Source organism: Fringilla coelebs (assembly GCF_963513975.1).
Source record: "Fringilla coelebs genome assembly, chromosome: 1".
NCBI classification, from domain to species: Eukaryota; Metazoa; Chordata; class Aves; order Passeriformes; family Fringillidae; genus Fringilla; species Fringilla coelebs.
This window is the reverse complement of record NC_140028.1, coordinates 138,060,461-138,321,770: the sequence shown is the minus strand read 5'-3', so window position 1 is coordinate 138,321,770 and position 261,310 is coordinate 138,060,461. Positions and strand designations below refer to the sequence as shown.

General features: G+C 41.9%; 1 protein-coding gene and 1 long non-coding RNA gene across 10 annotated transcripts; both read right to left on the bottom strand.

The window, feature by feature from the left end:
• Positions 1-59,044: 59,044 nt before the first annotated feature.
• On the bottom strand, positions 59,045-192,491 carry SVIL (supervillin; the record flags this gene model as incomplete). Of its 9 annotated transcripts, XM_084207189.1 has the most annotated exons (42): positions 59,045-60,000; positions 60,127-60,282; positions 61,085-61,206; positions 61,902-62,045; positions 62,450-62,605; positions 63,322-63,455; positions 64,266-64,473; positions 65,279-65,384; positions 66,571-66,722; positions 68,396-68,672; positions 69,114-69,258; positions 69,358-69,533; positions 70,352-70,497; positions 70,623-70,770; positions 71,290-71,426; positions 72,191-72,346; positions 73,575-73,747; positions 73,969-74,146; positions 75,222-75,308; positions 75,391-75,474; positions 78,139-78,289; positions 83,735-83,803; positions 84,381-84,458; positions 88,519-88,648; positions 93,642-93,861; positions 95,320-95,875; positions 96,905-96,928; positions 98,390-98,642; positions 99,870-99,965; positions 100,724-100,863; positions 101,212-101,273; positions 102,362-102,396; positions 102,989-103,153; positions 103,486-104,370; positions 106,364-106,447; positions 111,482-112,148; positions 112,556-112,707; positions 112,831-112,888; positions 117,757-117,848; positions 122,936-123,002; positions 164,130-164,214; positions 192,399-192,491. In XM_084207189.1, 38 exons carry the CDS (start codon positions 112,836-112,838, stop codon positions 59,914-59,916), a joined length of 6,747 nt encoding a protein of 2,248 aa, XP_084063315.1. In that variant the 3' UTR covers positions 59,045-59,913. The 9 variants fall into 9 exon arrangements, with proteins under 9 accessions (XP_084063315.1, XP_084063309.1, XP_084063307.1 ...); XM_084207183.1 differs by lacking the exons at positions 164,130-164,214; positions 192,399-192,491 and adding an exon at positions 159,096-159,168 and having other exon boundaries at positions 95,404-95,875; XM_084207181.1 differs by lacking the exons at positions 164,130-164,214; positions 192,399-192,491 and adding an exon at positions 159,096-159,167.
• A 61,528-nt stretch (positions 192,492-254,019) lies between these two features.
• LOC311157729 lies at positions 254,020-260,563 on the bottom strand. Its single transcript, XR_014616422.1, has 3 exons — positions 260,491-260,563; positions 257,893-258,061; positions 254,020-255,699 (listed from the first exon to the last, which is right to left on the bottom strand). It is a non-coding gene; the product is annotated as an uncharacterized lncRNA (long non-coding RNA).
• Between the last annotated feature and the right edge of the window lie 747 nt (positions 260,564-261,310).

Genomic DNA, 261,310 nt, shown 5'->3' with positions numbered 1-261,310 from the left:
TTGGGAAAAACCATTTAAAAGTTTTGATCATGATCTTTTTTTAGAATTAAGATTAAATCACCCATCCCAAGGTATAGTTTAAAATGAGCTGACATAAATTCAGTACTGAGACAGAGTCTCTTCTGTTCAGGAACAGCAGCAGTCATAGCAGAGTGGCCCTTTAAAATTATTTTCAAAAGGTTTTTGTTAAAAACAGTGGTGCATCAGACCCAGTGATGTAGATGATTTGTTTGGGGTGGTCATCAGGCAAGAGGTGCACTTTCCCTGATGGGAGAGATGCAGTGGTGATGGGAGGAAGGGGCTGGAATGAGGGAGTCAGTTGCATTTTCTGTAGTAGAAATTTTCATGTGCAGTCTTCTCATCATATTTTTGTACTTCTCTCTCTTTCTCCAGGCCAAATGGGTAAAGGGGTCTCAGCTTTCAGCAGTTTAAAACCTGAAAACATGTTTTAAAGCATGGTTCTAAGCCACTTCTCAGTGTCCTCATAAATGTTTAAAATTAGAAGCCTTTTTTTTATGAGCCTGAAAGCATTCTTATGTTTCAGGCTATTGCAATTACGGTAGATTATGAAAGGCTGGGGTTTTTTGAAAATAGCTTTGCATTAAATACAGATGTGTCCTTTGTTTAAAATGTTTGTTTGGCATTTGTGTTCATTTTGATAAGATTTGGCAGCCCAAAGTGAGCCTTATGTACTGCAACATTTAGTAGTGTGTTTGCTGACCAGCAGAAGGGTTCTTATACAGTTTGCTGTTTACCTTGAAGCTGGACAAGTTAACATCTGGTTTTGCACACAAATTATGTTTTTAAATTGTTAAACCGAATGTCATTGTTTTTGTAGCTGTAGTTTTGTTCCCCTCTGATTTTTCATTAAGTCTCTCTTTCAGCTCCACCGTTCAACTTTAAAGCCATTCCTCACATGGAAAGTTGTTCCTTCATCATCACACCATAAATAACCAAAGCTGGAGGAGTTCCATCACTTTTCTGGCTTGCAGAGTGTTGCCCTTCTCCAGCTGCAGAGCTACAGTTTCCTATGCCTAACTTGACATAGTTGCTGGCAGTAAATGTTTTGCTTCATTTATTTATTAGAATTCAGCTTTTTAGCTCAATCGGAGTTTCTGTCATACCTCATTAGATACTTATTTCATCTGCTATTCACTGAGCTCTTTAAAGAAAGTGTCATAAGAAGGATGAACAGGTATTTAAAGGAGCAGAATTCTGCCCATTTCATGCAGATGATGCTGATGTTTGAGGATCACCAGCTTATCTAGGCTCAGCCCTGTAGTACATTGTATTTCTACAACACATCCACCTACACACGCACCTATTTTGGTATGAAATGTATACTTCAAACTCAGCTGTCAGTTACTATTATCAAACCTGTGCAATGTAGGTTTGGGATTGTTATGCATAAAGATTAAAATGTTATTAACTCTAGTAGGTTTACTTGTCAAATTCCTATAGCTCTGAAAAATGAAAATCTCTGTGTGCTGAGTATGACACTGAAAAAATCTGGTCTTGTGAAGAAAAGTCTAATGGCTTAAAGGTTGTCCTCATTTCAGTGTGCACTTTTATAGCTGATCTGTCACATTGCAGGATTTTCTCCACTTTTTATTAAATTGCCATAATTTTTCTTGGTGAGGAGTAGTGAAGAAGACCTGAGTCTGCAAGCAAGTTGTAGTGAAAAATGTGTCTCCTTTTTTCTAAACAAGCAGACATGTCCCATGGACTCAGCAGTCTTGGTGGGATTACATAGATACATATATATATATATATATATACACACACACACACAATATATATGTACAATGTGGGGAAACATGCAAAGTTTGGGGTTCAGTGTCTGACTCCACGAGGCTGACCAGTCTGCAGTTCTTAAGTTCTCAGAAACTAGAAATTTCAGTGTAAAAATAGCTTGGTTTTCAGACTTGGGTGAATTTCTAATACCTTATTGACAAACCTTCAAGAAATCCTGACAAATGGCAATAACATACTTCTCTATTTGTGCTTTGTTAGGCAATTTTTTGGACGTGGTGGTACCAGAGGTGGTGTAAAATATGATACTGCTGATGCTGTCGAGTACAAAGGAAGCTTTCTCCCTTTCATTTTTTTTTAATTTTATTGACTTTTCTGTGTAAGCATTAGAAATGATGGGATGAATTATGATTTTTGCTGCTGACAAACCCAGAAACATCATTCTGAAGTTACTTTGCAGAAACCTCCCATTTTCATCTAGAATAACAGAGGAAACCAGAAAAGCAAGTTCTGTGGGGAAGAGATACGTGAGCAAAGTGTTCCCTATGAGGCTTGCTCTGCACACTTACACTCCTGTAGGTGGTGTTTATAGATGTCTTCTGCTGATGGGTAGAAACAGTTTGTTTTTTCTAGAGTTACTTAGCTTGGCCGAGGGAAATAAGAATTAAAAAATGTCCATGCCTTCTCTTTTACCTGATTTTTTCTGCTAAATATTTCTGCTGTTGTGCCAATCCAGATTGTGGTCCAAGCCATGAAAATATCCAATCACTTTCTAGGGGCCTTGGAGCAGATTTCAGTGGAAGAAAGGGAAGGAAATGTGCGAGGGAAGGAGTGATGATGGAGGTTGGCACAATGTTTTGAATGCAAGTTCAAGCTTCTGTATGACTGGCTTTGGTGGAAGTGTCCTGGAGCCTTAAATTTCTCCATTCCACCCCCTTTGTTCCATCATTCCAGACTCTGCTTGCATGTGAGGTACCTCAGTCTGGAGCACCATCAGCTTCCTTAGGCATGAGCTTTTCCAAATGGCACAGGTTCCTTTGCCAATGTCCTCTTTTTTTGGTGTCTCAGTTAGGTGAGCTATCTGCTGGCTGCTGAGACCAGCTGCTGCCAGATGTGCAATGTGGCTGTTCAGCTTTCTAGGCTGTTTCAGTTTCTAGGAAAACACCTTTTAGCTTTAGTCCATAAAAATGAAATCAAAGCTGCATGCGTGCTTAAAAAAGTAGGAAAATGGTTCACTGAGTTTCCTGCAGATGCAACACTGATAAGTAGTAGGGTAAAAAAAGTGAAGTGTTGCTATAAGAAAAGGCAGCTGCTGAATGTGATTTGGGGTATTTATGTGCCATTGTAAAAGACTAGAATGTCCTGTCACCTGGTTAGAATTGAAGAATGGAATCAGAGAAGTTCCATAAAAGTGTCTCACGCAGATATGATGGCGTAAAGCAGCAGTTAGAGGCACTGTGACTGAGATCTTGCCTTGCCTTGCCTCACCCTGCCCCTCTTTTTCATCATCCAAAGCCTGGGACTGAGTAGCTCTGACCACTCCTTTGCAGAATGCTTCAGGAAAGCAGGTTGCAGGGGATGCCGGGCCAGCCTCCTACCCAAAGCAGGGCTTAGCACCAGCCCAAGAGCAGAGCAGTGGTTTTTGCTTTTTGGACGCCACTTCTGTTGCAGTTCCCACTGGTTCACTGCCAGTGTGAGGGTCATGAGTGTAAACAAGCTCCAGTGTGTGAGCTGACACTTCAAGCACTGTCACAAGCAATTTTTTAACTTTTCTTGAAGAAAACATGATATTTGAGACAAAAACATCCCCACAACCCCAAATAAAGTTCTAGTTTCAACTGGCAGTCCTTCAGTAAGTGTGAGTTTCTCTCAGCACAACCCCCTGGCTTTGTTGCTTCAGACCATGGCCAAGCCTCTTGTCTGTCCATGTGAAGCAGCTCACGCTCCTTTGACTCTGCTTTTTCTGGGACTACAGCCTCGCTGCTCTTCACATGCAGTGAATAGATTACTTTTAAATTTTTTTTCCCTACAGTTGATTTAAGATAAAAATAAAGCATTTTATTTCCTGAATGCTCAGTAATTTTGTGCAGGTTCAGGTTTAATCTGGCTTTTGAATGTACACCTGATCAAGGAGGTCCATATACTTTCCTATTGCTAGGAGCAGTAAGTGGCACAGTGAGGCAGGAAAGAAATAAAGGTCCCTGTGACAATACCTTTGAAGTAATGCAGTTGCTTGCCTTTCACGGGAAGTTTTCATTTCTTCATGTTTTTAGTTAAAAGCTTCTAATAATTTTAACTGCAGCAAATACACTCCTATACTTTGCTATTCAAATAAATCCTTTTTCAGCTCCAAGTCCTTGGAGTTTGAATCCTGTCCAGCCATATTCTGCTATCTGCCAATTCCTTGCTAAGTGCAAACCTGACACGCTTGCCAATAAATCCACCTTTGTGCCATTTAAAGTCATCTGCTCTCTTTTCTCTGGACCTAATCAAAGTTTGCAAGAAGACTTTTTTTCGGGGGAACCGGCTCTAGGATTCAACCAATTTAAATTGCAAGGTAATTAAAAGAAATTGCAGTTAACTGTAAAATGGAGAAATGGTACAGACTGTTTGAAAGCTCACTTATTTTTAATCTCTTTTATGAATATTTGGAGACAAAGTTTTCTAGGGTAGAATTCAGGGGTTTATGCTGTTTTACGTGCTACTCTCCTAATCTGCTTTTTAGACTCGCGAGCCCAGTACAGCAGAGCCCAGCCCTGCTCCTTAAGTTGATTGCAGCCTGTTAAACTGAAAGCACCATTTTATTTTTACCTTGTGAGACAGCTGGGCTGATAAATGGATGGGATACCAGCACTCCAGGAGACAACTGCAATGTCTGCGCAGGTTAATAGTCTCATGTCTTTCAAGAGCAGTGTTTCCAGTGTTCATACAGGCATGCACACACAATCACACACAAAATTATAAAAGGATTAAGTTTCTGGAACACTTCTAATCTGTGTGTTAATGTCCCACTGGACAGAATATTCTAATTATTAAAATGCAGTAACAGTGTTATTATTGTATTGCTAATACATGTATATGTATTGCTAATATATGGCTGATCTGAACCCTGAACTAGACAGGGTCACACAAGTTCTTCCGGGAAATTGGATTAATTGTTGTATTGTTGGAATTTCTTTTTAAAAAATGTGCCACTCCTGCTGGTTAACACCACTTGTAAGGTTGAAATGATATTTCTGAGAGTGATTTACTGGTCCAGCAGAAAAGTCTGGTGCTAAACCTTTCCACTGGGATTTGCTTACATTAGGAAGCAATGCAGGTGGCAGTCAATTTCAACGTGGAATGGATTTTTCCTCCTTTCTTTTTGATAAATGAAGTGCTTATGTAAGGTGAAAGATTGAAAAAAAATGAGAAAGCTGCAGGCCTTGGAGGATCCATCTGAAAGCTCCACATGGCAGAGGACACAGGGAAAGTCTGCTGCAATTCCTGTTCCTGCTCCCCTCAGGTGTGATGGGAGCCCTGGGTGAGGCTTGGCCAGTCTGGGAATGCTACTCTACGAAAGCTCTCCTTGCAGCCAAGGGTTTGGGTTTGGAAACACTGAGCATGGTGTGCAGCAGGAGAGGGTTTGCTGACACCAAATTAATTTCATCCATCACTTGGTAATAAACTGTTCCCACACCTTCACAGTAGGAACTCTTTACCTTTTGAGCTTTTGTCTTGTGTAGATTTTGTGCATAATAAATAGGATCTGGGTTTGAGTTAGTGCTCAGCAAACTCTCTATTCTGAAGCCTCATTGTATGCCAGACTGCTCCCTGCTGGTACCATCTTCCAAATGATTCATTTGGTGTCAATGACAAACATTTGATGGTTTTTACTGTCAAGTATCATATGCAGATCTCCTAACAGTGCCATATTCTTAAGTTATTGTAGCATTTGATCAAATTAGCCCTTCTAAAAGGGATCTGAGTACACTAATAGTGGTTGCTCTAGTACACATCTCTGGAGAAAACTTGAGATCTGACTTTAATAGTCAGAACCAATTAGGCTCATCCTTTTTTCTGCCTTCTCTCTGCATTGTTCAGATGAATTGCATTTTTCAGGCATTTTTCAGGCAGTTCAAGAAGACTGTCAGGTCTCTGGGGCTCTCTGACTCCTGGGCTCTGCATTCCCTCTGTCAGCTGTGAAAAATAATTCCACTTTTGCAGTTGTGTCCAAGGAAAGTAAGATGATAAATCAACAGGTTAGATTTAAGAGGGGAAGTACATTATTGTTTACTCAGCACTGAATAAGGTTTCGTTCTAGGAGATATGGTTGACATGAGGCATAGGGAAGCATTTTCTGTTTTAAAGCTTTCCAGCTCATGAAGTTTTTTAGGATTCATTCTCACTCAAAAGAAAATTTAGGGGTTTGTTACTCAATATCTTTTCAGAGTCCCTGAAATGTGGCAGTGATTTTGAAAAACACCAGGCTGAAAAAATGAAGACAGGAAAAAGAAAGTAAACCGTAAGCAGAGACAAACAAAGCTTTGAGAAAAACTCAACAAAAATCCACAACACATGCAGGATCTCTGAGTATGCGTAACTACTTTCAGATAAAATTCATAGTAGAGTGGCCCTGCTGTTCATCTAACTCTCATGAAATTGCAATATAATTGAGAACAACTTTTGAACCAAAAGAAAACATTAGATCTTTTTGTGTTAAGGGGAACTGAGAAGTTCTCCCTGGGGCAAGGGAGAGGTGCAGGTATGAAGTCAACTTGGAACCACTGTTGAGTTCTCTCTGCAGTATCTGATTGCAACATCCTTTCTTTGCCATAATGCCATAGTAATACTTTTCCATGGACAATAGATGGTAGAACTTTAATCACTGCTAAGTCTGCAAATTGATTGAACCTTCAGTGTTTGGCACAGGAGTCTTCAGTAAAAGAAAAGACATTATAATGAAGCTCCAAGTTTCTCATCATTCACCTTTTAACCTTTCAAGTTTACTGCCTGTTGTATCACTCATATTATGATCAGCTCAGCACAGTTACCCAGCATCCTGCTCTGAACAGGCAAACCCTATTCTAATAAACCTCTAAATGTATCCACTGGAGACTCAAACAGCAGAGCAGATAGTGCCTTGTTTGCTGTCAAGTGGAAGTGATTCATTTATTTCTAAACACCAAGCTTCTGAGAAATAAAGCAGTGTGGCAAATCCAGCCCCTTTCCTTCTTTAACTTGGCTTTAATAACCTGCTGCATTAATGGCCAGAGCTGTAATTGGGTGGGAGAACTTTGAGCTGCTCCATAACTCAACTGGTGAAATATTAATAAAATACATTGGAAACATTTTCACAGCCTCAAAGGCAGATGTGTCTCAAGAGCAAGATTCACTCAGGAGGGGCCAGGGTCACCTTGCCTGTGGGCTTGCCAGGTAAGCCAGGCAGAGCCCGTCCTGTGCCCCCCTGTGCAGCCCTTGCCTTTGCCTGGTTCAGGCTGCTGTGGCTGCCCAGGGCTGGGCTGGCTCTGCTGTTGGGCTGGCACAGGGTGGGCAGGGGCTGGTGCTGCCCCAGCCAGGGCTGCCTGAGGAGGGGAGCCCTGCAGCGGGGGCCTGGGAGGCAGCAGATCCTGCAAACGCTAAAAATTAGATATTTTGGGAATTTCTGACAGGTAATAGTATTCTAACTGCAAGCCTCTGCAGGACAGACACTCGTGATGTGACGTGTGACAACCAGCTCCTTCTGGCACGTGTTGTTGCCTGCTGGCCAACAGCCACAGCACTGGGCAAGGTTATGGGAGGATATGGTGAGATGGGAGAATTAAGTGAATTATGGAACAACATATCTTATCTCTTCTAATTAATTAATGAGAAAATTGAGTGTGAACCAATAAAAGTCCTGTTCCTCGTGCTGATTACAGCAATCAAAACAAAAGACAAATATCAGTACAAGAACCTTGCTTGGATTTCAGTCTACGTCCTCTCTTGTAGGTTATAAATAATTATGGGACAAAGAGTGAGTCTGACAGGAAGGCTAAAATGAGGAAATACAAAGAATAGTTTTATTTACTTAGTTATGGAGGAAGATGTTAATTGCTGTATACAATTACAATATAAGCTGGAATAGACTGGTCTGAACTTACCCACCAAATTGCATTTTGCAGAAGGTACCAAACCAGGGCAATAAAAGCATGAGAGGACCTGAAGAAATTTTAAAATATTTCTAGAGCTAGATATTTATTAAGAGTGAAGGCAAGATAACTAAAAAGGTATTTTACATACAATTTTTTAAATGTATTTTTAAAATCACTGCAAGGGATTAAAAGGAAAAGAGTATTTTAGAAGGAAATTAAAAGGAAAGTGTATTTAAAATGACTTTAACCCCATTTCAGGTTAAAGTCAGGGAGAAGCTTTTCCACCCTTCCTGTGCTGTCTTTCAGACATGGCACCATCCCTTCACCAAGACCCTCACCAAGTGCAGGTTCACTGTTGACTGCAGTGGGGGTTGGTTGCTCAGGCAGAAAGCAGAAAAATTTCCTTGTTATCATTTGTGTCAAAAATCTCAATCTCTGCAAAGAGCAGCAGCATCTAATGCCAAATAGAAATTAATAAGTGAAAACTGACTAGCCACAGGTGGCCACAGTGATTTCTTTCTTTGAAACTCAAAGACCACATGGTTTGCTTTAGTTTTTTCCTCCCTCACACAGTTTCTCATCTGTAGCACTGGTTGTTGATTGATGTTTTATAGACAGTGTAAGAAAATTAATGAAGACAAGTGGGTCTGGAGGTGTTTTCAGGGATTTCAAAAAGAGTAAGATTGTAATGTACTTTCAGAAATAGCCATGAAAATGTAACAGCAGTTTGGTACTCTCAGGTGTGCTGTGTTAAGCAGTGTTTTTTGTTCTTCTATCTGTACTCTCCTCTTCTCTGCATATAGAAGTCCCTTCCAGCAAAATCCCTTCTAGTCATTCATTGTATAAGAAACTTTCAGAAGGTTTTAGAAATTAACAAAAACCTGTATATTTTTTTACCAAGTGGTGAGCACCACAGTTGAGTGAAGTGCACCCATGGACACAGAGTGGAATCCCTTTCCCTTTGGGGAGATGTGTGTCCAGGGAAGGGGACAGGTACAAGCACACCGAGCCTCTCGGTCTCGCTTCAGCGCTTCCATCACAGGCTCCATCAGTGCCCAAACAAGAAAAACACGACTCACTGCTGGAAACAGAAGAGTTTTGTCTCACATGAAATGCTTTGCAGTGAAATCTGGTACAGGCTTCATGTTAAAATAATCGATGTGAAGCTCAGCTTGGTGCATGATGACACTTAACCCTGGAGCACTGGGGCTGAGGAGCAGGAGCAAGGAGCACACGGATCTGCCCCTCTCCACTGAGCCTTGGGCCAGCTGCAGCAGGGGGGGAAGGATTCTGCAGAATGGTGGCAAGCTCGGAAGAGCAGATCTCTTTCACTGCCCAGCTGCAAGTTTTGGAGACAGTACAAGGGTTCACATTATTTCATTTCTCTGTCTCTCGTTCACCACGTTAGGTGTGAGTGCCCTGAGCTGGCACTCAAGGAGAGCGTGGCTGACCCTGCAAACATTCCTGGGAGCTCTGCCGTGCTAGGAGGGCTGTGGCAGCTCCCACAGGAGCTGCAGGCAGCAGGAAACTATGAGGCTTTTCCAGCCCCTTGCAGAAGAAAGCATGAGTGGCTGTGCATGAAGTTCAGAGCAATAGGAATAAAGCTCTCAGGTCCTAGGGTTAGATCTCCTTCCATACTGCCTCACTGCGCTGGTAGCTCGTAATCCTCTTGTGAGCTAAAGCTCTCCCCTTTTGATGTCAAACCAAGTAAGTCCCCATGTGAAAGCTACAGTTCCACTTAGGAGTCTCCAGGTGTGTGATGAACACTTGGTGCAGTCAAGTTTTATCTGTTTCTAATATTCGAACCCACAAAGCCATCTAGGTCTCATGCATGGTATTCCAATCTCCCTTATTAAACCAATTAACTTCTGTCAAAGCCACAGATTTCATTAGGATTCTCCTACCTTGTTAATAGAAGGTATTAAATAGAATATCTTGAAATGCTGATCCTTCAGAAATGCTGGTACTTTGTCTTTCCTGGTGGCTCCTCTCTCAGGCTGTTTTCCTCTGGGCCTGTTCCTGCCCACGACAGAAGTGCCTGGTTCAGTGCCCCGTTCCTGTATGGCAGCTCCTCATGAGTGCAGGTTGTTTACACCCAGTGCACCCCATTTACAAAAGATCCCTCATCTTACTGAGGAATGGTGGGAGATGAGGTTGAAGGTTGACAGCTTTGGGGTGTATATACCAACCTTCATGTCTTTCTTTTTCTTTTGACTTCATAAATGCTTCCAAATCACAGTTTGATATTGAGAATGGACCAAACCAGCTATAATCATGGAGATTATGATGCATTTCTGGCTCACATATCGATGTTCTTCATTTCATAGATGTTTGGCAGCAAAAACAAGGGGATCATTCCCAGTTTCTGTGCAACAAAATCTTTTTCAGGTGGTTTTTCAGGCACTTTCGGTTTTGCATTGCCATTCCCATTTCTCAGTTTTCTTTTCATGGCCCAGCTGGGTTTGTTCACATTCCTGCACTTTCTTTCCTTTGTATTTTCGATCAGTTTTGTTTTCAGTAACTCATTCAGTGTTTACTCCTGCTGAGGTGACAGGATGAGGCATTTTCCTTACAAGTTGCTTTTCCTTGTTTAGGGTGCTGTTTTTTAAACAGCATTTTTATGTTTATGGAGAGAAATATTATACTTGTCCCACACTCAAGTTCTTCAGTTCAGAGCTGATGCCATTAAACTGTTCCACCAGTATCTTAAAGCCTGGCATTAGAAACTGAAAATCTGATTCAAGTACTTACTTCAATTGCTTTTTTTCCCAGTCTAATTTAAAATAAATCATATTATAAGGAAGTGGGTTCAATGTCTTATCTAGACAGGCATCAGCTAAGACAATTTAGCTCCATTCCACAGCAGTTTTTGGCATATGGAGCAAAACTCTTCCAGGCTCAGTATCAGGTGGGTGCAGAGATCCCACTGTGGGCAGTGAAACCACAGAGCAGAAGGAAAACATTAAATGTTTTGAAACAGTTGTGAGAGACCCTGCAGGATTTATGGCCTTCGGGGGCCTGTGAGAGGTTTATGAGGCTGGAAGGTTTCTGGGGAGCATTTTTGTGTGGGCTTGTGCAGGTGGCTCCCCGAGATCACACGGCTCTGCTGGCTGGAACTAACGTGCTGCTGGAGCAGGTGCTGCTCTGGGTCTCTGAACGGCAGCTCCCATCCTTCTGGGGAGCTGGGCAGTTCTGCTGCAGGGCAGCAACCACGTTCTGTGATCCACCAGAGGACAGGCAGGGCCCTGGCACACAGGATCAGTATTGCTGAAGATGGATACACTGTTGTGGAAAACAACTGTTTGCAAAATGTCTGTGCAAGGCCAGAAGGAAAAAAAACCAAAACCTTTTATTCTGGTCAGCCTCAACTGAACAAATTTATTCCTCCAGGTGGTATTATTTTTCAGCAGAGCTACTTGCAGCAGTACAGAAGGCAGTGAGTGGTGTGCTGCAAAAGTCTTGTTTCATGTGTGATCTCTCTGATTCTTCATCAAAGGCTGATTGGATGTTTTCTGATGATCAGTTGTTACAAATGTTTAAATACCAACAACATAATTTAAGTGGTTTATTTAGCATAAGGCACAAAGACTGCAATGAGCCAGAAACATCTGCAGGAATGGTGGCCATGTCAGAGCCCCCTTTCCTGAGATGATCTTTGCAGTCCTTTGGACTTGCTGAAGCTATTGAGCACAGCTGCAAACAAGTGTCCTTGCCAATACTTTGTGTGCTTTTCATCCATTGCCCACAAAGGCTACAGCTGCCCATCTGCCCTGCCTCTCCCTGTGATTCCAGTGGGAAAGCAGCACCTGAGCCTGCAGCTCCACATTTGCTGCCCACAGGTGCCTGCAGAGTCACCCCCTGTGTGTGACCTGTGCCACGCAGGAGAAGATGCAGCCACGCAGGCACCTGGCTGCTGTACCCAGTTAATGACAGGTCAGTTCTCACACACTGCTGGCTGTCTCCCCCTCGCAGGCTCGGAGGTAACACTTCCAGGGAGAGTGAAGCTCCTGGCCTCTCCCCAGCCTGCCTTGGCAGCACCAGGTCCCAGTGCTTTGTCCCTGCCCAGGCTGGAGAAGTTGGGAAATTCCCACCCTGGTCCTGGAGGATGGAGGTAACTCTGATATCTCCAGGCTTGCTTCATTGGCCACCCCTGCCTCTCAGACACTTTGGTCTTCTGTCTTCCTTGTTTATATTTAATATGTGCTAGCTTGAAACCCATTTTTAATAGCTTTGGCTGCAAAGGAAAATAAAGGAGTGGGAAGCTTCTGCTGATATGCTACATTCCATGGAGGGTTCCCCAATGCTTCTCAGACAAGAGCATCTCCTTGCATGTCCCACCTGCAAGATGCCTGCTGGTAAGGTGAGCCCAAACATTTTCTCTGCTTCCAAAAAATCCCTGCTGAGGCTGAGAGTCATGAGGATCTATAGCATTTCATGTACTCCTTTATTTACACAATTGGAGCAAGTATAAGAGGAAGATTACTTCAGAGGGGTGGATGAGGATTTTCTGAAGTGGATTTCAGAAAGAATATAGAAATTGATAATTCAGCTTTCTGAACCACAAGAACCTGGCAGCTAAAACGTAAACAAAGAGCTATTTGGTCACTTGTAGCATAACCTGCCCTCCTATAAAGGTATCCATCCTTGGGGAGGTTGTGCTACCTGTGTTTTAAGGGATATACCTGAACATGGTTATTTCTTGGGTTTTGTTCCCCATATAGCGTTAGCAGCTGGAGAGCATGATTTATGATCATATTTTGGTCTTATTTTTAATTCATTTCCCCCACCTTAAAGTATATATCAGCTGCTGTAACCTGTTGTTCGACAGCAGCTAGATCCTAGCTGATGGAGTTTATTGATTTCTGACTCTGATCCGGCAAATCTCATTTCAGATCCAGCGCCCGGCGGAGCCGTGCTGGAGCCTGGGCGGAGCGGCCGTTCTGGATCAGGGCTTCCCCAGCGCCGGCTGCTGGAGCCCCGCTCCCGAGCAGCGCTGCCCGAAGCTCGGAGAGGTCCCGGAGCTCCCCGAGGGCGAACCCCGGCGCTTCCCCGCCTGCGGCCCGGCCGTGCTGCGCTTGCAGCCCGGGGTACCGGCCCGGCCGTGCTGTGCCCCGCTGCCCGGGCAGGGAGCCCCGAGGGGCCGGCACCGCTCCGGGCGGCGGCGCGCTGGTGGCCCAGCCTGGTAGGGGGCAAACCCCGCTCCCCGTCCCGGCCACCTCCAGCCCGGCTCTCCCCACACACAAATTATGATCCCGTCCTCCCCACCGCAACGGAAAGGCTGAAAACCTGAACCAGATGCAGGGCTTCACCTGAGTCTGCAGACAGGCTGGAAGCAATAACTCTGGGAGGTATAAACTGCGCCTTTCATCCTAATAAGATGTTAATGGGGGGAAAGCCCTGCTGCTCCAGGCAGTCGTGTGTTAACGCTGCCGCAGCAGCTGGGAAAATTGGATCTCCTGGATCGGTTTCAGCAATGCCCACACCTGTGCATCCGCCATGCCCATTGCTCAGGGCATTTCAAATGTCCCCACGATGCTGTCCCCATCCCAGAGGCAGAATGTGTCTGCTCGTGTCCTCCCACCCAGCTCAGGCGGGTCCCAGGTGTTTGGTGAGGGCCGTGGGCAGCGGCACGCAGGGCTCCTCCTCAGGGGCCTCAGCTGAACATCTGCTTGCCATTGCTTTGGGTTGTTTATAGCATTTTGATGCTCTCTTCTGCAACATTTTATTTTAAAGGGCCTTGTGATGCTCCCATGCAGAGTGCATTGGAAGTGCAGCTTGCTCCTGGGTTATGCATTTCATCTTAGGTCATCTACAATTCGGGATCTTCCCTGGGCATGTGCCCCTCTGATGCAAGACCACGTACATGAGCATCACTCACAGCTCGTCACAAACTGGGATGCTCTCCCCTTGTTTTCCATGGGAAGGAATGTTTGGGCCAAACCAAACTTCCCCTTCTTTGATTTATAGTAACAAATGACTTTGGAAGTCAGGCTGCAATTTCTCACCATGCAGCATGGGATTAAAGAAGCAAATCCAGCCAGTGCCACCCTCTGCAGTGCACTGTACCTGTTTTTTGATTGTGGGAAGTCCACAAACACAGGACAGGACTCAGGGGGTGTTGAGGTGAGGAGGAACAGAAGAGAGGTGATGTGTTTTCTGCTGGGCATCCTCATCTGCTCCGATTGGGCTGGATTTTCAGCTGAGGGGAACTGTGAAGGATAATTACCATCATGGGTTACCTGAGATTACAGGGTTGCTTTCCAACTAATGACACTAGGAGAACCAAGCTGTTGTTAATATTTAATCAGACTCCTGGCTTAACAATTGGATAAATGAGCTGTGTAATTACACAATTATAGAAGGCATTTCAGGTAGGAACTGTGCTGTTATTAATGTTGAAGGTGAAAGCTGGTGAACACGCACCGTTCAGTCCCATCAAGCATGTCATTAAAAAAGATCTTCAGCACGAGACTGTAACAACATGTCCTGTGAGATGGTAAACAAAGGTTTCAGCTGTTTTTGAGATAAAAATTCCAACTGGCCAAGAGGTTTCAATGTAAGAAAAATACCAGACCAGGTGTTTTGTTGATGTGGCAAGCTGTAATCAGGGGTAACGAGGGAACATTTAAATACATACACAGAGTATATAATGCTTTTATGACTTTGCTTTATGTATAATTTCTCTGCAGTCAGGCAATTATTTTCCCTAGGTTATTAATTTTAAATCTTATAGGAAATGAGATGCACCTTTTAATTCAATGTAGTGCTTACTGCTCAGTGGAACTTTAAAATTAAGTGTTGTCATATACCACACACAAGGTTTTGTGTTTGACTGCAAACTGCTGGTCAGAATGAAAATGCAGATCCTGTCTATAATAATTTTATTATCCTGTTCCTTTAATCTTGTGCTTTATCTCAGCTCCTTAAAGCCTTTTTTTTTAAAGTTGAAACAGTTGTGATTATTCATTGTTCCACTACACTGACCAGTAACTGTAATTCTCTCTATTGACTTAATTGGTGGGACACTGGCAGTTAACATCAGAATCAAAGAACTCATTGACCAGCATGATTGCAGTAGCGATATGAATCAGAATAATGAAATTGAGTCTTAGAAATGCTTTCCACAACGAGATACTGTGAGGTGTTAATGTGTTTTCCAAACGTGAGAGGGTAAAAATAAGAAGCAGCTTTGTTGGCAAATGCTATGGGCAACAGTCTTTTGATTCTCTCCTCTTCCCATCTAACATTCCTGAAAAGATTGCAGCGATTCAGATCTGGATGGACAGATGTTGCTGAATTTCTGTGTCCAGTTCTGTGACTAGATACCACCACCTCTGGAGAGCATTTTGAGACCAGGGGAAGAAATGTCCTGTCGAAGGCGCTTTTTGTTCCCCAGAGATATTGACATTAAGAAGTCATGTAATTAGAAGTGGCATGCATGCTCCCTGCTCCCTGAGAGCTGGTTCTGTGCCAGGGGCTGAGCTGCCCCGTGCACTGTCAGGTCCTCCCAGCATGTGCTCACACATCAGCTCCTCTGTAAGAGCAATTTGTTCTCAGAGAGCTCATGCTGAGAAAAGAGCAGAACCCTTCAATTATGGTGATGCAGAGCCAACAGGAATAATTGGGAAAATAAGATTTACCTATGTGATACGTTGGCATAGAATTATAAAGGGGACATAAAGAAATGAACAAGCAGAAAAATTTCTTATAGAATGTTACCTTGTGATCCAGTTTAGTACAACCTGTTTCTCCATCTTCTTTCTTCTCTGCCTCACCTTGAGTCTGCCAATCCTCTCACCAAAACTGGTCTCACTGAAAATAATTTTCCTCTGCTCTGACTTTGTCATGCACCTTTCTATGGATGCACCTCTGTGGCTCCCAGTCTCACTCCTGAGTTTTGAACAGCCACAGACTCTGCCCTCCCTCATTGTTGGCAGACCTCTCTTGCTTGTATGGAACACCCATGTCCTTGTGCTCCCCATGTCATGCAGTGGGTGAGCAACTGTCCCGTGGGTTGGGCACAAGGGATTACAGGGAACGGGGTGACATCAGAGCAGTGACCTGTCACTGCTGGGGTTCCACAGGGCTCCATCCTTGTTGTGCTCTTCAACATCTTCATCAATGACTTGGACACGGCACTGGAAGTTTGCAGTTCACACAAAACTGGGAGGAGCTGTTGACTCCCTTTAAGGCAGGAAGGCCCTGCAGAGAGAGCTGCACAGATGAGAGGTTTGGGCACTCACAAACCACATGAAGCTCAACAGGCAAAGCTTTGGATTCTGCACCAGAGATGGAGCAACCCTGGATGTAGAGACTGGGCAATGAGAGGCTGGAGAGCTGTGACACGAAAAGGACCTGGGGGTCCTGGTCCATGGCCAGTTGAACCTGAGCCAGCAGTGTCCTGGCACCAGGAGGGCCAACCCTGTCCTGGGGGGCACCAGGCACAGCATGGCCAGCAGGGCAAGGGAGGGCATTGTCCTGCTCTGCTCTGCCCTGGGGCAGCCTCACCTCGAGGGCTGGGGGCAGGTCTGGGTGCCACAGTGCAGGGAGGATGTAAAGCTGTTAGAAAGCATAAAAAGGAGAGCCCCAAAGATGGTGCAGGGCCTTGAGGGGAAGCTGTGTGAGGAGCAGCTGAGATCACTTGGTCTGTTCAGCCTGGGGAAGAGGAGACTGAGGGGAGCCCTCACTGCAGTTACAACTTCCTTGTGAGGGGAAGAGAAGGAACAGACACTGTTCTCTTCTCTTTCCTCTCTGGTGACCAGTGACAGGATCAAAGGGAATGGCCTGACGTTGTGTCAAGGGAGGTTTAGGTTGGATATTATAAAAAAGTCCTTTACTCAGGTGGTGGCTGGGCATTGGAACAGCTCCCCAGGGAAGCTGTCACAGCACTGAGCCTGGCAGAGCTCAAGAATCTTTTGGACAATGCTCTCAGGCACATTGAGAGGGTGTCATTCCTGGGCTGTTCTGTGCAAGGCCAGGAGTTGGACTTTGATGATCCTTCTGGGTCTCTTCCAGCTCAGCTTATTCTGTGATTTTGATTCCCTCTAGTCTTCCATTACATTGTCACCAAGAATATCTTTGGTAAATAAAGGTATTTGAAGCTCTCATTTCTATTCAAGACATGATTCCTGTATTTGCTGTCCCCACAGGATACCTCAGAATTACTGAAGAAGCATAGTTTAGAAACTGAGGAACTGGGAGCTGTTACATTAGAACATCACACAGACAAGCTAAAATACATTGAACCTGTTTGTTTGAGAACCCTCCTTCACAGCAGCTCCATCCCATGAATTCTCCAGGCTGTATATTCCCCAAGGAAAGACCACCTGCGAAGCTCTCCCAGCCTTTATACCCCTGGGTGAGCAGATTCAGGGTATGGAAATCAGCAGTGTGCAAGGCTTTCCACTCCCACCCTGCAGGCCCATGCCAGAAACCCTCTGAGGGGCAGAGCCCACGTGGTGAAATCCCTTTGGGATTTTTCTGTGAGCAGCATGGAAGCTGCCAGGGTTTTGCTGGGGTGGGCAGAAAGCTGCCAGTGAGGTCCTGCAGGGCTGTGTAATGTTTAACTTCCTGTAACAGTGTCCAGTCTCCTCTCAATGTACTGCTTTAGGGAGATGTTTCATTATCTATAAAGCTTTTTATTGCATCACATCCCCTTAGTCAAGACATGATCTGTGCCCAGTGCTGCTGCAGCAGTTATGATAAAGGCCTTTGCTGTTGGCTTTGGGGGAAAGTCCAAGACTGACAGGGGACATTTAAGCAAAATTCATTTGTTAATTAACATTTGTGACACCTTGAAAACAGAAAATGCTGCAGATGTACCTAAGTATTTTTCTAATGCCAAAGTGGCTTACATTTAAACTTTTTGAATCCATAATGACTTGGTCTGTCAATTCCTGATCAATTCTATCTATAAAACTAAAAATAAACCAGAAAAATATTGAGTCCTGCCATCTGAAGAAGACTCTTCTTCTTCTTCTGTATGTGGGGTGTTCCCTGTTCTACCTGTTTGAGGTCTGAAGTCCAGAAGACTGCAGAGTCAGTGACCACAAAGTACTTACAGCATGAATACATAAAACATCTACTTGATTAAAATGTTGAAATATCAGCAACGTTTCAAGCATGCTGCTTCGAAGGTTCATCAGTAATTGTAATTTATGCACTGTCTGGCTTTGCATGTTGCACTGGGTTACCTCCCCTTGTCCTCAGCTGAAGCATGGACCATGGCAGCCTGTGCCCACCCTGGAAAGACAGGACACTCTGCAAAGGAAACACCCACTGACAAGGGCTGCACAGAGATACACACGGCCAAGCAATTCCCAAAGAAAGATTGGTTGCTGTTATTGTGGAGCTTGGGAATAAATTTAGCTTTCTGCCAAACTGGTACCTCTGTTTTTCCAGTCATCATCTGCAAAGGCAGCTTTCATGGAATTTGTAGAATCATTTTGTTTCTGTCTTTTCCTTTGAAGAAAGTCAGTGTCACCCAGACCTCACAGAGCTCACAGCTGGATGCACATGCTGGCTGTCCTGTTGGATCCCCACTGAGCTGAATGTGTTTGTTTGCATTTAACCTACTTTAAAGGGAGAGAGTCTCACAGTGTCCAATCTCACTGCAGAGCCAGGGGAACCCTTCCAGGGGTTCAACCCACAGCCCCCAGAAGTGGCCCTTAATAAAAAGTTAGACACCAGCTATTTCTCTGTGTAACAACTCCCAAAAGAAAGAAATAAACAGAGACTACACAGAATATGGATAAAATTCAGGGCACATCCTAGCTTTTAACAAAACTCTAAATATCAAAAGTAAATCTGCTAATGTGGGTGACACAGTCAGTGGAGAGTAACCAAAAGGCTTACTGAACTTGCTTTGAAGGTTTGAATAAAGAAGGATTTCTTTGGATGCTTCTGGTCATTGGGCATGTTAAGTCAAACGCAGTCACTGGAGTGCAGAGAAGCAGGATGGCTGGAGAAGCCCAGGCACAGGGAGATGAGCAACGAGCTTGTATTTTGGCAGGGAGGTGACTGCAAGCCTGGACTCATTTCAGCATAAAGAGACAAGTGATATAAGGCAGTGTTGGGTTCTGCATGATCCACTTACCTTTTATCTGTAGATTTTAATTTCTATTTGTAAAAGAATAGATGGATGTTTGTGGTTATGCAACATTTTTCTAATACTCCAACTGTGGAAAACAAACCACATCTGGCACATAAAATAACAATGAAGTTATCTGAAAGCTGTACTGCTCTTAAAAACAGCTACAAGTATGTGTTCAAATAACTTGGTGGAAAAGAACAGATCCAATTTGTCAGATGATAATTCATAAGCTTAGAAGGAGGGAAAAATTAAGCCAAGAGAAATATTGCACTTCAGAGAGTTGAAATAAAGAAGTTCCTTTCCACCAAACTTCTGTGGGCTTGCAAGGCATAAATTACACAAACAGCATTTAAAAACAGGAATGCAAAAATCAAAGAGCAAAATTAAAAGCTCTGTTCATGTTCCAGCCATGTAACAAGTGTGCAGCAGATGTCAGAGGCCTATGGTTAAGAAATCCTCTGGTCTGGATGCACAATTTCCAGTATGTCCTGCTGGCACACATCTGAAGGTAGGCTGTAACAAATGCACTGTCAGCTGTGTAAAATACACAGTCTGTGAGAGGGGGAAATAGTGCAAATCTGGCAATGATACTTTCCCTTGTATTTCACCAACAAAGCTGTTATTTCATAGAGCAAGGAGGCACCAGTGGCCTGAGGGCTGTCACAATCCTTCTCTGTGAAGAACCACCTCCTTTCCCAGTTCCTCTCTCCCACTAGTGCTGAGGTTTCCAGTGAAGCACAAGGTAACTCACTGCACTTAGAATGAAGCAGTTCACCTTAACTGCTGCTGACATTTGGGTTCTGAGGATGTATCCTGCTTTCATGGTCCATTATACCCTATCTGGATGAAAAGACCTGCGCTGCCAAAGGCCGAAAGAAATAATAAAAGTAAAAATAGCATATTGGAATAGTTTAGCTGAGGGAAATTGTCAAAAGAATATAGATTTATTTCTTTGTTTTTGTTGTGTGTAAAGTGATTTCTAAAGCTGCAGTTTGATCATGTTCTTAAAATATGTCAGATTTTACACGTTAAGTGGTAGAAAACTACCCTGCCTCCTACACTCACAGCAGCAGCAGAAGCATGTTGTGATGACTCTATAAAGCCCTTCCCACAACTGAGTTGTTCTTAAGTTAAATATTTTTATCTACCAAACTGTAATAAAACATCAATCAATACCATACACAGATCCCAGATGAATGCAAAACTGAATGCACATTAAAGGCTTTACTGACAGCCCAGACCAGGGTTTTTCCATGCAGGTCTGCAGACTTAACACTGCTTAAACAAACTCTCCTTTACATTACCTGCACAACTGCAATGGACCTCACTGTGGGAGTAAATTATACGCCTGTTTAATCTGAGAGGGTTTAGATTAAATGTGAACTGTCATCTGGGGGGTGGAGGGGATGGGCTGGCTGGGGAGAGGGAGGTGGCATGGGGAGATGCTGCATTTGAGCCCAACAGGGAATCAAATTAACACGTTCTGCTCTGTGTACATTTTATTCCCCAGAATAGCTGTGGGTCTGAGCTGAATCCTGTGATGGGAAATGCTGTTTGTCAGCACCCTCCTCTTCCTGCTACTGAACAGAGTAGGAAAAAGTATGTTCACATTCAAGTTTCCAATATGTTTGTTGTAAGAAAAGCACACAGGTTTTGGAGTTGTGCACTGCAAGAGCAAAGCACAGGAAGGCAGGTGTAAAATGTACTGTTTCATGTTGGCAGCTGCAGTTTAATTTTTGTGGCAGAGTGATAAATGACAGAAATTCCCAACGTTCTCCCGACTCCCTTGAAGATGTATTCTATAGAATGAAAATAGAAGCACTGAATTATTAAGAATCATCCCATTTACATATGAAAATGGTATGGTGTCATGTTAAATACACCATATTAAGAGGTCAATTAGAGACCTATTTTGAGTTAATGGAATTAGTTCTTTTTTTTATTTTACATTTTAAATGCAATATTTCAAGGCGCAGTGGAGATCAAAGGCGTAGTGGGATAGAAAGTAGAGTAATCCAGTAAAAGGCTGTTAATGCTTGTGGAGTGGCTGAGAGCAATGCCAGCAGGTGAAATGGTGCAATGGGGCAAGGGCTGAGCAGGCAGTGACCTTTTCTTCCCACCTACGCTGTCTCCCCTGTGCATGGGAGTGAGAAATTCTATTTTTTAAACTGCGCTCCCTATATCTGAATAGACCATAAAAGAAGGACAAACACTTGAGCCCTGGCTCCAGACACAACCCTCATTTCACTAAATCTTACAGCACTTCTTTAAATCCTATTTGGTTCAGTGAAAACAGAAGATAAAAAATTCCTGAGTGCAACTGGTCAAGGGACAATTCCTGCATTAGTCACTGAACAGTTGTTCAGATGCAGATTTGCGTTGGAATCAGCTCCAAAGGGAAATAGCGAGAAAGAGCTTTTCTACCCTTCAAAGGATTTGCTGCTCCTGTGATGCCCCTGGAATGTTAATGCATATGGAAATTGGCCCTCTCTATGTTAGAGGAGAGAAGATGGCTGCAAAAGGGGAAGCCTCTGGACTGAACGAGTCAATAAATGAGGTACTAGGAGCCTTTGGACACCCAAGGACAGTCCTTGCCCACAACACCCAGGACCCTTGCTAACACACTCCTTCCACAGTGCCCAAGCAAACATCTATTGGCAATTGCACTGGTGACCTGGATTCAGCTGGAGTGGAAAATGGAAAAAACCAATAGGATGGCTTTCCTACAACTGGCATATTCTTGCCCATGTGGCATAAATTGCTGCAAAAATATACTATACTCTTCTTTTGCCTGTTCTCTAGATAAGGTGCAGACTTAAATATTCAGCATGCTCTTTACAGTACATGCATGCAGGAAGGCAGTTCTGTCCCCAGAGTTGCTACTTAGCTAAAGAAATGAGACATGCAGTGCACAAAAGAGGACACATCATGCTGTCCAGAAGAGCCTGGTGGAAGTTCAGCTCACACACATCCCTATGCACAGACACTGCTGCTGCAGTGTCCCCACAGAAGGGACCAGACCCCTCTCCCAGCAGCGCTGCTGTACCAGTGCGGGGTCACGGCTTAATTTCTGTAGCAGACCAGGCACAAATTCCTCTTGATTCATCTCGTCTGATCACAGTACCAAAAAGTTTCCAAAAGTCTCCAAAATAGTTTGGGTCAAGAGTTTTTTCTATTTGGGTGATTTGCTCCCTGCAGAGCTGATTGTTGGTACCAAACAGAGAAAACCACCATATCCTAGGGAATCCAATGCCTGTATAATGATAATTTGGAAATTGCATTGGGTGTAAGATTAAGAAGGTTGGATTTCCAGTTGGTTGAACCATGTAACTGGGTAGAACTCTCCTCTCTGCACCTATGGGACTAAAGGGTGGATGTCAATATTAACATTAGGAGAAAACTTTTCATCCAGTGCTTTGCCACAGAGCCCACATTGCGACCTCCTTCTACTGCAGCAGCCAGATCCTGGCACTAGAAAGATGTCAGCAACCAAGGCAACTATCCCAGCTTGGGAATATGAGCCACTCACTTTCCTGTAAGCTGAGCCACAAGACTACTCATTTCCTGGCACTTTATGACTCTTGATCTTGTTCCACAGATTTTTCCTTTACAAACAACAGGGGGAAAGCTGCGGAAAACAGAAAGGAGAAATAGGTCACACTAGAAATTCTGAAACCTCAGCAAATCTCTTGTTTAAAGTGATTAATTCAGTGACCTCTGACCACAAGGCAGACCTTCAATTTGCCAGCAGAGGATAAAAGAATCAAGATTTGAATGAGTAAAGAGGGAATGAAGAGTGAGTTAATCAGGTAACTGTGAAGGAACACTGGAAATAAAAATACTTAACATATATGCTGCTTCACTTTCGTCCTTGTATTGCATGCAGTTTATTTCTGGATATGATGGAACATCAAGTACATTTATATTCTTTTTGATCTCTACTGTTTGATCCAGATCCAGCCAGTGGAGCAGACTCATGCTCTTAATGCTATTAAGTAGCGCAGTCTGCATTTATTTATTTTTTGGAATAGAAACTGCAAAGGTGCTTGCAAAACAGTACAGGGTTAAAAGAAAATTAGGTACTCCACTGGATGTTAAAATTTCCAGCTTTCTTTGCTGTGGTTTTCTGTACTAAAATATAATTTTTTTTTTTTTGTAATGGAAAGAAACAAACTGGTTAGTGACATTGAACACTTTTGCCTGAGTTCCCTGCAAAACTCCCACACAGAATATAATCTTTCATCTATAGTTATAAGCCTGTAAGCTGCTTATACTATTTTTAGTCTAAATTCACCTTCCATTTGGTTAGTCTCCAGAAATCCAGACCAAATTTGCACTTGGAAATTTCCTAGTCATTTCCAGTTAACACCATTAAAAAGTGAGAAAGAAGTCTTGCAGTAAATTGTCTCAGCAATGCAGATATTTTTGCAGCTGGAGAGTGAGCAGACACTTCACCTTTGTATGACAGCTTTAATTGTACTGTTTTCTCCCAAGCGGAAAGGAAGACTTGTGGGAAGCTCATTTTGAAAATGCTACTGTCCAGCAATGCCAATGGCATGAAGACTTCCCCATAATTGTTTATGCCAGTAGCTAGCACTTTAAAATGAGAGAAAGAGTCCTTGGAGTAAGATAAAATGCCCAAGCAGCACCTCCTGCAGTCCATTACTTAGTTAAGGCTCAATCACTAAAGGTTCACGTATTGCTTGAATGATTTTCCATTTTTGTGTGTGGTTTAGGTTCCATTTGACACCAAAATATCAGCTTATTACTGATGATTTGATTTTATTGTAAGAATAAATGAAGAGGTGAAGATGAAATGTATTATAAAACCCTGTCTTCCCACTATCATAAATGTTTTAAGATTCAGCCAATAATGTATTAGACTTCAGTCTTTTCCTCAACTAGAAAAACACTTCTTTAAGTGTGTATTAACTCTCATTTCTTAAGTGTTGGGATTTTATGGTTCTCAAAAAGGAGTCCTGAGAGAACCATTAACTCTGTTTATGTCCGCACAGCAAAACTGCCATTTGAGTTGTCTTTGATTAAATCATTATCTTCCTTTTTTTATGCTTTGTTCTTTCTGGAGACATAAGAAGCCATTAGTAGCAGAGATAAAGCTGTTGAAAGAGCAAGAGACAAATATGGGAGATTATTTATATTCAGCTGTCCGGTAAAAGATTAGAAATATGAATCATTATTTTATAATATTATAATAAAGGATGAGGTAAAGTTTTGGCTTTTGACAGGTACAGTGTGATAAAACCAGAACTGCCTATAATTAATATTTATTATTATTTACTGACCATGCTAAATTGCATACTGATTTACAGGAAAATACACAGATAGAGCTCTCCAGACAGGAAATTTATGTAACAAAATTAATTGTGACAAAGCTGATGATGACAACTTCCCAAGCATGAGCCTTGCAACTTCATGGAGGGCAAAATTTTCTCACCTTGTGGTAATTAAGCCTATTGGTGATTTAGTGTTTGCTCTGATAGATCATCAGCTACATTTTAATGCTACTGCATTACAGCTGCAAAAAATAATCTGCTTAGACTGATAAAAAGATGCCAATATTAGGTGTAACATACAACATTCTCCAGATGCAGTAGCAGGAATTACACTGACAATAGCTGCAAATTTCAGTAACAGAAAAACATTGACTCCGTCAATCACAACAGAGCCATGGTGGCAGTTAAAATGTATGATGTCAACCTTCTAATATAGACCTGTTACTGAAAATCAAAAATTGAAACAATACTGATTTATTGGGGAAGGCTCATGAAGGCTTTAATGAGAGCATCTTCCTTGTTGAATGGCTACTTGGAGCAATAATGTTCCATTATTGCAGGACCTTCAGTAGTTACAGCCCTTGCACATTGCCACTGCTAGAATTTTAAATGGAATTTTGAAAAGTTTAGGTTTTCCTCCAAAAAGGATATGAGACTGGTGGTCTTATAATATTAGTTTTGTGGTCTTAAAATTAATAGTAAAAATTACAGATAAGAGGCATAGAAGGTCCATTAATGTCTAAAATATGTCATGTTTACGGCCAAATTTAGCATGAAAAAACTGGGGGAAAAATTAATCTAACAATAGAGAAGCCTTTACTTGTTTTTGCCAGTGGTAGAATCACTAATGTCTGTCATTGCATGGGGCTCTATTCCCCTTCATACCCTTAATGAAGGAACAAAAGTCAAAATTCCAAAGCCAAAATACACAAATGTCCTTTTCCTTCCTTAAAAACTGTCTACCTCCTGGAAGCTCGTGAGCAATGAAGACCACTGCCTGCCATGCAGGTCCCTTTTCCCTGGCCATCTCCCAGACTGGCTGTTTGAATCCACGGGTGGCTTCTGGCCTGCTCACACCTTGGCACATCAGGTACCCTCAGCCACTCACTGCCAAGGACCACAGCTACAGGAAGGGTGGGCAACTGTAGGAGGACAGGAGGACACAAACCCCCAAGCCTTGTTCTTGAAAGATTGTTTTTAAAGGAAATTCTTCCTGGATCAAGGACTGAAATCTTTCAGCATCCCTCCCATTTGTTATGGGCACAGGGATCATGTGCCAGCAGACTGGACCCTGTTATGCTTGGCACATAAAAAGAGATGTGTTTCCCCAGTTCCTGGTCCTCATCTCAGATTTGAAGTATCTCTTCATGATTCCTCTCCTGCCTTTAAAAGGGTTGTGGCCAATCCCATTTTCTGGATGTTGGCTGTAGCTCTACATGAAATGTGGTGTTACCTTTGTAAGTAGATGCACCACAGTTAATGACTCCTCACAAAACTGGTGCAACATGCAGGTGTCAGTGGTACGATCTGCATTTAACAGATACGGAGTCAAACCTGCAAGGGAAGCTGGAAGGGCACCTGTGAAGGGCATGGAGAAACATGTAGATGGGATTAAACTTCAGGAATTCCTTCTTTCCCAGCCTTAAAATTAGTCGTTGGATCAGGCACTACTCTCCAACATGCCTTTCAATTTCTTCATAAATACACAAATTTTCCAACTGATAAGCCAATAATTCATCCTCTAAGATGGGAGCCCAAGTTTAGGCAGTGTGACTTGGGGATTGAGGTGGATTGATTCCTCCTTGTCAGCAGTATTTACAAAACTGACTTTGGTTTCAAGGAACACACCTAGTAACAGCAAAGTCAAAGGGTGGTCAGAGCTAGGAAAAAAGTGTTTCACATTTCAGGGCTGTAAGTGCTTCTATTTTAGTTATATTATACCTTAGTTTGTTTTTTCAAATTCCCTTTATGTTAATATAAGAAGGAATTCAAGCTGAAATAGTTACCATCTGTCTGAAAGAGGGCAGGAAAACATGGTTACTAAAGAATGTTTAAAGTGTGGAGCAAAATACAGTCCTGCTAATGGTAAAATTTCTGTCATTAACATTAAAGATTAAAGGCTATATAATTTACAGGAAAATATATTGCATGGCTTATCACATTTTTAATGAAGAGTTCAGAAATATAGCAGGCAAGTGCTGAGAAGAAAAATGTACCTCTTGGATTTTATTTGCTCTCTTGGGACACTATCCTATCCTGATTGTAGCCCGTAAGATCAGCCAAATGAACACTAGGCAGTAAGTCAGCAGCCCCCAAAAGGTTACCAGAGCTTCTTCCTAATGTTACAGCAATGATTTGAAAAATTAGCTCACATTAACGTTTCGCCTTTTGGTGGATGGTTCAAATCTAGTATGGGTTGGTAGTGACTGAGAATGGTTCCTATGAGTTTAATGGTGTTTTGGTGGTTCATGCAATGCGAGTGGGTGGTCCCACGCTGTGCCCCAGGGGAGGTGTGTCTGCACAAAGAAAACCCCCCAATAACTTGCCTCAATTGGTGCTAATTGGAAACCTCCCTGCCAATTTCAGCAGGGACTTCCCTCCCTGTGGGCATAGGCACTGAACGAGCTGCTACAGACCATGGCTGCAGCAGAGGCTGCTCTTAGACACTCTGGCTTCATCAGCAAGACTCTGAATATCTGAATTTTTAATTAAAGCAGTTTTGACCATCTTTTGTGCTGAGCCTTCCCAGGACCTGCTCTAGCTTTAGCCCCTTCACCCCTTTCCTTCCCCACATTCCTCAGGTCCCCCCAAGGGTGCTTCCTAACTCCTCATTCCCTCACCATAGGACAGACTAAACTTACACGTGTGTGTCCTGCTGGACTAAGGCTGGGAAAAAGGCCCCGTTAAATTAGGATCTGCTCTCTTCAACTAATGTTAATTCAGGGTGTAGGTTACTTTTGCCCTAGAGTCATTGGCAATTAATCCATTCACCCCCTGCCTTTGTGTACTTGATCCACCTCCAGACTGTGCCCCTCGCCCACTGCCCCAAACCAACATCCACAGTGGGTGTACTTGAGGTGAGAGATTGCAACCAAGTGCTTGCCATGAGGTAAAAGGCATGATGTCATGGTTTAGGAATGGTATTCCCCAATTCAGTCCTCTCACTAAAAAGACCATGAGCCACTCCCCTTGCCCCTCCATGGGAAGCCTAAAAGGCAGAGATTACAGGCTGAGATAAGAACAATTTACTGGAAACAGCAATGAGATAAGAAAGCCAACAATGGTGGACAATGCTGCCATGTTTTTATGACCAGAAGCCACCCCCTTCTTTTTGGAAGCCAGAGTTCTTTTCCCTGGCCCTGGCAAGGATGTGAGGTGGTATCAAATAACATTAAGATTATGATCCAAACTAGGACACACAGAATGATCCAAGAGCATGGAGGTCTGGCTAAGTGATGTGGGCTCAGAAACACAAGGTCCGCTCCTTGAGGTTCACCACAATGACTATGCCAACATCAGCACAACCCCAGGATGTCCTGGTTCCCTGTGTGCCTTCAAACCTTGTACCAATGGTAAACATTTGTCACATGCACAAACACAGCTTTCTGCAAATCCTGCATGTTTTCTGTGAAAAATCCTTTACCTGGTCTAACAAACTACTCCCCTTCCCACTCTGCAGTATTTTGCAGCTAGAAAAAATTGTCAGGCTCTGGCTGTGTGTATTTCTTGGGTGAGAGAGAAAGCAATCAGCACTCATGATTTTTTTTTTTTCTTTCTTGGGTAAATAGTTCTGGTTAAATCAACCTAAGTAAGGTGATTTGCAGTATGGATTTTTCCCATCTAAGTTATTCTAATAAGTTCAGTCAGCACATGCAACCCTATTCTCTAGTGGTCCATAAATTTAGTGCAACACTCAACTCTCCTTCAGTGTTTTTGGTGTATACTTGAGTTTTTCTTGGCATGGAAAGAAGTGGCAGGTGGAGTGATCAGAGACTTTTTTCCCGTCAAAGTGAGATTAGGGTTTTTTTCAGGTTCCTTTGTTCTGTAAAAGCCCTGGTCTAATTCACTATAAGCTATCTACAACTGAGAATGCTATTTCTTTACTAATTTATATGTTTGGTTTAAAGCTGTTCACCAATCTCAGTGGATTTTCTCTATTTATAGTATGCTTCTAAGAATTTTTTACCAAAGGACAAGAAGGGAAGGTTTACTGGGATTTCTTTATTTTTGCATTACACTATCAAAGGCATACAGTTTCTTCTTTCTTTGCCCTAATAACTTATCTCAGCAAGAGAAAGTGGGACACCCAGGCTAGCTTGAGGCAATGGAAACCCACTGGCATCTGCTCAGGACAACACTGATTGACTTGAGCCAGGGCTAAGCTGGGTATGTAAAAGTTAAAATCCCCAGAGTGAGTGAGCAAGTATGCTTGGGAAGGAGAAACAGGAGAAAGAGGATTTGCAATGAGCTGTCTTCTCCAGGAATATACTAAATAGAATTCACCTGGCAAAGAAAATCAGGGAAGGCATGCAGCTTTCTTGGCAGGTGCAGAGGCAGCCTGTGACATGATTTAATGGTATTTTAAAAGGCAAGCTCTAGAAACAAATGGGAGCGCACAGGGATGAATTAGACGGATTAAGATTCAATGCGATAACCTAATGACCTCAGGAATAACTAATGACCTATCCTAACAGAAATGTCTGCTGGGTAGGGAACAAGGCAAACCTGTTCACTTTAATGATTTTGCTGGCACTGAAACCCCTCATTTGGGACATTCAGCAGGAACAGCTTATAAAAAGTATTGGCTGAAGTCCTCAATTTGTGCAAATTGTCTTGGTGCCTTTGGCATTGGACACGTGACCCTCTGCCCTGCTCAAGCATCTGCCTCATTCTGGTAACAAGACAGAAATCAATGCAAGCCTAAATGTGAATGATATATGGATATATGGCTGCTGAGACACTCTGGTTTATAGAAATGCTTTCATAGTAGCAGAAGCAGGACAGCTTTAATTTACACCCAGAGGTGCTAGGGACTACCCCAAATGTTTTATGTGTGAAGAAGTGACAGCAAATGGTTAAAATATCTAAAAGGGTGACTGTGGTGTACAGGCATTGGTCTGGCACCCAGCAAGACTCCCTTCCCCAGAAAAAGTGAAGCTTTGCTTCTGTGATGTTTGAAATAAGAAATGAATGATAGCGTACCCAAAACTCTCCTTAAAATTAGTACTTTGCATCAACTTCTTTTCAGTCTGATAATTATTTTCACTCTATCAGTTCAATAGGGAAATTATCATTATCTTAGCTGAACAAACTAAAAAATCTCCTGGTGAATCAATTAAGAGATTGTGTAGAACATTGCAATTAATTTGTTTAATTGAAGTCCCTATTTCTTAGCAGTGGCAGGCTGATTTAGTGCCTTGAAGGACACAGACACTCTTCAGAAATGAAGAGAATGAGCTGGTCACTGGAATGGAAATCCCCTTTCTGCAGTCATTTATGAGATGAGAACACTGAGACAAGCATCCATAAATCTCAGCTTAGCCACTTGACTTGTCAGCAAGCGAGAGCTACAGAGAGCCACCTGAAGGCTTCAGTCTGTTAACTCTGCAGTGCATTCAGTGCAGCTCTGAGGGGCTGTGGGTGCCCTGTCTGGGGAAAACATGCACATCTGCACATTCACACTGCCTGGTGTATGGCACAGTGGATGCCACGGCCTAACTCTCAGCTTTCCATGGAATTAGAGCAGCTCTGAGAAGGCTTTGAGAAGCAGTAGACAGCACCACTCCCAAAGGACCATGCACATAATTCCAAATTCAGGTGGGATGGGGTGAGATCAGTTCCTCTTTTCTTATGTTCTTGCCATGTGTATGTTCTGTATCAGCACTGGCTCATATTCCCTTGCACAACTCGTTCTTTCTCACTGGAAAAGGTGTTACTGAGCAATGAAGATCTGCACAGCCATGAAGCCCTTGAGGGTGAAACAGCACAAACATGTGGGTGTGGGTGTGTGGCCAGCTGACTGCAAAGTGTTACCGTGTGCAGCACACCCTATTTAACCCAGCTGGAAGTTCAGAGCCTGACCTTCACAATGGCTACATAAAAATGCTTCCCTTGATCAAACTCAGCTCATGATTTCATCTGTGGCACCTCTGGGGCACTGCCCTGGGTGTGGAAGATGTCTCTGTCCCACCGCAAGGCCCTGGGGGACGTTTCACTCCAACAGCTGTTATCAGCTCCTATAATTACTAACAGGTATGTTAGAAAGCATCCAAATTGTAATCAGACTGAAATAGAGTTACAACAATATCTGATCTGGGAATTTAGTCCAAAGCTTTCCTTTTCCATGATGGTTTTCATTTCCTGTAATTTAGAGCTGGAAGCATTTATGGAATATCACATGGTTTTAGTTTACACAGGAAATCAGCTGCAGTTGTGGGAAGATACTGACTTAGGGATTTTAGGGTTTGTTTTGTTGGTTTTTTTAAGAAATGAAGATTGCTTCAGAAGAAAACATTGCAGACTTCTACCTCTGCTGTTTGAAGCCTGTGTTCTGCAAAGCTATCTATGATCATATAGGAACAAGCAGTTTATTTCTTTTACATGATGATCACTTAATGTGAATGGAGAAATAAATGCCTTTCCTTTTTAGAGTGAAGAGATAAACCAAATGCAGGACAAGATATGGAGGAGGGTGAGGGAAAAGGATGCTAGGCATCTGCAGCAAGAAAAACCTTTGAAGCAGGAGATATCAAATAGAATGTGCTTGAAAAGCCCAAGATGACCAAAACATATTAAAATGGGAAAAGGTGGTTATGTTTTCTGAGTCACAGCCTGCCCATTTAATTACTATGTGACTCCTGAGGAGGGGATGTGGAATAAGACTGCATGATGCTGCACCACCCAGACCATGCCACAAAAGCCTTCTCCACTCCTAGTTGTGAAAAACTGGTTCTCCCAATAGTGCTGGACATGCTTCTCTTTTGGACTGAGGCACAAGTGCTGAATTTTCAGTGTAGAAAGGGAAAAATCCCTTTTGAACTGCATTTCCACTGGTGACACTACTTCTCAACAAACTACTCCTCTGAAAGTGCCAGCAGAGCGGCTTGGTGTGCTCTGGCTAGAAGGCCTGGACAGGGTGGGCTGACATCCCTCAGGAGGCAGGCTGTGAAATGCCAGCTGGGAAATATCAAAGTGTAAGAAAGATGTCAGGAAGGGGGGTGGAAGCCAGCAAACTGCAATAAAAATTCATCTCTTCCCAAAGGCAGCCCCGTCTGCTCCATGGGTCCCTTTAGTGCCAGAGCAGAGGGAGAGGGCAGACTGTGAGAAGAAAGAGATGGACCGTGTAAGTCAACAGTGACTAATGAACCATGTTGGAAACGCTGTCACAAGCAAAGGGCCGGATTTGCAGGACAGCAAGAGCAGAGCAGTGCTGGCTGCTTGCTTTTAGCACACAGAGGTACATTATGATTTTAAATGAATCCAGAACAGCTGAGGCATTTGTGGACTAAAAGCCAACATAACCATGACCATCTTAATCATCCCCTTGTAAAACGAGCAGCCATATGCATGAAATCAGCCCGTACATTTTATGGAATATCTGTTGTCTGCTGGACAAGTACTTGGACTGAGGTTTATTTTCTCAGGACTTCAACTCCTGAAATATACACTATGTAACCTTGCTCTTCATAAAACCAGAATTCAGAGAGGGGAGGGGAATTCCCCTAAGCTGTGCACCGCATGGCACTGCCTCTCACGTCGCTGCATTGGAGTGTGCTACTGTGGATCCTATAAACAAGGACTCCTTTACCATCTTGCATGAACAGCCCTTGCCATGACAAAAAAAAAAAAGCCATGTAAACAAAGGTGACATGGCTTACAATATTTGTTAGTCAGATATCAAAACATTAATGGTGACGGTATTTCTTTGCTACACTTCTCAAAAGGCTGAGGTTAATCAAAAGGAACCTGTTCCTGTCTTAAGCAAAATCTTATCCCAAGATGTCTGCTCCTCAATCTCCAGAAAGGAATATTGTATTTCCTTACTGATTGCTTCTCAGCCAATTCAACAGCAGAGGCATTGTTATGCTGTGTTAGGACTGCTCAGGGCAGGGAAGCTCCTCCTTGACCATACCTGTCCTGGGCTCTGGCTTTGCAAGGTTTTGTGCATGTGTTCAGCCATCTGCACCAGAGTAATTCCTCAGCCCTCGGCACGACCGTCCATGTACATAGTCTTGCACGTGCATTGGTCTTTGCAGGACTGTGGTCTCATTGTGTTTTATGTTGCATCCTATCCTGTAATGTATTACATTGTCACTGGCTTACATTTTACACCTTTCTTCAGCTCCTGGAGCAAACAGGATGGTTCATGATGGCCCGAGAGCTTTACTTGTGCTCATGGTCTCATTTTGGACTTTTCCACTCATTCCTCTTTAATCTTGTTCTGTTCTGATTCTTCAGTATTTCTGAAGGCTTCAGGCTCATTTTGCTCTCTTCTCCTCTCTGAGGTCTGTATGAAAGCACTGGGGAGAATTCCACATTGTCTCAGTTGCTGTGTTTATAGCTTCCAGCTATAAGCAAGACAGCCCTAGAGGTCTGCACAAGCTGGAGGCCAGGGTGGCGTGTGGGAGGTTACAGTAAGGTGGGGTCAGTTTCTTCTTCCAGGTAAGAAGTGACAGAATAAGAAATGTCCTCAGGTTGTCCCAGAGAAGGTTTACATTAGATATTAGGATTTTTTTTTTTTCACAGAAAGTATTGTAACACATTGGAACAGACTGCTTAGAGAAGTGGAGGAACACATCCAAAGCAGTGTTCCAATAACATGCAGATATGGCACTTAAGGATGTGGTTCAGTAGTGAGCCTGGTGGTGGTGTCAGGTTGATGGTTGGATGTGATGGTCTTATAGTTCTTTTCCAACCTTACTGATTCCATGATTCAGTGCTTCAGATGTGGGAGAAAGAAAAGAAAAAGAAAGAAGGAAAGAAGAGAAGAGAAGAGAAGAGAGAAGAGAAGAGAAGAGAAGAGAAGAGAAGAGAAGAGAAAAGAAAAGAAAAGAAAAGAAAAGAAAAGAAAAGAAAAGAAAAGAAAAGAAAAGAAAAGAAAAGAAAAGAAAAGAAAAGAAAAGAAAAGAAAAGAAAAGAAAAGAAAAGAAAAGAAAAGAAAAGAAAAGAAAAGAAAAGAAAAGAAAAGAAAAAGAAAAAGAAAAGAAAAAAAGAGAAATAATATTTAGGCAGGAAAGTCAGTCTGTCTTTTTTATGGTTTTTGGCTGAAAACCCAGAGGACTCCCCAGTGCTCCAGTTTTGCTAGTTGTCTTCTGGAGTACATAAAAATCTCTGCTTCCAGCTGTATGGAACCATAGGCAATTTTCCCATGACTGCAAAGGATGAAGTGAAGGAGGCTGGAGTTTTCTGACCACTTTCCTGACCTGTCTCTGAAGTGGTCTAGAAGCATGTACAGCCCAGAGCTGGGATAAGCAGGATTCTCTCACTGTGTGAAGGAAGGTCTGCCCAGCAAGCATGGTCCTGAGGGAGGAATGAGGCAAAACGCAGTCTACACCATCCCATGAATTGTACTGGAAGGGAAACGTAGCCGGAGGGGAACTCACACTGCCTGTGTGGGAGAAGATGGGATCCAGCACCAGTTGTTTGGAGAAAGGTTTTTTTTGCCACAGAAGCTATGAGCAGCTGTCTACATGGGAACAGGACTTGGGGAGCAGGCTGATTTAGGAGAACAGGTGCTGACTTTGGTTTTCAGGAGAGGAATGATTTCAAACTTGTGCATAGTGCAGGCTGGCAGCCAGGAGGGCAAGGAAGCCACTGACAGATCCACCTGCCCCTTCCAGAGAAGAGATCTTTCCTCTTAGGGAGGTCAGCAAGTAAAATCCTGCTGAAATAAAGATTTGCTTTTGAGCAACAAGCAGAAAATTATTTGATCAAGAGAGAGAAGAGCTGACCCAGATATTATGTAACTTAACTATTGGGGGATTTTTGAGATGTTGGGGCCTCTAGAGCATCCCTCACTGAACTTTTGTGCTGGATATGTGCTTGCAGCAGCAGCTGCCTGTAGTACTGGGTATTCCTTGCCTGCAACAGCCCAGTGAAGAGCCTGGGGACAGAGGCTCCTGCACAAACAGTGTATGCTGGGGAACAGGACATGGACCTAGGAAGGAGATCAATATTATTTTGTGGCTGATATCAATTTCAGTTTTTCTTCATCTAAGGGAGATTTTCTGGATGCTTCAAATAAAGATAAACTCTTGGGAAGTTTAATCACTTCTAAAACATGAATTAGCTCCCAGTTTGGTCCTCTCTTCCTCTCCTCTTGGGATCAACTTGAAAGCTGGAGCCAGGAGTACAAGCAGAACCTCTGTGCTCGTGCCTCTTCAGGTCCTTTCAGAGCACCTTATCTTAAAATAGTCTCCGTGCAAACAGTGTCTGTTGGAACATGATGAATTTGTGCAGATGTATTTACCATCCTGAACTAGATTTTAAACAAATTGACATTTTAATATGCATTTATTCTTGTCGCATTAGAAGAACCTGCTGGTATTATGCCAGAATGTGATATATAATGATGCTGTTTAGCAGCAACTCTGTCATTTGCTGTTGTTGACAGTAAAATAAATTAACATAATAAACATAATTTGTTCAAAAACAGCTAAGTAAAAACAGATGGTTAAAATATTTTGGCAGGACCCGTTAGCCCAGGTTTGCATGTGTGTTTAGACATTAGTTCTGTTTGCAACATATGTTACATATTTTCTTGATCCCATTTAATATGCAAATACACACCCTCTTCCGCAGTTGTGTAAACAGGTCCTTTACAGTGTGAGTGATGGGGACGCTGGGGGGAATGAGAGGGTTTTCTCTTTTGAATGTGTCGGGACCAATTCTCAGCTACGTCAGTGGGAAAGGAAAGTAGCCATAGTACTGTAAGAAACAAACAGGACAGAAGGTGGAGCATAACAACATATTTGTGTACTGACACAATGGCTCTATTAGTGGCTCCTGAGACCTCCTTGTGTAAGATGCTGCTTTGTTGCTTGTGCTCCTGACCCCGCCAGAACGCGCTGTCCCCACTGGGCTCCACAGCCTCCTGCTTACCTAATTCTCACTGCACTGGCCTGAACCCCAGCAGGATTAATGGTCACATCTAGTCCCATCCTTCCCTCCCTCCTGTTTGTGAGGGCAAATGTGGAAAAAAGAAAAAAAAAGAGGGAGAAAGCAAGCTGCTCTTTTAAAGAGAAACTGGCATTGGAATGGAACAAGCTGGGATGAAGTTCATATTTTTAACTATTTTTTTCCTAAGTTGTGGCTGGACTGATATAGGAATGTGAATACTAAGAAATTCTTGTTAAGAATTGTTGTTGTTAGTGTTCATGTTTAACATTTATATTAATGTTAATGTTTACCCCTAAGGGTTACATGTCTGTGAGTCATTTTCAAGGTATAGGGACATGGTTTAGTGGGCGACTTGGCAGTGTTGAATTAACAGTTGGACTCAGTGAGGTTTTTTCAACCTAAATGATTCTATGATTCTATAGAAATTAAAGTAATCTTTGTGTTACAAGAGAAGCTAAGGACATCATACCTGCAACCAGCTGTATATTTTATATAAATTGTATTTACATGTACATATGTACTTAATATGCCTGTAAGATGCACCTTTTAAACCACAGCTCCAGAACAGAAGCAGAGCAGACACACATGAAAACCAGGGACCATGAGTGCCTCTCAGTGCACAGCTGCTTCTGGAGAGCCTCGAGCCAGAAGGCAAAGGTGACTTTCAGTGCCCTCCTGAGAGAGCCCAGCACGTGCTCATAGCAGATTGCACCAGCCACACGAGGTGAGCTTTGTCGATACATGGACTAGAGAAAGAGATGGCAGGGCAGGAAGTGCCAGTAGTGTGAGCTCTCTCCTTGAAGCCAGTAGAAAGCTATGCACACTTTGGGGTTAAGTGCATATGCACACCTCAGTGCTAAGTGGCCTCAAGTTGTCCATCTCCCCAGTTTAGTAACCCTCTTTCTCACCTACCTCACAGTTCCAGAGGGAGAATGGCTGTTTGTATCCCCTTCTCTGCTCATCGTCCCCAACACCTTCTGTACCCCTCTGGAGATCTTCCTCTACCCATCCACTCCAAACTCCAGAGAATGTCAGTGTCTGTTTCTCTCTCCCCATGCTGGCAGCTATCCCCTCCTGCCCCACACCCCTGCCTGCTGCAGCACTACCCAGCACCCTGGAGGGGAGTGCTGGGGAGGGCCTGGGACAGCTTTGTGCCCCTAGAGCAGAAGGGCACGAGGGAGAGTGGGAATAATGCCATTACCTCACATACTGCTCATGCTGCGCCTTAAAGCAGTGAATTACAGCATCCACATCATAAGTGCCCAGGGCCTCATCATGCAGGGATGTCCAGGAAGCATGGGATGCTCTCCAGGGAGGTATGCAGTCCATTATTGCAGAAATACGTGGCACAAGGGAGCATTTCCAGAAGTTCCTCAAAATGTCACTGTCCCTTCCTTGCCTGGCTCTACAACATATCTAATATAAAATATTATTTGTGAAACTTCCTTTTAATTGCTGTTTAATGGCTCCTAATATATTTTGAATAGGCATCTGCAAGTTCATTTTGACATTTATTAGAAGCCATTAGATATCCATTTAATGGTGATTTTATGACAAATGTCTGACATAGTTAAAAAATGTGATGGTTGATAAATTATAATGTGATGTGCTTTTGAACATCAGGAAATTAGACTGTTTCCAAATGTGACTGTTTTTGATGTTGTAAATTAAATTTTATTTCTAACCGAATTATGTTTGTTGGCTCTGAAAGTGAAGATAATCAGAAGTTGAAGAGGTAGTGAGGAAGCAGATTCTGATGACAGAAAGTGTGGTCAGTCAAATCAGTGCAAGTCCTGATCACTTGATTTGGGTGAAGGAAGATAATATTTGGAATAACTTGCTTTTTAGACGAATTACTTGATCTTTCTTACCAGGGTTCTACCAAGGACTTCCCCCTGCATTAGTCTGTTTATTTGTTTATCACTTTTATTATTGTCTCATAGAACATCACTCATTCTCGACCACCATCCCCCCTTGCGCCAAAGACAGAACAAGTGTTTGTCTTGTCCAGGCAGTTTACAGCACAGGCAGGCCTGGGTCTGAGGGAACTGATAGAGAATTAGCATTATAAACAGCAAAGAGTACTTTTTAGAAGGCTTCTCCTTGGCACCACGGCAGAAGGGATTTTTAGACACAACTGACAAATGTTTATGGGAGGATGAGATGGTGAGTGGTAGAGGAAAGATCTGTGCAAATGAAAAATAAGTGATACATGCTGCCAGGAGAACACTAAGCTACAGGCTTAAGGCAGATCATGGCTGTGGTTACCGAAGGAAATCTCTGTCTCAAGTTGCATGGAATTCTCACATTCACATTAATATGTGCACAAAGCAGAGGAGCAGAGCCATAGGTATAATCAGATTTCAAAGTGAGTACAGAACATGCAGATGTGGGAAGAGATGCTTTCTCACAGACAGCCTCTGGCTTTAAGGAGGAAAAATTGCTAAGACCACTCTGCATGGTCTGATGGAAAGCAGGACTTTTTGGAGATGAAGATTCAAGTCAAAGGACTTGCCTGACTGGTGTCAGGCAAGGCCACCTCAGTCTCCAGAGGCAATAAAAAATCTGGTTATGGTGGAGTGGAGGGTGTCTTTGGAATTTGTGGCGTTTGGGATCAAAAAAGATGAAGCAGACCTGGGCTCTGATGCAACTCTGGGGTCTCCTGGCCTCTCCCACCTCCTGAAGTAGAGTTAAATGCTGACAATCCTGAACTATTCTGCTACTGGAGGGCTGAACCATCTGATGGCCTGGTGCTTAAGGCACTCATCCAGTCTGTCTAGTGATTGTGCCCATTGCCAAGTTCATGACACTCACAGGTACCATGAAGAGCTGCCTAAAAGAAGTACCTGGGAGCTGACAGATTACATTTCATAGTCTGTGTTTGGGAGGAATGAAGAATGCCCTGAAAGTTTGGGGGCCAAACTCCTTGGAGAGCTTAATTTTTGTCTGGCATGATCCAACAGCCTGAGAGCCTGGTAGGACTGCCAAGCATATCTGAGTGAGTAAAAATGCTGATGGTGTGACAGCATCTGGTTTGTCACCTGTGTCTGCAGCCACCTGGGGATGCTGGGTATGGTCCTGGGGAGCTTTGCCTTGTTGAAGGCCATGGCACATCTTCAGTGGTCCCTGTCTGTGTCTGCCAGATGAAGGCAGCATTTCACAATGCCACCATCACACCATGGTCTGTCTGACAGCTCTGCACAGAGCATGCCATGGCTTCCATTGGGACATCAGGCATGGATCCATTTAATTCCTCATGTGTGGCTGGAGGCGGTCATCACAACACTTTGCAAGGCAGGCAGGAAGACAAGCAGAGTGTGACCCACTGTTCCTAACTCAGGTGTGCTGCCTGCTCCTGCACAGGCTCACTGCTCCTAGAGGATGCAGCCCTGCAGCCATTTGGGGTGAGGGGGCTCCTCAGGTCTTTCCCTGCACTGTGGAGGCAGTCATTTTCCAAGCCTGGGATGTGAGCTCTGCTCAGCTACCTCACAGCACAGTGCACACTGTACTTGCATTTTAGTGCTTCTTACACAGGCCTGGAGTCAAAAAACAGTGTCCTCAGTAAAAGTGTGTGTCTTCCCAGCTCTAATATTTGGCCACTGGCTGCAAGCATGAACTAGAAGAGCTCTGTGAAGTAATTATACAGGGTTAAAAGCTCTCCTATTTTTTTTCAAATCTTTCCAGGTGGTTTTTCTCTAACGCTGAATGGGATCTATTTTTCAAAGTTTTTAAAGTCTTTCTATGAGTAAATCAGTCGTTTCACCATTGCTATAAGGGCCAGGGTACTTAATACAGGTCATTCTGGACTTATAAAGGCTTGAAAAAAGAATACTTTGCATTTCTACCACCACAGTGCATATGAGGGTCTTCAGGTTTAATAAAGCTGAGCTTTGCTTTTCTTGCCTAAGGGCTTATGTCTGTAAGGAGCATTGCATGCAGTACTAAGGTGGGACTTCATAGCATATTCATCATGGCACATATGGATAGAAAGCTGGACATGAGACAACAGCGTGCACCTGCAGGCCAGAAAGCCAAACCTGAGCTGCATTAAAAGAAGTGTGGCCAGCAGGTCAAGGGAGGTGTTCTTCCCCTCTACTCTGCCCTTGTGTACCTGGATATGCTGGAGCACATGGAGTACTGCACCCAGGTTTGGGGATGGATCCAGCTCCTCAACAGAAGAAAGATGTGGACATATTAGAGCAGGTCCAGAGGAAGGCCATAAAGATGGTCAGAGGGCTGGAGCACTGTCCTGGTTACAGGTAGGGTACAATTAGTTTCTTCTCAGTAGCTGTTACAGTGCTGTTTGCAGTGTGTTTTGGACTCAGAATGAGAATGGTGTTGATCAGACACTGATGTTTTGGTTTTTGTTAAGTCCTGTTTATCCTAAGTCAAACACTTTTTTTCCGTCCATGTCTCATGCTCTGCCAGTGAGGAGGTGTGCAAAAGAAACTGGGAAGGAGCATAGCTGGGACAGGCGATCTGAACTGACATAAGGGGTATTCCACACCTCAGAATATCATGCCCAGTATTTAAACTGCTGGGAGTTACCTGGAAGTGGGGTTAATCTGGAATGAGGAAGGGGGTCTGGCATGGGTAAGCGAGCCGTGAGCAGTTGCACTGAGCATCACTTGTTACTTCTTTTTTATTACCATTATTTACCATTATTATTGTATTTTATTTAATTTTCAATTCTTGAACTATTCTTATCTCAACATATCAGTTTTACTTCAGTTCTCTTTGTTCCACTGGGGCAGGATACAGAGAGAAGGGAGAGGTGAATGAATGCCTGAGTGGTGCCTAATTTTCATCTGGGTTTAAACCATGACAAAGCATCTCTCCTACAAAGAGGAGGTTGAGAAAGTTGGAACTTTTCAGCCTGAAAAAGGGAAGGCTTAAGGAAGACCTTATACAACTTCTAGTACCTAAAGAGGGTTTCTAAAAGGGAGGGAGAGGGACTTTTTATGTGGGCAGATAGTGCCAATACAAGGGACAAACACAATTCAGTTTTAAATGAAAGGGGCATGTTTAGATTAAATGTAAGGAAAAAATTCCTTACTCAGAGGGTGGTGAAGCACTCGAACAGGATCCCAAAGAGGTCATGGATGCCCCATCCCTCCATCCCTGAAAGTGTTCCAGTCCAGGCTGGATGATGCTCTGAGCAACCTGATCTAGTTAGTGGCATCCCTGCCCATGGCAGGGGGTTTGGAATTCAATGATTTTTAAAGTCCCTTACAGCCCAAACAATTCTATGATTCTATATATCCATGATACTGTCACAAACTACCTGTAAGCAAGAGGTCTAAGAGCACCTTTGGATTAGCCACTCACGAGTGCTCTGCCTTGCATTTAGACTGACCTGGGGAGTTAGCTCAAGGCAGCTGGCCCATGTTAAACTTGCAGTGTAAAACACCCTGCTGAAGTTCCCCCCAGTCTGGTAGACAAGCCCTTAAGTGTTAAATGGCTTACTGCAGAACAGGGAGAAAGTAGAAACATACCCAAGCTGACCCCAAATTCCATCACCAAGCCCTCTTCTCGTGTGGCTGGGTGAAGCCCAGCCCCGTGCTGCCAGCCTGCTGGTCTGCCTGCTGTTCCACCAGGCACAGAGCACCTCACAGCCCTCTACAGGCTCCTGTGCCTCTTCCTTGCCTTGTATGGAGATCCTCTGCACAAGAGAACCTGCCTTGGCTGTGCTTCTCTGGTCTTTTTCTCCTTCTCTCTATCTGACTTCTCAGAGAGAGAGCTGCTGGCCAAAGTCGAACACACCATTCCAGGAGAGGAAATACCATTATACTGGCATCATGAGGGAGTGGGATCCTAGTGCTGTATTAAAATGAAGCATGAGCCTGGGTACATCTGGGTTCTGTTCTCAGTCATGCTCCAGGTTTTCTCTGAAGTCTGGCCTACTTAATCAGAGGCTCTATGCCACAGCCTCTCTCCTGTGAAAATGGCTGTAATATTTTCCCTGCATCTTAAAACTATTGGGGTTGTGAAAGACTTGGATATTTAAGTGCAGACATAATTAAAAATGCAAGATAAGGTGGATTAAATATACCCCAAGCTTCTGGTAAGAGAAGCCAGATATCTTGTTCTATGTTTTTATAAAGAAGAAATACGTGTTTGAATCATGCTGTGTATTAGACTCTGCTCCCCAGTGCTGATTCAAGGGGGCTGAAGCAGGGCTAAAGGTGGGAAAGCCATGCTGGGGAGAGGAGGAATGGGAGCTCCCCCCAACCTGTGCTGGGGTTGATGGTGCTGCTGCTGTGATTTAGTGAAACATGAGGGTCTGATTTGTCAAGTTGCTGAATGCTGGAGCTGCTGAGAGAGCAGGGTGGTGATTCTAGTCTGGCTTTAGAACCAGTTCAGCACACCAAACACCCTGCTCTGGTGTATGGGGCAGGTTTGGTTTTTTTGTTATATAGCCATACACAGCAATCATGTTCTCTCCATGCATGGATGAGTCTGCATGACTGCAACATGCATGCCCTTCTTGGCCTTGGGGGGGAAGGATGAACCCAGTTGCATATTTGATATTTTGGGGTTAACCTCTGACTCACTGGCAGCTGATGCAGCTCCAGCCCTATTTCTTGTTTTGAGTAAAGAGAACAGAAAAAATAAATCAGCCCTGTTTGATTTGTTTCTGTAGTAGCAGCTGATCTGGATTGGATTTTATCCAAGTCTTCATGTTATTATACAGCCCAATCCCCACAAGGCTATTAAAAAAAGATGAGACCCTTTAAAATATTGTAAAAACACTGTATAAAGGCCTGCTTTAAATGTAATAAATATTGAACTTCTGCCAGGGATTTTGGTATTTGAGCAAAAATTCAGATCCTGTTACAAGATTTGTTACATAATTGAGCAATTAAAGTATCCTTAGTTAAATAACCAAAAATCCCCCAGTTTTACTGTTTTGATAGTGAGTTGTCAAGCAAAAATAAAACAAAATATGCCAGTGTATGAGCAGCTGAGCAGAGTTCCTGCAGGAGGGAAAAGCCCACAAGCAGACTGATGATGGTGGTGTATCCCTCTCTCATAGTAACGTGACAATGTAGAGAAAGGAGAGGATAGGGGAGCTCACTTGTGGTGTGTGTAAGAATTGGCTAAGCAGCAAAGCCCTTATTTTCTCTGGATAATTTTTTCCTAAGTGAGCAAATGCCTGCTATAGAAATGTCAAATATTTTCCAAGCAAGGTTCCAGGTAGAGAGTGTCCGCTTGCATATCTGAGAAATCACTTAAACTTCAAACTTCACAAACAGATGTCAGTGTTTTGAAGCTGCTTGACATTATTAAAGATGCAGGTGGCCCATTGGCACTACTGACCTAACTTTGGGCAGTGATGGGCATTGCCTGGAGGTGCAGTATCTCATCACTCTTCCCAAAACTCTAGTCATGCTCAATGAGAAAAACCAAGCTAAGATGAACTATAAATCTCAAAGTACATATTTTTAGTAAAAATTATGTGTGAAGTCTGATTTAAAAAAATATAATAATATTGATGTTACTGGAGTGTATGTCATTTTTCATGTTTAACAGGAAACACAGCAGATCTTTCATGTCAACTTAGGCCAAATCCAGCAGACTGTGAAACTCGAGAGAAGAAAGGGATTTAAAAACTGCAGTTTTGTCTCCAGCCTCCTGTTTTCCTGCTGCTCTCAGATTTCCCCAGGTGTCTTCTCATTTTCATCAGCTTCCAGCCGCCAGGACCTTGACATCTAATATGTTTTTAGAGTGCATTGCATCCAAATGACTAGCACTCAATGACCAAAACATGCCTGATCAAGACTGCCTTGCAGGGTCTTGTCTCTATGCCTGGTCCAATCCTGCAATGTGTCCAGCAGCCTCAGTTCCCCTCTCACTGGCACTCTGCTGCAGTGGCTGTAAGAATCACAGCACAGTTTGGGTTGGAAGGACCTTTGGAGATCAGCTAGTCCAACCCTCCTGCCATGGGCAGGGACATCTTTCTCTAGATCAGGTTGCTCAAAGCCTCATCCAACCTGACCTTATACACTCCCCAGGACAGGGCATCTACAACTTCTCTGGACAACCTGTTCCACCCTCATCATAAAAACTTTCATCCTGATGTCCAGCCTAAACCCTCCCTCTCACTGTTCAAAACCGTTGCCCCTTGTGCCGTCACTATAGGTCTCTCTTCTTTGTTTTTGGCTGCCACTCCACAATACTGGGAAAGGGAGTATGATGGAACATAATGTCCAAAGGAGCATTAATCCCCTTCCCCTGGGCCTCTGGAGCACCTACCCATGGGGATGCACTCCTGCTCCCCCAATCAGTGATGCTCTGACAGACTGCTGGGGAGAAGGTCATTACAATTCCTCCATGCATGGTTACACTTAACTCCTGGTGTCTCTAAAACCAGACTCGGTGGGGTGATGGGTTTGTTTGAACTTTTTTGGTTTCCTTGTGTTGTTTGTTTTTTTTTTTAAGTTTGAGTCCTTTATGTCCCAGGTACAAATGTCTGTAGGGCAGCAGAAGCTGCAGTGGCACCCTGCCTGCTTCTAGCTGATATCAGGTGAGGTAGATACCTGCTTGCCCTCTGCTGCCTGCACAGGACACTGCTGCTTGGCCTGCAAGTAAAGGTGGCCCAAAAGAAAGAAATGAGTGGGTGTGTGCTGGGCCAGCTTCACACCAGGTGACAGCTAAGGGGCTGGAACTTAATCTGACTAGGGAGGCACTTTCCTTAGAATTTATTTTGTCAGGCTTTTGGGCCAATGGAACTGGAAGGGATTGTTACAGGAATAATGCCAGAAGAAGCTCTGGAAAGCACAGTCAGGTCCCATAGATTTAATGTGAACTTTCTCAAACTGTGCGAATTTGGCAAGTTGAGTTTCCAAGTTCATCTGGCTGAGATGCTGACGAATCAAAGAGAGAAATCTCTGTTTCACTTGGGTCCAGGTGGAGCAAGGGAACTTGTTTTGGCAGAATTCAGTGTCCCAGAAATCTGCAATATGTATGCTGAAGTGTGTGCCCCTACCCTGTGGGCAGAGTGCAGTATCTGCAATAAACTTGTATAGCCTAAACCATGCCCAAAACAAGACAGTGCTTTTCAAAAGAAGCTGGCAAGTTCTCACCATAGCCTTCAGCAGTTGCAGTTCAGCCAGCTGATTTAATAAAGGACTTCAGTGTATGTTCTGCTTCCAAAAAACCAGATTTCCCTTTACTGTCCAAAAAACAACAGTCAATTTAGGGGAAAAAAAAAGTTTGCAAATATGAGTGTTTCCTTCAAACTGTGTGTTAGGCTGCTTTCCTGCTCAGCTGGCACTGCTTTGAAATGCATGTGATTATTTAACGTGCTAATTAAATGTCTTGTGTCACACATGCACTACCCCTTTTACCACTTATTTGACAGCTCTCTAAGGACCCTGTGTCCATGCCTGCACTGGAGCAGCACTGCTGCCATGCCAGCCCCAACCTCAGATATGTCTGGTGCAGCAGAAAATGAGAAATGAAGCAGAAACATTACCACTTTGCTTTTCTTCTGGGAAAACACAGATCCTCGGCATTACCCTGGAAAAGTAGTTCATGTTTGGGATACACAGAAATGCTGAGCAGCTCTTTTACACACAATAAAATATTATAATGATTTATTACATAAGAAACCTTTTGACTGTATTTCATGAGCTTCTATTATATTGGTTTATTAGAAGAGAGACAGTCCTCATTAAAAGAATTTCCAGAATTAAACTAGAAACATTATTAGATATGTTTGGGGCCATAAAAGTTTCATCTACGGGCAAGGCATGTATTGTTCCAAATGTGAAACTACAAAAATCCTTTTAAATGTGAGGAAGGTGACAGACCACAATAGTACAATTTTCCAAACTGTAATTTAGCTCTTATCAAATCTTATTTTCAGGCTGTGCATTATTTCTGCGAGCAGTCTTACATATAAGAAGTACCTTAGAAAAGGTTTGGAAGCAACTAGGTAAAAGACAACTGAGTTTGTAGTAGCTGCTTACTCAATTCTGCAGTCTGAAAATAAGGGAAGGAAGGGGTTTTATCCTGGAGAAGCTGAGTGACAGCTTTGTTGTGCTTGGCTTTCAGATCACCTCAGGCTTCTCTCAGAACTATTTATTTTCCACTTTACTGTGTATTTATTAAATGGTTTGTGTGATGCATTATAAAACCTGGAAACACAGCAGCAAAATCCATTTTCCTCATGTTTTACCCATCACCAACAACATAAAAACTTTGCACAGCTCGTCAGCAGAGCACAGGTGAGTGTCAAACACGTTTTCTTCCCAAGTCACACAAGAAAACTTCCTGAGATTTTGTGTGCTTTTTTTAGACTGGACAGCTTGACAATTCTGCTTAATGACACTAGAGGAGTTTAACATAATTTAAAGCTACTTTCATCACTAATCTCACCATAAAGAAAGTTGTGGGCTTTTTCTACTTCCCCAACTCCCGCCGATTTCATTGTCCATTGATGTCAACAGGAATGAGCATCCTGGGTGTGCAGAGGCAAGTCTGACATTTTAATGAGCCAAAATACAGGATCTGAACAGCACTGAATGCACGGGCCTCTAGAGATTACATAGATTTAGAGGAATGGGAGAGGAAGAGAGAGACAGAGTGGGGAAAAAAGGCCCATTTCTGCCTGCTTTCTACTGACTGGAATGGAGAGAGCAATTGGAAGGTGATAGGATTGCATCCAAGTCCTGATTTTTTTTTCCTTTAAAATGCCTGTACAAGAGAGACCCTCCAAAGGCTCTGCATAAACATGAGGTAAAAAACTATGCCTCACTTCTACTGTGAAGAAAAATTAACTGTAGACTAGGAGTGACCCTTCCCTGGTTTGATTTTCACTGCAATCCCAGGAAGTAATTACAGCTTGGTCACCAGGTACCTGGTGAACAAACACTCCCAGTATGTTGTAGGTAATTTCCATGAAGAATGAGATGTGGGATGAAGTCACCTCAGCACTGCCAGCGTGCTGCCAGTGACATAGGTGATAGCTGACTGCAGTTAACTATCCCTTTTTATGTCCTCTGGGCCATCCTCCACAAAACCCACACAAAGCAGGATGTCACACCTCCTTCGTTGTGCAAGCAAGGAAAGTTCCAGACTATGATGAGCAATGTTCTTCACCACTTCAGAAAAAGAGTCCTGACACCTATTTTTGTACTCAGCTTGGTTCTGGTAGGGATTTTAAGCAACGTGATGAATATAAGATTTTCTTTTCTACAGAACAACAAGCCTCACAGCAAAAGAACCTGAAAGTAAAGGCTACCTTATCCACTTCTTTGCTGAACTACCCCAGCAGCACATGGCCTTGTTTCCTTTTTCTACCTGGAGCAGTTTTCCCAATCAGATTTCTCCTCTGGGAAACCACCTTCTATTAATTTATGCCTCTGTCTTTGCATAAAACACATTTTACCCTGCTCATACATTTATCCCATTACATCTAATCGTATCTCACATTAGCCTCACTTGGTGTTTATAGCCTTCAAATACTTGCAGAGGGTTATTAGATCCTCCTCCTTAAGTCACTATTTAGAAAAGTTGTTTATGCCAAATTCTTTCAGGCTTTCCTCATCCAGCTGTTCCCTCCCACCTTTCATCTGATGTGGTGCTCTCTGAAAGCCTTCAGCCTGTCTGCCTCACCCCGGTGCGGGGTGTACAGTAACGATGGCAGCAGCCCTGCTGCAGCCCCAGCACACCCCGCTCTGCGCTAAGATACCTCAGTGGGCAGCCCCAAATCATACGGACCTCTCCGGGGCCATAGTGCAGCAGTGTCTGCTTCTTGATGTTCCTGCTTTCCAGATTTCTCTGTCCTATTGAGCAGTAGTGTTTCAGACTATTTTCCCAAATATATCAACTTTGGTTTTCCCAGGCACAGTCTAATTCGATTACTTCCTGCACATATTTCCAACATCTTCAGCTTCCCCCATTTCCCCCATATTATTGCTGCATCCTCCCTCATTTGCTTTTCACTGCTTGGGCCAAATTACAGTGAAAGCAGATATGAGCCAGGATGTGTATCCAGGCTCTCTGCCAGCTATTTTGCAAAGAAATCACCCAGGCCACAAGATCTCGCCTCTCACAATCACAGTGACAAACCGTGAGTTAGCAAATAGCTTCGTTTTTTCCAGCTCACATACTTACATGGGCAGCACCAGCAGCAGTCGCCAGCTGACCCAGGCAGTCACAGAGGCTTGAAGGTTCCCATCTCCTACAGTGACTTGCAAGGTGCCCTTAGGTCCTCAGGGGAGATCATCAGGTATTATTTCCAAGCAATTATTTGAGGTTAGACACAAAAATGGACGTGTCCTGGTTTTCAGATGCCAAGTGTTTATAGTTTCAATTAGGGGTTTTGGCCACTGTGCTACCTAAGGAATGAAGTTCTGGGCATGATGTGACCAAGAGTGGAAAGGTTCACCACCTTTGAAATTGCTTTTGTGTTGGTGAATGAATCTTAGCAATTTGGGAATTGTTTGCATGCGTGTGTGTGTATTTTAGCTTTGGAATCAGAGATCAGGCAGAGGAACATTAGTATTCCCAGAGAGCACAGGGCCTGAAGGAGCGATGACAAGTCACTGAAAGTCTGTGGCCTTACTTGGGAGTGGGGTGGCCTGTGCTTTAGCCAGGAAGCTGCTGCATATTTTCCCTCTTCAAAAATAGCCTGAATCATCTCACACCTACATAAGCTGCTTTCCAGGAGGTGACCTGCTTTCCTGAATCCAACCATTTAATCAAACCGGGCTTTATTTCTGTTTTAGTTCTTTATGTAAAGTTACTCCTGGTTCATGGACACTTTCAGCAGCTGTTCATGGCCTTTTATCATTGCACTGCTCAAATTCCTTGGGACTTTTTCCCACTTAATGACTGAGGCATTGTGTCTGCTGGGGCAAAGTGAGTGTTCCTAACTTTACCACCCCAGCTTTTAGAAAAGGGGCTCTTAGCAGGAAACTGCTTACATTTCACTAGATCACACATGACTCTGAAAACTAATATTTATTAAGTCAGACTTCATCCATGCAGCATTCCTGGTACTCAACTGCCTGATATTGGGCAGGCAGGGTCAGCTCCATGGAGTGGCTGATGGGATGTGGCTCACAGACCCAGCGCTCAAGTGCCTGGTGACACAGGAGTCACCTGCCCAACTTCCCCTGCATGAGCCTGGTTCCCTCCAGTCTCCCCCTGCACCCGCAGACTGACATCAGATGGTCAGGAAGATGACTGGAAGGTAACAACTCTGTAGCCTGTCAGTTCAGACACCACCCCCAAATCTCTCCTTAGCTGCAATAATGGTGTTAAAGGGAAAAGGCAAGACAGTGCTGCCTCCACCAGCCTAATCACAGCCAGGTCTAATGCTACTTGTGCAGAAGACATTAGTGAGGACCCCTGTGCCTTGGGGTCCCTCAGGAAGGGCAGGAGGACATCCTGCACAGCTCTAGGCAGGAATCTGAGGAGTCCTGCTGCAATGGCAAGGGCTTAGGGTAGACATCCAGTGCAGAGCCCTGGGTTACTGAGAAAACTTAAACATCTGTGGATTCCAATGATGGCATTCCTCTCTCCTCACTCTCAAGTGGAGCCATGGGCTCCTTTATTTAGTGGTGTAAGGGAAAAACCTTTTTGATACAATTCCCCTGACAATACTTTGGATGAGGTGACTCAGTCCTGGAATCCAGCAGTTGAAACAAACAGAGTTAGTTCTGCTGACATTTCATGTGTGATCTGAGCAGAGGTGACTGATTTCCCAGACCTTCCCTTAGCTGCTGTATGGAGCCTTAGATGAATTCAGGTGCAAGATGCTCTGCAAGTATGATGGCTGAAAATGGATAAAAGGAAGAGTGGGCATGCAGGGCACTGCAGTGGGCACAGTGACAAAGCCATTTATAGCTGCTCCCATGCCCTCCCTTAGCTTGCTCATTTCTGTCCATCTCCTCTTGAGATGGAGGCAGGAGCAAAAGCTGAAGAACTGCTGGAGCTTCAGCCTTAGTAAGTATTGCAAAAAGTAAGGAAGGGGGACTTTGAATGGTGTAACTTTCTTGGCCCTTTAATTGTCTGCGCTTACCCAGCAGCTGAATCAGGAAAAACAGCCCAGAGGAATCCCAGCTGGCGGGCTGGGAACCAGCACAGGTCCCCTGATGTCAGTGCAGTGCTGTGCCCAAGCTAACAAACCCAAGGCTTATTAGCTCAGGTGCAATGCCAGGCAATGTGTCAGTACTGCCATCAGACCCACTGCTAAGCCTGTGTGACACCAGGCTGCACTTTGTGTTGTTACCAACTCTCTGCACATGGACTGCCCTTGGCTGCTGCCTGGCTTGGGGTGTGCAGAGCTCATAACCACTTGGGGTGGTAACCACACCTTGCTTCAGGCCAAATGTGCTGGACCACCTCCCTCCCCATGAAAAAGTCATAGAAGTGAGAGGGAAGAAAGTTCAAGCTTGTTTTGGTCACTCATTTGGATCTATGCTTTGGAAATGAGCAAGGAAAATGCCAACAACTATCTTTCACAAGTAGTTCACCCTCACTCCATTAGTTCCCATGTCTTGGAAAAATGTCCTTTCCTTCCCACTTGATGTAAGAGACTGCCTGACTCCTCCTAGGTATCCAAATGTGTCTTACAAGTTGAAATTTTGTGGTCCCAAAATGCTTTCAAGAGACATGATGTATGCAGGTAACTAACATGTGCTGTCACTGTGCAGTGGGGCAAGAAGTCTGCTGTTGGTTATTCCATTTAGCCCATCCTAACAGTGTTCCCATTGTAAGGTAAAAAACACTTGAGCATTCAGCACATAAAGTGCTTAAAAATAATAGGGTTTTTTTGGAACAGTGGTGGTGTGAGGATGGGAGAGGTGGTCTCTGCAAACTGCTGCACTGTGATCTGGCTGAATATTTCAGCAGCTAAAGAAAAGCCCCTCTCCTAACTCTTCTCCATCCAGGCACCCAAATAAGGGTGTATGTGTTCAGCACAAGCACAGCTCTAAACCCAAGCCCCAAACACGAGCAGGTGCTTCTGCCTCTCTTTTCATCATCTGAGCATAGCTGAGGTCTCTTGCCAATTTCAAAGGCAAGTGAATACAATGGTGATGGGGGCAAAGCAGCTGGGGGGTGGCAGGAAGGGGGCATGGGGGGGCCCTGCTTGGCAAGGTGAGTGGTGCCTGCTGGGGTGGTGGGTAGTCCTGCCAGCTCTCTTTGTGCAGCTCTGTGAGAAAAGGGGGGAAGGAAGAGGCGACAACAAGTGAGCAAGTTCAGTCACTGAGGCCAGCGAGTCACGGCTGATCTGTGCCAGCCGCAAGCTGCTGCTTCTCTAGTCAGTGTGCCAGCTATTTTGCTGTAGTAGGGAAGAACCACCAAAAGTGTGTGGGTTTGTGGTTGGTGGAGCTGGAGGAGGAGTGATGTGGATCTTCCTTACTGACACATAGCAATCACAAATTCCCTCGCACCTGGCATTTGGGATGTGCCTTGGTGCACAGCCACAGCCTGGTTGGCCCAAACAACTGGGTCTTCAGGGAGAAGGAAAGAGAAGCTATGCTTTTCACAATTACTCCAGAGCAAGGAATGCCACAAAACCCTGGGTGCGCCAGGAAGTCATTCCTGGAGCTGCCACATGAAACAGGACCTCAGCACCGGCTTGCTTAGACCAGCTACCAGATAATCAGCTGTCAGGAAAAATGCTTGTCCCTAAAACTGCCCCTGCTGAAGTGCTGGTGACAGCCTGGATTCAGGACTCTTCCCTCTCCTTTGTGCCCTGTGCCACGGTCCCCAAAGGGCCACTACAGTTCTCATAGCCAAAATACAGGTTTGCCTTTTCATGTGCTTCTGGATGGAGCAATGTGGTTCGTGCCAACCACAGCTCCCCTTCCCAGGCTAGGATACACCTGCATAGGGAGAAGGTTTGGTCAGGGTAGGTCTGACCTACCTGACCTACACCCGAGGGGCAAATGTCGCTGCTGAAGGCTTTTGGTGAGGGACTCATTCAGCCATTTCGTAGTGCAGTGCTAGGGTAACACGGCGGCCAAAGTCGGGAGGTGGCACTGCCCTGCCGCCCCGCCGGCCTGGGGGCGAGCCAGGCACGGAGCCCCGGGCAGGCAGCCGTGACCTGCTACGGGAGAAGGGCCCTTGGGAAGCCAGGGGCAGCCGGCAGCTCCTGTTTGCGCCGCTGCCGCGAGCCCCTCCGCAGGGCAGAGCTGTGACCGGGGCTGGTCACACCAAGCTCCTCCGGGGCCGTGTGGCGATGGCCGGTGCTGTCACACCAAACCCTCCCGGGGCCCTGTGCCGATGGCCGGGGCTGTCACACCAAACCCTCCCGGGGCCCTGTGCCGATGGCCGGCGCTGTCACACCAAACCCTCCCGGGGCCCTGTGCCGATGGCCGGCGCTGTCACACCAAACCCTCCCGGGGCCCTGTGCCGATGGCCGGTGCTGTCGGGCTCGCCGGGCCCCGCGGCGCGCAGCGAGGGCAGCCCGGGCCGGCGGGCGGCGGCGCGGCGCCCCCTGCCGCCCGCGGGGCCACATGGCGGCAGCGCTCGGGAGGGACGGAGGAAGGCGGGAGAAGGGGAGAGCCGCGGCCGGGCAGAGGCGGCCCGCGGGGCTCAACGCCGGCGCAGAAGTTGCTTCCAGGGCCCACGGGGCGACATGAGGGAAAAGGGCGGCCGGCAGCGCACAGCCCGAGCGATCGGCTGCTCAGCCGTGCGACACGGACCCCTCGCTGCCGCGAGAGGCGCTCGGTCCGCCCGAGGGGCGGGCGACTGTGTGCTCCCGTCCCGGCCCTGCACCGGCGCTTGGAAACGCTTGGCCAGATGGGGGCACCCGGTGAAGTGCCCCGCGGCAACACAACAACCTGCGTCCAGCTCAGGATGGGCCAGAGGAGGGGGTGAGCCCCGCCAGGGACGATGCTCTCACAGCGATCTGGCAGCCCGGAGCGGGCAGAGGCGGGAGCGGGGCGGCAGCACAGCGCCCTGCCCGCCTCCCTGCGGTACCCGGGCGGCGCAGGAGGCACCGTGTGCGCGCAGTGCGCGGCGCAGCAGCCGCTCCTCCGCCCAGCCAGGCACCTGCTCTCGCAGGATCCGACGGCTGTGACTCGTGTGATGCAGCATGAACACGGGTCAAGGACAAGCTCCCATTAAGTTCAAACAAAGCTGGCAGCCTTCAGCCACTTCGTAATATAAAGTGACAGGACTTTTAATCGCTCTTTTCTGGCACTTTTCCAATGGTTTTTCCTCGTCTCTTCCCTCCTAAGAAGGCTCAATCATTATCCCATCTACCAGGACAGTTTCATCATTAGCATACATCTCTGACCAGCCTTTCCTGGGCTCTGGCTGCTTTCCCACACATGGTTCAGTCCCTTCTTTGGGAAATGGTGTTTTAAAGGTTTTCTAACTTTTCTGGAAGAGTTTGGCTAAAAACGGTGAGGGCTTCAGAAAGAACCATCCTGTAAGAGATCCCTCCACAACAGAGTGGGGAGGCCACATGTGCATGTGCTTCCAGAAGCTCCACTTCGACACTAGGTGTTTGATAAGGACCGTCTTGTTCTAGAGACAGAACATGGAAACAAATCTGCTGCTACCAGGCTTTCACAGACCACTGCCTCTTCTGTGTCATCAGAAATGAGGCAGATGTGGTAAGATCCTCAAAATACAAGACCACATATTCTTCTAGCACTTGGTCCTATGGTGTATGAACATCAGCAAGTGAGGTGTGTTGGGACAGGTGGTATCTTGTTTGTCCAACCAATATGGACTCTTCATAAACGTCACCTTATGAAGTCTTTGCATATATTTTAAAGACAAACTGTAGATATTCTACAGTAGCATCTGTCCAAACTGGTACCAAGACTGGCAGTGGTTCCAGAGGATCTCGTCTTCACAAGTCATTCCTGAAGGGCACCAGGTTGTCCCTCTATTGCTCAGACTCAGGATTTTCAAAGTTCATTCCTGTTGCTGCCCTGAGTAATTTTAGTTGGACCTTGTATGCTTCATGTCACTTCCAGCCTTCAGTCCTGCATCTGTTGCTGCAGAGACTGTCTTGGAAGGCTTTGGTCATCCAGCAACCATGTCTTGGCAGAATGCATAGCTCTATTGAAAACAAAAAGCATTGCAAAAATTAAGTCTCTTTTGCTGGAAATTTTAGTAGTAAACCAGAGGCTTCTGGATGAAGTCAAAGTCAAACTCTTTCTGGTAGTTTTCCTTTTGTGAAATGTTCAACCTTCCTCAGTATTTATTGCACTGGTGTGGTGCAATATGGTTCTGCTTCTGGTTTGCAGGCAAATTTTGAAAATCTTTTCTGAAATAGAGAATCATATTTTCAAGATCATTAATAAACCACTTGGAAAGAACTGGGATGGTGGTGGTGGGGTGGGGTGTAGGGGGAAATACACCCCCTACAACTATACAGAAAGGTATCAGTAATCATATTCCTCAAATATGAAAGTTAGAATTTAAAAAAAACACCCACATATTTAAATTGTAAAACTTCAGTGAAATGAGGGTAACAGTCAGAGTTGGAAAAAGAAAAAGCAAGAGAACCAGCAGAGATTTTACTTGGAAATGACTTACATAAATGACTTGAGTTCAAAAACAGCTTTCAGAGTGGAATGATAAAATGTTGCCTGGGCCCCCGTAGATAAACCAAGTCAAATCAATTACTTTTCTGTCTATAAGTCATGACCACTTTATAAAGTATGGAGTGAGCAAACAGAGGCACTACTAATAAAGTATTACCACTTCAACAACATTATTATATACAGCAGCTGATTTGGGGAGTAGGAAGCAGGTGCCTTTCCTCACTGGCAGTTGCCATGACCAAGAGTAGTGATTGTATTGAGGTTATATGTTACTGGCTCCTTAAAGACAATTAACAGTCACATGTGCAAACAGTTAACAGTTTATATAGCACATTTCTGAATTAAAGGGATTAAACATCAGTGTTCTGCTATGAAGCACAAGTGGCTCAGCAATTGTCACTGTAAAATAAATGTGGTGGTTGGCACAGCCTGGAACACACAGGCTGCAGAGGGAGATAGGGGAGTGTAAAATTGAGGCTGAGCAGGTATCAGTTAGTAAAATAGCAAATGGGGTCACTACAAATTGCATTCTCCTGACTTCCCTTGCTCTTTCAGCAGTGCATACATGCACTCTAAGACTTTTCTCTGGTTCAGTAACTTGGCAATTCTATGGGCAGGTACCTGCGGAGGAGAGAGCAGAACTTTGGGGTGGTTTAGGTAACATTGGCAGCCCCTCAGGGCCCTGTCCAGCTTGGCTGGCTTGGTAGAGCCAGAAGTGTAGAAATGCACACTGCAAGGGTTTGCCAGCACAGGGCCTGGACTGTGTGTGCAGCATATGTAGCAGAGCCAAGGACCTCAGGTGCACAATCACTGCCTTTTACCATGAATCTCTACAACTGACTCTGTCTTCAGTTTGAATAGATAAAGGAGAGTTTTATTCACATACCCCAGTTCCTTACTGCAATGAGAAAGCAGAAAATGAATGTTTCTTTTACATAAATATGGTATATTTTAGCAACAGAAAGTAAGAAATTTGCCCAGAGTCTGGTCCTTGCTGTGAAAATATATCCTGTGCTAGTCCAAGAGGCTACACTGAGCAGGAGTGATTTACAAAGCTTTATAAAAGTGGCACTCTGTTGTCAAGAGGGAATTGTCAGTGGGACAGGACTGCATGTGAACATGTCATAGGGCTGCCCTTGTGACAGTGGCTGTAGAAACAGGATGGGGACAACTTTGCCCCTTAGGTTGTACATCCTTGTGAAGGGCACAAGATTTGACACGAAAATGTGCAGATGCAGTCCCTGTTGCTGATTTCCTGTGCCTGCTGCCTGGGCACTTGGGCATACTGCACCAATTCTCCAAGGAATAAAGGACAGGGAGCACCCAAAGGCAGAGTACCAGCTGCAGAAAACATGGTGGTGTGTCGAGTGTATGGTACTCCCTCTTTTTCACCATTCCTCTGAAATATGCTGCACTTTAGGCAGAACACAAACAAAGATGATGATTTACTTAGCTTCAGCTCTAGAGCATGCAGCATGGGCTGTTTGGGTTTGCTTCTTCAGGGACTTTGCAGCTCTTGGAATAGTCCCCACATGACTGGCTCCCAGCCCACGCTGCTCTCAGTGACCCCAGAGCAGAGAGGCACATGGAAGAGGACTGTCCTACTCATGGGAAAGGGCTGCCAGGTGAATGGCTGGTGAAACCCTGCCATATAGCTGCATTTCCTACATCTACCCCTGAGTCTCACAAACTGGAAATTCCCACATGAAACATTCTTAAGACAGAGCAGAGCTTGGGGCTGCTAAACAGAGTTTAAGATGACCTGTGAGTCACAAAACAAGTGGCTGCATCCCTTTTCTGCTGGGATTGGTTGTACTTACCACTCAGTTATTTGGGCTGTGCCTTTGCCCACGGACAGGTTTTGCGCTTGTTCATCTCCAAGATCAGAAATCAGTGCCCAGAAAAATATTGCTAGCAAGAAGTCAGTACAACACACACAGAGCTTAATGTGAAAGAAGAAATATTATTAAAATATTTTATTATTATTATAGGACCAGGATTGTTGAATTAAGATAGAGGAAAACTAACACTGTGACAGCACTATCTCACAGTCTCAGGTTTCAACAAAACTTACCCACAGAGCCAGAATGAATGAGGAAACTGCACTGACTCTCTAGGCTGTTCTTTGGGCAGTTTTAGCTACTACCTCACCTCGATAGCAGCAGGAGTTACAATTAGCTGTTACTCTCAGATTAGCTGTTCTTCCAGGTTCTCTTACTCCACCAATCAAATTGCCTGAAAGCAACGAATCAGCATTAACCTTACAGGGTATATACATATGAGAGAGAGGAGAGAAAACAAACCTGGCATTTCAAGCACTGCACCCCAAATCCCTTCATCCCCATCAATTCACCAGTCCAATCTCAGGAGGAAAGCTAAAACTGTTCATCTACCTGGGCCAGCATCTCCTATGCTGCTGCCCTGTGGAAGTGTCCTAAGTGTCCTGCCTGGCTGAGCAGGACACTTACCCTGTGCCCAAAAGGGAATTCCCTGCAGCATCAGCTGTTGGTGACCACATCATACTGGGAGAGAACTGGAGCCTCAGTGGAAAGCAGGCATTTTGGAGAATTTTACTGAGCTATTTCTCCTCATCTACTACTTGATCCAAAAGGGAAACATTGACTGGGAGTTAGAAGCAGACTGGTGAAACTGCTCTTCCCCATAGTGCAGCCAAGCAGGGTTGATGCTGTGAGGAGCCTGTCCCAGCAGCCGAAACCTCTATTCCAGCAGGGCTGAGCAAACAGTGGGACTCACCACAGCAACCTGCCACTGCCACTTTCCATTAAAGCACCACAGGCTTTCAGAGAAGCTCAGAATCAGCTTTCACCAGTTCTGGCCATCTCCTCCTGAGCCAAGTACCTATTTGGGAGTCTGGTGGGACAGTGGCAGAAAGAAGAAAGTTCTCCCAAACGATTAAAGATTAATTTTGGTTTTTTTCTCCTTTTACCTATCTCCCATTTTCTCTCCTCTTCTGGCTGCTGCATACAGGTAGCAGATTTTTCAGACATAATGTTTTATTTGCTGTTTTGGCATACTAATGTATTCACATTTTAAGCCCATTTCACTGCTAACAAAACCTAATGTGGGCAGGAATAATTGTGTAATCAAAGAACAATACTTTTAAGAGTCAGGATGGTGCAGTTTAAAACCATAGGAAATAAAATAATGACTCAATGCCTGAAAGCTATGGGATTGACAGAAAACACAGTTCAGTGTATTACCTTTTTCATGTGCAGACTCCCTCCACCAGAAACTTTGCCTAAACATGGAGTTTATTTAAAACAAGCAAGAGAACACCAGGTAACTCAGGCAAGCAACCAAACTGACCCTGTCCCCCTAGCCATACAGGACATGTTTCAGCTCTATTTCCCATGCAGGGCTCTAAAATCAGTTCAAGAATATTTTAATGGCCCTTTGTAATTTTCAACCATAAATGGCATCCCCATAGTGGAGAGGGAAGGTAGCAGTAAGCTAAGGCACAATCTACAGGTCTGTCTAAGGCCTTACACTGATTTGCTTTCTGTTGTCAGCTTCACATTTCAGGAAAGCATTTTGATAAGTAACAGGTATATAATGAATAATAAAGTATTTTCTGCAAAACCTTTAAGTTTTCCTAGGCAATGTTATGATCAAAGCACCCAGGTAGAAAGTTGGGTTCTGTGTCCTGGTTCATGGAACTGGGCCATTAGATACGAAATAGTGTAAAATTTACAGGAATCCTGAGTGAATTGTTTCAGTGCCTGCGGCCCCCTTGCTGGCTCTTCTTGTCTTTCAGCTGAGATTCTAAAGGCTTTAGAGGTGGGAGAATGTTGCCCTTCAGCAGCACTTGAAGGACTGACAATGTTTTCAAGAAACAAAAGCAAATGATACTACCCTGCCAGAGGGAAAAACAAGGTCAATCATGCTATGCAAATCAGCTCTCTGTTGGAGAGAAAAATCAAAACAGAGGAACCTGCTACCCTCATGGTACAGACTGAACATGAATAATCAAAACCTAATTCCTGCTTGATTTTATCACCAGGGAGGGTGAAAGAGGAAAATATATGGGTGCAAAAATGCTTAGATTAATACAGCAGTGACTTTAGAAACCTCTCAGTGACTGAAAAATAAACTTGTCGCAATAAAGCCCTGCATTTTCAAACTAACAGTGTGTCATATGCAGCTGAGGACCTCTGAGGAGCTGGCATGTAAACAGCTTTTTGCTGGCATGTGCGTAAGAAGCATTCTGTCTCTGAATACTCCTCCTAACATTTTCTTGGGTTATTTCATTTCAGTTCTTGACAGAAACCCATACATGAAAGGAAATACTCCACTGCTGAAAATTCACCTGTAATATCTCATTCTCAGGTGAACAGTACTTGTATATTTCTACATTTTTAATTCATTTACTTAAAGGCTTGGTTACAACTTACCAGTCCATCTGTCAAAACAAGATTCACTTTAACTATGAAGCAATATTTATTGCAGATCTTGCAGAAATCCACACCTCACACATTCAAATTCCCACTTCAAGTCCCTTGGCCTAGGAGAATGACAAGAGCAGCAACAGGCACCACCCAAAGAAAAGCTAAAACCTGAGATACCACCATGAGCAGCTCTAAATGGTTGCAGGGCAGAAGGAAAGCTATGCAGACAGGAATGAAAATGTGAAACCCACTAGGGTACAGAGGAGAACCATGCAGCTTATTAGAGATGCCAAATGCCTGAAAAACATTTCAAACCATAAGCAAATATTTACTCAAAGATTCTATTCAATGTCCTAATTAACTGAGTAAAAACAATTTTATCTTCAGTGCTTATTGAAAGAATAGACACAACACTCATTTTCAATTCAAATTTTACTCCCAATTGCACAAAGGTTGAAAAGATTTCTTCAAATTTTGAAAACCAGCATAATAATTTTGGTTTCGTATATAAAACAGGGAAACCCAAAAAATACAGAGTTGTGTGACTGACAGGTTCCAGCATTCAGCATTAAAGTTTTGCCCAACTTTATCTCATACATTGATTATTTTCTACATTATCTGCTTCTCATATTATAACTCTGTACAGTACCCACAGACATCAAAGGTTAAAATATTTTGAGAAAACACTATGTTAGGGAAGGTTCCAATGCTAGTACAGATTACAGTACAAATTACTGTCAAGTCAGAGCATCGCTAAGAGTTTATTCAGAAGCTTTTACTTTTGGTTCTTATATCACAAAAGACATGTTTAATGTTTACAACAAGGATTAGAAACTGAGATGTTTTTATTTCTACTATTATAAAAGTAACATAGGAGACCGTTCTAAGCCATCTTCAAAATGCAGACCAATCTTTTTTTTTTTTGTATATAAACTGTACACAAAAAACAAGGCACTATACATTTTTGGATAATAAAGTATAAAGGTTGATTCGCATAGTTTCTCAAGAAATCCATGCTATAAATACAAACGCTTTGTTCAGTTTAGCACCTGAAGCAGCACTGAGAACAATTCATTAACTATTGCAAAGAGAAACTTTTCAGAATGCAAAGGAGATACATATTGGTGGTATAGCTAATTCAGTACAAGCAACTGCCATCCAGCTACTTTTCTGTAGTTTTGACATGGAAGTCTTGAAAGTGAATACATATTGCATTGTTAAATACATACTTGTTCTATGTGTTTATATAAATATAAATTCTTTGTAATCCACAAACTAACAAAATAACACTTTACAAAGAGAACTTCTTTAAAAACAAAAATGGCAAGTATTGGATATAGCCAAAGGACACCTGCAGCAGTAGCTCAAGAAACTACTGTTTAAGTGCATAGGAGAATGGAGCTTAAAAACATTACCTTTAAGAGTCAAAACTGAATTCCATTTTCAAGAGTTCTCTTGGCCTTTATTATAATATTACACACCTCCAGATAGGTAGTCACTTATAACTTCGGATTGTTTTTATTTGTTCTGTAAATGTAGGATACAATTCTTCTAAAGGACATAGAAAGTGAGAGTGGACATCCCTTTAGTGCTCACTTCCATAAACACAGCTTAGAAAAGTCCTTTTGCCTTCTTCAGGTTAACTTGCTTCCAAGATGGCAGTGCATTGTACTCCTCTCTTGTCATCTCTAATGCAACCTGCATTTAAAATGAAAGGATGTAGTATTAGCAAAAGCAACTGATGAGTAGCACAATCAGCAAATTACTTTCTTGCATGGTTAGGCATAGATGCACAGAGTAACAGCGCACCTATTCTCTCCTTACCTCAAAGTCCTCATCTGAAAGGTAAATTTCAAGCTTCAGTGGATCAACTCCCTCAGGCAGAGGCCTAGCTAAGAGATCTGCTAATGGATACACTGTTTTACACAGCTTGGCCAGCACGTCCTCTACAAGTATTATCTGATTAGAAACATCAGCGTCCTGAAAGGAGAAAACAGAACAGGATCACAATGCTGAAAGCATCAGCTGTGCCCATGGCCATCTGCAGATGGCATGGGATAAACTGCCCTGCCTGAGCACAAAGCTGTATGTCCACGTGTGCACACAGGCCAACAGACCTGCCCCACAACAATTTCACACCTAAAAACAGGTCTGCACTTAGCAGAAGGACATCCTGTAGTCCCAGAATCTCAGTTTAAGACTGAAATCTGTATTTAGTCATGAAGCCAGCATTTTCTACTAAGGATGTCTGCAGAAGACTTACAAAACAGAAAATGTCATTTGTGTTGAGATGCCCTTTGACTGAAAGATTTTAAAGCAGCTACATGTAATTTGGCTGTGACTCTGAATCCCAGGTGAGGAAATCAGTAACAAAGTCCTTGGAGCCAGCTGATCCTTTGAAAGGTGTTTTGCTCCCCTGCACTTCAAATCTGGGGAACAGACCAGAGCTGCACACTGCTGCATGACTGAAACAGCCATTCTGTTAAGCTCAAACTCCAGCACATCTCTTTCTAAGAGATGATTCAGGTAACACTTTCCTTCTGTGAAAAAGAACATGAGAAGTTGCATGAAAAATAAAAAAGCAATGCCTCTGATATACACATTCCCAGTCAGAATTTAGCTGTGATGTTGGTTTTTTTTCCCCTGTGCAGACTCCTCAACTGTGCTTTCTAAGTTCATCCTCTGGATCTTGGGGCTTGACAGCAGAAATAATCAATGTTACTGACAACACAAGGCACAATTACTAGCAATAGGAAACAGATTATGCAATGAAAAGATTTACCATTTCTGTGATCTCTGCGATGTCTTCCCTGTGCTCCCAACTTGGGAACATATTAGTGAATGTCAGAGGCTCTAGGCCAGCATGAATTAGATAGGATTTGGGGGGCTTCTTTACATTTTTTCCTAAAAACAGTCAAAATACAAAAAAAAAAAGGAGGGAGAAATTACAAAAGGTACAGTATTTTGCAATCTCACACACTATTCAAAGTTACCTCCTAAGGGTATTTAATTTTTCCTGAAAAGCTGAAGCAGCTAAAGGCAGAAAGAATAAATTTTCCAGAATTTCTTTTTAATTAATATGGGACTTTTAACATGCTTTTCAGTATTTTTACACCCATCTTTTACTGTGTCTGACGGCAAAGATTAAAACATATATGCTGAAAATCCCCAACAGCTACTTCTAACTCAATGCCTTTTTTATCTTACAAAAACAGACTTGGAATGGAGTAAGCGGAGTGTGATGGTCTGAAATAAGCCAAATTCAGGTAAACAAAACCTTCTGGTGTGCTCAGCAGAAGTGTCCTGCCAAGAACCAACTAAGCTTAAGCTTGGAGGCTTAAGTGAGAATGTTTAAACTGTTAACTTGTGATTTTGAGGTGTAACACAGTAAATAAAACCTCTCCACTGAGAGCGGAGTCAGTAGAGTATCTTGGCAATTTGGGAACAAGGCTGTTACTAGACAAATGGTTTGCTAAGAAAGAGTGGGGAATGTATCTTCAAATGAGCTGATGTTTATTGATAACACTGGGGGAGCACCTTTCAGCTCAGGATAGAAGGGCAGGGGTGGCACACTCAGAGCAGGCACAGCAGTCTGTTACCTTTGCAGTACCGGAGCACCGTCTCCATGGCGCATTTCCTGTCTGTAGCCCACCTGATTCGAGCTGATCCAGTGATTTTGTTCTCTACAGGCCACCAGCCTTGCCACAGGTACACTTCATGGTGATTGTCAACAAGGAAGAGGGCTACACAGTCAGAAAATAACAAATCCATCGTTAGCCACTTACTAGTTTTTGTAATCCCCTAAACGGCCCCAGTCTTATGTGCTTGCCAGCATCACAACAGGATCACTTCAAATCTTACCAATTCCTTTGTTAATTATCCAGCTAAACTTCAACTGAACTTTGATTGTCTGATATAAACAATGTATTTTTACAGGAAGCTTCTGGGATACATACATACACTTGATTATTTATCTGAATCTTCATCATGGAAAAATTACTATTATTGCTTAGTACTGTATAAGCATCATGTGCACACATTTTCCTGTGGTATATGAGGTTAAAAGTGCTTACAATTACTGAGAGACTGCCCAATGCAGGATACAGTCATCTGGTTTTTTGTTACTCAAGTATTTTAAAGAACATACCTGGCTGTGGGGCAGTGTAAAGATCCTCTTGCAAGAATGGCATGGAATTGATGACAGCAGGGTCTCTTGAAGGGTAAACATACTCAGTGGCTGAGAATTCTCCTGATGAACTACTGAGGCTGAACAGGCGGGGTGTGAAATTGAACTTTCCAGGATCTTTAAAGAAAAAAAATTAAGAAGAGTCAGGATCTTTAAAGAAAAAAAAATTTTCCAGGATCTTTAAAGAAAAAAAAATTAAGAAGAGTCACAAGAAAAAATGTTAGACTTAAGTGTAAAAACTAATAATATACTTTAAAAGTGACTGTAAATTTTCTGGATTTTGAAAAATCAGGAAAGACAACCAGATGTCTTGAGGGACTAGCAACAGCTGTAAAGAGGTCGAGCTGAGTGGCTGGCTGCCATCAGGCTGAATCTGATGCTGGTTAGTTACTATCAGCCATTTCATAACCCGCTGTTCTGCAGCTTAAGTGAAGCAAGCCCATCACAGAGTTAGCTGACAAATTTTCCACTTGGTAAATCAATTCCCCCGCTACCTTTGTTGGCAGTTTCAAAGCAAAGGCTGGACGGGAATGTGAGCAGAACTGCCTCTTAAATCCCTTCAGAAGAGAAGCAAAATATATTTGTAACAGTGTTAACTATTGCTCTGTGCTGTCTGAATACAGAGGGGCAGCAGAAGCGGGGGAGAACAAAATGAAACACTTGGTTTTCCAGTACTTTGCTTCTAGAACAGTATTACTTAACTCCGTAAGATTTTTGGAAGCATTTCTCTACTCAACTACCAAAAAATTCTTCAAAAACTTTACATTAAATCTGACAACACCATAGACTAGTAGAGTAAAATGTGAGTGCCAAATCCAGGAAGGCAGATCTACCTTGCAACATGCAGTCATAGGCCTTCCGATCTCTCCTCCCCAGTGCGTCCCAGAATCCCAAGGGCTCTGACCCTTCATCACATTCATGAATCGTCACCTTGCTGCTGCTGTGCAGCCCTGCCTCCAGTGGACACCTATAATACACAAAGAAAGAGTGGACTCTCGTATTGCTCCTGCCCCAAACACAGCTAACACAAACCTGCTGGCCACTCGCATTAGTGGACCCCAAAAGTACCCTATAGGCTTGTTGCACACTTCAGGCCAAGACAAGCACTTTGAAAAATTATCCTAAAACAAGAGAGGGAGTTTCAACAGCTATTCTTGCAGCATTTGGATCCCATTCCCAGAGTGAAGGAGATGCTCACAGGAGTTCTCAGTAGGGATTGTCACTGCCTGCTTTTGTAATGGCTGCTGTCCTCCTTGCATGCTTTCCCAAGTTAATTTCCTGTTCCTTACTCACAAGGCTGGATTCTAATCCTCCTATCGAATGTTCTTTAATTTGCTGTTCAGATGTTTAGCATCTCACTCAAAATGGAAAATGACTTTGTTTTAACTGTAATTAGTACAGTGGGAAGAATGTGGGTGCCCAATCCCTGGAAGGGTTCAAGGCCAGGTTGCATGGGGCTTTGTGCAATCTGGTCTAGTGGAAGGTATCTTCCCATGCCAGGGAGATTGGAGTTAGATGATTTTTAAGGTCCCTTCCAACCATTCTATGAGTTTATTAATAAAGGCATTTGAACTCCAGTGAAAGCAATTACAGGATACAAGTTTTCTCCACTCTACCAAACCAACCAACCTTCACTCCTCCTCCTGCTGAAGCATGCACATGCTGCATTTGTACTTAGAGGACAGCTTTATTTATTTCAAATTTTCTTTGAGTAAGACTACTTCAAGTAAATTGGCAGTCTATACAATCATCTCCAAAACAGCGATCAGACACTCACTGTTCTTTGATTTTATTGGCTGCTGTTCTTCCTACATCCTTGGTGTGAGCCTGTGCTTTGCAGCCGTGCCACAGGTAAATGAGAGCTTTGTTGATATTGAGGACAATCATGGATGTCCTGGAACGCAGGCTGCTGCAGTGACACGCCACTTCAAGTAAGTTTCCCTCATTGGGAACTTCTCCTCGCACGCAATAAAGCCTCCAATCACCTGGAGCAGACAGGAACAGAGCAGCACTATTATAAAATCACATGGGACTGAAAATTCAAAACCTCTGCTCTGGAACAGCTGTTCTCATACTGGATGAATTTCACCTACTGCATGCCTACGTTGTGACAGAATGAACTAGCTAAGCACCAGGTTTGGCTAACATCACTTCAGAAACCCAGTGCCTTCTAAAACCTTGCTACGAGAGCACAAGTATTGAGATCTGAAGAGCTTAACAGAGCAGAAGAGTCAAGTTCTGCTGTTTCATATGGTGAGGAAGTGAAACAAACACAGTATTCCTCCTATTCAGCTCCTCTTTCCCTCTGCACCTTAGGAACATAAGGTCACAGTCAAATGAAAACTGGAGCATCTCCAAACTACACTTCCATTGAAATTCTCCTACTGCATTCAAGGAATATGTCACAAAAAGCAATGATTGGGTAATAAAAGCTTAGAGCTTTCTTTGGAGCAGAAGAACTGCTCATAAAAACTCTCTTTCTCCCCAGACTGTGTAGAAAAGAACATATTTTAAAGCAAATGGGCACTTGGCTTAAGTAAAATCAAACTAAAAAAAATTATATGTGCATCAATACAATCAAGTCAGCATGCTCTAGGGTGACAAAATCCATTCTCTGCTCAAAGAACAAAAAGGCTACCTTGAAACAAAGTATTGCAAAGCTGTCTCAAGAGTTTCATGGCATTCATTTTTCCTTTCTACAGAGTAGGGTAGTTGAGACTGAATACAAAGCTCTCCACAACAGCTAAAAAAGGATTTTGGGGCAGAAACTCTTAACTAACAATAATTTACTTTGTGCATTTTCTTCTTCCTCTTCCCTTCTTCCAGCATGCACAATCATTCCTCCTTGGAAACACTGCAAGAAGCATGGTGGTTCTTTCCCTTGAAGCACTTGTACCTGGAAATTGAAAGCACCACTCTTCATTAAAAAAATAAAGGAAGTATACAGACTCAGGAAAACTGGTCTCTATGGATTATTAAAAATTATATAGTTATGGCCACCCACAAAGATGGCTTTCCTTCTACTTTACAACTGCTGACTATTGTTTAAATTACCATATATCAGCATGCAATGGGTTCCATATGTGGCCTGCATACTAAAAGAAACTCTAGCTGGAATCCAACAATTGAGTTTCAGAGGATAGTAGAATACCAATTGAACTTTAATTTAAATTGGTTTAAACTAACCATTTTTTAAATTTTATGAATATTTACAGAACCTGTCCACCTTGACCAATGTTGACTGAAACCATTATGGAGATAACATAGGAACTGAAGTAGGTTCAAAATTTGCTATAAAACTGATTTCTGTGATAACATGCATGTTCTGTCTTCACTAAACATTGCATTTGGAGTATGAAACTGAAATAGCCATCTCCTAAATCAGCTAATGTTGCAGAGACTCTTACACTCTTGATCAAGGGCCCTTATATTTCTCCTCTATGAACTCCTGTCTTGCTGGTCATTTCTATGCTGCTGTTAAAAAACTAATTAAAGCAGGATCAAGGTACAGAAACTAACTTTAAACCATCTATCTTGTATGCTGGTAACAGTGAAGCCACAGCAAAGCCCAAGTCTGCCTAAAGACAAAGCAAATTAACTTGTTCTCTCAGCTTCAAACAGCATTTGCTAGAATCTCTGCAAACAATGCAATTAATATGTAATTACAGAGTAAGCAAATTCAAAATTTCCAATGTATTTTTTTGCCTTGGCCTGCAAAAAGTGCTTCTCCTTAGCACTAGGAAGACAGTCCTGCTATCTGAACATGCACTTGAAAGGATGGCATGAATGTGTGCAAGTGTGCTTCACCTATTCCTGCAGGGAAGGGAGAAAAGACCTTTTCCTTCAGCCTTTTTCAGAAATCCTTAGAAGCAGCATTTGGAATGACAATCCATAAAGGAGCTTATGTGTGTCTGGCAATTGAAATAATGTCAAAAGTAATTTTGAGGTCTGACTATTTGTAATGGCAAGAGCCTGTTTACAAAAGGGAGGAGGCAAAGAAGTTAATTCCTGTTTACTGTTCACGGCTATCCAGATGGCAGATCTTACCAGGTCTAGGAAGATCTACCATCTAGGAAGCTCACCTGTGCTCCTCTCTCTTCATCAAGTTCCACTGTCATGAGTGCTGATGTTCCTTTCTCACTCACTGTGGAGTGCCTTCCTTGCCAAAAGAAATACACACATTTCTCTTTTCCAACAGCCCGTACTTGTTGCTCTCCTTTTTGTCTGCTTCCAACTGTGAAACAGAGAGCACATGCTGAAGAAAGTATTCTGGCTATAGGTTTAAACAGCACATGGTTTCATCTCATCTGCCAGCTCAGCACTATCCCATCCAGAACAGGAAAGAAAAAATGTGCAATTGGAGGAACATTAGGTCTCCAAGCCAGAGCGTCCCCATGCAGAGCTGGCATTGTCTCCTCAGGTGGATGTAAGCCCACAGGCAGAGATGCCTGTGTTGGCTGGAGAAAGAGATGTAGAAAGACCTGTTACTATCTGGAGAAAAATAACTGACAGCATTTGAGCCAATTTGCATGTGAAATGGCATGTCCAGTAATGTTACCAGAAGAGTGCATTATGGCTGATTTTCCACATTACACACTGTTCTTTGGCAGCAGGAGAGGAGCTGCTTTTTTTTTTTTCCTTAAGAATCGGCATTTACTTGTTATGATAAGCAAATAATGTTTACAGCAAGTGAAATTCACAACACAACCACTTACAGAATATTGCAGTCTTTACAGCAAATAGAGAATAAACAGTTAGAATGAAATCAAAGCTTTTAAAAAACCCAAGAGTTTTAAAACAGATTAGAAAAAAAAATGTTAAAACATCTGCCTTGATTCCAGCAGTGCTGAGCAGCATCCAAGTGAAACACTTAGGAGAAAGCATCCTGTTTTTTTCAAGTTGAGAATACTCAAAACACTACTTACTTTAAAATGTATGGGTTTCATTCTTATCTGTACATTCAGCCCATAAAAGTACTGCCTCCTACATAAAAATTTATTCTGTTTTGGAGTGATGGAATATGTTTTCATCCATTTGGATTAGAAGTCTGTTTACAGTTCAGTACTAGTGTTACCCACTTCTCCCAAGACTTACAAGTATTTGTACTTTTGTATTTTTCTTGGATTTACCAGTATCTGATCTCAACGATCCTAACTAAGACCTACCTACATTTTTTTGGCTAAAAGCCTGAAGCTGTATAACTGTTACGGTGCTTTCAATTGACTTTAATAAGCTCTATTTGGAACAATCAGTTTTAGACTATTTGTTTTTAACTTACCACAAAAACCACCTATTCTTAGTTTAGTGCCAGAGGGGAGAGCTCCAATGGGCTTATGGAGCTGACTGGTTCTCAGGCTTTACCTGCTGCTCTCAGGCTCTTTGTCAGAACACTGCTGAGCCTCAATTGGAGATCAAAGGGTTTCCAGCAATAGCAGAAGGGATAGCAAGGGCAATGAGCTGGCAAGGGCTTTTCCTGTCATTGTTACTGATCCCCATAACCAGCAAAGGTTTTTCTTGTTGCTGAGCCTACTTCTTTTGCGAGACATACAGACCACTGCCATTAGTTCACCTGCCTAACTCTTTTGGTGTTAAGCTGTGGGCATAATTCTGACTTAATGAACTGTCCTGTGAACATGTACACCACCAATGCTGGGTAAAAGCAGAGATGGACAGCATTACATCTGGTATATCAAAAATAACTACAACTTCTTTATTTTCTACTGCTTTCTTTTAAACAAAATATGAAACTTTACATTTTAATGACCTAGAAAGGCTGAATTATCATCCCTAACCTTTCAAACTGTATCACATCCATGGAAATCTGGGTCTGGATCTCATCACTAACAGTGGGAGTTTTAGCTGCACTTCTGCATGTTTCAGCAGGATGAAATGGAATTGTTCACTAACCTGTAGTGCTCACCATGTACTTCCACTTCACCACGTATGTGTCTCCCTCATGGAACTGCCCTATGCTTTGCTTAGGCAGTCTACTATAATCGAATTCCAGGATATGCCAGACATCCACAGAGGCAGTGATAATTTCAAACTGCCTCCCATCTTCTCCTTCTACCAGTCCATAACCCCGGCCAATATTCATTCCATCCAAGACCGTGCCCACAGTTGTTTGAGGCACAGCTACCATTAGCATGACATCATATGGTTTAGAGTCAGATCTGGATTCTTCCTGTCAGAAAACACAGAGAAGGGATTTCTTCGAGCACAGCATTTTTTTCTCCTTGCCCCACAGTTCCAGTCAAACATTTTGACTCCTGCACATTTCAGTACTTTAGTATCCTGTCATTGTTTGAAGCCTTGTCAAAGCCACCTCAGCAGTATTCATTGAACTTCCTGGCTCATATATTAATAATAAATAAATAAATAAATAAATAAATAAATAAATAAATAAAAACAACACATAATATATAATTATATTATAATCTATAAAGAATAATAATAATAATATAAAACAACTCTGTGACTTCACTGTAGGAGGTGATGTTCTGACCCCTAGGTCAAAGCCCACAAGATAAAAAATGCGCTCTTGATCCTTGAGCACAAGCTTCCCTGGCTGCCATCCCAACTAAGTCATCTAGTTTGAAATACCTAGCATGCTTATTATATGCACCTTCTGGTGAAGGGATTCACTAGAATTCTTCTCATTGAGTTTCTTCAGTTCTGTCCAATCAAGAAATTTTTCTTTGAACAGTATCGTCTCATTATGTTCTGTGAGTCTGCCAAATACAGCCCAGTCTGGGCGTCCTTGTCCCTTTCTGTGCAAGGGAAGAAAAGATATAGAATCAAATTAAACACTGTGAAAAGAGGGCAAGAAAACTATGTATCTGCAACGAGACCAATTTGAGTTACAATACCTGGGTATGAGGGGATTGCATTCGCCGGGATCCAGAGGATTTATATCACAATTGGAGTAGTCAAAGGTGCCATTCCACAAGTGTTTTGCCAGCTGGAATGCCACTTTTCTTTGTGCTAAAGTAACTTCTTTTCCATGCCATACATACACTTCACTGCCAAAATCAAACACCAGCACCTAAAAATCAAAACCAAACAACAAAAAAATCAACCTACAATTAGGTTGGGTGATACCCTGATCCTCCAGTTTCCTTGTGCTGAACAGAAAATCCTCCAAATATGAATTTTTGCAGTGACAGTAACAAGGACCACTGCAACGTAAGTAAGGACAGGCCAGTGGTCTGCCATTGTGATGTCCATTTTTTGAGGATGACTGGAAGCAAGTAGGGGGAATGCTGTGAGGTGCATTAGGTGGCTGAAGTCACTAGCAGATTAGAGAGTTCTTACTGCTAAAAGTCTGCTTCTGTTGCATGACTGATAGCTGTCCAGTTTCAGCAGCTTTCTCTGACATTTAGACCTATGCCTTGTCCTCCAGCCAGGGAAGGCTGACAGAACACACAATATAGGCAAAAAGGCAGTGACTTCAATACTTTCAAGAAAATGCATCATATCCTCATTTTAGAAACTTGCTCTTATTCTGACTTAGATGAGTGAAATGGTTGTTGGAAGAAGAAAAGTCAGCTAGGGATAGAAATGAAAGCAGGTTTTATTTTGTTCTGTTTTTCCAAAGTACTACTTGTTTTGCACTTCATGACTCAGGGGTAAGCCCCTGTTGACAAAAAAGATTTACACTTCCTAAAATGGTATTTTACTTTGAAGATAATGTGAACTAATTTCTCGAGACCTTGCAGCACACTCTGGACAGCAAAGTGCGCAGAAGCCTTTCAGAAACACCCAGCTTTCAGCAATCCTCTCCATGAGCATTTGCAGTTACTGCAGGTCATTACCAGTTGCATGTTCCTGCACTTACCACAGGAGCAGTTAGTGGCACAATACCTCTTTTGGTTGTAGCAGGGTACATTTTGGCACCTTTCCCCAGTAGTCATCCTCAGGAATGAGTTTATCCTCTACGAGGCGGTAAATGCAATTTGTTTCTATTATTGCGGCTTCGTACATTTCATCTTCTTCAGGACTTCCAGCAGCTTAAGGGGAAGATTGTCAAAAATAACAAAAAAATAATTAACTCCAACTATCTTTTCTAAAGAGAACCAACTCTACTATTTTATTGTGGTAGAGCATCAGATACTGTAACTATAACAATGCTTACACTGGTAATTTGTCTGTCCACCAAGGAGTTTCCAGAAGTCTTTGGCTGCGTGGGTATGGGTATTTATTCCTTCTTCTATAGTCTGTATATAAGAAGCTCTACAGCCAAGTTCCCTCTTTGTCTGAATTAAAGTTGCAAGTTCTGAAGCCTAAGAGATTAACAGTTATCTGAACAGGATTGCTTAAGTCTTTGGAATACTTGTGCAATATTCTTGCTCAGTGAGAAGGCAAATGAGATATAACACAGCAAATAGCAGAAGAAATTGTTATTATTTATTGCACTAAATAAACAGACACTAGAAAAAAATGTTACATAAATGCATTCATTCTTTCATTTGCCTTAAAGCAAGACTGATCTCAGTGGACATGGGAATGAAAAGGACATCCTGCAATTCAGATTTTTTTTTTTTTTAGTTTAGTCTGTATCCTGAGGATATCCTTTTTTCTCTTGCAGCTTCACAAACTACACTCTCCTTCACAAATGCCAGCTTTCATTCAGTGCATGACCTAAAATATATTTTCAGGAATCCTGCATATCTCCCTGTCACGGACTATCAGTTACATGCCACTTTTTGAGAGAATTGGCACTAAGGCTCAATTTTATCAGAGACATATACTGCAAAGGTTCTAAAAATAAATAATAAATAAAACCTTACAACAGTACTGACCTTTGCTTTTTCTATGACATTTGCAAACTCCCCTACCCACAAGAAACATAAATGTGGAGTTAACAACAGGAAACAGTCTCCGCTGTTCAGTGATGAGGCTCTTGGTTCAACTAATCTTGTTTGAACATGTCTTCTTCCTAAAGAGAAAACAAAGCTAATTATATTCCTTCAACTACTACTATCAAATGCCACGATCTAATTTGCTTTGAATGAAACACAAACAACCCCAGCACATTTAGCAAAATATGTGGAAACAGACTGTTTAAGAATAATTAAAAGACTACTACTGTGGAAAAAGAGTTTACTCACAGGAAACAAAATAAATGTTGTCTCCTATCAACTAATATTTCTATTATTTCCTGTTCTTGCTTTAACAACTCTGTGTCCTTCTGGAAAGAAATGAATTAAGTAAATGGCAGACAGCAGCAAAATTCCAGAACCTTTTACATTTGCTTAAGTGAAGTCATAGCGCAATTTCTGTAGGCAGGAAAAAGTTTTAAGAATTTAAGAATTTTAAGAATTTTAAGACTTTTGCTTTCTAAAACCTAGTTATTTACAGAATCAGCTATGTTACTATGCACTGTAAGGGGAAGTGGAGCAAGAACACTGTCACATCATTTCCAAATTCTATTGAGCACTGGAAGAATGGGACAGTTAAAAAATTTCCACAGGGGAGAGCCAGAATTTGTGAAATATTCTGTTTTCTCTTTGGGAAACACACACCAGTGGACTAATGCAAACCTATTTGTAAGGTTTTAATTTTTTTACACAATTACCACTGCTTTTTTTCAGGTTTTGGGATCCTGAAGATTTAGAACAAGCTAAGCACCTTAATGTGGTAGCAACTCCCACGTTACATTCAGCCTAATATTTATGGAGAGTAAAAGCAGTTCCAGCATACCTTTAATTTGCAGGAGCATTAGCTTCTTGTATGGCACAGCACTGTTGTTAGAGTTTTGCTCTGTTAGATTAACACTCCGCAGGCTAATGTTGCTGAAATTCTCTTTGCTTGCCAGGCCAGCAAGTGCTACTTCTGAGAAATTTGAATTTGTAGACACTTGTACATAAAAAGAAGTTGGAGGAAAGACAGATAGATGTAAAAATTTAAAAAATTATAATAAAAAATTGGTTGTAGCATTTAGAAAATAATTTCTGTCCATTATTTCCAGTTTTTCTTCTCCATAGCAACAGTAAAGGCAGATTAACCACTACCCCAAAAGATTTGTGGATTCTTAATTTCTAGATATCCAAGAGTACACTGTCAGTGTCAGAATTATGCTATTTGGCATGAATACCAGCTTTGCTAGATACCATCCTACCCAATGTTGTCTTAAGTACTGTGCAGATCTTCAATGCCTTTCAAGTAATTAATAATAAAAGACAGCACAGAGACAAGGCTAATTAACTGTAACTCTCTTAAAATTTGGCTGAGACAGTGTGATGCAACACCCATTTACATTTCAAAATCTTATCCATGTTTTACTGCAAACTTACAGCCCAGATTCTTGGTTACTTTTGTTTATTGCTCAACAAAAGACAAGACACTTTATGAATTTATAACTCAGGGAAATCCTTCTCATGAGATGGCAAAAAAGTATTACATATATAGTTAGTGTTTTCATCAATAAAATCAATAGTTAAAGATGATCTTTCTTTACTCAAGTGTAGTAAGGAAAACTTGTATCCCAAAATGTAAGAGTGGCTGGACAAATATTTGAATAAATTTTACAGTGATGTCTTTGCTGTCTGTCTGGTTGTCAGGAAAAAGCAAATTCACAAGAAAAACACCTTGTAAGCCCTGCCACAAAGCACTGATCCTTTATGGAAACTAATCAGAAGGAGTCAAGAAGGCTAATTCCACTTTCTGAGAGAAAATTAGGACCCAAAATTGAGGCCAGTGTATGTGAACAAAAATTCATCTACTCTTGCCAGCTCTCACACCAGCTTGACGAGGGTGGATCTGCTTTCCTTGATCTCCTGTCCTCACCCTGCACACCCTGCAGGCATCATGGCTCTCTCTCTGCACTAGGTGACTGTGCTAAAAATAAATAATTAAATCTGTGTACAGGAGGTGGCTATAGGTAGCTTTCCCTGAGGAAATCACACATGCCCTTCTCACCAGGTCTCCTATGCAGTCTACATTTCACCTTATACCTCAATCAATTTATTGCCACTCAGAGAATACGTTCCGTTCCTTCAGTTCCCTTTTTTGCATTGGGATTTTTTTTTCTTTTTTAATTACAAAGGCAATATGGTGTCTTGTACAAATCATCCTGCTAGCTTACTTTTTTCTACTTTCATTCTCTTTGACTCCATGAAGGCAACATTCAGTCTTTGTTCAGTATATTCATGAAGAATATCTTGTCTTGCTGCAAGCATTTTCAGGGGATTTCTTGAGGACTGGACTCTGCGTGTGGGCCTAACTGCACGTTTGTGCTCTGCTACAGAAGATGTCAGCCTGAAAAACAAGTAGGGTTTACAATCATCAGGTAATTTTTCCAGTCAGAATCATCTAATGACAAGAAAACAGGATCAATTCCTCAATTCAGGCAGGAGCATGATTTCAGACAAAATGGATGTGCCCAATACTAAGATACCTACAAGATGAATTAGAGCTGAACTTTTTGAGCACTGCCCTTGTGTCTGCATTCAAAACAATGGGGAAAAAGTAATCCTTACTTTGGTGCATAAGGATCAAAGATGGCATCGAAGTCCTCATCAAGGTCCAAAGGCACTGAGGAGGAAGGGAAATCCACATGGCGATAAAATTTGGAAAATGTTTCATCATCATCCAGCTTCATCACCTCTTTCACAGATCTTCCTGTAACTGTCAGCACTGTCTCTTGCATCCCAGCAACTGCAGGAAGAATACACCTCACCCAGTAAATAACCATACTAGAGTTTCTAGAAAAGGTAAACATGGCTTGTTTGGTAGTTGCCTGGGTAATTTTTTTTTTTTTTTGGCGCGATGGTAGACTTTTGGTTTTTGTTTGGGTTTTTTTGTGTTAGTTTTTTTAAGAATAATTTTTTTTGATGGTAGAGAAGTGTGTCGATAAAGAATATTAAAACAGTGTAACTGCAACTCATATGCAATAATCATTATACAAAATGGTAGGGAAATAAGGCTAAATGAAAACTTGGACACTATAAATAAGTTGCTATAGTATGATGATGTAAGCATTTTAGGGTTTTGTATATTCCATCTTGCCTCCAACTTTGTAATGCCTGCCTTTAAAAAGATCTAGAATCACAAGGGGAAAAGTCACTACGTCAGACTAGTGAGCGTGGCACAGTCATTATCCTATGCTAGTGCCTCCTATACTGAAATGTGAATACATTTGTTTATGGTATCCATTACACTACAAATTACATAAAGATGTAATAAAGATTTTTGTCTTACAAATGGAGGACAGATGTATGAGATGGAAACACCAGACAACTCTAGAAAGCTTCATAAATAGCCAACAGGCTGTACAGGGAAGCTGATGAGCTGCTACAGAGAGTCAATTTTCAAAAAAGCAGGAAAGTGAATGAATTGTGCTTGGGAGCAGCTTAGTATCCTATTTTGATTTTAACAGGACTCAGCTACATTTAAAGATGTCCCACTGTATATGGCAATATGGTTCACACTGGCTGTGTGCTCTTAGGAAATTCTGCCCTACAGAAGGACGTGTACATCCCTGTTTCCAGAGAATTAAGAAAGTTATTTAGGCATCTGTGATTTATGCTACTGTACACTTGTAATACAATTGCGAAAGGCTTTTCTTAAAAGATAGCAAAGACTGAATCACAAAAATAAAATTATCAGTAACTGCAGTCTGAGCAAAGACATATTCCATTTCTCCTACTAGATATTTTAACTAAGGGGCACTTTAATCAATTTACTAAAGTCAGAGGGTGGATATACTGCCACCCTTTGTAACTCTACCAACCTTTGTTATTCAGCCTTCCCAAGAATGACTCCAACTTGTCAAGCTTCATATCTGATTCCAACTGCATATCAGGCCTGGCTTCAATTTCTAAGCAAACCAGAAAGTGAAACCTGTTAATTGACAGGAAGTAAATAAGCCTGAACATATTTCAGCCATTTTTATTCCTTACCTTCCAAGGGCTTTGTAACTGGAGTGGTAGACTTCTGCCGGAAAGGGGATGCTGCTGGTGTTAGCGCACTCGGAGAAGCCAGGCCTGCACAGGGACACAGGACATAGGAAATGCAGCCATGACTCAGCCTGCATTGCCAACAGTGATGACAGAGAAGCTATTTGGGGAAAGCAGATGAGCCTAGCTACTTCCTACAGGCCAGCACACTTCCCCAGCCATTGTATTAGAGATGGCAGAGGGCCCTGCCTGCTCCATTAATCACCCCATTCACAAGAACAAAGCTTCATTTCCAAGTGCCTCTTAGCAAGCTAACACAAGATATAGGCTGTCTCTGGAATATATTAATTTTGCTCCTTTTCAAGGTAGCAGCAGTTCATTGGTCTACATTTTGGGCTCCAGCTGTACCACAAGCTACATTTTAAAAATATGGAAGTGTTCTGAAAAAAAAGACAAGTTTAGCAGGGAAGTCACCATGATCTTGCTAGGCACCTTCACCTCTACCATCCTCTTACTCCCTTTTTTAAATTAAAGCACATCTTTATTAATACATGATGCATCTGACTGGTGAATGCTGTCCCTGGATTTCACAGTAATTCTTAGGCCCTGTTGGGTTTTTAAGAGCACATAGAAATTGAAGTAGAAATGGAATTTATAATCTCCACCATATCAAGCACTACCCTCTCCTTTTGTTAGACTCTCCTCCGTCCTTTTCAGTAACTATCATAAAGCAATTCATTCTGGACCCAGTGGGTAAAATAAGGACAGATTCTTTAGTTTTAGTTTTCATGTGAATCTACATTGCTCTAGTAAGAGAACTGCACATAGGAGTTGTGGGTTTTATTAGGTAGAAAAGCATACTAAGGCAAAGAATTGCACCTATTAACTTTTGCTGCCTGGACTTTCAGTAAATGGAGAAACAGACATTTATACTGTTCTCTATTATCTATTTTCCACTTAGCCATAGTTTACTAATTACTGAGCCATGTAAGTTTAAGCCTCTAGTTATTTTAATCAGATTAAACCAATACTGTGCTGGGGGAACATATACTAAACATGTTTCCACTATCTTTACTGCAAGTTGTAGCAATATAATTGTCATAATCGTTAAACTCCAAGTTAAATTTGGAATATAACTAGGTAGCTTTCCCACAAGCAGTTTTTTCCCCTGCTACTAAAACACTCAAAATTCCAGCAGGTTTTAAGTCAATGGGTAAAGCCTTCTTCAAGAACACTCAAGAGGACACAGCTCTTAAGCAGCTCTACCAGCACATAATCCACAAGACTACACTGAGAACTGCTTAGGAAAGGATCACCTTCCAATTAGGACTGGATAATTTTCAGCCATAAGAAGTACATCTGTGCGCACATGCATATAACAAAGATGTTATTTTGCATTGCTTTCTCATAATCTCTTAAATTAAAAACTCATAATTATACTTTATTCTTTCAGGATATAAATCAGTACACATCTAACTAAAATCCCACTTGGTCTACTTTTATTGATTTCACTATCATTGCATTACCTTGCTTCTTCAAAAGAATCATCATAGCACCTAAAGAGATCCTTTAAAGATAATTTTTTTTCTTATCAAGAAGAGCAAATGCTCTTCTTTTCCTTCTTTTCCTTTCCAAAGACCAATCTATTTGCAAAAAAAAAAAAAAAAAAAGCAAAAACAACCCAAAACTCAAAGAGCAGGTCTGTGGACAACTAAACAGTTTTTTTAGTGACCCTCCAAAAAGGGTGACTTTTTAAAACGTGACCAACTGTCACTTCTAGCAGCAAAACTGTGTAAAATATAAGCAGCAGCTAAAATATGTTACTAACAGAAGTAATTCCTAATACTGTTTATCTGTTTGTCTGCCAACAGATTGTGGTTTAGATTGCAAGCATTTACTCCTCTTACAGGATTGCCCTTGCCCTACAATGATTTTTTTTTTCATGGTTGAAATTTAATTCAAGGTTCATTGTTGTTGTGTTTAATAACCAAGTCCTTTTAACAACCCAAAACCTAGTAGTCATTAAGCACAAAAGATCAGTTTAGGTGCCTTCTTCCCAAAGCTATCATCTTCCCAGGCATGCTGTGTGAACAGCTGCATTCCTACCATGTACAGCCTTCAGAGACTCCTGTCCACTTTGGAAGAATGATTAGATCTGGAAACAGTGACTGAATTCAAGAGTTCCCAAAAAAGTCAACATTGCTCCCTTGTCATTTCTACTCTGTGGTTTTATGCAGAACCAGGGAATCTTCAGCCAAACATAACACTTCAAGCTGTTGTCCAAGACAGCATCCATAAAACCAATACTTGTTTGCTAAATATTCCCAGTGATCCTAGGAGTGGGGGAAATGCCAGCAACAGAAACAACTCGATTTCACAACTATTCTCTAGACAGTGCAGCTGGGTTTTCAAAGGAAGAATAAGTAAAAAAGAATAATCTAACTATGTCCTGTCGGTTGTATTAGAAGGAAAACCAATACATATATCCCTGTTCAAGTGGTAGATTTCCACCAGCCAGCCAGAGTCCAGTGATAAGTGGATGGCAGTGCAACAGTGCAGAATAAAATGGATCAATACCACGCCCACAAGAAACTACAGTGAACAGCCTCATGACACAGTTATTCAGTTGAAGATAAACAGTCTTCCTCTTGCTAAATACAGATGCTGTTTCTGCATTGCTTTAGTTTGACTTTATTTTGACTAGACAGATAAGAAGTGTCTTATTTATATTGGGATCATTTCATCACTGACCTTTTTTTACCATTCGGCCAGCCACAGTGAACTGTGTGGAGTCATTGGCTGCTCCTTTACCCTTGGACTTCCAGGCTTCTTCTCGAGCTGTAATCAGGTGTTTCCTCTCCTCAATGGTCATCTGACTCTCCTGGTTATCTGCCATTCTTTGCTTTTTGGGGGAAAGAAAGAAAGAATGAGAGGTTAAAAGAAAACTGCTAGAGACACAGCTAAAGACTGGCAGAACATTTCAGCTGCCAGATGCAGAGGGAAGGGAGCAGGGAATGAGCTACTGCAGTGAAGTCACACACAGCTCAGTGACCCTGCAGTGCCTCATTGTCTTGCTGCCCCATTACACTGTGAGCACAAAGTTTTGGTCTGTGCTCTTTGACCTTTTCTTGAGACTACCAGCCAGGGCAGATGGCACTCCTCTATGCAAATCAAACTATTCGCTCTGTGCATGAAATCATTTTCCAGGCCTTGTTCTTTTGAACCACTTCCTACACAGGTGACATCAGTACTGACTATGAGAGATGTTTCCAAGTGTGCAAATCTGCAGGCGGCACAGGGAAAAACAGAGAAGTGGTGTAACTTCAGTGGGTGATTCCTAATCAGTCTCTTATAGTAACTCAGCTCCCCAGGCAGGATTAGCAGTGTCTCCAGAGGCTGCTCATTTTAGTTCTTAAGTCAGCTTGCTCTACTAAATATTTTTCCAAGGACTGATCATCTCTACCACTCCCTCTCCACCCCACCCCCCCCCCCCAGGTCACCCTTAGCTTTCCTTTCTTGCTTTAGAGGTTGGCAGCAACAGCTGGAGTGATTAGAAGCAGAAGGGGCACTATCTCAGTGCCCTTCTCACACAGACAGATTGATGATGGTACTTTAAGTAGGAAAGAAACTGAATTTACATACTCTGCTGTAGCTAGGTCAGGCCAAAGGACTGTTTCTTTAATATAGTTATCTTTAAAAACTATCAACATTTCAAGGATTACACTGCATAGAAGTCAAACATAGAAGTATTTTTAGTGCATGGGACTATCAGCTCTAGAATTACTTCCAAGTTGATGCTTTTCATCATTTTTCTTCACAACCTAGCTGCTAGAATTGAAAAAAACAAAATCTCAAACTTTAATACCACTCTAGGTCAGAGAACCACAGAAGGAAAAGGCAAAAGTATGCACCAGCTTGTGAACGTAAACATTCTTCTCTTTTCAAGATACAAAGAAGATATTGTTATTTTTTATTTTCTTAAAAATCAATCAGACTAAATAAATAAGTCATTTTATATAAAAACTATTGTGACTGTAGGGGACACTAATATAGAGACTTTGTAGCTTTCAGCATTTACCAGGATCATCAGACTTCAGCCAGAAGAATGAAGGCAAGCCAAGAAAAGATTTGTACAAGGACTAGGACCATGAGAGCCCTCCACTACTTCCCTCCAGTTCCATCTATTTCTGCAGCCTTCTGCAGTAACACCTCCTCTGCATTTATCAGGGAAGAGAGCTGGACAGCCAGACAGCAGGACTGCAAGCCATGATAATCAAGATTAAATACTCTGATTTTTCCCTAGAACTCCAAAATGTTCAAAAGAAATAACAACATACAAGTCTATTCAGTATCATTTCCTCATCTGTCAAAGCTTCTGAATGCTTTAAAGAAAAGCACTGAAGAAGTCTCCTTCATTTCTTCCAGTCTCTACCCATTCCAGTGTCAGCACAGCCACCTCTGGGATGAAAAGTTGGTAGAAAATACCACAACAATATATTAAAGGAGACCAGGGCAGGAAATTAATAAATACCTAGTGAAGCCACAAGTAAAATTTAATACACTAAACAAATATTTTAAACTAAATAAGGATGTTGACTTCCATTATGATATGAAGGAAGTGAGGGAGAGGCAGAAAGAAGTAAAAAATGTGGATATGGTTTTGGGTTTTTAACCTTACAGGAATCTTAATTTTGGATTTTATCTCCAGCAAATACCTGGAGCTTCAGAGTCTACAAAGCTACTGAAAATTCTGAAGATGCAGACCTAGAAAGTATGTGAGTTAATCACTGCACACACTAATTGCCAGAAAAATTATCAATCATTCTGGAGCTGTGTCAAAGGATAAAAGAAAACAGCTGTCAGACAGGAGAAGCAGACTTTTTTTTTTTTTTTTGGAATGGAAGAATTCAAGCTGTTCCATTGGACAAAACATCTTTGGAGTTCCCAACCAAAAAAAAAAAAAAAAAAATTCAGACTGGGTACATATGTTACACAATTTGGAGAAATTCCATACTAGATCTCTTCCTAATGCATGAAGACTCCTACTTTAATCTATTAATGAACAAATGAACAAAAAAAATATAAACTAAATAGACACCAATGTTCTGCTGAAAACCAGAAGTCTATGCCATGATTAAATAAATAATAATTTTATACAGCTAGAAAGCTAATATGAGCTAATGCAACTGTCAAAGGAAATTTCAGAAAAAATCCACCTGCTTGCTGGGAACAGTTTAGAAAGCTTTCAGAATGGCCACATGGAGCATTTGTGGAGGAATTAACTGGTCAAAGTACATTCTAATTGGGAGAACATATGTTAAAAAAGCTAAAACTCAAGAAGCTTCTAAGTCCAAATTTTATTTTTAAGTTTAAGAACCCAAATTATGATATGAAAGAAGAACCTCAAATTTGGAACTGTAAAAAAGTCAAATTAAAAATTACTATATCAAGAATAAATAAAAATAACATATAAAAATTAGGAATAAAATAGCTGCAATGCAATTTTTTTTTCATTAAAAAAATGGTTACTTTTATGAAATATTCTAATTTATTGTGTAAAATAGATGGATGTGTTCATTGATACCTTATACGAAAAAACAGGAAAAGGAGATGCCCCAAAACACAAGAACAAATTTCAAAGAAAAGCCTTTGAAAATTGGAAAATAAATAGGATAAAAGCTCAGATGTGGACAAGATTTAGGAGTAAAACTAAAGCATGTAGGAACAGGTCACACAAGCTGTTGGTTCTTCCAGACACCCACGGAAAGGCTGCTGCAAAGACAATCAATAAAGAATCAAATCACCAGCATGTAATTAATGCCATTCCACATGGCATTATGGAAAACAGGTTTAATCAAAAGGGTAAGTTTGATGAGCTCAAGTGTGATTAAATATATTAACACTGTTACCTCTGATTTCTTTAATATATTTGAGTTAATCACAGATGACATTCTGGGGCAGGTTTTTTTGAGCAATATAAAAATATCAGAGCAGCTTCCAGGCTGTAAACTGGTTAACTGACCAAACAGGGAAGAGCCATGCCGTGATCTAATTCATCCCAAATTTGACCAAAATGTTTTCATGAACATGGAAAACAAAGGATGCAGTCTCATCCCCTGAGAAGACCCTCATGATGACACCAACAAAAGAGGAGAATGATGAAGATAAAGAAGAGATAATCCAATAGATGGTTGAAAAAAAAAAGATATCAGAAAAGTCTGGTAAACCAAGCTTTTAAGAGAAATGTTATTAAAAAAACCCAAACCCAGCCAATTAGGAAGACAGAAAAAGAAGAGAGACAAAAACTCTCATGGAAGGTTGTTTGGAACAGATAATCTGTACTGGAATAACTCATTTCCATACTCCATGCTTCCACCCAGGGTGCTGACAATTTTGAAAGGTTTGAAATTTTAATTTTTTTAAATTAACATTAGATTATATCAGATAAGTATGTATTTTCAGAGAAGAAAGGGTTAAGAGTTACATTTAACACAGCAAGAATAATAACATATGAAGAATTACTTAATATTGCCAAGAATTTTCTGTAGGCTGACAGTTTAGAATGAAGACTGCGTGTTTTTCTAAAAGATCCTGTTTTTAGTCTGGGAAGGATTTACAGACTCAATGCAAGAACAGTTGGAAACAGGGATTACTTTCTCCCACAGCTTGGCTAGGTTGGATGATGATATTGGTCATTTCTAGCGCATTTCTTGAGGGTATGGCAGGCACTCCCCTGTTTATGCTAAGGAAGGGGCCACATCTAGGCAATGCTCCTACAATTTTGCAGTCCAAGAAGTGTCCCCTTTAGGTCACAAGAACTAACAGTGCATGCTGGTGTGCTGTTTGGTTTTGTTGTTTTTGTTGGTCATTTTTTAATACAAGAAATAAGATAATCCATGTTTTTCTATCAAAGACTGCCCCTACCTGGGGGAGGCCAAACCAAGAATGAACACAAGAACCCATCTGTTTTTCAAAAAGGGGTTCTATTAAAACAAATACTATAAATTACATAAAAGAAGGATTCAAAAAGTATCTATTTGTTTTTTAATACAAGTAACTTCTCTAGTGTAAGCTCTTAAAACAAAAAAGCATATGGAGAATCCAACAGTTGTTCAAATATGGTAAAAAGTGTCTGTGTTGTTTTGCTCTGCAACTTTTTATGGGCCTTCATGAAAGAGAACATGGAGGGAAAACTCTATGCAAATGTATGCCTTTCTTTGAAGAAAACAGAACACACTCGACTCATGTTTGGTGCAAATAACAAAGTGATTAACTGTGCCAGAAAAAAAACCCCAAACAAGTCTGCATGTACCTTGGCACTGTGCTAGAAGGAAGCAGCTTGTAAAGAGAGAAGGATGTAGCTTACAGAGTCAATGGAAAGATGAACACTATTTTTGCTGTTTTCCTTTTAAGACAGATAGAATGAACAGCTCATTAAAGAGCCTCCTGTCATTACTGGAGGGTTACTATTAAGTTAGAATATATTGTTCTCTTCTAGATAAATAAAGCTGGTGAACTCTATCACAACTGAAGTAAATAAGCTATATTAAATCCACAGCTTATAGGAAAGAGGTAACACTAAAACATTTCAAAATAATCCAAAATTTAATGTTTAATTAAAAAAACTCACAGTAAAAGATCATATTCAAAACCAGCTATGAAAGTGAATGTGGAAATGGTAAATATCAGTCGCCTAAATGTTTGTAATATATCCAGTAGCCTCTTCTGTATTCATCATCCCAACCCAGCAGTATCTGCTCCTTGAATTCACTGCCATAACCCATGCTGGTCAGAAAGCTCCCTGCATGCAGCACAGACTGTGGGAATGAAGAACCCAATGGATTCCTTGTAGCACAGGAACCACAAGTGTGAGCTGGGAGACAAGGGACTAGGAAATATAATATAGCAGAATTTGATTTACATAGATCTATCGAGACCTTCCAGTGAGCTCTCCTTGTTTTCTTGTGGCTTTCTGCAGCTTATTTCTTTGCCCACTTCTGCCTTTGCATTTTTTACCTCTAATCATGTGAACCAGGGACAGTTTGCTCAGATCAAGGTCTAGTACTCTACTGCTCAAAGATAACTTTGCTATGTTGCTCTGGGTGTAGGAAGTTTATATTTCTCTTTATCTATTAATTCTTCAAATTGTCTGTGATGGAATTGCAGAGGTACAGACATGATGTTGAGGAACATTTCACATGAAGCTTCTCTAACATTTACTGGAGCAGCAACAGAGCTCTGTTCCCAAGCAAACACAAATTAGGAATGTGCATCATCAATCTGAGCGTAATTTTCTGTCTCACTCCTCCCTCCAAAAATGAAATAGAAATTTTATATAGCATTTCACCTTCCATCTCCAAGGATGACGGTCATCAGAAATCAGAGAGCTTGATTCTTTCAAACTAGTACTACAGACCTTAAAGGAAGAAAGAGAGAGAAGCAGGAAGATGGGACAGTCAGAGAATAGAAGCAGGACGTGCAAGACAAAAATCCTTTACACAGGGACTAGGGAAAAGCACTATGGGAAAGTCACCTCTCAACAAAAGCAGTTTTTTTACAGTCAGTACGTTAGATGATGTTATGTCTTACATTGTACATGCACATTACTTACAAGGAGGTCAGGGTACACAGAATTTTATTCTAAAATAAATGCTGTGTAGTTCCATACTACTCCTTTTATACACCCTTTTTAGCAACTTACAAGTTTTCAGTATTATAATGAATGCAATAATGTTTTCTTCCTTTACTTTCTCACCTATACAGTCTAAAACAGATACAGAACTTTCAGAAAAGCAGCCATAAGAGAAATAGTAGCATAATATATACTGAGGAAGAGTACACAAGATAGTGGCATAACATTATGTTCCTTTAAAGCTACATTTACTGAGCTGGTTAATCAGTTAAGAGGATTATTAATTTTGTACGTTAAAAAACTGGTAAAATGTCCTTACTTGAAATTGTTGAGCATTTAAATTGTGCAGACTTTTGCTCACCTGATTAATAGGTAGAAAAGGATGAAATTTATGGAGAGCAGGTATAACAGGAGAGTAAGTAGTAGCATATACAGGTTCCTATGACAAGGACAGAAGCAGAGCAAAGGAATTAGAAAAGAACTGGACTACCAGAAATGGAAATGGGGGAGAAATAACTCCTCTTTCCCTTATTTCTTACTAAATCTTTTGATCTTCCATAAATGTTTCCACTGTCGGAAAGCAGAGATCAAAAATGCTGTCATAATACAACAGCACGTTTACCAAAGGCATTCCATGCAGGAATAATCCAAGTTGGTAACAATATCACTACAACCCAACACAGAACAAAACAGCACAGCTGGAAGATACACTTTTTGTATGCTGATAATTTTTATATGTCTCTGTTTTCATGCACCATTAAATTGATGAACCATGCCAACCACAATGTGAATAATTCTGCTGCAAGTTTAATCTGACCCTGCTAAACAGCAAATCATCTATTCTCTGGATGAAAGGAAAGAATGCTTGCTGAAACTGGGAGACTCAAAAGCCATCTGGAATGATTTGCTAAGCCCAGAGTACTCAGTGAAGGTGAGTTCATCATTCCAAACACAGCCTACAAATGAACCCTGCCCCTGAGCTGGGCTTACCCAAAGCTGATTAGACATGGCTTTATCAGCTTTAATTCTTCTCCTTTTCTGTAGGTTAAAGCAAATGGGGAACATGGCACAGTGGATGGATAAATGCAGTTTATTAGAGTGGCTCAAAATGAAGCCTAATAATGAGTTTCAGCTTCGATGAGAATGTGATACAAGCACATGGTGGATGCCATTTACGAAATGGATAAAACTCTTACCACAGCAAAAGACTAATATTTTAGTGTCTAAAAGTCACTTTTCAAGGGCCTACCCTCTCTAAGATTTTTACACACTTCATCTCTGAATAATTTTGAAATGACTGCTCAGCCCTAGCCTTTAACACCAGTGCTGAGCTGCAATTTAAACATAATGTAAGAATAAAGTGTTTCAAATGTCAGTCACTGCTTTAATGCAACTGCAATGCAGCTGGTAATCACATTAATCAGGGACTCTGTTAAAAAAGGTTCACTATAAACCAGAAAGTTTTATTCCAGTAAATCTTCCTGTCTTGATATTATGGAAAGATTTTGAAGTTAATTAATTTTGCTACTCATGAAGAAATCCAACAAACTGCAAGTGTTCCATCCAGCCTAAGATGATGAAAACAAAGATACTAAATCCAAAATATTTTTCCTAAACAAAAGAGATTTTTTTCCAGTAGACATTCATCCAGAAAGACAGTTGCTCCCCTGATGTTAGAGCTATTCTTTGAATTGTACAAATTTGTTTTACTATATATATAAATAATTTAAGAAGTCTCACAGCTTCCAAAAATTTTTCCTCCAATGTGCAGCAATCATCAAAACAGATGCTGGACCTCCAAGTAAATCTCAGCTTCCCCCCTCATCTGTATCTGTTCATGTTAATTCCTTAGTCTCTCTTTTTTTTTTCCTGCTTGAGGTTGCTCTGTCAGCTTTTCCATGAATTTTATGGTGTTTTTCTACAGTTTAGTCTACACACAAATGACTGTAACACATTTGGATAAATATTTCACCATGTAGACACCACAAAGAAGCATTTTGACTAGAACTGATCAAACAGCACTATTTAATGTAGCTATTTTGTTAAGAGTATGAATCTTTCCACTTTTGTTGTTTATATGAAATCTAAATGTACTCTAATAACTTCTAATTTCTGCAGCTATGCTTCAATAATCAAATCTCCAGAATAATTTAGCTAATCTTTTAAGAGAGAGACACACACAGACACACAAAGAAAGAACCCTAAAAAGGTGTCTGACTACATTAATAGGAACACATACTCCAACTAAAACCATCAGGCATTGTTTTGAAGCAGCTGGGCATGACAGAAGTTTACACACCCTTGCTGTTGATGCCATGGTGTTGATGACTGCCATGATGCTGATGACTGCCATGTGTGGAAGTTGTCTAACTAGCTCAAAATTCAGTAATCAATACAATTCCTGCATTTTTACTGTAATCCAGCAACAGAAAACACTTAAGATTCTCAAGTACAGCAGTCTCAAAGTTCTATAAACAAATCTCAATAGCACAGTGCTTCATGGTCCTCAAAGGATAACAGCCACCCCACTGATTGCTTATCAAAACCAGTACTTCTAGATTTAAGGGCAGCTGACATGGTGTCTTTTTTAAATAGAGTACCCTCAGTAAGGGTTTACATATTTCTCATGTATCACATGAGAATTAGCATCCCAAACATCACTATAGTTCATGGAATTGTGTATCTTACACACCCAAGTTTTCATCCATAGGCAGACATGAAAATCCTTTGATTCAGGATCTAAATAGCCAAGAGCTAACATGAACTATCAGAGTGGGTGACCCAGTGTCACAGGAACTTCCCCTGCTAGCACTGTCACTTCAAAGCTTGTATCCCTGCAGCACTTCATGCTCCCTTACTTGCTTTAAAAGCCTGACTTGTGCTTGCTGCACATGGTAACGCAGCAGGGAGGGTATGGGTGCTGAGGGGTGAGAAGAGAGAACAAAGGGTTTGTCTCTGCCTGAATCTTGGCAGCTGTTTAAAGCTTTTTCTCAACTCCACTGTCTTTAGCTAGAGTACATTTGTTATCTGATCTCAACAGTTGTCATTTTGGAGACTAGCCTGTTAAAAATGTGACCACAATTTTGCTTTCCTCCCTGGAACTATTTTTGCTTTCGGACGTCTTTCAAACTAGCAGCTGGATTTTTGAACAAGTCCACAGGGCAAAACCAAAACAAACCCCATAAACCAAACTGCAAAAATCAGCTTTTTTGTCTTCTGTTCAGTTAACAGAACTGATGACTCCCATGCTCAGGCACAGATTTATCCTCAATAATGATAAACTGTGTCCTCACTTGTAATGCACGGATGGAACAGGAGACTTTTTGCTACTGTTTGCCTATACCATTTAGGAGAAGTAAACAACTAAATAATTGGATCCAAAGATTACCATCCCCACTAGCAAATTTTGTAACACAAATTTTATTTTCACCTGTCCTCTGTGAAGTACTCCTACAGAAATTAAAGGCTTTTGAGACAGCTTATTTCATCTGATTGAGAAAGGAAACAAGTCTCCATTGGTGCAGTACTTTGAGCCAGGGGACAGTCCATTTTGAAGCAAATCTCCCAGTCACCCTCACTTTCTGCACTTTGGTTCACACTGCAGACTGCGTGGACTTTTGCATGAAACCAAGCCCTGAAGTGCACTCCAAGATCCTCAGGTAGCATTCTGCTGCTAAAGGCAGTCAGGACACAGGTCCAAGCTAAATTTAGTCTGAAACAAAATTTCACTGAACCAAAAAAGCAAGTATGGCACAGGCAGCACATCCTCAGCGGTAACTATTCCAACCATTCCGATTTACAGACCCGCCCCTGCTGGGCAACCTAATTTACTCCTGTAGAGTGTGCTAACAATGTGGATCTCCCTTTCCTCCACACCTTTCTACCCATCTCCCTCTCCATTACTACCTGTTGTAAGACAGATACAATCTTGGTCCTGCCAGTTCTGGCTATTCACAAACAGCAAAGATCATGCAAGATAACCAAATGCCAAATGGTTCATGAATGCTCTGGTTCCTGCATTACCTCAGTAGCTCTAGGATCCAAAATTACTGGTTAAAAACCCAGTGCATGCACAGAGATAACACAGTATTAGGAATGTGACAGTTTTACAAACTCACCCATACATAAGAAAACATCAGAACTAAGTATTAAGGCAATTTCAGTGTGGGGGTGTGGAAGGCGGAGAGGGAAGAGGGGCAGGAGAAAGGGCTTAAATCTTTATACCTGTACATGCTGCAGAAGCCTTACAGACCCACTTACTAATTCATTATCTTCTGATGTGAAGACACTGTAAGCACTATTACACATCCCAGGACAGTGAAGACCTCCTCATTAAATAATCTCTCCCGTCGGGAGAATTGGTTTTTAAACAAGCCTGACAACAAGAGGAGTAGCAGGAGCTAGCAGCTAATATTTGGCATGCCTGTCTAGTTGGATGGATCCTCAAAAAGCAAAAGCATTTCAAGCAAGATGTTTTTCCCAAATAGGGACAGAGTTACCTTCTTCAACAGCTGCTCAACTTCTTGCATCTGCGCACTGCGATCAGCGACAGGCACCTTTGCATACTCCTGCTTTTTGCTGAGCCTGCTCTTCCAATCTTCTTCACCACTCTTCTTCAGCAATGCCAACCTACAAGGAAAAGCATGCCAAGAGGCAGCTTTAAACACTGTACTTCCCATTATCTTCAAAAGAAAACCTTATTGTTTCACTAATGTTGCATTCAACATAATCTGAAATTAGGTTTTCTAGCATTAACTAAGTTATTCACATTTCATACACATATACAAAGCTCACAAACAAACACCAAGCCTTATACTGTACATGTTGAATGGCAATCATCTGTCAAAACACAGACATCCAGACCTGAGACAGACACTCCAAGTAATTTGTATCATCAGTAGAAATTGCCAATACAGTCACGGGAGACCAAGGTACAATACAGATCCTCCTAAAGTAGGTGTATAAAAAGGTCAGATTAATAACTGCTTTTTTCTCTCCACTCTGTCACTAAGGCACAGCAAGTGAGCGGCTTGGCTATGTATACTTATCCTGTAGATGTCCAAAGTTAAGAATATGCATCCTACCTTTGGTCTTCATTGCACTCATTAAAAAAATACTTTAAAAATTATTTTCTTTAAAGCCTAAGAAGAAAGAGGTCTGTTCAGCAGGCACGCACCAATTAGGTCTCATCAGGCACATCAAAAGACAACGCTGCAGTTCCTGCTTTCACTCCAACTCCAGGGGCTGAGGTAACTTATCAGACTGCCTGGGATCACGTTCTGTCTGCTTGCCTAGCCCAGGCATTGCTGCGACACAAATCAGCATCACCAATGCACTAATAACCTGGTGCTAACTACCCTGCAGCTGTGAAATCTATCAGCAAGATTCAGCTTGTTTAAAGGAGGTCTTATATTTAAAATGTGGATTACCATTAATCTCAGTGAGTGGGATCTTTTCACAGCACAGTTTTCTAATCTTGAGCAAAATTCTGAAAGTAGTACAAAGTGCTGACTGGCTGCAGTGGGGACAACATGTAGATTAGTTTTGCTAGAATTATACTTGTCCATACAAACCCTGAGTGCTTTTGGGGATAGGGGAAGTCAGTCAGGAATATGAGGTCCATACCGGCATGATGATCTTCAGTTTACCTTCCTCAGAAATCAACATTTATATGAGTTTTCTATCCTTCAGAAATCATTCTTAGTAATACATAAAATGTGTATCTGCAGCACTTTTGCAAACAGTTGCATTGATTTACTAAATATTTTTTTAGTTTATTTAAGTCTAATGACATACCTTTCTCAAATCTACAGCATTTCTGTAAGAATTATCCAAAACCCTTAACTCTATCAATGTTTGAACAGGTTTAGGAGTTAAACCTATTCTGACCACAAGATATGGAAATTCTTTTTCAGAGATGTGATCACTGTTATCCTCACAGCAAATCTTGTCTTGAAACTCTGAGGAGAAGGAAAGGGTAGAACCAAAAAGGTCAAGCCAGAAGCCAAGTTTCAGGCAGTTGCCTCCTGCAAAAATCCAGGGGGGTGCAGCCATGCCACTGACCTATTTGGGGATGATCAATTGGGCCTAAGGCAGTCACTTGAGAAAAACTAAGAATGCAGAAAACAGTAAATCTACAGAATACAATGGCAGTAAGAATGTTAGTATCCAAGAAAGCAGTTATTTCCTCTCTTCCTGCCCAGGCAGGCAGTGCTGGCAGGCTTCACATTGCCTGGTTGCTTCATACCTCACAGCACAGGATGAGTAGGGGTGAGAAGGACTCACAATAAGGAGTTGAGGTCATGGTGATTGTTTGCAGAAAGGACACAAGATTTCACTGCCCAGAACTAATCTTCTGGAGTGCATCCATGCATGTATAAAACTGTGGAGGAGACCAAGATGGACTGAATTGCCACCATGCAAAGTTACCTTCAGTAGCTATGTTCTCTCAAGTCAGTTTTGTTGAGAAATGATCTGTGATAATTGTAGCTGGAAGGCATATTGGTCAGCTTTGCTCTAAGATGGGTTTGTTTTTAAAAATGTTTACAGCTACTCAGCATAGCAGGCAGGGGAAAAAAAGTGGGTTTTTTTATTTCTTGGATTTTGGGTTTTTTTAAGCTAACATTACTGCAGGGTATTTGCTCTAGACCTTTGACCCAAGCAGCCTGCTTGATCAGGGGGAGAAAAATCTATAATTCTAAGAATACTTCTGTGTCTTTGGAGATTTTGTTTTCTTCTCTGCCATAAGGATGGTTTCATAGCAGCCCACCATCCTTCACTGGTATGTGTAATGGAACAACTGACTCCTACAGGTGAGAACACACATTTGCCTGTTTTGAGCAATGACATCACCACTTAAAAGAAACATGTATGCTCTGTATGCCAATCAAAACTTCACTGCTGTGTAAAGCCTAAAGCCATGCATTTCTTTTGAACAATGGAAGTGGCAGTAAAGTCAGACTGCCCTGACTCAGCAACAACTGAATGGAGGACACCCTTTTGGATGAATAAAGATGCAAGAACTACTGAATTGTTCTTAAAAGTAAGCCTACAAGCTCAGCAGTACAGAGCAGCTGATTCTTTGGAAAGTCTTAGAAAATTAGGCAAATATTAGATCTAACCCCTAGATTTGTTTAAGGCCTGCTGCTTACTAGTTTCATTGAATACCTCTAGCTTTCCACTTTTTATAAATAATGAATACCCATTCATTAGTCACTTTCACAGTGTAGACACACTACTTTTGCCTCCAAAAGTTCCTTTTCAAATATGAAGAAAATAAATTCTACTCTTTTCTTGAAAGAAAAAGCTTTTAGTGTGTCTGCCCATCTTTGACAGCTTGCTCTGCATCCTTCTTTCACCTGCTACTGAGATGGACTATGTGACATCAAGACAGAATGATCCTCATCCCAGAGGTGTCAGGGTGGCCTCAAAGCAAAAACTTTCAGAGCTGAAGGAAAATGCTGGATAGTGAATACTGAAGGAAAACAGAAATGAGATCTGAACAATGATTTTACCTAAACAAAGAGAGTTGCAGGAAATGCCTTGGCAAAAATCCTGGCAAAAAATGTCAAAAATGACACATCTTTCTTCTGTGGCTATATTTTAGTATCTTAGTTGCTAGTCGTCTCCTTGAGGTAGAATAAACTGTACATAGGCTTGGTTTTCACATGTTCTCCCTTGGCTGCACTTGACCAGCTCTTTTTGGATAAATCATAAATCCTGGAGGGCAATATGAGATATATAACTACAGAAAGGAAGTTAACTGTTAAAGGAGTGCATAAATTCAGTATAGTGGCAACCAGACTATCTAAGAAAGTATTGCTCAGGCATCCATACATGAAAAAAGGTTGAAAACTAAGTTTAGGCTGGATTTTTCCTGAGAAAGTGAGAATGATGGTAAGAGGTTCAGCTTTTTAAAATGGTGATCATAGCATGCAGCAGACTTCTACAGTAGAGCTGACAGGATGGCCTTTGGTCTCAATAATAGCACAGAGACAGGAGAAGAGAGTATAGGTGTCTTTCCTCCTTAAAAAATCATGATTTTTATTCTTCTATATAATATAGGCAATGCCAGCCATACATTCACTCTATGAGGATAGTATTAGTTCGGTGAAGCAAGTCGTTGTGGAAAATCACTTTCATCCAGACCAGCATTCATGAATCCTGCCCAAATACTATTTCATGTGTGGAAAAGTTGTTCTTCCATAAGGTGAAAGAATGTCTGACACAGCCAGAAAAATCCACTGGATGGGAAGATGAAGTTAGTGAATGTAAAAGGAAAAAGAAATCCAAGTGTAATGGCTAATCTTTAGCAGAAATGTTCTTTGATGTTTATGAATACTTGGCATGAACTGCAGCCAAGCAAAAGAAACTTAGTGGTTGTAGTCTTTTAATTCTGGGACAAGAAGTAGACTACTGTGGTATTTTGGAAGGCTAAAACATTTTGATACAAGCTCAGTCATTTACAGATGCTTGTGGAATCAGGATATACAAACTCCTGACAAGACAGCAGATATTTCCTTTTGTCAGCTCTGGGACTGAGCAGACAGTCTTGGAGCTCTAACAAAAGTGATTCCTGACTGTGTGACTGACAGGCTTCAGTTCCTCAAGAGATCAACTCAGCTGAGGCATTGAAGTTAGGACTGAAACAGCTACTAAAACTTGGATCTTCCCTCCAACCTCTTTCTCTCCACCAGGATCAGGGATGATTTACCACCTAAAAATCAGAAGTTATTGGTCTTAAACCTCATCTGCCAAGACAATTGACATTATTTACAGGAGGGGGATGGGGAAGGGGGATGAAAGTTGCTTTAAACAAAACAACAGTAAATTAAAAAGGTAAGGGCAGCCTTCAGAAAGGGCACTAAGAAAAACTGAAGCAAAGATAGGCCAAATAATCATAATTCACCCACTGGACTGCTACCAGTTTGGGACTGAGTTTATACTCGCAAAGGTTTAACTAAGTTAGGAAAACTTTTACAAGCTATTGGCACTTCAATCCTGGACTCCCACTCTCCGCACAAGTGCAGGACTTAACATTTTGCTTCAGATCAGAATGATCTTGGGTTGGAAAACGTATTTCTAATACTCCTATAAACCTGCCCAATTTACTATCCTTTTAAAATCCCTACTGTAAGTTCCAAGAAGTCAAAATGGCAACCAGGTACTTCTGAAGTAGTGGGGCAATATCAGAGTCTATCTGTGACTCCCTCTAGTCAGCTTATTTTAGGGACTCCAAGAAGAAATGGTTATTAAAGTAAACCAGAATCACACTTTATCTGTTGTGCAAATGAAAGCAGAACCTGGAGAAGTATATTGAGTACATAAGTGTAATTGGAACATGTATATTTTACAACTTTAATTTGCTGAAATCATTGATTATTTAGGTAACTCTTTCAAAATTAGGTTATTACATTCTCTGGAATGGAAATTCTCATTTGCCATCATCTGCTTTATAAGTATGTCAGGCACATTAGCTCCATGTTTCTGCTGTTAGTAATAATAAAGCCTAGTAATCACTACTTAGCTTTTTTAGAAACAGTTGTAAAGCATTTTATACCATCATCAATATAATAACTATATTTATAGGGATCATTAAAAAAAGAAAGAGAAATTTAAGTACCTTTCCTTAATTGACATAGTTTTGCTGGCATTATCGAGGACATCCTCAGCTGTTTGTGCTTTGCTTTCTCCCATGGAAAACATCTCACAGGAATTCTTATAAAATTTGCCTTCCAATTGTTCAGAGAGCTCCTGCAGTCTACAGGATGCTGCAGCTGCTGTTTGTGAAACTGTCCTCATGGCTGATGTGCTGGTGAGTTCAGAAGAAGGCTCAGCGTGGTCTGCCCATTCAAAAGAGAAGTGCTGAATTAGTTCTATTCTCAGACACTTTACTAACACTGAAGAAGCAAATCTGTATTTTAAACATTCACATCACATACTATTCTAACAGGGAGAAACTTCTGGCTGAGCTAGAGCACAGAGATTAATTGCTGCAGGGACTAGCCATTTGTGACTGATGTTCACATGAAGCCACAGAACATGTTCAATACACAATTCTGAACTTCACATGGGTGAGGCACAAACTGCTGCTTCCCTCATCACACCAACAGGAAAACGAACAGATGAAAGTGACAGGGAACAAAGAGCAGGGGAAGAGAAGCAGACAAAATTTAAACAAGAAAATTATCTATTTGGTAAAGCAATTTAATGCTTGAGTAGCATATTAGGATATTTAATAGCTTAATAGAGATATTATTTTCTAGGAGAGTGTTGGAGGCTCTTTTGGGTTTGTTTTTTCAAGCAGCAATTAAATCACAGGAAAAAGCTGCCTTGAAGAAAGATAAATGCACAATTACAGTTATCCTTAAAGAAATATAAGTCATCTTCATTTTTCTTTTTGAAATGCTATAAGCACAACACCCCTCTGATATATGACTGCTCCTATTATACCCCAGTCTCCATCTCCCCTGCAGTCATCAAAGGTTAATTGGACAGAATGGATGCTGCTTTAGAGGAATACAGGCAGAACTGTACCTTTCTCTCTAAGCCTGTGTGAAGACCATTAAATTCAAAATATATTAACTTCACAGGATGAACACAAAAGTGCTTTTAGTGCTACAGGGTACTGTGATGCTGTTACCTATCACAATAAACCAGAAAAGGAATACAACATCCTTCTAAATTCAGCAGAATAGAAGAACTTATGAAATGACCAAATTCACAGTTTATTTTTTAAGTACTTTACTTAAAGATAGGCAAGTTTATTTTTTAAGTTTAAAATATGCTGTGCATATAAAAATGTAATTGCTCTGAGAATTTCTTGGTTTGTATTTCATCACCACATCAAAGAGAAAATAATACTAGTTTTGCAAAATTAATTATCTGAAAATTATCCGTTCCTAGTTATGTATGCACTTGTGTAGGTAATTCATAACTCTATATGCACAGTAAGGCAAAAATTAAGGGCAGATAATTGACTCAGAGCAGCAAGTTTAGTTTGCTCTGAATTTTGGAGGGCAGGAGAAAGGGCAAAACCAGAAAGAATAAATCTTAGCTTCAGCATATAATACCACTTCTTTCAAAGTAAATAAATCTGAGTAAAACTGAGACATCTATTAAAGACTGAAAAATTGAAAGAATAAAAAAACCCAAACCTCTATTTATAAAACTTAACACTTCACAGATATTTCACAGGTATTTCTAAGCAGTGTTGGAAAAAGGAAACACAACCAGCCTTGATAAAGCTTGAAATACCCTCTGCTGAATGAGACCACACCAACAGCAAGCAATTACCACACCTCTTTGCCAAGTCTTGCTTTTCATAACACTTTCCAAATCCACCTTTTCTTCAAAGGACTGGCCTTTTTTGTCTTCCAATTTACCTTGCATGCCAGTATCGATTTCCTTCTGTTCCAGAGGCTGAAAAAGTGCTTGTGAACCAAACAGTTCCAAGCTGCCCTTCCTCAGGAAACTGTATGTTGTCTCTTTATGGTGGTCTCCTGTTTTTTCAGGAACAGGATGTGCCGTTTCATCCTCAAAGGAGCTGTACTTTTTAATTTCATTAGCTTCATGTGCTAGAAACCTCCTTCTTTCTTCTTCATGTTTCTTTGATGCTTTTCTGCTTTCTAGTGCTTCCATTGAGGGCTGCCACTGCTCTGACTTGTGTGTGTGTTTTCCTGATGAGTCCAAGTTTTCTGCTGCAGGGTGGAACCTGGTGGCAGCACTCCCTCTGCCATCAGTGCCTGGCTTCCCGGGCAGGTCCCCGAACAAGGGAGCCAGCGCAGAGGCCATGGCTGAAATCGATGTTGCAACTGCAGATGACAGGGGAGCGATCTTTCCACTTTCACTCTGTACCTGTGAAGGGAAAAAACAAACAAACAAAAATCCAAAAAAGCCAAATAGGACTTACAAGCTCTGAAATTATCAATTCCAAAACCCAGCCTTATCACATCAGTTCATCCAAGGCATGTTTTCTTGTAAATCTTTTATTCTATCAGTACAGTCTAGAACAGGTAAGGAAAGCCACAATGCCCCTGTAATTTGTCTGCAGATGGGTTATTCCACTCCAGGTAAAAACAACTGCATGTGAACAGCAACATCTTTAGTAACAAGGGGTGTGTGTAGAACATGCAACCTGACATTGTGTCAGGGCTCAGGACCTGCAGCAGTGCAGGAAGGAATTAGTTCAGGTTCCAGATGCCAGCTGACATGCCATGTGCCCAAGCTAATCACCTCTGCATCTCAGCAGGACTCATTAGCTTTGGCACAGCTCTGCTCTTACACAGCTCTGCAGCTCCCAGCTCTGGTGACCACTCAGTGCCAGGGAGAGACTGTTCCGTGCTGTCCTAACTCAGGGCAGACATTCCTGATGCTCTCTCCACATAAATCACCTTCATGCAGGACTTTTTAAAGTATAAACATTGGCTGTCATGAGCAAAGTATTTGAGCCTAAGAAGCACATTAAAAACACTTCCAAGCTTGTTCTGCCAGTCCCCATGGTGGAACAACTATCTTTTCTACTCTTCTAACATAATAATTTTGTAAAATTTTCCTAGATGCATTTAAGATGCATTTTTTTTTCTGACATGCAGAGCTTTATCTTCTCCAAAGGAGAAGCTATGAAAGCTATGAAAGAGTGACAAACATGCCTCATACACATCTGGAGAGGGGTTATTTTGTTGCTTTCTTAAACTGCAGAGTTAGCAAACAGTGGGCAAAAGGACAGACAAGATCACACCAGTAGGAAGAAATCAGCTCAGAACCTAAAAAGTGCATGCAGATTCCATAAAACACAGACAACAGTCATTCACTAAGAAAACTGGGGAGCAGAGCAAAGACTGTGTTAGCTCAAAGATTCCAAAACAAGATTAAGAAAATAGTTACCAGTTTATTTTTTTTCCATTGCATCTATCAGAATTAGAAATTTAGAGGAGATCAGAAAAGTGAATTCAGTTTTAATTACAAGATATTTACATTTTCAAATATGCATTTAGGGAATATAACCTCTAGTTATCTATTTTGAGAGCTCTCTTTTGCTTCTTCCTAGAAAAAACAGCCGCATCTCAAAACCCCCTAACACTCCAATGAACTGTTGAAAGTCTTTTTGAAAATACATTCCCACTGAGCTTGCTTTAGAGTCAACTCTGATTTCATTTGCTAGGTTCAGAAAGATGACACAACACACTTCCTCTGATTTTCCTTGCTTGAAAAGCCTGTTTGCTCTGTAAGGCTGACAAAGTAACGTGACTGTCACTTCTTCCCCATCTGCTCCAGCCCTTTTCCATTCACCACCGTTCTGGCCCCAAACAAGTTGGTGACACAACCATTAAAAAGGCCATGCTGTGACAGTGATTGGCACATGGAGAGTGAATGGAAAAAGGACTATGTAAGGTCTGGAAACCTTGCTTAAATAAATCTGTCAAGCCTTTATTACTACTTCATGGGCAAGCAAAGTAGGCATAAAGTACAATTATAATCTGTACAGCCTCGCACCAATATGTTTAGAGAAATCCTGCTTTCTCACTATCCTGTTATTATAAAATATAGAACATGGATAATCATGAATGAAGCATAAAGAAACTATAGGAACTTTCTAACACTCAGATTTATCCAAATACATAGAAATATGACGAGCACAGGAGTTGTGCTTCACTGTTAAAGTGATTTCTTTCAAAGCTGTAATGCAAAGGGACTGCTGTTTCTGCTATTGTGAAGAGATCTAAAAGACCACTTCTGGGCCACCTTATGCTGAGGCTTTACTAAAAAGGCATTCCTTTGCAGTTCCAATTAGATGAAGTATTCCAGAACAGGAAGCCAAATTTTACTGCAGATTAAATAATTTCTCTTTGACTTCCTGAATTTCAAAAGTATTCTGCTTTTAGGGAAAAAAATACAGATAAAAATCAATGCCTCCTCCCAGAGGAAAATGACAGACTTTGTCCTTACTAATAACAGAAATACATTGTGCTTTCAGGAAAGAGCCTGAAAACTGCACATGACAAAGCTCCAAAATGACCTGAAAATACACCTAAAGCAAAATGATGTGTGTCTCAGTTCTTTACACCTTTGATCAAGAATTTACTTTTAGACAACTTGTAATACTCTAGTGGAAGTGACACACACTGTGAAAGGTACAACTTGCACTAGGCAGGAAGTTGATATACTCTCAAATTACTTAAAAAAAGAAGAAAACCATACCAAAAAATTTGAACACTTCAGGGAATGTTCAATGTCAGAAGGCAGCTTCCTGACAAACTTTTTCCTCTGTGTGTAGTTCAGAGCGAAGGAAAAGCCAGCCTTTATGGTATCTTACACTGAAGCTGTTTTCTCCAATAAAAAGAAATGCAAAAGAGCTGTGATGGCACTTACCTGCTCAACTTCTCCAAGAGTGACTGGCTGAGTCTGGTAACGAGCATTCATTCTCCTGTGCCTCAGATCGCCCCGATTCCTTGTGGAGATGGCCCTGGATACTGGCTGAGACAGTTTGTTAAACAAAGCCATCTTTTCTGCCAAGCTTAAGGTGGAAGAATCTGGTTCCTCAGACTGATCTTGCCCCATCGCCTCTTTGGCTGCTCTTATCTCCTCTTTAGCTAAAATTTTTTGGTGTGCTGATGCCTGCAAGCTGAAGAAGCAGAACTGGAAATTAGTTTTGAAAAAGCCATTGTGCAGTTTTAAAATCTCAACCTGACAGAAGCAGAAGATCTGCACGTGAAGCACAATAGCCAATGTAATGTAGCAGCCTAAGTGGGTATGCAGTGGTTCAACATTGGCATGATGAATTCTAATTCAACAGCTGAAGATTTAAAAAAAAGTTACATTTTCATTAATGAATTCATTTGATTAGGACACAAGATTTTTTATGAGGGAACTCAAGATTGAAGAGAGATTTTCCAGACAATCTCTTTATACAGAGCACAGAGCTATGGAGAGACATTTAAAGATGCCTTTGAGGTCCTACAGTGCAATTTATATAAAGTTCAATTTTATTGAAAGCGATTTGTGGACCATATATGATAAAAACATTTAAAAGACAGAGTTAAACTCCAAGTTTGTGCTGCTTTTACGTTAGAATAAATTGCAATGACTCTTCTAATGAAGTGCAACAAATCTCAGACTGTCTTTTGTTTTGAATTATCTGGGATAAATCAACAACAAAAATTGGTTTTGAAACACAGTCCATTGATTTTGAAAATTGACCAATGCTGAAGGCAGACATATTGATTCATAAAAGCTGTAACTGCATTTGTCTCTACAATAATGTATTTTATTCACCTTTACCATGAAAGATTTTACTGTTCAACTTCTTTCACATTTATGGAATTAGTAGTATTCTCTAATTATTTTTTTTTCCTGTCATGGTCTCTGCTAAAATTCTCATTCAGAACAGTATTCTGCAACTTTACCTATAGGTGGTGCAATTTCTTATATTTCCTTTAATTTTGCAAGCTAAAAAAATACATGTAGAGACAGACAAAGGACATGTACTGCTTGTGAAATCAAGCACTCAGCTGTGCTATTTTCATCTCAGGATGACATTACTGTACAAAAAATTACAAGAGCAAAGAGGATTCTGCTATGTTTGCTCACATGCAAATTAATTTCTTTCAGAAGAAGAATAAGCTTCTACAACAGGTTAAGTGTGGTTAGAAGGGTCTTGAAAACAGACGGTTGACAAAAAAAAGCTGCATTGCTTTATCATGCAAACATAAATGAAGTTGACAAATGTTTTAAATATTCTTGAAACAAGTATTCACTTGACACATTGAAAAGGCATTCAAGACTTTAAAGATGCATCTGCTATTGAGGAATCTTGTGCTCCATGTAACATGCATGTTTACCCCCCCAGTACCTGGTAGGTTGTACAGTGCTCTTAACTACAGTGGGACTAGGTACTCTTGTCACTACTGTGTGGGTATTCACAGAACGTGAAGCAGGGGTAGTTTCACTTTAAAGAATTGCCAAGGAGGGAAAATTCACAGGGAGAGAGAAGAAAAAAGCATTAAGAAAAGCAATACATTAAGTGTTAACTACAGAAAAGACCAAACCAAAACAAAACAGAAAAAAACCAAACAGCAATCATTTTTAATTAACTGAGTTATCTGCTGCGCCATTTGCAAAGTAATTCCAAATATCTTGAAAGAACTAAAGACCTAGAGGAGCAAACAGGCTGTCTCTTGAAGTTATTCTTAACCCATAAAGTAAGTTAACATCTGATCATTAGGTGAACATCCATTCAATTCACTGTTGTTTCATTTCCCCCGCCAAAATTATTTTCCCTTTTTCAGGAAAATGTCATGATATATGAGTACAGTGCAAGAAAAGCATTTCCAAAAAGTACCTTTGAGATTTCAGGGTGTAAAAAGTTTTCCCCAATACGTATACATTCCATAAGAAATTGTGCAGATTTCCCTCAGCACAAGCTATCTTATTCATTTGGGTTACGAAACAATGCTATGATTAATCTCGTTTACCTAATCCACAGGTTCCTAAACTTTCTGCCAAATTACAGTTCACACAAGTTATGCTTTACTAGTCCCTCTACATTTAAAAAGGAATTTCAATATAGTTTCCCCTGTGGCTCTCAAGGCCCTTAGCAATAAATGTTTTCCTCGCTACAAAGTTATAAGCACCACAGATATGGAGCTTATTTCCAGATTTGAGAGCAGGAGCCAGAGGTAGAGCCAACACAGGCACCAGACTTACGTAGCTGCAATGACCACCTCCTCACTGGTGATGGGCTGTGTGTGAGACCTGTCCTGCAAGCGCCGCAGCCTCCTCTCTACTGCCGAACTTCTGCTAGGTGGTTTGGGAATATTTTTCATTTCAAATGATTTTTCCATTTCCTAACAGGACATATGTCATAATTAAAACCATGGAAGAAAAGTTCTGAAACAATACGTTATTCTGAGCTTTCTTGCATGCACAGCAGTGAAGTTCCCAAATGCCTATCTCTGAATTAGAAGCAAGATGCAAGCACACAGTATGCACCATGGAGTTAAAACAAACTACACACTTCTCTCCAAAGGACGCTCTTAAAGCAGGAAACAGGTCTACTGTGTAGGTAGGGAATGAAGTAAAAACCAAAAGTTACGTAGCTTGAACTTGGTTAACTGCATTATACTTCATTCCAATGCACTTTGGGTTCCTTCAGCATCTTCTATTTGAAATGTTCAATTCAATGCAATACTCACTCTAAAAAGGAGTCTCTTTGCAGCTACGCTTAATTTAGCTCGGTCATCCAATTTTTCTTCATCTACACAAAGAGAAAAAAAAGGAGGCTGAACATAATGCATCAATCTCATACTAAGAGTAATATTTTTTAAATACGAATAATTAAAAACCAGCAAATAAGCTGGCTGTTTCTCACATTTAACAAAAAACTTATTGTGAACACAGCTGTGTAAACTTTACCTGTTTTTACATGTATTGCATCAAATGAGCAATACAGTCTGACACGTAGTCTGACAGGCTTTGCAAACAAAAGACTTGTCTTTAGGATAGTTCAAGTCCTTTCAAACTATCTAAACAACATTTGATGAATAATAAAACTTATTGCATCAGTCTATGAGAACACATGGACTAAGAAAATAAAGACTGCCTTAAGGGTGAGTGAAGAGTACTGAACATCTATCTTCTACTAGCTGGCCATTCTGATTACCACCTTGTGTTCACTTTTCTCAGAGGCTAAAATGGTATCCTCAGGAGCTGAAATCAGCATCCTCCAGATCCACGAGCCAGCATCTCAGAGCTGCAAGGCATATCAGCTTTCAAATAGCATAAGGCATTAAATCTAAATATAGCTACTCATGAGATTACCTACTTAATTTGTGCCAGACTTGCCAAGGGTGACAAGAGGGAAAGAGAGTAAGATGGCAGACTGAATTCTGTAATTTAATAACCTGCATTTTGCAACTTCCTTAGCCAAAAAACATATTAGCAACAGCAGTTTCACAATATACTACAGGCTTTCTTTAAATTATAAGTCCTAGACTAGTGATTCAAACTGACCAATGATTAATTTTTTTTTCCCAACAACTAACTTATTTATTGTCTAAATTAGGATAAAACCAAAACCCCAACTATATAGAAAAGTTTCAAGCCATTCTCCGCTTGACTCCCATTTGAAGTCTGGTATCCACAGACAGACTTTTGGACTGAAACTGAGATTGAAATCAAGTCTGTAGTAGACATGGCCCAAGGAAAAGGGGTATTTCAACTATATATCATAGGCAAATATATTTTCAAGTGGATTTTGTTTTTATTATCAAACAGTTCTTAGTTAAAACAAAATAAAACACATCAAAGCCCATTTCTTCCTTAGAAAACAGTACAGCAACATACCGTCAGCAGTTGGTATTTCTGCATACAAAATTGACCTAGTGAAAAATAATCAAACAGAAAAAAGTTAGCTGGAAACAGGACATCAAAAATGAAATTCAAATTCAATCTGAAGTAGCAGGAGAATTTATCTCTTTTTCAAGTTTCAGCAGTGTCCACTTGGGAACATCCTTTAATAAAGCATAAATGCAAGCAATTGCAGCCAAACTTAAAAACAGTCAAGGAAAATTATTTCTAGTTCACCTTGCAGAAAATAAGTCTATGATTTGCTACCAGCTTTTTAACATAAAAAGGTACCTTTGGTGGTTTACAAAGAGAGTAAATGATAGAGCGCAGTAGATGGAAAGGAAACCCTTCATATGAAACCAAAAGCATTTAACATTCGAACGAGACAGCTACAGTACATTATGAGTCACTGTTCACTATTTCAAATGGGAGGAATTTGCAACAAAATTGGTTTTCTTGGGGGGAGGGGTTTGGATTTCATTTTGTAAGAAGCTACAATAAATTGTTCTTAAAGACAAACAATAACCTTGCAAAAGTTTATTCTAATATATGGACAAATCTTGTCCCAACCTTGTTAATATCCACCTGCGCCAGAATGCTACACAGAGCTACGTACGTGCCTACCTATCTGTCTCCTTTCGTTCTGCTGATGTTATAGGTTGAGTTTTAAATCTCTCAGAAGTCTTTCTATTTTCACCAGGAGTAAAATAGCGCCTCGCCTTTCGTGGCCCACGGTCCCCATTGGCAGACACAGTACTACCTGCTGCCGACATCTCAAACCGAGATTCACTTTCAAATCGCACGACAGAGAGCGCATAGGAAAGAAAATAGGAGAGAGAAGTAAAACACAGATGTAAGCATCTCAACAACTCCCCAGAGACCACTCTGCATGCTCCTCCGGGTCCATGCGCAGACGAACGCATTCCAGCTACCCCACATCACAACTCGCACTAGCAAGCAGAAGCACAAAAGCAGGGTTCAAACCATCTCAGCCTCCGGTACACACTGGTGAGAGCTAAGCTGTGTGCTTTAAGTGCCGAACAACAACTGCTGTTGAGTGGGTGTAATTTTGCCAAGGACGTGCAAGTTTCACACGAAAATACGAGTGAAATGTCACCTACAGTTCCGTTTTCTTGTTGGCATTAGCAGACTCCAGAAAGACATTACGGAGCTGGGCAACAGAGACTTTTGTGTCAACCATGCCAATCTCACCATTTGGTGGATTTGCTTCCATGCTCTCCTTACTTTTAAAAGGTTCTAGCTTAGTAGTCACAGTATAGTCAGACATGGAGCGAGTCAGGACCTTGTGCTTTGTTGACACTTTCCAAACAGGAGCCTTTGCCTTGTCAGGCTGCAGTACAGATCCGCTCTGTATGTACATAACAGCTTCACTCCTTTCTACGTTCTCAGGGGTCTTAAACTGCTGCTCTGGGGCCTGCCTCTTATTGCATTCCAACTCCCTATGAACTTCTGAGTTAACTTTCGGCTTGCTTGCAAAGGAGGAGCTCCCCACAGGGGTCTCCAATTCTCCTCCGCCAAAGAGGCCTTCGTGGTTCTTCCCTTGCTTGCGAATCTCAGATGGCAGAATGGGTCTTCTGCCTTTGGAGGCCTGTTCACCCTCCAAGGAATCTTCTTCAGCAGGTTTTGCTCCGTAACCGGGTGCTTCCTTCTTTTCACTCTCTGAGGCAGTGGCTGCTGAGGACTTTGTTCCGAGGCTGGCGGTGTCTGTCGGGAGGAGGCTGCCAGCAGGGGTGTTGGCTGGTTCTTCTGCTGCCATCAGCTGAGCTGTGTGAGCAATGCCAGCAGGCTGGATATAGCCATGGATTGGCTGGCGGACGGAACTGATGGGCTGATTTATAACCCTATCAAAGGCAGACGTTTCTGTCTGAAGAGGCATGTAGTGGGCTGGCACTGGATGGGATTTTCTCTGAGATACTGTGTCTGTGACAAGTTCAGGGCTTCCACGAGCACTTTCCTCTTTCACCAATTTCTCTCTAACTTTTACTCTTTAAGAAAGAAAAAGGATTAAAGCTGTGAACAGCAATACCCAATCTGGAAAGGAACACAGACACCTACTGTGGGTACAGACAGCAACATTGTAGTAAAATAAAAACCAGTGCATTAAAACAAAGCAATCTTATGATGCAACCCCTTCCTCCCCCCAAGTCTTAGCAGCAACACTGCTCAAAAACAGTCAAGTGATTCAGGGGCCATGGACATGCATGACTCCTGAGAAGGTAACTGCGCAAGCTCTGGGAACATACAGCATGTTCTCATGAGATCACAAGTGCATTGCCAAACAGCACATACCCATAGTCTCAAAAAAACAAGATGATCAAAACTGCTTTTTATATTATCAGAGTGTTGGGTTCAGCCTGAAATGGCAAATTCTACTGGCAGTTGTGTATGCAGTCAGATGTGTGAAGATGTCTAAACACTGGGAAGCTTAAGTCATACCAAGACACTGTTGCATTGGGGAAAGGGGTGAAAAAAGCATGTTATCTCCACCTAGCCCTTCAGATATTTTGCCAGAGACTGGTTTACTTGTGTTTTTGTATATCGTTTAAGACATCTGAAAAATGACATGTAGTGTAACCTGTTTCAGTAAGTGAATAAACACATGGAAAGGGCAAGTCCTAAACCCAAAAGCAAAACTATGGTATGGCTGTTGCTCTTCAGAGAGCTTGCAGGGAAAAAGGAATTTAAAAACCGAAACAGGCACTCTGTTTTAAAATGTTTCATTACATTCTGACATGCAAAACTTGCAAAAAAACCTTGTTCCCAAAAGTTACCTTGAGTGTGTTTTCTAGAAACATTTCTAGACTTGTGCAACATCCATGCAAAACAGAGATTTATTTAACCTTTCTAAATGGAATACGGCAGCACAGTGGGAGGCAAGCATGTGCAGCTGGGGGCAGCCTTTGCTCTGGGGCTACTGCTGCAGGTAAAGCTCTCCGGCACTTTCACAGCCTCACCAAGGCTCAGACACCTCACAGGGTGAGTGTCTGTAGATAACACACACAGTATTAAAAATGAAAGCCCTGTATTTCCTCCCCTCACAAATGGGTATGAAAAAATAATTTTAGTTTTGAGGAAAGAGAGAGAGTCAAGCTAGCAAACTACTGTTTGAAAGTAAGTAATCCAGCTCAAAGTATGTGCAATTCCAGGCTTGCTACCAACAGACTTTTTGGAGTTTACATAATTAAGAAAAAAATAAAAAAGTAAGATTTAGGGGGAAAAAAGGCAAATTATCTAAGAGAATAATTCAGGATATCCAAAGTTATTTGAAACACCACTCTTTCTAACATTGTGGTGCTTCTTACCTCTGAAGATTGATGGACTTGGCAGGGAAAGTTCCTTAAACACATGAAGTGTGTTAAGTCTGAAGAAGTATGCTTTGAACTACATGTACCAAGCATTCTCCAGAACATCCACACCAATGTTAGTACTGGGTTATTGGAATTACTTTAACCAGGAACATGAAAAACAGTCTTCCTGCAATGCTTTTCATGGTGGGCTTACTGTAAATGTTACCAAACCAGGAGAAAGCAGCTGCCTGTAGCTTTGACCATGATTTTGTTTTACTTATCCATGTAATTTTTCTTTTACTTCTCTTGTACCATCTCCTTTGGAATTCAAGGAGTTACTTGTAGGGAATGCTAAGATGGAAGGTGTACAGTAAAAAATATGCTGGTTTGCAGAGCACAAAATGAGATAAAATAAGAAGATATAAAATCTAGTGGAAGCCAGAATGAAAGTAGCTATGGAAGAAGCTTGGGGAATTTGTACTTCTTCACCAAAATACCAATTGGTTCTAAGTTAGAATAAAAGCAGATGCTTCAGAAAAGTTTCACAGGCTTTTTATTCACAAAAAACACCACTTTCTTATTTGCTGCTGTTAAAGGAAAATTAAAGGCAAGTGTTAAATGTGGATAGTAAAAGGAAAGAAGGGGGGGTTTGTAGTCTGATTGTTAGCCACACAGCTATGCTTTATGATACCTGGAGGGCCAGCTGATAAGTGAAGGTGTGTCCCCTTCCGAATCTTTCTGAAGAAACCATTCAGGTTTTGCTTTCCCTGCACTACTACAGAAAACAGAACTTCAGGTAATTTCTGAGATCTCAATACATGCTCCCATTATTTCTCCCAATCTCCCTTCCCCACTGCTTTTTATTTTTGATTACTCAGTTGCAGAGGACGGTTCTAGAAAACATAAGCAATGCACACTAATCCAATTCAAAGGTGATAAACTGGGAAAGAAATTATTACATAATCCCACAAACATATACAAAGTATGCTAAGTGGTAAAGATTCTGCAGAGGTAACTTTACCAAGGGCACATTGTCCAAAAATTGAGAAATGAAAGTGACTACGCAACCTGATTTTTTGCACTTTCCATTGTGGGTCAGTTTGTGTAAGGACATCTGTAAAAGCTGTTACAATAATTCCTTTAATTTGTGATTTAAAGTGGTAAAGACTGCTGCAACCAAAACAAAGGAGCAATAGGAATGAAGTGAAAAATTCACATGGCTACATCATATTTCCTAAGAAATTCTCAGGAGTATCTGAAATCCCTCTGTCCTCTTGTAACCCCGTATCACAGAGCTTCAGAAATGCCCAACTGGTCAGCACAAGCCAAAGACACTGTGTCACTGGGTAACTTGGCAAAGGAAAAACTTAAGGAAAAAAGTGACCCCTATTTTAATCTTGCCTTGACTTTGTTCACATTTTGGAGTTGAAAGAATAAAAAGAAAGAAGAGCTTTTGAAGCTCTGCAGCAATGCAAGAAAGGCTGTTTGCAGGCTTCCTACATAAAGTTTCTCAAAAACTTTCCTAAAGCTGACATTCACCTACAATCCCCCAGCAACAGTAGAACACATCAAGTACTTTTAATCTTGAAAGCACAGCCTGTCCTGCCACATTAATGTTTACAAACTCACTCCCCAGAGGTGACAAGCACCCAGGATGCTTTCCATTACTAATGAAAGAACTTTTCCATTGGAGAAGAGCCATTTGGGACAAAAACCCCAAATTAAGTACCAGTTCATATACTTCAATTTTTCTTAGCTACTCTTTTATGAAAAATAGTTGGAAAAGGTTAAATCAACAACTGTTCTGGAGATAACAGTGTATATGATGCAAGTAAGTTTAAATTTGAGAACTCACCTACTGTTGTCATTGAATCCAAATCTATCTTAGAACAGCAAACACCAACTGTTGAAACACCTTCTGTTTTTCCAAATGTTTTTGAATCCCTAACGGAACTGACCAAATAGGAGGCAAAACCTTTTCACAGAAGCTGACTAGAAGCAGCTAGCTGGAATTGTTTTGAAGCACAGGAACTTCCTTCTCTTTTAATGTGTACTTTGGCACAATTTTATAGTGGGCACGGCCCAAGCAGTAATTATTTGTACTTGATCATTCATCCTTTGAAGAGTGCAATCAGAGGAACGCAAGCCACGTTTTGAACTTAATCAGCCATTTCAGGAGCCAAATGCAGGCAATGTCAAATGATACCTCCTCAGTGATGGGTAACTGGATTAATTATTAAATCTTAGTACTGAAGGCACAAAAGCTTTCATATATATTCTAAAGTGAACTGCATTTATTTTCCAATTTAAACTCAGGAAATTTAAATCTAATGAAACCGATTTTATAGCCTGTATATAATGTGGAACTGACTTGAGAACAGCAGTCACCTGAAAAACTGGAGTTAGCCTTTTTTTCTCTTGTGCAAATAGCTTTATAGCAGACCATCACAGAGGAACTTTAAATGGACTGCATGGACACAATTACTTTTTTACCACTCAGAATCAGGAACAAGAGTTTCAGAGAGGTTATTCTTACATCTCTGAATATCATACCAGGGAGTACACACTGGTACTGAAAGTGTTAGGGGTATTAACGAATGGCTTTTGGCAACACGGCCTTTAAAATACCAGCTACTGCCTACAGGTGTATCCAAACAAGAGACCAAATCCCACATTTAAGCTCTTGGCTGCTTTAAGTACTACATCACATCTTGGTGGGTGCAGATGGCTTCCCTCAAAAGATAGACAGCAATTAGAGGAAATTTGTTTTATGCAAATACTGACCCAAGCCTCATCCAGAAAAAAATCTGAAATTAGAGATAATGCAGTAAGCAATTTGTATTTTATTTTTACTGACTCACAGAATCACAGAATAGTTTGAGTTGGATGGGACCTTTAAAGGCATTTAATCCAATCTCTGTGCAATGAGCAGGGACACTTCAACTAGATCAGGTTGCTCAGAGTCCCATTCAACATCACCCTGAATGCTGCCAGGGATGGGGCATCTATATTCTCTCTGGACAACCTGTGCCAGGGTTTTACCAGCCTTATATCTAGTATCTTCTTCCTTATATCTAGTATCAAACTACCCCTCTTTTAGTTCAAACTACTCCTCCTTGTCCTATCAGAAAGGAGGAATGCCCCTGTTAAAAAGTCTGTCCCAATCTTATAATCACCTCCTGCAGCACTGAGAGGCTGAAATCAGGTCTCCCTGGAGCCTTTTCTTTTCCAAGCTAAACAACCCCAACTCTCTCAGCCTTTCCTCATAGGAAAGGTACCCCATTGCTCTGATTATTTTTGTGGCTCTCTTCTGGACTTGCTCCAACACTCCATGTCTTTCCTGTGCTGGGGATTACAGATACAGTATTCCAGGTGGGATCTCAAGAGAGTGATTTACAGGGGGCAGAATCACCTCTCTCAACCTGCTGACCATGATCCTTTTGATGTGGTCCAGGTCACATTTAGCTTTCTGGGCTGCAGGTGCACATTGCCAGCTCATGTGCAGCCCCTCATCCACCAGTTCCCCGAAGTTCTTGGCAGAGCTGCTCTCAATCCCTTCGACCCCAGTCGGTACTGGTACTACTGGGGCATGCCCCAGCCCAGGTGCAGGACTTTGCCCTTGGCCTTACCAAAGCCCTCATGAGACTCTGATCAGCCCACTTCTCAAGCTTTTCTATGTCCCTCTGGGTGATTATCCCATCCTTCAGGAGTGTCAACCACACCACTCATCTTGCTGTCATCTGCAAAACTGCTGAGGGTGCACTCAACCCCCTTGTGTCATTAAGGAAGACATTAAATAACCCTGGTCCCCACAGAGACCCTTAAGGGACACCACTTGTCACTCATGTCCATCAGGACTCTGAGTTGTTGACCACTACTCTCTGGAGGCAGCTCTCCAACCAACTCCTCACCTACTGAACAATCTATCCATAGCTCTTCAATTTAGAGAGAAGGATGCTGTGGGGGACTGTGTGCTCTTGCAGGAGCACAGACAGAGACATCTGTAGCCTTTTCCTTGTCCCCTTATGTAGTCACTCAACCACAGAAGGCCACTGATGGGTCAGGTAGGACTTGCCTTGAAGAAGCTGTGTTGGCTGTCTCGAATCACCTCCCTGTTCTCCAAGTACCTTAGCATAGTTTCTGAGAGGATCTGTTCCATGATCTTCCCAGGCACAGAGGTGAGGCTGACAGGGCAGCAGTTTCCAGTATCCTCCTTTCTACCCTTTTTAAAGATGGGTGCAATGTTTCCCTTTTTCCAGTCACTTGGGACTTCACCTGATGGCTCAGATATCATGGAGCTATATCAGCCAATTCCCTCAAGACTCCAGGATAAATCTAATTGGGTCCTGTAGCCTTATTTTTGTTCAGTTTCCTCAGGCAGTCAGGAACATGATTTTTTTCTTATAGTGGGAGGGACTTTGTTTCCCCAGTCACCACCCTGCTGTCCACCCACTCATGAGGTGTGGAAAGAGAGGTTCCCATCGAAGGTTAAGGCAAAAAAGTAGTTTTGTCTTCTCCTTATCCGTTGTTACCAGTTTTGCTTTGACCTTCCATATCCAGCTAACATACCTGTAGAAGTCCTTGCTATGCTTTGCATTCCTTGCCAAATTCAGCTCCAGCTTCCCCTTGCCCCTCCTAACCTCATCTCTACACAACTGGGCAGTGCACTTATACTCTTCCCAAAACACCTGTCTCTGCTCACTACTGTTCATTTGCTTCTTTAATAATCCATGTAGGTGTCTTTCCTTTTTTTTCCTGATTTCTCACAATTGGGACTGGAAAAGCTCTTGTGCACTATGGAAAGCATAAATGGTTGAGTTTATACCAGTTACCTCTGTTTCTTAAAAATAGTCAACACTGTTCAGCATCATGCATATATGTATAAAGTTCTCATTTACATAATTTTTAGTTGCAACATTTTAAGTTATTATTTTATATCTATCCACCTACCAAGAAATTAAAGACTCACACTTAGAGAAAATCATACTTCAAAAAAATTCTTAGTCACACATTATTTTCAATCAGCATAAGAATTTGACAGTACTTCTACACCACACTGAGAAATTGTAATGTAAAATTAGTGGAAACTAATTTTTTTTTCCTTTTGGAAGAATCTGGTTACCCTATTACCATAGTAAATTTGTCAAGTCTAAAGTAATTCAGCATAGAATTTAAACTCTCCTCTATGCCCCTCCATGCACGTATATGCCTGATACTATCTGAAAAATTGACTCCACAGTTCAAAAGGGTTTTTATACTTTCACATCAGGAAAACAAATCAACTATTATTTCAACTGACCCAAGACACTCTTCAGCTTTTAAGTTTTCACACTGTTTTATTTTGGCAGAAGCCATTATAAAGATAGTCAAATCTTCAATGGGAAGCAGCTTGCCTCTACTTGGAAGCTCCCAGCCAACAATTACAAGGTATACAAGAAAGAAAGTTAAAGCCTTCCTCTAACAGGTTATTAAAAAAACAAAAATAAAAACCCAAGGAGATTTAGAACCATAACTCCTTCAATTTCTGGTTTGTGTGTTCCTCACAAAGGGCCTAATTTTAGCAAAAATTCTATAAATATAAAGTGAAACCAAGGACATAGCTAATTAGAGAAATACATAGCCACTTCCTTGTATCAGACACACACTGTGATATAATAAACCCAACTAATCCAGCCTGAGACATCCAAAGCAACTAAATACATTCTTCAAGGGTAATAAATACATTCTCATTAATAGTGTAGACACTGATGCAGAAGCTGATTAAGATAAAGGAATCTACAGCAAAACATAAAATAGAAATCATGCTTACCTTTGTCTGCTGTTACTGTGCAAGGGCTGGTCATTCTGCAAGTGGGTGGGTGAGGCTGCCCGCTTTGGTGAAGAGAGGGACTCTCGGTGGGCTTGCTTTGGTGGCATTGGCACTTCGTTATAGCAGGAAGAGTCTCGTCCAGAAAGGGAAAGGGAGACAGAACTATCCAAGGTTGCTGAAGGCTCAGAAGCCTGTCTAATGGCACTGTCATCTGCTTTTCTAACACCCTTTTCATTTGAGAGGTCATCTTTATCTTCACGGCTGGAGTACTCTTTGGAGTCAGAAATCACACTCTTTGATGACTTTGTCTCAGTCCTGGAAAAATAGAGGCTGCCATAGTCCTTGTTTTCATCATCTTGCCTTTCACTTTTCACTCCCTTTCTTTCCACACTGTCAGGATCTTTCCTTGCCCGTGTATATCTGGATGAGTAGTCAGAATCCAAGTCAGACTCAAGAGCTAATCCATACTTTTCTGCCAGCTGGCGTCGCCTCTCTGCTTTGTACCTAGCTATTCTCTCTGCTTTTGACTCTAGTTCCTGCACATCCATGTTTGCTGTACTGTACATGGGCTCTGTATTACCTCCTGTGGTTTCTGATCGGTATCTGGATGATCTGGGGTGTTTCTCTACAGAAGAATCTGAAGTTTCCTCTTCTTCATTTGATCTTCCTGTAAAAAGTGCAACATATATGAGCAAATCCTTCCCAAAACTCCAGGTACGCCACCCACCCCTCAAACTGATTGAACTAAAAGCTTTCCATTTTCTTACAAACAAAGTGACTGCACAGACACATTATGTTTTTGCACTTTTGTCTCCAAAAGCACACACAAACAATTAAGAAACATGTATTAGGAATAATTCTTTAATAAGTAATAGTTCTCAATTCAAATAGTTATTTTAAAGCAATAAGAACAATCAACATTTTTCAAGTAAGACAACTGGAGACTTAAAAGGCAAATTTAAAAAAAAAACAAACAACCTGACAGAGCTCTTCTGTGGAAGAGCTTCTAGGCTGATAGTGTAGCAAACATGAAGTTATTCAGCAGTGCAAGACCGACTGCCGTGTGCCACTTACCTAAGTGGGGGCTGTATGGGTCAGTTGCTCGCATATATCTTGGTGTATCTTCTTCTAGCAAACGGTGTGTGACTGATCCTGGGCAGTTTTGTAGAAGCATAGGCTGTGTATCATTCTCAATTCCCTCTAAGCGCCTAGCTATTCTTTCTTTTCTGAAAAATATGTGAAAAATGTGAAAACAGCATCTTGAAGATTCGAGGGCAGAGTTTCTATGAGGAGGTAACAAAACAAGCTGAGTGTTTTGTTTTATAGGCCAAACACTTTTTTTCCTTTACCTTTTCATTTCCAAAAAATCTTGGTTGTTTGGTTCAAAGAGTTTTCTTAATTCTGAAACTGAGACAACAAAACATTATGTAGCTTATACAACAGTAAGTTTCAGAAACTTGCTAAAATGCTTTAGAATAAGAAGGAACAGTCAAATAAAGTTCAGTGGTTTGAAATAGCTTTTGTGAGGAAATGAGCATTTTCCTCTTGTTTTCCTAGCTTATTAAGGTTGTGCCGTCAAAAGTGCATTAGGCACATAGGTGTGACCCTCAAGCACTCCTCCCTTCCATGTACTTCCAGGCTAATCCCAAATCTGCCATGCCCATTCCAGCAGTTTTCAAGATCTAGCCATGCCCATTCCAGCAGTTTTCAAGATCTAGTATATACTGGACAAGCTGTATTTTGATTAGCTAAAGTCAAACTTATGTGCCCTAGTAACCCATTTCAAAACCAGGTAGTATGGAAAGCCTGCTTACCCTGCCTACTCAAAGGTCAGGGACTGACCATGTTTAAAGAGGAGCAGTGAGGAAGAGGTTCCCTCTTCCTTACTTTCCTCCACACCCTTATATTGATCAAATCCCAAGAATCCCAGTGACTCATTGCTGAAGTGAAAATTACCATGCACCATCATGGCATGTTTAATCACTTGCTACTTTGCCTCCTTTCCCTTGTAGTTTTAATTGGACTTACTTTCCTTCTCTTCTCCTGAACCCTTTGCCAGTTTTAAGTGCCAGCACACAGCTGCCACAGTCCACAAAATTGTAGTGAACCAAGGGGAGGCACGATAGATGAAGTAATCCCTATATATACACACATATGTGCATGTGCAGACCACACTGGAGCAGTGAGTGCTACACAAATAAGTGCAGTGTGACTTCTTACCACCAGGAAGAGAAACTGCCCAGGCTGTCCAGGGAAGTAGTGGACTGGGGTGGGGTGTGCCTAACACACAGACATGCACATCCACACACTGTGGCCTTGGCAAACATGGTGCTGAAAGCTGTGTGCACCAATTCTTGAGCCAGAGCACCTCTGGGGCTCTAACCCTGGCGACCCAGGGATCAAAAGTTAAAGCAAGGGAAAGTCTATGACTGCTAAATTGGCAGAGATTGACATCAGAAACACCTGATGAGTCAGGAGTGTCTAGCTGACATTGTTCCACTGCAGAGGTAAACCTATCAGCTTATTTTTCTTGCTACCTGATCTTATTGCTCTAGATACTTAGAAGATAATTATGGAAACACCACCCTTTTATAGGTCAGATGCACCTTTTCTGCCTTATCACTACTGCAAGAACTTAACATGCATGGCTTGGTCAGGGTTCCAGCTGAGATGACTCATCCAGGAAGTTTGCTGTGCTCAATACCAGCGCTCACACCTCATAGATACTGTTGACACTCACTGTCACATCAACCTTACATGCTGAAAAGCCTAAAAGTAGGACTGCAGATAAAATGTGCAGGATCAGCAGGAATTAACACATTCTGATCCTGAACCAACACCAAAGCAAAGATGAGCCTTTATGTTGTGTTTTCACAGAGTTTCTCTCAATGCATGAGCAGTTTCCACTGTTGCCCTGTCAACTCAAGCTGGGCTGGTAATGGAACCAGCCATTTGAAACCAGCCTTCATTTCAGGAAGGCTTCTTTCCTTCACACCAAAGGAAATGATTTCTCATAAAGACTTTGCTCTCACCTCCCCAAATCTACTGTTTAATTATGTTCCACTAGCTATTAGAGTTTTTCTGTTCCATCTGTTGGCTACATACACACAACATTTTCAAAACAGAACATGTAATTGTCTGTCTTCAGACAAGTCAAATGCCTCCAGAGCTCAGAGTTACTAAAATCACATTCCATCCAAATCCTGATCCTTTTTTCCCCCTAGTCACTAATTTATACAGTCACTTAAACCATGATCAGAGAGCAGGTCTTTTACAAGCTTTAGTAAATCTCTAAAGCACAGCTTCATTTATTAGTGAAAGTCCTCTCTCCCCCCACCCCCAGAAAAGGAAACTTGACTATAAGTTGCCCACATACAAGAAATGTGGAACATCCAAAGAATTCCTAAAGCATTAGCTCAACACTCTCTTGCTACATGCTAGCTGAAGTTCCAGAGATTCAACTACCATTCACAGTCCTAAAAAGAGCACTGGTCTCATGAAAACTGTCTCCCAACACCTCCCCAAACAACATGGGACAAAAATAGCATGGGACTATTCTATGCTGCCTTACACTTTTTCCAAGCCTGAGATTACAGAAGTAATTTCAGCTAGGTTGGACAACACCTGAGAATTTTTTGGGGGAAAGCAGTTCCAGCAATATTCTTGTTTTGGTAAGGAGGGAGAAAGACGCACAAAAAAAGCAAAACCAAATGAAGACAAAATGAAGAAAATCTTCTAGTCTAGTGGTTTCTTTTTGATGAATAAAATATTTTACTTCAAAACATAAAAACCAGTTGGAGACATTTCACTCCCAAGGACACTGGTTGGCTCTTGCAAATTTAGGTGACCAGGTTTCTCCTTTTTAGTTTACAATTTAAGTATGTTGGGGCAGCTCCCATCTGTCCATAGGATGTTTTCCCATGTGACCGTCACAAGCAACTCCATGGGAGCACTAAAGAACAGCAACACTTCTACCTAAAAAGTAGCACAAAAATCTGATTCAGCACACAAGAAAAGACTAAGAAGCTTAAAATAATTAATTTCACAGTAAAAGCTCCTTATCTAGATTACTTCTTGGCAACGCATTTGTAAGCACCATTGGTCAGTTAAGGGCAAGAGGAACAACAGCCACAGCTCAGAAACAGCTCTGAACTTGAGGGTTTATTTTAGGATGTTGAGCAGGATGTTGTGGTAGGACACCCTCTGAGGTAAACTGTCAAGAGGCATCTTAACTTCGGCAACTGTAGTCCTTTGAAATAAAATTTACTTTGGAATACCTTTATTTAGGAAAAACAGTATTGTTCTGTATGTTGACCCAGAATGAAAACAAAAAGTAAATTTGGAGGGCATGTTATATTTTAAAAACTCCTTAAATTAGGGTGGAATATTTCTTATAGAAATATAAATTCATAGAAATCTTTCAGAAGCCTACTACAGAATATAAACATGTTTATGCTGAAAGCCCTTTTTGACAGCTGCAGAGGGGACATGTGAATAAAGTTGCAGCCACATGACAGCAGTCTTCCTTTTACAATACAGAAGCTGTAAAAACTCAATTAAGCCTTCCAAAAATTTATAATAGAGGGGGAGCATGTACACTTGTAAAAACTCAATTAAGCCTTCCAAAAATTCATAATAGAGGGGGAGCATGTACACTTGTGAAGCCTGGATAGACTTCACAATGGATCAAAAGTTACCTTCCAGAGGATTAATTTCTCAGAGATGGTAAAGAACCATTGCAAAACAGGTACCACACATTTTCATTTTGAGGAAAATTTAACGGAATAGCAAAGCCTACCAGCCTCATTCCTACTTCCTCCTCTCCACAACTGGAAAGGTGATGGTCTTAAAACTAGACTGGAAAAGCCTTTATCTTCTGTTTATGCCAGCAAAGGTGTATTGACACGTTCAATGCCCAACTGCAGGCCTCAGTTCAGTCTGTATCAGTTGAAAAGTAAACATATTTCTTCAATTTCTTAACATATGCAAACCTGGATCAAAATTAACTCTAGAAAGGCTCTAGAAAATAACCTGGATTTTCCAAAAGCCCTGGGCTTTAAGTAGTCCCATTGCAATGCAATCAAAAGCTCCCAGTGCTGTTTCTTAAGTCTGGTACACACCAAATATGATGCCTTCATCATTGTGACACTATTTTTTTGAAAAATAGAAACATCTTGGGAAAGAAATTAGTTCACTGTGAAGCAACTTACAGAGAAGGTTTCTCAAGTGAAGGCTCAGTTAAGTTGCTGGCTACATGACTGTAAGGCTAAGTGTAAGGAATAATGAGGGACTATGGATAATTACTGTCTGGTGCTGTCAGAAGTCTGTATTGCATAAATGTACATCACTCTATTCTACCATTTTGCCAACAATGTTTCTTTCTGAACATCTGTAATGATCATATTTAAAAGCAGGCATGTCACTTATATAGCACTTAAATGTTATGCTGGAAGAAGTGCTCCTTTCCAGAGGAACTCTGCAACAAATGACATTAAAAGAGCAAGCCAGTTCCTTTATGTTGGAATTAGTGCATTTGGCCTTGCAGCTTGTCTGAAAAGAGTAAATACCACCAGAACTTACACACACAATTTTAGTCCAAGTTCTGATGTCCATAACATCCTTGAATGAAAGGAACATCTTTGTGCCAGTTGCACATAGTTCTTCAGTCAAATGTCACCCTTTGGGGGGTCAAGCACATAATGATTTTCTCTAAATAATTCAAGAGGATTAATTCTTGCCTCTACCTCAGCTGCGTCAAATGATAAAGATGGAAATGCTGTCTTCTTCAGAAATCACTCAGACTAAGATAGAAGTTTGGAAAATATAAAATATCCCCCAAACTAAGCTCCATATGTACTGCAGGCCTTTTAGCGTGCAAGACAAAAATTCAAGTCAATTGGTCATGCAAGCACAGTCACTCTACCAACCACCAAAGGAGCCTGGAAAGAGATATGACTCTTAACAAGTCAAGTTAATATCTTTGAACTCAGGATTAATCTATTTGTAAAAATAAACTCTGAAGTTTTTGATTTCAACTACTAACCTATTGAAACAGGTATACAAAGCTGAACTTTATACAGCAGGGATGCAGGAAGGTCTTGTAAAAGAGCACTGTGGTTCATACCGTTTCATCCTTCATGCATACTTCACAGGGAAAACTCATTTACAAAACATCTGTGCCTAAGGGATTGTAGCTGTGCATTGGACTTGCATAGATGAAACTTCACACGCTGTTAAATTACCACTTGTGTTTGCAGTACGTCTCCCTTACCTACCTTTGGGAAGTACTGCTAAGAGATTAGCATCAATATCCTTTGTGCTGTTCGCAAGTTCCTCTTTATCTTCAAGGGAGAACTCCTTCTGAAAACTGAAAGCAACATCTGGTTTACAGAACTGTGGATGTCTCTGCTACAAATCAAATAAACCCAAGACATAACCAATTTACTGCAAGATAGTCTAATAGAGATACCAAAGAAAATATTTTCCCTAAGAATGAGCTAAGAAATAACCCAAAGAAACTCAGAAAGCCAAACCTAACATAATTTGACACTTGTTTGGAACTGACTGTGACACATTTTTGCATTAGATTACTGACTGCCTTCAAAATGCTCTACTAAGCAAGTACATTTAATATGATCTATATTGAATGGTTCTTCATAAATATTAAAACATGTCATCAAACACAGTACTGCATGTACACTCCACCTAGAAACCTTCTGCACGACTACTCTCTTGTTGCTGCACTGTTCTCTGGATCTTACACAGTTTATAATATGCTAATAGGAGTACCAGATAATTTAATTTTATACCATGTCTTTTCAAAATAGGAAAACTGCCCATTTAGATAAAACTAAACATTTCTTTAAACATGTTCATTAATTATGTAAATTTTAACTGTAAAATCTAGGTGTCATAATGGTCTAATGTAGATCCCAACTATCTACAGAGAGTTTTTGGAGGAATTGTTCCTCCTTTTAAGCAAGATTTTTTTTCTCCAATCAATAAAAATAGAGAACAAATTATTGTATTCAGCCATTGTGACTACCCCAGCTGGGCATAAGAAAACTTAAAATGGTCTTAAAGCCTTTAGTAAACTGTGTAGACAGGTGTAATAGATATCAATCCTCACAGTGATCCCAGGTTCTTCATTTTGTCACAGCAGTGGTGTGCTGTATGATTTAATGTCATTCTGATAAGAAAACCTGCACAATCTTACTGTTGGAAAATCCTTCCTGAGGACAGATTTTTAATGGCTGCCTTTTTTTTCAAGGGTATGAATTCTGTACTCACTAATTCCAAAGAATAATTCTTATTGAGAAGAGTTTTAACATGTATTGACTAATATGTTTCATTAGTATTCCCGTTTATAAATATATTGCTTATAAATAACATATTTTTTCAACATATTGAGGGAAGAATAAAATCCTTGAAATGACAATGAAGAAACTGGGCTGTGTCACAACCAGGCACCATGCCACATGCTGCAAATTGTCTCCAACAACTGCACTTAGAGAAATTATTCCAGGTACTGCCAAGAAAAGCAATGTTAGCCACTACAAAAAATAACAAATAGAAGATGGAGAGCTGCAATAAGCTGTCCATTAGAGAGAACTGTGTGTCCTTACACAGCAAACACATGGTAATTGAACTAAACAAAAATCAAAACACAATGAAAAAATAGCACACTGCAGCCACAAGCAGATGGATCCATGTGTCATCTGAGACTGGGCAGAGACTCAGACAGTTAACTGGATGTTTTTCTATGCCTGACCCCACACTGCCAACACTTGTAATTCTTACTGGTCTCACAATATATAATTTTCTTACAGACGAACTTCTGGAGAAGACACACTGGATGGAGACATACCCAGTTCCCCTGTGAAAGCAGTTTCTACTCCTTTTAGCTGAGGATGAGTTTGAAAAATGCAAATGATATTCGCCTAAGGCTATAAACCAAGCCCAAATTTATTTTGCCAAACCAATTTAATTACTTAAGACAAAAGTGCTGAAGGATCCAGCTCATTTGAATGAGCTTCAAAGTCATTCAGATTTTTGAATACCTGGGCTGTATTTAGCAGTATCTCCAGTTGCTTTCATAATGCCTGTGACATTGCAGCACCTTAAGCTTCCCTAAACAAGGGGCTTTGTACAGAAAAGCATTCACTGAACAGCAAAACCCTTGTTTAAATGAACTGTGTGTGAACACCCACCACTATGCCTAATTCCCACGTGAATTTCCAAGGGCAAAATCATGGAATCAGGACTGGCATTAGCCTGATGGTTCTATAAACAACCATATTATTGGATTGCTTGTAAACTGGTTACATTCCCTCCTGCTCCTCCCCTCCAGGGAGTTCTAGTGACTTTGAAGGCAGAGCTCCTTTAAACCCTGTTTAAATATCTGTCACTGGGTTTCCATCCATTTGTTCTTGTGCCAGTGTTGTCAGTTACCTTGCTTATTTTTCTTAAAAGAGGTTATCTCCATGTACTCAGATTTCTCAGGACAGGCTCTCAGTCTCATTGATTATCTGTTACAATATCCTCTATTTATTCCAGTATGGTGACCAGAACTGGGTAATCTTGATTCCAGTCTTAGCAGTATCTTATGAAAATATGATTTTTTAATAGAGAAAGCATTATTATATACCTAGCTGAATGCTGGGATCTACAACACATTTGCCTTTTTACATATATACTGTACTGGTTGCTCAATCCTGCATGAGAAACTAATATTCAAAGGAAGAAACTAATATTTGCTTTCATCAGTTGCAAGTGACAGAAAAATTTATCAGCCCCCCCAATGCACAACTGTGCACTTAGTATTATTACATTACATCCTTTTTCTATTACTCCTCAAGGTCATCCAGTTCTTCCTGTATGGAAGCTCCCTCCTCCTTTATACAGAGGGTGGCTTGCAGCCTTTGCTCAGTGGCAGATTTCATTAAAATGCCTTAAATAACCACAAACCTCCTAAGCTTAACCCTCGCTTCACTAGACAGAATCACAGGTTATCTACTTTGTGAAAGTCCCTTCTGAGTTTCCCTTGTGCCCTCATTTTCCATTTCCCTCTGGACAGACTGTCAACCATTACCCTCTAATTTTTAGAGATTAATAATTTTCATATACTATTTTACCCACAATTTAGGAGTTTTATCTCTTCAGACACTTTTTTTTTGCTCTGTCTTGCTAAGCTGCAGGTGGAATTGCTTGTTTTAAATGTTTGCACATGAGAAAACCCAAATGTTTTAATCCAATGCATAATTACACTGCTTTCCTATGCACAGAGGATTCAGAGACAGCACTGCTCTGAAGATGACAGAGTCAAGCCAAACAATTGAGTATTTATAGACACATACATCAAATTAGTTCTAAAAATGAAAGTAGGCATATTTAGGACATGTCATAGTGTTCAATAAGAACATTCATTACGAATCTAAATTGAGTTGGAATGATGTTAAGGCAATTCCAAATAGGAAAAAGAAATATACAGGAGGCTACTCATCACCATTTATAAGTGTTTTTTAAAAACAAACTCATTAGTAATTCCTTTAAAATACTTCCCTTTTTACTCAAAGGGATCTTTCCAGGCCTCTCCCTGCTTTATTAGTTTCTCTGCTGGAGGAGCAGTCACAGCATCAATTCAGTTGCTTAAGCAGAGTGAGGTAGTCAGACTTCGATTGCCACATATATTGTACCTTCAAACTCATCCAAAACCCTCTTCAAGAAATACCACAACTCCATCTATTCATGCTGTAAATTTAGGTGCAGATTCTGAGCAGTAGCACTATGAATTTTTGTACTTAATAGCTAGGCTATGCACATTTATTATTAAAAAAATTAGGGAATACATGGGTTTCTCTAAATAATAAAAAATTAACTAGACATTTGAAAGAATTCTTTCTTGAAGTCCCTGATAAATCCAGATATTTAAAGAATAACTTATTGTCCTTTCCTTATTTGAAATACAGCTTGTGATCATGACTGCATTCATGAAATGCAATCACAGCATGAGGTTCCACCAGTTTGTTTCACAAAAGATTTGTGTGTGTCTTGGCCTCAGGTCCCTAACAAACACATTATACTCTCCATTGTTCTGGAATTCAGATGATTCCTATTAAAACACAGGCAACAATATTTCACAATCTCAGTAGTTTTTCTTTAAAAACAATGTATAATGCTGGATTAGTAGAGTACTTGACAGTCTCAGTAGTTGTACTGTTCTGGCATCTACCAAAGTAGGTGCGAGCTGCATGCTGTACATCAGGGATTCAAGGCTGAAAACTTCATCTGCTGCTGCAGCAGCAGCATATGGTTTCTAAATAGCTGTCCCACTAACCTAGTTACATGCTCAAAAGCAACCAGAAGTTTGATCCAAATGCCACTGGTAACACTGACCTGCCATCCCAATTAAAGCTGTGGCATATACTGAGATTTTATGATTGAAGTACAAAAGCCATTTGTACACCTGCCAGCTAGGTGCTCACTGTTCACTTTTCTTCTCTTTCTCCACCTCCAGGAGAACTGCCTTCCCTGGACTCTTATGTAAAAGGTCCATTTTACAGTCATGTCCTTCTCTCCTGCTCTCATTGCTACTTTCCCCTACCTGCTTTCATAGCACAGTGTGTCTTGTACACCATTCCCTCCATCCCTCTGCAGGACCTTAGAAACAACATGGCAGGGAACCAGGTGTGCTCTAGGTGTGGGCACTGACTGAAGAGAAGCTCACAAAGATGTGCCTGTGCACCTGTGGCAGGTGGGCTCCTGTGCAGCTGAGCCCATGAAACAGCTGGTTCCTGGAGCAAGGTTCGATTCCCAACTCCTGACCTCCTCTCTGTGCCATTGTGAATAAGTCTAGCAAGCACAAATGTGGCCTCCCAAGGCAGCTTGGATGGGAAGAGAGAGGGAATGTGACCTGCCTTCTTGCTTAACTGTTTAAGTGTATCCCCTTACCCAGCCTTGTGCAACTGTGCCCTAAGAACACAGACCACGAGGCAGACACAGCCCTGCACGGAAGCAACACCACCAGTCCACTTATCTGTGCAGCATCCCCTTCTTCTCTCTCCCCCAGACTGCTCCCTGCAAGGATGTATAATTAATTCACCCGCTTCAGCCACCTGATTTACAGGCAGGTAAGTGTTCCAGGCTGGTTCACACTGGATGTCTGCACTCTGTCCATGCCATGCAAGGAAAAATGGGCATTAAAATGGGCATTGCAATGGCAGGAAGCTCAGTGCACAGTGGGACTTTCCCTTTAGCAATATCAGCTAGAAAATTTTGCATTACTTTAGAAGCAGTTGGTGTTTTCAATGCTTGGTCAGAGCATCTGCTCTATGCAAAAGCTTGGTCCTGTGAGAGGACCAATAATCACTTTTCCTGACAAAGGAATAAATGTAGATTCAAGCAATGAAAGTTACTGCAAACAGCAGTAACTGGGCAAGAAAAACTCAACCTTACCTTAACGCTCTCTTCCTTAGGAGCAGTCGTGAAGGCTTAAATCTGATTGAGTTTCCTTTGGCAAAATCTGTGAAATAGAAAAAAAATCACACAATTTTTAAGAAGCTGTAATAAATGGGGAACTTTTGGTACACTGGATTATCCTTTCCAAGCATAACCTTTTTCCCCTGCCAAAGGTGCAGAGGCCTTCTCTCTAAGCAAAGGAGCACCAGCTGGCATGTCCAAGATGGTGAAAAACCAAAGTTTTACAAAAATGAGTACAGACAGCAGACACATCAAAAGCATCAACACTTTATGGAACTGCCATGTTCTATTCCTAATATTTGTGGTGTAGCAATACAGCCTGAGGTGATCATTTAAACTCACTATTTCCCATCTTATAAAATGGGCAATGGACATGTTTATGAAGCACTCTGCAAATGAGAAATGCTGCAGGCAGCAAGAGCCTTTTTGGCTGCAGCCTGGCAATACTATAAAAAACTTCATATTCACTGCAGAAGCCAAGAGATGTCCAGCTGAGGATCTGTTGCAACAGTATTGCACCACCCATGATAGAAATGTTTCTGAAGATTGTCTACTGTTTGGAAGCTCCCTTTTTTTTTTTCTGAATAGCCTTACAACACATTATAAACACAGAGGAACACATATTTACACCGAGAGCAAAATTGCAGCCTCATGTTAAAAAAGCATGCATGACAAAACCTCTGGGTTCCCAAAACTGTATGAACCATAACAAGCAATGGGCAATCTCGCCACCCTCTCCTAGATTAAACTTTTTAATTTCTGCAATCAAGTGCATCACCAGAGGGTCTAAATGATGATCAATGGCAAGAGGGAACAGTGTTCCAAGCACCCTCTCCCTCCATTCAGTGAGGATGCAGCCAAGACACCCCAGAGCACTGCCAGCCAGGGAGCAGGTCCTGGTCTGGAACTGCTGTGCAAAAACACATGGAGCTACTGACAACTTACTCCCAATGAAAAATTGCCTTCCCTCCCCATCTGTATTAAATCTACTACCCAAGACCCTACATTAATAAACAGTTGGTCACTGACACAGCAATCATTTTATTTTTCAAAAACAGACCCAGACTTCAGAACACAGTCCAGACTTTAGAACAATTCAGTTGCTGCTACACTCCCATTACTCTACCTCAGAGCTGAGATTTAACTATTTCAAGGAAGACCTAACTGCAAAAAATTTATTTTTTTTTGCTTATGCACAGTATTTTAAGTCTAGGTAGAATGTCTCTTATGTTTGCAGAAAGGGTTTAATGAAACTTACTATAGCTGACAATATGGGTCTTAATTTAGAAAAGGTACATTTTGTCTAAGCATTTCAAAACTTCTTATCCTCTTCCATTTCCTTCTGCCACCTCTACAGGTATAAAGATTGATAAAACTTTTAAAAAGTAACAGAAAAAAAGATGATTTTAACAACATGATAAAGATGTGCAAAAAAGGCATTTTCTAGGCATCTGCTACAAGTCAGTGCAGATTTCAAGCAGCTTTGATAATAGCATTCTTCAACTGTAATAGGCAACTTTTCCTGTTTTTGTTAGCATTCATTTTCTCTTTCCATTAAGTGGAGAATAAAGCACATAGATTACACAAAAACATCTTGTTAGATCAAAACAGAATATTGTAAGAAAAACAGTGTGAATGGTATATAAATCATTATATTTTACACTACAGCATTAAAAAGAATACTCTGAGCCATATGGATCCTCTAAAAAGGAGAGATTTACATTACTTTGAGAGGACTATGCACTAACATCCAAAGCCCAGCTCAGTATCAGCTTAGCTAATCAGAACCAGGCATATCTTAAATTTATAGCTGTTCTAACAGGATGCAACCCATCCTAGAATTATTGGCACTGGAACAGCTGTCCACCATGAAAACCACAAGCAGACCACAGAGAAATTCTGCCTAGCCCAGCCAAAACTGGGGAGGGAATATGAGAAGGGAAGAAAGGAGCCTGCATTGCTTCCCTGGGAGCAGAGAGGGAGAAGGGCTGCTAGGAGGGGCACATCAGCCAGTTTGGCTCTTGCACCCCTTAAACACATTCAGCAACATTCATACACACCACATCTTTAATGCCTCAAAATCATCTTAAAACTTTGCTGTGTTTCACAGGGGTGAGTCTCGATCTTCCCCCTCATCCCAAAGACAGAAAAACTTAGCAGACAATTAAATTCCATTACAGAGTTTTGATATTTTATGTATTTCCTCCTGTTCAAAATAAACGCCATGTGGGGGGGATTAAAGTCCAATAAAACTTACTTACCACAATATGGAAGTCTTAAATACAAACACAGGAGGAAAAGTAAACAGCTCTGCATCAAAAGACAATAAATATGCCCACAAAAGAAACAGCAGTTTAGCAGAGTCATATTCAATGGTTAATTTAAAGATTAAAAAACACCCTCACTGTACTCTATAGACAGAAAAAAATATTTACAACAGCATTTTGTTCTGCTTTTTACCAAAGAATTCTAAACATGTTCATAATCATATTATATCAATTGAAAGCATTTTTATTCAAAATTAAGAGAATCCTGACTGAAGTGTAAATCAGACTTGCTCGCAAGTTTAACCATTTGTTCAGTTGAGTTCCCTCTCTCTTAGGCACAAGCTACCAGATAAAACCTCTATCCATAATTTAATATGTAGGAAATTTAAAATGAACAATCTAAAAAGAAAAAGTAGCTATAACCTTCCAGCATTACTCAGTATATTTAAAGGCCCTAAGTCGGTGCCATGCTAAGCTAATTAAAAGATCCATCTAATCGGATCTTTCAAAAGTGTCCTTTAGGAAATAACAAAATAGCCGAGGTGACTAACTGCATACTGATTGCTAAAGTACCTAATGCAGCTGCAGGAGAGCCAGTCAAACAGTATTTACACATGCAGACATACATATGAGCTATTTAAACACACACAAACTGCATTTTCTTTTATCTGCTTGGAACTCTTACCTTGCTCCTCAGAGTATTTAACATTTCCCAAATAGCTGGAGATCCAAGGATTTCTGAACATGGTTGCACAAACAAAGGATTCGGCAAAGAGAAACTACAATAGCAGCTAATTCTCAGGCAGCCACAGCCCTTAGGCCTGTCTTAGCAATATCGTGTAGAGATTTTTCATAGCACAGGACTGGAGCTGTCAGGCTCTGCGTCCCAGGGAGTACAGTAAATGCATAGCAATAGGCTGCAAGCCGGAGCAGCTCAAGCCAGTAATCAGATTACGAACAGAAATTAGGCACATGAATGCTAAAACAGATTGGGCAGTGGTGATTGGGAGATTTATAATATTACCACTTCAAAGATCCAGCCAAATTGCACATTATATTCCTGCAAAACGAATGCAGAACCCCTGAATCGTCATATTAAGAAACCAAACAAATAAAAAAAAAACCCCAACAACAACAGAAAAAATGTTGAGAAGAGGAATAACTCCTTCATATCTCTAATCAGGATAAACTGCAGTGCTTATTTAAGAAAAACATCACCCAGGCTGCCAAAAAATGGACTCTGATAATCATAGCATTATGCTTAAATGTTTTGCCTAACTATTAGTTGGAACATTTAAAACAGACAAGATTTATGGATAACATATGAGCAAAATTACTGGTGGGGGTAGGGATTTAAGAACAGACACCACAGCTCCAAATATTTTAATTTGAGACAGAAGGTGAAAAATTGCACTAAAGTACTGTCTAGCTACCTTTTTTTTATTAAACAGATTTGATGGATTTTGGATTGAAGAGTTGGAACCCATTTAGCTAATTTTAAAAGTTTGGAAATATTTGTTTGCAATGATGCAATAACCCTGGCTCAGTTGCTCACACTGAACTACCTGATGGTCTAACACAGACACAAAGAAGCATTAAATGTGTGATTGAAACAGGTCTACGCACTTAACCCCATCCAAACAGACAGAGAAGTCTATCAGCTTCCCTCCAACAGACGTCTTCCCTTCCAAAAGACTTTAGCTACCATCAATACCAGGCTGAGAGAGCTGGGGTGGTTCAGCATGGAAAAGGTTCCAGGGAGACCTCAGAGCACTTTCCAGTACCTAAAGGTGGCTACAAGAGAGCAGGAAAGGGACTTTACAAGGACCTGTAGATAGGCAAAGGTGTAATGGCTTTAAGCTGAGGAGGGGCAAGTTTGGGTATTAGGAAGAAATTCTTTATTGTGGGGGTGGTGAGGCCCCTGGAACAGGTTGTCCAGAGAAGCTGTGAATTGCCCCATCCCTGGAAGTGTTGAAGGCCATGCTGGATGGGGCTTTGAGCAACCTGGTCTGGTGAAAAGCGTCCCTGGCAGGAGGGTTGGAATGAGATGATCTTTAAGGTCCCTTCCATTCTAAACCATTCTATGATTTTATGTGTACAAAACTATCCACAGGGCTGGGGTTGTCAGGACCATGAAAAGGCAGACTAGAAACAAAAGGCTGAAGTTCTTGACTATTCTTACCTGTTTTTGTGATGCCTGGTACAACAGAACTCTAATCTATGCTGGGAACTTAAATGTACAGATATGAACAATGATGCTGTGAAAGAGACTGCAAAACCACAAGTGAAAAATATACTCTATGAAAAAACCTATTAATGGCTGTTGGCTCATCATGAAGTTGTATTTAGCCTATCTAGGTCATCAAAACACTGTTTTCCATGCTAACAAGTTATTGCAATGGATAGAAGAACATGCATACCATCTTGTCTAATGCACCTGATATTTGTTTTAATCTATTTATTTTTAAAAATATAAATCATGTTGGAGTCAACCTAATCAAAGCACCTTTTCTTAGCTGATCTTTTAACAGTCCAGGGCTCCCTGGAACAAGAGTCACCCAACAGAAGGAATATGGCCTTGAAGCCTCTGACTCATCAAGTAACCTTCTCTGTTCAGAAATATTTGATGGTACATACCATGTTTCTTTTCTTTGCCTGTAACCTTGCCACCTCTCATGTTTAATTCTAACCACTCCCAGCACTACCAACAGAACACAAACCAACACTGCTGTGCACTCCTGACCAGCTGTGAAGGCCTCCATGTACTAATATATACAAAAAATGTAATCTGTTGGCACTAGTCCAAACCTGCAATTAACATGAAAATCTGGTGCTTTATGGCATAGGCATAAGTGCAGGTGTGTTTAAAACACAGAAATAAGATGAGGCAGAACTTACTAAGGAGCTGCTGGTAACAGATCACAGGAAATTCTGGACCAGGACATGTGTTGGTACGGCACATATCCACGAGAGACACCCTGTCCCTGAAAAAACCCTTCTTTCTCAACCCTGCCTGCCTGAAGACTGTTTACCTGATCTTGTGAATAAAGGTATTATTACTTGGAGCATTTTTAGCCACCTGTACTCATCTGGTACACAGTAAGGGAAGTTTCTGATAAGGCTCAGGTAAACGCCACTCATTTGATAAATACTGTGTCTGCAATCTTTAGCAAGGTTGAAGGAGAAGTTAGACTTGACAGCTGAGCTGATGCAATAGCTCAAGGCTGCCAATAAAGACAGTCCTAGCCATCATTCCTCCTGCTGCAGCACCTCTGCTAGGTCCTGCTCCCCCAGTGACCCAGCCTGACAGCTAAAGTGGTAGTAAATACTCCCTTTCATTTTTGCTGGGTGTGCTTTTCAGGAGGTGCCAGAACAAAGAAAAAGGCACAAGATCTTATGATCAGGAAAGGGATCAACTCTTCTGGCTAACAAAGGAGGTGAGCTCAGCTCAAATGTCACCCCCCCGTTTGGCAATGTCCCCTACAACAAAAGGCTGTTTTTGTGGAGGGCAGGGTCAGGCTCCCCCATTCTTCTGCTATACATCATCCTCAACATTTTGTCCTGGTGAATGAGGTGCAGAAGGGAAAGCACTGAGAGCTGCAGAAAACCAGGAAAACTCTGAAATGCCTTTCACAATTGTGTAATTTTGAAATGGGCTCTTGCTTGTGCTCTTCAGATTCTGCCTACAGTACACAGTAAGAAGCGAGTCTCTCAAGTGGTCTGGCTACCACCTGGGAAGAAATATCTGTGATAGGCTTTGGTGCAAATAGGACTCCTTTTCCTTCTATATACAGCTGGCAGGTCAAGAATCCAGGGGCTACCTCATGGGTCCAAAGAGAGGTATTATAGGGGAAAGTAAAATATTCAATTTAAAAAAGAACCTCTATCAAGCTCTTCACAAAAATATCCAGAGCTTGGCTTCAAGACCTCTTTACGTTTGATTGGAAGGTGATGACCAGCCATTGCTCTGTGCACAGGACCTACAATTTAACATTCCTGACACTGCTGTTGATACTAAAACTGTGCTGCTGTGCAGATTCTGCAATCCCAGAGTTCATTCAGTGTTGTTTCAAGATGAGGGGTATGTGCCAACACTGCTTCCAATATTAAAACTCTGAGATGTTGGAGCCTTTGGGTATTACAGCAATGCTATGCACTTCACACAGATCATTTGGAATACTGAACTGTAGGTAAGTGACCACTTCTGTCCCTCCTTTCCACTAAAAAGGAGAGACAGAAGACCTGTCACAAGAGGAGTCTCTGTGCTGGCCCTTAACCAGCTTTGGAAGTGGAGAAAAACAGGGTGCAAAACCAGTAAGTCAGCAAAGTCAACCAAGGGTATCAAGAAAAGAAGTCTTGGATTTAGCATTTTGCTGCTTGTTTGAAAACAGCAGGTTTAACAACAAATCTTTCCCAGAGGAAAAGAAATTAATCTCCAAACACTTGATGAAAAAAGGAGGAAAAGCAGTTTGTCCTTCAAAAATGACCCAGTCTCCAGGACCTGCAAGTGTGCTCAGCCAAACTATGTTATCAAGGCTGTGTTACAAATCGGTAGTAATGTTCTTGTCCCCCTCTGCCATCATTAATTCTTCAGCATTAGCAGCTTCCAACATAAGCAAACACAGAGAGAACAACAGTTCAGCCTTCAGAAAGAGGGGCAGCCCAGCGGGAAGCTAAGTTTGCAGTCATCTGGGCTTAGAGCTCGAGGTTAAGCATGTATACATTTCAAATCTGAGACCGCTCATGAAAGACCAGCTGGCAGTTAAATGTTGTTCTGAAGCTTCCCACAGGAAGAGAAGGAAAATATCTTCCTTTTGTCTGGCAAAACTAATAGCTCTAATCAAAGCTGGAGTTTAAACGACTTGCAAAACACTTCCCAACTTACAGGCCTGCCAGCCCCAAAGCCCCGAGGAGTTATGAACCAGGTCCCACCAAGATCAGGCCTTTTTTCCTCTTGAATTTTGATCACTTATGAATTTATATTTAGAAGTGTTCAAAAGTGATAAAGAGAGGTAGCTACTTTGTTGTGACGTGCAGTTATCATAAAAGCAAAAATCAAAGAAGCCCATGACAGCTGTTTGAAAAAAACCTAAAAATAAAATAAAATTTTAAAGAAATCAACAATGCAGAGGAAAGAAAACCCACAGTGACTGCATGAAACTTTCTGCAAATATGCTAGTTAGGTAAACAGGAATCTAAGCAGCACAGAAAACTGAGATGATCTGTTATTTCATCATTTATATGTAATGATGAAATTGTATTTTCATCCACTCTTCATGGGTAGAGATCTAAAGGCGCTCATGAATTTTATTCAACTGCTCTTCTAGCCCAGGTGAGCATCCTTGGTTTAGCTAGTCAAAATGAGCTGTGCCAAGATCTGAGATGCTGTGGATGATTGCAGGAATGAAGGTCAGAAGACTGGGCTAAATCAGACCACTCTTTTCCATCAGTCCATCTGACTTACCCTCCCAGGCTCCAGCTTCTTGCCTAGCCCACGCTACCCTGTCAGTTTTTGGTATTCAGGCCTATCTTTCCAAAGGAATGTGGCAAGGCACTCCCTTTTCTTATTTCCCCTTCCTCCCAGCTTCCAGCAATCTCTGCCAAGTTGTTCAAGAAGTCGGCCCAAAGCTGAAGGATAGGTCAAAAATCTCCCAGAAGATAATTTCAGTAGTACAATCACTTAAAAGCTCAAGTCATGTCCCAGCAGCCCACCTTGCAATCACAGCACATATTCTGGGTTGGCAATGCCAGTCAGGTTTGTTCTTCTCCATCCAACCTCCATATATGTGGGGAAGTGGTATTTTCTCACTTCTTAAGTTGAGGCCATTCTTACAAACTTTAAAAATAGGATAAAGTTTCCTGTCATGGTGTCATCACTCCAGCAGAAAGCAAATATAATCCTTTCTAAAAATTCATCCTGGTGAAACGATTTATGTTTGGCCAGTGATTGTGTTTTGGACAAGTGTTCAGTTTAACTTCAGCAGTGCATCACTACTTCAAAACAGGTAATGTGCAAAGAGATGAAAAAAGCTGATTAGAAAGATAGATAAAGGGGACTGAGGTTTGTAGTACAAAATGTGTTGAAAGAACATGGATGGTCTTTTTATACTGGCTATTTAGTAATGTGCTCTGGGAAAAGGGAGTAAAACAGGTATTTTTGTGCCCGCACTAGAAATCCCCTTCCAATCTCCAGATTACTATTTCAGATTTCACTCCACTCATTAATATCAGGAATTAATTACCCCTAAAAGGAGATTTTGGTATCTTTCAGTTTTGGAACACATTTCAGAATAAGGAACATCCATACCTCTCATATCACTGTTCGCAAAACTGCATGACAAGACTGTAGCATAATTAAAAGCTGTCCTAGGTTTTCCTCTTTAGGAGTAGGGTCAGACTAGAAGAGCTCTTTCATGGAAGTTCAAAGGCCAGATGCCCTTTTCTCATGTGGTAATCAGACATATCAGTGGGGCACATTATCTGAATTCAGTCACACCTATCTGTCTCTGGGCCCAAAGCAGTAACAGAAGATGTCAGGTGTGAACACACCCATTTCTGCACGGAGCAAATGGCTGGAAAGGAGGATAAGGCAGGAACTCCTCTTCCAGCAATACAGACAATCTCAATCATTAAACAGCTCAAGGACTTTGAGGAGACATGGCATTTTACCCAGTGAAACAGCACTGGAGAGGGTTTCACAGCACAGCTGGCTGTGGAGCAGCTGCAGCTCAGACTGTGAAGGCACAGGGTCAGTCACAGCTCTGTGGACATCCTTCACTGGAGTCATGAAGCCTCAGCTTCTTCGCTGCTGCTGCAGTGAACAAGAGCTTTGCTGCTGAGATGGCCCCAGGCTTAAACTGCTGCTGGGAGACTGTTAAACTTGTGTGCCTCAAAAACAAGCAGCCAAGGTTTCTAGGATGGGTTTCCCCATCTTCTGACACTTCTAGTGTCTCCAACCAGTACAAGGCTGTCTCCTTGCCTGGAGCAGCAAGTGGCCCCATGCAGTTAGCTGCCACAAAAAGCCCTGACACATTACTGAGTTTTCTCCTGGCTGCTCTTGAGCACCTCTGCATGTGTGTAAAAGGCCAAAAAGGGAGCAGAAGGAGGCACGCATACCCCAAGGAAGAATTTATAACAAAGTTCTTTGGCTCTTTGTGATAGTCATCTAAGGAGAACACCAGTTTTGTTTACCACTGTGATGTGACATTTCACAGGTCACATCCTATCCCTGCATACTTACCCTGAAATATAATTTTTCAAGCCTCAGGCAGACAGCATCCTTGAAGACAAGAAATACATGACCCCAGCTCCCATCCTGTTTATGGCATGTTGCAATGATTTCTCAGAAAATTAAATATTTATTAAAAGAAATAAAGTAAAATGCATGCTTTATTCAAGAGTTGATGGTAAAGGTAGGATAGTTTGACTACAAGTACTGTCACTGCACTATGAAAAAGGCACATGTACCAGGCTTAATTTGCAACCAGCACAGCTAAGCAAAAATTAAGAGGGGAAAAAAAAGCTAACCCAGTGATGCTGCAGTTCCGGAGACTGTTCTCTAGAGAGCAGGTCTAAATTCAAGGCAGCTATGGCATTTTTCTCTTTATTGCCCTTATTCACTCCCAAGGCCCCTGCAAAAATCACCAACATTCTTGGTGCTCAGGGGGGTACCAGGAAGTTAATGACAAGTCAGATCTGAAGAGCCTTCCCAGAGCTGCCTGGGAAAGTTTGCACAGCATTTGCTTGTCTAAATCTATGGAGATTACACTAAAGGAAAAATGTAAATACTTTTTTAAAGGTTTCTTCCATGTGAAAGTCAGACTTTATGAGGTGGGTATGAAGCAACCTAGCTTAGTCCTGGTCTGTACACAGACAGTGGGTGCCAATATACCCTTTCTTCTGGGAGCGAGATAATTGTTTTATTCAGTAAAAATCAGTTTTCCAATAAAGGGCATAAAACTGCGTAATAAGAGAGGAGAAACAAGTCCCAAAGTCATTAAAAAAAAAAAAAAAAATTAGTTCCTCTTAGTCCAGTACTCCTCTGAAAGCAGGCAGTGCAAGGAACGAAGACACGCTCCCCAGCAAAGGCCCACAGAGTGTTTCAGTATATGGACCGTCAGCGTGAACTGCCATTCTAAGGTTATAAAAACGTGCTAGAACAGAACTGCAGCCACTAACCCTGACACAAGAGGATCTCACTTTTTAAAGCCGCCTCTAGCACGACTGCTGCTGTTTGCCAGGCAGGGTGCAGTGCCGGTGACAGCCGGGCCCGGCACAGCCGCTCGCTGTCAGCGCCGCAGTTCTGGGTCGGATCTCCCGGGGTCTGCGCCGGATCCGTTCTGGGCCGCGCGTCTCATCCAGCATGCTCCGTCCCCAGAGCGGCTCCGCAGCTTGCCTAATAAGGCCAGGCGTGAGTTGACTGGCTGGCTTAGAGGTCACCCAGTGTTTACCTTGCGAGCCGGCGGCAGCTGGAGCCTCCCGGCCCTCCTCTGCTCCATCCCCGCGCTGGCAGGGCCGCTGAGGGGGACGCGCTTCGGTTTCACCACAGGCAGCGTGAAACTGCAGGGAGTGAGGGGACAGTTTCCACCACAGCTCAGTGCAGGACCACTAGACTGAAAAAATAATCAGGTTTCTCACTGCGTGAATTGCTCGAAAGTAGGGCAGCGGTGTAGGTATGAACAGCCACCCTCACAGCTCCAAGGCAGCAGACAGGTACTTGTCAAACACCAGAACCAAGGGAACTAGATGAAAGCAAGGCAGAGATACTCATTTGAGCACTACTATTTAATTATTTATTACTCTTGATCAGTTATGGTGAAATTCACTGCAATTCAGACAGATGGCTTCAAAAGTAATGATCTACCCTCCACAAAAATAGCTATCCGGCCAAATTAAAAAACCCTTCCTCTTCTGCTGCTTCCCTTGTGATTCAGTCTATTTTCTCCTTTACACCACTCCTAAGGCAACTTCAAGATGCCACATTTGGACACTGTCACAGCCCCTTTCCCAGCACAGTCTGAGGAAAGCCAGGAGATGACTGACTCTGTGGTTGGAGCTGGCAGGCAGAGGAGAGCGGCGCAGGTCACCCGCTACCACGGCACTGCCACGAGACCCTGCGAGGGGACACACACGGTGGTCTTCCCTTCAGGTCAGTACAGACAGTGCATTTCCATCCTTCATCAAAACCACCTGGTAAGGTTTAAATACCTACCTAGTACTATCAGATATAATGATGTATTTATCATATGATTCAGCTAGAAAATTGTCTTGAGCACAGGGAGTAAAATTAAACTATGATTATCCCCCTACTGAAGTAACCAAACTATCACAGTTATGTCCTGCTCCTCCTATGAGCCTGGGGTTCACACTATTGTAATTAAAAGAGATAAAATATATGGCCCACTCACTCTTTAAACAGTAAATTAAAACAAACAAACAAACAGCTGATAGTTTGTAAGCTTAGCCATTATCATTTTGGGCTGAAGCCATGCCTAGGTGCACACGCAGATCTTGGCTCAGAATTGCTGACTTTTGCCTCAGTCTGTGCTCACCCAAAATATGTTTCACTTATACAAAGAAATGGGGCACACACATTCAAAAAAGGGTCAGTCAGACATGATTATACAAAGGTGAGTCCTAAAATAAGCCAACTCACTTTGTGTCCAATTTGCTCAGATCAGCAGCACAATATGCTCTTATGAATATCAATAATGAATGCTGGAGGAAACTAAACAACACACAAGGAATGAGAAGAACTGCTGTGTGAGCATTAGACCTGTTAAGAGTTTTAGGAAGAAGTCAAGATATCTCTGAAAATCAGTCACATTTCATAGACTTTCAGGCTGGGATGAGAGAAAAGCTAGAGGAAACTGCTTTTCTAGAAGAAATAGGTTCACCCATTCTTTTCAAGTCTCTCTGAAGACATCCTGACAATTGCAAAGTACCAGGGGAACACCATTTCTGGTCTTGGTTAAAAAGGAGAATCTCAATAAACTTAGGCACATCTGGAAGGGAACACTCTGACACCTTCACAGGTGATTGCTTATTTGTCACCAGTAAATTTAGTTTGTGTAACTGCACATGAGCATAGGCTTTCCAATGCTTTTATGCTTTCATTGCTTTAATTTCAAATGGGAGACAATGTTACACCTGACTTTTCTCCACTTTAACACTGCCATTTTTCATCAAATACAGCATAATCTCCTCCCCTGAGCTAAAGATGGGGGAAAAGGTAGAATTAACATTTTTTTAAATCTGTATTTTGAATATTTTAAATGCAAAAGGTGGTAGGGAAGTGGTAGGGAAGTCACCCACATGAAGAAACCTGGCTTTTTCACTGCTCAGGACAAAGCACAGTTACTGCAGTCAGTTAAACCTGACTGGTGCAGAGCTAGAGAGTAAAATTCTCATTGAACTTTTCAAGAACAGGCCAGAAAAGCAATTTCAGCAAAATCTGTACGTGCATAGCAAAGGTGATGCTGAAAGAGCAGAATAATGGCTCATGTAAGACCTCTGCTTAAATCAAGGCTGAAGAATATCTTCTACACTCAGTCCCCCAAAAAGGCCACCTCCTCCAGTGACCTTACAAGAATCAGCTGCCACCCCAGCTCTCTGTCACAGGAGAGGAAACACATCCACCATGTAATCACCAGTTATGTGCTGCAGGCACACATTCACTGAGAAGACAGATGGGGTTTCAGTGAGGTAATGGGGCAGTGTTCTTCCCCTGCTCTACAGATGGTCAGCTCAAGCTCGAAAGTAAAACATCATGACTTTGTTGAAATGAAGTGAGCAGAGAAAACAGCCTGCAAATGAAAGAACAAGGGCAGTTCCTTGGAGAGCCAAGAGGTTTGTTACAGTCCAGGTTCCCAGAGCCGCCTCCCGAGCATACAGGGAACAGCCCCCAGGGCTGGTGCAGTATTGATGCAGTGTGATGGCTGAAGAGAAGTGCTCAGTCACACCCCAGCTTTTACTGACACATGGAGGAGCTCAGCTGCAGTTGTTCCAAATTTCCTCTTCCCAAGAAGAACCACCATTCTCAGCTCTACTCCTTTTAGTCTCCCAGCTCTCATCTTTGTCAATCCCTCACTTCTGATTTTATTTCTGCTGCCTTCTGTATACTTCCACCTTCTTCCTCTACCCCATACTAGGGGTAATCCCCCTGCATTTCATTCTTCAGTGTTTCCAAATGTACTTCCACTTCTCCCCTGGCTCTTCTGCTCTCACTGCAGATTCTCCCATTAGACACTCAGTCCCCTCACTGGCCCTCTTAACCCACTTCATTTCACCTCCTGCAAAAACCCAGCCATTTTTTGAGAAGGGTTTTGTTTTCCTTCTCCAGGAGATTTCAGTAAAGGTCTGTCCAACGTAGCACACTTTATTAGGAGAGAACTGATCACAGGAAACTAAGGAGCTGTTTTAGTGAGAGGTGAACCAACTGCAGTAAACAAAGCTTAACTTCAGCAGCACACTGTGGGGCAGCCTATAACCAGAAGGTCACAGTGTAAACATGCTGATACTCTTGGACATTTTTTTCTTGCAGGTAAATTCCCTTCATCAGTCAACTTGTTTGTCCCATGAATAGCATCAAAGGAATGCTGCACTGTTTCAAGAGAGGCACTAAGCATGTGTAATGGAAAGAGACATCCCTTAAAAAAGAGAAAAGACAGGCAGCTTGAACAAATTAAGAGTTGGAAAGAAAGGACTGCCTTGATGTCTTCATGGCCATTGGTTATTACAGTAATACACCAACAACCAGTTACAGAAAGGGGGCTGGACTAGATCCTTGCGAGGTAAAGAAAAAATACCTTGCCTTGCAAGGTATTTGTCTAAAAGTGAGACAAAATCCCTGCTGAGGAATAGTGTATAATCATCAAAATCACAGATAAATGCAGTACAATATCTTCTAGCACCGTGGGACACAGCCCTGTGCCAGGAATGCTCAGTCCCTCGGACCTCAGGAGGGGCTGCAAACCCCAGCAGGGAAATGGGGCATGTTCTGCAGTAAGACTTCTCTCTGCCACCACACCACACTGTCTCCAAACCCAGGACCTTCTCAGGGGAAATGAGACATTGCAAGCCTTGGGGAATTTTGGGTACAGGGATCCTAGGATGCTCCATTGTTAAATGCCCCCTCATCCTCAGATGCACCAAAAAGGCTGGGCCCACAGTTTGTGATTCAAGCAAGGAAAGGCAGCTGTTCATGAGCCTCAGTATCTTGACAGAGCATGTACTGGACAGACACACATGAAATTCATGCACTGAGTTTATTGTCAGCACAGAGTCCTGCCCACAGGGTCTACAGAAAGGCATTCTTTGGCATGAAGACAGTCCTTCCTACACCAGGGAGCCTCTGGGAGCCATGTGGGAACTCACTTCAGCCCACCAGCACTACTGGCATATTTACTATTAAGTTCTATACCTACATCCACACAAAGGATGTTGAAATCCAAGCAAGATGCTCGTTTTCCTCATTGCCTTTCTATACCTGGCCTGACTTATAAGTGCTAATGGAAAAACTGAATAAAATACAGCAGTAGAAGAGTTAAGTAATCCAGCAGCTTCTGTAAATGATTTAACAATTTGTAGTGCAGTTGAGCATACACGTAGATTGCTTTGACTTAAAAAAATCATATTCATAAATAGTCAAGTAAACAAAAAAAAAAAAAAAAGGCTCAGTGAAGGCTACATTTTAGGACATTCAGACTGGCTACATTTTAGGACATTCAGACTACCTTCTAAAGATACTGTTTGCCAATGGCTGTAAGTCAAACTGCAGCAGCATTTCAGACTGCCATGGAAAGTATGCCTGCATTAAAACCCAGCACAAGAAACTTTAAATTCCTGACAGCATGTGGCCATGCATGAGATCACTGTGAAAAGCTGCAACATTTTCTTGAGCTCTTTATTTTTTTTTTTTCCTGAGAAGTTTGAAGCCATAATCAGCAGTTTATACCCAAAGTCTAGATGTAAAGTCAGCACAGGCTGGACTAAGTCCAGGAGTTGCATTAGTTCACAATATACAGGAAAAAGAACAAAATCCTATCCAAGGAGATCCAGAGCATTAGAATGCTATTTAATGAAGGCTGAACAAAACTAGAGCACTGCTCTAGTGAGGGCACTATATAGGGATTTCACTGGATACCATAATTTCATTTTTATAGTCAAATTCTCACTTTCTGCCCTCAAGGGTATGTGTGCATATGTGTGAAAGTATCCTATTAAACAATTTGGCATATGTAAGTTCTCAACTGGTTCCTTTTTTGAGAGCTTTTTTTGGCTAAGTAGTAATATCATTATTTCTTGCAAGGCATTATGAAGAGCAGTGTGTGAGCATCCGGTTCCTAGTATTTCAAGGGTATGTGGGTGCATAAAACACACCTGCATAGAAACTGTGTTTTACAGGAAGAAATGTTTCGTTGGTTGGGTTTTTTTAGATTTTTTTTCATCTATAGACTATTAGAACATTTTATGTGAGAATAAACACACAGCTTACCTATCCTGTCATTTTGTCTTGCAATCAGAATGCAAAGAACAGCAGAAGCCAGGTAACTTGGTAAATAATCTCAAAAAATTACTTCCAAAAGCAGAAGGGCAGGGAGGAGAAAAAGGAGTAAACTGAGGGATGCCAAGGTGAATCAGCTCTAGGAATGCCAGAAATCTACATTTAGTGTGGACTGCTTTCATGTTTTGTTTCAAAAGTTGTTTCTCTGTGGAAGTCATACTGTTAGTTATGTTTCTTTTTCAAATCAGTGAAGGAAACGACTGAGTGTGTTCCAGATCACTGCTTTGTGGAAAATACCTTAATGGGAACATCCAATAGCAAACAGTGTTAAATATTGTAACAAATTTATCCTTCACTACACAAATATAAAACTAACATTGTATTTCTATTTTCTTATCTACAGGGCTTAAGTGCTTCTGTTCATTGACTCTTTTTTCCTCTTTAATATCCTCTGTCATGAGAAAAACAAATAAATGTGGGCTCCATACAGAATTTTTCAGTTTTTAAATTTGGAGACTGCAGCAGGCCTTTTGCTTCCTTTCAGTTATCCTCATAAAGAGATAGGAGTTGGGAAAAAGTATCTCAGAACACATTTGGGCTCCAATTGAGTTGGAAGAATTTACAGTTAACCCATTCCTATAGATTGAAATAATTAACTTTTTCCCCCTTCCCATTTTTGATCCCATCAAGTGTTATGCCAGCTAATTCTCTCTCTTTCCAAGCACAAGTATTATTAATTCATCAGGATGGAGTCCTATACATACTCATATTTCAACTTCAGAGAGCATTCTGGCTACCTCTGCCATAAATAAAAGCTACTTCCACAACATGCAGCCAATACACAAAGCCCCTATCTGTTAGAACTGAGCCATCACACTCCATTAAGCTCCAGTTAGATTACAGCTTTTCTGTAACTTGTTCCACACCACACATCAGTCTAATACTGCTACTCCTTTCTGGTCAAGTATTAAAACAATATATTAGTTTTAGCTTCTAATATTTCCTTTCCTATGAACTTGCTACAGAGAGGCCATACCCAGTACCACTGATCCCTGGAGACCAGTGTAAGGGTGATCTGGTGTCCAGTGCAGGTGTTCAGGACATTTCCTGAGACTCATAAGACAGGTTCCTAAAGCACTGGCAATTCTGCTAAAGTGGTAGTGGTGGAGGGCATTCACAGCTAATTACAGGTAAATTCTTGACAAATTTGAGAGCAAACCACAAAAACCTTAGCTCCAACATTAGCCATGTGACCAAAGAGTTCTGTGACTCCAGTACCCCACAGAAGAGATATTTTCACATCCTTTAATCTTTAAAAGTTTCCATAAACAACCTGCAAGTAAGCCAAGGCACAGCTATGCCGTATCCTACAACATCAAGGATCATGGAAGATGCTGCAGTCTCTCCCACTTGCTGTGTAACTGCTCTCAATACCTGACAACATTTTTCAAATTGTTGGTTCAGCAGGTTGGAGGAAGCTGTCTTCTGGCAGAGAATGACAAATGCTAGTACAGCTATACCCTTTCCTGGCAAGTAAGTTATCTGAATTAGATTAAGCTCTTCTGACCTCCTCCACCTAACCCAGGGCTTGGGTTAAATTCCAGGGTTACCTATCCAGCCCCTGCTGTACAAACGGGACGCAGCTGAGCAAACAGCTCTGCCCTCCTAACACACAGCAGTGGGACCCAGAAAAATGAACAGCCTGGTTCCTGGGACTCCTGACACCACTACAACAGCAGCAATCGTTTTGACCATCATAACTGATACTGAAAGTCAGTCTAGCATGATAAAGGCAGATAGTGTAACTTTAAAATACACACAGAGGTTAATTTAGAGAGCATTTGTACAGACAGCCCATTAAACATAACTAAGAAGTCAGATGAGCAAGCGAGAAGATTGTGACTTCTACTTGAACATATTTAATCTGTCATTGCTTTAACTATAATATTTATCAATTTAGGATACAGCACTACAGAAAAATATTGAAAAACTTTTTCTAAAGAGTACCAAGTAGCCCTCCTCTGCTCTCCACAGTGTACGGTCCAGTACATACTGACAGTGTGTGCATCATCAGATCTGTACTGAAACCACATTGATAACACAACCTAATTCAAATCTTAGAAACAGCACATTGCCAACTCTGATAGCAGCACAGTAAAGCATCTGTTATTCAACAAAGCCTTGAAATGTATTTTTTTAAACATTTCAACTCTGAATTTGGCTTCTGCTTGAGTAAAAGAATAGATTTTTTAAAAGCCCACTAGCATTCAGGACTTTTTGTTAGAATACATTTGATCAGATTTCAGAAGTAAATACTTTGTGCTTAAAAAAACCAATAAACAATAGAAGTTTAGTTGTTGGGGTTTTTTTCTTTCAGCCATTATCTCTACAAATATGAACTTGGTGTTAAGTAACTTCTTAAGTCAGCAGTGTAGGATAAGGATGGCAACCAACTGACAAAGAATGCCTGAAATGAAATTTGTCTGATAAAGTTCCTTTAGGTAAAACCAACTATTTGTCTACAAATTACTGATGCGACAATCATGATTCTCAAAAATCCTACAAAACCAAAACCTTACAAAGAAAGGACAGAGAACTAAAATGTCCTATCCCCAAAATACTAAGAACAGCCATGAACTCATCAGGTACTGGTTTTATAGCCTCCCCCTGTTTAACAGGCTGTGAAGTCCTTATCTCTTTCTACAGTATAACAATCATCTTCCCACCCTCCCTCCTCCCCTGAAGGAATATCATACCAGGCAGCTCCTCTTTGGCAGTTCAATGCATGTCTGATTAAACAGAGCAGTTTTTCATAACTTCTGTTTAACCTTGAAATCTGCTGCTTCTATTTCAGACCTGATGAAGTGCTCGTGTGCCTGCAAGCTTGGCTCATTTTTTCCCCCCATACCAGCTGGTCTAATAAATTACCTCTTCCTAACAACCTCATGTTAGCTATGTCCTTAGATTATACACAGCTAAACACTATTATGCCAGTTCAAACTTGTGTTAAACCATGATAAAGAGTACTGCTGGCATAGAAATAATAAAAAAAACAAAGTCACTCAAATTACTACCTCGCACTACAGGTAGTCATTCACCTTGCCCACTCCTCACATAGATGAGGAAAGGATCCCTTTTAAATGGTTGCCAGGAATATGAGCATTTTCTGTTTAAGTTGCCCTACATGTATAATTTAATAAGTTTGAGGTGACTCCAGGCCTGATGGTTAGGTTCCCTGTCTGCCAGAGAGAATGAGTTTAAAAGACGCAGTTTCCGTGATTTAAATTTTAAAGCAACTTTTTTGCCTAATTTGAGAAAGGAAAGGGGGTGGGGAAGGAACATTTTGTTGCAGAAAAATCACCTCTTTTCAATCCATGGGTAAAAAGTCCTTTCTTTAAGGTCCGGCAGTTGGAGGCTTAACTCCCGTTTCAGACATGCCTTTATTTGGAAACAATGCAGGAGCAGGCAAGGCAGGGCTTTTTCAGAGATGCTGCCTGGCCACAGGCAAGCTAACAACAACTTGGCAAAATGACAGGCAGCTCTGCACCATCAATACAGCCATGTGCTCCTTGAGCAAAAAAAAACAAGCACGGAGTTTACGGTTTGAGAAAGGAAACAAACAAAAAACCCCTTTGTAATTGCTCATTAATCAATAAAGGAGAGAGGCCATACCAGAGCTCCACACAAATCCCACAAGGATGAGGCTCACCCAGCTGCACTCCTGGGACACGTATTGCCTGGAGCACAGTGCTGTCTCCAGGACTGCAGTGTACCTGCTCTGGAGCACAAGCAGCAGCTCCACAGCAGAGGCCACAGCCGTGCAAGGCACAGGCAGATCTGGCCATGAACAGGAGCTGGCTGAAATGCTGACAGAGGACTCGATGTAAAACTCCAACTGCATCAATGTACTAAAACGCAGGAATTTAGGGCAGCTCCCACCCTGGTGTTGGCACTTGGCTGTTCCCAGCAATACCTGCAAGATGGCTCCTTGAGATCACATCCCTCTTCTTCCCACAGGCAGGGAGAAGAGACTATTTTTACACAGCCGCTGACCACTTTGACAAAAATAAATGGAAGGAAAACTTGAGGCCAGCCATCTTCCTGATACTCCTCTCTCCCAGAGACCTTGGGGACACTAGAAGCAGAGGAGACCAAGGGAGAAGAGCAGACCCCAAGAATTTGAAGAAATAACCTGACCTCAAGTGAAAGATCACAATCTGCATTTTCTTTCTCAACTCTCCTTTCTCTCACACCAAGAAAAAACTCAGCTAGAAAAGCTGACATATCTTCAGAAATTTTTCTTTTTCTTTTGGAAAAAGAGACTCCATCAAGCTCCATTCAAGTTTTCTTCCCTGCGTTTTTCCTCCCTAGTATTGCCAAGGTCAGATACAGGAGCCATACAAAAAGGCATGAAAGCAAAACAGAAAGAGGAGATATCTATTTAAAGGTACTTTCATCCTCTTCAGAAAAAACCTTTTACTTCCAGAAGTTAAAGTTCTCACTCTGCACAATCTTCAGCTTGTGGTTTTCCCTACAGTCCTGAAGCATTGGCTCAGTGCTGTTGAACGGAGGAAAAATTATCCACTTCACTGCTGATCCCAGCACTGGTGCTGGGTGGACCACCACCAACACTAAGCCAGCCTCTCACTTCCAACCTCTGTAAACCACAGTGTTCACAGAGGCATCTGGCTTTTATGATAGGAACCACTCATGTCCATCCTCTGATGGATGGTCGATATGAGAAAGAAGGGGAAATACTTATTGATATATTATTTTGCTAAGGAAAAGCTTAGCTTTCCAACTAACATGGCTGTTCTTTGAAGTGAACAGATTTGTGATGAAGGTTTGGCATCTGTTCAGTTCTTCCTCTGTGACAAGTAACTTTTCTGTCTCCTGCATGGATGCAATCAGCACAGCTTTGGCCGCCAGTATGAGACATCCAAAAGCCTTTCATGCACAACAGTCTTGAACTTTGTTTTCCATCATGAAATACATCTTGCAGATGTATATTTTTATTTTTCCACCTGATCTCACGTGCAGAGGCCACATTGTTAAAGCATCTTTAGTAAGCAGGTAGAAGATGGGCAGGACCCAGGTTCTGTGGCACAAATCCCTCTTGAAGGAAAAGGATTCAGGACTGAGCAGTGTGGAAGACCTCATGCTTATTCAATCATGCAAACTGCAGCATCAGGCAAGTGATAAATATGCTTTCCTCTCAGAGCAGTCTGAAGGCCTCTGTCAAAAAGGCAGCCTGTGTTTTACACCCAAAAGCAGACACTGCCTCTTTAGTCACCCTACAACAAGGGCTGCTGAAAGCTGAGGTTAAGAAATGATTTACCTTCTCTCAAGATTGCATCATATCTCACTAGACATTACCAATTTCCTATTGCACTCCCAGAACTGATGAGAGTTCTTGGAAGTATTATTTCTGATAAAATGCATTTCAAAATGTAAGACTTTTTTTCATATTCATGGTCACAAAGCATCTCTATTAGACTTACTGACTGCTGAAGAGTTGCCTCTTAAGAAGAAAGATTTCAATTTCAAAGCAAGTCAGAATGATTTTCTAAATTATCCTAAACTTTCAGAATCAATTTAACCTGTTTTGAGATTCACAGTTGTTTTCAGGCCTTTTTCTTGGATTTAAGAACTGCTTAATCAATGTTTGCAGTGTTTTTTTCAGGTGTTTCTTGACCAAACCAAATTAACTAGTTTGGTTTAGATTTTAACTTTATACAACATCTAAAAAAAAAAAAATAATTCCAAGAGTTATTTTCTTCCTCTTCCTTCTATGGATTAGTGCTATTAAAAGTGTCCTGTGGTATAAAATTTGAGTTGAGAAACACAGTAATGTGTTCTTCCTTTTCACCCTTTCTATTTAAGAAAGGAAATATTATTAGAAGTGGAACAGTAACATTAATTTCAGTAAGATCCCACAATTCAGAGCTTTAACCTCCTGATTCCAGGGTAGCTATAATTGTGTTCAGTAGTTTTGCCCATTGCACTACTACAATACCATAGGAAGAGCCACAGAATATTCTGAGTTGCAGATGACGCACAAGGATCATCGAGTCCAACTGTGAATGGCCCACATGGGGTATGAACCCACAACCATGGCTATTAGCCCCATGCTCTAACCAAGTGAGCTAATAAATATGAGGGATTGGCACTGGCATTTCTCCCAGAGTTTTAATCAATGCTGTCAAAAAATGCAGAAGGAACTAATTGCTGCCTTGAGTAAGTAAAGGTAGTGAAGTATTAGTATTCCCTGTAATAAAGCTCATGAACACTACAGATTGCATGTAACAATTGGCAGCTTTCAAGAGAGCCACCACAGTAGAGCAGCCCAACCCTGCAGGGCAATTTATGACAAGTGAATGAGCCAGAAACTAAAATCAATTCAGTGACAAAAATAAGTTCAAAAAACAAACAGCAACTCAACCACTAGAAGCTGATTTATTTCCACAGTAGCTGGATGTAAATACTTCCTCTTCCCTGCCCTGCTAGACTTTCAGTTCCAGGAATATATTAAGAGATTGAGAACCTACATCCAACATTGTGGCTCCCTCTGATTGTTGTATTGTGTTAAACTATTGTGAGAGTATGTTCAGCCTAGTTAGCCAAGAACTTTACCCCCTCTATAATTAACTCTGGAATCTGACATCATCATCCCCTCAAGGTTCTCTTAAAATTTTAATAGCCAGGTTTATGAATATTCATTTGCCAGCATTACTCTTCCAGGGATTTATGAAAACCCAATGGCATGTCAGTGCTCAAAGAGGTTCTATTACTTCTGCTTCTTCCTTAGCACATTATTACATGTCAGAAAGTGCATGAAGGCTGCCATTGATCCAACCATCTGGGTCAATTCATAGAGATTAAGCAGCACAGCAGACACCTAGTGCTGCTGCTCAGGGTGCCTATTAATCCCTCCAGTGGACATGATGCTTCTTCACAGGCCTCATCAGTTCTAGGCTACAAAAACTGTTTCTCCCTTATCTCCTCCTGTTTCTCTCCTCCTACATGCCACTGCAATTACAAGCCAAGCCCACAACAGCCAGCCCTTCAAAGGCTGCTCCTATGTAAGAGAACAGTTGCCCAAACCACAGAGTTTATCAGATGTGTACAGGCAATTATTCCCCACTGTCAGCAAGTGGTACAGCACACATGGAACTGGCACACTGCAACAGCTAAATAAAGTTTGTGACACTTTGGTCCATTACCAAGAGGCATAAACATTTCTTCTGCATCACAAGTTGTAATTTGTTTGACAGTTTTTTTGTGTTTTCCAAATTGTGACAGTGCTAAAGTTTTAGGCCACTGGCTTGTACATTACTGTATGTCACAGACATGTGCAGCAACCATCCATCCCCAGATGTGAAGCATCTCCAGTTCTAAAAGGAGAGCTCAATAAAAGTTCACAATGCAGGTAGATCAAAAGCTCTTATGAATCTGAATAGTACAACAAATATTTAGACTACAGCCCGTAAGGAATGGGAAATTCAAGGCTACATTTAATGCATTAAACCAGGTATATTAAGCCAGAAGCTTCCTCCTAATAGTTATGCAAACTGTAAAGCAAAACTAGAAAGCCAAATAGTGTCATTTCTCCTATGTACTCCTTAGCTATATTTCTCTTTTGTCAGCAAAGAGGCAGCTCAGCAAAGCTCAGAACTACTTTTGTCATTTCCTGACAAAAGAAATTTAGTTAGAACTTTCTGAAGTTATTGTCAAGTCTTACCTTACAACAATTTATGCAATTATGTGATTTTCCCCTCAGCACCACTGCTTCGGAACAAACAAGGTAAGAGGTTTGATCTGTCATAAATGAACATTTCAAGCTTCTGTTTTCTGTTTCTGCTCAAAATATTTACAGAACAATGAAAAGCTCTAAATTTGGAAGAGTCACTTCCAACAGCACCATTTGGCAAATGCAATATTTACGGGCATCTCCAAAGAGAACCTCTAGACTATTCAGCAGGAAAAAAGAGAAGAGAAATGTAAATAAAGATTAACAAGTAATAAAAAGGATATAATCTCTGAAGGGAAAGGGAGGAGAAATATAGATCAGCAACTGAAACAGTGAAGAAAAAAGGTCAGAAGTCCTGAAGGATGTAATCATGATCCTATTTTAAAAAGGGAAAGGCTAAAATTGTGACTGATACAATGGCCTATGGGCCAGTCCAAAAAGTCTGAAGTACCATAAATAAAATGGCTTTGTAGAACATCATCACTTTATGCTCCCTGTAGCTCCCAGGTCACAGCTTTGGCCAGAGCCTGGTGTTTGGGAAGGCCACTGAGAACTCCCACCAGCGCCCGGGGGAAAGCTCTGCACTGCAGGCAGTCCTGGACACTGGGCAGGGCACAGCAAGCACACGTCCCTGCGGCTGAATTACACTATTTCTGCTTGGCTTCTGGAGAGAAACCAGCTTATTTGGACTTGTTTTTCAGCTTCCTAGCCTTCTTTGGGGAGGGAATAATTTATGCTATGTCTTCAGAACACAAAGACCTATTGTCAAAGTCACAAGCTGCCTGTTTGCCCTAACCAGGAGAGATCCTTTGTGGTGCAGGGGGAAAGGGAACCTTTCACTTTTATGGGATCTCCCTTAGAAGCAGAATGGGGCTTTTTTAACTATTATGACTATTTTAAAAAGCAACGGAAGTTTAAAAAAATTTACTTCAAGAATCTGAATTGATTGATTATTACTTTGCTAAGAGCTCCAAAATTAGGTGAAAAAAATCCAAACTGAGTCTGGCCTGCAAAATTCTTACAGCACCATCGACCCCCTTTATAAATTTACTTTTAGTGGCTTGCCAGTTAAATCTCTAGCCTGCAATCAAACCTGGTTTGGGTAGCTGTTAACTCTTAAGGCTGAACAGCTACAAAACCTTGCAGGTGGTTTTAAGAAAGACTTCTAGCTACAAAGAAAAACATGATGGGCTGGAAAAAGCTGAATGCCCAGTTTTTTTTGGCATTCAATACTTTTGTAGGACAGACAGCCACGTTGGCCAGCTTCAGGGTCCTGAATTGTGTACATATTTCCAAACATTTTGAGCCTTGTGTCTGCCTTGCTGGACCACCCACAGGGAGTACAGCTCGATGGCCATGGGAACAGTACCACCAACTGCATTGTTTTTTACTGAACTCTACTGAATACAGTTAACCTCCAGTGAGCTGACTAAATTACTCCTCTGTGGAGGAAGATCCACACATGTCTGCACAGCAGGAGATGCAGTGAGGCATCCTTTTGCAGGCAGAAGGGCACATCTCAGCTCCACAGGCTTTCATGGCTAGGTTTGCCTACCAGTTTAGCAAGGGACACACTCATGCTTTGCTCCCCAGTTAACAGTGAAAGTGCTTAACACAAAAATCTGTGCTCGTGGAAGCAACATATCATCAGAAAAAGTCATGGTAGTTCAACTAATTGTTACATGTCACAAGAGAGAAGCAATTCAGAAGTGTTAATCAGCCTGAAGTTCATTTGAACTCAAACCATTCTTTAGACTCTGCAGTTGAACAGCAAGTTGTGTTTTACGGACTGAGTCAAAGATATGAATAAGGATAAAACACACCCTGATAAAAGGTACCTGATAAAGCATTGCCAGGGTACAGGTCATGTAAGTGAAACCATGTTGAGAACGAGTCATTTACACCTCCTAGGGTGTAATCCCATGATGCAATATTTAGATTAAATCTTAGACTATTATCCCAGCATATCAACCCTGTCTGCTCCCAGCAGAGGTGTCTGAATATCCTGTTTAAGCTAGCTCATTTATCCAATCAAGACAGAAGAAACAAAAGCATGGGAGAGCTCCTCTTGTGACTCTTGGGGATGGTGCTGTGCAGGGCCAGGAGTTGGACTCGATGATCCTTGTAGGACCCTTCTAAGTCAGCTTATTCTGATTCTTTAAGTGCTTCCCTTGAAGATACCTCTACCTTTCCATCTCAATGCCTGGTCTCCCTAATCCTTGATTTCTCTCAACTCCTGCTTCTCTCCTCTCTGTCTTGCCAAAGTCTTGCACAGGGATAAAGTGGCCTGCTGTGGAAGTCTACTCATGACACCAGGAAGTACAAGAAAGTGAGCCAAACAATTACTGATTTATCTGAAGCATTTGCTGAGAGGATTATGTGTGGAGTCACTTCTTTCCTGACAATTGACTTCCATGGAGCTGTGCTGTCATGACATTTCATTGTCTGCATTCAATCCCTCACAGGCACTTGAAGTCGCTTATAAAACTCTACTCAATTACTGGGCCCTAGGCTTCAATCAAAAATATTTGTACATTTAATATTTCCCTACAAATGTGCTACTTCTGTGCTGGCTTCAATTACGATTTAAAGTACTTGTGATATCAAATATAATTCTTTCATAGCTGCAACTCAAGACCATGCATAAACTACTTTACTTATACCTATTTTTGTTTAAGTCCAAGCAAGCCAGCACAAGCAGTATGTGAGCTTTGGTCATTCAAGAAAAGAGTTTACATATTTCTCAAATGAAAGGTGCAAAACTAAATAGTTTCAAGTAGAAGACTGTTCAAACTTAAGTTCTCATGACACTCTTCCAGAAGCATTACACAGAGGCAAGTAGATTGTGGGCAGTTTTAATATTGGGCTAGAAGACACAGCAGTAGACTTGGTCCAAGAATCAACGAAGTGTCTTAAAATAAAGCAGAAATTCCCTTTTGCATAAGAATATTAACCCACACATTTTGCTACGTGTCTTACCAACATTTGCTTAAGTCTCTAAATCAAGCAAACAGGTGTCACGAGCACAGTATGACAGACCTCACATCACAAACATTTAAATGTTGACATCTCATCTAATGAGGTGAAAGCTGAGGAACCTCACAGAGCTCACAGGCCCTCCAGTTTTTATCTCTTCTCTTGCCATCTCACCCGAGCCAACAGTGCGCTCCCTCCTCACCTGTCCTACACGCTCACTCCCACACTGAGCCTGACTCTTCCTCTGCTGCTAATTCAGCGCCCACACTGACACAGCCATGGTGAGCAGGTCTGAGCAACCCACAGGACTTGAGAGAAGTGGAAAAAACTTCTGACAGAGCAGTTCTCTGATCTGCATGGCCACGTATTCAACTCATGCTATTGGAGAGAGTGGTTGAGGTTCTGGAGCAAATTGGGAATGGAAAGGCAAGTGGGAAGTATTCCTAAATCGGTATTTTAAAGCAAGGTTGCCACTTCCACTATTCCTATCTGCCAATCCAAACCATCAGCTGCCTAAAGTAGTCAGAAGAACAAAATTGGTAACTCTGGACTTAAACAAAAATTTAGGAGATCTCATCTTGAAACTTACCCACCTGAAGCCCCAATCCACCTCAAGACAGCCCTAAGCACCAATCTACAAGCAAATGAACAACAAGGCCACTCCTGGCCTCTCTGGTTTAAAGCAGGGCAGCTACAAAGAACACAAGGTCTCATGGATGATTTTATGTTTTCTTTCCTGCAATTAGTAATTGCTACAAGCCCTAACTAATATGTCTGGAACACATTACTTACTCAGAGAACAAAATGTTGGACAGAAGTGTTGATGCTATGTTTTCTCCTTTGACTTAACACTTACAAATCCTTATAGCCAGCAAATATACATAGTCCAAATAGCCAGAAACACGATTAACACCAGAAAATCTAGGCCTCTATGACTCACTCTGAGTAAGTGCCAGGATGGATCATTTTCCTTTGCCCACCTAAACATAGCTCTTACATATAAAGGGTTGTGACTTCATCTAATGACTGAACAGCCAAGGCTGCCAGCCTCTAATCGGAAGAGAAATGCCAAACATTTGCATATATAGGAGCTTTTTTTTAACTTCACAGCTCTTTCAGTTCCTTTCAGAGTTCTCTGATCTGAACACTTATCTCTTATCTGGCACACTATGCTGTAAATGAGCATGCAATAATCAAATCTGTCCTTTTGAGCTCTGATGTACTTCAGGACAACAATTTCTTGGCTACTTTTTAAAACAACTTAACCTAGCCAGGTTTTGTACATCTTAAACATGCCATTCCCACCACTGCAAGATCTCCATCTGGACAGGTCACTCTTCAGATGCACACAACAATCAGGAGCCCTGATGAAGGCTTGGTATAGATGCCTACACTCCAACCCTGCTGGCACCAGCTCTGAGCCTGCCTGGCCCTCCACTGCACCACTCGTAGCTGCTCAGGGCAGCAACACGTTTGTGTCTGTTTGCCCTTTACAGATGTGTACACACACCTCTCTACCTGCCTGATCCCCACTCCTCCAAAATCCTTGGCGGATGCCAAGGGTAGATTTACATGTTATTTCATAAAATTCACCTTTGTCAGCATATGTGGTCAGTTCAGCTAGTCCTTATTGCTCCAAATAAGCCAAAAGACCCTTATCCTTTCTAGAAATGTCAACAAGAGGGGAAAGAAAAAATAAAAGTTGTCCACACAGCAAATACAAACAATTTTTGCAAACAGATGTTTCTTCCACAAGTGTTTGGGTACAAAACCACTGTAGTCAGTTGAAACACAATTCTAGATGATTGCTATGTAAGCAGAATTGACCACAAGAAAATTTCTAATTGTTTTGTTCATGCTCAGTACAGTTGGTTGACTTAAAATGCAATGTTGATTTTTTTGCAGAGCTACAATTTCCAATAATTCCAATATAAACTCACTATGCATTTTGACAATGTCGAAACTGCATCTGTCACAATTACATTTGCAGCCTACCTTTACATACCTGTGTACTGATAAACAGAGTATTTTAGTATGCAGAGCTCTATAACCAAAACATATCCTGTGCTATTTTTTAAAGCTTAGTTTAAGGAATGGAATTCAAAGAAATATGAGAAAATTCAACCTGAGAATTTGGTTTTAAAATCTGAAATGCAGACCTGAGTTAATTTTACAGGTCTGAAATGAAGTTTCCCATCCTAAAACTCAACCTTCATCTATAAATGCGAAGTTTCCTTACTGGCCGAGTCAATCCCTACTATCCAATCAGAATGAAAGGATGGGGGCTGAGCTGTGTTTTCAAAGTGTATAACTGTGTACAACTCACACAGCTTTTGCTCTTTAGTTTGAAACAGGATAGTAAATACTAACTCTAGGGCATGCAGTAAGCTTTATTTGCCTCAGCTTCAAGTTGCTTAGAATTACCAACACTAAAGCCTTGAGCCTGCTTTTCAAATGAATTATATGCTCTGGATATCTGACTGCAATAAGAAATATATCATTTAAGGTTAGTTTTACTCACCACAAAAAATAGCTGCTTCTCTTCACAATGAAGAGGTAAAAAAGTGAAATCCAGTGCTGCTGGAGCAACAACTGTGTTGGTTGTTCAGCTCCAGTTGCCTGTGTTAAAACATCTGGCAGGTTTTTTTTTTATTAGAACTGAAGGCAGACAGGTGTTACAATGACTGACACCAAAGCCAAGTGAACCCAGGTCTCAACTCCCAGACCTAACTTGTGGCTGCAGGGTTAGCCTTACCCAACCCCAGACACCTCTGGAATGCCAACAGCTGCCTGAAATGCTGCTTTCAGTAGGATTTCCCCTCGTTTTCAGGGCCAGTTGCCACTTAATGGAAAATGACATTGACATACTGTCCATTTTTCAGTCTAATATAAACAGTTAGGGCAATTATTTTCTAAGAGTTAAAGAGTTATTCTAGCTGTCTCTGAGGCTTAACTGGGCTTCTTGTCAGAAAGGGCAAGATTGAAAAAGTCACATGTGAAGCACATATGACTTGCATATTCTCTAGATCATTTGGTGCAACTCTTTTGAAACAATGATCCACAGTCCTTCATCCTTCCACAGAGAGCTGATGGGAGACAGTGTTACCTTTGTTGTATTTTAGGGAATAGACAGCAATTTTGTCTAAATCTAAGGCTGATAGAACAGAGCAAGAATGAAATCCTGCACATCTTTGCTGACTGCCAAGAATTTTACAGGTATAAGCCACAAGGAGCACATTTGGCAGTCATTAACTCCACAGAAATATCATTTACTTCTTACAGTACTTTGGCGCACAATCTCTGGACTAACACCTGAATGCAGTCCCTTTGTAACAGACACTGGTAACAGCATGGCATTTTTTGGTGTCAAACAGCTCAGTTCTGTCAGGAAATTGCACACTTCCTTCCTAATGGTCTGATGGAGGCTCAAGTTGCTTTAGAAATTTATGTGGCCTTAAATACGATGTTTGATGTCCAAGTTCCTTGTGAGGATTTTGTTGTGTACATGAAGAGGGACGTGGAGAGCCAAATAATTTTAACCTGGGTCTTTGAAAACTGACTTCACTTTTTTTTTTTTAAACTCTGAAACCTGGCATCATTAGAGCAAAGAGAGACCATTCAATCAACTAAATCCAAATAAATCATCAAAGAGTTAATGCATAATTGCTGTACCCTCTGTACTGAAAGACTCCCTTCAACACACCACCACGTGAATCAGTGACATCAGAAGCATTTTTACCACCAGTTACCCAATGCATTCTTATCTGCTTAAGGCAGACTCCAAGTAGGACGTGTTTTGCTCATTAAAAATCACGACCTTCCAATGTGTCCATTAACTCTCAAGTGTCCAGTTGGGAATATAGCAAAAGCAGGGAATTAACAAGGTGAGACCATGGTGCACCCTAATTCCTTTGCAAGCTCACTGTTCCCCTGCAGTAGCCAAATGGAGGCTTCTCCATGCAGAAACAGAAGACAAAAGTTTTTGCATTCAGCAAGAAAAACACTCTGTAGACTGCAAGGCCTCTGCACAGTCAATAATCTCAGCCACCCTGTTCCTGCAGACTATTCCACAGCTATTGCCTCCTGAAAATTACAGTGAAATTTCCATCCACAACAGCCAACACATTGAGGAGCAAACATGAACTCAAGCAATGGCAATTTAAACTAAATAAGCTTATGCAATTTCCTCCTCTTTTCATTATGTCAAAGGTTTCATAGACACCTGATCTTGTGAACATGTTCCAAGAAAGCAAAATGACAATGCTGCTTTAAAAAAACCCCAAAACCACAAACCACAAATTCCACACATTCTTAATCACCTTTTGCATAAACAGATGTACTAAACTACATACAGCTTTCAAACCACTCCATCAACATAGAGACAAGAGAAACCTCAGCTCATACTGTGTTGTAACGTGTAAGACAGACACTTTCCAAACAGAAGACTGGCAAAAGATTCCAGTGACCTGCCTGAATGTCTTGGTCACAAATGGCTCACCTCCACCATCTCTGAGCCTACCTGGACTCACTGTGAAGGAGCAATGTGCACTACCTTTTTCATCTTCCTCTACTAGACAGTTCTGGGGAGTTCCATGTACAGTTACAGCGTAATCTTCTATGCATAAAAAGTAAACGTGGCATAGTTAGAGACAGATTTAAACTGCTTTATGTCCCCCCTACCTTTATCCCATAAAAAGTATCAAATACAAAGAATTTAGTGAAGAAATGTCAGTCCTGCTTGAATAAAGCTCAGAGAAAATCTGAAAATCCTCCTTCCAAAAATGTAATTTAGCAATGCAATCAAGACAAAACAACATGGGAGAGGCAGAATTCACTTTTAAATTGAGATGGGGAAGAAAATTTACCTGCTCGAACAAGTTTAAACCTTTGCTGCACAAAGAGAAGCTGATATTGTTACTTTTCATCAATCAAAATGTTTCCTTCATTCCACCCTTAGTGCACTTAAGTTTTAAATTCAATTAAACAGGTACTGCACACTCTGTGTTATCTAACTTCCATATCTGAAGTCTCTGTGGTCTGTTTTAAGGCTTTATGGCATGGACACTTTCTAGCAGGTTTACAGGAACACAACAGGCATATTAAAATGGTGGAGCAATTTACAGCAACTTGCTTTCTAAAATATAATTAGCAAAGGAAAAGAAAATCAGACCATATAAAAAAGGATGCTTATTAAAAATACTAATTTTAGTGGAAGCAATGTAAAAACATTTAAAACTCAGTACCAGACTGAAGCACACATCTGTTATACAATACAAAAATTAAGAAGATATCTGAAGGAGTATTTTTATCAGGCAGTTTCTTCCTAACCCTCACTGCTTCTGCAGGTAGAAGGATTCAATCTCCTATAACATATGCAGATACAGATGATTAGTTAAATATATATCTAAGAAAGTCTGTGGGAGAAAGATTCACTATATGGGGGAGTTTATTCCAATACAATATTCCTATCACTAAACTCATAGAGTGGTTTTAAAATAGTTATGCTCCAGACATGTTCTGTCTTCTGGTATTCTCCAGGCTAAAGCAAAGGTTTATAGAATTTAGAATAAAAATTCTAGATCCATTTGAGAGAAATACAGATTTATAATCCTAATAAAATGGAAGGTGGCCTTAAATTGCTAGTTCCTGAAAGGGAAATAGAGAAGCAGATTTTTTTTTTTTTTGTCAAGGACATTATTCTTGTGTTTCAAGTGATTAAAATACAGCACCTGGAATATCCCTGAAGCAAGGAGACTTGCCTTTCAATCCCCCTGTCCTTTATGCTCCCCCCATTTAAGCATGCTGGAATAAACCCACTCACATTTCAACCTGACAATGCTGCAAATTTTCTGAAACAAATGGCTGAAGGAACTGTGAGCAAAGATATTCCTGCAGGAGAAGAAGGTGAAACAGTGCCAGTAACTTCTACCTCTTCTACCTGCAGTGTCCTGGTAATGCTTAAAATTAAGAGAATGGAAAGTTGAAGCAAGTCTTCCTCAGAATGCTCCAAGTCTCAAAATAGAGCACAGTTATCCAATGCAACAGTACTCCCATGTATTTATAGAACTTCTTAAACACAAGAGAAAAATACCACTGAAAGTTTTGTTATTATAGAAGTGTTCTTATAGCCGTTTGTAGTACTATGGCTAAGGTTAACATAATAAAACCTAAAAAGAAAAGAGAAACACATCACGCAAACCAACCAGCAACAGGACTTTCCATTCATAGCAGAATGAACTCATCTCTAAGCAAAACCACGAGAATAAAAAGACAAAATGCCTTAAGGAAGGCTGAAGGACTGGCATGCACAGGCTGGAATAAACCCACTTGCATTTCAACCTGCCAATGCTGTGAATATTCACAAACAATTGGCTGGAGCGACGGTGTGCAAGCTGCCCGAGTGAGGTGCTACTTACTTCAGAATCCTGTAAAAAATCCACTTGTCTGTCTTTACACAAAGAGGACAGAAAGAAGGTACAGATGCAGCAAAAGGGGTCAAAGTCTTCTCAAAATAGTTACTGATAACGCCTGTAGCTCTCTTTGGCCAAGTCCTTCATTATTCTTGTTTTAAAGAAGTTTCTCGCGTCAGCTAAGATTCTTTTCCCAAGAACCTAACATTCACCCACTTAGAAAAAAGAAAAGTGACTTCACAAAAGTTACCAAATATCATCATGCATGGCTGGCAAGTACATGTGCAGTCAAGATGATTCAGATAAGTCAGATAAATTTAGAACAGCGCTTTCCTAAAAGCATGCGTTCACCAAATGCAGTAAATATGCAGGAGCTATATCCAAGTGCTGATTCCAAACATCAGAGCAAAAAATTTATTAGTGAAAATCTCCTTTTAAGAGTTCGCTGCCATCTGAAGTCCTCAACAGTGTTATTCCTTGATCTGCCTTTAGTATTTCCATCCATCACTGGATTTATCCACATAAAAAGCTATAGGCTCTCCAACCTCTGAGGACTAAGCCAAATGCAGTGTGGCAACTTCACATAGGACCAGCCTTTTATGGTTGGAACAGTAGAGCTTTGATACAGCTAATCTACCATAAATAGCTCTTGAAACTCAGAAGGATCAAATCAGCTGTTGCAACAGTCCCAGCCTGTAGCTGCTTCAAATCCAATTATACTGTCAACCCTGTCTTGCAGCTCTCCCTTTTATTCCCCCTGTCCAGAACATTTTCTGTCCTCCTCCTGGCAGAAATTAGAAGCTGCTAAGGCAAACACAGCAGAATCAAACCCATTAAACAAATTCTGAAACTGATGCACAAGTATTCTTACAACTAACTTAAGGAAGACAAGTTCTGTTCTCTTTAAAAACAGCTCAAGTATTTGATGCTCATAAAAAAGAAGTTATCAGCCCTGACTTATAAAGCAAACACATAATTTGAAATAAGCAAACAGTTCCAAGAGCAGCAACCGCAGCTTTAAAAGGCGGATGAAACTAAGCAGATAGACTTCATGGAGCACTATCCATGTCCCAGATTAAGGCATAAGGCACTGAATTGCTTACATATTTTTTCTGTAGCCTAAATATACTTGACAAGTACTAGAATACCCTGTTATAAATCCTTGAATTACAATATTTCCTTTCAGGTAGTTAGAACCATTTTCCCACAAAGAAGTTGAGAACTATAATTTAAGAATTCTCGCAGCATTAAAAGCTTGCAAAATATATGTTTACTAACCATATAAGTTGGTATAACTGAAAATTACCACTAGGACTACAAGAGCATAGTAATTAAAGAGAAACCAGTGCAGTGACATTGTTCTGAGAAAAAAAGCAGGTTTGGATCCAACAAAACATAGGTGAGCAGTATTATCTTCATGGTTCACCTCACAGTGCAAAGAAACAGGGCACAATGCAAGCATGTAGGTATATGCAAATAAAAGGTATTTTTCAAACCTATATTATTAACATCCCACCAGTCTTTCCAAAACATAATATCCCAAAACATCAATTACTCCTCTGCAGTACAGGAACTCTGGTACTTCAAAGGGGAAGAAGTGTCTTGTGGGCAAAGTCTGTATCATCCCTCCCACAAGCACGTAAATTCTGAACATTGCTAGGGCATCCTCCCAAAATACTGGGCAGGACATCTACATCTAGGCATCCACCCTTCTTATTCAAGCAAGGGTAGAAGAGGATTGCCAATTCCTGCTTTGCAAACTGCTTTAAGAGCCTCTAGAAGCTACTCTAATGGAAAGGCCAAAATATAAAAATCATCAGCTTCCACTTAATGGAAATTTGTCAGCTATACACCATCTTATTCATCTTCATGCTTGTGTTAAATTTTATCATCTCAGTTAAAGGGCCTGGGTTTTAACTGATTAGCAAAGAATGTAACATACCTTGAACACAAATAAAAGAGTCACTAGTCGCCTACAAAGACAATAACAAAACAACTTCAGTTAAGTATGGGTGAGTGAAATCAACTGGTTTGCTGTCTCCTCTAAACTGGGCATGAATAACCCAGTTGGGTCACCTTCTGGAAGTCTCAGTAAAGTCAAAGAGCTGTACAAAGGCACAGACATTTTTCTCTTTAGGACCTAGAAAATGTCCAACTGAATAAATTCAGATACACGAGGGACTGCGAGCATTTCATTAGCATGGAGTAAACTCAGCATGTTACAAGTTACAAAACAGACAGCAATATCGGCCTAAGTTTGTCATTTTGAATAGAGCCTGTAGAATATGTCACATTATACCTCTGCACTGTGGTGAAAAAAAAGTGGCTGAACCAACTGCTGACAAAAGTTCAACAGAGCTCTTAAAAATGCAGCAGGCATGCTTGCAGCTGGTATGGAGAAAGAGCAGCCGAGAGCATGCTGCCACAGCACAATCACTGCTGCTTTATGCCCTATCCATAACCATTAAAATCCAAGGTCTTTTATTACTGTGGAATTTGAAGGATGCAAGTTATGACATGGAAACACACCCCCTTCTCTAGAAGCAAGACAGGGATTGCTTGTTTCTTTTATAGAAACCACTCTACATTCATTCTCCATATCACACAAGAAACTATGTTGAAGATTTCATGTTCGTACCTAATTTTAAAAAAAAATTAAAAATCCTGCATGTGCTTTTTCACAGAACATAGGCTTCCTTGACTACAAGCACATAAAACAGAGCTGCCTACCACAGAAATACAGCAGTTTCTGCCTCTTCCTCCCCAGTACAAAATTTCTGTAAACACAGAGCAGAGGAAGCCACAGACAATACATTAGTTAACCACTGTCCCTGTACAACAAGCCTAACATCTAGAATGTATCTTCCAGACACTATCAGCTCTATCATCAAAGAGAGGGAGACATCAAGCACTTCTCAGGCCACAGGTTCTGTCCCAATGAAGACAGAAGTACAAATTAACAGACACACTTCTGATTCTGAGGTCTGGCTTTGCAGGAGTTGATATGTGTTTCAGTGAGTAAGAGCCAAGGAATAACACCAGGGTAACACACACTGAAGTGCACACAGCGTGCAAAGTCTGGGTTCAGCATTCCTTTATTTAACAGTTCAGCTTCCCAATTTACAGATAGCTTCTTTTCAGCTGGTGGGGGGCAGGGAGCAGGGGAGGGGAAGGAGAGACTTCCCAGAAAAAAAAAAAACCCAGACAAATTTAATAAAAAGCGACTTACCAGCATCCATTGTTAGAATCATGACCCCACTTGTGTGTCCCAGGAAGCAGGAAGCCTTACCCATCCAGTGCATGCGAATGACTCAGAAGGACAGCATGGCTTTGTTTCAGCTTATATCTTCTGGCTCATTCACCCCTCCTCCCTTTCGTGGGATAAAAGTGCTGCCTGTGCCTGGCCATCCCCATTGGCTCAGCTAGGGGAACCTACCCATTTAGCACATTCAAGGTTCTGTGAGAGCCTAAACTGACTCACAGAGGATTTTTTATTTATCTTAAAAAAACACCAAACGCCAACAACGTTAAAAAACCAAAACCAAACCCAACACAAACACTTTCTTTCTGGGAGAATAAATCCTTCATTCTTTCCCTATCAGACACAAATTACACTGATGTTATTGCCATGAGGAGGAACAATTCCCTGCACTCTGAATTGAGAAGGTGGCAAGTCAGGGAGGACAGTCCCACAGTCTTCAGTAATCCCCAGTTCTGCTGCATTGTCTGTCCATGGGAATAAAGCCACACATCTTCTGTCAAAGCCTATGCCACCTAATCTTCAGCATAACCCAGTTTATCTTCAATGCAAATTGTATATAATCCCAAAATTGAGTATCTCCAGGTTTGCCAATGAGGATTTGCTCTTCCATTTTATTTTTAAGTATGTAGAACAGTAAAAGATTATTGTCTTACTGAAGACACACACCCAGACTCCCAGACTCTACAGGTTTAACTCTGCAGTGAGGAAAATTAAGTGATATTTTCTTAATCTCCAGGATTATCTAGGAGTAATAATTGGTACAATCTAGGCTCTGCCTGAAGAATTTGGAAAGCTGTTACAATCTGTTTGTGAGCCTCCTCTCTAGTGAGATAATAGTGTTTAAATAAGAAAAATCTATCTGATCAAAAGATATCACAACCCATTGTTAACTTTGATCAAACCACAGGACAGCTTAAAAAGTGCATTTGGGTGAGCAGCTGGAGGGGGAAAGGAATTTGTTTCTTTCTATATTGCAAAATCCTTAAGAACTTGCAGTCAGACCCCGAGAGGGAAGTGCTGTGTCTTGGCACCATAAACTGTCAACAGATTTGATATCTGTCCTTAGGGGCTCAGCAAGCACAGAAACACCGGTGCTCCTTGCCTCTGATAAGAGCTACCTTTTCTAAATAAAGCATGGACACATTGGGCTCCTGTCTCACCACATTACTCACCACCAGATAACCTAAGATTCATAACTCTGCGATACAACCACAAGTGTATTTTGGAAGTGTTGCTTGGGGTTGTTGAAATAAACAGAGTACTCTCTCTCCTGCCTCCTTCTGTTTTTAGAAAAGGTATCAGTTGCAAGTCACAAACACAGAGGTTTGTAGATGCTAGTGATGAAGTCAGAATCCACAATTCAAAGAAATCAGCAAAAGTATCACAACTGAATCATCCCTTCTCAGATTTCTTGACCTTCTCTCGCTTTGCAGTGTGGCTTTACACACCTGAGTCATTACACTTTGGGGGGGAAACACATTCCTAAGGTTGAAAATTTCTGATATTTTCTGTAGGTCACTGCAATAAAAGCTTTGGGAAGAAGCATGAGTAACCCAGATCCCAGAAACAAATAAGAAATCTTTCAGTGAATGGAAATCAGGGACAAATGACCCAGGTGGACAGGCTGCTCCTCAAAAGCCATACTACAGAAAGAAGTGCAGTGGCAGAACTGAACTGAATGGCTTCATCCAAAGTTTACAATTCTCAAATAGTCAGGACACTGTTTTGTTCATAAACAATAGCTAAGGACATTTGGCAACAGCCATGCAGAGGCCATGAGCAGAGGTACATGTTAACTTTTGGGATTGACATCAGGCATAGCTTCTTTCCTACCAATAATTATATCTGAAGAAAAATGCAGCAGTAAGGAAGACACTTTTGCACTCTTCCTATTCCACTCTTTTTCACCTGACATCTTCATTAAAAATTTCCAATGATCTAACTCAAATTCATGACAACAAAAATCAGTTTTGAAGATGCCTTCAAGAAATGCAGTCCCAAAGACTGGGAGGAACTTATGGAGAAAATAGTATAACACTTATCCTTACCAACAAGGTGGAAAGGGAAGAGCTGGTAGTGGGAAGAGTTTTAAGGACAATTAAAGACCTCGACTCTCTGCACAAGACACCAGGAAAATCCAACATTTACACTCCCATCCTCAGGGAAACTGAGAGTGACTAACACTGCCAGAGAATACCAGGCACTACAGGTCTTATGCCAAACAAATACATTTTAAGAAAAGCATTGTCATATGCTGTGTAAGAAGAAACCACTTTTGAGAGGATGACATTTCCTGTAATCTTGGCTTTTGCAAGAAGTCCAGTAACATCATCCTGAACAGTAAAATGCAGAAGTTCAAGCCAACTGTTTCCAAAACAACAACAACAAAAAAATCCCCAACTGCTGGGTCAGCAATGGATTGTGAGGTACTGCATGCACTGTTTTTTAAAATGGTGAAAGCATTAATAATTCAGTTTACAAAGCATTTAGAAAATGAAAACCATGAAAATTGAAACCACAGTAGAGAGGAACAATCTTACTGATATCCTAGAAAAAAGGGAAATACATATATTTGCCTTTATTTTCAGAAGGGAGAGGATGAAGTTTTCAGTCAGGCCAGCAAGAATGTTAACCTGAAGGGGACTGCTGCACGACACAGGATTTACAAAAGCTGGGCATCTCCAACGTTCCAGTTCTATTCTAGAAGGCAGAAATAAACCCACTCACTGTTTTTTCAAGCTATATTAGCCAGCAAGGGTTGGCTGTAATTTATGTAATTAAAAATACACCAGTATTAGAAGGAACACTATGTTTCTTCACATATAAGCAAGGCTGTTAAAGTGCCCAGCAAGACAGCACATGAACTTGCACATGAAGCCTTGGCTTTGTTGACACTGTGGAAGCTGTGAAATACAGACAGCACATGATAAATGGTATGCTGCTAGCAAAGTTAGCATACGATAAATTAAAACAACAAATGCCTGTCCATAAACTGTTTCTGTTGTAATGTTATGAAAAGAGGGTATAAGTGACTCATCTGATTGTGCACACTTCCCAGCCTCCAAAGTCAACTGGCCAGCCCTAGATGCAACTCCAGCAATGAAGTAGAAAGCTGGTCATGACCTCCAGAAATCACCAATTTTTTCCCATAATTTTTCAGTCAGATAATCTCAAGTCCATGTAATTGCTTAATGAATATATAAGGCAGTAACAGGTACAGTAAATACTGCAGAGAATTCCAAGATGCTGTGGAAAAACATGAACACATTCATCTGAAGACTATATGCAAAGAGCCCATGGCTTAGTTATCTGACATGGGCCAGCTATGTCACATCAAGTGTGTAACTTGCATTCTGTTAACAAACTCTAGTTCTGTCAATTCTCTACTAAAATAAACCTCTTTTTTGTTGATGATTTTTTAAAAATGCAGCAGAGCACTCATTCACATGGTCTAACAGCATCATCTTCTAAAGCTTACAACCATGTTATGACAGTATATACTAAGAAACAAGTTCAGCAAGAAATTCTCTGAAGGCTTGACTTGAGTCTTTGTTGAAAGAAGTTAAGTCCACATGACCCTTAAAAAAATTAAATTCCCATGACTGTTCATGTAATTTTAAGTATCTGCATTAGTCTTGCAAAAGCACACTACTTCTGCTCACCTTCATTAAATTATTCTCTGCATAGAAAGCATGCAGCTAATAACGGTGATGTGATGTGCTTGCTGTAACATTTTTGGAGGAAGCTTTGTTAATATGCTTTAATCCTGAATTGTCAAGATTCAGTTCATGTTTTCCATGATCATGCTCCAAGCTCAAATCTTCACTAATCAAGGTTAGGTTTTGTGTTTCTACTGCAAGGCCTTACAACTCTTCAGGCTTTCTAGCACATGCAAGAGTAAACACTGATCCCAGTCCCTCATTTTCCTTCTTTTTAAGTAAGATGTAAAAACCAACAGAAGATGATTTCATTCAAGCTTCCACTCTTTACACAGTGTTCTCCCAGACTCCAGAAGCTACGACAAGTTGCAAGGAAAACAGCTCTGGCATAATTCTGGAGAAACAGCTGAAATGGTGCCTTCCATACCCCTGAGAGAAAACTCAGGCTACATGTAGCAAAAGAAGTAATAGCATGACAGCTCTTGCCTGGCAGCACGACCAGAACTAGACATCAATTCTCCTTAAGGAATGTTACAATATAGATCATCTACAGATTAATTTTGCTGATTCAAAACCACTGAGACATTCCTGATCACATCCAAGAAATCACATCTCTCCAGCAACCAAAATTACACAACTCTCCAAAAGCAAGATTAATCCTGAACTTTACATAAATTTTTCAAGCTCTTCCTTAGTGGGACCACCAGAACCTGCTATGCACTTCCACACACAAAAAGGTCCCTTTTGTTCTTAGTTTGTGTTCAAATAGGGAAATGCTTTTCTATAGCTAAGAGCTGGAAAAAGTCCTGAATCCAATCTAAACTGCAAACATTTAATCAAAAGTCTGCAACATGAAAGTGCAGATCTGTAATTAATTAACATATTACATTTGAAGGATTTTACATGTTCTAGAATGGTTGAAGCTACTCTGTTATACAATATTTGGAAGAAGGAATAATAGAAAAGCTGGAACAGGAGGTCCATCTTAGCTGCCTGTTGTCTCCCAGTGAATTCTCAGAAGTTTCAGGAACTCTTACTGCTACTTCCTTTTTGAATAACATTTCTTCCCACAGCAGCATTGGCATCTCCTAGGTTTTTAAATACCAATCAGCTTTTCTGAAGGTCCTATGGGCTACTCTGGAGTCTTAACTATTATATCACTGCATTTTGTTATGGTACATATGCACTAGAAGGCACACACAGATCCTTTAAATGTTTGATACTAACGCCTCCAAAAAAAAAAAAAAAAAAAAAAGGAAAAAAGAAAAATGAACCAAACAACAACCCATAGAACCCGTAGTCCTTGGTTCAGATCTGTGTGTACTTTTCAGCAAAGGTTTACCTTAAATCCCAGCCATCCAGGCCTGACCCTGCAGGTGCAACTGCATCACCTTGTCCAGGTGTCTCACAGTCCAAAGGCAGTCCTCCTGCAAGAAACAAACACAACAAAGCATGGGTAAGAGCCACAATGCACCCCAGGCTGTGTCAGCCTTTCAGAGCCAGCAGGCAGAGGCACAGACTGATTGACTGCAAGGGCTGAGGCAGCTCAGAGCAGGCTGCTGCCTCGCCATTCACAGAGACAAGAACTGAGCTTCCCCTTAGCCACCCCACAGGAAGCCTTTATTGTTATATATTCAGTCTTTCTATAAGGTCAAGCAACACTGGAGAGAATAACAAAACCAGAAACATCTACCAAAATACTATTAACCTCAAAATCCTATATTCTAAACATCATTGGAAGCAACTGAAAGAGCCAATACTCTTTCTAGAACCAGAGCAACCAGGAGACAGACCCAAGACTTCTCCTAGTGTAGAGCACTTGACCTATCAAGCAGTTCTGCAAACAACACTGCCACAAGGCCTGATTTCTGATCCCACACCTTGAACCACAACTGGTTTTATTTTATTCTTTGGCAAATACAAAACACCTCTGGCTGTGCCTGTAACATTATTTGCCTGGCTGATTCAGCCCATGTGGATACTCATGGTAATTAAGCATTCAAGTTAGATTATTTCAAACTAGCTGAATTTTCTCAGCACTACACTGTCCTTAAAGATGCCAATCCCCTGAACATATAAAAACTTAAAATAACCAGCTGCTCTGGGCTTCTGTATTCTGTATTCTTCTCTGTTCTGTACCATATGCAGTTGCTTCTTTCCACAGAGAGTGAAGACTTCTCCAGTGCAGACCTGAACCACCTGAAGCAGTCTGTGCTGTTGCATAAATTATTGTCTCCCTCCTCTTTCAGCAGCTAAGTAAAATAACATTTTTACTCTTGCTCAGCTCAGGCTCAGCTCACCTGCATATGTTTAGGTGCCAAATATACTGTTTTCACTTTCTAAAGTGCTTCATTCAACTTCTTTTTTTCTTAATCTATTAGGAGGTACAAAATGAAGTCATGCTATCCTATGTGACTACAGCAACAACTTTCAAGAGCAGTCAGGTCACTGCTCTGCTTCCTGCAGCTGCTGAACATGTCAGACTCTAATAACAGCATCTAGAGAAGAGGTCAAAACAAAAATAATTCATTGAAAAGACAGATAAGACAGAAATTTTGCCTGAGTTGGGAGAAATTCTGATTTTGGAAGAGAAGCAGACCCCCAAACACAGACTGCCTTTGTATGTATAGGGACAGGTAAGGCAGCAAATCAATCTTGTCCCTAATGCTATATAACTGCTTCAACAAGGGAACTAAGACAGTTTTTAAGATCTACCCACATTTATCTCTGTATTTCAGGGAGGAAACTCACTTAAAATTCCAAGAATATGGTAAACCACATGCTATTGTTTTTGCATTCCCAGCTTCCATTCCCCTCAAATGAGCACTCCTGCACTTTAGAAGAGTAAATGAGTGGGCACTTCAGTGTGGTAGGAAGGTGAAGAAAAATGATGGTTAAAAGTGGATAGCTGGAAGAAAGATGAAGTTTTTCCACCATCACATAATTCTTGATTCCAAATTCCTTCTTGCTACTTAACCATAGGGTTGCCTGATTACTTCTGCTGTTCCTACTTTCTTCCTCTTTAAGTATCAGCATTTGAAAAAAAAACCCAAAAAAATCAAAACCAAAACAAAACAAAAAAAAAATCACAACCGAAAAAAAAAAAAAACCACCAAACCAAACAAAAAACCCCCAAACAATCAAAATAAAAAAAAAAAAAAAAACAAAAAACAGAAAATAAAGGATTTGAAATCCAGCTATCATTTTGGTCAACTACTTCAGAGACTTCCTGGAAGCAATTGTGAGGTGGGAAGAGGGAACATTTATAATGCACAGAACACATTAAACCCGGTGCACACTGCCACTGTCCCATTACTACATTTTATTAATTCCTCCCTTTTTTTGTCAATTTCCTCCTTTTTTTGGCAAATGCTACATTTGTATATTGGAACAAGAGAGCAGACTAGGGTGCTGCAGTTTTGAAGGCCTGCAGCTTTGAAGTCTACCCTTTTAAAGGAACCTTGAATAACTGGTGTGAGTTGAAATGTCTTGACAGAGTGGTTTGGGGTTTTTTTATAAATACATATATTTGTCTATGTCACTATGTGCTACAGATCTTTGATAGTGTCAGGAGTCTTATGAGAAGTTTTGGCAGGAACACAATACAAACAGAAGACCTAACAAATACAGAGCACCTATCAGGAAACATTTGAGATTGAAATCAAAATGTGAGGGTTGGCAATTAAATTCTAATCTTTTCAAGACTGACCTTGGCTGCAACTTTTTGCACTCTCTCTGCAGTTTATCTGAGAAATTCCTGGCAAGCCACTTGAACTGCACATCTGATAACGCCTGCATTTTGAGAGCTTAGAACAAAAGCAGGAAAAGACACTCCAAATACTAATTTTGCCATTTTCATGGACTCTTTATTATACAACAGATTCCAGAGTTAGTCAGTACATCATGAAGGAAAGAGACATGAAAATATCATTAGGATACTTCCTATTATGAACCAGAAAGAGGGGCTAGTGGGTAATCATCTCTGTTTAGCCACAGAGATCCATCATTTTTGATCCAAGAGAATAATCAAACTTACATTTCTTCTAGACAAATATTCTTCTAGGTGCAGAGAGCATCAACACTTGGACTGATTTAACACTTGACAGCTGAACCAAGAAAGAATGCCACCATGTGCAGCAGACAAATAGCTGCTCTGCAAGAATCTGCAGTGATCCATCAGGTTGTTTGCTGGGTTGGCTACAGGACACCTACACCACCTTCTTTTCTTCAACATAAGCCTCATAGTTCCTGAGCTCCTAATGCAGATCAGACTCTGGTGAGTTGCAGTGAAACAAATTGAGGTTGTGTGCCTCCAATCAGAAAAGGATAGGAAAAGGAAAGCAATTTTTAGGATGCTTTATTTCTTGTTTGATGACTTATAACACATCAGTTTTGCAAAGCCATCACCTTTTCAGGCTCTTGCCCAACCAAATGAAGCCTAACACCAGAGAGATGTTTTGATAAAGCCCCATTCTGCAAAACCCTGGTGCATTTTCATTTCTTACAGGAAAAAGCTTGGGAAAGAGGTAGAAGAGTGCAATAATTTTCCTTTGAAGCCAGGAATCCTCACAGAGAGTTCAATTAAACCAGTCTAGCAGCTCCTTCACACTATGTCAGGTGTAATCCTTCTTCATGCTCCAGAGGCATGTAACACTGCATACTGGGCAGCAGCCAGGTACAAAGAAGATTTTCAGACTGCTGGTTTTCCTTTTACTGTGTCTCCTTCCACTCCCACCTCACCAAAAAGAAAAGCCACAAAGATGTTTATCAGTCCAAGTTTCTTGAACACTCAGAATATCACTCAAAACCAGCAAAATTCCACTCTGTGCCTGCACTTACACCCTACATTGGTGCAAGCCTGTAAATCCTTAACATCCCATGTTATTTTATTTTTCTAAGGCATTTCAGAAGAACTCTACACAAGAGTAACGGGATACAGGCACTTCTGTTTGTAGTCAGTTCTCACAGAAAACACCCAAGAGCCCAAATCCACCCTAGTGGGGTATTTCCACCATCTTACTTAAATTGTCATTTGTGGTGCAGCCTGCCCCAGGCAGCAGGGCTCTCCTTCAGTGCCTTTCCCTCCCATTTCACATCACATAACACTGCTGGACTTCTGCTCTGGTGCCCCTGCCCAATGCTGTCTGCAGGAACAAACTGCTTCTGCACAGTCCAGACGTTTAAAGAAATTACTTATCTGCAGAACTGAAGAAGAGCTGCTGAGGAAAGAATCTCTGCAGGCACCATGACAGAATCATACTTGACTGTGCTTCCCTCAACCCCCAAAAGTGAAGCCACCCACCTGGAAGTCACCAGCTCAGTGTTCAGGAAGCTGACACCTACTCTAAAAATAATAGATGCATGTGCAATTCTCCCCCCATGCCCTTCAGAAGTACAGTGCACAAGATAAGGGTGAACCTGTAGATACCCTGGCATACAGAATTATGAACCAAAAAGTCCTGGCATTGCAGTGAAAGGTAAATGTTTGAGGTGCACACTGGAGCAACTGACTGTGCACATTCCTGCTGATACCACATCAAAGTACTTTTACTGATATTTGCCTTATATTTGCTAGGCAAGGAAAGTTAAAAGCAGGAAGCTCAAAAAACTCCTTTAGCCAAGAAAGTCACAGGACACTTCAATGTGAAGTTTTTTCCATAGTAACAGGCTACAGTTTCTCTTAGAATCTGGTTTCAAAGTTGATGAAATAGGATTCTGCAAGAAACTCTATACCACAGCACAGAAGCTCCCATCATACACTGACCTCTAGTGTAATAAAGACTCAAAACATCAGAAGTCTCTTTGAAGACTGAGAAAAATTATCTTTTTTTTCCCCAGCACTCAGAAGAATATTTTCATGCAATAAAACAGACTGAAGTCAGAAGGGCCTCCCCAGAATACTCTCAATTGTTTAAGAAAACTGGAGCATGGGTTAAAGAAGCTACAGAACTTAAATTGTTCAACAGATGTGAAGTTCCTGCTGTGTTTACATAAAGTAATTTACATCAAAGCTGTATTTAACTTCTTTGAACCCAGCTGAATTTAACACCTACGCATTCTGAATGTGCAGAATTGTTTCCTAACTACAGTTTTACACAGCTAAATTAAAAAACATTTAAAGTTGAAACACTCAGCTTGGGCAAGTCCTGTATCAGCTAGATCACAATTAGACCACCCCAGATTCTGCACAAGGCTCTCCAAGTGCCTGTGGACAGGGTGGCTGACTCAGATCTGCTTCCTGTAGCCAGCACTGAAGACATGGAGCTTGCTGGAAATGCAATACAGAAATCTGCATGAGTCCTCACTCCCTGAAGACACAGGGCTCACAGAGGTATGTGAGCGTGGCCCTGAGCCCAGGCAGACTGGGGTGAGAGAGGAGATGCTTGGTTTGGGTTAGCAGCTTTTTAAGAAGGTAAAAACACAACCTACCAACACTAAACAAAAAGGACAAACAAAAAAATAAGTTAGTTTCAAAAACTGTTTCAAACAAAAAAATGTTTTCCCCACAATTTTTAAGATTAAAGAATCTGCGCTTTTTATGATGTATTTTTTTATGAGCTAGCTAGTTTTATGACAAGAACTACTTAATTAGAGCATAGCCAATGCTAAGAGAACAGAACAATTGAAATGGATACCCAAATTATTTAGGCATGTATGCCACTTGTATGCCCCTTCTGCCCATTCCCTATGCACCTGCCTCTGGACAACAAATCCCAGAGATGCTTCCTTTACTTCAAACCACTTCTCTCACCTCCTTAAAAAGCAAGGAATCATCCAGAGGCTGTTTCCAAGTGAAGTGATATTTTCAACATGAGCAAGCTTTCCCAAGTCTGCCACATGTGGCTCTGTTGGAACAAGAGCTTTCACCTGCACTCCAGAGAAGGAGCTCTTACAAACTATCTTTTGAACAAGATGTTAAAAGCCTCAGAAATACTAAATTCAGAACGAGCTAAGCACAGCATGAAAGCAGCCATCATAATGTATGAATGAAGTGTTCAGAAGTCATCTCAGAGGCAAATGTTTGAAACTAAATTCAGATCAACCAGAGGAGGTCCTTTACATTTGCAGACCCAGACTTGAGTCTGTGAAGATAAACTAGGAAGTGAGGAGCAAATTGTTAATATTGGTTTCCAGCTGAGCATCAGAACTCAATAAACCTTTATCTGTAATAACAATATCTAAAAGATAGCCTTAAATTATTTAAAAACCCCACTACTTAATGATGTGTGCAAACCCACACAGTTTCAGAGCACATCTGAAATACCTGCAAGTCACTAGGAAGACAACTATTAATGCCTGCCACCTGTCCTCTGCACAGCAGTGAGCTTGTCACCACACCAGCACTTGAGTTCCACCTCAACCCCGGCTGTCACCTGGGTCCTGACTGGATTTTTGGATATCCTGCATGCTGCAGTCTAAAACTCTGCCTCTCTGTCAGAGCAAGGTGATAGCACCAAAGTACACAGGCTTTCATGAAGCACAGCACCCTTCCTGCAATTTGGGAATCACTCCAGGAGAACAAGGACTTCCAGCTTCTGGCCCACAATGCTGAAATCTTACCCACAAGAATTGCTTTTGTTTTCTTTATCACATTTATTTTATTAGCAAGAACTCTCACTGCAGCTATAGCAGGGAGACAAAACAGAAGCACTCAGGATTCACAGGGATATTGGTCACCAAGTTGGATCCCTTCAGGCAGAGTTATGGATAACATTCATGTTTTAATATGAGAGCTTCTGCTTTGAGCCACTTGGCCACACTCTGTCTGCAATACAAGGAAGCCAACTCAGCCACCTACTTACCTCACATGCAGCCCAAACATCACTCAAACAAGAAACTACATTGAGAAATCCCTTTAGTTTATTAGAAATCCCTTTAGAGTTTAGCTTTATGCTCAACTCTAATTTCTACCCAGAAAACAGTTTACCACCAACTAGGAAAGCACAATAGCACTCTCCCAGCTCCAAGGAAGGCAGAGCTGAGGCACGGAGCACACCAGAGCCCTGAATTAGTGACTGGAGAACTGTGTGAGCGAGCTCCAACAGCTTCACAACAGATCCTTCCCATTGTATTTGACAGAATGTGTCCTTCCAACTATTTTTTCTCTAAATTCTTGTGTTTAATTCAATGCATGTGGTGAGGGGAATGACTTTTAGAACAGTGATGTGCAGCAGCACACAGATGTTCCACATTTGTCATGTCACATGTTAGCCTTGTGGCTAACACCCAACCTTTAAAAGTCTAAAAAGCCTCCTACATAAAAATCCATATGATATGTTTGTTTCTAGAAGAACACCAGACAATATTTTAGATTGCTGGGGATAGGTTTCTCCAGTATTATCCTTCTTAAAAACAAAACAAAACAAACAAACAAACAAAAAAAGCCACCTGCAACAAGCTTTCTTTGATTCCAAGAAGTTATAAAACCTCAAATAAATAAAACAAAAAAACATAACCAGACATAGAAATTAAGTCAAGGGGTAGGCTGACAAGATTTGTCACAGCTAGAGGAAAGCCCTTCTAATTGAATTAACTGTAGTGTATTGTGCAAAGAAAATGCACATATGTTACATACAACCCCATCCAGAATATTTTTTGGCTAGCCCTTTTTCTAAAGAAACTTTAAAAAGACAGAAGCGACACAGACAGATTTATGACCAGCACAGAGCTCCAAAATCTTCACTCAGAAAAGTTTCTTCATTTCTTTCCTCCCAAATGAATTCTAACAGAAAAATAGAGCACAGAAATTGATGCCAGAACACATGACCTGAGCCCTCATACCCCTACTTTCAGCACTGCTTTCATAATGTACACAGCTCTGTGCATCCAGCAATTTGTGTGCCCAGGACTGGTGAAATGCTCCATTCTAAATTCTAATTAAACTATTAGGCCACTGATAATGTATCACCTGCAGATTGGGTGAGTTATCAAGCAGCTGTGACCAACTGATTTTTTTACCAAATTGGCAGTACAATACCATGCAATGATTTGTTTCAGGCACTAACTCCAGATCTATCTTTACTAAAGGGCAGTAGTCCTTATACAGAAATGTGCTGTAGTTGACAGATTGACCTGTACAAAAATCACATTTCTACAGGAAAGTTAGCTCGAGTTAATTATGAATTCCCCTTGGAATGCACCCAGCTTACACCTGAAAATCTACAGTTATGACCAGTTCAGTATGTTTGGATTTTGGCATACACTAGAAAGCTTCTATTAATAGGAAGCACCCACTAGAAAGCAACTATTAATTCATACATCAGTATTTGCAAACAAACAAATTCAAGAATAATAATTCTAAAGCCACTTCCTGCCAGTTACTGCAATTGACAGACTGTGGTCAGCACCCTGTATAACACAGAGAGGTTTCAGTTTCCTGCTGACAGAAGCTTGTGTGACCTTGGCAAAGTCACCAGGGTTGGTCTGTGGCTCCATGGCAATCCCAGCCAGCTGCTGGCTGCCAGATTCCCACTCCTTTCCCTTCCCTGCTCCACAACATTTGACCCTGCACTGACTCATTTCAGACCAGCAACCATAAAAATAATTCAATTGCTCTCGTAGGTATCCAACACGGATGAGTCAGTGCGGGGTCAGGAGAGCAGAGCGGGGCCGGGGGGGAGCTGGCACATGGGGGTGAGACGGTGGCAGCCAGCCCCAGAACCCAGCTCCCAGGCCATCATTCAAGATAAAGGGAGCTCTTCAATTTCACAGGGGTCTGGTGAGCATAAATAACAAAAGGTTAAAAAAGCACTGAGATTCATATTAACTCACTGGAGCAATTTTTTAGATTATTTGTCTAAGGAAGGGATTTTTTTTTTTCTACAGAACACCCATTTTGGTGTAAGTCTTTGTCTTCCACCACTCAAACTTCTAATCTCTGTAGGGACTTTGAGTCAGAGACTTAGTGAAGTAAAATAAAGCCTACAGAGGGATCCATGCTGATGCAGAGACTCCAGGACAGGTCTGTTTTGCAGGAAGCTCCAGTACAAGGGATGTAAAAGGGAAAAGGCACAGAAGGGGCTTTCCATACAGGATCACCATGTGCTGCTGTTTCTTTGTGTGATTCCTTCTGTATCTGGGTGTGGAGCATTGCACAGATTTATCTGAACAAGTACAAATCCCTGTATCAGAAGTATGCACAGAGCTTTATCTCAACTGGACAAACACCTAGCACAACAAACAAACAAACAAACAAAGAAAAGATAAGACAGTCTTGAGGCTGTCCCCTAGATAAGGTGTCCCCAAAAGAAGGAACTCGTTTCTCCTCTCTCAAAAAATGGAGGAGACACGATCCACTCTCAGAGCACCCCAGAAGGAAGCTGCAGTTTCCTGTAACCTCCAGAGGGCTGGCTGTATCTCTGTGGCTCTTTGGGGCTGGCTGTCCCAAAGAGCAGGCAGGACAAGCCATTAGGATGAAGTTCATCACCTCCATGTATGGCACCCCAGCTATCTCTCTGCTCCGACACCCATGTTCTGGGGAGCATTTCCTTCTAGTGCAACTGTTGTATTCTTCCTACTGCTTCTGTTGGCACAGCTGGCTTAGGGGAAGAATTAGATGGGATAAATGGGATCAGAACAGAAATGTGTTAATAATACCAAAGCAGAACAAAAAAGGTCACAGCAATGCTCACTTTATTATCACAATTAGAATACAGCAGAGAGAAAGCATTTAGCAACATATGCTATCTAGCAGAACAAGTAGCAAAAAGCTCACTGAACATTTCAAGGTTATTTTGAATGGATTACTAAAGTGACCTGCTGGAAACACAGCTATATGGGTAAAGAAATTCAGCACATATCTAACAATAAGTTTATTTCTTAAGGCATACTTTGTACAACTTTGCCATGTATCACATCACACATACTTTAAACAATTCAGCATTAACATTTACCCCTCTGCAAAACCTTAAGTAGCCTCTGGAGCCTTTAGTCTCCTTGTTTATTTTATGAAATCACATCACAAATAATCCAGTCTTATTCATGAGCAAAGTTGGGGAATTCTTCTCACTTAGTAGCCTACATAATTATGGTAGAGATTATCTTGGCCTGGGGGTTCGCATAGTTCCTTGCTAACTGTCTCTGCTGTTAAAAAGTTTACATTGCTTAACAGTTTATTTATGGACTTAGGTTCCTTTGGTTTAAGATAACTGTCTCAAATTCTAACCAAAGCCTTAGATCAGAGCAATTCTGTGGTGCACTTCATTGTAGCCAAGAGCAGTCTTGTGAGTCAGTAATACAGCTCTGAATGCTGTATGTAGAATACAATAGTTGGATTCACTGGAAGCAATGACATTACCATTCAATTTGCCGGTTTTGCATAAACCTGTTCAGAAGATACCTATGCTGTTGGCAGGGTAGTGAATAAACAGTGGGGAGAAAAGGCAAGCATGACATGCAGATCTTGTAAAGGAAAATTATGTTTGTTTATTACAGCACAAGAAGCACTTATGGTAAGGTTTCACATTTTCAGAGTGAAATAGTCTGTGCTGACAAATTCAGTTTGGAAAACAGAACCATAAGTACCATAAGTCAGAACACCAGGAAGGCTGGAAGAGCCACAGCTTGATTTGCATATTTAGTTGTTAGCAGCAAGAAGCTTCCAGCAGAACAAGTGACAGAAGAACATCTTTGCCTCATGTAACTCCTGGGAAAGCTGATTCTCACAGCACGTTTGCTGTGATCCCCACCTGGAGCCTTATCACTGCTGGCAAGCTCAGCCAGCACTCCTCTCCTCCACCACACAGCTGGGAAGGCATCCCAGCATCCCAGCAAGCACAGCCCTCCCTGCTCCACAGCCCTGGGAAACTGCAGGGCAGGGACACAGGGCAGGGACACAGGGCAGGGACACCCGCTCATCCTGCCCTGCACAGGGCTGTCCTCTTGCTTTTCCCCAGCCCCACGGAAATCCCTAACCTGTCTGTCTAGGGCAGAAGTTCAGTCAGCCAGCAGCAGGCAAGCGCTTTCTCGGAAACATACCCAACGGATACATTTTATTTCTTTTTTTAAATTGAGTTTTACACAACTATGTTTCACTCCAAATGAAGAGGGAGGTGTTTTTAAGGCCAGTAATGAGTCACTGAAAAGCTAAACACAGTGTAAAAAGGCTGTAAGACAGGTAAGTTGCTGTGGTAATGCAAAAATTAACCATTTGCATCACCGTTGAAATGCATCAAAATTCAAATGAATTTCCCTACTTAGAAGTAAAAAAAGAGCAGGAAAAAAAAATTCCCTAAAAAGCCTGACCCTCACAGCCCAATACAAACAGATTAAAATTTCAGGGTTTACAGCACATCTAGGAATCAACTCTTGTCTTCAGTGTCTTCCTTGCAGTCTAGAGAGTGCGTGCTGTAAAACACCCACTCCGTGTATCAGCCCAGTGGCAGACCCAAGTGGGCTGTGGTTCTGTTATCTCAGAGACTTCTAAGCTGCACTTACAGCTCTGCTCAGCCAGGCCTTGTTAGAAACTGGGGCTGTGCTATTTGCACTCCTCCTGAGAGAGTAACCTCTGACACGGGCCAGTGTGCAAGCAACAGCCTGGCAATCTGTCCTGACAGAGTGCCCCGGGACAGGAACAGCAGCCAGAAACACAGACTATAGTTAGAGCTTCAGTCTTGAGTTCAGAGGGCAAATTACATTGCTTGAGCCCTCACAGGCACACTCACTCCTTAATCTGCAGCTTGAATTCCTTCTACATATCAATTAGATATACCAGAATTAAAGCCAAGCACTAGCTGCATGAACTAGCTCATCCCACAAATCCAGGTTTTTTTGGTTTTTTTTTAAAGTGCTGCAATTCCTACATGTTCTGGGCAGTATGAGAGTGGTATCCCAGTGATAAACAGTCCAGGTTTCACCCAGATCCCTGTACACACCTGACTGTACATTGAAGTAACTTCAGCAAAGTTGACTAAGATACACCTGGCAAACAGAAGATTCCTTTTATACCTGTAAAGCAGCTGCCATGAACTCAAGTCACAGTCATCCATCCTAACACACCCTGAATGTCTAATGAGACTTGCAGCCAATTGCCTGCTCAGCTGTTTATCTGAGCAAGAACAATTGCAACTTTCAAAATCTTCCCACAACGCCCTAGAAAAGGAGCACAACTGTAATTAAATAAGTGGCAATTTTAGCCAAAATGAAATATGATCTTAGGTTTAAAGGTTTCAATATTTAATAGTTCCTTAACTAAAATGTGACATCAGAGATGGTTCCATTACAATGCCTCTCTTAGCTCCTTTGGCAGGGGCATCAGTTATGTAGGACATCTTCTGAAAGGGCTGCAAAACCAAATTATAATGTTCTCAGTCTTGTTCAGTAGCAACACTCATGAAAGCAATATTTTACTAGCATGTAAACCAATGTCTCCTGCCAACCTAATAGTGCTATGGAGCAGATTTCCACACACACTTATTAGATTGTCTCCCAAGTCCTCAAAATGGATTTTTGAAACATTTCTTCAGACTCAGAGACATTTGCATGTTCTGACTTCATAACAATAGCAGTTTTTTCCTTTAGAACACACATTTCATTATGCAGATTACAATTCTTAACCACCCCTTCAAAAAAACCACATACATTCAATAACTCATTGTTACAAGATAAAATTTATTTGATTTTCTTAGATTACCTGCTTTCTCTGACTCATTTTCCTGCCATGTTATCTCCTTATTGTAATTTAATTCTATGGCATTCCTAGTACATAAGTTTCAGGGTTAACACCAAGCACTGAGGTCTAGAGAGTCATTCCTTCAAGCCAGTCTGTTCTCCTCCAAAACAAATCAATTTCACATCAATTTTGATACTTTACTGTCTCCCTGAAATACATGAGAAATACTGAAAATCAGATGCATCAATTAATGTTTAGAATGTTTACAAACACGATCTGGAGCACATTTTAAGTAAGGAACTGCTCAGTTTCCACTCAAATTAGTTACTCCAAAGCCATTAGCAGCATGAAGCATTCATTGCCTCAAAGATGCTGAACTTTCACATGCCAAGAAGTGGAGTGATCACAACTGTTTCCTACAGCACCACAGAGGAACAGGGTTGCTGCATTCAAGGACAGAGACAAGAGCTGACCGCAGAGTCACCTCTGAAACTCCAGTTCATCACAAAAACCACTTACAGTTTTGAACTTGCCAGCATTTATCCAAACACAGACAGGTGTCCATTTCTGCAGTTCAAGAATGAAGGGGAGGGAAATCTTTTAAAAAGACAGCTCTGCATATAATAATTGTACAGTCTTGAACATCAAGTGCTTCAGATTAGTCTGCTCTCAAAAAAAAAATAATCTGCTTTCAAAACTCTCAAAAAGAGTTTTGCTGGAGTTTTTTTTTAACCCCCATTGGGTCTTTACCTACAGAGACAAAATTTGTTGAGACAATAGTATTCACATCAGTCATGCCCTCCTTCCAAACTCACACTGCTTCCCCACTCTGGCAAAATGATTGAGTGGTAAAAAAAAAAAAAAAAAAAAAAAAAAAGGCACATTAAAATATGGCCAGAAAAGAAAGATCCTGCCAATATGGCTAAAGGAGAAGATTTAGTGAGGTCATGCAAAGGTTGAAGTGCTAAATGAGAATGTAAGCTGTGCAGACTCATAATAAAAAAGTTGTCCCTTAAAACATACCAGCCCTTTCCCTAAAGCTAGTAAGAGGTCACATAATTTTTTCCACAGGCATCTCTCCTGGTCAGGTTATTATGCATAATCCTAAAATGCACCAGCACATCATCCAGCTCCAATATAAAACAAGTTACCTCAGCTGGTGGTACTACCTGGATCAACTGGATGTGGCTGGTGTCTGGCAATGAAGTCTTTGGAGCAAGTTAAGGAGGAACACCCACCACAGAAACTTCCCAAACACCCAAGAATTGACTAATGATAGAAAGAAGAGTGTAAAATCCAAAATAGAAACAGTTGAATTTCCTACCAAAGGCAGCAGTCACTGCTAACCACATTCAGATTCAGAAGATTTGGAAATGGAAGGAACATGAAACATTTGCTTTCTGCCAGACAAGTCAGAAAGACATGACCAATCATGCATGATCCTTAACCAGCAGGTCCTGCACTAGTCCATTCAGATCACCTCTTCACAACATGGTCAAGACAGGACATTCCCCCATGTTTAGATTTACCTCCTGGACTTAAGCACCTTGTGAAAGCATGACAGAAAACAACTCCCTTATTAACAGAACTAATTTCATTAAAAAGAAATTTAATAAGAATTCCTAAAGTTTCAAAAAACCTCCTGTTTTTCAAATAAAATAACAAAATGAGGGACATGTTGGATTCATATTACCCACTGCAGTTCTGTGCACCTATGTGAATTTTCAAAAATGCTCTGTTAGTGACCACACTGGAAAACAGAGGAACTCTTACAGAACTACAATGGTCTTCTGATCTGCAACACCTCAAAACATCTCAGGCTTCCTTGACAACAGCTGAGATCTCTTCACTGAGCAATTATGGAACAAGGCAGAAGACTTGCCTTTACATGAGAGAGAGAGCTGTAGTTCTAAGGTCTTGCAAATGGGTAGTGCCACACAGGAAAGAAACAGAAATTGAGCAAAGGCAGTACACAAGATGAAGCAAGACTCCAAAGACACCCAAAACATAACAGTGAATCTTGTTAAGCAGGTGCACACACAAATAAATCCTTGTGCTAAACAACAGCACTGAATACAGACAATATTAAGAGAATTAAAAAAAACCAAAACCCAACCCAGAACCCAAACATAAAAGACAATACTCAGGTTGCCATGAACAACTAAATAAAATCAGCTTTTGTGCTGAAAGTAAGTATATTAATTAAATAGAATGAATCAAATCAATGGTGCAATTAGCTCTGGAGCAAATATAAAGTAGTATTTTTGAGCATAATCTGAACAGTCCCAACTAAGTTCCAGAAGCACATTTCAGGATAAGGCTCCTCCATGTCACATCAATCAAGCTACACATGTTGGTGCTGTGAGACATCAAAAATAGCACTTAAGGAACAGAGTGCAGCAAGCAGTGCTCAGCTAACAAACCCTTCAGCTCAGCTGAGGAGCGAGAGCACCTTTGTTAACAATTAACAAAACCAAATCTCTGAACAACATGGACTTTGCTATGGAGATATATTAACTTTGAATCTAAATCTCAGATCCAAATTATGCAGTATTTTGGATCATAAGCTCACCAGACAACAATGTAAAAACAAAAATAAAAAAATCTAATGAGAATCTTTTCAGGACACTCCTCAACCTGTGAAGAGGTTTGTTTATACAAGTGAAGTTCAAAGCAGTCAAGCAGTTGCACTCTGCTCATTGCCAGATGGCTGGGATTTTTTTTTATTTCATCTATCTGTAATGCAGAACATGCTCTCACATCTAAAGCTTAACACAGTCATGAGTCTTCCCTTCACACACTGGACGGACATCTAGTGCCAGAAGGAAAATGTTGAGAAATCAAATTGTTTTGGTTTGGTGGTTTGTTGTTTGGGTTTTTTTTCCTTTACCTCAAATACTTCAATTCAATACTCTATAATGAGAAAAAGGTTTCTTATGGTGTAAAAGAAGATAGGACCTTCTTCTGTTTTGGTCAAAAAAGTAGATATGAATTAGCCTGGAGGATATACTGATAGTACAGCACAGCTCCTCTAAAACACTGGAGCAATTCAACACCTGCAGCAGGCAACAGAGCCAGCTCAGGTGTCCTTTCCAAAGGAAGCCCAGCAATAATCTAGAGATCTTGGTCTGGGAGCTGCTGTCTTCAGTCACAAGACTCTTGTACTGTGAGGAAGGTGTGCAGGGCCAGTTTACCAAGCTGCACCTGGGATGCCAGGCAGGCAGAAGCAACAGCTCTGATAAACTCAGCTGGAACTTCCTGGGAAGCCAGGGCACCTGGAACTGACCATCCACCAAGCTGTTCTGTTAAATCTGATTATTTTGTTTCAAGCCAGTTTTGTAAATTACCAGCTTGTACCCTGTATTAAAGTGGTTTTGAGACATTAAAGAATCCTGGAGTTCATGCAAGTTGTCCTAACTATTTTGTGGCCAAACATGCATTGGTGGCACTACTGAGCATTTACAGAAAGGGCTAGGAATCAGCTCATTGCTGGAAATGTTTCCAACCAGACACTTGTATTCTGCTAACTCAAATAAGAAACTTATCTTCTTTGTGCCAAAGTAAATTCCCAGTTGCAAAACTAGGTGAAAAAGCAGGCCTTCACTGGTGATCACAAGCCAAAGCCATCAGGTTCAATGGCATGTGTTACTATCCAGTAAACATTTAAGTACTCAGCCCGAGTTTAACAAAGCTTCCCAAAACTTCCTATGTTGTTTGCATTGACCCATGCATAGCTATTTCAATTCTCCTTACTATTTATTCCCCACTCTCTTTAATTTTCTCCACCAGTAAAAAGAAACATGCTGTCCCCATGGCCATTCTAACTCCAGATGCTGTAACTCAGCCTAATTTTAAAAGATGCTGGATGGTCTCATAGCATTTTTACAATCTGACAAACAGCATCTACAATTTTAGGTTAGTAAGAGTCATACACAGTTACAATCGAACAGAGCCAAGCAACTGCAATCATTTCAGGCCTTTCCCAGCTGCAATTTTCCCTGGAAGTGTAAAGCTTCCTTTAAACAAACAACATGTAAAAATAGCGTGGCATAGGAGCTACAAACACAAAGGAAAAAAAAATACAATTCAACATTTTAAACTTCAAATAAACAATATTTTGGGGTTCCATTTGAAAGCTTTTTGCTTGTCAAATCAGAACTGAGGTGTGCCATCAGAAAACTCATGTTCATCTACAGATCCATGCTAGGCAAACTGAACTGTGCAGAGAACACATTTTTTGTCCAGTCTGACACTGCCCCCACTGCACCAGCTCCCACTACCTTGGAGGTCTGAGACCTTCCTTGGTTCACTAACAGCAGACACTGATCTACTGATCCAGCAACCAAAACCTGAGATAAAGCAGCTTACAAAGCTGAAGGAGTGGACTAGAACCACCCCAGAATAATCAGCACATGCATACAGCTGGGAGCAGGAAGGAAAGAGGGAAATGGGAGGAGAGCTGTTAGAGTAATAAAATTTCAGCCCCAAAAATGGCATTATTGAAAGGCCACAGACATAAAGGGGTTGTTTCGAAAATGGTGATACAGGTTTCAAAGCTCATTAAAACTGTCCCTACAACAAAGTTTTCAGAGTAGAGTTTCAGTGGGAGAAGGGGAATAATTTCTCTAGATTAAAAGAGCCTGCCATTCTACAGAAGAGTTCTGAGGCTCCACAGAGTTGCCTCATTATCCTGTGCACAGAACACTCGAAAATACTGTAATAATATTGTACAAAGTATTTACAATAAAAGCCTGCAAACTGAACAGCTGTTGGGACACAAACCAGAGTTGAGAGAGCAGCTAAAGCTAACCCTGAGGCTACTGGGAGGGAAAAGTCCCAAATCCCAAAGAAGTCAATGTACAAGCCATGACTCCAGAAGCAAGGGAGGGAGCTGAGGGCAGACACCAGGAGGATGCTGCTAGGGCTGGGTCCCAGCAGCCTCAGTGTGAGCATGAGGCAGTGTTAACCCTGTTGGTGAGAAACATCCCTTTATTTTGTGCACATCCTTGTGTACAGAAAGTTACACCTGACCAGAAAGAAAAGTTAATTTGGCCTAGTTTAGCAAATTATTGAAACTCTGCCAAAGCATTGTCCAGAAGACACAAGACATAGCTGCTGGCAAGTTGCTGCTCTCAGAAATTACAGCCTTCCAACGAGTTGTTTAACTTCTGTGTTAATTTTAGGTTGCAGAAAGAGCAAGGGCTACATAGGTAGAGCATAAAGGCAAGAATTGTTCAGGCTTGGGGAAATCAGACTCTAGACACATCATGACAGATGTCCTGCCCTAAATAGCAGCAGTAACGTTCCAGTACTTGAGAACCCAGCTAACACTCCAAAATAGTAAAAACTATAAAACATTGATGAAGATATGATAAAGCTGTTTTAAACAGCAGTAGCCTGCACTGCAAAAAAAAAAAAAAAACCCAAACACTTTTATCACTGCAAGCTTATGTGATTTGCTATATCCCCATCCACCGTCCTTTCTTCTGTCATTAAAAAAAATAATGTGCCTGTGTAATTTGAGTTCTACTCTTGATAGTGTATTTGAAAGGAACAAAAACTAAGTAAAACTTAGTTAAGAAAGGGTTTTACGTGCAGTTTGATTATAGCTTGCATACTAAATCCAGAATAGGGATTTGAAAAAAAAAATATAAAGAGGAACAGACTGAAAAAGACTAGCATAAAGAAAAAGAGGGATGCTCAGTGAAGTCACAGAAGTAATTTTTCCAGTCACAGCCTGTGGCACACATCACATACTAGAGGTGTACAAACCCTGCTGACATTGCACATGAGTGTTCCAAGGAGTGCACACAAGCACAGGGTGTGTCTGTGGATGTGTGCACTGAGTGTCTCTGCTCCAGGAGCTGCCCCACCACCAAAGGCAAGTTCAAGCGCACCAGTTTCAGAAACCCTAACAAAGCAACTCATCAAACAGATTGCTGTATTTAATACAGGGATCATGTTCACTTGCTGCAACTGTCAGACTTGAGGGGGTAAAAATAATTGAGCAATAAAGATGGTCTCAGGCTTGAAGGCATTTGAGAAGTATCCAAGCCCCAGCAGCATGCACAGGGACTACAAGTGACTGGAAACATCTGAGCAAGTGATCTTCTGTTTATCAAAAGAGAAGCGTTTCTTAGAGCAGCTCTCCTGAGGCCACACAAAAAAAAACCCAAAACCTAGAACATTCTGAACATTTAAGACACAAAACTAATGACTGTTTTACAAGAGTTAGAAGTTTTCCGCAGTAAGAATTTGTGGTTTCCTGTGCAAGGAAGAATGCCAATTCATACCAACACGTTCATGGAAAAAGTTTTTTCAGGGCTTCCTTAAGAAACAAACCTCTGTAACACCAAGATTACTTGCTTTGTTTCAGAGGTGACTGGCATGATTATAAGTTCTCATATTGGTCTTTGCATAAGAAACATTCAATGAAGTCATATTTGTTTTATTGGAAGGCGCTGTCTTCATTTGTATGTTACTCCAGGAGTCTCACAAGTCATCATCACTTTTGAAGGCAGTAATAAAGGTGCCCCATTTCTTTATTGCATTTGGAAAGATCTTTCAGCTGAAGTTCAGCACAAAACCACTCTCATCCCCAGCTTCCTTACTTCACACACCTATACAGGCCTTTTGGGGTTTTGCTTTTGATGTCAGCAGCTCCTTGCTGGCAAACACCTCCCGGGAGTCCGGAAAAAGCACGTTCAACCAAATACTGCTTTAAAGATTTATTTTAAAGGCTACTAGGTCCTCTAACAGTAAGTCAGAGGAAAAAAAAATCACTGGTAACTTCTTTTTCACAGCACTCAATCTCTTACTGTAAGGCAGGTTAGGTTCCCAAACCAGGCCATGGAAATTTATATCTCACCTGGAATGTTTCATCTGCCTTCTCCCTGCCCACACAAATCCCTTCAAGGTATCTGTGGCTGTACTATCCCAGCAGGGTACACCACACAGTGCACTTCAGACATGAAGTTTATTACAGAAGTATAAGCAGAGCATTCCCCTCTTAAACCACAAATTTTAAGAACCTGAAATGCATCCCTAGCAGTAGTTAGCTATGCTATAGTTTGCTTTTATCAATGTAAGCCCTAGAAAATTGTTTAACTGGGTTCAGTGCCGCTTAAATTCAAAGTTAATTTTACTCAACGCAATTTAGTTTCAAGCTGAAAGAATTAAGCTTGCATTCCATACCAGGAATCCATATAAACAACTCCCTTTCATACACCAGGCCTTTGCCTGCAGTAGGAAGCCACGATTACTTTCCTGCCAACCCACAAAAACAGCACAAAAATAGGCATTTGCATGCAAGTTGTCGAGTCAGGCATGCAACAAATATTATGGAGATGAGACAAACAAGTGTATTTCAGGAAAAACAAATTCTTTGCCTGTCAACCATTGGCACTCTGCAGTACAGCAGGAAGGAAGAGGACGGGCCCAGGGGGAGCATCCAGAAGAGGTTTGGTGCAATCCCATGGTCAGGGTGTTTATAAGTTCTGGAGAGCCTTTACTCTCTGAGCTTTGCAAGGGTCAAGTTCTGTACAAATTCCTTTGAAGTAATATTTGTCACAGCATATACTTCAAACCACAAATGACAGAAGATTCTGACTAATGTAGTTTAAGCCTAAAGCAAGATCTAAAAAGGAATACCTCAGCTAAGTTTTGGGAAGTGGGGTGGGAGAAGAAGCAGCAGTACTGGAACTTTTCAGCAGTTTACAGCTAAATGCTGATTACAGACGAGAGCACAGCCTCACCTGCAGCACACAAACGAGGCAAAGCGCCCAGAACTCAAGCAGCTGTAACAGGCAACCCTAACAACAGAGCCTAACTAAGCCAGATCCTTACTGACACACATTACCTAAGTAAATATATTGTTTTCTTTCTGTAATTTTGTTCATTATTGCAACTTTTGCCTAAGCAACCTTCTTTCAAAGAATCTTTTCAGTGATAGATACAATCTTGTGTGGTCTCTAGGGAGCTGTGCACATGGCTGATAAGCTACACATAGGGCAGAGACTTGAGCTACACAACCTGTGAGATAACAGGCACCCAAACTCACCAGTGTGCAGGACAACCCACACTAAGAGCTACAATAAACACCCTGGAGAGAAATAACTTAGAGTGCCAAAGTTAAAGATCATCACTCTCAAAGCTTGCAGCTTAGTGAAGAAGCTCTGTTAGAGCCACTGCTCTATTTCTGTCTTTAAATTGACACATACTATAATTTTTAGTCCCAGAGAGCAGTGGAAGAATCAGTGGAGTGAGGCAGGCACAACAGCACTTAGCACTGAGCAAAGGAAATCATTAACAACAGCAAAAGGAAACAAAGTGGAAGGGATTAATTCAAGCTACATTTTCAGAACAGCAATTTTTCTGCTGCTAGAAGTGCTGCTCTCTTGTGCAATCAACAAGGTCTCCTCCTTCATTAAGCCTTAGAGTTTTCAGCTTTCCTGGAGTTAAAAGGTATTGCATAGACAGACATGTCTTTAAATTGGCTAGGAAGCCAATTTAAGTTTAGAGGAAACTTTAAAATAAATATTTTCCCCTGTAGAGGATGGAGCAAATTTCAGCCAAGTTAAAAACACTGGCAGAACCTTTCATTTGAAAGAAAGAAAGAAAAACACCTAACAAAAAGCTTTCTCAAATGCTTCATTTTTATGCCTTCCCAAAACATTCACCAACTTCATTAAAAACAGTCTCGGGAGGTGGGTGAGATTGTAATCCCTTCCTTTTCCCCCTCTATTATTTTAAACATGCTTAGCCAATTTAAGGCCATTTAAAAACTTTTCACTTCACTTCCCACCACGTTCTGAAAGAAATATTTCTTTCTCCTAAAGCCTTCAATAATTGAACACTAATCACTAATCAGACACTGTCTTCCTCCTCTGTTCAACTGAGGACAAACCAACACTTCCTTACTTTCTTACTTCTCAAAATGCACCTCTCCCAATCTCCTCCATGTCCATTCCCTAAACTCATTCCAAAGGGGTTTAGGAATTAATCAGCAGCACTTTAAAAAGTTAAAATATTGAGACGTTCTCCCTAACTTTCTGTGTGACAGAAGTTCCTTCTCCATTCCCCACCTCTCTCCTCCTGCCCTCAGTATCACACTCAGTTGTTTCCCTCTATTTTTGAAGTGTGGTCAATCTGCTGTTCTGAAAGAGAAACTCTGTTTTCTAAAGAACTCTTCATACATGTAATTATTCAATGCAGAACTCATGTTCATTTCTACATTTTCTGTGTTAGCTAGACATTTTAATCTAGTATCTATCACTCTGCCCAGCTAACATAACTATGTATCTAATACTACCACTTCAAACTATAAGCCTGTATTTCTGCTATGATTTCAGATAAATAAAGATTTAATGCTCCAACACTGACTTCGAAAAATTAACTTTCCAGAGGACAAGTGCAAGCATCTAGCCAAATAGTGTTCCAACTTCTTTTAAGACACTTCCATTAGAATGGAAAAGTTCAAACTCTGAGCTATTTGGAGATATGAAAAACAGATCCTGAAACATGCCACCTTAAATCAAGAGACCTTTTCTATGGTTTTGCTTTTGTTTTTACAGGTCAAAGCTCTATCATGAAGGCAGAGTCATCCCTGCATAATTTAGGTAGTGTTGATGTTTAACATGAACATGAAAGCTACAACCAGCAAGGATAGAGCAGGCCTGTTGAAACGGTGGGGAAAAAAAGAGGTAAGAAAAAAGAAATGTATTTACAGTCACCTGGAAATTTCCTCTCTGAATAATAGGGTATTCAGGCCAGTTACAATGGGTAACTTGGACCCTGGGGCAGAGGCAGTCTTTCAATATTTTCTGCAATCAGGAGCAAGAATGAACAAGTCATTCCCTTCCAGGGTCCTTCACCATGAAACAAACAGCAAAACCATGAAAAAACAAATTTATATTTTTCAAATATAAACTGCATTAAAAAATATTTCAGGTGAATACCTGATTTATCCCCTTGTATGGGAGTAAGGCATACTAATCAATGGCACCAGCTCAAGCCTCTGAAAATTTTGCTTTATCACTATCTTTAGCAGACTCTTGCAGCAACCAAGGATACACTCCTCCTCACCCCAAGTTTCAAACTGACAAAACAGGTTAAGTGGTTAGAATGGTAACTTTAGTCATGAACAGAATTATCTCCTTTTTCCAAAGGAGCTAGAATTTACTCTGACTTCCAACTTCTGTATCTCCAGGCAGATAGCTATGGGTTCAAAGCTGCAGTAAAGAGGAGTTCAGTCACACAAAACATTTTCCAGACATTTCCTATCACTTTCATGGCAGGGAGAGCAGGATGGAAAAGGCAGGTCTCAGCCTGTGGCTCCTCACCTGGACTCAGCACTCACTGAGTTCAGATACAAGATATTGCAGAGCCCTGTTCCGTCCTTGACATCCAGTCTGAGCAGTGCTGCCACTGAAACAAAAGTTCCCAGATTCAGTAAACAAAGGGCTGGCTGACAAGAGAGCACAGGATGCCTTGTCCAACTGAACATGGTTCAGAGAAGTGGTTAAACAAATGAGCTGTTGGCATGGCTTTAAGGCACACCTTTCTGTAACCCAGCTCTTTCGGATTAGTTACTGCTACAATCTGCGGCTCCATACGTAAACACAATTGGGTTTCGTATTTGTTTCAAATTGACAAAACAAAGCTTTTTATGCGGTCTGTTCAACTAGTGACAAAGAAAACTTCTAACAACTTCGATGTGGGAAGAACAGCCTGCTTTTGTTTTAAGTCCATTCGAGCAGGAGAGGGGCTCGCAGCATCTAACATTTAACAAGTCAATTTTATCTCCACTAATACTTAACACCAGAGAGACAAATGCAGCTACAGTTGCCTGTATTAAGCAGCTGGCAAGCTCAGAGATGGAAAAGTTGCAGAACAGCTGGGGAATGCGAGACCCTTTTGAACAGGCTGCTATATGATCCAAAATAATGGTACATGTTTACACACAACACAATGGCAGCAACAGCCAAATGCAGGTCTGGCGAACGGACTACAGCTGCTCCTTCCCTCAGACAAGCACAGCAAGCAGATAAAAAGGAGTTCATTTTCACAAAATATGGCTTTCATCTTAAAAGGCAGCAGTCTGAGCTCCAAAATAGACAGCTGACCCTCCAACTGGACCAAACTGTACAAGATTCTGTATGGGAAGTCGCCCTCTAAAATAAGTCTGGATTAGGGTCACAGAGCTTCCCGAGCTGCTGCTACTTTACCACAAACAGTTTCCAACCATGTGTTACTCAGACTAACAGGTTGCCATCTAACTTACAAAAAACCTTCTCTCAAGAGAGTATTCCCCAGCTAGAGTTAGGAAGACAGCCATTTACAAACTCCTAATGTAGACTACACAGAAATCAGCTTTCCACTTCAGAGGAAGACGCTGAGTATGCTAGAAAGGAGGGCTTGAATAAACACGAGCTTTACATCCATTTCTATCTTTTTTACACTGGTGTTGCACATAGGTGTAAAAGTGAGTTGGCACCTGAAGACAGCACACCCCACTGCTCACCTAGACAGAGGGGTGGCCCTTATTTCCTGCCTACTTATGCAATAACTGATAGCATGTTGCAAGGAGCACTCGCTTGTTTCACAATTGCCATCTGAGGATGAAATTATTTTGTACGAGACCTTTTACAAAAATTGCATCACCTTATTTCAAGAGACCTTCCCAGTTTTCAAGCCTCAGAAGCACAGTATCAGTGGTACCATCTGTCTTGCTCAAGACAAACCATGATTAATTAGTGCTAAGGAACTGGCTTAATTAATATAATTAATTAATTAATATAATTAATATAATTCATTTATATTGTAACCACATCAGGCCTAATTATGACAGGCACCAAAACAGAGTTAGTAATGGAGTGCTTTGACTCAGTGCAACTTGATTAAAACTATTGTAACTCAAAAGAAATATTTTTTGACTGAGAGAAGCAGACAGCATTGAAAAACCTCCACTTCTACTTCTTCTGCCCATGGCCATTGAAGTTACAACCCCAGTTAGGAGCCACTCTGAATAGGATGGTTAAAACTGGACAAAGACAGAAGACAGCTGTGATGGCAACAATAACAGATGCAGACACAATTTTTAACTTCCTCTGCTTTTACAAAGAAAAATGCCACTAACAGCCATCATAGAAAGTAGGATTTTGAAATATGGGTTGTAAGACTACCTCATAACTAATGGGACTCTGCTAATGGCAAACATATCTCTCAGCACACTTAAGCAACAAAATGCCACATCTGTACACTTCAATTTCCAACTTCAGATAAAGAATTCTTCCTAGTGAAATTCATTTGTGAATTAAGCCACATTTGTCAGGAAATTTCCCATGTTAATAAAGAAGGAAAATGGTTGAGCCTTGAATCATACTCACAGAAAAGGTGGTTCCTGTACCAAAACAGAACTATGCCAGGTACCCCTCCTGCAGTCAAAGAAGGGACAGGCACACTACCTTCAAATCCTACCATCTGTAAAGGTAAGAGCACAGGTTTGCTTTTCCTGCTGCACTGACAGGGCATGGATATAAGCACTGGGAGCAATGGTTTGTATCCCCAAGGGACCCCAGTGAGCTCCAGAGCCCCATTTGCACCAGGGGCTTTTTCTCCAGGGTCTGGAACCTCTTCTGCAAGCCAGATGTACCCAGTCTTGAGCACATGCCACTACTCCAGTGTCTCTAGAATCTTGTTCTCAAAATAAAAAATTAAGAGTGGATGCTTAAAACATTGCAGGATGTTGGATGAGTTATGACATAGCAAAGCTGGGCACAGTTCAGCAAGCAGATGATGCTTAACTGTTACAGGTAATGCACTGACAGTCAGCCCACCTGAGCAAGTGATATGGGAGTGATCCAGACCATCCATAAGATCACTGAACCTCTCCCAAACTACTCTCTGTACTTATCATACTGGATCACTCTTTCAATCAAGCTCACAATAATAACCAAAAAAACAAACCCAAATTTTAAAACCCACAAAAGAACCAAAGAACTCTAGTTTCTTATCAACTAGTCTCCACCAAAGAATTACTGCTTTAAAGGAGAAGATATTTATCTTAAAACTTCAATACTGTACTTAACAGGTACAGACAAAATAAGTGTACTTAGAAATCATTTTTTGACTCCACTCTCTTCCTTTGTAGCCAAATCATATACTGTAACTTATTTTCAATTAAAAGAATGAGAATTTCTGTGTGCATGAATGGGTGTGAGTTTCTGTATTTCTGAGAATCTTTTTTTAACATGCATTTCACCCATGGATATAAACTTGGGTATTTCACAAGACAGTTAATTACCACTGGTATTGGCCAGAGAGGAACTAAGAAAACAAACATTCTAATAGCTTATTCCTGGTTTTACTATAACTGCCCACAGAGGTTGTTTTAGAAATTGTTGGGAGGTACATCTACACCAAAGTGTACTTGCCATAACAAAGATTTGCCTCCATGTAGCTCTCCTGACAGCCGTGTCCCAACAGGCTCCAGATCGTTCATGCACATACCACGTATTGTTCAAAGCAGCCTTGCTCTAAGCAAGATTAAATACCTGTTCAGTTTGAACTGTCCCAGTGCCAGGATAAACTACACTAAACTAGTTCAGATGATTATCCCGCTGGGCACCAATGGCCTTTGAAACTCCCAGAACCCCAGAATCTGCTGCTTCTGGGAATTATGCCAGGAGCTGTGGGATAGCTCTCCACAGAGGACATTACAAATTAAATATTTTAGAAGTGTGCCTGTGTTTACAGGGAGCAAGGCTGCAGTTCAGCATATGAGTCAGCATGGTTTGCATCCACTCAGAACTGAGCAGTGCAGTTGGGAACTATAAATTTTCTAGCATAACAAAGGGTGTGAAATGATTCCCCCAGGGGAATACAGGCAGGCCGCACCTAGCAAGAGCTAACACTCACCTGAAGACAGGAATTTTGTTCAGAGCTTTACTGTGAAAAAAAACATGACTTTCCTCTGGTGACTGCAGAAGGTTCTACACAGGATGGACACTTTGGTCCTGCCTGTATCAGAGAGGTTTGTAACGATACCATGGCCAGATAAACTCACAGGCACGCACATCCACGCTGGTAAACAACTCTTTAGGCATTACAATTAACTACTTTCAAGTGAAAGCTGAAGCACATTTCCTATCAGGATAGCAAATCAAAATTTTAACTGCACCTCACTCGACACAGTAACATGTAACAAAGCCCCCACAGAGATAAACAAAGCGGAACTGAAACTGAGCAAACTACTCTAAAGCATCTCACCATGCCATTACCTACGGCCAGATGCATTTAAAGACCGGACCAAAACCCTTTTATTGCAGCCTCAGGGGGCAGAGGAGAGCAGGGTGACATCTCAAGCCTCTCACTGTCCCACCAGGGAAGAACAGCTGTCAAGCCTGTGCTTGAGGAGCGGGGCACATTACCACTATTCCTTCCCAGTCTCCAGAACAAGCATTTCTGTCTCATGAAGGCTCCAAAAGGGCCATAAAGCAACCAGGACTGTTTCTCTGAAAACTCAGGCTGGACCTGTGCCACTGCTGGTTACACAGAGCCAGCAGACAGCCCATCCTCAGCTCGAGCTGCACTTCCAGGTGTGAGGCAACAACACCTCAGTGTAGTAACACTGCACACAGCTCTGTTGTCATGAACCTCTTTAGCCACGTGCATCAGTCAAGAGTGGTTTCAGCTTTCCGGTGGCTGTTGTTTTCATTTTGAACAGATGAGATTAAGATATTACAGGCTGAGAACATTCTTCAGTATGATACAGTCTGGTTTACTCTTCCAGAAACACATTTGCCCATTATAAAAATAACCAGACTTGTTCAGAACATATTTCATATCAGAGGGACTGCTTCACAGCTAGAAGAAGTAGGTACAAACCAGGACAAGAGTAATGTCTTTCAGTACATCAGATGCTATCTGAGCTAGGATCAGTCTATGATGACACTTGTAACCATCAAAGACACAATATCAAAACTAAATGAGTAATGTTCACTTCCTATTTTCATTCCCAGGCTTCATGCTGCTGCCCCCTGCCAAGTAATAAACTTGAGTACACTCAGTCTTCGAAAGACCACTTAAGCCTCTCTTAAAAGAGTCATAATCCATGATCATGATCCATCAGACTGCAAGAAGTGTTATTAGTAGAATGGATGCAAAGTTGTAATAAAGTTGTCAGTTCTGCAGCACTGGGTATCCACGCTCTATGTAAAACCCTACAAGCACTGCACTGATAACCATCGGCATACCCTACTCATTCTTCTCCTGTTAATCACAATATCACATTGTTTCCCCCCTTTCTAAACGTCAGATTGTTTTCTGGAGTTTGGACAAGTCGGGGCAAGCCAGAACCCCACCGCTGAGCCATTTAACGTGAGTACTCAGTCTCTCCAAACCAGTTCGGGGGCTCTGGGCCGAAGCGGCTCCGTGCGCCGCTCAACAAGCGCCCTGTTGATTCTGTCCGCCTTTCCCGGTATCCTACTGAGCTGCAACGAGCCAGCATCACCGAGTCCCTCTTTCTCTACATCACACGTGCGCGCTGCTGCCGCCGCCGATGCCTTTCCTTTTCCAGCTGAAAGAAGAGACAAAACTCCTCCAAACATTTCTCAGCCCCGCTGCGAAGCGGCCCCCGCGCCTCGGGCTGCCCCGGAGCGGCCCCTGCGCCGCGCCCCCCGCTCGCTGCCCCCGCGGGCCGAGCCGTCCCCGCAGAGCCCCGCTCCGCCGGCGGCCCCGGCTGCAGCCCGGCCCCGGAGCAGGTGCGGAGAGTGCGGGGCGAGCCCCGCATCCTCACGGGCTGCCGCGCCGGGAGAGCCCCGAGCGGAGTGACAGCGCGGCACCGGCGGGAGCAGCGGGCGAGTTTCGCGCGGCGCCTCCGCCGCCAAAGGCGCTGCCCGGGAGCGCGGGGAGCCCGCGGCGCCTCCGCCAACGGCGGCAGCGGCCGTGCCCGGGGGCAGCGCCCGCGGAGAGCGGGGCGACAGCGCGGCTGCCGCCACTCACCTCGCACCCGGCGGCTCGGGGCAGCCGCTGCCTCCGGCGACCTCGTCAGTCCGTCCGTCCGTCAGTCCGTCCGTCCGTGCCTCCGGCCGGTCGGCGGGGCGGGGCGGGGCGGGGGGAGCGGCGCGGCCGCGGGGGGCGGGGGGCGGGGGGCGGCACCTCCTGCCGGCGGGCGGGGCCGGGCGGGGCCGAGCGGGGCCGGGGCTCGGGGCTCGGCGCTCGGCGCCCCCCGGAGCGGCCCGGGAGCGGCGGGGCCGTGCGGAGCTCCCGACCCCGCACCGCACGGACCGGACCGCACGGACCGGACCGGACTCCTTCCCTCTCCCGCCGCTCCTCGCCTTGAAGGAGCCGCGCCCGGGGCGGAGGGGAGCGGCGGTTTTGGGTCCTTTTCCGGCCGGAGCGTGGCCAACAAAATCTTTAATTGTTGAAAGGAGAGCAGGCCCAGCGAGAGAGCTCCGGTGCGGCAAAGGGCAGGGAGGGCTCGGCGCCGTCACTCACGCACACGGTGATGGGTGGCTCCTGCGTTAGCAGCGTTTCTGGACAGCGTTTCTCTGTAGTGTACGTTCAGAGACACACCACTGTTCTCTTTATTAACTTGCACGACCTCTCCAGGCTGTCTCAGCCTGATGGAAGAGTTTGCTCCTGCTAGGATGCAGCAGACCCTGGAAGACCTTGGGGAGAAGGCTGTCTAAAGGAGCAGTTCGATAAATGTCCTGCTCCTTCCCTACTACTGGGGCCACATGAGATAGAAGTTGGAAAGTCGTCACCACATTTTATTTAAAGGGTGACACTTTTTTCCCTCGGATGTATTTATTTAAAATCAAGACATCATCAGGAAGGTGGAGGAAATAACACGTTACTGGCTTCACCTCTGATGCAGCGAAGGTGTTTGTCCACACAGTAAAAGGGAAACATAGCATTGAAACTGACTAATATTAAACATCCCAGAGAGCAGAGTCTTTTTATCTTCCTTTCAGTCTTTTACTTTAATCAAATATTTTGTAAGTGAATTACATCGATAATTCCAGACCTGCTTGATCAAGACTTACGAAGCAACCTGTAATCTTATCAACAACACAGAGAGAATAATCAAAAATCTAAAAATCATTTGAAGAATGTGTTAAACCTTAGATAGAGGACACCCAGGACCAAACACAATACCATGCTTCTGTTCCATTCAGCTGCAGAGAAGAGCCGTCTTCTCTATATCTGTGTGAAGTCTGTGCAGAGAAGCAGGAGAAAATCTTAAAGTGTGTAAACGTGCTGAGATGAGGCAAACCCAAAAAATTTCCAATCAGCACTCAACAAGTATTGTACAAGGCACACTACAAAATCTCTCTGCAGCTTTGTGCCTTAGGTGAATTCAGAATGAATATTGTGGGCTTAGCTTGAAACATCAGTGGGCTCTATAGCTTTGTGGCAGGGAGAATTTTCTTAATTGCAGGATAATGATGTGGTGTGGGCACATGCCTTTTGCCAAGTGGTTATGAATTACTTTGTGCAGATACATGAAACCCACATCAAATAGAAAGCACAGACGTGTCCTTCCATTTTGAAGGAGAGAAGGAAGAAAACTACTGTGGAAAGGAGGTCAAATATAAATCATAGCAAGGTTAAAAGCCATGAATTAAAAAACTGACCTTGAAAATACAGTTTATCTTGCTGCCTTTCAAGAAAATTTGTCCTGTTGTTCAACACCCCTATTTGAAACTATCAAAGGCTTATCTTTCCTTATTTAAAAAAATAGCCAAAAAAAAGAGGCAGCACCATCTCGCTAGAATTGTCAAGGTTTAGAGATGGAATTCTGATTCTGAAAAAAATGCCCTTTAACATAGGCCCGAGAGAATTGTCTGAGGGGACAAAAAAGTAATTGGAATGTTAAATTTGCTTTTTCTGTAGATGACATGAGGCTGTTATTACTTATTTTCAAATATCAGAATGGTTTCTTGATGGAACTTTTGTAACTGAAAACCTGCAACCCATTTAACCAGAACTCTGTTTTCACCCGAGCTCAGAGCTGATTTGTGTGTCTGGATTTAGCTTTAGGCACAGTCCCTGCCATCTTCTGCCAGAGACTTTTCTCCTGCAAACTTAATCCATGATCCAGATACATGATTATTTCAAATTTACATTTCAAAAGGAGTAAAAGATTGATTTTAATTCCAAGGGAGAAGAGGGAATCACAATGATGTTGTCTAATCTTTTGTTCCCAGAAGAATCAGCAAAAAATTAACAGTACAGAAGAACTATAATTTGGGTCAGACTAACCATTTTAATCCATGTCTGCTATTTTCTACTCTTTTTTAATGTGTCAGACATAAGCATGTTTGATTTATGACAAGAGTCAAAAACATCTGTACTTTGGGGCACAAGCAAATACTTATTTGAACAATGGGCTCCCTGGGGAGGGATATAGAAAAGAAATGACATTTTTTTGCAAATAATTCAATGTTTTCCACTCCATAAAGTATTTTGCTTTGTTTTGAAAAGTGTTCTGCAGAAGACACAATGACTCAATCCATTCTAAAGAAGTCCAGCAACTTTCCCCTTTATGTGACTGTGTGCCTGTGAGCCATGGTAGCACTGGGGAAATGCTGATACCGTTTGCTGGCCTTGGAGTGACCCACGTGAAAGGAATTGGTGATCTTGGTCCCATTGGCAGCATACAAGCATTCACATCTTAAAAACATTTGGGACCAGTTGGCAGTCTGAGGCCTTGGCTGTACTGACTAGTAGTTCTGATTTCAGGAATTGTTTTAACTTGTGGTAAAAACCCACCGCAGATCAGGTTGTGCAAATTGTGATCTGTACTGCCATCCGCATCAATGAAGGCTGATGTGGGGATTAGTTCTAATTGCAGATGAGGTTGGAGGAGAGGAACCATGTTCTGAATAGTTACATATTCTGGATCAACTCTCATGATGGGCTTCAGTGGTTTATTTGAAGTTTTTCAGGAAAAAAGTGTAAAAAATATCAGAAGATCAGTCTCTGTACCATTTCTGTTCAGTCCTGCACTGGCCAGAGATTCAGCTCTGTAACCAGATGCTGTGCTCTATGTGCATTGACATGATTGGAAACAGGCTTGAAAGTAACTTTTAAAGTCACTAGTAAACTTCTCAGATCTCAGTAAGCCAGGTCTGGGAATGAATGCTGTGCCCTCTCCTTTGAAACCATGATCTTGAATCCAGACATCTCTGCACTCGAGGGCCTTTCTTGCCAAGCCTTGGAGCTGACCTCTGTGGCTGAGCACAGTCGACACTCTGTGACCACTGTAGAGCCCAGTGTAAACTCCTAATGTCAACAAAGAGGCCAGAGCAGAGAGACAGAAGTAATGTCAGCTTGGGTGAGGTTCTCACATATAGAGAAAGCAGAAAAAAAATTAAAAAGTAACAATCCACATTTCAGCTGCTCCTCTAAATGAATATATTCAATAATGTGGCAGTCTAGTAGCTTTCTGTGCCTGTGGTAAAACTATGCCAAACTACAGTTAGAAAGCCTAGGGTCTTTTAAAATAAGGTGTGAAAAACTCTGTAGCAAGTGTAGAATTTTAGAAAAGAGCCAAAGCCTCTGTCCACCCTCAGAAGAGCAAAATGACAGAGCTCTGGCAACCATAGCAGCCACCCCGATTTATTTACGAGTTCCTGGAGATGGTCCAGTGTAATTATGGGCCTGAACTCCAGATCAGATTCACTTGACATTTGAGAAAGTCTGTGGAAAAGCAGTAATAATAAACTGATAATAACCATTCATCTCATAAGCAACAAAAAATAAAGAGAAGAGAAAGGGCAGGTGGGGAGAGGGGGTGGCAATATAATCCCCAAAAAATCTCCTGTTTGTCAAGAGATACTTTCAGTACAAACTCCCATGTATTTTCCAAAAGGAGCTGTGGAGAATGTTGGAGTAAGCCCTGCCTTATGTCTGTGCTATTGCAATTATTACACTGGAAAAAAATGAAAATAGGGGGTGCAGAGGAAGTCGGGATAAGTTAGGACAGCAGTTTCTACAGGTGGAGTACATATTTTGTGGTCCACATGGCATTTATACAAGCATACTCATCACCTAAATCATCTTACCAAAAAGCTGTTGAGTTTGGAAAAAGATGTTTGAAGAAACTGTGCTGGAGCATATGATTTGTTTTAAATTTCAGTATAGAGATACATTTTTTGTGCTTTACTGTTGGTCTCTGATTCGGCTTGTTCATTTCTCTGTATAATATGGATGAGTACCAGGGTTAAAAAAAATCTTTGTATGTAAAAACATCTGAAGTCTTATATCAGGATTTATATTCCACTTTTCAGTCCTTTCAATTTGAATCACTTTATATGATTTTCAATTGAGGTTCTGTAAGACTGCTTTAAAAACCCAACTCTCTAGGTATTTTCCAGAACAAAAAAAAGTATTTTTAAAGTAAGGTAAGTTGGTTAATTCTACTGAATTAAAAAGGCAGCTTCTCTGGGAAGAAAGAGGGCTGACATTTAGTTTACAGTTGTCTCGAGTATTTTGTTACAGGTGATGGAATTGAATTGCAAGTTATGAGAGAATGTTTAGCAAAGCAAGAGCAGTTATGCTACATGCAAACAGCTTTTCTTTATGTAGGTTTCAGAATGAATCACCTACATATGCCCAGGTACAAAGGACTGCACATACATGAAAGGTTTTCCTCAGAGGAAGCACTCCAATTAGCTGCTTTCATCTGCTTTCATCAAACAACAGCAAGCAAATGTCAAAGTTCCCTGGCAATCAATACCAAGGCCAGTAACACGAGACAGGGTCCGAGGGAAAAGGAATCCTGGGTGAATGAATGGGGTTACTGGCCCAGAACGTGTTGCCTCCGAGTGACCTGCTTTGCCGTGCTCACCTCATCCTCAGGAGCTGCTGCTCACCCCTGCAGTGAGTGCCTCCAGTTCTGAAGAGAAGGAATATTGGGGAAGGGTCCCAGCTGTATTTGGAACAAATGCCGTTCTCAGATGCCAAGTGCATGTACACTTTATCAGGTTAGCATGGATCCCATGCACTGAAGAGGTTGATCCTGTTCTCCCTGCTCTGACAATGGCACCATGTATTTCTGCTCAGGAACTATAGGTAGAACTGGGGTTGGTTGGTTCATTGGTTGGTTGGTTGGTTTTGGTTTGGTTGGTTGATTTTTGGCTTTTTATTTAATTTCTTTATTTGGCATCTCTTTGACACATTGTTATTGAGTTATTTCTCAGAGGTCTTGAGGAGGTGACTTAGTCTGAGGCACTGGAATAAGGTCAATAATAAAAGTTTGATTTATACAGTAGGATTATTTTTTTTCCTTACCTACCTTATATCTGGCTTTTACCAGACATATTTTTTTGTGTTCTTGGCAGTTTTGCTGGGGATGAATTTGAGAATGCTGACAATTGTCTGGAACAGTCTCACCAGAATAGCGACCCTGCCTGAGCTGCTGGATATCTGGAAATCCTAGACACATTCATGTGCATTGCAGATCAACTCTACAAAGTCTGCAGTACTTCCAGTGCTAAACCTTCTGAGCATATGTTGCCCAGATGAACAGCACAACCCATACTAAACCCACTTACTGAGCAAAGTCAGATTAACTGTATAATTTATGTACTGCACCTCTGCTATTTGGACATGACAGGCTTATGGTGATTTTCTGTTCTTCATATGCTCATAGAATTCTACAGAGTATTTCTTTGATACAAATAAATTGACTTTTTATTTACTTGTTTGCATGTCTCCCCCCAGTGAGACACTGTTACCTGGAAAAAACTGATTTTTCTTGGAGTCAGTGATAAAATTCAGCAAGACTGTTATAGTTTGAGGATGCACCCAAACCCCTGAACTCAGTAGAGTGTTGGAGCACGGGGTCGTGCTGAATGAAGCTTTCAGCTACTGGCAGCATCTGAAAAGCATCAAGAAAAAGCTGAAAGCCTCTGTACATGTCCTTCAGAAAGTGGCTGGCACTGACATACAGATTTCAGAAAAGGCAGTGAGCCTGTCTGGCACAGAGTTTTCATCACATTATTTGAACACATATTTCTACACATTATTTGGTGTAACTGTCCTCGCATGGAGATCACAGTTACAAAAATACAAAATTCTGGTGCTTCTAGAATAATATATGGGATTTTGACTGTCATTCCTCAGCTTGGACTTCTAGTACCATCCAGCAGTCTTATAGCAGATATTAAAATGTAAAAAATTAACATGCAAGAGGAACAAAAATAGTAATTCCATGATGATAAGGAACACCACCATTAGCAATCTCATTTTGCTGTTCACCAGAATTTAGACAGTTACTGGCATCAAATATTCATGGTCCATAGTGCTTAAAAGGAACTGGACAGCTCTCAGGGGCACCCCAGTGACTGCACAAAGCTGTGTGTCCCCTGCACAGACACGGTGCAGTCATTTATTTATCTGACATGTGCCTGTGGCACAATGGAGATGATAATCTCTAATGTTAATGGCTTTGGAATATGCAAGGGACCTAACAGCAATTGCTCACAATTGCTCAGCCTTCCAGCCTGGGTGAGCTGTGTCATTGTGGCATTACAGAGTTTGGAGACTGTGGTGGCAGCAAAGAGATGGAGCAAAACCCACGTGGGTCCGCTCACATGCAGGACTTCTCCACGTGGAAAAAACCCTGCAGGTTCCTTGTTTTAAGTCCTTGCACTTGTGTAACTGAGCTTACCACTTCATTTCTTCCAACTTCTGTTTCCACAGAGTTGGTGTTCTGCAAGGGTTGCACTTCTGTTTCCAACTCTTCAAAGGAATATTCAATTTATAAAAAATGATGTAAATAAAAATACCAGTACTTTAGGTGGTTCTTTCACAAAGTCTTAACATACATTAGACTTTCTTGAAAGCCTTGCATGAAAGCAAGGCCTTTACTTGCAAACATCTACAAGTAGAGCTCTAGAGCTTTAGCTGCTTCAGTGTGCACAAACTGCATGAGAGCAGAGCTCCCACTGGGAGTCTTTTTGCTGCAGAACTGCTTAGATAAAGAACTGCTTAGAGAAAGGGTTGTTTTGCACTACTTTGGAGTTACAAGGATTTTATTTCACATAGCCAAGTCATTAAACAAGTTGTATTCAAGGGGACAACAGTATTTGGGAATGTCAGTTTCGGTTTTTTAATTGCTTCAGCGAGACAAATAGAAGGAGGAGAATCAGAAACACTAAATGTTTCATGGTGATATTTCAAAGTTAAATGTTTTGACTTTCGATTTGAAAGTGTCAGGTCAATTTTATAGTTGGTTTGATTTTTAAAAGAGCTGCAAAACAGTTAAATAAATTTAGGCATGAAACAAATCACCTTGGAAAAATCTTAACTTTTAAAGTTTTTAAATTTTCCCTTTTATCAAAAATATTGTGGCTCACTGAATTAGAAGTCCATGACCCATTGTCTTTGTGGGAGAGCTCTGACCCCTGCTCAGACTCCAGTAATGCTCCACATGAAGCTGTCCTTGGCTCCTTAGCTGGAGCAAGAGTCATTGTGGCTGAAGGAGATGGAAATGTATGGTCCTGAATGATCCATTAGCAATAATAAGTTTTCTGGAGCACTCTTGTGCTTAAACATAGACTTCCCATGAAGTTCCACAACTGCAAATGGTTAGAAATATATGAAAAGCACAATCTTTTAAAATTAATCCCTCCCGAGTCTTAGAGCTGCCAGTGCCATATAAACATAAAGTGTGATTAATGTTTACACTCCCAAGGAAAGCCTGAGTTTGTTGCAATATTTCACTTGGATCCTGCAGTTTAATAGTGCATTCATTATTTATTTTCCATCTCAAAGTCATGTGTCAGCAACAGCTATGAGGGCCACAAAAACTCCCCAGAAACAATGGAGACACTTCTTATGGGCCATCCACATCAAAGGGTAAAAGGCTGTAGGGGTGGAAACTGGAGCTTAGAGTGACTTCTGTCTACAAGAATGAAAATGTTTGCAATCTCAACTGCAGTGTGTGTCTGAGAAAAGCTACATCCTCCTCCAGGCTAAATCTCATCTGTGAAATAAAGATCTAACTTTTGGCTTGCCTGAAACAACTTTTCAGAGAAATAAAATAAGGTTATTTGAATAGGAAAGCCCTAATTTAAACAAGTAACACTCTGTACAACTCAGAGCTTTTCAGCAAACTGAATTAATGAAGGAACAAAAAGCTAAACAGAGATGTTTTGTCTCCTAATGAAATGCCCCAACCTCTTCTAGGCCTAAATAAAACTTTCAAGGCAGGAATTTTATAGCAAGACAGATTTTATGAAGCAAATTCCTGTTTACTATCAAGTGACACAGAGAGTACTTTGGTGACCTAGCAGTTTGTTGTTGCATGACTGCATTGTGGTATTTCAAAAACATCACCAATGTCACTGTGTTGAGGGATGTAAATAGTCTTCAGTATAAACTAATTTTGCCAATACGCTTCTATATTCACTGGTTGTCTACAACATGGCTCAGGTAGCAAAACTAAATTGAAAACAGTGTGGGCCATCAGCTACAGCTCCCAGCCACAGAAATGGAGGACAGTGTGTCTTTCAGCTGAAAACTCAGTCTCTGGTTGTACACAGTTTGTGTGAGAACCACTGCACACATCTCCAGAGCAGTCCAGAATATTGTCACTATATTGTAGGAGGTAAGGCAGAAGGTACAAAAAATGTTCTCAAAGGCTCCCTTGTAAGTTCATTTGCAGTGCTGACAATTTCACACACTTTTCCTCCAGCCCTGGAGATTCTGTTGCCAAAGATCTGTGTCTGGTAATAAGCAAAAGCAAAATGTTAAAACATAATCCCAGCAGTAACACTGTGTCAAGGAGTAATTTCCATACCGATGATAATTTTGTAAAGATCAGAAATCACTTAGCCATAAAATATATATTCCAAACAAACAGTTATAATACCTCAAATCAAGGACAAATTATTTTCTGCCTTCTATCTTATTTACATATTTGTTTATTTATTTATGCCCCAGTTGAACATATTTGTGCAGTGTTTGAGAACTGTCAAAGAATACAGTAGGAATTAAATAGTTTTAGAGGAAGATTTTAAGTTAGGCTGAAGTGATTTGGCAGTTTTATGCTGAACCCACAAGCTCTGATTGATAGAGGTTTGTAGCAAAACACATTCGTACTTGAAGCTCTGGGATTTTCTTCAGGTATTTGAGGACCTACCATGTGCTGTAATAGCTGGGGGATGGGTAAAAATATTTAAAACAAAATTAAAAGGCTGGAATACAGCATGATCTGGCAACAAATCTCTCTTCATTGATATGCTCTGAAGTCTGGGCAGTGAAGTTGGAGATGAGGAGGGAGCGCCTTGGGAAAATCCGTGGACATCAGTTGTGTTAACTCTGAACCCCATCATGCTGCTGTGGCAGTGTGGAAGAGCCAGAACAGCACCAGCCACACAGGAGGTTTTTAAAAGCTCAGCAGGCTTAATGTCATGGGAAGGTCATAAGCACTGAGCTGCCAAACTGCACTCTGAGACCTTTCTCCTGCTGTGAACTAATGGCTACACAAGGTACAAGGCAGTGGAAAATCAGGTTCTGAAGCTACCCCTCATTAACTGCAAAATGTTTGCATTTTAGCCAATTAAAATGTCTCAGTGTGTTCAAATAATCTGTAAATCCATGATCTTGAAGCCTGTCCAAAACCAATAAAGAAGGCCAGTACCTGCCACGGAGACGTCACAAGTCAAGGAACTTTGAATGTGCTGTGCAGGTCTAAAGAATGAACACATTTGGGTGGGATTGCTTGTGGAGTCAAGCAATCTGGCCTGGCTTCAGCAGACTTAACTCCCTGCTTTGGAAACTGCATCCTCCTGTAATAGGGTGGGATCTTCTTCCTGTGCTTCTCTGGGTTTCTGTGTCAGGTGTCTTTACAGCCAGGTCCAATTTCTTATATTCTTCTTAATGATCCTCTCTAAAGCAAATAACCTTCCCCAGTCTGATTTAAGTGTAATTATATTTCATTACTACACAAGCAAGCCATGAAAAAGCCATTAAAATGTTATATTTTATGCTAGAAGCAGCAACAAAAATAATAATACTGCTCTTCCTTGACAGTGCTTGCACCTATGAATGGATGGAATTTATGGTGTTTCATGTGTGCAGATCACATACAGATCAAGTCAAATCAAATCAAATCAAATCAAATCTAGAAACATAAGTGGAGAAAATTCAGACAACTTAGGAGAGACTGAGTTACCGTAATGAAAGTACTTCAGCAAGGCTACCAAGTTATTTTTCCCAGTGGAAACAATGCCAATGCATATGGAAAGGTGGGAGAAAAGTGTGAGATAAATGAGATAAACATCTCATTGATGGGGGCAATGAGTCAGTGAGTTTGTTCTTCAGATGTCCACTGCTGTCCTATCTTCTGCTCCTTTGTGACCATCAGGACCTGAGTGAAAGTGAGCAGTTGTGAAAGCTGGTGGGGAGCTGTAGTTCTGTTTCCACTCTGGCAAGGCCTTTTAGTGCTGCAGAAAAAGCACAAAGTGGCAAAGGAGCAGCCTGCTGCCAAGAGCATCTGAGATGCTCTGGTTGGTAGCAAGGGGGTGATTCCAGGGCAAACTTCTTCCCAGTCCCATTGAGGCAGACGATCCTCAGGTGAGTGTGCTGCTACCTTACATGTAAAGTATGCCAAGTACAAGATGTGGAGAGCACTTAAATAACATTTATGGTACTTTTTGGTAACATTTATTTGAAAACAGAAACAAAAGAATACTTTGAAGCAGTTTCCCAATCTATTCCTAGCGCTGGAAAAATATTTTCTAAATGTTCTCCATTTTGAAAATGCTGAATCATCAGTGGGAATATGTCAAGGTGGAAATTTCATATTGGAACAGCAAAAGGAAATTTGGTTAAGGCTTATTGCAAAGGTCTTAGAAAAATATTTTTCTTATTTATTCTTCTTTCAGAAGAGCTTTTATTCTTTAAAAAAATCAGCAAACAAACAAAAAACTAAATTGTTATTTTATTGAATTTTAACAAAGTTATATATTTCCATTGACATTACTTTTTTGGAACATATTCCTTTAGAGAAATTTATTAATTCTCTGATCTTTTTCTCAGTCCAAACGTGGAGATGTTTCAAAATGTCAGAATTTCCTGTGAAACAGAAGTTCCAGTTCTGCCATAGTCTTGTCTGTGGAGCCTTTAGACTTGGAAATAGTGGTTAATTACATTCACCCAAATAAATCCAAATTTGCAAGAAAGAAATAAAAGGGAAAAAAAGTTGTGAGAAGAAATAACTTAGGCAGATTTTTATGATGAGCATGTCCTCAGTTACTCCAGCATGCATGCAATAGTCCCTGTGGCAGAAGCAGCTCTCAGAAACAAGAGCTTCCCAACAATAAACCTGTGTCTGCCCTCAGACACTGGTGTGCCAAGGAGGCATCACTGGTATGGTACAAGCTGCTCTTCTGGTCACTTCTTTCCTCAGGCTGAAATGAGAAGATGGATTTTGTTTAAATCTGTGGCAAAGATAATCACTCATAAAATGATGGAATCTGAATGTAACCATTTGGGGCCTTTTAAAGCTGCCTTGCTTTGCCTAGCTCTGCTAGTTCAACTGCTCATTACTGGCATGCTTGAATATTCATCTACAAGCTTGGAAATCCATTCTCTCTCTGAACAATTTATTCACATAAAGCTTGAGACTTTTATTTTTCCAGTAAATTTAACTAGTGATTTCTGTCTCTCTTAAATCTCTTCTCAGAAGATTAAAAGACAGAACACATAAGAAGGACATAACATCATAAGGCATTCACAGTACTGATCCTGCCTAGGAGGAGTATTGATATTTTGGGCCATCTGACCAAATCACTTCTCATTTCTAAAAATGCCTTGGTCAGGTTTTATGCTGTAAGATGGACAAAGGGGAAGAGATTTGTGGGCAATGCTAAATACAGCTGGGTGACTTCTGTTACACCAAAGGCCAGAGGGAGAACTGCAAAGATTAGGAGGAAGGTTCTGTGCTACTGTAGCTTTTTTTTTTTTTCCCAAAGTCAAAAAGGAAACAAAATAAAGTTATTGAGTTTGTTTCTTCCAAGAATAGGTAAATCTGGATGCATGAAGAAGTAACATACTATCTACATAAAGTATTTCCATTTCCTGGCTCCACCCATCTGAATTTACTGGATTTTGGCCAAACAGTTGTAACTGCCAAATTTTTCTCTAAAAGAAAATCCATCTGAGCAGAATTTAGTATTGGCAGAGGATGTTTGGAGACATGTGTGAAAAATTACAGACCCTTTAAGGGAAGAAGTCACCCAATTAAAAATGTGCAGAAAATAATCTATCATACATTCCCATCAAATCCCTTTTGATTTCGAGTACCAAAATAATGACTGGATCAGATCCCAGTTGAGTCTAGAGCTGGCTGAACTGTTTGTTATGGATTTACCATTATTTTTGGAAAGAGAAAAAAATGTGAATTGAGCTTTTTAATGTTTTAGTGTTGCTTTTCACCTACTTTCTTTGTGGAATACCTTGCACAAATAATTTTCAGTCCTTTGGCTCTTTGAAACAGTTTCCTTTGAGCATTTCCACACATTTATCTGTGTTGTGTATTTGTACTCTCAACTATTATGTTTCCTCGAGTGGATGACTCTTAAATTTAAAATAGAATCATAAATCAGAGGATAAAAATACCAAACTTTAACATATTCTGCTTCTAGAGGATAATTACTTTTGTAAAATATATTAAAGTTAGTAACCACAAGCATTTGGAGGAAATGCTAAATAAAGCAACAGATTAATACTACTACAAATTAACAGAATACATTCTTCAGCTTATTAGCAACTCTATTTGCTACTTAAGATTTTTTTTTGTCTTGCTCTGTAAATACTGACTCAACTCCACACACAATAGGTGTGATACTGGACTTGTAGAGGAAAAGTCAGTGCAGTGGATTTTCTGTTTTGCAGATAAATAGAAAAGCTGCAAAATAATTCTTTGAAGTTTTTTCCCCCTGTTTCATTTTGTAATTATCATCAAAACACTTCTTGTTTAAATAGCACCTTTTTTTAAGAGAAAAAAAAAAGGTCAGAATAATCTCCTTACTTCCAAACTCAGTATTTAATTTTCAGCATTTTTGAACAGAAACCTTTGTGTGGTTTGACCTGCTGTAAGCATCACCACCCTAAACACATATATCTCTCTGAATAAAGTGATTTGACATCCATACATGTCTCTTTCTCCAAATTTTCTGTAAGAATGGAGTTAGACAAAATGCTTAACTCAGATTTGGCTACAGGCAATTATTTTCCCCCAAAAAACCCTCATCCAATCCTCCCAAACCTGTTTTTTGGAGTAAGTTTGAAATTACTTCACATATTGAACTCTTAAATTCATGATTACTTGACAGTTCAACCTGAATTATTCCACATATTTGGTCCAACCCCACTTCTGAAGCATGCCCTAGAGAGAGAAATGATCATATAGCACTCAATTCTCCACGTCCATAAAGATTTGAGTTCTATTTTTTCATCCCAAATTCTGTCTGCTTTATCATAGCTTCAGGGAATGTTACAGTTACCCTTTGCTCTGCTAACCAAGAAGAATGTGCCTATTATTCCCCACATTTCTTTCATGAAGCCAGTCCCTGTTTCTGGGTGGATGCAGGAAAAATGTCCACCTCACCAGATGGATCCCTGGAAGTCTGAACAGAAACAGCCCAATGAGTTTCCAGCCTTGCAGCTTCTGTGATTGATTAAATACAGATCTGTGCATTCCAGAATGGAAAACAAACAAAAACACGTCCTCCCAGAGCATCTTCTCTAACCCCTGGGATACAGAGCTGAGAAATGATTCTTGCATATGGAAATGAGAAATTTGCAAAGATCTTGGCTTCATCAGGAAGCTGCTGGACCCCACAAGCCTCAGGCCCAGGCTGTGACACATGGCAATCCAGATACAACCAGTAAAGATAAAAGGACTTTCTAATAAGCATATTTTCTGTAGTTTATATTCCTATATTGGCAGAACTAACTACTTCTTGAAACAATTAAAAAATTTTTTTTCCTTGCACAATTTGTGGTATACCTGTCCCCTTGTGTCTGATTTGGTAACTAGTTCCAATATTTTTCATAAAATCAAAGCACAATTTGGGTTGGAAAGAGCTCCTGGAAGTCATCTGGTCTGATCCCCTGCTTAAAACAGGACTAGCTTCAATATTCAGTCAGGTTGCTCAGGGTCTCATCCAGTTGAGATGTGAGTATCTGCAAGGATTAGATCTCTGCAAGCTCTTTGTACAGCTTGTTCTGCTGTTTGGCTGCCCTCAAGGAATATTTCTCTAATCGGAATTTCCTTCTTGCAGTTTGCCTCTGTTGTCTCTTTGACTGATGACCTCTAAGAAAAGTATGTCTTATCTTCTGTATTAAACCACCCAAGCTCTGGTTAGGACAAAAGTTAGATCCCCACTTTCAGCCTTATTTTCTCCAGGCTGAACAAACTCGATTGCCTCAGCCTCTGCTTTTCAGCCACGTGCTCCAGCCTCCCAACCATTGTAGACCTGTACAAACAGATGTTTTATTTTTCACATTTTCTGCAGTCTCTTAGTGTTGCCACTTTAAAAAATCCCAAGTCATTGAAATTAAAATACGTTTTATTTGTGTAAATTCCAATGCCTTTGCAGTAATCTGATCATCCCCAAAAGGGAACTGCTTGAAAAATATGACCAGCTTTTCTAGTCATCTGGTCTGTGGAAAAGTGACTTACTCCAATGAGGCAGCCAAATTTAACAAGGACAAAAACCAGATTTAGCAACCATATCAAAAGCAGACATGCTTTCAAGAGACTTGAGACTCTTGATACCAGCCCAGGCATCAGCAACTTCCTAACTCCTGGCTTAAAGCTGGACGGAGAATGTATTTTCTATTCTAAAACTGCTCAAAATCAAAAAATAGGAATGAGTGTGTGCACAGGGTTAAAAATTACATGTACATTTCTGAAGCTATGCAATGAGAGAAGGGCAATGGCAGCATGCACAAAATTAGGGCACCGAGCCTCTTTTTGCCAGAAACTACGAAGTGTTAACACGGAGTATAAAAGACATGACTGCAATTAAAATACTGATTCCTCTTAGATTTCAGTAGAATGGCACCAAGGCAGACTGGCAGCTTTTTCTCCATAAAGAATTCTTAACTGTACATTCAGACCAAAAGAGGGTATTGGCTGAGCCCAGTCCTACTTCCATGATCATATTTAAAATGCCGGAGCAGGATCTGGCACCTGCCTTTATCCATCCCCACTCCCGCACGGGAACACCACAGGTTTGATGTCCATCAAACATCAAGTCAGCTGTGAGCTGGATGAGGAGTGAGCCTGTCCTGAGGGCTGGGTCACAGCCTGCTGTCCCCCAGTCCTTCTGCAAATAGGTCAGCAGGCAGTTTGTGCTCCTGCCCGGCGGAGAGCTCAGGCTGCCAGCGGGGAGGGAGTCGGCTGAGCCTGCCAAGCCTGCGGTCACTGCTGAGCACCGGCTTCCTCTCCCAGGGCTTCCTCTCCCAGTGCTTCACCCCTCCCTGCAGCGTGGACAGAGCTGACTGTGCTTTCCAGAGAGTCCCGGGATGGGGGCTCCTGTTTGAGGGACGCCTGGGAGCCCACAGTCTCAGCTTCCTGCTGGTCTCTGTTGTGCTCCTGGCAGGGAGGGCTGAGCACCTTCCCAACCCCAACAATTTCAGCCGTGTGCCAAGGCTGAGCCGGTGCCAAGACTCTTCCTGTAGCTGATGTGTTTTTATTTTAGCCTCGTAATCAGTGACACCACCAACGTCAGCTGCAGGGGAGAAGAGGATCTCTGCCAGGTATGGGGTTGTTTTTCACATGTAGCAGGATTTGAATTGTTGGTTTAAGGAAATGATGTTGATTAGTTGTGTCACAGTCCTACCCATCTGGGGACCAGTGGGAGTCCTTTCCCACCTATTTAGACCAGATTTAACTACTGGGGCAATGGGCACAAAGAGGAAGTTAACATTGAGCTGGCTTGAAGTGGCTTAATCTGACTACATTTCTAGGTTTTCTGGATTTATGCCCAGAAAGCAAACCAAATATATAATACAAATTACTAAGAAAAATACTATTATCAAATAATATATTATATAAACTATCACAATATAAATTTATTTTATATTTTAGAACTAATATATGCGGCTAGCTGGGCTGCTAATGCCCCAAACCTCTTCCCAGGTGCCCTGTACAACGGCAGGACTTCTCTCCTGCACTGGAGGAGAGTGTGCAGCAAGTGTATTTATGGTTAATATGTGCCCTGCTACATGTGTATTATGCTATTGAAGTGCATATGTCATTATGCAAGATGTCCATTGTGTCCCAAACATTTCATATTTGCATGACCCATGCCCAAGAAAAAGACAAAGCAGTGCAGCTCCACCTACTTGGTTTATTTGGAAAAAGAGCCTCTTTCTTTCTTTCTTTCTTTCTTTCTTTCTTTCTTTCTTTCTTTCTTTCTTTCTTTCTTTCTTTCTTTCTTTCTTTCTTTCTTTCTTTCTTTCTTTCTTTCTTTCTTTCTTTCTTTCTTTCTTTCTTTCTTTCTTTCTTTCTTTCTTTCTTTCTTTCTTTCTTTCTTTCTTTCTTTCTTTCTTTCTTTCTTTCTTTCTTTCTTTCTTTCTTTCTTTCTTTCTTTCTTTCTTTCTTTCTTTCTTTCTTTCTTTCTTTCTTTCTTTCTTTCTTTCTTTCTTTCTTTCTTTCTTTCTTTCTTTCTTTCTTTCTTTCTTTCTTTCTTTCTTTCTTTCTTTCTTTCTTTTTCTCTCTTTCTTTCTCTCTTTCTCTCTTTCTTTTTCTCTTTCTTTCTCTCTTTCTTTCTATTTCTTTTTCTCTTTTTTCCTCTCTCTCTTTCTCTCTTTCTCTCTCTCTTTTTTCCTCTCTTTCTTTCTTTTCCTCTCTTTTTCTTTATTTCTCTCTCTTTCTCTCCTTCTTCCACTTTATTTCCTTCTTTCCCTCTCTCCTCCTTTCTTTCTCTCTCCTGTTGGCCTTGTCACTCTGCCTGTTTTGTTTTAAAAAAGAATTTATGCAGAAGTTTCCAAATGATAATTATCTGGGAAAATACTTGTGTTCTCTGGAAACCAGTATTGTTAAATACCTGTGGATTTTCTTCAAAGGAGAGGAAAGTTAAAACACAGAAACACTGGCAAATTAGCTCATTTCTAATTTTCCTCTGCCTATTTTAGATTTGTAGCTACAGACAGACATTAATGTAGGACAAACTTTGGCTTAAGGAGACACCATTATTTCTATGAGACAAGGGTCAGAAACAAGCTCTGGAAACCATTTGTCAATAAAACCCTGATAAAACTAGGAAACTATTCATGTGGTTTGTATTCCCACTAAGTCTTGTAAAGCTCTATTTATCATGGTGACAGCCACCAAATAAATTCTACAATTATAAAGGGACACTACTAAACAGTTTTGACACTGCACTGTTGAGTTGGAACATCAAACACTCAGCTAAGACATGTTCTGGGAAGACACTAGAAATATCTCATTACCACTTGTGAGAGGCAGCATATGGACTCATGTAAATGAACTTTGCTACACAAAAGTGAGGAACAGAGCAAAGCAACCAAGGATGCTTGCCACCTGTTCAGCATGAAAGGATACCTTGAAATTAAAGGAGAGTGGGAAAAGGAGTCAGATGTAAAGGATACTTTCCCTGAAGATGGTTTGCAGTGGGTTGTTGTCCCTGGAGAAGGATAGATACGTCTTACCCAGGCAGTGACCCTGCACCTAGACAACAGTTGCAATGTTGCCACCATGTATGCAATTCCTGAGAAGTTTAAGACATTAAACAGTTGGTCATGGGAAGAAGAATGCCTACAGCACTTGAGCTCAAGGTAGGGCTTTGAGACAGGAGAGCTTTCATCTGAGGCCTGAAAAGGTGACAGCAAGTCTTGAGATGGGTGGTGAAGGACTGAGAGAGAAGATGGCTTTGTTCCTCTGGTTCTCTCTGGCTCTTTCCTTGTTGAAAAGCTTTAAGGAAACTCAGACTGCCTTGGATTTTGGGTTAGAGAAAGACCTGGTTTCTCTGCCCAAAGATTGTGAATTGCCTGATTTTCCACAAGAATTTTCACCAAAAGAACCTGTGCCAGCTACCACAGCACTTTCAGGGATAGTCTGTTCAAGGCTCTGCAGAGGCAAGCTGCACAGTTCCCTAGTTGATTCTTTTCCCAGGCCGGGAGAGGAGCCAGCACAGACCCCTTCTAACAATTGTGCAAAGAAAGAAACTGGAAAGGCTGGTACCCAGCATTGTTTTAAGTAATTAACTCTAAGAAGAAAGGGAAGCCATCAGTTTCCTGCTCTGCTGCTGTTGGATGAGCAGGCTCAGCTTTTCCTCTTGCTCATCTTGTGCTTCTTTGTTTTCCCTCTTCCTACATCTCAGAGTCTTGAGTGCACTAAAAGGCTTGAATTGACCCCACCTTTCCCGTTATTCCAACAGTCCCTCTTGTCTCCTATTTCAATAATATTTTCCCCATGACATCCCCTGAAACCAGGTTTATGTAATATAAGCACAGCAAATGAGTCAGAAAGAAATGGAGCTAACAAGCCATGCATCTATCATCACCCCCTCCCTTGATTTGTCTCTGGTATTATATCCCACAAACTTGACCAATGTTTGCTCTTTCAACTTGCAAGTTATTAAGGCCAGGAACTCTATCTCTGCATGCATTTGGACAGCACACCATTCAGCAGGGACCTAATTTCTGCTTGGGGCATTGCTATTATATTAATTACAGTAACTGAGAGTCTCAGGTGTGCTTGGGCTGGAGTTGAACCAAAAGAAAAAGCAAGCCTCTGGACTATAAGAAAGGCAGAAGCTTACTCAGCCCTGACAATGGAGTTTCTCACTTTTGCCAAACTTGGAATAGCCATTTGTATTATTTTCCTGAAACAGTATAGCAGATTCCTAGTAGGAAACCCTAGGGGTTCTAGCCCAAGGTTTTCCTCAGTGAGTTGGGTACAGAGCTGAGGAATGCCCTAGGGACACCTCCTTAGATCCCTCCTGATGTACCTGGATGAAAGCCATCTGCTAAGAATTCCCTAACACCACATCCTAGTTGACCTGCAGTCAGAGTCAGAGTTTTGTTCAGCCCTCCAGGGCTTCACCCTCCAGGCTGAGTACCTTGTCAAGCCCATTTTGCTTCTGCAGAGAGCTTTTAACTCCAAACAGGGGTCTAATGATTCCTTTGTGTTGTCACTGCACATCCAGGTATGACTGGGGTTGAGAGCCTTGCCTCCAAGGCAGTTAGATAGTCTGCTATCAGTTTTTAGAGAAATAAATTCTTTTGTCCATACATCTGCACGTATTTTGTCAGGAGTGCTGCATCTCCTGCTCTGCTGGGCAGTTACCTCAAGCTTGCACCTTGTAGGCTGGGATATATTGGTGCCACTTACCTCTGTACACAGGCACAGTCCCTGGTGTCACGAGGGTGGCAGGGCTGCCCGAGCAGCGAGGGACAGATCCCTTCAGTGCAGTGACAGGGAAGAGCTTTCAGATCTGTTTAAAGCTCACAGCACTGGCTTCCCTTGGTTTCCAGTTTCAAGACGAGCTGTGGAGCTCTGTGTGTTCTGACACAGCAGCATGCATTAAGGCAGAGAGCTAAGGTGATGAGAATGCACAAACAGTTGGCAGGTTCATTAGCTCACTCTCAGGAAAGCTGCAGATAGGGCTATGGACTAACCCTGGGTACAGGAGACCTGGCTTATTCCCATCTCCCTGCTGCTAACCCAGGGCAGAAGGCTGGACAAGAGGTTTCCCTTCTCTGTTTTACCTCCTACTGTGTTTGTTCTGTAGATAAGCAGGCCTGGTTACTCAACCCCCATTGAATTCCTTTTTCAAAAATGAAAACACATTCACTGAGAACTTGTAAAGTGCTCTGTAAAGCTTGAATGGAAATGCCATCCCCACACCTACCAGCCTAACTCAGAGGAGAACTGCTTCACAAAGCAACATGGCAAATCAAGTCAGACAATAGAAAGATGGAGATTTTAGTTTCTGGATGTGTTCTCAGAAGATCAGATCCTTTTCCTAATTCTGCTTTTGTAGCTGGCATTGTCTTGAGGAAAACTGACAACCAGAGGAGGGAGGAAAAAGGGGATCTTGCTGGCACTGTGAACAGGGTCAGCACTCAGCTTGAGTAGGACCTGCTTTGACCTTTTGAAAAAGACAGCTGGGTAAAGGGAAGCAGCTTTGTTTAACTGTTGAGAGATTTCTCAAAAAATTGAAAATGTCACAAAACTAAGTTAACATGGCAAACTCTTGCACACTTATCACACTGTATTTTCCAAATTTAGATAATGATTCATCCTATTTAGTTCTTTCTTTGACAGTGGTTAATGGCAGGTATTTCAGAAAAACGTGCAAGGAACTTTATAAGTGGATAGTCAAAGGTTAGGCTGCCCAAGACAAATTTCTTCCTAAGGTTGGCTAGCTGACTGATAGCCTGGTCCAAGAAGGTTTGTTTCCCCTGAAGTAGTGTTTCAAAAAGGTGCAGTGATACACGGATTCCCTAGATTGCCTAATCACCCACTGAATTATTTGTTATTCCAAAGTACAAGTTATTAGAAACAGAGCAGGAAGGAATGTTTTGAACTGTCTTGGTTTCTAACCTACTCAGACAAACCAAAGCACTGGAGAATTATTTTAAGTGTCCTTCAGAGGGAGTAGTAAGAAAGTGTGATTCTTGAAAGTAGTTTCAGTGGCATCCATTTTGGGAGCCGTGCCTCTATTCTCTATGAGCTCCCCCTTCAAAAAAAAAAAAAAAAAGAGTAGTCAGAAGCAGACTTGGGTAGTTTTCATAGTTTTCAGAGTCTGAGCTCAGTCAAGTACCTGAAAGCTAATGTTTGTTTGGCATTTGCATATACTCATATTTCACCAGATGAAGAACCAGTAAAACACTCTCTCACATAACAATTTTCATCTCTCTGACTTCTGACAGTGGCCAGATACCCTGCAAAGTGAGCTTTTTCTTGTGATATTTCTGCTTTTTTGGTCCTCATCCCAGAAGGAAATAAGAAGCATAATAAATATTTAAAAACTTACTCATGGAAGCATTTCAGGTGCATTTCAGTGACAGTCTGCCTCCAAAGCAGAGTCCTTCTCTAGAAACATCCTTAGCTGACGACACTGACAGCCCATGGGATAGGGTAGCTCTCTGCAGGTAGTTGCTTCAACTGCTTGTGGCTGACTGGACTGTCTCTCTGATGAAAGAGAAACATTCCATTTTAAACATTTTTCCTGTAACTATTAGAGGTTTTTTTTCTCATTCATAGTTTGCATCTATCTTAAAACAGATATTAGCCATAATATCTTCTCAATCCTTCTAAATAAATCCATAATAGTAATTCTGATGTTACTGCAGCCTTGAAAGGACCATCTATGGAGACACCATGAAGCCAGAAATCCCTCCTCATCAGTAGCAGCAGCATAACTGGTTGGTCACCCTTGCCTATGTGTGTGCTCTGGTAAGAACAGCTTGTCTCCAGTGAAGCCTTCTAAAGCCTACTTCTTCTCAGCTTTCCAAGGCATTTTCCATGCCTTGATCCTGTGGCAATCCCTATTTGTCTTGTGTAAGTGCACTGTAACCTCACTGTAGTGACCTTCATGTAAGATATTTCATGAGCTACACTTGGAGATCTAGTTGTCAAATTATTTGGATCTCACAAGTTAGTGCAGAGACAAACATAGCCCAGATAAGCTGAAAACTGAGCCAAAAGGATTAGCAAAGGTGGTTCATAGGCACCTTTCTGCCCCTGGCCTTTAGCTTGTGCAGAAGTTGCTGTTTCCCCAGAGGCACAGTATCATAGGCATTTAAGGTTCAGTGCCTTTGTAAGAAATGAAGAAAATGGAATTTTGGGAAAACACCAGGATATTTAATGGAGTCAGATGAATAATTGGTTCTAAAAGTGATTTTAAATTAATTTGTGGTGGAAGTTCACATCTTGAAAAGCTGCATCTGTCTACTCATAGGAGATCTTCTGCTGCTAGATAATTTCTTTGTGGGAAGGAGATTTTCCACATCTAATTCACCAGCCACCCTGGACTCAAAAAGAGTGGCAAATTACAAGCAAGGTGGCAGGGGTTTTGTTTCTATTCCAAATTCTGGTCAACTGTCTCAAGTTTCTCCTGCATTAAATATTTTGAAGCCTCAGACACCAGCTGGGAGTTGGGCAGAGGAAGAAAGCAGACACACAAAAGTTAATGAGATGCTGAGCTAAGAAGTTGATGTTCTCTGCCTAGGTAAGGAAAAGAGACCAACTCTTGCCATCACCCAGGGGTTTTTTAGTGTAATACAGCCTTTGGAATTTATAATTCAGGCAGCTTGGGATAATGTTGTTCTGTCTTTTGCTATAATGATCTCCCAGTGTGATAGAGTTACAAAAAGGGCAGTACATAATGTCGTTCACATTCATGTTTTCCAGGCCAGTTAAACAGGCTTTCGTTTGTTTTAGAAGGAATCTATTCAAACTTTGGCAGAGCAAGTCAATAATTGTGTGTTTCCTTTCTTCCTCCCATTTGGAATCCAGTCTGGATCACGCACAGAAATGATGGGGGGAGGAGAAAAAGGGACCTCCAAGAAGTGAAATGCCTTCCACCATTAAATGAAGCAAAACCATCCCATTTCATGCGCTGCCCTCCACAGCAAGGGTATTAACACAGCACTTCAGCCTGTAACAACAAAACAGAGAGGCCATTGCCCACCCTGCTGCAGCCCCAGCTCTGGCCCTTCTCTGAGCTGTTTTTTATCCACCCTCTCCAGACAGATGCTCAGGCTGTGGCCCCTGAAGCCATCTGTTCCAAGGCCTGATCCAGATTTCTGGCCCTACTGTGCCTCCTGCCTCTGACATCTGCTCTATCTCCAGCGTGGTCTGGGTGTCACTGCCACTCAGCTCTGCCTTTCCCAAGACACTGGTTTGTTCTGCACCTGCACCAGCAGCTCACTGGACCTCTGCCCCATAGCAGCCACCAGCTTTTAGCACTGTATGACTGAAATGAGCTGAATCCTGAAGAAATTGGGCAGGCTGCATGTAAAACAGTGCCTACATTTATGTAAACTTGTCAAGCAGCCTCCAGCTGGTAGGTGGTGAATGGAGATGAAGGATGCAACCCCGGGAGTGCAGACTCAAGGAAAAATGGAAAGTTGTGGAACTTTCAAAAGGCAGCTCCCCAGAGCCTAAATGAAGTCTAGCAGAAAAGAGGGGTGCCAGAATCTTTATCAACTGCCCCAGGAAGGTGAGCAGTTCCCATGTGCAGAACGCATCATATGAGCCTGGTCTTTAGAGGATTTTGTGAATATAATGGTGAGCTCTGAATAAAAACCTGATAAATTCCTCGAGGATAAGCTGTAGTTCATGGTCTAATCCTTCTCTCATTTTAGTCACTGAATGTTCACATTTTTTCTTAGTGGCAAGTTGAAGAAGTACACTCAGGTAGCATGCACAAAGGCAGGGTAGTTGCTGTTACCCATTTCACTCTGAAAGATTAACTATGAAAACTTAGCATCGCTGACCAAAAACTTTACCCTCAATGTTGGGAAAGAAAGGAAGAAAAACAGAAAGCCCAGTAACTAACAAAATTGTACTGCACCAATCCTCTCCTAAATTTGATCTCTTGCAGGTTGGATCCTCAATCCATCTCCTTTGTTTATGCCTCAAGTGTAAACCTCTTCAGCTCACATTGTTCTGCTTCAAGAGCTAATTCCATGTGAGTCATAGTTCTGGAATGCCAATAAATATGGCTATAGCCATGCTTTAGTTTGTTGCTGCAGATCATTTTGGCGCAAAATTAGGCCTGCTCTTATCTTTGTTTCTGTAACTCTCCTCAAAATTAAAAAAAAAAAGTTAAAAAAAAGGGAGCTTCAGGCCTGGCTATGTCCTTTAGGTGCAAAACAGGAGAAAAATTTTAAGCCAACAGAAACAGTTCATAGCTTGTTGAACCAATCCACAGGGAGAGATGTGTGTCCTTGCCTCTGAAGCCCCCAAAGTGGGAAAGTCTGTGCCCTCTACGAGGACAACTCTGTTCCTGCTGAGCAGCAAAGTATTGCTATTTGCTAATTGTGGTAGGAACAGAAGGGGGAGGCCCCAGTGGGGCTGCTGTTAGGTAGGGGTGTGTTTCCCAAAATCTGTTCCAATGACATTTTTATGGTTAAATTTGTTGTTCATGAGTTACTTATGGAAATAATGAATATCTAACAATCCGGTTTCCTCCCTCCCCCCATCCTTCCCTTTTTACCTTCTTCCCTTTCTACCTTCCTCCCTCTTTGCCCTCCTCCCCTGCCTTGTCCTTTTTTTGTTTCAAGTACAAATATTTTTTGCATTTGTTTCTCAAAATTATGTCAAAAAACTCTTCAACTGAACTGAAATCCCAATCAGAACCATGGCAAAACCTTTTCCTAATAGGGTTGTCTGTATCAGCTAGTTAAGGCTGTCCCTGGGGCCTGGAATGCAGTGCAGTAACTGAGATATCTATTTATAAACTAGTTGAGAGATAATTGTGTTTATCTAATATTTAATCATTTGTATGAAATTTTACAAATAAATCAGTCTGTTGGATATTGGCCTAGTATGAATAATTTCCATCCAAAAATACAAAGCAGAAAATCACAGGCAGGGTAACATCCAGGCACAATTGGTCCTTGCAGCTCCCGCTGGAATTCACTTTGGTTTCCATCATGCTGAGAAAAGCAGGACTGTTCAGGCTGCAGGTTTCTAGGCCTGCCTTGAGGGGCACTGCCCCTCGGAACACCGTGGGGTTGTGCTGTCCCCTCTGACCGAGGGAGCACAGCTGGTAGTGCTGAGCATGGGGCAGGATGTCCCCAGACCGCTGCCCTGGCACAAAGCAGATTCTGACTCTTCACCTACAGCTTTGCTCTTGAGCAATGCTTCCCCATGAATGGCTCTTATCTCAAAATTGCTTCTGAGTGAGTGATGCTGGCTGGGAGCCAACACGTTTTCTCAGCTACTGGAAGGTGTTATTTTGTGAACATCGCTCTTTTTAAATCTCTTTTTAATGACAACAAGTTCTTGTTTCTAACTGAAGTAACATGCAGTCCCAAGGGCAGTTTTAAAGCCTGGGTTCCTAAACCTGCATTATTCTCTTAGCAAGAGTGAGTATCACTCACAATTGCTTCCCAAAGAGATGCAGGTACACATCAGTGTTGATTCCTGAGGACAGATGAGTGCAGGAGGTCAGCTGCAGGGCAGAGTCACCCCATCAAATAAGGAAGGACACAGACTTTTCTTTGCATGTTTACTGGGAGAACAAAATTTCTTCATCCATGATTTTACTTGAACCTGCCAGTTTCACTGCAAGCCCCTTGATAAGATTTAGGTAAATTGCATTTTGTTTACAGCACATGATGAAAGAGTGTGTATTCAGGCCAGGGGAAGATCCCATTAAATCTACTTATACTGGGTTTATGCTTACGCAGTGCAAGGCTTTTGCATTGTTCTCCAGGGAATTGTGCTGGGATTGTCACTGATGAGGACAGTGCCCTTCAGCTTCCTGCATCTGGCAGAACCCCATTTCCAGCAACTGGGTGGGCCACAAAAGGCAGCTTAAACAAGCCTCCAAAAGATATTCAAATTTAAAAGAAAATTACTTTTTCATCCTCCTGTTGTGAAAGTTAAAGCAAGTTGAATGCAAAGAGCATTACCTTTTGCACTGAACTAGTCTAGTGGGAAAAGCCTTTTATAAATAACTGCAAATATATAACTAAGTACCACATATACAAAATTTATTTTTATGCATGTGCATTAACATACATATATATGGATCTATAGTTATATGTATGGAGAGGAGATGGCACTGGAATAAAGAACATAAAGAAACCATTCTTTTTTGAACATTCCCTGAAAATTTGTTACCAAAGTGGAACCTTCCTTACAGTATAGCTTGTTACCAACCTTGGCTTCATAAACAGCAGCTGCTATCTTCGTCATCATTGAAAGCAGCAGCCTAAAGGGATCTAAAATTTACTGACAAGAAAGAATTTAATTACCTTAACTGTTGTAACTTGCAGATCAGTCAGCACAGCACCCCAGGATAAGGTCCTTATCTTGGGATGATAAAAGATAAGGTCTGACCACAAGGCCACGCTGTGCCTGAGAGCTCCTTGACTCCTTTTCCCAGGTGAGCTCAGGATGTTTGCTCCAGAGCTGTGTCCATGCCCTGCCCTGCCAGCAGCACTGCAGCCCCAGTCCTGGCTCCAGAGCCCTTCCAGCCCTGACCTGCAGCAGCAGCAGCAGCCAGGTGAGGACCAAGAGGTTTCTACATCACTCAAAGTCCAGCTCGAGACTGCTTTTGATTGATCTGTTTCTTGTGTGAAACTCCTCCTGGCATATAACATAAGTGATTCCAGAAATAGGATCCTTCAGTATCCTACCACCTGTCGGGTGATGGATGGAGCCACTGTAATCCTACATTCACCCTCAGGGGAACGTTTTCAGGCATCCCAGCTTTGATCTGTACTTGGATTATGCAGATGTTTCAAAATGACTCTGAAAGTAATGGTGAGGGTTTCAGCTTTTAGTTCGGTCCTGGAATGAGTTGGGTTTGCTGCTTGGAGCCTCCTCAAGGAAGGGCCTAATGTCAGATCAAAGATTGTTACAGCACACAAGGATCAGTGGATCCAGGAACTGCTACAAATTAGCAACTGAGGTTAAAATAAAGACTGGAGGTATTTTTCTTAACCTCATTTGAAATTGTTTGGAGTAGTTATCTTGAAGTACGTTGATAAAAATAAAAGTCCCTTAAAGGATGCCAGTTCTGTAGGGATCCCTTTTAAGCCCCATTGTTGTTGGATGTCTGATGAGGACATGATGATGTGCTGGGGGCAGAATAGAGCTGAACTGATCCAAGTGCTCATAGAAGGACTACCTCTGCTGCCTCTGACAGCTGCAAAGAGCTTCAGTGGTGGCACCCATGGATTTCTTCTGGCTAACCAGGAGAGAGAACGAACCCTCTATGCACTCAGGCAAGCATGAGGTGGGAAGGCAGCCGTCCTTCCAACATGCAGATGTCATCACTGCATCCTCCCCCATCCCCTCTGCCCTCTGGGTGTTCAAAGGGCAGGTTCCAGGGGGAGAAGGCCTTGAAGAAGTCTGTGTAGCTGTGGCCCTGCTTCCAGCCCTGCCCCAGCTCCGTGCAGCACAGCCAGCCAGCCCTCCTGCTGCCTGTGGGGTGTCCTGGCCCCTCTGCCCTCGTGGGGCTGCCGTGTTGGGATGGCCTTCCCAGCACAGAGCTGCAGCGAGCTCCGTGTGCCCAGGGGTGCTGGGCAGAGCCAGGAGCTGGGCCAGCAGTGGCTCTGAGGGTGGGCACACACCCAGGTGTGAGTGGGTGACTGGGTCTGGCTCCGGGAGAGGCAGAGGGTCGGGGACGCCTCGTGTTTCTGTATTTGCGGGAAGCGAATTAATGTGTGCAGAATTACATCACGCTCACTTCACTTATTTGAGACAATATCACAAAGATTCAGTTCTGAATGCATCCAGAGCCCTGCTAGCCTTTATGCATGGTAACATGAAGTTTCATTCCAACCTTTGATGCGCTTCCCCCCCGCCCTTTATTTAGAGTGTGGTTTTGCTCTAAAGACTGCCTGTATAAAATTGGCATCTGCCTCCTTAACAGATATATTCCATGTGTGAAATCAGAATACCAGTCTAGTGACTTCAATGGCAAGAATTTTTTTCACGTGCTCCTTTATTTGTTGGTGGTAAAGAGGCTGAGTTGCACTCTTGAATCTCAGGCAGTAGCAGTATTGCACTTCCCTTTTAACACTAAGCTTTTAGCCAAATGAGGAATGGTGGAATATTTCCAGTAAAAGGAAAAGTGACAATGAAGAAAGTCCTTTTGGTACACATCTGTTAATGCACTAAGGGTATGCACTGGTCACAAATCACAGGAAAAATCAGACAAAAGGGGATAATCTCTTGCTTTACACTTCTAACCCAGTCACACATCCTTTCTTTCTTGCAGAGCTTTTTATACTGCACCATTGGGATGGGGTTTTTTGAGGGCTTCTTTTACATCTTCTCTGCTAGCTCCCCTTGGCTGCACAGCCTCTTTCTCAAACACATAAGCCTTTGTGAAAGAGAGGCAGTAAAAACTCTCCCCCCTTCTATGCCTCATGTGTACTTTCATCTGGGGTAGTGACACATACTTGTGTTTGATGTGGAGGTTCCTGTAGGTTTAATTATATGGTTTCTTGTGGAATGCAATCGTTTCTTCAGCTATCAAGCGGTGGTCACTGTGTCTGGCCAAAGACAGTATTAAACTTCATTAATTCCCACTCAGCCAGATTCTGCACTCATTCATCACTCTGCAGTCCCACAGAAGACAAAGGAGGTGCCTGGTGTGGAGGGATGGGGTACGATGGCGTGCACCACACAGGGGTAATGCAGCACAGCCTGGTCTCAGGCTGTTTGGGGCTGGGCATGGGACACAGGGAGGGGAACCTCAGCTTGACTTTCACATCTAAAGTGAATCTCTTTGCTTAACAAGTCAGAAAATCATGACTGTCTGAAACAGAACTTTGCCAAAAAAAGCAGAATAATGGTATTAAATAATTCAGTGATCTTCCAATATTTCACTTGAGAAATCTAACCCAGGTTTTGTGAAATTGGAGGAAGCTGATTGTTTTCTCTGGAAAGGTTTGCTGGGGGGCAGGTGGGTTTAAGGAAAGGTAAGCTGGCTAACCAGTGAGCCTTTGTAAAATGCTTGCTTGGCATGCAGGCACCAGGGATGGTCCACATCTGCAGGCTGGTCACAGAAATAATGAAACATCTCTTTGGGTCTTACTCACAATTAAACAGAAATCATGCAAAGAATACAAGAAATTTTCTCTATGTAAAGACTTGAAGGCCTGGCAGCTGCAAACCTGGGTTCAGCTCCATTCCAACTTCCCTGCCTGTTGTAGGAGAGCATCCTCTGCAACACTGGAACCTCCATGTAGGCCACCTCCTCCCTATAAACCTGGCAGTAAAATAGGTGCCCTCAGCCTGAGCTGCCCCTCTGAGCCATTAACATCTCCCTTACATGGTGTGGGGCTTAGAGCAGATGGGGCTCTGACTAATTCCATCTACACTAAGTCCCCTCTTACAGTCCCTTCCACTTTATGACAGACTTTATTACTGCAGCTGTGTGCTGGCCTCATGGTTTCAATGATTTTTCTGTAATACTCTCAATCCCTTCCATGCTCATTGCTCAGACTGATTGATTCCTTACTCTCACATTAAATCATGTTACATTTTTCTGCAGCAAGCTGCATTATGCTGTATTACAAGCTGGTATTTACCATCTGCTGGTCCAATCTCACTAACAAGCCAAAGCCTTTTGAATAAAAGGCATTTTAGTTTGTACTGCCTCTAGTACCACTATTCTCTACAGACTTGAAACACATAATTATTTCATCAGGTATTCTGCAAATAGATCCAAGTTGATGCCAGGACATCCTACAGAACATATCTGTGGTGAAATATTTGCAGGATTTGGCCTTTCCAAGGCAGAAAGGTAAGACAAGCAGCTACTACAGCCTTTTTGTTGCCCCTTTACAGTAATTAAAATCTCCTTTCACAAGTGCACTCTCCTTCCTTCCCGTAATCTGGTTTTTGATGTTGCTCCCAGTTTGATCAGTTCTAGAAACCAATTACCAAAGGCTTTCCCCAGGGGGCTGTTAATTGCTGACTGCCTCAGAACCTCTGGACCATTACACTGACTGTAGTTTTTTAAAGATACTCAATACCACTGCCCACCAATTTGCTACATCTGAACCTGATGGAGTCCTGAGAACCCTAAATGTCCCAAACCCAGAAGTCTCCAACTCTCCTCCCACTTCCCTCTGTAATGCCTGGGAGAGAAATAAGTTTCCCAGCCAGGTTCCTCACATGGAGAAAGGTAATGCCTTTCAGTGTCTGATTGTTCTACTGAGTTTATTTTAGCTTTGTTGTTTTCATTGATCCAAATTTGAAATATAAATTGGCCTAAAAGATAAACTTCTACTTCAGTCTTTGGCAATGGGAAGGGAAGGAAGGGTTGTGATGATGCTCAGAAATGGTGATGATGCTCAGAAATGCTCAAGAGTTTGGAAACATCTTCTTATCCCCAGCTGAAATGAAGCTGCTGTGAGCTGGGACTTTGGGAGTAAATTAAGAAAGGGTAAAGGCAGCCCCAGGCCAGGAGGATATTGGGAAGGTCAAAGTAGAGCAGGTACCTCAGGCTTTGTCATGAATTCACATGCAAAAAGCCTCCAGCAAGACACCCCATTTTAAAAGGAGCCAGCAGAAGCTAGCAGCCCAGGGAATTTGTGTCCGAGACTTGGTGCAGAGTATTTCTTCCTGCTGACAAATGTGCATTTTCTGCCGTAGATGGGAGTGTGCAGCCTCGAGCCTGCTCTGCAGCTCCCTTACCAAAGGGGTGCCTCTGGTGGCAGCTGTGCACAGCAACCTCAGTGTGAGCCCCAGGCTCGGCTGCATTCTCCTCACCCTGACTTCCACACTGCTCCACACCTTGGCTGTGCTTGCACTGGGGGTTTTTAATGGCTTGAAGTGTTATTAAAGCAGGACTTGTAAGGAAAGAAACAGCTTCTGCAGACTGAGGTATACAGTGCCAGCAAAAGAAAACTGTCTCTCAGCAGAGTAACTGCATGTGTCAAATGATTCTTTATAAATATGTCTGTGCCACAGACAAAGCACTTCCACATTCATCTAAAACATTTCAACTAGTTTAAGGCTTCAGTGCTTACACTGGTTGGCTAAACAATATAAGCTTATACATTTATACATTTAAATATAAAAATACACCACTCTATCTAATAATAATAAAAAATTCAAATATTTTACTATTATAATACCACATTATAAGCTGCTTTTATTGCGTGTAATATAATTATAAACTTGTAAATAAAAGCATGGGTGTGCTTTGAGTTGTTCTGCATGCTTCTGTTCCAGAATACGGGCTCAGCCTTCCCCCTTCAGCTGTACAGAATATGATGAATAATAAGCACATGATTTTTCTGCTCACTTGAGTCCCACCAGTGATTGTGAGCAACCCAAGGGATAAAGAAATGAGGGAGAAGAGCCTGGAAAGAAACTTGGGAGCATGAAGGTGAAAGGAAAGTTTGGAAAGTTTGCAAAGAAGTTGTGGTTTCACATTAGTCTCCTTAATCAACCCCAGGCTGGAAAATACAGGGAAATACTGGAAACTGCAGTGACACCAAGTGTGATATGGACTACAGGAATATGCAGTCCATATGAAGTAACATCTTCCAGAGGGCTTGGGAAATAAATTCCTAACCCTACTTCGTGGGGAGGGTAACATGTGGAATTATCACAACTCAAATATCCTCTGAACAAGTTCTTTCAGATGTTTCACTCAAGAAGAGTTTGATGTTTAGTATCAAATTTACTTATTAGTAGGTATTTGACCTTGCATGGAATTCTGATATAACAAAGTGATACAGCAATGTCCTGAGATCACAAGGCAAACACAATAAAGCACGTTGGATATACAGCTGGATTGTAATACATGATTTCCCTTACTGGCTGAGAGCAGCACAGACCCATTGCTCTCTTCAGGGTCCGTTTTGTTGGCTTTTAGACTTCATGTGGGGCCAAACCATGACTGGTTTCCCCCATGCTGGTGTGGCTGGCTCAGGAAGACAATACTACCTACAATACTAATCATTTTAAGAAAGGCCATTCCTACAACCAGTTGACCACTCAACGGATACAGCTGTTTATCTAAAATGTAGGCCACCCTCTGGACCTCTTTACAAGTTCAGCTTCCTGAACTACATCTGTGGTCCCTTCCTGTGTGGTTTCCTGAGCTTCATGAGCACATCATCCTTGCCTATCTTCTTGGAGCCTTTTTCCATGGATGAGTTTTGTGGATTGCCCACGGCAGTCCCTCCCAGCGGGCTGTGGTTCCACCCACAAAGCGAGCGAGTTCGTACATAAAGCATTCCTGTCAGCAAAGGACAGAATCCACACTCCTGTGTTTTAGAGACAGGATCTCACCATCTACACCTAACTTTTAGTTGTTTTTAACCAAGCAACACAGGCTAAACTCTTGGTTCTGCTGGCAATCAGCAGCACCAGTGCATAACCCAGCCTGACCCTGTGCCCCGGGCGCTGCTCTGCCTGCCAAGGCAGTGTTGTGTTCAATCAGCAGCCTCCTCTGTAAACTGTGCCCTGTGCTGTGCAGCTTGAGTGCCTGCCATCAAAATAATAGTGTCCAGCATTTTTTTTATGGGTGGTCATCTTTCTGGGTTTTGTAAGCCATTTTCCCCGTCTGGAGACCATACATGGCTAAGATTTATGTATATTTATTTTTGATGGCCTATTCGCTAACCCTACAAGATTGTGCATGAAACACAGGGTATCCAAAACTCCTTTATCCCAGGATGAGGGAGGGGCAGAAGAAAAAATTGAAGATTAAACAAGTGAGACCAATATTAAGAATCATTTTTTATTGCATTCTTTCGAGTGAATACTCTTTTACAACACATTTTTCTCCTAAATGACGTGTTCAGGCAGAGGCCCAATGTTGTAAAAAGACACATAATTGGCACTCAAACAGGTCTGAGTTATTGCTTGGTTGGTGTAATTTTACACCTGTCACTGCCCATATATTTAGAAAGAGTGAAAAAGCCAGAGCTGGGGTTGTTTCCCTGCTGGTTGCCTTCAGGCCGTGCTGACACGCCGGCTGAATTTATGGCACGCCTTTGCAGAGGCCAAACAGAGAGCTCACCTACGACACAGCCTGCAGGGAGGGGCTCAGCAAGTGCCCCTGGTTGCAGCCCCACAGGAGCTGCACGGTTTGCAGGCTGGCCCAGCTTTCCTTGACACACTGTGCCAGTGTCCATCTCAGTGTGCCCCTCCTTGCCCAAGGCCAGCAGGCTGAGATAGCCATCTTCTAAGGGCACCTTTATTAGACGGTTCTGTGTTGGTTTTGGTTTGGTTTTGGTGCGTTTTCTTCCCTGAGATTTGCTGAAAGTACCTAGCTTGTGAGCTCAGCTGTTTTTCTTGAGCTTAAAATCTGCAAATATAGTAGAAATCCAAAAGAACTGCCAGCCAAGAGCGCCCAGATGTCAGTAGCATGTATCTAGAAGAAGAACAGCGCAACCCCAATCCTCCCTAATTCACCTTCTGATGGCTGGGCACAAAAGGCTGCACAAAGCTAGTTAAAAACTTGTCTCCCTCCCTGCTATCAGTTTTAGGGTCTAAGTGCATTGCAGCTTGTCCCAGGCTGGTGAGTTCCTCTGCCCAAAGGCAGAAGCCCCCCTGGAGCCAGAGTACTTGACCACAGTGCTCCAGGAGCTCGCTGCAGGTGTCCCAGCCTGGGGAGGCCAGAGATGGGGGAAGCAAAACCACTGGAAACTCAGCTTATGAGCCCAGCTGTGCTAATCCCCTCTGCAGAAATGTTTGTCCAGGTACCTGCAGGCCCTGGACTCTGCATTGTAATCCTCCTCCTTCATTTGACCCAGACAGATGATTACTTTTTAATTCTTCTTTTTCTATTGGTAAGTGAGTCAGAAGCAAGCCAGTGTTCTGCAGAGCTCCAGCAATGACTTTCCTCAGGATCCCATGGATCACATCCTTTCCCAGGGTGCAGCTGACCCCAGCAGTGGCTGTTGCTAATGCAGCTGGGGGTGGCAGGTTCAGCACAGCTCCTCCCATGCCGGGCTCCTCGGAGTCCATCCAGCCCTCCTGCACTTCCCAGCGGGCTGGGATCCTTCTCCTTATCTAAGATGAAGCTCTGGTTTGCATGGCAGAGAGATATTGAGCTCCAACACAACCAGCATCACTTTGCAGCTGTTTTCTCATCAGATCCATTCAACTGAAGTTGGCCAAGCAGCATTAATAGGTTGGAAAATTGTAATATCATCCATTTTTAATAGTTTTACAATGCTGAAAAAAGGCTGGCCTATCTGCCTGTAGGGCTGATACACCTCTGAATACAGCCTGCTCAATCAGATGCAAACACTTTGATTTAAACATCAAGAGATTTTATACAATTACTTACTTTGAATACTTTTCCCTCTGAATTTCTGAGAGTCGTTAATTATATTAATTTCACGTTTTCCAAGAGAGTTTCTTTTCCTGTTTGGCTGAAAGGAAGAAAATTGTGACCTGTGAATTGACATTTGCATTTTTTGCATGTCCAGATGGTAAAACTCCAAGAACACCTGAAATGGCAGGAACTTTGTGACAGTCAGGCTATCAACAGGTCCCCTGAAGCCAGAGGGGAGCAATGTAAAAAACAATATTCCACATACCCTATTTTGTCCATTCTCTGATTAAACTTTTCAATTTCCTGTGGCCCTAAGTCACATAAGAAAAGGTCTCACCCCCTCCCCCCCTGCCCCCTCACCTGAGCATCGTTGCCTTAGTGTCATATTATATTCACACTTGGGACAAATATTGAAGATGGAGACCTGGTTTTTACATTTTTATCTGTAAATTCTAGCCTAGAAATTTAGGGAGACCTGCAAGCCCAAAGTACTCAAAGCCAAGAGGGGCCCTTCGAGAGGGAAAGATTTCCCAGAACAAGCTTTCTCATTGTAAAAGGCTAAAATTATTGCTCTCCTGTGATTTATAGTGCAAAGGCCTTCAATCTTACAGAGCACCTGGAACATTCAGCATTAAATCAGAAACAAAGCTGTGTGTTGTTGATAAAGCATATCTCTGCAGAATCTGTAGTATCAGGGTACCTGTACATATTTTACACATCAAGAATTATCCTGAGTGTGCTACTAATGTAAATCTATTTGCTGTTGTTGACATAATTCACAAGCACAAAATGCATGTGGCTACAACAGAGCCCTCTGGCTGCTCCATCAATTACTCCTCATTTTCTAGCTCTGACTTGTATATGCTTATATCTTCCCAGAAAAGATGAATGGTGAGAGATGAGAAAAATTTAATTTATGGTTTCACCTCAAATTAAGTCTTAAGTGGCATGTATTTAATCTTTAGCATTGCAATGAAGCTACAGATGCAGCGAGGTTCTTCGCCATGCAAACCTCCTGTGAGAGACCCCTGACCACCTTTACCCTCACCCAGATGTGCCCTAGTTCAAGCATTCTGAACTCAACTGCTCCTCTCCTTTCTCCCTGACCCTCAGTTCTGCCCTTGGGCTCCCCTACCTCTCAAGCCCACCAAACCAGTCCTGAGCAGCATGTGCCCCCTGGTCTGGGGGAAAGCTGCTGTCTGCTAGCAGAGCAGGCCAGCCCTCTGTCCATGAGTTTTCTTTCTTGTCTGACTGCACACTCCACTCCTCAACCCATGGCATGAACGACGGAGTCAGCATGAATAAAATGAGAGACCAAAGTTAGAGACATGGAAGAGATTCCTCCTCTGCTCCTGGTCTACTTTAGGCATGCGGACACGCTCTGGACCTGCAGTTTCTGTTTGGGTGCTCTTTATTCCTTTAAACTGCCCATTTGGCCTCCAGTTTATGACTGGGCCAAGCTTCTGACACCTTCAGGTATAGGTGGGTACTTGTAGCTCTGGTGTCCTGAGCCCTGAGAGCTATCCTGAATTCCCTGTCCTTGGAAGTTAAAACCGTTCTCCCTGTTGTCTGATCTCATGGGGTTAATTTTTATTCTTTCAGGGGCAACTGGGCAGTGAAGCAAATAAAGCCAAGGCTTTGTTAAATGATTTCCAAATGTAAGTGACAGACTTGCAGTAGGAAGCAGCAAGGCACAATTCCCACCTGGGACCTTACCATCTCTGGCACCTCTGCATGTGTTTGGACTTATTTCTGGTGTGCAGCCTTCCCTTCTGTCACTCCTCTCCCAGGCAGCCTCTCAGTGTCCATTCTACCAGACCATGTTTCAGGGACTTCTGATAATGCCCTGCATTTCAGTTCTTCCTTTTTGCCTGTTCTTTTCTGCTGCTACCTGAGGGAAATTGTGTCACCCATTACAGACACATCATAGTCCTGGTGTGTGATTCATTGAGCTGTATATGGTCCTGTGCAACTGTCCCTGCAGGATAGACCCAGGCTCCCATTCTCCTTCCTCTAAAAAAAGATTATGATGAAAACATACCAGAAAGACCACCAGAAGTAGAGATAACAAGAGATAAAGTCCCTGTCATCAAAGCCCCTAGACAGATGTTCCTTATTCTGGCAGCTTGTGCAGAGAAAATGCAGCCATGGCCATTGGAGAGGGAAAGGTTAAATGAGGTGTACTGAATGCATTGCTGGGAGAGGCCAGGGAAGATTAGGGGTTTCATGCCTTTTTTTTTTTTCCCTGACAATCTCATGCAGCATCTCAGCACCGTTAGTAAATACCTTGTGCTACTCTAGGAGGATTTAACATCCCAGAGCCTGCTTTTGGGACATGCTTGCCTGCCCCTGGAGACAGCCCATGGCTCAGGCTGGCTGCCCCAGCAGCACTCAGGATGCCACAGGACTGGGCTCTCCAGCTTAGATCAGCAGGAGCACTCCAGTGTAGCTTGGAAGCCAAAACACGAAGCTGGAGGAATGTACACAAAGGAGAAAAGGCAAAACAGTGAATTTCGGGATATCTCCTGACTGAGGCTCACTGGAAATGTAATCATGACCCAGGCTCATTTGCCAGCACTGGTAGCTGGGACAAGTGTTTGGTCTCATGTTTTTCTATCACCAAACGAAGGCATGGAGCTCTGCATGGAATAATATTAAGGGTTGATTGATTGCAGATTAAGAGCCTGAGTAAAAGCTCAATGACGTCAATGGAAAGATTCTCATTGGCTTGAGTCAGCCCCAAGATGCTGCTCGGACGATGAAATGGGTTTTTTTATTTTTTAAATGCAATCATTACAATGTAGAAGCTCCTGTTGGACAGAAATATCTCACATAAGCAGCATTAAAAAGAGGTCTGAAACAAAAAGATGGATTTAGATGCCCAAGAATGGTATTTCAGCACGGATGTATGCTCACATGATGTTTCATCACAATGCACTTCACTTTGCATTGAAGAAGGAAAGCTCAGGTGTGCTCAGATCTCTCTCATAAATGAGATGTTCTTTATAAAGTTTTTTCTATGCTTGCAAGGACCTGCCTGTGACTGGGGAGGTCTTTACCATCCCAGAATGATCCGTGCAGGCTGCGTGCTCGCAGGAGTGTGTCACGCTTGGCACAGAGGCATCGGCTGCAGGAAAGACAAGAGCCCTGTGCCCTCTTGCTGTAGCATGTGCTACTCATAGGAAACACACACACACACAGATATTCATACAGCTTTATGTTACAGGTTATTGTCCTCTTTCTTCAAAGCTGAGGAATTTTCATGTAGTGTGTATACATCTGGTATCAGATCAATTCAAGGTTAGGATAAAGAGATTATTTATAGCTCCACGGTGACATTTGTTTATTGTATAGATGACATCAGCATGCCAGACATTGCTTTAACTCAATATTTCCCACTTTTATTGCATTTGTGATCCTTTATATGGCCACAGAACAAATCATTAAGGAGGATTCCATGAAGGATAATGAGTACCATAATACTTCTAAGCCTCATATACACTCTTTAGCTGGACTCAAATTCTTCTCATCTGTCAAGCAAAGTTGCAAGAAACAGGAAATAGTGTATGTTGAATGACACATTTGCTTGTAATCTCAGATTTTGCAAATCCCCACGGTGTACCTGTGTTCCCCTTCTCTTCACTAATGAATTCTGACACTAAAACAGATGTTGCCCTCTAAATTCTCTTACAATATTTTATTTCCCAGCAATGCTGGCTGCTCCAGATATATTCAGTAAGAGGTAAATGCTCTAATAAGTGGACACCTTTGTCCTGTCTTTCCCCTTCCCCTCCTTTTCTCTTTGTCAGATCATGGTGGATTTAATCCTGCATAATGCAAGGATGACAAAGGGAATTACAGCTTTTTTATATAAAGCAGTGATCAAATTTCTATAATTTCCAACAAATAAAGCATTTCATTGAATAATTTGCTAAGGTGGGAAGGAAAATGTAACTTTTTTTTGTTAAATTCTGAATTTCTGCTACATTTGTAGTTTTACTACCAAAGCATGGAGCTGGACCTGAGCCTGAGCCCAGTCACAGATGCCAAATTGGGAAAGCAGCTTTGCACTGCCAGGCTGCCCAGTCCCCTGTGAGCCCTCCAGCAGTGTCTGTGCAGCCACAGTCCCCAAACCCACCAGGGACCACCCAGCATGGCACTGCCACCACAGCGGCTGCTGCTGACCCAGCCATCCCCCTCCACGTGGATTTGCCAAGATCCAGCCAGCTCACCCTGTTTTGTTTTTGGGGCTGGAGCCTTGTTTCACACAACTTTATAGATTTGCTCATAAAATATCTCCTTTGAGTAGCTGCAGAAAGCAGCCTTTCTACCAGGGGACTTGCTCTAGCCAATTTTCTTTCTGTATGCAAAATTTTACAGAAGAGAGAGGTTTATTTGTGCAAAGAAGGAAATGGATTGCACAGGCTCTGAAGTGTTTATGTAAGAGACTTCACTAACCCTGATCTTAGAGTAATTGGCTAAATTAAGTTGCCTCAGATTTCTTTGCTACATGGCATGAAATACACTTGTAATTAAAGCACAGATGTTGTGCCACAAAATCATTTCATGCCTCTGTACAGCAGATCTGACAGTGGAGTCAGAGGCTGCACAAACTGTGAGGGTGGCCTTGTGATTGTCATTCAATCTGCCCATATTTCTGAGAAAACACCCGTTTGCCAGATGAGAATCTATTGATATTTTTCCTTGAATAACCCTTGTTCTTCTCCCTACTCATCACATTTCTTTTAATTTTTTTTTCTGTCACTCTTTAATTTTTCAGAACTTCCACATTTTTAAAACATCTTGAAAGCTTAGGGTAACAAGGTTAAATTTTAAAAAGGGGGGAAAAGTGCTACTCTGTGGCTACCACTTAGTCTATTATATTTGGCAGCAAATAAGAAACTAAAAGCTAAACTACCAAAAAGACAAAATACTTCAAAAACATTCCACAAATTGCAAAAAGTGTAAAAAAAAATATTCACTTCAGACTTTGCAAAATGAAAATATTTTCCATTCCATTCTGGCTAGATTTTTTTCCATTCTGATTTCTTATTGCAGCAACTAAAAGTCATGGCTGCTTAGACCTGAGCTGTCCCTCAGCTGTGTGGGCTGCAAGAGGAAGGTTCACAAGCATCCCTGTGGATTTTGCTGGAGATTTGTCGCCCCTGGGAGGAGAGGCACGGCTGTTTGTGTCCCATGGGTAATGCCATGGCAGGCACCTATGGAGGCTTCCCAGGAAAATGAATGAATGCAGAGCGATTCTTGGAGTTGTCCTTCCTTTTATCTCATGGCCAGCACAGACTCTTTGTCCTTTCCCTCTCCTCTGGCTCCCCTGAGCACTGACAGTGAACATGACCACCTGCAGTGGCGGTGGCTGTCCCTTGGTCCATCCCTGGGCACACCGGGCGGTGCTGAGGGAAAGCTCGGTCACCTCCGGCTGGGACTCGGGAATGGCAGGAGGCCAAGGCTCTGCACTGCCCTCGGGAGCCTCTGGGAACTCAGAGCGCCTCTCCTGACGCCCAGAACCCTTGGGGGGCTCGGGAGCCTTGGAAAGTTGCCAAAAGTACCTGGTGGCTTGACTTTGATGCTTCCAGAGATGTGCCACCTGTATATGGGGATATGAGAATCACTGGGGTTTAAAGGATATAGAAATAGCACAATTACAGGTCTAAGATTTTGGTACAGGGGGGTTGGAAAAACAAGATGGAGGGAGTTGGGGCCTGCCTCATGGCTCTTCCTCCTTCTTCATGTCTTCCATTTTCTGTGTGACGTAGATATTTTTGATAGGTTCTTAGTAAAGGTACACTTGGTAATAAAAATGATAAGTATTGGGGACAAAAGATAAATATAATTTATGTAGTCTTTGTTATAAAAGGATGCGACCACCCTGTGGGCAGTCAGAGTGCCTTTGGCTGCCTTGCTGGTCAGACCCCGGCTGGGCAGAAAGGAAATCTTTGTAGATAAGAAATAATAAACAACCTTGAAGGCCGAACCTGAGAGTCCAGCCTCGTCCTTTGGAGCCCGGGGAGCGAACCCAGCTCACCCTTGTCTGGGCAGAGACAAACAACAGCCGGCCCGGACAGGAGCCTTGTTTGCATTTTAGTTTGAGTGTGCAGAGGCGTGCAGCCTTGTGGGCAGATCCTGTTTGGGGACAGCTCTCCTCTTGAGCTGGCTCTCCTTGGGACCAGTTGTCCCCTGCCAGGATCTCTTTCCTCTCCAAACCGGTGATGCTGAGGAGAGGCATGTGTTGGAACTCAGGACATTCCTCTGGCTGTTCTGGAGGACTTGAGACCCTGGCAGGGGGCTCAGAGACCTTGGCACGGACTCAAAACCACCTGTGCCTTCGATCTTAGCCCATGGAAACAGTTACTAACTTTGTGCAAAGATTTACAAGCCACCAGGGTTTGAATAGAATGATAGTGAATTTATCACAGGGGGAAAAAGTAGAATTTTGGGGATTTTAGAATGGGGGCTCAAGAGGCAGGATGGAGGAAACTGGGTGTGTCCTTCTCCTTCTAGTCCTCCATCTCCTGCTGTGATGGTGGCACTTCTGGATTGGTTTAGGTAGAGACAGACTGTCTAACACAGGTGATAGGTATTGGAAAATTATTGTAAATAAAGTACACGTAGTTCTTAGTATAAAAAGACAACACTGCCTTAAGGGCAGTCAGTGTGCCTCAACCCAACCTGCTGGACAGATCTCAGCAGGTCTGAAAAAAAATGTATTAGATAAGAGAAAATAAACAACCTTGAAAACCAGAGCTGAGGATCTCCACTTCTTCCTCAATTGTGGGGTGGGGAAAAAAGACTTTTAATACCTCAGGAGCCATTCCAACCACTGGGAACCCCAGAGGTGTGCAGAGGGCTCAGCTCAGCATGGCTTTGCCCCAGGTGTGCAGTGTGAGTGTCACACAGCACAGGGCTCTCCTGGGGCTGGCACTGCTGGGCTGGGGGAGGTGGCCCTGCTGCTGGCTGTCCCCAGCACCCCAGGGACTCTCACCTGCACTGGCACAGGCTGCCTGCATCCCTTGGTGGGGTGGGAAGCAGCACAACCTGGCATTAGCCATCAATCATAAAGAGGTGGCACAGAGAGGATCTTTCCCCAGGGCTCATCTGCTATAAGTGCTGCAAATCCACGCTCCAAAGACTTCACTTCCCCAAAATAAATAAGAGTTTGGAGCAAAGGATTGCCATAACAACTGAATGAGTGCTGCAGGATCTGCCCTTTTGGCATCTCCTCATTTTGTCTTTGCTGCTGCCTACACATGCTCAGGGGACACCTCCAGAGCCCAGTTTTTGCTGTGTTTGGCTGCTAGCTGCCAGCTTTCCAGGCTAAGATAGTGTGTGATTTGGCTTAGGGACACATCACATGTAGCTTTACATCACAAATATGGTAGTTTGCCAATTTTAGGTATAATTACCAGACCGGAAAAAAGCCCTAAACAATAGCTTCAAGTAGCCTCAAGCCAGCTTGTGGGTAGAATACTAAATAGACTACATTTTTCAGAGTGTATAGAGAAAATTAAGTCTGTGGCTGGGGAGTGGCTCCAGACAACCTGAGGGGAACTTTGAAAGGCTCATTAGCTTGCGATGCTGAGATGAAAACTTTGCATTCATGGGGATCTTGGAGCCTCAGGAGTAATTCCTGGGCTTTCACAATTAAGACTTAGCCCAATAGCTTCTGTACTCAACTTGAGGAAGAGAGAAGATGGCAGCTGCTGGTGTGAGGCTCATCAGTGGCTCATGACAGCCTGTCCTGCTCCCATGATTAATAGGATAGTCATTCACATGAGATATTCTCTGGGGATCCAGGAGATTTGGGTTCAGTTGTCAGCTTTGCTATGGATTCTGTGGAGTCTGGCTTCTCTTGTTTGCAATTCCCTCTCACTGCCTTGTCATGTCTCCTGTGTTATTCAATGTAAGGACTTCAAAGAAGAAAGGAACTCCTCTGGCAAAAGAGGCTGTCAGATCTCGATGCCACTTGGAACTAAGAAACACTTGTGATATAATTCAGCAGGCACTGAACTCGGTGTCAATTAGACAAGAAAAAACAGCGAGGGATTCAAAGCAGGACAAGAACAGAATGCAAAATATAATAGGAAATAATAATAATAATAATAATTTATGTGCATGTGAAGTCGCAGGAACACAGCAAAATAGAGGGGAAGATGCTCCAAGAATCCCTTTTTTCTTCTCTGGTCTCTAAAAGTTTCACCCATAAAGTATTCACAGTTATTTGTGTAGCCTGCTCTCAAAGATGTCCACTCCCTCCATCAACACCACATTTCCATGCCCTGCTTATGAAAATGGCAAAACATGGCATTCAGTGCCTGGCTAAAATGAAGCTGCTTGCCCTCCCCCACAAAGCCTGCTATTTACCCCAGGGGGAAAATAACTTTATTTCTGACAATTCCATGAAGAGTGCTATTTATTTCCTTGCTAATGATTTTTTAAAAATTGAGACTATTAAAATTAGCTACTAAAGACAAAGCCTTGACTCTTTTCCCCTAATATGTAATTAACTGGTTACCTGGTTGCAGCAAAGACTGATAAAAAAAATATGCAATAAATTCAAGTCTTTTCCCAACAGTTGCAACACCATTGAGCAGTGAAGCAGGGTGTTCCCTGACCTTTTTCTTTCTACCAGTGCTTCTATCAAAGGGATTCCTCTTCCTCTAGATGTCACCTGGTAGCTACTGCGTGATGTGTGCTGTGACTTTCTTTGCTGTGTCCTCTGGAAGGATCTGCATGTCCCCCAAGCCTGGGTGTTCAGCCAGCCTGTCAGATAAATGTGCTGCTTCCCTGTGGGAATTCTGGGTCCTGGACATTGTAGGACACCACCAGTTACAAAGCCTCCACAGTCCTGCCCCCTCGTTCCTGGTTTGTTCTCACCTCTCTCTTGCCTCAGCCTTGCCTCTTTTTTTCATACTTTATGCTTAATTCACACAACGTCGTTTCCACAGCTTTTGTTTCCCTGTAGCTCCTGAAGCCTCTGTTTTAGCCAGGCTAGTCACCACCCCAATCCTTTCACACTTACCATGACTTTCCTGAGGAAATGCCATCTCTCCTTGGCCTCTTGTCTTTCTTTGGTCCCCTGGAACCTCTCAAGCAGTCATTTTCACCATTTTTTAATCACCAGATATCCAATCTCTGTTAGAGAGGTTCTGTGCAGGTCTTATGGGTGTACTTTTTCATTCCTATTCCCATTAAAAAAAAAGAAAACCCAGACAAACAAGTAAAAAAAAATAGATATTTTCCTTGTCTCCATGAAGGATTCCGTACAGACTGGGGAAATTTTCAGCCTGAGTCTTAGGGATGAACAAATAAAAGAAAAAATAAATATAAATCCAATAAATAATATAATGGAGCTTTTCAAACTCTCTGTCAGAACTTAATAAATCTGAGTTACTTAGACATATGTTTATCATACAACTATTTCTAGGAACATGGCATGTATCAAGGAGTATAAAATTTGCTTGCATTCTTGTGCAGACATATTATAAGGCGTGAGAAGAATGTCCTAGTCAACAACTGTGCTTTTATTTCAAAAGCTGGAATATATTATAGTATAAATATAAGAAAAACCAGTAAGTAAAGATATTTCAAGAAGAACATAAACAGCTAATCCAAAAGATAGAGTTTTCATTGCAGAGGACATTTTACTTCTTTGAGGTGTTTTTTTTTTTTCATTCCAGAATGAATATTGCAAATGAATCCTGATTGTGAAAAAATACAAGATGGTTAAAACATCTTCAAAGATCTTATATAACAAAAATGAAGACTTTGATTGAAATAAGCTTTTGGGAATAGGTTATAGCTCATAATACAAAGAAAAAGACTGATGATGTCCAAATAGAAAAATGTTCACTGTTATGAAAATTATATCTCCATTTTTTCCCCTTCAGTTGATTTTATTAATTGAAGGCCAAAAGTATCCTCAAGACAATTAACTACAGTCAATGTTTTGCAAGTAATTTTTTTCCATTGGAAGACTTCCATCTAGGTTTCCATTTCAGTTCTGTAGAACACATAATTGATTTTTCCATCTAGTTCTATTCTATTTGATGCATTCGGATCCGTTTTAAGCTCTCTGTTTATTGTGGGTGACATGTTTTATTAATTTAAAGGACAACTCCTTTTTTCCAGTTTTCTTCGTGCAGTTTTGCAGTTCCCATCCACAACCTGAGTTCCAGATCTCAGTGCTCTCATTGTTGCTCTTGCACTGCTGACATGACCTGTCTAGTGCTCGTAGCTGTGCCTCTTCTGGGGGGTCAGCAGGCACATGGGGGGCTCATCCAGGCTGTGAGAGCATGGATGGCCATGGATGGACAGTGCTGTGGCCAGGGTGGGTGCTCCAGCCTCCAGCCCCTCTTGAGGACTGCCCATCAAAGGCAGCAAGGTCCACCTGCAAATCCCAAGGTGGAATTTGGCCCTGACAGCCAAACACCTAAAAGCAGGGGTCTCTACAGGTGAGGGTGTCTGCTATCCTCCTACTGCCAGTGGTGATCTGGTTGATGAAAAGTGTTGGAGAGCCTTTGGTGATCACATTTGGGCATCTGAAATGCCTGCCCACCCAGCTGGTGTATTGGCCTGATCACTAAGGACCACAGAGGGCCTTGGACACCTAGAACACCTGTGGGCACAAGTGTCCTGAGCTGTGATCTGAATCCTTCTCTAGTTGCTTAATTAGGTGGTCAAATTCAGAAGTCATGGCTCTCATGTTTTACTGCGAACTTTCCCCTTGCACACAATGCAATGGCCCAAACCTTCCAAGAATTTAAAAATAGGAGTAAATCCCCTTTTCCCATCCCCCTATTGGATGTGTAAACCCAGATCAGAGCTGCAGAGCCACAGTGGTGTGCTGGTTTGTCACAGCAGCACCTATAAAGTTACAAATTGGAACAGGGGACTGAAGAGCTAAAGCTCAAGGTAAGACACAGGGAAGTCCCAAACTTTCAATGGTGTATTAAAGATAATATTTCCAGTCTTTTAAGGCCTAAGAATAATCTTCTCTCCTCATATCACATCACTATTTCAGATAGATAGAAAGTAACAGTACAGCACAGGAGGGAGCTTGGGTTGCCCCAGGCAGGGAAGTACCAGCAGCCATTAAACAGAGGGCACAGCAGGGTCTGTGCAGCAGGAGCTGCAGGAGGAGGGAATCGTCTCTTACATCTTGTCCTCATTGGTTTGACTTTCTCTACCCTTACTGTGCTCTGCACCAGCAGCATGAGGGAAATGATGGCATCAAAATACCAAAATTCTCATAGGCACAAGTTATTCTTTAGGTATTTTCCACTGGCTCTCCAGAATTTTTAAGGGGCACTGGCTGAGGGCAGTTTTGATATTTCTCTAGTCTAAAGATGGACACAGGAAGATTTCTGAACAACCTGCAGCTGGAACCAGCAAAAGGGGAATATTTCCTTCCACTGCCATTGTTAAACTCATGTGTGAACAGTCTGTGCTAGCAGCTTAGAAGTATTTCAAGACAAATCAGTGCTGGTTGTATAACTATTGGCAAAAAAGAGTCTCACTACACATCTGTCTGGCCCAGCTACAGGCCTGATCAGGGAACCTCAGTGAGCATCTCTTCAGCCTCTTTCACATCACACGTACCTCTCCTAGTGCTGACAGCTGCAAAATGAACATGGGGTTTCAAGGAGCAGAGCATGTGAGGGTTCTTTTGGATAACAATTTGGTCAATATTCCCTCTAATGTTCCCCTAATAATGTTAATTTTTTTTTAACTAATAAATACCTCCACGAGGGAAATCTCTAAAGAAAATTGTCCTTTTCTTTTTTTAGTTCCTCAGGAATTGTGAGAAAAAGGGATGCCAGGATACCCAGTTCAAGCTGTCTGCATGGCATTTAACTCAGTGTTTGGCTATCTGAACAAGCCCCTTTTTTCCAGCTTACTAAATGCCATGTAGCTTAAAACTCGCAACTGTCTCAGCTGCTTATTCACCAGTAGCATTATTATTATTTTCATGTCATTCAGCTGTAACAATGAATGAGGCACAAATTGTTTTATCACTTTATCAGAAAGAATGGTTACAGTGCACCCAAAATCTGATGACTGTTACTGTGTAGATTTGACTATGCAATGCCTGACAGAGGAAGAGGCAGGCAGGACAGCTGACAGCTCTCTGCACACACAGCTTGCTGAACAATTCCCACGTGAGCTTTGCGTGTTTTCAGCCAGTCCACGTTGCATTCTCTGATGGAAATGTCCAAGACCTAAGACATTGCAATTCACTCTACACTTTTGACTCTGTTTAACATGTAAATGCAGCACCAGTAGGAGTCTTCGACACATTTCAGAAAGGAATCCACTCATCAGTTCCTTGCTGTGAGTGCAAAACCAGGTAATTAGAAGTCTACACCCCCATGGCAGATGGTGCACAAAGAAGATTGGTAGCAAAATCTGTTTCAGTTTCCGAAGAAGAGACAGATGACACTCCTGATACTGTGCCTGTACCAGCCACAGCCATCATCACAGAAGGAAATCAAGGAATGGGTACACAGTGATGATGGAAACCTGATGTTCCCAAATGCAGTAAATCCAAATGGACTTGCAAACAGCAGGGAACTGTACATTTTTTAATGCTGCTACACTGTCAGACATAAAATAAGTGACACATTTCTTTACTGTGGAAGTTCTTGTCTTTATTCTTGTGCCAATTTATGCTCATCCTGTTCTTTCAGACATGCTTGGTTGTACTTTGTTAGGCTGCTCAGTGGCCTATATTATTATTCAAGGTCTGTAAAGTGGCATATTTATGCGTATTCCTGGGATTCATTTTTTGGAAGGAAGAATGCTAAATTTTCCTGGTTTAGACAAGGAAATGTTTAGAAGGGGAAATGAAGCACAGCTTCCATTCTGTCTGAGAAAAAAGATCGTTCTGCAAATCATATTGGTACATTTTTTGTACAGAAGCAGATTTGCCATCTCAGTAAAACACAAGAAAATCTGTTTTGTTAACAAGAATTTCCACACAGCACCTTTTGGAACTAAACAAACCCTCCACCATGCAGAGGGGACAGGAAAAGGGTGTCTGTCTTTTTGACCAGTTCAGTACTGGCTGTGTATCATTGCCCAGTGAGCAAAATTGCTGAGTGGAAAGTGGAAGGTGTGTGTTTGTGGGGCCATACCTACACACTGAGCATTTCAGGGAAGGACTGCTTTGCACCATCTGGATATGGTCCCATGTGCTGTCCAGTGCTTGTCTGGAGTGCCTTCCTGTTTGTTTGAAAGATTATCCAGTTCACATCCTCCAAAACCTCTCTCTCATCAGAAAACATGGCTCGTAGAGTCTTCTGCTTTGAAAGTCTCATCCTGGTCTGCACTCAGTTGTTAATGGAGACACAGACTGTTCAGGGGTCCCTCACTGTCCATTTACCTGGCACAGCAGAGACACTGTACCGAAGGGCACAGTGAAAACCCACTTTTATATCTGGCAATACTTCCACAACCTCACTATTGTAATACTGATGGCATACTCGTCCAGCTTTAATGATGATTGCCTCCAGGTCCGTGAAGTCTGGCTCTTTTTATTTCCTTGAGCCCCACAAACCAACTGTGACTGCACAGAATACAAATTAAGGTTATTTTATGTTCTACATCCATGTAAGGGCATTTGTCATGAGGTCTCCCCTTGCAGAAACCAAGGGGATATTGGCACAGCCCCTGAGCAGAGCCAGCTGCCTGCCCCACCAGCACTTTGAGGCCCACCCATTCCCCTGCAGTGCCAAGACTTGCCAGCTGAGACCAGGCAGAGCAAGCACTCAGACAGTGACTGATTAAATAGGGGTGATGGAGTATCCAAGGAGGCTGCCAAAATGCCTCATGATTAATCAAAATCTTAAAAAAATTCAGGGAATCTGAGTGCTGCAAAACCTCACTCTGTTTTTCATCTCCTGAGGAGGTAAACACATGAGCTTACTCCACACCAGAAGTTAATCAGCTTGGGAGAGAGACCCTGGAGCCAACAATCCTTGCAGCCATTCCAAAAGCAGCCCTCTGTCTCTTTTCTAGTGCACTCTCTCCCTGGACCCTCCTGGGGCACATCCCTCAGCTTGGCCCCTGACCCCTCTGCTCCTGGCCATCCCCAGCATCCACGTGGCTCTCGGGGTCCCCTCCAAGGGCTGCCCTGGGAGGTGCATGGAAAAGTGCCCCTCATTCATGGCACAGGGACAACAGGTACACAAACACCCAACAGCAGAGGAAGAGAACTCATGGAAGCACAGAGAGCACTCAGGCAGGGGAGATCATCTCTCTGGCTACAGAAATGAGAGCAGTTGAGTTAGCTCAATTTGCCACACAGCACTTCAAGTGAAATCCAGCTCTTCTCATTTGGAGGTTCCTCCATGCTCTTTCCCGTCTCTCAAGCGAGGAAGCTTGAATTATCCCTCCCTCTGTCACCTGAAATGCACCCTGATGATTCCAACTGTCTTGGAACAGGGCAGCTGTCTGCTCTGCTATTTATTCCAAGACACTAAGACCAGAGACCCAGCAGCCAGCATACCTCAAACGCAGGCAAAGGACAGGCAGGAGCTGCCCTTAAATTAGGAACATAAAGTTGTAATTTTGGACAGGAAGATGAGCTGGTAATACTAGTTTTATTTGTGATGGGATTGACTAAAGGAGAGTGCAAAGTCAGGATGCTTTGCCTGGGGTCTTGCACCCCTGACTGTCCCCCAGAGTACTTCAAGAAGCCTGTGCCATGCTGAGCAGTTTGCTAATGACTATCAACTGCTTCGTTTTACATACACCTGACTTGAAATGTGCTGACTCTGCATGTTTGCTTTTTTCCTGCCCAGCAACATCAGTCACAGGATGCTGGAAGCAGCTGGGAAAGCAGCTGGAACACCAGCCACCACCCAGAGCCAGGGTTTTGTGGAGCTCATTTCTGCCCACAGCTGGCTAAAATACCCCATGCTGCAGTGGAGGAAGACATGGAAAACTCTCTGGCACATGTGGGCTGTGATTCCTGCTTACCCAGACTGAATAAGCAAGCACCAAGACAGAACATGGCATTTTTCTTTTAATAATTTATGTTTACATGTCAATGCTTTGAAACTTAAAACAAACATTGGGGGAGGTAATTTTCTGCATGGCAAGAGATGTAAAATCTTTGGGCTTTGGGTTTGTGAGCAAATGGCAACTGCTGTTCTGTGAGACCACAGACATGGACACATGCCTGCAAGCTGCTGCTCTGTCTGGGCCCAGAAATGTGAGGGGCAGAGCTGCATTGCTCTGGCATCATTGCTCTGTCTGCTTCTTCTGATCCCCTGTTTGCTCACTTTCCCACGGCACTTTCTCAGCTACACTGTTTGTGACCACACTGCTCGGGGTGCATCTTCTCCCCACAGAAACAGAACAATGGAATAAAATGAAAGTAATTTTTCGTCAAAGACTTGCTAATTTCTAGAGGGAGACAGACAGGAAATTTGTAAGTTGGTCCTCCCTGACGCTGCAAATAATGTAAACACCTTATTTCCTCCACAGCTGGCTGGAAGCTTGGCTCCTTCCACACAATCAGGGGAAATGTAATTTTCTGTTTGTTGTATTGTTGGAAGCTTTAGTTTTTACAGCTGCTATTTGACTCCTTCTACTTTTTATAATAGGCTCTTTTTTCTCCTCATATGCAGGTTGCCCCCCTAAAAATAAACCTTTGGAGGTTCAGCATTGTCTGGAGTCCCAGGCTCTCAGGTCCATGCTCCAGAGGGACTTTCATCTGGAAAGAGCAGATGAATCATCATTCTGGGGTGCACCTCACGGTCCAGCTCTTCTCCTGTCACTTCCCAGTGCAGGCAACCCTGAGGGACTCCTCTGAAAGATGATTGAAAACAACAATCTGTAATAGCTGATCTGGATGTGCCTCAAATATTTGCTCCATGATATAAATGCTTGCGGTTATCCCACGAATCATCCTTTGGACAAATGTTTTGAATTATCTGTTTCCAGGAACAGGCTCTGGTGAATGGTTTGGAGCAGCTTTCCCAAACGTTTGCTACCTGGAGCCACACAGATATCTCTGCCACACAGGTATCCCCTGCCCTGCCAGCCTGGCTGGGCTGCAGCAGTTTCTGATGGCACCCCACGGGACGGGCAACTTCCAGGTCTTGACAGTCTCCCAGCTCCATTCCCACGTTTTCCTCAGGATGTAGCAGCATCTTGTTATGAAATCTCTGCATATGAGAAAGTTCCCACACCATGGAATTTGTTCTGGCCCTCGGAGCAATCTCACCTTTGTTCCAGGCTGCAGACCACAGCCCCAGCTGTAACAAAGCCCTCAGTGCCTTACAGCACTAACCCTGGCCAATAAAAAGGGGAACTATTTAATCACAATAAGGCTGCTTTGTAGACACAAAGGCAAGATTAATAAACCATTGTTGAGCCCAGGAAAAGTCAATAAAGTGGAACTGATTGGAAGCCAGGACAGCAGCCAGGTAATGATTAATCTGCATGTGTGATACTGAGTTTAAAGAGCAGCTGTCACTTGAAACCTTGCAGATGCATGGGGTGTCTGGGAGGGCACCACAGACTGTTACCTTACACCCTGCATGGAAAGCAGGAAGAGCTGCATTCTTTGTGATTAACCCAGCTTGAACTTTGAAATCTGAGACCCAAATATTTACAAGAAAACTACAACTAAGAAAAAGTGTTGGTGTTCAAGAGGTCCTTTAGTTCTACAGTGGGAGACAAGCTTCTTATGGGGCTTGGGGCAAGACCCTTCACCTCCTGGGACTTCACTTTCCCATATTCAGAGTACAGTTCTTCCCCAAATGTCTTTCCTTTGCATATCTCATTTCCAGGGCAAATTGGTAATCAAATTTTAGAAGGGAAAAAAAAAAAAGAAAAAAAAAAAAGGGAGAACTAAGAAATACCAATGCCTAAAAGCCTGAGAGAGTTTTCCTTTATTTCAAAGAAGAGCACAGCTGGCCAGAGAAGTAGCAAAGCTTTCCAAGCTCAAAATAAGTCTTCTCCTAAATACTAGGAGTGCTTAGTTACCCAGTCCACACAATTATTGCAGGAGAAGACACCAGTTTCCAGGAATCACACTTCACAGCTCTGAACTTCATTTGTGGGGGAAGACGGTCTTACATTCTGAGGGCTTTAGGAGAGCTGTTCTCCCTGGGATTGGCTGGCTGGTAAAATAATCCCCTTTCCTCACTCCAGAGAGTCACCAGTGTCTCCAGGGGGCAGGGAGGGTGAGTGATGTGGTGCTCTGGGTGAGCTGAGGACCCAAAGGTGCAGCATTCCCACCTGGAGGCAGCCGTGGGGAAAGCCCTGGTGAGGCAATCACAGGATGATCCCACCCTGCATCCACAAGTTGCTGACAGAGCAGATGATTTTACCCTTGTGAAAGTGCTTTAACTTAAGGATAAAATATTGTTTTACCCTCTGCCCTGCTGCTCAGCCTAACTCCAGCATTAGCTTTCATAGCTATAACAAACCTCCTAAGCAAACAGCTTTTAAGCTCTGCTTCCAAATCAGGCTGGATAAGGAGTGAGCAAGCTCAAATTGGTGCAGTGGCCAACCCATTGTCCCTTCCTCTGCCTCTGCTCCCCTGACCCTTGAGAGAGATAGGATTTACTGCTTCCTCTCTACAGCTTCCCCTGAACTGAGTGGATATTAGTCCCTTATCCTTTTGCATGGATACTTTTAATTGTTAGAGCCTGGACAAAGCCTCTGGAATGTTTAAATCTGTGGGGTCTGAGTGGAACTCTTCTGGAGGAGGACAAATGCAGCCTTGCTGTGACTGCACGAGGTGCTCCAGCTGTGTGACCCATGTGACAAACAGGGCTGAAGAAGTTGTGACCTATGTGACAAACAGGGCTGAAGAAGTTGTGGCCCATGTGACAAACAGGGCTGAAGAAGTTGTGACCCATGTGACAAACAGGGCTGAAGAAGTTGTGACCCATGTGACAAACAGGGCTGAAGAAGTTGTGACCCATGTGACAAACAGGGCTGAAGAAGTTGCTTTTTCAAGGTGGCAATGGCCAGTCAGACTCCAGGGTGGGGACGACTCTCCCCACAATCCCTCCAAAGTGCACAGCTCCAGTAGCAAGCAGAGCTGGCAGGAGGGGAGGAAGGCAAGGGAGGTGATGGAAACTTCTCAGGGCAGAGTTATTAAAGAGCCTGAATAGTCTCTGGTACATCCAAGCACAAGTAAACTTAGCAATGAGGGCCCTGTTTTGTCTCATGACAGCACCTTCAAAAACATCTCAAGCATTTGTTTTTCTTTGTGCAGCCTCACATGCCACCACCCAGCACCAACAAATACGAGCTCCTTGCTTTTTAAGCACAGCCTTATGAGGAAATATTGTCACAATGAGCCACAGCTCAAGCCTGGTGCAAGAGAAAAACGAGCACAGGAATAGCAGACGAGTGAGAGCGTGTGCAGAAAATTGCAAGGAGAAGCAAGACAGGAGCAATTGCAGTGGCTTCCAGGTGCCCCATGGGGAGAAGAGGCTTTCAGATACTGAAAAATTAAGGAGATCTCTTAGGAAGAACTCATGAAGTTTGTAAAAGCTGTTTTATGACTCTTTAGACAGAGATGAACATCAACAATGAGCAGGTACACTTTTTTATGTTCAGTGAATGTTGTTGCTGCTGCAGCAGCACCTTCCCCAGAAGCTGTGCCCCAACATGATCTGTCTGGTGGGGCAGAAGCTTTGCAGAGCTCACATGCAATGTGGAGCCAGCCAGCCTGGCCCTTGGATAAGTATCTGCTCTGCTTGAACAGGCCTGACTCTGGAGAGCAGGTGCTCAGCGTGCTCCAGAGTTCACATCTCCGGGAAGAAATGGCCACTACTCATCCCAAACCTCTACTGGCTTTGCACATCCTGCAAGTCTCAGGCTTCTCAGGAGACTCTAATGCCAAGGACAGCAACCCTGGCTGAGAGAAGCAGCTGATGAGCACCTCACATAGACCCAAAGCCATGGATTTCATGGCCCTTAAGGGCAGAGGATCAAACTACCTGCAAATTAGGGATTTAGTCAGTAAAATTTTGCCTAGTTGTCACTTGACCCCATAACCATGAATTAGACAAAGACACACAAATCCTCAGGGAACAGAGCTACTAATTGCTACCAGCAAAAGATCAGGAATCACCCCTATAATACCCACAGACAATTCTTCAATCAATTCTCCCTGCAGGGTAACCAGGCAATGTCATCTTTGTGTCGGGAAAAGGAGCTTCACTGTAGGCCCAAATTAGACCCCAGGTATATAAACAGGGAGAAGGGGGAAATCTTTGCATATTTCACATCCTGTCTTATCAACTCTAACAAGGTGTCTGTCATGACAGCCCTGTGTCATGATGTGCATCCCTCCCAATGTCCCTCCCAGAGAAAGGAATTGCATTGCCCTCATCCTAACAGAGATGCCTTAGAAAAGAATTTCCGTATTCCACTCCAATGGACACCCACGGGACCCGAGCAGATCCAAGTCCTGCTTAAGGCCCTATTTCACTGCGTCATGGAGTTGAGCTCCTGCTAAGGCCCTGTCAGCTCTCACTGGAGCCATGGCCTCAGTCCTTGTCAGAGCCACTGCTTGCCAAGGCCATGCATCCCTCCCTGGCACAGTCACCAGCATTTATCTCTGTTTCCATTTGCAAAGAGCAGCTGCTGGGAAGGGAGGAGAGGCTGAACCCTCCATGTTGCCAGCAGGACCATCCATCAGCTGTGAGGGTCGCAGTCTCATATCTGCACAGGAGCAGGGGGTTTGTCCTGTGCCTGGCCACCAGCAGGCACTTTCCTGGAGACCTCCACATGCCCCGGGCCTCTGGTGGTTGCAGACTTGGCAGGTGTACAAGCTGGCCCCAACACACAACTTTCCCTAAATATTATGTTTTTCAGGGCATTGGTTTTAGCTGTTATATTTGGCAGGTTTCCTTCATGGCCCTTAGCAGCAATGACTTACTGATAGGAGGGAAAATTTGAGGACATTAGTGGATTATTCTAGATCCCCTACTTTGTCTCCTACACAGACATGCCACTCCCTTACTACCAAGACCTGAAGTGGGGCTGGGTGGTAAGGACTCAGAGAAGTGTATACCTGTACTTTTCTCCTTGCAGAATGTTTCCAGGATCAGACTTTCTCTCTGTGGTTTGGTTTGTTTTGATAACATTTGCCAGCATCTTGGTAGCATGAGATGTGGGATAGATCAAGATCTTCATATTTCCCTGATGGGAGACATGTACGGAGTTTTGTCCCCTTTAAAACTGCAGGCTGGCATTTCAAAACTTCCTCTTATGCCAAAAAGGTAGCTACAGGCTCATCAGAGCTTAGATCCTGTGTGCTGTCTGTGCGTAAGGATCTTGATGGACAGATTTCTTAAGCACTTGATCTTATTTCTAGAGGTAATTTTGAATGTTTCACCCACACAAATACATGGTCAGAAGAAAGAGGAAATGGGAGATGGAGGGAGGTGGGGAGAAGAAAGAGAAGATTCATTTCTTCTTCGTAGCACCATTCTTTGATCTCTGAATATGGGCTGTTATCTCAACATCAGGATTTGGGCTGAAGGTTTACAGGAAAGTCATGTAAAACCCTTCCCCTGTTCTGAGGAAACGATGCATGAGTGGAAATAAAAACATAAATATCCAACTGGGACATAAGATGCTTACCAAGGCCACCCAGTGAGTTGGCTTTTATTCTGGACCAACTCTGTTCTGAATTTGTGAATGTCTTTCGTCAGGAGATCCTTGGCTCCAAGAGATACCATGACCTACCACTGCTATGCTGATGGCAAATTAAGGCCTCCTGTGCTTCATGTGCTGAGCTGTGCTGCACTCCCCACACCAAACCTCCTCCAGAAATAGTCAGGAAGTGCCTCAGGGTGGAAAACACAGGGCAGGAAAGTTCTTTGGCAGGACTGATTCCTGACCACAGCAGATTGACTTTATCTCACTCAGCACAAGCTGCTGGAAATAACTGCTGGGGAGCAAGTCCTTCCCATTGCTATTGTCACTAGAGCAAGTGAAGGAAAATGGAAGAAGTACCCGGGGTCTTCATGACCTGTGGCCTCCTGGAAGGCAAAATGACCCCCACTCTCTGGAGCTTTGCAGGTTTTGGCCTAGTTTGCTGAGAGCAGGAGTTCACCGCCACCCTTTGTCTCTCAGCTCGTTCTTCAAACCTTGACTTGCCTTTTGGGAGCTCCCAGTGTAGCCCAAACTGATGTCATCTGGTTTTTACTGTGAAAATGGGTGTCTGTACAAGAGGGCTGGTTATTCCTAGTTCCTGGTGGTTTGATACCAGCTGGTGCAGCTTTACAGGAGCAAGTGCCGAGTGCCCTCCCTGGGTCCCTGTGCATGCTCTGCCGTTCAGCTGCAGAGACATGGAGCTCCCCAGTGTACAGCAGCTGCCTCCCAAACACCACTTGAAGATCCAGGAGACGCAGGAGCACTTCTTGGGCTGCACACAATAGATGCAAGTTACAGGACAATTTCTGTCTCCAGGAACTCACAGTCCACATTGAGACAAGAGTGCAGAGAGAGGTGTCATGACAACTGTGGACAGGGAGAAAGGAGGCTGGGAAGCAGGAACTTCGCTCTGATGCTGGCCTTTTAGTTTTTGTTTAAAGCAAACTTTCCTTTTTTTCTCTCCCAGCACATCCCACTTCAGTCCTGTTTATCTCTGTCAATATCTGGTGTTTATATTGCATTTCTAGATACATAATTCATCAGCTTCACATATGGTTTTAATAAGCAGTGGGTATCTGCACAGAGTGGTTGCAAAGAGCATCTGACGGATTGCATTGCAGAAGGATGCCTGGAAATGGGGTTGTTTTCCCAGATCAACATAGGCAGGACATATTTGAGACCATTTTTTTCTCCGCTCCTTCTCATCACATGCGTATTTTCAGGAATCAAAGTCTGGACAAGCAGAACATCACAATGTCAACCAAGGGAAGATGTAAATCTCCTTGAGTAATTTTTAATGAAAAAAAATATTGAGTTTCTCTGAGTGCCATAGTTTCTGGGTGGCTGGTTTTGACTTTAGCAACCCACACTTTAAGGGAAATTTTACAGTCTTAATATATTCCAGATGCTCTCCTAGTTCCAGATGAAAGCTCTGTCGTCGTTTGCTGCTAATATTTTTGTCAGCAGTAGAATTTTATTGTAATACCCCATCTTATTTGTAGTCACTATTAGTCATGAGAGAAACTTCCTCTGCAAGTAATCCTTGGGTCACTCCTTAAGTGTCCTGTCTCACTCTATTTAATTAAAAACCATTAACTGCTTGTTGTGTCCAGGACCTGTCCATATAATGCATTTATACAATGACTTTTTACCTGATAAAAACCATTTGCTTCTAGTAGTTGGACTTAAAAAAATAAAGTTTTGCTCTACAATAACAATAGCTGGCTTTATAACAACTCTCTGGTGAAAGGAAAACAAGAGATTTGCTTTGAAAATAAACCTCCATGAACTTGGATCGACAACAAGGGACATGCAGGTTTACTGCAAAAACAAGTAACATATTTCATGCTGTTAATCTTTGATCAGAGAGTAGTTTCTCACAAGAAGAATAGTATTTAAATGTGGCAATTTTGATCCTTTGTAGTGACTGATGGTCTGATTACAGAGGGAAGGGGATTTGGGGAAACAGTCAAGCAGATTTATCAAAATACAAGTCTTCTGGATGGAATGCTGAGGACTTCATTATTAAATGAGAGGCAGCTAGAGTAAAAAAAAGTCACTACATGATGGGCTCCACATGATATTGAGTTTGTATGCAATTTGGAAGCCATTCTGCTATTTTTTCCTCATCACTTTCTCTGAAGATTACCATGAATTTTGAAAAACCAAGTCATGTTGCTCCTGCTCTCACCTCACCTCCTTCCCTGAAGGCTGAGAGGAGCCATGGAGATGCAGGCTTTTCCAAGGCTGAGGCCAACTCCTGGGCCAGCAACTCAGCACCAGCAGCAGTGTTCTGCTCTTTGGAAAAGGAGTCTTGTGCACTCTTGGCAGCTCAAGGCGCAAACAGAGCCTTTTTTAACAGAAGTTTCTTTCTAAGTTTATAAACATGGTGACAGCAAGATTCAAAGTGCAAGCTAAAACATTATTAGGGGATAATTATTATCCAGAGACAGCAACTCAGATGACAGCCATAATGAGATAAGGATTTTTCATGTTTCTTCTGTCCTGTAGCTGCAGTGGTGGTTGTATCTTCGTGAAGAGGTGAGCAAAAAAATCACTCAGTGCAGCTGAGCTCTTTCCTGCGAAGCTCTTCAGAACACAATGGAAAAGAAGGGAAGAGGGTGATATTCTGTAGCTAGTGGATGTAATGAGCCTGCATATCATAGAGGCCTGAAGAGGTCACCACTTATCCAGCGGTCATTGAGACACAAATGCACTGCTCCGGAATTCCTTTTGTACCGCGGTGCTGAGCACTGCTGGCCATGTCAGCAACCACATCTAATTAGGGACAGTGCAGGGGTTCAGCAGCTGAGGGAATTTCACACTTACATTGGAAGGAAATAGACCTCATTAAGTGGACTATCTCTTATCTATATCTCCTCCTTTTGCTTTGGCATCATTACCATTATCCATGGGTTGTTATCACACAAGCACAAAACCTCCTGCAATGCCTGCACTGAGAGATGAATGATGACTGACAGCACCAAGCAGGCTTGGCAGCAATTTATGAGGCTCTGCTCTTTTTTGACACTTGTGGTTAAGATGGTCATTGGGAAAACTCATCTCTAGCTACAGTGAAATTGCACATCAGTGTTGCTACTGACTTAAAATCCAGCAGACTACTGAGCTATCCTCTGACAATGAACAGATGATATCCTCACTGGATATAATGTACTGCACCATCTTTGGACTCTTTATGGCTTGAGTTGCTCTGATAATTTTGAAGAGAGAAACCTTTTAGGTAGTTGAAACCTGTATGATAATCTGTCTTTTCTTTGTTACCTTCCACAAGCCCCATGTCTGTAAGCCATAGGCTGATAGCCACTATGTGCTTGGCACTGTGGTCGTCACACACTGTGAGCTGCACTGTATTAGGAGTGAGCCAGGAGAAATATCAGATTTTGCTGGGTGCAGTTCAGCTAATGGGCTGAATTGCACATGATCTGATGGTGAGCACCACTTCATGATACATTCATGGACCATTTCTCAGCAACCCCATATACCACATTTCTCTTGTGGTCTCAATTCACTCTTATTCCCTCATATTTCTCTCTTTGAATTTTATTCTTTCTACCATGCCTGTCACTCTAGCCCTGTAGACCACCACCCTCTGGACCACCCCCGAGCCCCTCACTTTCTGCTTGTGTTCCCCATATGCAGGCTGGGGTGATGGTGTCTTTCAGCAAGGAAATAACTTATGTAGTTTCTATAGATATTCCCATTTGGCAACACAGTGGTTGTGTACCACAGCCTGTATTGGTTGGAAATAAGGCACAAATGTGGAACAACTCTCTGTTCAATGGGATAGTCAGAGGCACTGCATTTCTATTAGAGATGATTCATTTCCTTCCTAAGTATACATTGCTACTGCCCTTCAATATAATTCAATATAATTTTAAGGATGTTTAAGATGTAATAGACAATTTTAGTCTCTATTGGGTTTTTTTTTCAATTTATAAAAATCTGTCTGCAGAGCTCTGCTGCATCCTGTTTAGATAAGGAAAATATTATTTCTGTTCCTGCACATGAAAAGAGAAAGGGCATAAAAAACTCTAAGTATTTTAATAAATTGAAGAATATGACTGAAAATAGAGCTTAGACCAGTCCCTAGTACAATTTCCTTAAACATGGACAAGCTACTTGGTAATTTGCTTTCAATCTTTTGTCAGAAATTTTCCCATGAAAGTGATTGAAATGATTAATGAAATTTTGTTTGCTGCAATAAAAATGTGAAGTCAGGTATTTAAAAAAACTAATATATACATGGAATGATACTGAGTTACACCTTTTCTGCTTTGCCATTATGCTTTTAAAGTATGACTTGAGCACAAAAGAATTTGCCACTTTTGTTCTTTCTTCTTTTGTTTGTTCTTCACAAGTTGTATGAAAAGTGCAAGTTCTCTAAGAGCTCTTCAAGAGCCTCTCCTGTAATGTTTACAGTAAGTCAAATAACAATTGTTACTCCCCTCAATTATCCACACAAAATGGTTTTTTCTCTTGCTTTCAGCAGTGCAAAGCTCTTTGGCTATCTTTGAGGGCATGTTTCTTGAGAAGACAAGAATGTCGTGTTGGTACCCACTGTCATGGAATTTACCTGAGAGGTAAAGCGGTTTACTTGAGTAACCAAAGTGCTCAGACCCAGTTTTAGCCGTGCAGCTTTCTCTCCTCTGCACTGCCTGCGTGAGTGGCACCACAGGCCCAAGTGCCCGGGCCAGACTGCCATCTGCCTTTGGTGTTTTGGGACACCAAAATGTCCTCATGTTGCACAGAGTGAAAAGATAACCCCCTGCATATAGTATTCATTGAACCTTTGCAAGAAAACCTGACATCAAATGCAGGAGGGGAGTATTTGCTCTTTATGTATCCAGCCAGAAATTTTCTTCCATGAATGCCATTCTTCTACCTGGCTTCCCTCTCAAAACAAAGGTCTGCAGCATTATCATGTTGTAACTAGCAAAGCCTCAAGCCCCAGTGATTCTCATTTCAGGTATGAAAAACATGATGAAAAATGGAGACCCTCATTTTGTGTTTTGTTTGCTCTGCAATTAAAGTCTGTACAAATCCCTGTTGAACTCTGAACACAGAAAATCCAGTTTAATCAGCAGTTGAGTGGCCTGGTGTCACCATGGGAAGTCTGGCCAATTCTTCCTTTCTTTCTCATTACCCATGAATGAAATAAATGTTTTCTGATATAAATATCTGGTGTCCCCTGTGCAGACAGTCATGAACTGCTCTGCCAGCAAGACATCTAACCGGACTGGGTAACTGTGAACACCCACTGGGGCTTTTCCCCCAGAGCAGGCACTGAGCTGGGTCCTAGTCCATTGAGCAGCCCCCAGGTCTCATGTGACAGGGAGAAAAAGCCTCTTTGGGACTTTCATCCCGCTCCAACCTGTCTGAGCTGGCACATGAGCTGGAAAGGTGCTGGCTGGAGGAGAGGAAAGGAGTCAGACAGGCAGAGTGCAACCACACCAGTGCCATTGCCTTTGGAAAGCAGGCTTGTCAAAAAGTGTACAGGCCTTCTTTTTGTTGAAGGATTTCTTTCTGCAGCTGCTAGAAGCCTAAAGAAAAACTTCACCCCTCTTGGATTCTCTTATTTTACCATATGGGCATGTATGTGACTTATATTTGTCTTATTATACATTGGTACAAGTCACGGGTTGAGCTGGGAGCTCAGGGTACAAGCATGGAATTGTGCTGTGCCAGAAGAGCAGCTGTGAAGGGGAGCAATGGACTCCCTCTCTGGGGAGCAATGGCCTCCATCCCTCCCTCCCTCCCTCCATCCCTCCCTCCTCATGGGTGCAGCAGCCTGTAAGCAGCCCAGGTGGGGCCGTGCCTGGGGGCCAGCCAGCCATCCTGCTCATGGAGGTGTGGGAGATGCTGCTGCTCCAAGAGAAAACTGAGAGTGGTTGCCAAAAATGCCAGGGTAAGGCGCACTGCTTGCAAAAGCCTCTGCCAGAGGAGCCAGGGAGAAGGGACTGTGTTGTGTTTGTAATCCAAAATTATTTTTGTTCATACATATGCAAGAAAAAACAGAAACTTGTTGTTATTTTACTGATTTTAAGCTGTACAGAATGGGTACAGCACACGCAACACAAACCCACAGGCCATATAACACGTAGGAAATGAAGGCTATGGGACTGAGTCAGAGATGCAGAGAGGTGGTGCCACTGCAGATGGGGTGAGCAGTGACCCTTGGTGGGCTCGGAGCCAAAGCTGCCTAAGGAGCTGCACAGATTTCACACTGAGCATGGCTGTCCATCCAGCTCTGCCAAACAGCCTTCAGAGCAATCCGTCCAGGTGCACTCTGCAGAGCTCTCTCATTTTTCCTGCCCAGTAGACCCGTTCTGTTTCTGTGCCAACCACAGACAAAAAATGGAGTTTCAGCACAAGCTCTTTGGTGAAATGAAGCCAATCACCCCGAGTTCATGGCATACAGTACACTCTCTCTGCCAAAGTGGAATGCAGTTTGGAAGGCAGAACCTTATCATAAACAAGCTATTGTTTTCTGTGTTTGAGTGCAAGCAGATTAGTGATGAATCAGCTTTTCATGAATGCTCCTCTTCATCCCTTCTCTATCTCTCACCTGTGTCTGGCTTTCAAGACAGATGGTGTAACTTCCTTTGCAACTTCAGTTCCCATTGCTCACTTCTCACCTTGCCACTGGGGAACACTCCCAGCTAGGGCAGCTCATAAATAAATTTTTTCTAACAATTGCTCAGTGACATGTGCAGCCTATTAACAATCCCTCAATGTTGAATAAGGGCCTAATTCAAGCTGGTGACCCTTAAGCATGAACAGAATACACTGAATAAAGACAGCTGGGTTATAGGTTCTGCTACTTTTGTAAAACATGCTTTATATTAAAATAAATACATGAAATGTGAACTTAAATATGATCCAAAACAAAACCAATGCAAAGTACGAATTACCAGACACACAAAACTATCAGTCAGCTGCATAAGTAGGTAAGTAAATCAATGTGCAATTGCCATTTCAGGTTTAAAATGTATAATGTAATGAAATTAGAGGCATTACAGAAGATTCTGCTTCAGCCTTACTCTACTCCAAAGTCATTGTTCTGAACTAGTTCAAAGTTTCTTTATCTGAAAGTAAAGACTAGTGTAATCAGCAATATGTTTCTGCAAATGGCATATGCAGTTCATCAGGACTTGCATCATTAGGGTTATGTTAAAAAAGCCTGGATACTGCAGAGTAAGGACTTTTTTTACAGAATGGGACCCTATTAAAAGACAAACATTTCTTTCCCCCTGAAGGTCATGGGAACTGTTTCCCATAGAGCTTTGCCCAGGAGTCTCTAGTTAAATGGCAGCCATTTTATTAAAATGTCTGTTTTCTGTCAAGGAAATTTAGCACATCTTTAGCTGTCAGAAAAGGCTATACAAACATGTGCTATAGAAAAAAACAGAATCATTATATACATTTTCTATATACATTTGCTAATAACATGCTGTGACTCCACTGATAAAGACAAGTTTATCAAGCCCTGGAGTTACCACTGTCACCATTAGGGAGCCTCGCTCTTGACTAGAGGAACCAGGAAGAAATACTGCAGGAATAAAGTTATCTCCACCTTCCCCTTAAGGTTAAACTGTGGTAAATGACACTGTGTTTGCTATTAATGTCTTATTTTGAATAGTGCCTGTTATGGTAGGAATATAGGGGGTTTCTTTTCTTAATTGCAAAATCTGGTCAAGGAAAGAGCCTGGAGTCAAACCTTGTGGGGTCCCTTCCCATATCAGTACAAAGTCACTTCTTTATCCTGGCAAGCCCCTCAGCTACTCCATCCTTCCCACACTGAAACTTATACACTCCATCACCCCATCTCAGCTCCTTCCTGAGCTCCCCACTGGGATTAGCTTCTCACATGCTTGCTCTCTTTTACTCTCTCTTCCAGTATATACAATTATTTGAATTTTCTAACAACACAAACATGTTATTATATATTTAAAAGAGGCAACATCAAAGAAGCAGAGTTTATACTGAGGGCAGAAGGTGATGAGGTATTTCCTGGGGAAGTTCATGCTACAGTCTTAGAGATGTAAGGTATTGTTGTTTTGGGGAGATAAATCTTTGGTAACCTTAGTGGTTTATGCAAGTTCATGTAATGTGTGATGTTCTTTAACCAGTGCTTAGTATGCAGTATGAATTATTTGGCTGGGATTTGTATGGCAACACAGCAACAGGAGAGCAGAACACAAGCTGTAAATTTATGGTACACAAAAGTTTCTCAAGTTCCCGCTTGAAAAGACAGAGTTCTTCAGCACAGCACAAACACCATTTGATACACCTGCCCTGAGGCACTGCTGAATCCACCTTCAGCAGCTTTTGTTGTCAGGCCAAAGATTGCTTCCCTTTGAGTTTGTGCAATAATTCAGTAATAATGGAGGTTCAGTACCAGTTAAAATGCTAACTCAGTATAAATATTCATTGCTGTTACTGAGTTTGAGAGACAGTTATAAATTCACAGCTATGGATAGCTGGAATTGGAAGAAGATGTTCTGTGACTGCTGAGAGGCCCAAGAAGTGGCAAAAGAGAAGTCAGGAAAGATGGGAGAGATCCTGGACTTCATCAAAGGTCTGGAGAGAAGGGAGTCACTCGGTTTGTACAAACTGCCAAGAGCCAGGACCTGACCAAGGGACATAGGATTAATGAACAGGCAGAGAAAGGGAGGTCAGGCTCAAAGCATGGAAAATTCTGTGGAGAAAAGAGAGAGGCAGGAGTAGGTGGAAGCAAAACTGATGCAATACTGAAGCAAAGAGCACTCAAGCACTGTCCTATAAATGGACAGTTTCCAGGCAGTTCCTTTCTTACAGGATGAAGCCATTTGTGAGGAGGGGCATGCAGGGATGTACAGCCTGAGGTGGAGTGAGAGCATTCTAGCACCACAGCAGGGAGAGCTTTGTAATCCTGCAAGAAATTTCATATAAAAGGGCCATATAATACTCCTTTCTTATTATTGCAAACAATAAGAGAGCTGTCCTGCATGCTCCCACCTGGCACACTGGGAGGGACACACATGAAGGAAACCATGAAACAGAATAAGCACTAGAAGGAACCGGATGGAGCTGCCTTCTTAGAGAGCAAAAAGAAGGAACCCTAAAAGGAACCCTAAGAATAACATAGAGAAAAAGCAAAAGGAAGCAGAAAACCAGGAGGAATTGGAGGTCACATCCAAACTGGGATGCAGACAGCTTGGAGAGCAAGCCAGGCAGAGCACTGCCATGTATCCTAATGACTCATCTCCAGTGTGTCTGGGATACTTCCATGGAACTTATTTCTTCTGTGGGGGACCAAGGAATCGCCCGTCTGGATCACACTCACAGCCAGAACCTCCTAGGGAATGACAGCTAAGGCCACAGAGGAAGGAACATTAGGGAGGCTGACATTAGAGAAAAGATGTTGCAAGGAAAGGTTTCCCCAGGTGTGAGGTGACATTCTGCCCTGTGGCCTCAAAGTTGAGATCCATTCCACTGTTTAACTCTAGAATGTAAGTGCTCATTACTTGTTTTCAAACCAATACTTATTGGCTGGAAAAATATCTTTGAAAAAATATTTTTGAATATAGAACATTCCCTCTAATTCCAAAGTATAGAAAATACCAAGTATTCTGTGTCAGGAATTCTCACTTTCCCCCTGGCTTCTCATCTCAAAGTTGCATTGTTTTAGCTGAAGAAGAAGCTATTTCAGGATTAGCTGTAAGAAATACCTGAGGTGATCCCTGATTGAGCCATAACCCAGCTTTGTTTCCACAGAAGTTCCTGATGACTTTACATGTCATGCTTTCCTTTTATTATTTAATTTTTTTCTTCTAGTAAGAAACATTCTTACATTTTATGCTGAAATTAAATTTTCTTGGAGATACTTTTCTAATGCTCTGCATGGAAATTTTTGGTTCTCTAATTCTAAGGATGATTTTAATCTGTGGTTATTATTTTTGTTATTTAATCTGTAGTTATTATTTTTGTTTCATTTGGCATCTACATTTGGGAAAGAGCCAAGGGAGGAAGTGACAAATCCATCAACGTAAGACAGGAAACATGGATTTCAGGGCTGTGCCTATCTTGTTAGAAGTTCCTTTTCCCTTTGGCTATTTTATATTAACATCCTTTCATGGGATAGTTTCTCCACATCATTAAGATGTACCATCACAATATTTATTCATCAGAAACTGACTGGAATAAGTCTAATCTTGCCTGTTATATTCCTCACCATGTTTACACATCACCCAAGAGAGCAGACCTTCATGGGGCAGGGGGCCATGACTGTGGGTTAAACATAACACAGTAATGCAGCCTTACTAAAAGAATGAATCATTTGTCTAATTGCTATCCTGCTTATAAATTATTTTGCCTGGAAGACACTAAGTCATTCACAAAAACTACCTTGTCTGTGTATGTTTCTAATATATTTCTGTAGAATCTTTCCTCCTTTGCCTGAGGCATGGTGGAAACAAGCAGCAGTCATTCACTGCAGCACCTTTCCCATGAAAAAAACTGTGTATTTTAGCATTAGAGAAAGGGAAGTTTTTAGTTGGCTTCCCTTAGTAGCAACTGTCAGCGTCTTGAGTTCCTTATTACAGAAGAAAATCAAGTGAGAATAACAGCATTAAGTTATTAAATTGTGCCTAGCAAAACAGAGACTCTTTGCCCCGAATGGAGACTCAGAATAGCAATAAAAACATTGCAAAACAATATAAATACCAGTGTGATTAAAAAGTCTCCCTCTAAAGCAAACAAGCTAGAGCACACAGAAGGAGTGTCACATCTAATAGATGCCCTGAGTTGCACAATATCTAACATCTCTTACTAGGAGTTCTCACCATGCCCCAGAACAGCTTCCACCAAGCAAAAGGCACTTTAGTCCCTAGTTACTGGTCCCAAGACGGCTTGGTGCCTCTGTGTGTGTCCTCTGAGTCTTCCTGCTGCCTTGCAACACTGGCAGGGGAACCACAAGGCTGTGGGTGATCAGCAGCAAAGTCTGGAACAAGGCTGTCAGAAAGAAAAGGAAGATTAGGATGAGGGCTGCCTTGAACCAGAGCCAGCAGTCCAACCATGGTACTTACACAGTAAATAACCCTGATGATAACTTTGCTCACCTTTCAGCACTTGCCCCTTTTAAACAATTCTGTAATATCTTGTGCCCTCACTATTAACAACATATCATTGTGGGTGTTGACATTTAACCTGTTTGTCAACAGATCCATTTACATCTCATTTTGCTGGCACCCCATGCAAGAGGCAGTAAGCGAAGAGCATTTTAGCACAAGTGATGAAAGATGTCATTGCTGGTGCCCTTTTGTGCTGCCTGCACTGCCATGAAGTATAGCAACCATTAGTAACAGGGATTTGAGTGTAATGTCTGCTTTCACCCAGCAAGGTCAAAAATTTATGGTTCTGACCTTTTCTCTCTCTTCAGATGGTGGACTGGGCTTGGGTCGTGTTCACAAGAAATGACTTAAAATCAAATGGAGTTGATGCAGATTCAGTGTGAAGTGATGAGGAGAAAGGATTCCACCTTTCCCTGATAAAAATGACTACAATATCTTTAATAATGAGGGTCATGAAGTTCCACAAGGTTTACAGAAACGGTTGTAAGGGTGTTGAGTGTTTCAAAGGTGCACACAAGACAAGGTAATTATTCCAAGGAGATCTACATTTATTCTTATTCTCCAGTTTCTCAGATGTGTTGCTCAAGGTCTCAAATATTTGTTTCAAGAAAAGCAAGTCCTGTTATGGCATAAAGATCTGTGTTAATTAAACCAGCCTAACTCCTAAGTGCTGTGCTAAGGCTATAAACCACTTTGATTTTGTTTGGGTTGGTCACTTCACACACACAAGCCAGAGAGGCTCACAAGCCCTCCTGCTGCATTCCCCTGATCTGTCAGACTGCTGTCTGTGCTGACAAGCCTTGGAGGTTCAATGTACTCCTCATACTTTTCCCTCATTCTTGTTTTTAAGGCCAACCAGAGTTGAACTATTCAGCTGAGTCTCTTTTCAGCACTTTCAGGGAGCTGTGACGTGCACAGCTGCTGTTCAGTCTCCAGCACCCTCCTCTCAGCCTGTCACCAGCAGCTCAGCATGCAAGGAGCACAGTGCTGCTCACACCAGGGATGGAGGGCAACTGCCCAGCCACGGGGAGGAAGGGTATTTTAGGGACTGTTGGCTCCTCTCTCACTAAGCATGACAGACAAGAGTCACAAAGTTCAGCCAAGATCAATCCTTCTAGTGCTCATGACTGGGGATTAGCTCGGCCCATTGCAGACACAGCGGCTCAGCGAGAAACCAATTTCCAAATAACAAGTTGCCCTGCAGTCTCATTATCTGGAATAGGTTTTTTGCTTTTTTTTTCCTCCCTCTTTGGTGAGTCTTTTTGGTTGTTTTGGGGGTGTTTTTTTCTGCAAAGAAGTTCAATGCCTGTCCAGCACAGACACATCACAGCTATGCAGAGATTCAAACATATATTGTCTGTGGGGCTGAAGTACAGCTGACATTTAATTTTGGTACATCTTGGTTTACTTGTAATTTATTTTCTAGCTGTTCTCCACAACAGTGAGGCTCCACTTTGACAAGGAAAGATTTAGAGCAGCTCTGGACACTCATAAAACACATTTATATGAGAGAGCTGCAGATTTCCTGAAATTTTTTTGTACTGGTGCTTTTTTGGCTTTGTATCTGTAGATGCTCCCCCTGGCTGCAGCACCACAAGCCGAAGCAAAGGTAGCCTTCCTTGAAGAGAATCTTTCCCAAACTTTCTGCTGAGAATGCATAACTTCATCAATTCCCTAAGTTTTAGATCTGAGTTTGGAACTTCACCCAGAAAATATAATGTCTGTTTGGGTACAACCTATCTATTTTAATGGGCACACAAGCTGTCCTCACTGCCAGAGACTCTGGCAAGCCCTGTTGTTTAACAGTGTCTTTGGAAATACCAAGTCATACGTAAGCTATGAAATAGTTTGTTATTGTTATATAAATATTTCTAACACATTTGAGCACTAAGCAATTAATACAAACACATTTTGTCTCCTGTTAACTGAATCCCTTGGTATCCCATGTTCCCTCTGTGGTTCTTGTAGTCTGACACAAGATACAATTTTTACCAGCCTGCCCAGGGCAAGGAAGCAAGAAATAAGTTAAATGTTGCATATATTTTCTTGCTGCTTGTTACTTCTACAGAGAACTTTCTCTGCTGTGCAATTTCATGTCCAAATTTCCTCCCCAATACCAGAGGATGCTGCAAGTGCTAGTTAAAAGAAATTCAGGGTTAAACACAAAGGGAGGAGACAAATAGGGGTTAGCAGGAAAACAAGACAAAAAGGAATAGCTGTTACAACAAGGGTTCTAATCCCAGCAAGACCACTAAGAAATAATATTGTATCCAGTAATGTTCCTTGTCAAATCTAATGGATTATACATACCTCAGCTTCTCCTTATATAGCTACTCCAAATTCACTTTGTAAATCCATGAGACAGATACACTAAACACCTACCACTGGCCATCTGACTGTCCTTGCTGCAGCTCGTGACCTGCCTTGCATTCCGCTGTGATCCTCCATGTCCATACTCAGCCCTTCCTCTCTGGCCAGGAATGCAGAGGCATGGAAACCCTCCTAGCTATGGGGCACATTCAGCTTTGCAGGTACATCCCAAGGATTGGCCCAGCAGCATGTTTTTGTTACTACAGGCAGCCAACACTTGTCCATGCAGTCTAACTCCTCTGTGAAAACTGCATTTTTAGTGCCACTCAGTTTTCAGAGTGTTGGCTTTATATGGAACAAGTGGACTCCTAGAAACCATAGGAAACCAGAATCTTTTAAGTTTTGCCATTCCTAGATTACCATTAGATTGAGCTCCATGCTTCTCATCCTTGGGGTCTCCCCCAGCCTGCTGAGCCCCTCGGGCTTTGGGGACACCGACGCCTGGGACACCATGTGAGGCTTAGTCTGGCATGGGAACTACACCCTGGCAGTGGAATGGGCCTGTGAGCTGCTGCTGTGAAACACACTTACCCCAGTGTCTGGTTTTCAGCAAAAGTTAGAATCAATTTTGGTTAGTTTTTTGGTGAATTTCTTTTCCATGTAAAAAAAAAATTAGTTTTTACATCATTATATAGTTCTTTACCCGCTTGCTGGATATCAGCATTGCAAACCTCACCACTACAGGAGCAGCAGGGCATTACCACTCATTTCAGAATGTGACACAGTGCTCAGAAATACAATACTTAAAGCATGGGTTAGT